At 31.9% G+C, this 273,313-nt stretch overlaps 8 protein-coding genes and 1 long non-coding RNA gene across 10 annotated transcripts in view; 4 read left to right on the top strand and 5 right to left on the bottom strand.

Moving 5' to 3' along the window:
• Nucleotides 1–18,192: 18,192 nt before the first annotated feature.
• LOC139519123 (neuronal acetylcholine receptor subunit alpha-10-like) lies at nt 18,193–53,963 on the top strand. Its single transcript, XM_071310939.1, has 6 exons — nt 18,193–18,706; nt 41,416–41,660; nt 43,058–43,102; nt 44,476–44,585; nt 51,456–51,991; nt 53,091–53,963. Exons 1-6 carry the CDS (start codon nt 18,652–18,654, stop codon nt 53,693–53,695), a joined length of 1,596 nt encoding a protein of 531 aa, XP_071167040.1. The 5' UTR covers nt 18,193–18,651; the 3' UTR covers nt 53,696–53,963.
• A 25,119-nt stretch (nt 53,964–79,082) lies between these two features.
• Nucleotides 79,083–93,100, bottom strand: LOC139519121 (heat shock 70 kDa protein 12A-like). 2 transcript variants are annotated; one of them, XM_071310938.1, is made up of 5 exons: nt 92,983–93,100; nt 84,137–84,473; nt 83,515–83,730; nt 81,967–82,114; nt 79,083–80,292 (listed from the first exon to the last, which is right to left on the bottom strand). In XM_071310938.1, the coding sequence occupies exons 2-5, from the start codon at nt 84,443–84,445 to the stop codon at nt 79,232–79,234; spliced, it is 1,734 nt and encodes a 577-aa protein (XP_071167039.1). In that variant the 5' UTR covers nt 84,446–84,473; nt 92,983–93,100; the 3' UTR covers nt 79,083–79,231. The 2 variants fall into 2 exon arrangements, with proteins under 2 accessions (XP_071167039.1, XP_071167038.1); XM_071310937.1 differs by lacking the exon at nt 92,983–93,100 and adding an exon at nt 84,734–84,849.
• A 13,764-nt stretch (nt 93,101–106,864) lies between these two features.
• On the bottom strand, nt 106,865–109,430 carry LOC139519120 (leucine-rich repeat and IQ domain-containing protein 4-like). The gene has a single exon (XM_071310936.1). The coding sequence runs from the start codon at nt 109,282–109,284 to the stop codon at nt 108,250–108,252; it is 1,035 nt and encodes a 344-aa protein (XP_071167037.1). The 5' UTR covers nt 109,285–109,430; the 3' UTR covers nt 106,865–108,249.
• A 20,649-nt stretch (nt 109,431–130,079) lies between these two features.
• On the bottom strand, nt 130,080–131,420 carry LOC139521279 (toll-like receptor 6). Its single transcript, XM_071314751.1, has one exon. The coding sequence runs from the start codon at nt 131,418–131,420 to the stop codon at nt 130,080–130,082; it is 1,341 nt and encodes a 446-aa protein (XP_071170852.1).
• Nucleotides 131,421–142,968: 11,548 nt separating this feature from the next.
• Nucleotides 142,969–145,708, bottom strand: LOC139519119 (toll-like receptor 4). Its single transcript, XM_071310935.1, has one exon. It carries the CDS (start codon nt 145,560–145,562, stop codon nt 143,076–143,078), a length of 2,487 nt encoding a protein of 828 aa, XP_071167036.1. The 5' UTR covers nt 145,563–145,708; the 3' UTR covers nt 142,969–143,075.
• A 15,366-nt stretch (nt 145,709–161,074) lies between these two features.
• Nucleotides 161,075–243,836, bottom strand: LOC139519118 (von Willebrand factor A domain-containing protein 5A-like). Its single transcript, XM_071310934.1, has 26 exons — nt 243,594–243,836; nt 241,052–241,157; nt 232,898–233,100; nt 230,813–231,032; nt 229,891–230,066; nt 229,330–229,438; nt 225,921–226,031; nt 221,836–221,965; nt 221,145–221,286; nt 217,999–218,081; nt 213,946–214,060; nt 211,677–211,844; nt 209,937–210,111; nt 197,871–197,951; nt 188,642–188,775; nt 188,169–188,258; nt 185,459–185,542; nt 184,935–185,009; nt 181,316–181,375; nt 180,675–180,764; nt 174,724–174,807; nt 174,222–174,311; nt 172,844–172,901; nt 167,222–167,291; nt 164,559–164,778; nt 161,075–163,756 (listed from the first exon to the last, which is right to left on the bottom strand). Exons 2-26 carry the CDS (start codon nt 241,107–241,109, stop codon nt 163,568–163,570), a joined length of 3,015 nt encoding a protein of 1,004 aa, XP_071167035.1. The 5' UTR covers nt 241,110–241,157; nt 243,594–243,836; the 3' UTR covers nt 161,075–163,567.
• LOC139519117 (uncharacterized) lies at nt 190,538–195,038 on the top strand. Its single transcript, XR_011663519.1, has 3 exons — nt 190,538–190,772; nt 193,475–193,562; nt 194,258–195,038. It is a non-coding gene; the product is annotated as an uncharacterized lncRNA (long non-coding RNA).
• A 2,176-nt stretch (nt 243,837–246,012) lies between the features above and the next one.
• LOC139519116 (uncharacterized) lies at nt 246,013–250,884 on the top strand. Its single transcript, XM_071310933.1, has 3 exons — nt 246,013–246,092; nt 246,614–246,712; nt 247,093–250,884. Exon 3 carries the CDS (start codon nt 249,795–249,797, stop codon nt 250,467–250,469), a length of 675 nt encoding a protein of 224 aa, XP_071167034.1. The 5' UTR covers nt 246,013–246,092; nt 246,614–246,712; nt 247,093–249,794; the 3' UTR covers nt 250,470–250,884.
• An 18,668-nt stretch (nt 250,885–269,552) lies between these two features.
• The window catches only part of LOC139518391 (uncharacterized), a 4,090-nt gene continuing 329 nt past the window's right edge, over nt 269,553–273,313 (top strand). The window contains exons 1-2 of the mRNA XM_071309944.1: nt 269,553–270,242; nt 272,878–273,313. The exon at nt 272,878–273,313 is cut by the window's right edge and continues 329 nt beyond it. Coding sequence (XP_071166045.1) covers nt 269,654–270,242; nt 272,878–273,152 — 864 coding nt within the window. The 5' untranslated portion in view covers nt 269,553–269,653 and the 3' untranslated portion in view covers nt 273,153–273,313. The remainder of the gene's footprint in view (nt 270,243–272,877) is intronic.

The raw sequence follows: 273,313 nt of genomic DNA, 5'->3' as shown, positions 1-273,313 counted from the left end.
TTGAATACTAAAGACTGAGAAACAAAAATCCCAACACAAACTGTGAGAAGGGGGCATCCGTTGTGGCTAATGTTGGCACAAACCCGGTATTAGGTCTAATTTAGTATGTCACATTCGTGAAAAGGGACGAGACTGTAGTAACAGTAGGACCATATCCGTTATCATCTGTGAAACGGTTTTTTTTCATTAAAAACAGAGCTTTTAAGGATATTAATGTTGTCTGATGTCATATCTCAATTTGTTTGAAAATTTGGTTTTGATGTTATTCTTTGAAAGTTTCACAAAGCAGACATTCAAAAACATCAACGAAAAACATATAACTTTCCCAGATGGCCTGACTTTGTTCATGCTCTAAGTGTGGACGGGGTTAAAACAATCTAATATGCATACAGACATTCCATATGGGTATTTAGATCATCGTTCTCAAAACTAAATCACATGCATGTGTAATAAAAAAAATATTTTTTAGACTAACAGAACCAATTTTAATGAATTAGTGATTCTGTTACGCCTACATTCCTTGCTGTTGAAATATGTATTTGCATTTTTAAAACTGACTAGAGGACGTAATTCGTTCGTTTAAAATAATTCTTGGGTGTTAGCCTCGCCATTTCGTTATACTAACAATTGGTCCTAACAACAGTTGGAATAGAACATAATTCTGAGAACAGTTCACAGATTTGAGGCTAGATATAGATTGTATGTTTACATATATATCCTCGAAAAAAGAGCACAAAACTGCATTTGTCGACATTGTAATTGTCCCCTGCTATACATGCATTTATCGTCATGCAAAACTACACATGATTAAATTGGCACACACAGGAGCAGAACACATTTGATTATTTGAGAAAACACGACTATTTTATCATCTAACGAAATAATACCAGTAAAGTACGTCGCTAGTAAAAGAGATACAGACACATAATGACCGTATAACTTTCTAGTATTGATTCTGGTCGTCCTTTAAAGCTCTGTTTTGCAATAGGACAAAAGATAAGCATAAATTATGAAATTTTAAAAGAAATTTAAAGGGATGAGTTCGAGGTTCGATGTGTTAAAAGGATGGACATTGTTTGGAGTTTTTGGTAGTAATCATTTCTTGTATTAATTAACAGATAAACTGATTAAATCCATTGTATGAATTCATTCATACTGAACCGTGTTGGTTCAGGTATGAAAAACCAAAACCAACTTTCTTTACAATCCCCCTTCCTTGAAACAGACTTTAATGAAAACAAGGATAATGCTATTGTTGACTTCATAGATACTTAATTAAGGAATCGTTCAACGTTTGCATCTGTAAAACCTAGTTATCGCTCACAATCAAGGTTAAAGGTTACCTAAAATTTACGAGCCAGTCACTTCTCTCATCAAATCATCTTAGCTTCGTATCAATTAATTATATTTAGTAATAAATTGATATTGATGAACATTAAAATATAAGTTCTTTGATCATTTAAATTTAAGAATTAATATTGCTTTCACATCTCACGTAACTGCATTATAGTCATATGAATAAAGGGAATATGTGAGATAAACATCAATGAGACACAACAGAACACCGCAATAAAAATCAAAGACATATCTAAGATACGGTCTCCGACAAAAAATATACGAATTGACAAGCTCTTAATCAAGTTTATAAAGGGTTTGAACAAAATACGTATGTTGACATACATTGTAAGTGCATAAAAAGAAGTTGTAATGATCGACATAATACAATTATCTATACGGATTGGACTTATTTTGGTTTCATACATTGTACAACGGCTGCAAGTTTAGATTTAAATGGGGGTTTTGGTTGTAACATAAACGTTTTGTTTATATTTGAAAACAAGGCATAGTCCTCAACATTATCCTCATTTTCCAAAGCCTTACCAACTCATACATTATATTCCCTTTTTTCATCATAAATGTTGATACTAAAGTTCCAGTTGTTAGCTTTTTTCAGTACGAATCTTAGTGTGTTTAATCCATAAGGAATTGTGTATATGATCTTTTTTTTTATTTAAAAGATCGTACAAAACTGTCATGGTCTTCCTTTTTCTTATTTTATAAAAATTATTATTCGAAACTCGATCATCGATGAACTACCATAAACAGTTGTTGCCTATTTTTATAACTGAAAACATTCTTAAGTAACAATCATTTGTTTCTAATTCTGTTATATCTGTGAAACTTGTATATCTTCTTTTAATTTACATGTTGTTATTATTTGATAGAACACAAACTGGATGTTTTGATAATCATTTAAGGTTGAGGTTATACTTACAAATTATCAATGATGGAAAAGCAAATGATTTAACTCAAGGGTAAACATGGGAAGAAACTTCCTCTTAAATACGTAAATTATATTGCAAATATACAACAAAAGTGCTGGTTTCATAGATATTGGAAAAGACTCAGGTTTTTTTTCTTATTCACTAGGACATGCGGGTTGGAGATTGGTAATAGGTTCGTTTAGGTTTTTTCCATGATTTAAAAAGAAAAAAAATCTATTTTTGTCATGAAATAAATCTAGCAGGAAACCGTCTGATTTAACGTTGGAATAAAACAATAAGACAGCGATGCAGCCAATGCCACAAATTATAGAGGTCGACATATGGTTAAAATAACCGATGTATTTTTTTACAAAATAAAAAGAAGCACCTATTCAAAATATTTTCAGTCTTCTTATGCATTTATCAAAATCGTTAACTTTGTTTCCTATGCGCATCATTGATAACTATTATGTGTGATAAGTTGCCTATTTTGTATGTTTTCTGTGTGTGTGTTGCATTGTGGTTTTTGGTTTTTGTTGCATTTCAGTATTTCTTTAGTTTGGTTGTTTCCCTTTATAGTTGATTTGTTATCTCAGTTTTACTTTGTAACCCGGATTTGATTTCTTTCAATCGATTTATGACTTTTTGAACAGCGGTATACTACTGTTGCTTTCATTTATGAACTTTTGATTTCATTGTCATACTGTTCACGAATATTCCCGTCAGCCACATCTTACAACGGATTATATATAAACCCCTTCAAAGGTGTTAAAGGAATTTTTAACTTCAAGTGAAAAGAGTAGTTTAGTTTAAACATATTTTATACTTGTTTGGTTTTATAATTATTTTGATCTGAGCGTCACTGATGAGTCTTATGTAGACGAAACGGGCGTCTGGCGTATTAAATTACAATCCTGGTACCTTTGGTAAACTATTTTTGTTAAAAATGACAAAAAGGATTAGACACAAGTAACGACTTCTCCAAAACAAAAGGAAGTAAACACATTAATTGATGAACACATCAAATATACATACTAACAAATAATTTAAGCATAAAGACATGAAAACCAAAGGAAACATGAAGAAGCGAATCAAAGGATTTCAATCGAGTGCAACTTTCAACAGTTAAATAAACACATACACACCGAATTGATGGTGTGGAATTATCTATGCGCTTATCCTTTCTTGTATAGACATAACTTTAATAAGTGGGTGTGTGTTTCTCACAATAATGCGTGGGATCTAAATATAATATGCAAGTTCAAGGAGAGGACGTAAACTACACAATGGTAAGTATAGATTATGGGTCCTCAATTCGGTTTCTTCAACATAATGTTAATATACAAACTGAACAGAAAAAAATAGACCTTCCACTTTAACATATTTTTAGATTCCATGTAACCACACCAGTAATTCAGAATCTACCTTTTGACTTTACCATTACACGGAGGTTCTTCCTTTTTTTATGACATCTTGAATTTTGCGAGTTTCATTCACAGCATGATTTATTTAATTTCGAAATATTAACTCTGTCATAAATCACAAAGGTTGCATAATTTTGCGTGAACAATTTCATTTAATTAGTTTTGAGATTCGACCTAAAATTATATGAATTTTATGTGTTAAAGTTTTGCGATAGCATCACACAAATCATTATTATTCCTCTAGACTTGTTTATTTAATATTGCAATAACTCACGCCATTACTATTACTCGCGCCTTATTTCGTTTGTTGCGTAAATTTTACGTCAGTACATTAAGAAAATTGATATAAACCTTAATTGGATTGTTTTCTTCAATAATACTTAGATACATGTAATATATGATAAGAATGGCATAATGCACTTTAAGCTTCCGATATTTAAAAACTTTCACAAGTACACGGAGAGCTATACGTTACATTTTGAATTCGCGTAAGTGAAAAAAAAAGATTGATTTATAGAGTTATATATTACTGACTCGGAATATTTTTAAATGGAGGGCTGCTTTTTAATTTGCATAAACATGCATCTGAAACTGTAACTCGACTTTTATACATTTGGAATTGTCTTATTTGAAAGGTACCTTTATCGCTTTCTTATTGTTTCATTCCAAAGTCTCCTTTAGTTCACAGTTAGTTAAACATTTTCTAATTTCATTATGAATAGAAAATTTAAGAAACAGTTATTTTTATAGTTTAGATAAATTCTATATGCATAAAAGAGCCACAATAGAATTACTCTAATAAACAAAACCCTTCTAATCGATCAAAGAGGCAAGCACTGAATTTTATACAAACCAAAAAAGTATGTTTAATAATACCAATTTGAAAATGCGATATACAATTTTTTGTACCAAAAGGATTTAGCATTGAAAACTAATAATAGACCAGTTTTGATGATTGAGATAAAAAAAAAAAAGCCTCTGTTTATATTTTTATGTATTTATGTAGGTCAAGGGTTTGTTGAAAGTTAATCAGAATGCCTAAAAACGCACAGTAATAGTATGTATATGATGGAGTGGGAAAATAAATTGATAAAGTGAAAAGTAATAACAGATATTGAACACATTCTTGTCGTATAGATTGCCCCCGTCACACTTAAGTACAACCATGATGCATTCAGTACACGCAAGTTAAATGAACAAATCTAAGAGAAGTAATAAAGAATATGTCACTTTAATCCAGACAAAACTGCAGAGTTATAGTAAATATTCAAATAACACTCAAATGAAATTAAGTTGAAAGTAATGAGTTTTAGTGCTAAGTCTGTTCGTTGTAAGGAAGATAACTACTATCTATTGCTTTGAATCGTTATCAAAAGATTATTGTGCTCTCATGCATATGAGTGTAGTTTTTGGAAGTGTTCGGCTTGTATTGTTCATGATTGTTATTATACATGAAGGTGAAAAGGTGTAAGTGCACGGCTTGAACTGTATGCGGGTTGCAATACATGTGGGTAGAAAATACGAAAATTCCCGGCTTGCATTGGAATCGTATTGCAATACATGTGGGTGATCATTTTTTGGGTGTCTTGCATGTACTGTATTCTGGTGGTGATACGTGTGGTTGTTTACTTTAAATGTGTCTGTCCAGCTTGCACTACATTCAATCTTTTAAGTCTAGCAGAATTATTTTCAAATAATGTAAATGGTTTTGATAGGAATTTTACGTAATTTTATTTCAAGATCATCTTTACACTAATACAAAGTCTTTTAAAGGTATTTCAAAATTACTGTACAGTTAGTCATATACAATCAACAGTCTGTCTTTAGAATATATTTGCATGTCTCTAGAGGTTTCTATCGATTGTAAATGTTTCTTAATTTGGTTATGTACAATAGCTAACACCCTTTTCACACCATTTGTTTATCGACTTTCAATAAATGCAAAAGAAAAATCCATGTTGGAATATCGGAAGCTATATGTACTTTCAATTTGGCATTGGAATCTAGTGATGTAATTCAAATTCAACAATCGTAAATTAAAGATGTTCTCATAAAAAGAAATGTTTTACAGGATTTTGTTTGCAGTCAGAAATTTATCAAAGCAAGTTAAGTCATCTGAGCAAGGTGCATTCCATTATAATCACATCATTATCTTTGATTTTGAATTCTTTAATACGCTGTAGCTTTAGGAAACATATCCTCTGTCATATATATGCGTAGGATTATATTACATAGTTAATGGTGGTGTAATAAAACAAACAATTGATCTTACTTCATGCTAAATATTAGCCTAATGCAGTTTGTTGATGATTTAATGCAAACTGTCGGAAGACAAATATATATAAACCATTGTTCCTGCTAACGTTCCTGAATTATTAAATTTATAGGTTTTTTCGCAGCGTATATCCTTCTTTTCTAAATGTTATTTTATTTCTAATTAGATGTTTGTATATTCACTGGTTTATTAGAGTATAAGTCGTCAAATATCTTGATAAGAAACTAAAGTATACTAGTAGTGTCTTATAAATGGCAAACGCAAATTATTTTTAAATTTCTATCGAACATCTTTAGTATGATGTCGTTCACTTTATATGGACAGAATTATATCATTTTAGTAAAAAGTAAGTATACTCTCTAAGTCAATGTTTAGTCGAAAAATGAGTCTCGTTCCAGTGTTATATCAAAAGGTAAAATCACAACAATACTGAACTCCGAGGAAAATTTAAAAAGGAAAGTCCCTAATCAAATGGCAAAATCAAAAGCACAAACACATAAAACAAATTGATAACAACAGTCATATTCCAGACTTGGTGCAGGCATTTTCTTTTATAGAAAATTGTGGCTTACACCTGGTTTTAAAGCTACCGAAACCTCTCAATTGTATGAATATCGCATCAAATTTTATTATATTGACAACGATGTGTGAACAAAATAAACAAACATAATAGGTACAAATGTCAAAAATAGGGGTAGTCACCATTGTGTTAGAATCTTAATCATTAAAAAAACAAACAAATATATAACATAGAAGCACAAAATATACTATTGCAAAACGACATTTTTAAAAATTATAATTAAACATATAACAGAATGTGAGATGAGTTGAATTTAGTTTAATGCCTAGGAAGAAAACAGTTTGTAGAATATAATACGACCGATAAGTAAAAGAGAAGAGAGAGAAAAAAGAAGAATAACACATTGAAAAGTCATACAATTCTGTTATGATGACTAGTCTTGATTGTTTGTGAGGTCGATGACGATGATTGCCATTATAAATACCAATAACAGTTTAGGAAGGCGCAACAAAATCGTTCTATGGAATTTCGAACATTTTGAAAATTCAGTTATTTTGTACATTCGAAAGTTCAAAGTTTCCCAAAATTAATAGTTTTGTATTAAAAACAAAGTTACTGGAAAGCAATAAAAGAATATTCAATAAGGTTTTTCTACATGGAGATTACATAAGAGATGAACGAAAAATACCAAAGTGACAGTCAAACTCATAAATCGAAAATAAACTGACAACACCATGGCTAAAAATGAAAAGGACAAACAGACAAACAACAGTGCACATGACACAACAAAGAAAATGTAAGAATAAACAACATGAACCCCAACAAATACTAGGGGTGATCTCAGGTGCGCCGGAAGGGTAAGCAGATCCTGTTCGACATGTGGCACCCGTCGTGTTGCTTATGAGATAACAAATCCGGTAAATAGTCTAATTCGGGTGGTCACATTTATGAAAGGGAAGGGGATTGTAGTTACGACGTAAGGAACATATCGGATATTATTTGTGAAACGGTTATTCCATAACTGTCAACCAACTCGTGATGGCGTCCATAAAATTTACGAAGAGACATTCGACAAACGACAAAGTGATAATGAAGATGCTCAATATCTGACACACATTGTCAGGAAGGTTCATTTATAATGTAAGCTCTAAAAAGGTCATAGTTCAATAATGAAGCGGAACAACGCAATTGAGGTTAATAGTGATATACAAGTTACTAGGATTATACTCATAAAACGTTTCAACTTAAATGACCTAAGACTATCGTTATTGAATTCTTTCTTAAATCAAGATTTAGAGTCGGCGCTGCAATAGATAACAACACATTCAACTTCGATCAAATGGTTTATACAATTACTCAACCGGTAACGTTGCTTGTGAACTATAAGTACCCTATAATACCTCAGTATTTGGTAGATCAGTAACTTACTAGGCACAGTTATTGTACTTAATGCTGTTTTGTGTTTCAGAAATCAGCTCAAAGCGTTGCTGATAAGGTTATATCAGAAACAAGAATAATGTTCATTGAAATAATATCAAACATGTATATCACAAGCATAACACATAATACATAACGAAATCTTATGATTGTTTACTTTTTAAACTATTATGACCAGGTTGTTGGTCACCTCTGTCATGTTAATTAGTTTCGGGGGAAACTAGCGGTATCTTTAATAAAGTCAAAGTCGCTGGAAAGTTTACATATTTATTTCGCATCCATATATTTCTATCATTAAAACATAACTGAATAACAACATAAAAACGAAAATAAAATACAAAAGATTGACAAGGGAAAATTAAACCAATCAAATAATATAAGTTTGTGTTTTGTCGAAAGCAGGGGTTACGGATTAAAAACGTGTTTCGTATATGTTTGTCAAGAATGGCTTTCGCCAGTTATCACGTAGTGTCAATTTATCTATATACTTTGTTGCACAATTTTTAATCATAGAGACGGATATAAATCTTTGATAATTAATTCAAATGAAAGGATTATAATTGAGTGTAAAATACAAGAAACTTTTTAATAGCGTCTGTACAATAAATTATTGAATTATTAAAACGCAATGACGACTCGGAATGATAATAAGAAGCATGAATTATAAAAATATACAAAATCCAAAGTGAACTGTGAACGGACAATTTTCGGCGCATACTATTGTATGTTGCTTAATTATTAATGACGATTTATCATTTTCTGCATGTTTCATATACAAATATAGTGTCCATATTTGTCCCCAATATGTTACATACGAGGGGATGCCACGCTCGGCATTGCCTTGTTTAAACTGTAAAATGTGTGCACTAGTCTGAATAATCACCCATAATTATGCCCATGTTAACTGATCTATCTTAAAGGTAAGGTAATGGGTTCGTTGATCCCTTTTATTCAAAAAGACCTCTTTCCAGGAGAATATCATTATAATATAGACAAAAGGAAGGATGTGGGGAAAGCAACAAATGCGGCAAAATATGACATATAGAAAACAAAATGGTTATGAAGTAAACATTCGTGTGACAACAACTCAGACGATACATTAAAAATCAGAATAATGACGAAAACGTTGGTTTCCCTATATACGTGTACCTGCAGTGTTGGTGTACGAGGCGCGTTTATGATTTTCATTATGTTACTTGATATGAAAAATTGACAAAAAATAATATTTTACTTGTAAAAGTAAATCCTGAGCCTGTAATAGCTGCTCTTCTTGTTCCATTTGAATTAATAGAAACAACGCTGTCGCCTTTCTTGTTCTCATAGAATCATATGATATGAGCTCCATATTCTGTGAACGTCTTTCTTAACTGTCGTATTAGACTGACCAGTGCATATCGCGCATGGCACTTTAAATGTATTTTAGCGCGAAAATTAACTTACAGTTAGCTGGATTTATTGCCGTCGTAGTTCCATCTTGTCGCCTTCGTACTTTTATTCGATGGCAACACGACGGGATAACGAGGTATTCACGAAGTCGTGTTGCCATCGTAAGACCTTCAAGTATCTTCGTGATTCATTCGTGTAGACATCGTAATGTCAAAACTGCCCGATGGAAACGATGGAAACACGAATGCAATTCGATGTGCAAAGATGCATTCCCGGTGACATTAGGATGGTGAGGATGGTGATACGAACTCAACACGAACCCTCAACATCGGACGCACCTTCGGGGATTTTTTAACATGTTAAAAAATTTAGAACCCTTCCCGAAGTTGTCCCCAAAGGCTAGAAAAAATGGGCGGTGGATCTACGATGGTTAAAGATGGCACTACGAATAGCCCGATCTGGATACGATCAGTCCCGATTTTGAAAATTTACATTATCGTGTTGCCATCGGCGTAAAAATCGGGACAGTGTGACGCGGGCATTATTATATCCATTGACGATTAAGAAGTCAAATGATTTGAACTTATACAAAAAAAGAAAGTAGAGTTTTTTTTAAGAATCACAGAAAACACTTCTAATCAGTTGAACTTATTTCTTCATACTTCTGTATGTGGATTGTGATATTTGTTTTTTATGATTTAAATCAGCTCTCGTATCATTTTTAGTATCGGTATAACTAACATTACTTTAAAAGAATTCCAAATGTCATCCTTACATAACAAATACAGTAATATATATTACACAAAGATATTATGGAAAGATATTACTGACACCTCCAAGTAAGACTCCGAAAGTATTTTGACCGAATTATCACACATTTCTTCTCCCCCGAGTTATGACTTCACAGAAACATTGATTTCTATAAATTGCAAAATGCACCCAAGCTTTCAGAAAATTCATTTCCCTCTATAAGAAATCCTTTTAACATTCAGTAGCTTTGCCTCTCAACATTATCTGAATGATTGAATTATCTGGCGGATTATCAGTTCCTGATTACGTTATCAATCATAATACCATTTCTTCTATCGACACTTACTAATTTAAACTAGAAACGTGTTTCATCATATTTTATGTTAATTTTACGGCTTTTTGAACTTTTGAATGACGAGTGTTAATTCAAATCGATTGTCAGTCTAACTATGGACACGAAGTATCATTGTGCTATGCAGTTCAAAAAACATTACAGTGTGTATATCGGTTATGAAAGATGATGACGGTTGTAATGTACAAGAGTAGCCCCCTTTTTGCCAACAATAATATTTAGTTTTCTCAGATGGCATTTCAAATCATGGTGGTAAAGATGTCGAATTAATGGTGTATCAAAGAAATAAATATGATGAAACGTTATCAGAAAAATTATTCTAGGAATCACCAAAACTATGGAGAGTAAAATAGACTACAGAATCTGACATGTAAAAAACGATTTACAAACAAAAATAAGCAACAGCTAACAACACATGGTTCAGATAACTAGACTTAATACAGGCACAGCATTGAAATGTAAAGTTATAATTGCAGTTGATTTGGTACTCAACTAGTGTGTTGTTTCTCGTCACATTTACATAGGTATTAGATATACATACAGTCTTTTTGTATCACTTTAATATTAAACTGTGGACGAGGAATGCACTTTGACATTAATATTATAATCATCATCAATGTAGCGTCTGTTTTGCTGAACTACTAGTAAAAAACATTATTGTTGAGGGGCCAGCTAAACACCGTTTCGGGTGCGATATTTTCTTGCTGAGTAAATGACATATTGAAGGTCGTGAGTTCATTTCTGGTCCTTTGGTCTTCTTGGGAAACAGTCTTCGTCTATTATCTAGCTATGGTATCACCTCTGAAGAAATTCAGCAAATGACATTATTAAAACAAATGATGCCATAAATCATAAAAAAAATCATTCATTATAAGAAAATGTGGTATCATATTCTTCATGTTCTTCTATCGATATGATTCCTTTTGGTGATTGCAGTTTGTTAATACCTAACAGTGTTATTTGAATGAATATGTCTCAACAGATTCTGGAGAAAAACAAAGTTTATTTAGAAATATTTGTTATCCCATTTAAAATTCGCCTTAAATAATTATATTTAGCTAAAAGACAGTTCACAATTTACAGGTTCTATTAAAAGTACTGCACTAATTAATGAATAAATACCAATATCTAGACAAAGTATTAAACATCCTTCATCTGTTGGGTAATATATTGTAAGATGACTGCTGAAAAAATAGATTATCAACTGGAACTAGATGATTATTTAAATCATTTCACACCAGCTTTGTAAGAGATATTGTTTGTTGATGGACAGATTCTCAATAATATGACTTTTCTAAATTGATTTCTGAAATTAATCAGTGACATATTTGTTTTTCTTTTCTTCCTGTTCCATTGACAAAGTAGCGCGGTTGACAAACCTAAAATGAGATTTACAAAAGTCAGATCAAGTTGAAAATTTAACACATCTAGGTGTGTTTTTCGAAGATTTTTTTTTTCTTTTTAATACTTGCAAGATGTTTTGTTCCTATGGCTCATTTGCACTACTAACAATTTTAAATTAAGGCAACAAAAAATTTCCGAAGTGTAATTATCTAGACCCGAGCGCGACAGTGATGAGAAAAATCAAGGTAAGAAACGAAAACCAAGGGAATCGGATCATCTCCAAGATGTTCGCGCCAAACTTTTTCGACACCATAATACATATGCAATACATGTGTTTAAATCATTTGCAATGAAGTATAGTTTGCAAAGATGTAAGTTGCTTGCTAATTATGTTAATGGGAATTGAAATCTAGTCAACAGGAATTGATAATTGTGTATAAACGGATCAATTCTTAAGCATTGACTTCTGTTTGAATATGTATGTTAAATTATCATCCCTCCCTACGGCTATATCTGTTTCCTCAACGTATCCGTAAAACTCGTATCACGATAGCGCGTGCTCTGATGAGACATAATCAACTTCAGGAGGAAATATCAACAAATTCTCCAAACATTTATTCCATCATTGTAATGATATCATGTCACTTGCAAAGAGGATTTGACCAAATAAATTACTCTTGTATACCAATTTTAGCATTGTGCAATTTTTATGTTGCCAAATTTACCTTTTATGCTTGAATAAGCAATAGTAAAAACGTGTCCCACTGGATTCTAAATAACGTCAGCCGGGACTACTTTTTTTTTAATTGAACTCTTTGAACTAATACATGAACTCCTGGTATGACCTACATTGAGATCAGTCTACCGATACAAATGTCAACAAATCGGGGGTGGAAAATTTAACGATTAAAGCTATATTTACAGTATTAACCAGTTATTCACAGTAAAACCAAGAACAAATAAAATCTAAATTGTTTAAATGCACTTGTGTTCAATATCAGCAAAGCTAACACATTTTACATTAAATTATGCAAAATTCTATCAGAGCTCAAACACCCTTTTCCTGACAAGTATAAAGCAATTATTTCGACTGCTGAAACAAAACAAAACAAAACAAACACATAAAAATGACCACTGATACAGAGAGTGAGAGTGAATCATGGGAATCGGGAGACAATTCAGACACAAATACATTATTAAGTGAAATGGACAGCCCTTCATGCAGTTACTGGGACTTTTTAAAACCAAATTCAAGCACTAGATATAAAAATCTCCCTGTAAATGTTCACAAAATTCAAAAACACAGTGCCACAAATGAAAAACAAAAGGAAAATGCAAAAGAAGACAAGAACACTAAAACTTACAGTTGTCAAACTGCATCTTTTGGTACAACACCCTTAGCAAAAGCATAAGAGAGTGAACGTTTCAGAGATGTAACAGATGCTGATATAGACTCCTTCCTTCAAGAGCAACTTAATAAAAATGCTTCAAAGAAGACAAAGTCTGATTTGAAAATTTTCCAATTGTTCTTAAAATCAAAACATGTAGAAAAAAGAAACATTGAACAAATACCACCACAACAGTTGTTGGACAGATATCTTAATAACAATTACCATTTTGGTTTAAGAGGAGTACCTGAACATTATAATTTATGTTGGGGTGATATATCACTAAAAGTGGACACAAATGGAGACGAATACCTCCAGAATAGTCGTGAAAGGCAGACAAAAACAAGACAGTGCGAAAATATAACAAATCTAAGAAAATCAGGACCAATCGCAATAGAAAACAAAATTGACCGCACCAGATGTCCTGTGTTTCAATATAAAAAAGACCAGAAACCATGAAAAAATAGGATTGCCCTTTTTATATTCAGGCGTCAACGTTTCAGGATAATAAGTATGAATCAAAAATTATTTGGTACAAAATCTCAGACTAGGACTAAATCAATTTCTAAAATAATAATAAAAGATATGGCCACGGAAGCACTACCCAATAATGATAAAAGACTAACTGGCCATAGTGCAAGGAAGGGTTAAATCCAAAAACAAAAAGACAATGGAGTGCAAGACACAGAAATTATACAAGAACAGGACATAAAAATGTTAACAGATTTCTGTCATACTCCAAAACAAGCTTGGAACAACAAAAAACCCATCTTTAATGCTATCTTCAACAAGAGAATTACAGCATCCTACAGTTACTAAATCAGGTTATAAAGAAAATACCTCACCAGTATTATAGATATAATATCAACACAGACTCAATCAACTGTTAGTAACAACAGTAAACAGTCAATTTACAAAGGAAATTTTAATTTTTCGAAATTACATCCAGCAATGAGTGGTCTTTTCACCAATGCAACATTCCATGGTGGAAATTTCAATTTTACCTTTAACAATGGGACATCATCGTCATCAGATCAACAACCCTCATATGACAACAAAAGGAACAAAAGACAGCGTCTCTACGTAATTGATAGTGACAGTGATGGTGATTTCTAAAATATAATAATCATTCAATTCATTTATTAGTTGTGGAATTATCCAATATTTTTATTACTCAGTATGCTTTAACAACTTTTTAAAACTAAACACAAGAAATATCTGACCAACAAATGTATGTTATGTATCAAATCAATTGCTTAAATAATATGAATTTCTCCAGATGCTCGACAAATAATAAGACTCACTGTATCCGTATCATATATATCATGTACAAAACACATTTTTCTTCATGTAGTTAATGGGAATATTTACCCTGCTTATTTTGGCCGCAAGGTGTTCCGCGGTTTAATATGTCGATGACGTGTTGATGCCTAGTAACAACAGAGACACTCCGGTTATAACAATTCCCGCAAAATTATAAAACAAAAGGAAATTTTGATCAAAAACATTGCTTTGAAAGATGATAAAATGTTATCTAAATGTGGATTGTATAGATATTGAAAAATCTCAGCCCACGAGCCAGAATATCAAGCTAAATGTCGAGTGAGCGTAGCGAACGAGCCATTTAGCTTCATGTTATGTTGAGTGGGCTGAGATATTTCTATATCTATATATCCACACCCAGATAGCATTTACTTATTGGTCGCCCTACTGTCTATATCACTCTGCTCAGCTCTTAATATTATTCCGTATCACGGCTTTGTTACGTCAACTACGTTGACCCGGCCTTAACAACTTTAAGCCGGATATAATATCATCGCCGTCATAATGTTTGAACTGACTTTGATAAGTTTGTTCCGAACTTATCAAGTCAACTTCCAGTTACTGCTGAAACTAAGACATCATCCAAAAAGACGCAAATACAGCCCGATAAATCGATTATATGGTAATCTGCATATTGATATTTGTACAATATCAACTGCTTGACAAAATATGAAGGCTTTTTGATCTCGTTCGCGGTACTCACTCGACAAAAAGTTTCAAATTGTGACTCGCAGCTGATATTTTACAATATCAACATGCAAACAACCTGATAATCGGTACATATTAAATCCTTGAAAAGCAAATAATTGGATGGCCATTTACATCTCTCTTGAGAGATATTTTGTCAACTCGTTCTTGAGTGGTCACATCGCTACTATGTTAACATTACAGTTGCATTACACCCTATTAGTAATTATATATTGTCACAAGAGAATTAGCACTAATGGTCTAATGTAAGCGGAAAACTATGAACCTAATCATAGAAGATCCCTAAGCGCTAGCTGAAAAAAAAATCCTCGTGTGACATTACTACTACGACTGCAGTGACCTTATTGAATATTGGGATAGAAAACATTTGAAAAGTTGCATGGCTAATTTGACACAAATGTTAACAATTCTAAGCATTCTAGATCATTGTGTAAATTATTTTAAATTCAACTGGCATATAATAAAGAAATCAAATACAATCTCGAGGTGAATTTAAATTCAGCACAGGAACTGTAAACAAGTTAGATATTTGTACACGGAAGTAATTAGAGGGATACAATTAAAAATGTTTATTCTGGAATGTAAAACTAGATCGACTATTTAATGTCAGTTTGGTGTATTTCAAATTAGAGAACACAAATTATTTAAATTCAAATGGTCTTAAGTAACGAACAAATAGCATAACAATTTCAATGATGACATCTTACAGAATCGTGTAGTTCATAATCAAATTAGTAGATATGGTTGGTCTACGAATAGAGGCATGGTGAAACATCAATGTAACTCCAAACTAACAATTGAAAATATCTATGATAGACAACAATTGAATGATTGATTGTTAGTTGCTTAACATCCGATGGCAAGTATCAGGACGAGAGCAAATTAACAAAAAAAAACATCGTTGGATCCTTTTATAGAGGCCGTTTAATATGAACATGGAAGTATCTTATTGTCAATATAATACTTCCTTGGTATGAATGTCTTGAAATTATAGAATAACACTGTCAAAATGAAGGTACATTGGATAGAAACACAAACTATGTCTTGCAACATGCCACATACGAACCCCTCAGAGAGTCGTTAAAAGAGTTCTTAACGTGCAGAAAGCTTGGCATTCTACACGAGATATCTGGTTTAACGTTTGTTATTTGACTCTTGGATTTCTTTTGATCAGATAAACGCGTACGTGGTTGCATTCTTGTTAATCCGGCACATCCAAACGGACTGCAAGGATTTTACATGTAGTGTCCATGTTGCTATCCCACAGTCCCTAACATTGATATTTAAGAGTCAGAGATTAAAACATTCAACAATTTCACTCGACAAGTTCTTTTTCATCCCTTAGTTTAGACACGCAGACGTATTCAATAATGACCAGAGAAGATTTGCAATCAGTATCAAAACAGGCATTAGCATCCTAAATGTTTCCACATTTTTTCGATCAATGGAAATTTGATATTTGAATTTGACAATTTGTTCAGTGATGAGAAGACTCCTGAACACATCCAAGGAAACTGTAAAAAAAAACCGCAATCTCCAGAATTGTTCTGCTGAAATAACAAAAGAAAAAAAAACATTTGTAGTACTGATAAAAAATGAATATTTATAAAATATTATAGAACAATCATTAAACAGGTATAATATTCCCATACATTAATAGAAATATGACGATGTGATATGAGTGCAAATGAGACAACTCTCAATTCATGTAATAATGTTTAGAAAGAAAACAATTATAGTTAAACGTACAGGCTTCACACCAAACAACACGCTATAAAGGCCCCCAAAATGATGGTATTAACAATTCAAACAGGACAACCAACGGTGTAATCTGTATGAAAAATGAGAATCGAGAAACACTTATGAACCTTATCAACAAACGACAACAACTGATGACCAACAGGTACGTGACTTTGTAGAGGTGAAAACAAATAAAAATGTAAGTCGGGAACATCTGGTTGCCCTAATGTGTTTTCTAGTTTGTTTGTTTAGTTTTTTTATGATGTTTCTTACTCGGACCGATTAAAAACTGGTGCAGCGCATATAGTTATATCTTTGCAGAATGTATGGCATTTGTTTTGTGCACACAATTAATGGAATGTTATGCGACTGTCATACAAGTGAAATGTTTAGCTTGCTATAAAACCCGGTGTAACCCACAATCAACTACACAAGAAAAATCCATGTATCAAGTTAGGAATATGAAATTTGTAATCAATTTGTTTGATGTGTTTGAACTTTTGATTTTGACATTTGATTTGGGGATTTACGTTTTGATTTTTTTTCTTGTAGTTCGGTATTTTTTTTATTTTACTTTTTACCTCTATCTTGGTTTTTTTTATTGTTTGTTCCATTGAGTAGCAGTTTCTTTCGTTTACCCAACATTAATTCCGATTTTTGTAACTCAAAAAAAGTTGTTTTAAGCATCTGATTTCTGGAAGAGATATTACAAACTTAATTAGGCATCAACAAACTATGTCATTCCATTTCAACAAACAACTGATGTATCGAAGAAAATGATTGATTTAATGCTTGTAATGATTTAAACATTCAGTAGCAAATATTTTTGTACATATTCATGACAAGTAAAAAACAGTTGACCTTGCTATAAACATTGATAAATGCTGTTTTCTTTTCCACGGATGAAAAATCTTACTCTGACAGACTGCAAACATGTTAAATATAAGAACTTGTTGTGCAATTTTGATGCATATAGGATAATTACATTCTTCAAAATCATTTTAAAGAAATCTACTGAAGATGGAACTTACATTAAATGTATCTGTGTTTTTATTATAATATAGAATTTCAGAATCATTAGGGAAACCCCAAGAATGTTCGCAATGTTTTGCTGGTGGTCATTTCTGGGGTATGTCACTCTTGTGTGATTTAGTTATAAAAATAAATCATGCATTGTTATTTATGTTTGTACCTTTAATTTTCACACATCGAACATACTGAACAAATATTTATAATACCAAAGGGATAACGGAAGGTTATACGGCATTAAAAAAATATTGTATTATTGGTAATTGATCACAGCTTACAAATAGTTTAATAGAAAGTGGAAAATATACTCATAACTTTGATGAAAAGCTGTGCAACTAATTGTGATGAAAATTGATTAGAAATTGAAGAAAACAGCGAAATAAGTATAGATATAAATAGGTTTTTAGAAATATTACCACCATCGATTTTCTATTACAATGCGAAAAAAAAGAGAGTATAGTGTGTTAATGGCCACTTGGATTTAAACATCAAATGAAGACGTAATATCCTAAATATTGGATCGAAGGCTTTATTACAATAGTGAATATGTACTTTATAGAATACTACTCTGTCAGTATCATCTTTGATTGTTATCAGGCTGATGAATACAATTGAAATTCAACTAACGAAGCTGTCGTGACGACGTCTAATAATCCACAAAAGTTGATTGTGTTTTGAAAATGCAGATATAATAGAAAGATAAATGACACAATGGACACATATCAGGTGACAAGTTTTGTCTTCATTCTTCACTGTTCGGTATTTGGTAAGTAATATTTGGTATATTTATACATGTCTTTGTTCTTTAAATGCAATAGTTTATATTATCATAAACTGAAAGTTATAAGACTACAGCTAATGAAAGCTGTACCTTTCTAAGATATTTTTTAAGTTACACATTACTTCTCTTAACATAAAATTTTCAAATGCTGGTAATTAGATTTTGCAAATACGGAATGTGGCTGGGTCTTTTTTTTTTTTGTTTTTTATTTCTATCTCTTTATCTTTTGGTTTGTTGTTATCGTCATACTAGTAAATAATAATCTATTTAACATAATTTGAAGAAAGTGTTATTGAAGAAATACCATTAATGATGCATATAAACAATTGGAAACCACGTAAATTTTATCTACACTATCTGAGCCTTGTACATGTAAACGAACGAACAACACTTTGTGAATTTCTTAAGGATATGTCATAATGTTGTCTGAAGTAATAGTATTTCTTTTCAATAGTTTAAGTCAATAATAACAATGAACTCCTCTCTACATGCTGGTGTGCCTGTCACAAAATATTTTCTTAGATCCCCCCTTTTTAAAAATACGCATTTAGGTATGGCTGTCACAATTCATTCCGCTCGGCAATGATTGTTTATTTCTTATACCACTCTTCACATGCTAACACGTTTGACAAAGTGCGGAACATCAAAAGTTATTATCTTTTGTTCAACTTATTTTCACATGCTGATGTGCCTGTCAGCAACCTTGCCAGTGATAGTCTTTATAGCTACACCTTTCCATGTGCTAGTTCGTCTGCCACAAATCAGGAAGTTTGGCAGTGATTTATTGTTTTCATCCTTCTCAATAAGCTTATATGCCTATTACAAGTCAGCAATCTCACCAGTGGTTAATTTCTGTCAACTCCGGCAAGCAGATTGTGTATCTGCCATACATTTTTTTTCTTCACATATTTTTTCATGTTGGTGTGCCTGTAACAAGTCAAGAAAATTCGCCTTTAGTGACTATTGTTGAATAAAACTCAAAATTGTGATGTGCTTGCCACAACTCTTGTAGCTCGGCAGTAATTGTCCTTAATCAAAACTACTTCCATTTGTTGGTGTATCTGCCACACATCATGAAGGAGTTTGACATTTTTTACCGCCACAGAATTGTCGAAGTCAGGAAACAAACCTCTGATTGTCTCTTGATCAATCCTGCCATGCCCATATGTTGGTGTACCTATACCCAAGCAATATATGGACATTTTAATTCGTTTAGTATATTATTGAAATACTGTCAATATTTGCTGATGGACTGTTCATGGTGATATATATAAAGGCAATAGTATTATACCACTGTTCAAAAGTCATAAATCGATAGAGGAAAACAAATCCGCATACGAACTAAAACCGAGCAAAACACATCAAATATAAGAGTAAAACAACGAAACAACAAAACCACTGAGGTGAACAAAAAAATAACACCAATTCAACATACATTTCCTACACAAGACAATTCAGGAATAGGACAATTGTTATCCATTCGTTTGGTGTGTTTGAGCTTTTGATTTTGACATTTGAAGAACAAACGGTAGATTTATATACACAGGTTATCAACATTGAACTTCAATTGTGTCTTATAGGTTCTTTCGCTCAAAACATTTTCATAATTGCAGAATCTCCCGCAAACAAATATGACCTCATCTGGTACAACTACTCTGTAAATATCCATATTGAATGTTTCGATTGAAGTTTAGCAAAACATGTACTAAACACATGTACTAGATTTCAATCAGATATATTTTTCTGTACTTGTAATTCATAAATTATTTTAGGCTTCAGTCTACACTCAGTATCGTTTGTACATTCTTATTAAAAATCTAGATAAAACATTGGCGTTACCCATTATCATTTCTGGTGTTTTCCGATATGGGTCGTAACAAGGATTTGTATAAAAATAATGGTCGTAAAGATAAAGCAGGTTTTTTTTATTCGAAATCGTTTTACTTTTATTGTAAATAAAGTAAGTGAGAAAGTACATGTAGATCATTTAGTGACAGTGATATTTCATAATACAAATGACATAGTTAATTGAATTTACACCGGGTCCGTTGGACCCAAAAGTCACTTTAAATTTAATGTTCATATTTTCAGATAAATACTAGTAAAGAAGTTCCTTTCTTTTACAGAAAACAATAAACTTAAATATTTGGCAGTTTGTCTTTTATGAAGTGTCATCAAATTAGCAAATGTTCTATTATCAATAAAATTACTATTAAAGAAAAGGAAAGAAAGATACCAGAGGGAGAGTCAAACTCATAGATAGAAAATAAACTGACAACGCCATGGCTAAAACTAAAAGACAAACAGACAAATAATAGTACAGAAGACACAACATATAAAACTAAAGACTAAGCAACACGAACCCCACCACAAACAGGATGATCTCAGGTGCTCCGGAAGGGTAAGCAGATCCTGCTCCATATGTGGCACCCGTCGTGTTGCTTATGTTATTATAAATCCGGTATCAAGGTTCAATGATCCAAATGACAAGTGTCTAAAATTACTGTAAGCTGTACAAGACAACAAGAAATGTTTTTCATCCTCGACAGATCCGTCATCGCAGAAAGTACAAAATCGTTCATGAGGAGCCTCATTTCTAAATCGCCTAAGCTTAATGCGCAATGATAGTATATCACAGCGAAATAGTGCCATAACTGATCGTTCTTGTATATTGGTATATAAAAAAAGAAGATGTGGTATGATTGCAAAGGAGACAACTCTCCACAAGAGATATTTTTCTTTACGTAAAGTTCAGAACTGACTACTTGAATGCCGAAGAGGAGAACCTCGTCATGAATATTTCTTTTGTATTAAAAGGAAGAATAATGCGTCGTATTTTATATTTGCTTGTGTAGAATTTGTTTTGTAGACAAAACGTAAATAGAATTCGATTATCTCATAAACTCACAGATCTGTGTCGTTCGTGTGTATCTTAGGTTTTTCGCACTTCCTTTGGAACTGAAGAGTTAAGACCTATTCTAACTGACATTTACAGTTCATTATTGTGTCGTACTGTTTAATCATTGTCCCAGATTTGAGGGAGTGGTTGGTGCCAGCCAACATATTTGATCTCGCATGATAACGTATATGCTGGTCTGCAAAAAGGAACCTTTAATTCTATGCTTTGTCGTTTGAGGCTGTATAACATACCTGCTATACGATTATTGGTTTGTGCATAAATCAGGTCGTTAGTTTTCTCGTTTGAATTGTCATTTCAGGGCCTGTTATTTCTATATATTTACGAAAGGTACTAGGTGTATCAAGTTCATGTTTCGTTTGTTCATTTGTTCTAATGTCGTGTTATTGGTCTTTCTCTGTCATGTCTTGCTCTGTCTTGTTTTACTTGTCCCTTATTTTTTAGTTCGTCAAAATATATTATTTGAAAAACTTTAGCATTGGATTGATTCTTTCTTTATATTTTGTATTTTGTCTTTTTCTTCTTCTTCCATTAGCGACTTTAAAAAAAATAATATTAAATGCTTTGTTTTTGTTAATAGTTTTACAAATGTAACTCGACTTTTTCTATCTGACGAATTGTTCGAAAGCACTCTATTTGGTGTCAGATTACGTTCCAGGTTTGGCTTGTACTGTATAAATGTCTAAAGTTCAGTGTTATCAAATACATTCTTTGTATTCCCGTTTTTTTTTTAATTATTTCATCTCTCCAGTTTGTTAGGTAATTTGTTACCTTCATTTTATATTTCTTGCACGATTTTAAACGTTTCAGCTGTGGAAAAAAACCAAGACGTCAAACAAATTCATTTTCATCTTAGGAAACACGTAATTCCATTTTCTGAACGAATTAAACACTTCGATTGAAACTTTCGTTATATAATTTTAGGTCTTTACTAAAACTGAATATTTGTCGGTCTAACAATTCGTACGATCAAATGCTTGCAGATCAAAATCATGCTTTTGCATTTAGTATTTGAAAGGAAATAAAAATGTCTTTCACTTGGAAATCCATTTGATTAATTGAATATGGATAGTAGAAGTATCTCGTTGGCTGTAACACACTGCCAAATAACTTGATGTCTGTAATGTTACTAATGTTTCTATTTCTTCTGGGGATACAAATTAATCATCAATTAATTCAGTTTATCATCAATCATTTTGATTTGTGGTGAGTACGCACAATGCTTATATGATACTGTCGTGGTATTCAATGGTTAGGAAAGATACTATGTCTGGAATAAGTATTGAATATCAACAGATTTACATGGCTTTTGAGTAAATCGTTTATTAATAGATGTCAAAAAGGTATTAAAGAAATATGCTGGATTAAAAGAATGATCCTATTGGTTGAAATAAAACGTAAGGATAGGGTCATAAGAAGTGGGATGCAGGTCATTCTGCATGAATAGAATAACAATTATGTTATCGTCAGACTTTACTTCAGTAGTTCATATTCATATTTTGAAATAAATATTTATATTGAAAATGCTTGAACAACATAATGCCTTGAAGAACTTTCTCATTACTTTAACTGCATCGTCATTCAAACATTTTATGTTTTCGCAACTGTCGATCTCCTTTTTCGTTTTGTTTCATTTCTATGGTAAATGTTATGTATTTTTCGTTTGATTTGTGTTTACTATACATCAATTATAAAAACAATTTTGTCATTTTGATTGGATGTCTTGACAATTCGCATTTGTTTGATTCTATAAACTTCTGTGAAGTACAATGTGTGGTATTTATAACGAAAACAAATAAAATGGTATTTTCAGACAATAAACAACAATTCAGCTTACTATTTTAGAGTACCTGAGTTTACCCAAGATTTATATGGGATTCGTGATGATCATTGTATGTTTTTCTTTGTGATGTTAGGGGCTGTCGGTTGTTGGTCTTTTTTTTTCTTATGCTGTTGTCCTCAGTTTCAACAATTTGTGTTCCCTTGTTTACAACAATCATTATCTCATTATCTCTTGCATACAACCATGAATGGTTTATTAACTGTGATATTGCATTTCACAATATGAGATTGTTAAATGTCTATAGTGTTATTTTCAACTATCACAAAATAAAGAATGTTATTGAATTATTGGTGGGTCAAAGTCCGAGATGAATAAACTTCAAAATTCGACATCAGATTACAATTCATGTAAGAAGTGTTTACAATATATATAAAACCACATACTATTACAAATAAAACTTGTTCAACCAACACTTTTTATGGGCTGTTAGAAATAAATCTAAAAGATGATATTAAATGGTATATTAAATCAAATTCCATAATTACATGTACACGCCCATCCACAAAACAGTGAAAAATATAGACGCCAAATAGAGTAGAATCTGTTCGATTCTCTTATGGCATCCGTCTTATTGCTTGTGGAGGGGACGTTTTAATTACAATTCAATGAAAACGAGGAAAGTAGTTTAAACTTGTTAAAATGTCATACATAAATTTGAAAAATACAAATTATGGCAAAACAAAAAACAACGGAGGAAATAACCTGAACCCAAAAAGTAGAGAGACTTAATCTATTGACGAAGTTAACGTCCACTGTTACATTGATACATTTTTGAACATGCATAAAAAGCAATGCGAATCCGCACTCAAATCAAAATCTCAAAACCAGGAAGGTAAAGAAATCTGATACAAGACGACTATACTGGTACTTAAAGATCTAGATAAATTCATTTTTTATACTGGGCTTGATATTTTACAAACAAAATTGTCTATTTCATCTGCAAATGAGACATTAGTGACACTCTAGTAAAAAAAGAAAAAGAAAGAAGACCCAAAAGCATTGGACTTTTTTAAACGAGGTAATTCATTTCATGATTACTTAACAGGGGATATAAGTATGTATAATATATGTGTTTAAAGTGTAATTAATTCTTATAGAAAGCAACCTCGAAAATAAACAAAAAATATGTATAAAATGCCAATATCAAAGGAAGTAATACATGACTTTTATATAAGAACTAAAATTGAAGGAATCCAAATGGCGAATGTACAAGTTCATATGCGAAACCTTGAATTGCAATGTTTAAGAAATAATTGATACAAGCTATACGTTATTGTAGTTCTAACATAGGTAGGCATTATATTCGAGATTCTTTTTGCCCGAGCGATAGTGAGGGCTCAAATAACACGAATATACACTAGTTACCCGAATTTAACTTGATCGGACAAAAACGCATTAACGCTGTTTAAATGAGATTAATCGTCATTTGATAAAGATTGACAAAAATTGAAAATCATGTTTAATTTATTTCAATGCATATCAAATCATTTTAATGCCAGTCAAATAGATTCGCTTGCAGTCGTTCAATTGAATTCAAGTTGGTGGTAAGTTACGTCAAACAAATAGGCAACGCCCCCGTTAAACTAACTATTTTGCCTACCCATGTTAAAACTACAATAAAGTATAGCTTGCATCAATTATATCGATTCTGATTAGGACAATAACGGTAATTTCTATGTGAAATGTGTATTCTTCCACGAACCTTTGTTTTTGTAAAGAAGCAAACGGCTTGCACTGTGATTTTTCAGAGGGGGGAGTTTTGAACAGCCAGCATGAACGGTTGTTGTATGTAGGTCAAATATGTCAATTTTTGAATGCAACACATAACAGTCATAATAAATGAATTAGTAACAACATGTGCATCATTTGATAGTTTGAAATGTTAAATGAAAGTGAACGAAATACATTTAATGGATGCCAATTTGATAAAATTTATTATTCTGCAGTGGTCGCTATACGCATGTGCAATCACATTTTATTGAATTTAGAGCATGGGTTTATTCACAATTTTAGTTTATGAATGTCACTAAACATTCATTAGTTTTTGACATTTACATTTATTTGTGGTACATCCGGTGATATGGTATTGGTTCCTCCTGGTAATAAAAAATGCTTATAATTCTAATTCCATAAATTACTAATAATAATTTTTACAAAGAATAAAGTACATTATTTCCATAACACTTATAATTTGCTAGTTTCATTACATTGTATCTCTCATTATTATAGAATATCATAACAATGTCAATCATTTTCTATCAACAACAATTTTTCTCAATATCATTTATGTTCATTTATCATAACTGTATGCATAAATGAAGAATTTGTTTGTCTAAAAAGAATCTTTTTGCATTTTTCATCATTCGTGTTAAATGTTTTATTTGTTTTAATATCTCTGTTAAGCATTCTGATTAATGCGAGTAAGAAATTGAAAATAAACATGCCGTTTTAAATTTAGTTCAAGTATACATGATTCAAACTGTACAGCTTCCCCACACGTTGTTTTGCAGAAGTACTTTTTTTATCCTGCTAAATGTATTTTCAGTTGGCATCACCACGACCTCGGAATTAAATTCTACTTCATGTGGTAAATCGTTCACCATGTCTCTTTTATAGTTTAGAAAAAAATTATCGAGAACAGGAACGTAAGTAAGTTAGAAATTAAAGTTCTGGCGTAAAAAGACGAAATGATTAATTTCAGTAATATTGGAAAACCATAAAACTATTGTTTAATCAAGCAAACTTTTGGTTTCACGAATGCACACTAATAATGCTTAATTCCTTAAGGTCACCCTCCATTATACTAATTATGTGTCTTTGTAAAACATGATCAATATTAGCTGATTTCTCAGACAACAGTTGACAGTAAATGAAAACCAGAACAAAAAACCATTTTGTATTTCCCCTTTCAGACAAATATATGGTTTTGTTGTGGTATATGTGACCTCCTAAAACAGTCATCATATGACTTTTCATTTCACTTTATATTGACAAGTTTTGTTATTTAAATTCTTCGACGTATGTTTGTTTTAATACATACATTACTTTTGTAAATAATACACAAAGCATATAAACAAGATGGGTGAAATCAACCTCTTAAAAAATAAGTTTAAGCAAACATTTTGCCAGCTTTTCGTATTTACCTGGTATTCTTTTAAAACTCTCATTCAAGTGAACTATGACAGTTGCAAACTTAAATGTAAATATAGGTCTGCTTTTACAGACTGTCCTAGCCCTGACAACAGGCTTGATCATACAAGTAGACCTGATCTGGTCGGTATATAAAATCAACCTACATTGACGCACGAACTTCGACAGGTCTGGTTTTACTTGTCCTGAGGACTGAACCCTGTAAGATCAAACCGTGGACAGAGACTGATTTTTGTGACAAACCTTTTCATTCCAGAATTTTGTTTTATATATATATATATATGAATAAACAGACATGTTAGGTATAGATCTACGTAAATGATACAGCAACTCAACTTCAACAACCAACAATAGATATTTAAGGGGTAACAAACAATCCTGAACTCGAGACATGTTTATATATAATCTGCCATGATCTAAAGATTTTTGAATTAAAACGATAACTCCTGTATCAAGTGAGATTACATGTATATTATGTTGATGAAGATTCCGTTTTCAGTGACTGAATATTCGTTTGAAATTTACCAAATATTATCGACATCTCTTATTTGCATTTGTTGCAAATATATGTATTCGTAAATTATTTAAATGCATTTAAAGGTTTACATTGTTCCCTCAATTTTGCACGAACCGAGAAAAATATTTGTAACAATTAGTTGGTTTGTCCAATTCAAAATATACATATCATATTTTGTGTTTTGAAAAGTGTTTGATTTATGACGTCTCACCTCAACTCAATTAAAAACAATTGTATGGCAGCTAATCAAACACAAATTTGTCGTTTGTATATAAATGATTGCCAATGTCTTACCGAGAACTTCATAAACTGAGTCCTTATATGAATATTTAATATATCACATGGACAGACATGTTTGGTAGTATTATCAATTTTGTGTTTTCCTACCTGTATATAAACCTGATTTTGTGTGATTACCAAAAACAATATTAGCCGCTAAAGGCACTTCTCATATTTGGCTATCCCTAGAACACAGAATACTAGATAATATATGCTATACTTAACACTTCGGAAATGTGTTTCCCAAAATATCTAAACAAAATTAAGTCGATAATTGGTAGTATTAAGTTATTAATTACAAATATGAATGTGATAAGAAGTCAGCGTTACTGGAACAATAACTCAAGAATATAACTTGACATATCATCACAATTCCTTACAGCATGTAACAAATCCTAAACTTTCTTATGACTACTCATGTAACAGATATTCTCAGGTATACAAGTAATGAAAAATTAAACATAGATGGTAATATAATTGGTCGTGTAACCATCGCCTATAATAAAACGAAAACTATAACAAAAAAGTATATCTCAAGGTAAATTAAAAAAAATAATTAATTATTCGATCGTGGGTATGAATTGAAGAATTTTTTAACGAAAAAAAACTTAAAAACCCTTGTTTGGTTTGACATTTTTGCTTAAGGAAATTTGTGCGACTTCAATAATCCGGTATGTGCAATTACTTCAGGTAAGTCGGTATTAATTTGTTCGTAACATTACGAAGTATGGTAAGCATGACTAGAAGTTTTATAAGGGTCAATCTTGATTTGGTAATACTAGTCACCAAAATTGGGGTTGCTTTTTTGAAATCCGTCAATACATCATAATTACGACGGTTATATCATATGTTCACTCGATTAGTTTAAGTATTCCCATTGGTATTAAAAGAAGCCTTTAAAGCAAACATGCTTAAACTTTGCTACGCTAGACGTGTTTTTCCTCTGTATAAACTCGTCACTTATGATAAAATGAAAAATATTTAGTATAAAGGCAAAATTCAGAACGATAATGAGCATTGCAAGTCAACAATAACAAAACGTTGATATCAATGACTGGATAGAAACACATACGAGTTTCTAACCGAGCGATATATTTGATATGACATACGTGTATTTTCAGTTTCTGTCGTTTCTTTCCGTTCAGCTTTGATTGCATTACCTGTCTTTTTCTCTTGTGTTAAATGTTGATCAATTACGTTTTCTTTCGTCTGACCTTTATTTTATCAGTAATTGAAAAAAACTCTTATTACACTTTTGAATAAGACTGATTTTGTATACGCATGTATTTTTGCTAGAAAGAAAGAACTTTCCGAGTATGCAGAAGTTTTTTTTCTAGAATTGAAACTACGATTTATCATACATGTAACATGTAGAAATGCTAAACAAAGAAACTTTAGTGTTTAATCACGTTTTGATTTAGCATTTTTAGTTTTTATCTAAAAAATGTACGTGTTTATTTTTATGTTAAATTATATCCCCCATTTTTCCGTTTCAATGAAATAACTTCTTCCCTAAAGCAAACATGATTGACTATCAAAACAACTTACTTGTATATATTTTTTTTTATATGATTTAAGAAAAGGTTTCTATGTTATCTAAAATAATAGAAAAAAAGAATAGAAAATCTAGAAAAGTAAAGCTTAGGAAATTGTAAAGTATTCGCGTCAATAGCTTGGCAACCAAATATGTTTAATGACATGTGATATTATAAGATACAACAAAGATCGTTGATATAAAACAGATTTTGGAAATGTAACATTATGAAAATCAAATAATGCACGAGATTAATCTGGTTAAATGTACATTATGAATTTAATTATGATTTTTGTTAAAATTGTAGCAGATAAAGAGAATCTTCAACAAGTAATAGAGATTAAGCAAAAAAAGAGTTTTACAAATCAGTCAACATGGTTAATCATTCTTCTAATCCCCTTTCATAATTATTCCTTGTAAGGCAATTCAATACAATTGAGAATGGAAATAGGGAATGTGTCAAAAGACAACGACCCGACCAAGGAGAAAAAAGCCCATTTTGCGTATTTTCTTTAAAAAATTAAAATAGATAATCGTTTAACACCAAAATTGTTAAGGACATTATGAGTTATTTATAAATAAGACCGAAATAATTATTTGATTCCTTATAGGAGTAATGGTCCTAATAGAATGAACTTATCCATGTATATGCGGACATTATAGTGGAAAGGAACGAATATCTCAAGTCAGCTTGGTGAAAGCAGCAAACAGGAATTTCTGCTTTTGAATATGGGGGTTTCATTCAAAATGTATTCAAATTGAACGGACAGGCTTGTTTTTCAATTCTGATAAAATCAAAGACGGAAAATAAGTGATTTGAAAGGGCATTATAATATACATGTAATGAAGAAATGAATATATCATGATTATTCTTGCTTGCAGTTTAGGAATAATAATTAACGGCAAAAAATAATAAAATTAAAAGTACTGTTGATAACAGTCAAGGACAAATCATTTAAAACCTTTGTACTATTGATAAATAACTTTAAACTTCCAAATACATGAGTTGCTTTCAAATTTAAAACAAAAACGACCGTTTTATATATGTTAAGAGTATGATTAAAACAAAGGCGTCCGAACACAGTCTTTGAGTCAATACCTACAGATGGGTGCGGTCCTAACCTTGACAAAAGTTAACTTAGAGTTAACTTGTTGACTGCTTTCTAAGTTAACTTGAGAATTTTTAAGCAGTCAAGCAAGTTAACTTCGTCGTTGGTGGACCAGACCTACGGTCTGCTTTTTTAGGACTGCTGCAGACCTATCGACAAGTCTGCTCCAGACCAGACCTGTGGACAAGTCTGCTTTTGACCAGTCCTGAGGACAGGTCTGCCCCAGACCAGACCTGTGGACAAGTCTGCTTTTGACCAGTCCTAAGGACAGGTCTGCCTCAGACCAGACCTGTGGACAGGTCTGCTCCTGACCAGACCTGAGGACAGGTCTGCTTTTGACCAGACCTGTGGACAAGTCTGCTATTGACCAGACCTGAGGACAGGTCTGCTTATTACAGATTATCGTTATAAGAGTTTTCATATCAGACTTGAGCTTTCATTAAAATATGTAAACAACATTCGCATTGTTTTTCCACAGATATCATTTATTATTTACTCGCTAGACTCTACTAGATATTATACAAATGCTCTCTTTTATTTGATATACAAGTATTTTTATATAAATAAAAAATGGCTATACGATCACACAGAGTTTTTTTTATTAGAAGGCGGATAGAAAGGTTATCCAACGCATCGGAACAATATTCTTATATCACGGGATATCGGCAACATTGTCTACGTTACTTCGTTCCCCGTTGTTTACCTGTCCCTTCCTAAATTTTACTTTATGCATAAATTTATACTTGCATGGATATTTCATTGATATTCAACTTGTTTGCATTGGATTTACTATTCTATTTCCCGCAGAATATTCTAACAGAAATTGTACAGTGTCCGTAAGCATACGATGTGGTAAAACTATCAACAATCTCGTCAAATTCGTCAGATTTATCGAGAGATTTGTCATTGCCGATATTTATATGGGACGTCCTAAAATTATACTCAATGCGCACTTTAATGAAATAGTTGCCACTTGACGTTTAACTATAAACAAAATCAATCAACCGACATAATAGATTCCAAGAAGAGAACCTCGTATGCTTTTTTTTATTGTAAATAGTACAAATGAATTCAGACATGTCAGTGTTGGTACTTTGATGATGTGGCATAATAGTTTTGTTTTACACGTACACCATCATGAACTCCTATATATGATCAGAGACATATAAATACAGAGATTGGCAACTTATCGTTACGGCTTATGACCAGCGGTCAACTTCACGCGTGTGCACGAGATTTCTCGAGAGTAAAAAATTCGCCAAACAATCCGCCATTATTGATTATTTACAAACAGCTTGAACGTACAGAAAACAACCAAATTATAATAAAATACAATCTATATCAACACAATTCAATTAAAAATAACTTAAATTTATGAAGTGGCATAGTTTATTTATAATTCTAAGCTTTCTTTAGTAATAGTTAATAAAATTATAGGCGAATTTATATCCCGATTCAAGAAGCCCAAATTTTAGATTCAGTACTCGATAAGGCTCCCGACTTTTGGAACAAAAATAAATAAAACTAAGCAATATTTCGAGGTTGTGTTTGTTTAAACAATGACATATAAGGTTTATAAAACGGTTTCTTCTATTATAGTTGGACTAGGATAATCCTGAATAAAATGATCGTTGGATAACAAAACTACTTGAATGGTCTCAAAATGGCTTCAGAGTCATAATGTTCTTTTACTTGAAAATTAAAGCAATGATAATTAAATTACTAAACACATGATAATGTTCTTGTTGTTAAGCTCCATTGATACAGGTTTTAATGTTGCTAATTAAAAATCTTGATCATGGTAATAAAACTGTTTATAATTTGACACCTATTAATAAGTAAACATCCTGTAAGGTACACGAAGTAAAGATCAAACATGTTAGGTTATCAGTAGCTGTATGATTCTTCCTCTTAATAAGATAGTAACTCATGTAATTAAACCACTTGGACATGCAGAAATGTCACCTGTTGTTAACAAATTGATGAAGTCTTTCTAGAATAATTATTAACATCATAAACAAGGTAGTGTGAACCCCTGGTGTTAAAACTTGAAACTTTTTATCACAGTGTAAAGTAGCCCGACATATCTTGTCAAGTTGTTATGCTTAATAAGTCATATATGCACCACGAAGCCATTTAAATTAAGTACCAAGCCACTTTGACATTTTGTTTTCATATAAATAATTATTCAATCTTGGCGGAATTGATGATTCTTAAAGTTTTTCTTAGGGAAGTATTACAAAATTAACATAGCATGCATGGACAGGACCTTAAATACTTTTAAAGGACATGCACTTTTGCATATTCTTTTTTTTTTTTAACAAATGCGTCCTTGTTAAAAGGATGAAGAAAAAAATAACATTTTCGCCTAAATTACATTTCAATTGTTTTCCATGTTGTCTTGATGTGTGTCCACGGAACCCAGAGATATATTTCAGAATCTTGTCAAAGTCAGGACATTTGTAACCAAAATATAGCAGTACTTAACATCTGCACTTAAACTCTTGTCAATTTCCTTGACCTTTTTTTTTTGGGGGGGGGGGGTGCACACCTGCGATGATTGAAAGTTAATTTTAAAAGGGGAAATTTCGCTTGCTGACATCTTCGACATTACACAGTTATTTCTTGCAAAGATAATAATTTTCCACATACACACCTAATCATGGGACCCCCTAATTAACAGACCGATTGATGATACATGTAAACAGTGTCATTATTATTCACCTGCGAATTTGTTTACAATACAAGATTTTAATTCTGAAAGTCTTTGTCACAGGCACTTGTTTCTATCCATTGGAAGAAAATATACGTTGATAGTGCCGGTTCTTCCAATGGATAGAAACAAGTGCATGTGGTCTTTGTCCTGGTCCTTAATACAAAGAAAAACAACAGGGTGTTCCGAGTGATTATTATCGATTGCCTAGACTACCGCTAATCTCGTTATCATATGATTAGAGGATGCTGGGTACGAGTTTACACGCGTGAAGTCAGCGAGATTTACAAGTCGCTAATCTCTTTAGTATACATGTCTCTGATATGATGTGACTGTTATTATAAATAAAGAGATGAAATTCTGACATTCTCAATTTATTCAGAATATTTTTTGCATTAATGGTTTTCCAATATTATTGATTACGTGTACATTTACGGTCCTACTAAAATGTGAATAGGAGCGCCAGGAGAAGACATTAAGGCGCTCAGTACAATAGTATGCGGGTATATAGATTTGCAAATAAAAGTGCACATATGATCAGTTTTGGTCAAATAGCATGAATAGTTTTGTTTTCCAAGTCAGCATGAGGTATTAAAACTACTGAAATTTTGTTACGTATCAATATTTTGAATAAAAGGAGGACACGCTGGTATCCTAAATTTATGCGAACAAAAATTTGTTGTTATTAAATTGCAATATTACTGTCCATTGTCATGATTAATTAAATTGCAATATTACTGTCCATTGTCATGATTATATTATACAATGATTCCTGACATAAAAAATATGGCTGATTAATACTATGCGGGTACGTCATGGTGTATATAGATTTACAAATTAAAGTGCACATATGGTCAGTTTTGGTAATGCAGTCAAATAATTTTTTTGTACAAGTCAGCTGGAGGTATCAAAACTACTGGAATTTTGTTACGTATCAATATTTTGAATAAAATGAGGACATGCTGGTATCTTAAATTTATGTGAACAAAAATTTGTTGTTATTATATTGCAATATTGCTGTCCATTGTCATGATTGTATTATACATTGATTCTGGCATAAAAAATATGGCTGATTAACTATGCGGGTATATAGATTTACAAATTAAAGTGCACAAATGGTCAGTTTTGGTGGATGCGGTCAAATAATTTTGTTGTACAAGTCAACTGGAGGCATTAAAACTACTGAAATTTTGTTACGTATCAGTATTTTAAGTAAAAAGAGGACATGCTGGCACCCTTAATTTAGGTGAACAAAAATTTGTTGTTATTATATTGCAATATTGCTGTCCATTGTCATGATAGTATTATACATTGAATCCTGACATCAAAAATGTGGCTGATTTACTATGCGGGTATATAGATTTACAAATTAAAGTGCACATATGGTCAGTTTTGGTGGATGCGGTCAAATAATTTTGTTGTACAAGTCAACTGGAGGTATCAAAACTACTGAAATTTTGTTACGTATCAGTATATTAAGTAAAAAGAGGACATGCTGGTACCCTTAATTTAGGCGAACAAAAATTTGTTGTTATTATATTGCAATATTGCTGTCCATTGTCATGATTTTATTATACATTGAATCCTGACATTAAAAATAAGGCTGATTTTCTATGCTGGTATATAGATTTACAATTTAAAGTTCACATATGGTCAGTTTTGGTAATGTGGTCAAATAATTTTGTTGTACAAGTCAGCTGGAGGTATCAAAACTACTGAAATTTTGTTACGTATCAATATTTTGAATAAAATGAGGACATGCTGGTATCCTAAATTTATGCAAACCAAAATTTTTTGTTATTATATTGCAATTTTGCTGTCCATTGTCATGATTGTATTATACATTGAATCCTGACATAAAAAATATGGCTGATTAACTATGCGGGTATATAGAATTACAAATAAAAGTGCACATATGGTCAGTTTTGGTGGATGCGGTCAAATAATTTTGTTGTACAAGTCAACTGGAGGTATCAAAACTACTGAAATTTTGTTACGTATCAGTATTTTAAGTAAAAAGAGGACATGCTGGCACCCTTAATTTAGGTGAACAAAAATTTGTTGTTATTATATTGCAATATTGCTGTCCATTGACATGATTGTATTATACATTGAATCCTGACATTAAAAATAAGGCTGATTTACTATGCTGGTATATAGATTTACAATTTAAAGTTCACATATGGTCAGTTTTGGTAATGTGGTCAAATAATTTTGTTGTACGAGTCAGCTGGAGGTATCAAAACTACTGAAATTTTGTTACGTATCAATATTTTGAATAAAATGAGGACATGCTGTATCCTAAATTTATGCGAACCAAAATTTTTTGTTATTATATTGCAATTTTGCTGTTCATTATCATGATTGTATTATACATTGAATCCTGACATCAAAAATGTGGCTGATTTACTATGCGGGTATATAGATTTACAAATTAAAGTGCACATATGGTCAGTTTTGGTGGATGTGGTCAAATAATTTTGTTGTACAAGTCAACTGGAGGTATCAAAACTACTGAAATTTTATTACGTATCAGTATTTTAAGTAAAAAGAGGACATGCTGGTACCCTTAATTTAGGCGAACAAAAAATTGTTGTTATTATATTGCAATATTGCTGTCCATTGTCATGATTGTATTATACATTGAATCCTGACATTAAAAATAAGGCTGATTTTCTATGCTGGTATATAGATTTACAATTTAAAGTTCACATATGGTCAGTTTTGGTAATGTGGTAAAATAATTTTGTTGTACGAGTCAGCTGGAGGTATCAAAACTACTGAAATTTTGTTACGTATCAATATTTTGAATAAAATGAGGACATGCTGGTATCCTAAATTTATGCGAACAAAAATTTTTTGTTATTATATTGCAATTTTGCTGTCCATTGTCATGATTGTATTATACATTGAATCCTGACATAAAAAATATGGCTGATTAACTATGCGGGTATATAGATTTACAAATAAAAGTGCACATATGGTCAGTTTTGGTGGATGCGGTCAAATAATTTTGTTGTACAAGTCAACTTGAGGTATCAAAACTACTGAAATTTTGTTACGTATCAATATTTTGAATAAAATGAGGACATGCTGGTATCCTAAATTTATGCGAACAAAAATTTGTTGTTATTATATTGCAATATTGCTGTCCACTGTCATGATTGTATTATACATTGAATCCTGACATAAAGAATATGGCTGATTTACTATGCGGGTATATAGATTTACAAATTAAAGTGCATATATGGTCAGTTTTGGTGGATGCGGTCAAATAATTTTGTTGTACAAGTCAACTGGAGGCATCAAAACTACTGAAATTTTGTTACGTATCAGTATTTTAAGTAAAAAGAGGACATGCTGGCACCCTTAATTTAGGCGAACAAAAATTTGTTGTTATTATATTGCAATATTGCTGTCCATTGTCATGATTGTATTATACATTGAATCCTGACATAAAAAATATGGCTGATTTACTATATGCTGGTATATAGATTTACAATTTAAAGTTCACATATGGTCAGTTTTGGTAATGCGGTCAAATAATTTTGTTGTACAAGTCAGCTGGAGGTATCAAAACTACTGAAATTTTGTTACGTATCAAAATTTTGAATAAAATGAGGACATGCTGGTATCCTAAATTTATGCGAACCAAATTTTTTTGTTATTATATTGCAATTTTGCTGTCCATTGTCAGGATTGTATTATACATTGAATCCTGACATAAAAAATATTGCTGATTTACTATGCGGGTATATAGATTTACAAATTAAAGTGCATATATGGTCAGTTTTGGTGGATGCGGTCAAATAATTTTGTTGTACAAGTCAACTGGAGGCATCAAAACTACTGAAATTTTGTTACGTATCAGTATTTTGAGTAAAAAGAAGACATGCTGGCACCCTTAATTTAGGCGAACAAAAATTTGTAGTCATTATTTAAATGAATTAAACTATTGCTGATTGTGGCTGCATAGTTTAAGGATGTATAACTAACAAGGACGTATACACCTAACATCAAATATACTTCTTTTCAAAAATATACATAATATGATTGAATTTGATCTCGGAATATATATATATATATTCAGTGCCTGTTATCATTGTAACCGAGATCGTTTTTATCATAGATAGATTGTCAGATCACAGATAAATTTGTGTTACGTTCTGTGCGTACAATTTATTTTCAATTATTTGTGTTTAATCCTGTTCATAAAACGGAAGTATTAATTTTCAAATTACTTTATTTTCGATGTTTATACTACGAAACAAAGATATTAAAAATATTTTTTTTTAAATCAACGAAGAGCGGTCCTGGTTACAAGTTAACTTAGTGTTGACCAGACCAGTCAAAAGTTAACTTGGGAACAGGTCTTGTTTTGATCGGATTTGTTCAAGCAGAAGTTAACTTTGTGGCAGGACCGGTTTCCAAGTTAACTTATGTTAACTTTATGACAGGACTGGTTCCGAAGTTAACTTATGTTAACTTATGACAGGACTGTTTCGAAGTTAACTTATATCAATAGCGGACCTGTTTCCAAGTTAACTTTTTGGCAGACATAAAAACAGTCCTAGGTCCAAGTCCGCTTTTCAAGTTAACTAGATTTTGGTCCTAGGACTGGTCAGAGCAGTCCTATATTCGGTCACAGGTTAACTTTTACCAGTCCAAATGACTGGTTATCAAGTTAACTTGCTGTACAGGTTAGGAGTGCACCCATCTGTAGTATATGGTTAAGAATCATTGATAGATAACTTGATAGCATTCTGTTGTCTTCATATCATATTCTGTTTGAAGTTGAGTGTCTAAAGAGGAAGTAATTTTCGTTTTCTCATCATTGGAAATTTTAAATGGAATACTTAAAAGTTCATTTTTTTAGTGTTACCACATCCTGATTGTTTGAATAGGTAGCACAATAATTCTGATGAAGCGCTATAAACTTCATTATTGTCATCAATTTACAGTCTTTGATTGAATCTAGTTATTCCTGTTTCTGCCCACTTTGTTAGTCTCAACTTAATTAGACAATTTCGTTTTGAAAAATGATATTAATCTTAAGGCTCACATTCACAACTCTATGTTTGTATAAGTACGTTTGGAGGGAGTGCGAATTCAATACGATGAAACCGTAGGACTCATTGTGGCATAAAATATATCGCTAAGCAAATAGCTCAATTCGATAAATATCAGAAGTGTTTGAAGCGCTGTCTTTATTTCTTAAAGAAGTTTTTGTAAAACATTAAAGAATAACAAGAGGCTTTAAACGTGAACTTTAAGTATTACTATAGTTGCATTGGTTAGAATTGGTAAATATTCATGTGACCATCTTCTGGGTTTCAGACATTCAAAGTTTTCACTTTTTGGTAAATATCACTAACTCTTTGTGTTTAGTAGGCAATATAGGACCATGTCTATTATCTAAGAATGTGTGTTGTTTTCAAACATCATTTTTATTGTGCCTATCCAAGTAGAAATGATAAAATAATACACGGCGTCATCTTCACCAAACAATTAGGGGACAACGAGTGTCTAAATGTATGAACATAAACCGTCTCAACCTGCCATACAAAATAATATCAGGGTGTTAATTTTTAGTATAATTATATGCTTGAAAAGTATGTTAATTTACAGATACACTAAATTATTTAGAACAAAATTATTATTCAAAATTGAAAATTCTTAGACAACACTGAAATTCAAGTGGGTTTTTATATCATAATTTTTCATACATATATAGTCAGCATTTTAGATCAATTTGGTTATAAGAACTTTTAATTAACGAATATGAACTAAAAAAAGTCAAACACTATTTGCAGTGCTGATCTCTAATGAGGAAAGGTTTTCAATAATATGTGTTTGTCTTGTTATCATAGCAGTTTGACATTACTTTTATTGTTACTTTTTCAATCATAGATGGCATCCTGCGATTAATGTCAACTAAAGGACGTCTATTTGTTTCTGCCAATAGTCTCGTCACAAAAAATGATAGAGCGTTCTTGACAGTTCTGCTTGGCCTGACAATCATTTATCATATCTAACAAGGAATATTCTTAGCCATACTAGGCAAAATAACCGAGTTGTTTAAATAGCTGTATTGATAAAATTGAATATATAAGACGGTTTTTTAACCTATATTAACCTTAAACAACATTTAGTCCATCAAAAGTCTGAAACATTCAGAAAATATTCCTTCGTCAAATTTTCATAGTTCCATTGTCATGCATTTTTTTCTAGCTTTATGTTGGGGATTATATATTTGGTCGTTTTTAAAAATTAGGAAATACAAAAATTACCTGATGAACTATTAGCGCTGATTTTGGTCAGTATGGATGCATATATTGCAGAACAATTAACCCTGTTGACACTGCTTGTCCCATGGCTTATTGATTTTATGCAATAAGGATTGTTATCAACTTCATGGTTATTTATTCTATTATGAATTTCATTTGACACCGCTTTCTCATCGTAATACTAGGTTCAATGCTGCAGGTCTTATAGAGCCTTTTTAAATTGATTGACTGACCTGTTGTAAATTGAGTCAGTTTCCAAAAATGACTTAGTTTATTATCATGACGGTTGATTAGTGCAAAAAAACAAAAAACAAAAAACAAAAAACAAAAACTCATCAAAAAACGTAAAAAAGCATGTTTAGCCTGTCGGCACACCCGGTTCATTCGATTCTCCTTTTCTGTGTAACAGTGTGTGCTTGGTCTGTCTGAATTGATTAGGTTTAAGCGTACATTGGTGAGCTACTGTTGCTTATAATTTTAACATAAAAAGTAGCTGTTTTATGACCTTATGATGAGATAACTATCCATAAAATTCTGAAAGATAAGACAGTTATGCATTGCGTGGTGCTTTTGCAGCAATAAAAAGAAATGCTAATTATGTAAGATAAAAATGTATCAAGGTAGAACAACAAATGATCCTTGCATTAATCTAGAAGTGTGTGAGTTGCTGGAGTGGTTAAAAATATAATTGTGCATAAAAAAATCATTTCCAACAAAAGTAATAACATAACTCTCGTAGTAATTTTTCAGATATTCCAATTTATGGTATTCTTAATTTTCTTTTATTATCTTAGCGTATTTGATTGATGCAAGTCAGAGAGTCAAGCCTAATTCAGAATAAATTTGTAAATAATAACGACATTGGTAGCCCGGTGTTGTCGTTTCATTAATCAGATTGGTATGAGGTGATTGATTAGCCGTTTTAATAAAACAGTAAATCTACGATATTGATGTGGTTATGCCATATAATGTATAGGCTGATTCTGGTGATTTGATTACAAATTATATAATACCATTTTGTTAGACATTTTTGTTCTAAAATGTTTAGAAACATACTTACAAATGTAATTCTTTATTAAATGGTTAAATTAATATAATTACTTATTTTCCAAACAGATATATCTGATTTTTTGTCAGATGATTAATTTTTTTCGCTCAATTTTTTTTATAACGAATATTAAATGCAGACATTTTGTTTCAGAATTATTTTTTTGGTAATCTGTACAAATTCAAGAAGATATGTTGCATGCATACAGTCATCAACAAGACACATAATCATTATGTTTATGAAATAGCTCAAGCTATAAATCGACTTCAAAAAGGGTATAAATAAAACAAATTCAATCAAAGACCCTCCATCAACCCAAATTTCCAAAGAATACAAACTTTAAGATATAACACAATCAATAACAAAATTTCCACAACCACGAAATAATTAACCGTAGAAAAACATTATTATATTAAAAATGGTTAATTTTTGCTGGTGAGCTAAATTTTCTATATTAAGATAGAGTAAGGATGAAATATTGTACTGTAATAAAGTCTGTCAATTTTGCTTTATCTACAGAAAAAAACTTGCTTTATGTATGAATTAATTCATTCAAGAATGACCTGACATGTGTCTGTGTTTGCTTTTGTGATCGTAAGCAGAAGGTTGATAAATGTATGTTTTATTAACATTTTTCTATCGTTACTTAATTTGTATGTACTAATTTGTTGCTTAAAAAAGAATATTTACATGAAAGACAGAAAAAACAATATATACTATCAAAATTCAAGAATTCAAATTAATGATTCATATATAATGTTGAATAAGCAAACTTAATTGTCCTGGATCAAAGACCTGTTGAAGCATATCTCCACTGGATTAATGCTATTCGGGTCAAATTTGAATAATAATCACAGAACATTATGTGTGTGTGTGTCCAAAAACGATAACTCTGTGAAGCAATGATGCGGAATCTTGCTACCACTTTCAGCCTTGTAATTAAGCTTAATAGTTTGAAAGATAAAACTGTACTCTATCAAGACTCAGTTTCTCGTTCAAACGACTATAATATGTTTAATAATGTGTGTACCATGTTTAACGTTGAACTATAACCGTGATAACAAGTTAGACAAGTCGTTAACACGAGTAACTGACTCGTCATAATGACTTCAAATTAAATACGACCATGGCGCTCTACCGTATACAATGATCTCGACCAACCGTATGTACCGACCGTGCGAGGGTTGTATAGCCAGTCAATGTTATCGCAAACTTCCCACATTATATGTGAACATTCCTATCCGTTCAGAAATGTTCAGCAATTAAATTATTAAACAAAATTGACTATATTTTACAGGTGACAACATACACACAGATCTTTCACCAATAGGAGGGAGTCCTTACTTCAATGTGACTTATATAGTACATAATCAACCGCCAAATGTATTCCATGGACATCCATATAATATGACATATCCTGACGAACAAAGACTAATGAATTATATACTGAAAGGATATGAAAAATCTGTTCGGCCTGTACGTAATGCATCAACAGCAGTTAAAATCAAAATGGGTTTAACAATGACCCAAATATTTGATATGGTAAGTTTTAACAACCTATATACCAGTATTAGTAAGAAAACAATGAAATGGCGTTATAATATTAAGTGAAATCATTTGAGTAACCAATTGGGCTTAACGCTCGAATGCATTATACATGTAGATCTGATATTATCTCGTTTCCCTCATTTTTTGTTGTTGATCTTGATATATTTTCTAAATGGATTGTGTGAAATGTATATCGGCAAACTGCTGTTGTCTGTAATTTACCATTTGCAACTCGATTGAGTAATTCAGGATCCGTTTAATCATGGATGATGTATATTAAAGAAAGAGATTAATTTTAATCTGTGCATTGATTAAAATACATGTTGGATGAATATTTTCAGAAAATGAGATTTAACAATAATCAATCTTCTAGTCTGAAGAAAGTGAAGCATTAGAATTGCATATTTCAAATAAGCAAAAACCCGAATAATAATGTCACCTGTAAGTGAAAATTGTTTAGAATGTTTTCCGTTCTAACCACATCATCCGTTTTTTGATTATTATTGAATGAGTAAAGGATTTGAACATACAAATCAATTGTAAAAAATAGGCGAAAGTTACAAAAGAGGTAAAAATATTACACCTAAGTGTCTGAGTTAATACGTAACATTCTTCTCTGTCATATATCCACACGTCTACTGTACAGTCATTGTCTTTTTACTCAGTTTAAACATGTATTTAGTTTATTTTGCACTTTAGTAAAAAAAAAATCAGTCTTTTGTTTCGGTGTCCATATCCAATTTTTTATTGATATGTATCTTTTTGTAATATTGTAAGTAATCATAGTGATGACTCTTTTTTTGTTCCACCCACACAATCCCAGATTAAGAGATTAATTAAATTTTGATCTCTGCTGGATAATCCTATTTGTAAACATACAATATCCTCTCATGTTCATAAAGATAAACCAAAAATAAATTACCAAACCAAAGACAGATAATTAAGAAACGCAATACAAACAGATCCTAACTATTTGTTTGGTTGTTTGGGTTTTTTTTTCATGTTTATTTTTGTTTCATGTTGCAGTGTAATTATGTTTATGAGCGCCCAAACCTTCCTGAAAGAACGATTTTCATCTCTTTCACCCGACGTTGTCATGGATTATATTGACTGTCTATAGATCAGCTTTGGTGATGCAAACTGTTTTTCTTGGCTTTTCCCTTATCTTTGAAAAAAAAACAGAACAGCTTGCTGAAAGTATATCAAAAGAAATATTTGTCCTGTCCCTTGAAATCGTTTCTTTCATGTCAATCTTTATCATTGTTTCAATATAACTTAAAGAAGAATTAAGATAGTGTGGCCATGAATGGTAAATAAAAATGGACGTCAGGCCTTAACCTTGTGAACATACTATGTAATCGGTAATTATAAATTTAAACTATTTTTTTCAGGATGAAAAGAACCAAGTTCTAGTAACCAACGTTTGGCTTGACCAGGTACAATGTAATAAAAATGTTTAGTATTGTTTTAAATATGTAATTTTAGGGTATTTCATTATGTGTGTTTAATCGAAAAAAAGTTTCTTCTGAATTTCAACTTTAAAAATTCTTCCACAAACTATGAAATATAGGTTTTTATATGTGTGATGACCGACAGTTTCTAACAGTTTGTTTTATTAAGTCTTCATTTACTGATGTTAAAAGCAAATTTCGTTATATCAACAAAAAAACAAAATCACACAAAACAAAATTGCTATTGCACACAACTAAAGCAAGGTATGAGGAAAGTATCATGAAAGAGCTACACACAACTAAATCAAGGATATGAGGAAAGTATCATAAAAGAGCTACACACAACTAAATCAAGGATATGAGGAAAGTATCACAAAAGAGCTACACACAACTAAATCAAGGATATGAGGAAAGTATCATAAAAGAGCTACACACAACTAAATCAAGGACATGAGGAAAGTATCATAAAAGAGCTACACACAACTAAAGCAAGGATATGAGGAAAGTATCATAAAAGAGCTACAAACAACTAAATCAAGGACATGAGGAAAGTATCATAAAAGAGCTACACACAACTAAATCAAGGACATGAGGAAAGTATCATAAAAGAGCTTGACATTTCTTTAAAAATGAAGACAACACGTTATAAGTTGTATGCGTCCGACGAGCTTTTCTGACTTTAGCTTCATCCAGAACACTCAAGGCCCAATATTTGAAAGTCAATGGTGTATAAGAAGTTTTATTGTATAGCAATATAAATATTTTCCACAGAACGTAACCAAAAGTTAGCGTGCAATAAATTCTAATATTGCACTAGTGCAATAAATCTTTAAAATTCATGACGTCATTAACGACAAAATCTTAGTTTAAACCAATTTTTACTTTCAAATATTATATTGCTATACAATAAAAGGGTTATTGCATGAATATTGCGGAATATTGTCTCTCGTAGAACATATATTGCACTCGCAGGCTCTTGCAATATAAAATTCTACTCGGGACAATATTCCCGGATATTCATGCAATAACCCTATAATATAATGTCACCTATAAGTGACAAGGAGAGCATAAGGGATAAGGAATAACACGATTGTGTTGTTAATATAACTTAAACATCAACATAATATTCAAAATGGAACAAATATGCACAGAAATGTAATGATTCCAGTATGAACAGCTTTTCAGAACAATGAATTAAAAAGAAAATGTTTTGTAAACAAGTTAAATTTCTCCATCCAAATATTTACATATGAAAACTACCATACAAACAAAAAAACAAGTAATAATAATGACAATAATAATAATAATGACATAATATTATAAAATACACAAGTAATAATCGCCATTTTTATTTTAAGGAATGGATGGATGAATTTTTACGATGGCCGCCTACTGAATTTAATAATATAACAACTCTCCGCATACCATGTGATAAAATATGGCTTCCAGATATTGTTTTGTACAACAAGTAAGCTTAATTGTAGAACATTCAAGTGGCATCTCCGTATTGAATATATATCTCACTGTTGCTGTATTGTCCCTGATGTTAATCTTAGAACTATATTGACAACGAGTTGCTTCCAGCAAAGAGGCAACTAATTTAAAGTTTATTGGGGGGGATAGATTAACTCTAGGGAAAATCAGTTTAAGAAAAAAAATATGATATGTTTGTCACCATGATCTCTTTATCTCGTTAATACATAATGTGTACTAAAACCTAATATTAGATTAGTAGTACCATGATCAAAACCAATGGAAAAAGCAAGTGTGGAATAGACACTGCTTAACCTTTCAGTACACATGAGTTCGAGCTTAATGTTTGTATAGGAGTCATGCTGCTTTAATTTGTGTCTGTGTAATGTTCAATGCTATTTCAGTGTTTTATCTTCTGTGTTTCTTTTATTGGTAACCATGGTGTTTGTTATTTTTTTTTTAAACAAATCGGTTATGCTATTAGTGTAAAAACATTTTGTACATTGAAAACAAAAAGTCGAAAAATACCAAGAGGATATTCAATATTCATTAGTCGATATCAATTAGTGGAGGTTTCCTACTGGAGGGACTAGCCCAGTTGCAAATAAGTATTGCCATGAATTGCCATGAATAATCATTGATATGGTCATTATCATAAATCAGATTTTTACAAATAATTAGGGTTTTCTACCCATGGAATGTATTATTGCAACTATTTATCAAAGGCTTTCGGAATTTTAAATGCTCAATAGTCTTCAATTTAGGTCTTTATTTTGGCATTTTAATTTTGAGAACCGAGCCTCACTGGTGAGACTCTTTGTAGATGAAACGTACGTCTTGCATACAGCATTTCAATCCTAGTGTATATAATGAGTTTATTTACGACTGTACGAGAGAAAAAAAAGACGACAAAAAACGATCTCGCCAAACTCATACATGTAGAAATAAGCAACAATAACCACACCAACAAAATGGAAATATAGGATGTGCTCCAGAAGCAAAGCTGGAGTTTCAGGCACTAAACTGGAGATTTTACATCAAAAGGGTACACAGTTATTGTTCTACTAGTGGCACCCGTCGTGATGTTTATGTTGAAAGTGATGGTCAAAGGCTATGCGGTCATAGCGAAAATTACCAATGAACAAAAACGGTATGCCAATACATGATAGACAAAATAATGACTGAGCAATCCATTTCCAGCCATGCAAAGGGAGTTTCCCTTGACAATATGGAAACCTTACATTGACAGTCGTATATAAAAACTAGTTCAGCTTATCAAATATATGTATTTGCATTTTCAAATAAAAGTGAATCTAGGAAAGCGTTTCGGACGCGTTGACTCATAAAGCGTTATTTTCCTTTTGTATATTAGTGAGAAGATACAACTGTTCTGGACTAGTAGCCCCCGAAAGTACAAAATGTATCATCAAGTCAATGCCTAGCTGGTGTTTCGGCATTAACATGGTTTATAAGTACGAATAGCCGTTCTGGTCAAAATTTGTAAACGTAACACTGTGTATCCAAGAGATACAAACAGTTACGTTTACTTCTGGAGTACATGGAAACCGAGTTACTCGTAACTCTGTGGTATGCGAACAAAATATTACGTATAGCTCTAAGGTACACGAACGACCTGTTACGCGTACTTCTCGCGTCAATTTATCAAAAGGAATAATGACCAGAACGGCCCTCAATATTATGACATACTTTTTCTAAATTCTATAGTTATAAATATATAATCTATTTAGAAACTACGCCTCTAACTCCCCCCAAAAAGTTAACCGCTGATGGATCATTTTAGGCCCCACTCGGGTCATGAAGGTGTTCACGTGTTTCGGTTTTTATACAATGTCATCCTTGAATTTTAGAATTTCTGATGAAGGTAAATCCGAACAAGCCCTTACAATTTATAAAATGTTATTTTCTTTTATTAACCATTAAGGAATGACTGTGAAACTTTGTTGTCTGTCTATGAAGAAATAACGGGTTATTTTTAAGTGTGCACCACATGTTTTATGTTATTTCAAATCAACAGAAAAAAATATTACAGTCATTTCTTATAATTTAATTCTAAATTCCATTTTAAACCGGAGGAAACCATGACAAAACGTTGATGATATCACGGTCACATGACAAAATTATGTCTATGATCTGATATACAAAACAACATCAGCAAATCGGAAGACGCGTTACATCCAAAATAAAATTATTCTTGTATAAATACAAAAACTACTTCCGCTCTCTCACCTTTCAAATATTTCAAAAAAAATAGATTTCTAATCTTAGTTTGGACTTCACTACACCCAGTCTGTCACATTGTGTTGACTATACTTTTAGATTACTTCACTAGAATATTTTTAATTGATTGCCATGAAACATTTCCTTTCATCATAGAACAAAGCTTACAAAAACAAGTTCATTTGTTACAATTCACCTCCGCAGTTGATAGATACACGGAAACAAAGATATCCCTTAATAAATCTCAATCAAATGATGGATGATTAAATGGCTTTTTCAGTTTTCATTGGACATTTTAAATACTGAAATCAAAATTACGGTCGACAGATCTACAGACAAACTCAGACATTTAATCAATAGAATAAATCACCTTTGATTTATCTCAAAGAGGAAAACATCTAGAAAACTCTTCTATATGCAGATATTGAGTGTAAATAGATAAATCTTTGGTAAATACTTAACGGGATTGAAACCTAATAGTCCAATTGTTAATCATATAAAGAAAGATTTATTTTATTGAAGAAATTGTTTATAATGTGAATTGGTAGATTAAACCGAGGACTAAATGATATAAAAGAAAAAAAATTCACATCTTGTATGAAATCCTTTTTGAGTCGGAAAAATGAAGTTTAATTTTTATATTAATTAAATTTTTTTTGTTCGAGAGTGCTTATTACTTTTAAGATTATTAACAGTTAGGCATTAAACATGAGGTTCTTGTGCATTTGATGTCGAATAGTTGTGTTAAATAAGTTTCTTGTGCTTTTGATGTCGAATAGTTGTAGAGTGATCAACATGGGGCTTTATGCATAAACCAGTGCTATGTAGTGTCTTTAACATGCAACCCCAAACCGGTGCTATGTTGCACACGATGTTCCTACAACAGGACGTTATACCACCACGACGTCAAAGAGAGTTTTCTGAAACTTTTGACGTACATTTATTCAATTTGCAAGTTTCATTTGCTTTTTTTATGTAGTTGGTTGATTTTAAATCTGTCTCTATTAATTTTGTGATTATCGATACCTATGAGTCGATATTAAGAATTAAACGATGGACAGTAAGTGCGTGAATTTTTCTTAGGACCATCCAAACCTAGTAAATGTCCTTCAATCCCGTAGAGTATCGGATTTGTCCTCTCTATTTTAGCAGTTAGATTTTGCCTGGTCATTAATCATGCATATTCATGATATTGATACACAGGTAACTTTTATCTATTATAGTCGAATCTTCTGGAGTTTCGTAAACAACAACGTTTAACGATATATACTACTTCATAACGTGTGACCTCACGTGTGTGGTAAAATTTGTTGATTGATGCACGTACAAAATGTAGCTGTTCTAGTAAATGAATTAATCTACAAAGCAAGAGCACTTTCCATTTTCATCAGGGTAAGAGTCGACTAGCCCTTTTTGAAAGGCTAATACTTGTGTCTATTTACCATGAATTTATTTACCTCAAGTTGTGGAAATCGATTAAATAATGTTTACCCTTAATTCACCTTAAAATGTTGTATTGTTGTAAGTAATAACTTGAAGGAAGGAAAAATGGGACAGAAGTATACGGTTTTCAATAAATGAATTATAACAAAACTTTAATCGCAGGCTGCTAAAATTGCATGGTGCATATCATCTTCAACCCTAATACAAATATATCCGACACTCTGCAAGTAAACAGAAACATCTTTACCCTTGATTAATTTGAATTGAATTGTATTAAAAATTTGCTTGGCACATAACTTGTCGAAATACAACCATTAAATAAAATTATTATAACCCGATCTTGAAAATTATTTTCCCAGTCATTTGAAGTTGCTTGCTTTTAAAATGTACTTATCTTCTCCTGAATCGTCCGTATAATACGGGGTTGCATTAGTTCAATGAAACTGTTTTTGTCGCTGTTTCCGATAAGTCTTTCAGTTACCTCCGTTTCATGCACAACATGCACCGTGGTTTTTTTTTCGACAACCAGCAATTTTTTTTTTTTTTTCACCACGCGATTCGTTTTAAGTATCAAGAATATACAATGGAACAAATTTTACATTTTTTGCATAAATTTTGTAACGTCGAAAAACAAAACGTTTGTTTGGATTTTTCGACGTTTTCGACGTTTGGACAAAATGGCTACCGTTTTGTAATGTTTCGTAGCATTCTTTTCCTGTAAGACCCAAACATGCACTTAATAAAAAAAGAATCTAGACTTTATGTTCTGTTCGTGTATCTAACTTTTGTTTTGGTAAATTATAAATTACTTATTGAAATATCAGGTAAAAAAAACAGCATTAATTGCTTGGACAAATGAAATATCAACTTGGACAAAATGGATACCGCTTGAAAAACGACTGTGTAGAGATGGTTTTATAGAATCTACAATTTTTGAACTCACGAACAATGAGGCAAATGTTTGTTCTTTCGGTAGATGTTATAATTATCTCACATTTTTTAGACATTTTTAACTATGTCTACTTATAAAACTACCTTTCAGCCTTTAAGTCAACGAAAAACGTCATTGGACATTTTTCTTATTCCAGCTTTATATGCAGCCACCGATTCAAACGAAATTCGACAAAAGAGCGGCTTTCTTTTAACCAAGAACTGACACACTTCATTGCTTCTGCCAAGTTTCGGGAAGATCAGAGAATAAGAAATAGGGTCACTATACATAAGAGATAAAACAGTTGTTCAAAAATGTAACGTTGGACATCTGTTTTTTTCACATAGCTTTGTTGTTTTAATCCTCAAATATACTAGATATTACTAAGCATATGATCAAGAGCTATAAGAACATAAAGGAAAACATATACTGAATTAGTTTTTGTAGTGGTTAGTGTTTGTTAACATTTTATTTTGTTTTGCGGAGGAAATTTCGAAGATTCTGTTTTAAATCATAGGGGTTGTAGGAACAGCCTGTTCTGTATAGTGTCTTAAACATACAGATTCAAACCGGTGCTATGTAGTGTCTTAAACATGCAGGCTCAACCCGGTGCTATGAAGTTTTTTAAACATGCAGTCTCAAACCGGTGTTATGTAGTGTTCTAAACATGTAGGTTATAACCGGTGCTTTGCATAATTGTCATAAACATGCAGGCTCAACCCGGTGCTATGAAGTGTCTTAAACATGTAGGATCAACCTGATGCTATGAAGTGTCTTAAACATGCAGTCTCAAACGGGTAAGATTTAGCGTTCTAAACATGAAGAATAAAACCGGTGCTTTGCAAAATTGTCCTAAACATGTAGGCTCAACCCGGTACGATATAGTGTTCTAAACAAGTAGGCTAAAACCGGTGCTATGCATAATTGTCCTAAACATGTAGGCTCAAACCGGTGATATTAAGTGTCTTAAAAAATCAGGCCAAAACCGGTGCTATGCAATGTCCAAAACAAGTAGGCTCAAAGCGGTGCTAGAAGTGTCTTAATCAAGCAGGCTATAACCGGTGCTATGAAGTGTCGTAAACAATCAGGCCCAACATGGTGCTACAATGTATGAAGTGTCTTAAACAAGCAGGCTCAAACCGGTGCTATGAAATGTCTTAAACATGCAGGCAGCAGCCTCAAACCGGTTCTATGAAGTGTCTTAATCAAGCAGGCTTAAACCGGTGCTATGAAGTAGATATAAAAAGATGTGGTATAAGTGTCAATGATATAACTCTCCATTCAAGTCAAAATTTATAAAAGTAAACCATTATAGGTCAAAATACGGTCTTCATCGTCAACATGGTGGCTTGGCTCAAAAGGGCACCAAAAATCAGGCTCAAATCGTTGATATGGAGTGTCTTAAACATGCAGTCAAGTCAATTTCTTTGATTTAAGTTCTATCAGTTGCTTTTTTGTAAGCATTTGTGCCATGCATTAGAATAATACGTTTAAATAATACATTTTTAAAGATTTTCAAATAGAACATAAAGTTTAAAAATAATATTACTTTTTTCAGTATTAAACCTGAAACAACCCTTCACTAGAGAGCTATTCTCGAGATATTTTGTTAAGAGTCGTTATGATGTGTGACATTGAAAAATCAATCGATTATAAACTTTATTGTATATCTTAAAACATGGGTTTGGGATAGTAAAAAAAAAAGCAACAACAAAAACACGACAAATACAAAACGTGATTTCAAATCATTTAAGCCACATTTGTGATTCTAGAGGCTGTCTTTATAAATTTTAACATTCATATCCCAAGCACTTACAAATATTCCAAGGTAAAAAGAAAAGAAAAGGAAAAAAATAATTGAAAACCCTCTTATTTTAACCACAACTACCGACGAAACTAAAATCAATTATATGTACGTTAATGTTGAATTAATTCTTACAGAATTATGAGTGTCAGCTTACATAACACACTGCTAGATAAAACTTTACTAAAAAAAAAGATTTCCTACATTTTAAACCTCTCTTAAGCAATTATGCAAATGAACCGAATTTTATATTTCCGTTTAATTATATATAATGATAACACTTTATTGTTTCGCGTAAAATGTTCAGAATCGGATATGAACCCTTGTTAAAATATTTGAGAGAGTAAGCTACGGCGTTGTTACAACAACTTTCTTGCTGGTATATTTTTTTTCTCTTCCATATATATTCATGATAGTTTAGCATCACATATAGTCTTTTATTCTTACAGTGCAGCAGAATACACTGATGGTTTAATGTCTGCTAACGCTATGGTCAAGCCTAATGGTGAAGTATTCTGGCCAGTGCCGGCTAAATTACAAAGTTCATGTAAGGTTGACGTGACTTACTTCCCTTTTGATGAACAAAGATGTAAACTAAAATTTGGTTCATGGACATACGATGGCTTCCAAGTTGATATCTTAAACAGAACATCTGAAGTTGATTTAGATAATTACGTTATTAATGGCGAATGGGAATTGTTAAGTATAACAATACAAAGAAACGTAGTTTATTACCAATGTTGTCCAGAACCGTTTCCGGACGTCACATTTTACATCCATATCCGGAGACGAACTTTATATTATATGTATAATGTAGTATTTCCTTGTATAATGATGTCAGCACTGACGTTACTGGTGTTTTGTCTTCCACCAGACTCAGGAGAGAAAATAGCGCTTGGAATTACAGTTTTATTGGCCTTTTCTGTTTTTATGTTAGCAGTAGCGGAAAATCTGCCGGAAACATCCGAATTCGTTCCATTAATAAGTAAGTAATAAATGCACGCTTGATAGTGTCCTTTCGGTTAAAAATATCTGAAGGGTAAAGTGAGGTTTGAACGGAAATGAAAAAAGTCTTCATAAACATTAATTTATATTGTAACACGCGTGTTCAATAGTCCAATATATATAACTACCTATTTTCTGTTATAAACGACTTTGAAAAACGAAACATAATAATCAAAATAAAGCAAGGGAACTCAAAAAGAAATTATGTAATACTTTATAGGAAAGAAACACCCACCATTAATTTCCAAATAGCATTGTATGTGTTAATTTCGCATCTTTTCTGAATCTGGAATTACAATTTTCATACAGAAATGTTGATGTGTTCAAATATAGTGAGAATTTCAATTCTAAGACGTGCAAATAGTTTATTACAACTTGGTAATTCTTCTAAAATTATTTTCGATATAATTAGTTCCAACTTGATTTTATCATTAAAAGCATCCTAATTAAAACATGTCAGGCAATTTTATAGTTTTTTTATTGGTAATAAATTGTTATTCTGATTCCAAAGCCAAAATAGAGACATGAAATTTCATAATATAGTGGGAAATATAGTCTTTTGCACTAATGGAATCATTTTATCAGACAGTCAGCATTACATTGGTAATTAACATGGACAGATTGAGTATTATTGCATGACAAAAAAAAAGAAGTTGTTAGAACATTTATTGGCCTTTGCAAGATTGAAAAACATTTATTTAGCTGTTTTTTGGGTTGTGATGAAATCTAACTTTTTTTTCTAGGAAGGTTTATCATATTAAATATCGAGAATCGTTTCGCGTTTGTTCTTAGTACATGTATTTTCTAGATGTGTAGTTGAAACCAAATTATTAATCTAGCGAAAATATTAGTAACTTAAAAACTACAATTTGAAGTAAATACTATGACAAATATTCTCACAATTTCAATGGTAAAGAAGTTATATTCAGAATTATCACTTTATTTGAATCCAGATTTTGTCTGCTGATGTTGATGCAATGTACTTTCTTGTTTGATGGCTCCTTATATTTAACACGCGTAGATTCATTTGTTAATTGGCAATACAATGTTTTTTGATATCATGTCTCTTTTTATTTCAGGTGTTTATTTGACAATAGTTATGTCCCTTACTTCTATTTCTGTGATCATGACGGTATTAGTGTTAAATCTCCACCATAGAGGACCTAACCGACAGGAAATTCCATTGTGGATGAGAAGAATTGTTCTTGGAAAATTAAGACAGTTTTTCTGTATTAATAATTCGAGTTCTTCGTTAGTTACAACAAATGAGACGAAGTTTCTTCGAAGTATGTCTTTAAAAATGACTCTAGACAACATCGCACAAGAGCTACAAAATGAAATGCAGATGGAAAACGGAATGGCAGATACAATTGTCACTGATAATCAAGGAACTAGCATACACTCTCCACGTGACGTCAGATTCAATTCATTACAAAACGAAAATCTTAAACGAAGTCGCACAAAATCAAATAGAGGTCATTCATATTCGCGCATAAACGACGAAATCTTACAGTCTCTCCGTAGTGTGATAGACAAACATGAGCGGGAGGACCATGACTATGAAATAACACAAGACTGGAGAAGGGTTGCACAAGTTGTAGACCGGATTCTGTTCTGGGTATTTTTCTTTGGAACTTTAATATCAACAATAATTGTTTTGGTTATATGTCCTACATTTCGATAATAGATATGTTATTTGTCCATGATATTATTTGTGAATTTTGAAACGAATTATTGTATATTCATTCCAACTGATATCAAAAAATGATATATATTTTTTGGGGGAAAATGCCAAAATTATTTTTATATATATTATTTCTCTGTGTGTAGCAATTTTAATTAATCTTTTTTTAACAGTGTTAATTTTTTTTTCATAACATAAAGCAATTTTTTAAGATAAAAGCTTTTATAGTTATTTATTTTTGTACTGTATTTGAAGTAAGATTTATTTTGGTGTTTTATGTTATCGTACTTAAATAGGTCCAGACCAATCCTGCCGAAGAAGCCGTTTACATTGAAAATCCTTGTGCACATGTAAATGTATAGATTAATTTTACAAACATATACTTATGTTCGTTGCTGTTTTAACAATCTGAAAAATACAAATATATATGTACGTACAATTAATTTTTATTTTGTCAAAAGCAAGCCAAATTGTATGCCAACATCTCTATTCAAGACGACTTGTTTATTCATTGATTTCGGCGCATATTTTATATGTTTCTGCGGTACACATTGAATGATTACACTTATCATTTACTAATGAAATAAGTTGTTATTACTGCCAATGTACCGGTACTAATAAAATAAGTTGTTATTACTGCCAATTTACCGGTACTAATAGAATAAGTTGTTATTACTGCCAATTTACCGGTACTAATAAAATAAGTTATTATTACTGCCAATTTACCGGTACTAATAAAATAAGTTGTTATTACTGCCAATTTACTGGTTAGGATACTAGAATAAACAATTATAACTGGAGTTGATAAAATTAGAACTTGTTCGTATAATGAAAGATACATTTGTCAGTACACATTAGATCGCATGAGTTAACTAGTTTATGCTAAAGATTTATATGAAGATTAAATTTGAAATGTACACGAAAAACGTTATAAACGCTTATCAACAATGCTAGAAAAAAAAGTAATTATACACCGAAACTGTTAAAAATTCTAATATATCAGAACAAACGAAATGTTAAATGTACATACACATTACGGAATCGCTTGTAGTTATTGGCGAAGCTGAATAACGTCTCCTTGTGACTGAAATACATGAAAATGAAATATTTTTAAATTGAATTGTAAGCAAACAAATGAGCCTTGAAGTTACATTCATCATAAAATAGAATTAAGAATGGGAACGGGGAATGTGTCGAAGAGAAAACAACCCGACCAAAGAGCAGAAAACAGTCTAAGAATTAATTACTTTTGGAGTGTCAAGAACTCGTTGGAAGTACTTGATAAATTGCATGCTTATATTGGTGATTTTGAATCTGTTCAAAGTTTTGATTTTTCTACCCTGTATACCACATTGCCTCACATTCTCATTAAGAATAAATTCACCCACCCAATTAAATGGGCATTTAAAAGTCAGAATGTGAATATATATGTTCAAACTCTTTTAGGTCATTTTTTAGTAGCTATAAACAAAAAAACTATGTCAATTGGACATGCTTTGATACTACATGTATATATGCCGTTGAATTTTTACTAGATAACATTTTTGTTCGCTTTGGAGATTCCGTATATCGTCAGGTTATTGGAATTCCAATGGGGACTAACTGTGCACCACTTATTGCGGACCTGTTTTTGTATTGCTATAAGTTACAATTTATGACAAAAATCAGCAAAGACCCATCGAAACAACATCTCATAAACAAATTTAATAATACTTTTAGATATTTGGATGACATTTTGGCTCTCAATAACGACGACTTCAGTATGTATCCTAAAGAAATTTATCCTGTTGAACTTACTTTAAATAAAGCTAATACTAACAATGACCACTGCCCTTTCCTCGATCTTGATATCTATATCACTAACGGAAAGCTTAATACTAAAATTTATGATAAAAGAGATGATTTTTCATTTCCTATCGTTAATTATCCATTTTTAGATGGTGACGTTCCATTGTCACCATCTTACGGTGTTTATATATCTCAACTTGTACGATTCGTTCGTGTATGTAACAATGTTTTAGATTTTAACGAGAGAAATTTATGTATTACTGAAAAATTATTACACCAGGGTTTTCGATATCACAAACTAGTCAAAACATTTACTAAATTTTATCATCGGTATAAGGACATCATTCGTAAATATAGCTCAACATGCAGACTTCTTATACGTTCGGGTATTTCACATCCAATTTTTTATGGAAATATTCTTTATAAAGCACAAAAATGTCAGTATTCACCTCAGAAACTAACAAAACCTTTAAATAGACTTATCAAGAAGGGATATAGTTACGATACTGTTGTCAGGTCACTAAAGATTGCTTATTTTGGCGTTAATATTGATTCACTTATAGGGTCTTTGCATCGGAACCAAACACATTTATTAAAAAACAGTTGTTGGCATGATACTGGTTATGTTTTTCTCGTATATGTTATGATGGTATGATACTAAACCCCTAACGGGAAGGATTGTGCCTGATATTCATATGATGAAATCATAATCTATCAATCAGTTTAATTGAAGTCTGGAGCTGGCATGTCAGTTAACTGCTAGTAGTCTGTTGTTATTTATGTATTATTGGCATTTTGTTTATTTTCTTTAGTTACATCTTCTGACATCAGACTCGGACTTCTCTTGAATTGAATTTTAAATGTGCGTATTGTTATGCATTTACTTTTCTACATTGGCTAGAGGTATAGGGGGAGGGTTGAGATCTCATAAACATGTTTAACCCCGCCGCATTTTTTGCGCCTGTCCCAAGTCAGGAGCCTCTGGCCTTTGTTAGTCTTGTATTTTTTTAATTTTAGTTTCGTGTGTACAATTCGGAAATTAGTATGGCGTTCATTATCACTGAACTAGTATGTATTTGTTTAGGGGCCAGCTGAAGGACGCCTCCAGGTGGGGGAATGTCTCGCTACATTGAAGACCTGTTAGTGACCTTCTGCTGTTGTTTTTTCTATGGTCGGGTTGTTGTCTCTTTGACACATTACCCATTTCCATTCTCAATTTTAAGACAACCAAGGGTATATAAAGGAGCAAGAACATTCCGGACCCGGAAGTGAACCTCAAGTGACCTGTAAACAACAGAGTATACTAGTTAGCGAAATTGATTGTTTGGTCTGACAAGACCTCATGATGTTTATTTTGTCTCTTATCGCAAAACAACTATCTTGAACCATTTCTTATTATGATCTTGTCCTTCACTCTGTGTATTGATAAGTGTTTTGTCTTTCCGTGTAATACTGAATATTGTATTTAAAGATATCATTTCAGTTAGTTTAAACATGTTTTGTTCAAAAGTAACAAGTTTGCAAATTGTGTGAGTGAAATTCTTTGATGTATAAATACCGTACAAAAAAAACTATACATAATTGATAAATAATTAACTTAGCACTTATTGGCTCACACTTTTGCAGGAAACTATCTCTGACTAGTAATTTTATGTAGATTTTTTTTCAGAATTGACATTATCGGCCTATATGTTATAGCTTGTTGTGATCACTCTAAAATTTGTCAAAGTGAATATTACATATGCCTTGGGAACTTGATGCTTTATAAATGTATGTATTTTGGGGTATATTTTGACTGGGAAATAGATTAGGAAACGTTATGAATCTGTCGTTGGATTAAATAATGTACTTTTACTAGTGTTGATTCAATTTTTAGTAATACCAAATATGTAACACGAATATGGTTATGACGGTTTATTCCACAGACATGCATCGTTTACAACATGTTTTAATAATGATAATGATGTAAAAAGTTATGATTAGTAAAGGTTTAAAAATAACCAGGCCATATATTTGAACAAATGCAAATGAAATACAGGATATTACTATAAACAGGGTTTACTTCAATTGGACTTTTCTATTGACAGTATTGAGTATAATAAATTAGGAAAAAAAAACATCAGAGGCATTTGGAACTCAAAAGCTTGTGTCAGTCATTTGGATTTCAAAGAGGGAGCAAACTCACTTTTGGATAATCTCCAAAATCAAGGTAATATTCAGCAATTAGAAAAAGCGCGGAGAGATGTCTAGATAACAACAATGACTGTTTTGATTTTAAATCCCAAAAAAATCATAGCACATCCATAGAGTTTTACTGCATTCTATATAAATGCTTTTGAGTTTAAGTACGTTATCTGTATTTAAGGTGCACAGAAAACTTTATCGAACTAACTTCTTATATATGTGATATCGATTTCAGTGTAAATGACAATTGTTACTTAAGTAACCTTTGTCAGCACCTAAGACCAAGTCAAAGGCAAATATTATATTAAATATAATTATGTCTGTACACAATTTAGAGACGTATGTCTCTATAGGATTGAAATATATTAACTAGATTAATTTGGCGATTTGATGTCATCAGCAATTTCCAAACTTTTACATGAATTATTTATCCCCTCGTTTATAACCTATCCCTAAGCTCAAAGGTCTAATGTAATATTGATTCATATATTTTCAAGGACAATGTATAAGATAAAAACAATGTATATTCCATCTGGTCGAAAGTACAAATGTACAATTGTTTTATTAAATAAGATACATACAACACATAGTTAAACAAAAAATAAAAAGAAAGGAAGAAATACGATACCATAACTTGGTTAAAGAAGACAATAATATTAGCAAAAGAAAAAAATACCAATAGGCAAATCACACATCTCTTCGATTTGCAGAACAAAATAATGGAATTCTAAAGATATATATCAAGCAATGGAAAAATAAATACAAAAAAGTCACTTTTTAAAAAATTCTTATTGCCATCTCCTTTGATATGTTTGATATTTACCAAACAATTGAAAGGTTATGTGCATATGTGGTGAGTTCCAAACATTTAATTGCACCAATTGAAAGACTTCTTCTTTCTTAAATTAGTCTTAATTTCGGTAGTTTTGTAATAACATTTTTCTAAGGAAGGATTGAAACTTACAGAGTCCGCTGCTAGCGTTTTTTCTCGTAGATTTTCACTGACTGGAATATGACAACTCATATCATGATTATGTATGCTCTTTTATTTCGTATACATCAAAACAAATTGAAAATTTGAAGAAAAAAAACCTTTGATTTTCATTACAACATGCTTTATCCTAAATTAGACTAATATTTAAGGAATATCTTTTTTTTATCAGAGCAAATCAAGAGAAATTGTAAGCTGCCAACAGGAAATGTCTCTACCAAGTCCGGAATTCAACATTTGAGATTCATTTATTTGATTCGCTTTTGATTTTGCCATTTGATAAAGAACTTTCTTATGTGACTTTTCCTTGGAGTTCTGTAATTTTGTTGTTTATTATCTAGTAATTAATTGTTAATTTTGTATATTAACCATCATCGCATCTATATAAAATAGAAGATGTGGTATGATTGCCAATGAGACAAATGTCCACAAGAGACCAAAATGACACAGACATTAATAACTATATGTCACAATACGGCCTTTAACAATGACCAAAGCCCATACCGCATAGTCAGCTATAAAAAGGCTTGTTTGGCTTTGTAAATATTTTGATATGAGCGTCACTGATGTACTAAGTTATAATCCTGGTACCTGGTACTATTTACAGCACTAGGTCGATGCCACTGTTGGGTATCGCCAGCCCAGAAGTTAACATTTCCGTTTGTACATGAATATTACTTATGTGGTCACTTTTAAAAATTTCCTTTTTACAAAACTTTGAATTTTTCCAAAAAACTAAGGATTTTCTTATCCAAGATATAGATTACCTTAGCCGTATTTAGCACAATTTTTTGAAATTTTGGATCCTCAATGCTCTTCAATTTTTTACTTGTTTGGCTTTATAAACATTTTGATATGAGTGTTACTGATGAGTCTTATGTAGACGAAACGCGCGTCTGGCGTACTAAGTTATAATCCTGGTACCTTTGATTTCATTTTTGTCTTTGTTGTAATATGAACAGATATGTCGATTTGTCTTGTCATGTTGCTTGAGAAAGACCTGTCTTAAAGTCGCAAAGTATGCGGTTCTCATAATACAATCAAACTACGGAATAAGCTGGGACTACATACAGTGTAACATCTAATCTAATAAAAGATTACATGTTGAAATAACAAAAATACCAAACTCCGAGGAAAATTCAAAAGTCAAAGTCGGTAATCAAAAGGCAAAATCAAAAACAATAATTAAACAACTGTAACATTCCTGACTTGGTTCGGGGATTTTCTTATTTAGAAAATGGTGAATTAAACGGGGTTTTATAGTTGGCTAAAACTAGCATAAAATTCCATTATATTGGCGGCAATGTGTGAACAAAAAAACAACATAATTTTATAATGTGTCTTTGTATGTTTGGATGTTACACTATTGTTCCAGGTAAGAGTGAAGGTTGGTAACTATTTTTATTGTTTAACCCATTTTTTTGCATCTCTCCTCAGTGAGGAACCTGATATGCAGTGGTTGTCGTTTGTTTATGTCGTTCATGAATTATTGTCGCTTCTCGTTTTTTTAATACGGATTAGAGCGTTGTTTTTTTCCGTTTGAATGGTTTTAAAATAGTTTTTCGTTGGTGCCCTTTATAGATTACTGTTTGATGTGAGCCGATGCTCCGTGTTGAGAGACCGTACTTTGGTTTATATAGGTTTACTCTTGCAAATTATGAATGGGACGGAGAGTTGTCACATTGGCACTCATGCCACATCTTCTTATATATATATATATATAGTAGGTAAACATTGTGTTATAATCTTGTCCACTATAAAACAATAATTATGTAATAAAGATACACAAAAAGGCATACATGTATATATAAAACACATAAGCAAAAATGGAAGACAAGGATACAAAAACACAATGACGGGTGGTATAAGTACATAGCCATGTTTTATTTAGCAAACAAACACAACATAGCAAAGAGGCAAAGCACATTTGCAATATAACAAAACAAGAACACAACATTTTAAACATGCACAAGAACAGAGCCACGTCAAATTGATATCAGTAAAAACCTACTTAACAGTAAAGTATTTTTCATAAAAACAAATTAAGGAATATCATAAAAAGTTATGAAGATGATAAACAACGTCACCACTCATAATTTATACTTCAAGACCATCATGTAGTAAATGAATTTGTGAAGTTTATACGGAATATTTATCAACAAGATCTTAGTAGCTTTCGGTGAACTTTTTTTAGAAAACAGGACGAGAAGTTCTTTGAATTAAAATATTGAAAACAACACGTTATTAATTTCTTGCGTCCGAAGCGCTTTTCTGGATTTACCTTCATCAGGAACGCTCAAAACCAAACATTTGAAATCCAAAGATGTATAAGTACCGAAACCGTTGAAGAGCTATATATAAAAAATACCTAAAATAAATAGCCAAATTCATCTAAAGCCAACTTTGCCTGAGGGAGTTGAAACCTTAGTTTCTTAATAATTTATAAATTTATAAACGGACAATTTTTTTAGTAAAGTTTGTTAAATCATGTCAGTACCGAAATACTGACTACTGAGCTGATGATACCCTCGGGGACTGATAGTCCACCAGCAGAGGTATCGACCCAGTGATGTAAAATATTGAAAACAACACGTTATTAATTCTTGCGTCCGAAGCGCTTTTCTGGATTTACCTTCATCAGGAACGCTCAAAACCAAACATTTGAAATCCAAAGATGTATAAGTACCGAAACCGTTGAAGAGCTATATATAAAAAATACCTAAAATAAATAGCCAAATTCATCTAAAGCCAACTTTGCCTGAGGGAGTTGAAACCTTAGTTTCTTAATAATTTCTAAATTTATAAACGGACAATTTTTTTAGTAAAGTTTGTTAAATCATGTCAGTACCGAAATACTGACTACTGAGCTGATGATACCCTCGGGGACTGATAGTCCACCAGCAGAGGTATCGACCCAGTGATGTAAAATATTGAAAACAACACGTTATTAATTTCTTGCGTCCGAAGCGCGTTTCTGGATTTACCTTCATCAGGAACGCTCAAAACCAAACATTTGAAATCCAAAGATGTATAAGTACCGAAACCGTTGAAGAGCTATATATAAAAAATACCTAAAATAAATAGCCAAATTCATCTAAAGCCAACTTTGCCTGAGGGAGTTGAAACCTTAGTTTCTTAATAATTTCTAAATTTATCAACGGACAATTTTTTTAGTAAAGTTTGTTAAATCATGTCAGTACCGAAATACTGACTACTGAGCTGATGATACCCTCGTAAACTATCAACTAAGACACTTGTGACGTTTTACAAAGTTTGAGTATTAGCTGCAAGCTCTTTAATACCGAAAAGATGGGGAATATATATCCCACATGCTGGTGAAGTTGGTATATTGCTACTGAGATTGGGGAAGTTGATAGTTACTAAATTAAAAACGTCTCGTTTGTACTATGCAAAATGCAAGGTATACGTTTCTTTACTTTCTAGTTCTTTGGGATATATAAATGGAATCCAATCAGAAAGGTTTTGCTTGTCAATGGAAAGAACATCATCAATATATCTGAATGTGAAATCAAATGCTCTAGCTTCTTGGGTCTGTCTTCTTGTTGTTGACAAGTGTCCTGCTTACTTAAATGAAGAAGAAGCACTTGTCAGTATTACAATGTAGATATGTTGAAGTTATTGCATAAATGTACATGTCTTGTTTATATATCTTTGCAAAAGAAAAAGCTTTGTGGTATACGTTTTGTTCATTGGTGAAAGCCGAATAGTGAACTATTATATAAAAGGTGTTAACTTCTATGTTATTTAGTTTCTGGTCATGAGTTGTCTCATTAGCATTCATAGTAAATCTAGGTGTATTCACTATGATCAACAGACTTTTACTATATTCTATGAAAATACTTTGTATTTCAAGAACATTGTTTATAGTATACATGACAGAAAAATCTTTAAAGCTTTCTTTGTATGGATTTTAGCAAGTTCACTTTATTTTCAGATTTAACATTTATCCGTGTCTGAAACCAAGCCGCGTGCAAATATTACATTAAATATCATTGTCTGTGTACAAACTTTAGAGACATAAATCTCTAAAGGATGGAATATTAATAAGATTAATTTTGCGATTTGATATAATCAGCTGTATCAAAACTTTTACATGAATTATTTATCTACTATCTACTCTAACATCACTTTTAACGAAGTTCATACTTCTAATCTAACATTGGTCTATATATTTCCAATAAGAGGGTAGAAGTTCAAAATTGTATGAACGATTTGGTAGACACCTCTTCAGTTTAAGTAAAATTGCATTCCCTTTAAACAAAGATGAATTACCACAAATAACTAAAACTGTATATAAATAGATGCCATAACTTGGTAAAAGAAAGACAACACCATGACACAAGACAAAATAGGAATAGGCAAACCATACAACTAGTCGATATACAGGGAACACAAATTAAAACACATGATTTTAAATGCATTATGTGCATGATTAAATTTTGTTTTCAACTTTATTTTCAGCTAATATACACTGATATGGACAAAATTGATACTCGTGTTACATATATTACATTAAACGTTCAAGTTGTTCCATTGGTTTATTTAGTCATGCCTTTGATTTTATCAGGTGTTCATTTTTTCCTTATAAAATCTACTACAGTACTGGCAAAAAAAAACTATTACCTTTTGAAAAATACATTAGGCAAAACATGCAACTAGTCGATAGACATGGAACACAAATGTAATTTGAAGATATGTATCAAGCATTTGAAAACGAAAGTGTTGTAATTTCATAAAGTATGATTATAAATTATGATCGGTAAAAAAGTAAAAGATTAATGTCATGAGGTCCATACATTAAATTGTACCAATTTATAAACATCCTCTTCTTTAGATTTTGATTTAAGGGTTATTTTGTTTGCAGGAAGGAATTAATAAAACTTAAGGAATCCGCTGTTAGCGACAATATTTGTTTTTTTCTTTTCTCACACATCCCCACTGACAGGAACATGAAATATCCTAACAATTATGGTCTGTTCAAAATTTAGAGATATAAATCTCTATACGATTGAAAAAGTGTGAATTAATAATTTCCTCTACCATAACCTTATACGAAGTTCAGAGTTTTGATTTATTGTTGGCTTGTGTGTTTTTTATAACATGATAGTAGTGTATATATAATTTAAAATTTGATAAACGATTAGTAAGATTATTCACCAGTCTAACCTTAATAAAAATGGTTTCCCTTTTACATGTTTTACAAAAACTCAAATATTACATTGTTTGATGAAAGAAAATCTGTACATTCTTACGTTTACCGTTAACAAAGTTGGATTCCCAATACCAAAATTACTAAAACTGTATGAAAATAACATTATATAAAAAGTAAAATAACAAAAATACCAAACTCCGATGAAAGATCAAAACGTTAAAGTAACTAATCAAAGGTCAATTGAAAGTTCACACACATTAAACGAATGGATAGCAAATGTCATATTTCTGACTTTGTATGTTGAAAATTGTGTTGAAATCTTGTTTTAAATTGCATTAACCGAAAAAAAACATACATAGCTCGCAATTACAAACCATACGTAGGTGAAAGAAAGACAACCTCACAACAAAAAGACAAACGGCACACGCCATTATAGGTCAATGTACGGCATTCAACACGGCGCCCTGGCTCACACCGCCCAGCAAGCTATAAAGGGCCCCAATATTACTAGTGTCAAACCATTCAAACGGGAAAACCAACGTCTAATCTATATAAAAAAAAACGAGAAACGAGAAACACGTATAAATTGCATAAACAAACGACAACTACTGACTTAGGACAGGTGCAAACATTTGCAGCGGGATTCAACGTTTTAATGATACCAGACCTTCTCCCTTTTTCTGAAACAATAGTATAACATCACAACATAGAAAAACACACGATAAAATATCAATTGGAAGGCTTAATTCAAGCAAAAAACGTAAATTAACACAATATGAACGAATAAATTATATCTGCGATACTTGAATGCAAAAACTTGAAAAATATTAGGGACAAACTTTCAAGGCAAAAAAGCAAACAAACAAGTCCAAACAAAGCAGTGGCAAGACACCACCGCGAAATGTTTAACATCCCTTAGAAAATAATCACTTTTGAAAAAACGGTAAGTTTACTAAATCATTATTACTTAGTACAAAAATGTATATTAAAACATTATTACTCAGTATATTGAATCATTATTATTAAGTAGATAAAGATGTAAGTCCATGATTAATGAGGTTCGTGTCACGGTTTTTTTCTATCCCAAATTCATGTTACAGTATTTAGTTTTGATGTTATATTTGTTATTCTCATCGGATTTTGTCTAATGCTTAGTTCGTTTCTGTGTGTTTTACATTTTATAGTTGTGTCATTGTTCTCCTCTTATGTTTATTGCGTTTCTCTCAGTTTTAGTTTGTAACCCAGATTTTTTTTTTGTGAGTTTCGAACAGCAGTAAACAACTATTGCCATTATTTATTCGTACACCAAATCGTGACATTTCTTCAAATGTATAACACCAATTGTTGGAGTTACGCTATATTTGAATCGTATGATGGGTTATGAATGCAAACAGCTAACCTATGAATGGAAACAGCTAACCTATATTCGCACATTGTCGTGTTCCCTTCCAATTTCAATGTTTACAATGTATGAATCTTTATACATGTATTTAGTATACGTTAACTGAACAATATAATTATTAGAAGAATTAAAACATTTTAGATGCATTATGTGCATGATTAAATTTTGTTTTCAACTTTATTTTCAGTTAATATACACTGATATGGACAACACTGATACTCATGTTAAAATATAATACAATAAACGTTCAAGTTGTTCCATTGGTTTATTTAGTCATGCCTTTGATTTTATAAGGTTTGTATTTTTTCCTGGGAGGAATTGAAAATTATATAATCTACTACTGGCGAAATAAAACTATTACCTTTTTCAAAAAAAAAATATTAGACAAAACATGAAACTAGTCGATATGCATGGAACATGGAACAAAATGTAATTTGAAGATATGTATCAAGCATTTGAAAAAGAAAGTGTTGTAATTTCATAAAATATGATTATAAATTACGATCGGTTAAAAAAAAAAGTGTCATGATGTCCATACATTAAATTGTATCAATTAATGAACCTCCTCTTCTTTAGATTTTGATTTAAGGGTTATTACATTTTTTTTCAGGAAGAAAATATTAAAATTTATGGAATCTTCTGATAGCGACAATATTTAGTGATTTTGTTTCCTTTTCTCACACATTCCCACTGACAGAAACATGAAATATCCTAATAATGATGGTCTGCAGAACTATCCTTAAAATTCACTTCGTATAGATTCGATTTTAATTTTAGCCAGTTCATTTTATTCTCCTGATATGCCTATAATCAGTGCCTGAGATCAAACCTAATGCAAATATTACATTAGATATAATTATGTCTGTACAAAATTTAGAGATATAAATCTCTATACGATTGAAATGTTAAAATGATTAATTTGGCGATTTGATTTCATCAGCAATATCAAAACTAATGTGTAAATTATTTATATCCTCTATCTTGACCTCATATCAAGTTCATGGTTATGAATAATAAGTGACTCGTGTCTATCAATAACAGGGTAGAAATTGGAAAATTAAATAAAAGATTTGATAGAAAATCTATGTAAAAGCACCATTTGCCTAACACTTCTCCTCCGTTTACCATAACAAAGTTTCATTCCCAATACCACACTAACTCAAACTGTATGATAATAACAATATATAAAAAGTAAAAGAACAGAAATACCTAACTCCGAGGAAAAAGGAAAAAAAAAGAAAAGTACCTTATCAAATGGCAAAATTGAAGGTTCAAACACATCAAACGAATGGCTAGCCACTGTTATATTCCTGACTTGGTATGCAGAAAATTGTGGTTAAACCTGGTTTTAATTGCATTAACCGAAAAAACAAACATAGCTCGCAATTACAAACCATACGTAGGTGAAAGAAAGACAACCTCACAACAAAAATACAAACGGCAAACCGACAAAACATGCAACTATTCGATTTGCAGGGAATACCAACAGAATTTTGAAGGTATGAATTTGTCATTGGAAAAATAAATCCATACACCTGTTTCATTTCCACAATATCTCTTTTTTTTATAAAGTAAGTTTAATAAGTATCAGGTCAATTCAATAATATATTAAATTATATATAAATATATTTCAAAGTATATTAAATCATTAATGATGAATATATTTAATCAATATTACTAAGTTTATTAAATCATTATTACTAGCTATAAAAAAACAAAAACAAAAAGGTAAATGACACGCCGACAAAACTATTCGATCTGCAGGGAACAGCAACGGATTTTTAAGGTATGCATTTTTCATTGGAAAAATAAACAAATACATATGTTTTATTTCAACAATAACTATTCCAACTGATAGATTAATAATTATAAGGAGCATTCAGTGGTATATTAAATTGTATACTTATATATTTAATAGTATATTGAATTATTGTCACTTAATGTATTAAATCATTATTACTAAATTTATTAAATCATTATTACTAAATTTATCAAATCATTATTACTAAATTCATTATATCAGTATTACTAAGTATATTAAATATTTTTCGTAGCATATTAAATTATAATCATTGATAGTCATTGATGTTAAAGATAAAAGTTAAAGTTAATGAGAATTGTAGAGAACTGTACCATTTCGTAAATTCGTATCATACCAAATGTTGGAGTAACGCTACTTTTGAATCATATGATAGATTATGGATGCAAACCTATGTTCGAACATTATTGCATTCTCTTCGGATACCATTGTGTATGAACCGTTATACATGTACTTATAATTCTATTATTAGACTAATTAAACTATATACATGATTAAATTTTGTTGCCAACTTTTTTTCAGCTAAAATGTATTCACAAAAAAGTTATACATCTTGAGTATATAATAAATTAAAATTACAAGTTGTTCTGTTGGTTTATTTAGTCGTACATTTGATTTTATTATTTAAATGGATCTTTTTGATTTGATTATAAAGCTAGATGTTTTGAATTTTACAATTTTTGTTTGGAGGAGATTTAAATTGAATTATGAAATCTATCTTCAGTACGGACGTTTCTTAGAGAAGTTGTTAATGCCATCCCCATATCTCATAAAACATAACGTAGCATATCTGTCAAGTACATAAGTATCTATAATTTTAGATGGGAAACGTTTGAGCTCGTTTGAGGTGAACAAGTAGATGTTATTTTGTCTTGGCATTGATGATTACATTTTTGATTTGCTCAATACAGAACTTAAATGATTATTTTTAGACAAACACATATTTCTCAAATATAAATGAAACATATATCATGACTATCCCAAAGTTTAATGGAACATATAACATTCATATGTCCAAAATCAATAGAACGTATACCATGAATATATCAAAAGTTAGTTTAACGCATACCTTGACTATCTCAGATTATTGAAACGTATCATATGCATATCTCAAAGGTTAGTAGAACGTATACCATGCTTATAAATTATCGAATAAATTATTGTCGTAGATTTTTGACAATGGTACCAACATTGATTTGAAATTGTATACCATGCATATCTCAAAGATTAATGGAACGTATACATTTACCATGTATATCTCAAAGGTTAGTGGAACGTATAAAATGAATATCTCAAAGGTTAGGAGAACGTATACAATGAATATCTCAAAGGTTAGTGGAACGTATACAATGAATATCTCAAAGATTAGTGAACTATACATCCTGATTGGTTTATGTTTAGTAACCCCTTCGAGGATAATTGCTTCCAAGGTTTGCTGCATTTGATATTATACATTTCGATTTATAAAATTGATTTTAAATGAAATTTAAAGGATTTATAAATATTTGATAAGACGGAAAACGATTTCCAGTATAAAAGCGAAATTATTTGGCGACTTGTTTCACTGGAAAAGGCTTTCATACTCAAACAAAGGTAAACAAAATATCGGAAAATAGTTTTGGAATTTTTGACTTTTCGATTGTGTACGAACATATATATATAGTAGAATCACAGGTTATAACCAGGCTTTGCTATTTTGTAGTTAATGTGACTACTTTACTAACCTAATATGACTAATTTGTCAACACCATCTAGTTTCGACATAGATTTTAATGCGAGTACGCCGTAAAATTTATGTACTACTCTGTCATATGCATCCACTGATAAATCAACAATACCGTCAAATGTATTTACCATCCCGTCAAATGCATCATCTTCAACTTCAAAAGCTGATAAAATGAATATGTCAAATGGTACAACACTTGAACAAATTATTGTCGTAGATTTTAGACAATGGTACCAACATGGATTTGAAATTGTCATTTATGCTTATGGAATTCCAATCTTGACTGTTTTTAATATTGTTATGTATTCATTCATGATTTTCGTATTTTTCAAAAACGGCATGAATTCGAAATCCCACCTCTGTTTAATAGCTATAGCTATTTGCGACAGCATTGGTCCTTTGTTTCCAAGTATAATGTGGGTTTATTTCTTTGGAATTCGGAATCATGTGTACTATCTACCTTACGAATGGTGTCGTGTTTACCATTATATGACAGAAGTTTTGCCGAAAATTTTTACAACAGCATCTTTTTATACTACAGTTCTTCTTGCTGCCCAAAGATACATTTGTGTTGGACACCCTTTCAAAGCGGATCGGTTGTGTTCTAAAAAGATTATTACATATTGCATTTGTGGTTTATTTGGTCTATCCCTATTGATGAAAGGTATTTTCTTCGTGCACTACGATTATTTCGGAATAACAGTACCAGCGTTCGTTGAAGAGAATGCTACAATGGAGGCTTGCGCAGTCCGAGCTCCGGAATGGATTAAAATGACATTCTTTGAGTACTTAGCAATAGTTCAAACATTAGAGATGTTTATTTTCAATGTCATTCCATCTACAGTTTTGTTAATTTTTGAAATTTTACTGGTTATCGCATTGAAGAAATCAACAGCTGCAAGAAAGAAAATGTCAACTAATGCAAAGATGAGAAAAGAAAATCAATTAACGTACTCAACCATCGCAATCACGTCTCTTTCTTTGTTGCAAGGATTGTTTACGATATTTTCGATGTCATTTGATTTTCTGTACCTTATGTTTGATGTGGAAACTATCAATAATAACGACATTCGATCTATATCAACAGCTTCTAGTATATCGTACATTGTATTGACCCCTTCTAATTTTATTATAACTTGTTGTTTAAGTTCAGAATTTAGAAATAATGTGAAAGCAATTTTTACATCATCTTCAGCAAAAGTCAACAGGCCAAAGGATACATCTAAAGCTGTGTCCATCTCTACTGCTAGCACTTCCGGGAGTACTGTTTCAATGTCAGATAAATCAAACATTAGCTACTCCTTACCTAAATGAGTTACTTCTAAAGAACAAAAGGAATTTGGGATGAGGTACTAAATGAGGTACTACATTTATCCTGTCAAGAATCTCGTTTCAAGCGTAAGCATTATCTGTGTGTTAACCAAGACATAATCCTTGCAAGTCACTCTGGCTTAAAGCAGGAAGATATGTTAGAATAATAATTTTATTATAAACAATCAAAACAGTTTTGGCCCTTGAGAAACACTCAGCATACAAAATAAAATTTTGAGTTCCTACCTGAGCAAGTCAGCTTGCAACCGTCACTTAGAGGAAGAAACTGCCTGCCCGACAATGCGACAGCCAGGAAGTGGAGTGTCTCCACAGAGAGGATGAGAATAGACATCTCATCTGCGGCCGGGTTGTGTAAGGTCTGCATCAGGGGATAGCCCATGTGCTAGTAGAGTAACAGGGGTCTATCAAACTGGCGCTGGAATAATTTAGATAAAATTTGTCCCCGAAATGCTTGTGGATGAATGAAATTTTAGAAATGACCAGTGATAAAATTCCATCAAGGAAATATAATATGAAAAGAAAAATAATATATATCACTAGTAAAATTGCTGAAATGTTTCCCTTGTCATGAAACATTATTTAAGGTGTTAGGAAGGTGGACGGTGGATGGTAAATTGAATAATAGCACTGTAAACTATATCAACTAGTCAGACTGCTGTGAACCTAGAAAGTGATTATACAAAGACCATGCATATGGCTTCACACACAGATTGGGTATATCAAATCATACAGTGGGAGGAGACTGACCTCACTTGGCATTCAGAATGATATACTGATTGCTGTGCAATAAATGTTATAAGATCTGTTATCATAATCTGCATTTCCTCACCAAGAGTAATTGTTTGTGACATGTATCTGATTAGGAGAAGATTAATGTTTGTCCTGTTGTCCTGGTGAGACTCTAAAACCTCAAAGTGTCAAATACCATAGAAATGTTTCTCAAACTAAAACAGGTGGTCAGTGGTGTAAATGTATCAATGATGTCAGCATCTTTCACCAGATAATAATTATACTCTTATTTGTATAAACAAAAATTATATTACATATAAGTTACATAATAAATTATGACAATAATACTGAATCGGGAAGAGTTTTTCCTTTTTACATTCTTCAGTCTTTGCTGTAAAAGATACTGAAAAAAATCAATTGTATTAGATGTATTTCGACTTTAAGAAATATAATGCTCTTATCTTTCTAAAAGACATTTTAAAACTTCATTTTGATTTTCAAATCAATATACTTATATTGATTGCTTTATGGATTTTATTTTTGTAGTTAAACTTTCTATATGTACGTGCTGCAATTATTGCTGTCCTTATGAAGAATATCGATATCATTGAAAAGAAAGGATATGGATTCAAAAACAGCTGAACTATTTGGAAACAAATTTATAAACGAAATAAGCCTACGGTGATTTCAACTCGAAAGTAAACAAAAATAAAATTTCGTCGACGATGAACTATAGGCCAACCCTTGAAGCAAGGTCAAAACTAATTTTACATTGCAAATGAAAAAGCTTAAACCTTTGTATACATTATGTCATTCAATGGTCATCTAAATTCATATAAGTTACACCATGTCATGTTCGGTCATATAAAATATCACCTATATATGGTCATGTACAAAGATGTAGTGGTTAGATTTACATAATGCCTTTACATAGTGTTGTAAGTTTTCATAAACTACACTTGTATACATTATGTCATTTAATGGTCATCTTAATTCTCCCAATTGATACGATATTCCCGTGCTTGCATTTCCTATCATGATTTTCTTGATAGAGGGTTACTGCTCACAAGGAAGCTATTAAACCAAGAGTTCCAAATGGTGAAGTTGAAATCATCCCTTCGTAAATTTTACGGACGCCATCACGAGTTGGTTGACCGTTTTGGAATAACCGTTTCACAAATGATATCGGATATGTTCCTTACGTCGTAACTACAATCCCCTTCCCTTTCATGAATGTGACCTACCGACTTAAACTATTTACCGGATTTGTAATCACATAAGCAACACGACAGGTACCACATGTGGAGCAGGATCTGCTTACCCTTCCGGAGCACCTGAGATCACCCCTAGTTTTTGGTGGAGTTCGTGTTGTTTATTCTTTAGTTTTCTATGTTGTTTCATGTGTAGTATTGTTTTTCTGTTTGTCTTTTTCATTTTTAGCCATGGCGTTGTCAGTTTGTTTTAGATTTATGAGTTTGACTGTCCCTTTGGTATCTTTCGTCCCTCTTTTAATTCATATAAGTTACACCATGTCATGTTCGGTCATATAAAATATCACCTATATATGGTCATGTACAAAGATGTAGTGGTTGGATTTACATAATGCCTTTACATAGTGTTGTAAGTTTTCATAAACTACACTTGTCTTAAAAAAATGATATCACCAATCATTAGTATCACATTAACAAAGTGTGCGATGAAATTACTGAAAAAAATTTAATTTAATTTGTCAAATGCATAATTTCGTTACCTCATTTTCATACAGTATCATTTTGAAACGATGAAAGGTGTAAAATACTTCTTGTTTATCATTTTCCTATTCCCTATCCATGAATCATCGTTTTCTACTACATATCCAAATGATTTGATCTTTCTGTTTCTATTGAGAAGAATACAAATAGGTGTCTTTTATAACATAAATTGTACATCACCTGCATTCCAGGCTTAATTAGGATGAATTATTAGTAGATCTTCTTTGAAATCAGTCGTCAAACAAAATGCATACCCAGAATAGAATGTGCCAAAATCTATAGACACAACCATTAACAAGTCGGACATTGTTTACTGCTGTCTCGTTATTGTCAGATAAAAACACATCTGTACTTAAAAGTAAAATCACTAAATTATAAAACATAAAACGAATGGATAATTTTTCGCTTGTCAGCATATCCGAGAATCTTTAAAATCAGTGAGTCCATTTAAAGTATGCCATAAACTCTAAGAAAATTTTCATCCTCATATGCTCTTTTGGAAGGCTTATTTTATTCCAAGTTTTTTTAATTATTCGTTTTTATTCCAAGTTTTTTTAATTATTCGTTTTTATTCCTTGATTTTTTATTTTACTTTTAAGCAAACCCCTTAAATTATTCATTTCAAAGATCTAGATATAAGGAATGTGAGTATGTAAATTTGATTTCCTCAGGAAGATTTGTAGTTCATTTTTTGAAACTTTAAAACAATTCTAACACACACCATTGACATATTCAGTGTTCCTGTCAAAACTACATTAAGTGACCCATGAGAATAATTGCGACTTTGTTATAAAAATGACATATATTTAACCAGCTGTATAATATTAGACATGTTTCAGACTCTAAACATTACAAAAATTATTTTTCTCTATGTTTTTCTTCTTGGCAAAAATGTATTGTCACTAGCAAGAGTATTATAGTATGAAATTTTTGCAAGATTTCTTAAGTCATCTAAAATCTGATAAAAAAAGTTTAATCTTTGACCTTTTTCATATGTATGTGCCTGTTCCAAGTTAATCTTGTCGTTGAATAGATTATGTCACGTCATAATTGTTTGTAATTTAGTAAAGTTGATGTGGATGGTAGGTTTGTGATAGTATATTTTTAATTCTTATTTTCAATTAACCTTTTTTTATTTTTTTTTACCTAAGAGCGATTTTAAACCAAAAGACAGTGTAGTAAATCCTGCCGCTTGCTGAAAACGTTATGTTGACCTCTATTATGCCATTCTGCTATTATATGTTGGGTCGCTACATGTATACCATACAGTTTCTTCATACAAAGTCTACAGTGTCAAGAATGATTATCTAACATGTAAATAGAATCGTATTCCATTACAACGTAAGTTTCTAGCTGTTTATTAATATTTGTAGAAGCTATGCTCATGATGCTAGTACAATAGTATATTGTAAATATTAAGACAACAATGCAATAAAGGCAACAGTAGTATACAGCTGTCCAAAACTCATAAATCTATGGACAAAAAACAAAATCGGGGTAACAAACTAAAACTGAGGGAACCGCATTAAATATTAGAGGAGAATAACGACACAACATTAAAAAGTAACACACACAGCAACGAACTAAGTATTAGACAACATCCGATGAGAATAACCAATATAACATAAAAACCAAATACATGAATTTGGGATAGAAAAGTACCGTGACACGTCTTACAGTAATGTGAATTCACACTCAAAAATAGGAGAAAACAAACGACACAACGGAAACGCAACGTAAAAATGTTACACACACATAAACGAACTATGATATAACAATGGCCATTGTCCTGACTTGGTACAGGACATTTTTAAAGAAAAAAATGGTTTTATGGCATGCCAAACCTCGCACTTTGATGGCATTGTTAAATATAACATTAAAATGACAACATACTAATACAGGACTACAATACAAATAAATAGCTGAACGTATTAGGCATAGATACACATGAATAATAGATAACAAAAGGCATCAGGTTTAAAATTCATTACGTAAAAAACGTGCCTCGTCCAAACAAGACTTACCAGTGACGCCCAGATATAAAAGTTCGAAAGTCAAAAAAAGGGAGACATAGTTGTACAGCTCTGAGGATCAAAAGTTGAAAAAGGTTGTGCCAAATACAGCGAGGGTTTTTTGCTTGTGATAAGAACATCCTTATTATATAGAACAATTTATGCTATTGCAAACAGTACATTTTATCAGATGAATATAAAAGATTTACATGATCAAACTGACGTTTACTAATTACAGAAAACAAAACCATAATACATAATGCATTGAAGACCAACACAGAAAATAGACACACCCGACTCAGTGACAAACCAGGCCTGAACGCAAAAAGTCATAACCATGACGTCACATACGAAGTGTTGAGAAGGTACAATATTACACCATGCAGACATTTGAATTTCTGAAACAGAACAAATATGACGTAATATTTGAAATATTATTTCTAAAAAATAAGATAGAAATAGGATTGAATTAAGATCATAATAGAACTAAATACTGATAATACATTTAAACACAATGCACATTGCAATACTTATCAATAGCAATTAACTATGTTCTATATATGTCCGGTTTGTTTTGAATCTAACTTCAAACATAAAAATCGTACAGATTACGTTGAACAAAATCAAAACTAATAAATGAAAGCGGTGATTAAGTTTCTTTACCATAACACATGAATTTAATAGAAAAGACGTCAACCAATTTGACAAAATCCGATGAAAATTACAAATATAACATCAAACTAAATACATGAATTTGGGATAGATAAGTACCGTATATATTTGTTTAGGAGCCAGCTGAAGGACGCCTCCGGGTGCGGGAATTTCTCGCTACATTGAAGACCTGTTGGTGAACTTCTGCTGTTGTTTTTTTCTATGGTCGGGTTGTTGTCTCTTTGGCACATTCCCCATTACCATTCTCAATTTTATATGATCAATAAAGATTAAGGTTTTAAATCTATTAGATGAAACTCAAGTTGAAAATAGACAAATTGATAACAAATCGAATCAACATTACATGTATATAGATACATGCAAATATAGTAGTACATGTAACCAAATTATCTTTAAAATGTGCATAAACAGATAAATAAAATCTTGTATGAGTAACACTAATTTATGCATGCTCCCGAAAGATGAAGTGACAATATTTGTAACCAACATGTTAAAAGCAAATCGCATTTCATAAATATCGAAAACCATTGTCTTGCAACAAGGTTAAACAGTTAGAACTGCGAAATGTTATATTTGTGTTTGTTGATCGAAAAATATTCATCTGTGTATTTATTGTAAACCGTCAAATTTACCAATTGACCTGTACCTCTACAAAGAACATAACGTATGTGTGGTTGCAAAGAACATCAGTCAACAATTGTAGCGTTTTGAATACACATATGAATTGTTTCTTCATTCTCACTTCGCTATAAAAAAAAAAACTGTAAGAACATACTTTCTAGGTAAAACGTGTACAATCAAATTTTAACGTGCAAACTACACAGAAAATGCAATATGGTACCTCTTATAAAAAATCCTACTGTCATAACGTATGCAGTGCAATTTCAAAACTAAACAATATAGATATGCTAAACTTGATGTAAACGACTTATTTGATTCACATTTAAAATCAAATATAGAAAGTCAGTTAATTAGAGAATAGTCAGTTCAAACTTAATTTCTTCTGCAGGTCTATTTTAAACTGAATTTGTCTGTCCTCATCTTTTTATATAAAGCTTGATTGATCAAATTGATTAAATGATGAATACTGAACGTGCAGATATGTTTTAGACATATTAGACATATACAATGATGGCATATAATTTTCAATATCTGTGAAATCTAATCTCTTTTTTTTTTGTGATTGTGTACGGTTTTTGTTTTTCATTTTTAGCCATATCTTTGTCAATTTATTTTCGACTCACTTTCACAAATTTAAACTTGGATGGAGAGTTGTCTCATTGGCACTAATGCCACATCTTATTACACATGTTATATCTATATATGAATTTATATCTGAAAAGTAAACACCAAGTAATTGACGTAAAAAAAATAAGTATTGGCATTGGCAAGTAAAAAATCCCAGGGCACATTAAAACGAAAGGATATAGCAATCCTATTGAACCTGCGACACATACCAAACTGATTAAAAGTTTAATACCATTAACAATTCGAAGTTTATTGAACCAGAAGCGTATTTCGACTTTTGAGGTTATTCAGTGATCCTCGAGTCGGGTTTTAATATTCCAAAGTCCAAACCTTAATAAAAATGTTGATGAGCAGATGGAACCAAACAGGATCAGAAGTTAATCAAAATACAGGCACATAATCAGAGATTTTCTAGAGTGAGATGCATTGCTTGATTCTTACTTTAAGAAATCAAATTCCAATCGAACAAAATCCGTATTACCCGTTTCATAATGAAAAAAATTGGGCAGATAAAATGAACCGGCACAAATTTATGGGGAAAACACTTGCATATCTGAGACATTTTTGAGTGTTATTCATTATTGTATTTAAACTTGATAGGGAAAAGAAGAAATAAATTTAGCAAACGCTAATCGATTGAAAACTCGAAATCTTGATAATATTTTCGTACAATAAGGAATTTTTTAGATACGCTGCCGGTTAGTGAAACTGAGTTATCCAATACAATAAGGTTAGTCCTCTGGTTTGCTGTTCATTTTAATGTTCTTGAAGCCACGAAGCACTAATGATTTCCCAAAATCTCAACCTACGCCAATAATACATATATGTTGTTGTATATAAGGGATTACCTAAGTGTTCATTAATTGCTATAACTTCTACAAGACATTTCTCAACTCTCTCGGTGCTACTCAAATTTTTTAAAACTTCACCAGTGTATGAGCAGAAAATTGATGAACCAGGGATATGTCAAGAACGTCTCGTTCCTATACAAAAAGTTCATCGGTAGTTGATGCCAAGAACTTGTTGATAAATACTCCGTATCAACTTCACAAATAATACACGATGATCTTGAAGTATAGATTCTATGTTTTGACCTTATTTATCTACTTAATTACGTGGTATAGTATTCTTTCGGTTCTTTGTGACGTGGCTAGGTACTTTCACATCCCGCCATTGTGTTATTGTAATATGATAACTTTTGTATACGTGTCTTACTGTTTTCCTAATGTGCTTTGTCTATATGCCTTTTTGTTTTTGTTTGTTAACATATTTTTTGCGTTTTTAATGATTGAGATTATAACACGACTGCTGCACCCTTTTTTGTATTTTTAATTATACTACCTATTAGTTTTGTTCACACATTGTTGTCAATATAAAGAAATTTCTTGTGATTGTCATACACGGGAGAGTTTTAGCTAACCATAAATTCACCATTTTCTACATACGAAAATGCCTGTACTAAGTCAGCTACATACATATGACATTTTTTTATAAATTTGCTTGATGTGTTTGAGCTTTTGATTTTGTCATTTTATAGGTGACTTTCCGTGTCGAACATTTCTCCGAATTCGGTATTTTTGTTATTTAACATTTTTATTTAAATATTAAAATGACGGTAAAGCTTTAAAGTTCACCTACGATGGTCAACCATTGACATGTGTCATTGTTATTGGATTCTCAATGCTCTTCAACTTTGTACTTTTTTGGCTTTATAAATATTTTGGTATGAGCGTCACTGATGAGTCTTATGTAGACGAAACGCGTGTCTGGCATACTAAATTATAATCCTGGTACCTTTGATAACTATTTACAACACTGGGTCGATGCCACTGCTGGTGGACGTTTCGTCCCCGAGGGTATCGGCAGTCCGGTAGTCAACACTTCGGTGTTGACATGAATATCAATAATGTGGTCATTTTTATAAATTTCCTGTTTACAAAACTTTGAACTTTTCGAGAAAAAAAACTAAGGATTTTCTTATTCCAGGCATATATTACCTCAGCCGTATTTGGCACAACTTTTTGGAATTTTGATCCTCAATGCTCTTCAACTTCGTACTTGTTTGGCTTTATAAATATTTTTATATGAGCGTCACTGATGAGTCTTCTGTAGACGAAACGCGCGTCTGGTGTACTAAATTATAATCCTGGTACCTTTGATAACTATTTACACCACTGGGTCGATGCCACTGCTAGTGGACGTTTCGTTCCCGAGGGTATCACCAGGTCAGTAGTCAACACTTCGGTGTTGACATGAATATCAATAATGTGGTCATTTTTATAAATTTCCTGTTAACAAAACTTTGAATTTTTCGAAAAACTAAGGATTTTCTTATCCCAGGCATAGATTACCTTAGCCGTATTTGGCACAACTTTTTGGAATTTCGGGTCCTCAGTGCTCTTCAACTTTGTACTTGTTTGGCTTTATAAATATTTTGATATGAGCGTCACTGATGAATCTTATGAAGACAAAACACGCGTCTGGCGTACTAAATAATAATCCTAGTACCTTTGATAACTATCATAGCTCATAAATGTTTCAAATCACAAATAGCTAAGCCTTATTCATTTATATATTTAATCCATATAAATTTGAGCGTTGGTAATAATATACGTTCTAACTTAAGACTTGACTTGAAAATAAAACTACATGTATATTTCCACATTTTATGAAAGGTTTTATGTGCAATAAATGTAACGATAAAACAAACTAGATGAATTTCAAAACAGTATTACAGGATTCTCCACTGTCTGTTTCAACTGCTGTCATTCTTATCTCCGTATCACCAAATAAATATTCAATCTCAACGGTCCGTTTTTCGTCTGATGGGTTTGGTATGTCTATCGTCGCGTCACAAACTCGGTAGCAACCCTCTTCGTCTGTATATTCGGTAAATTCGGAGTCCGATTTGTACATAGCAAGGTCCATATAGCATTGCTGAGGTTCATCCGTCAAATATTCTCTTTTTATGGTTGTGCCTACTGGAACTGATTCGTTTTTCTTTACTATGAAATCAAATATCTTTGGACATATATACCGACCTCCAGCTCTCTTCTTCCTTGACATCTCATGCACTTTTGGGTCGAACGGTTCAAAGATTTTTGTTCCGTATGAATTCATCATGACTCTCGATTCAATAATTCTTTCATGACCAAATATTACAGCTCCCTTTAGAACAGATAAACCTGGATCATCAGGAACAATAAAGGTTTTGTTGGGTAATGCTTCTTTAAGAGCGCGAAGCACGTACTTACATTCAGAAAACCCTCCAACTAACACAAAGAGAGAAACTTCTTTTATTGCTTTGATTTTACTCGTTTCTTTCACTAAAGATACAATTCTGTCTATTGTTGGACCAAAGAACGACTTCATTAACTCAGCATCGATACAAAATTTTTCTCTGTTGCGTTTTATTTTATTTTTATATTTAGACATCTTGATCTTTTTATCTACATCGTCCTCTCCTAGTTCCTCTATTAGCTCATTAATTGTCACTAAGGGAATTCGTATGTAATTCTTGTCTGTTATTTCTCTTCTTTTAAATGTTTCAAATTCTCTTAGAAGCTCCAGGTAGGCTGATGGCTGTTTCTTTTTCATCAGATTTACCAACTTCTGTCCAAGAATATCTCTCAGAACTTCCATAAAGGCGTTATCTACTTGTGTTCCACCACAGTCATCGCCGATAGCGTGGTGGAGTTCTTTCAATGAAGGATATTCACAATCAACACCTTTTGGTAGTCTCTCGTGGATTGTTATATCAGCTGTACCCCCTAACAATTATAACCAAATATATATTTGTCTGTGTATGATATTAGGATTTGATGGTTTACTTCAATAGGAAAGCAACCAAATACAAAGTCATCCCCCACACATATATACACCCAACTAGTTTATATATATCAACAGTTATCAATAATAAATAAAAACAACAACACGAACTCCACTAAAAACTGGGAGTGAAATCATGTGCTCCGGAAGGGAAAGCATATCCTGCACCGTATACGTCACCGTCGTGTTATTTCTTTGTTCAGTTCGGTAATGATGGAAGGTAATTATGACTGAGAAAGAATATCAGATATGATTTCTGACACACATTTGTCATAATGGCTAATCAGCTCATGATGGTGACCGTAAAATTTCTTGATGACCTTAATTTGATCACATAGCCCTGTCCTAGCAACTTTTGAGAAAGCAGTATTCCTCGTTCAACAAAATCAACATACTTTGGTCTATCTCTAAAGTAACTATCGATTGAGACACATATACTCCATATGCTGGTGCTGCTGGGATGTTGCTACACAGAAACGGAAAGTTGACAATAGAAAAATAAAACTGATCGCGTTTGTCATAAATTTTGGTATTTTACATACCATCAGTAGTCATTTCGAGAAAAAGGTCTAAATATTAAGCAGATTAATCTGTGTCGGTAGTATCTTTAATTTCAAGTTCACTTGGACATATTAAATGTAAATGATCACTGAATCTATTATTATTCAGAGACAGTACATCATCAATATACGGAAAGATGAAATTAAAAGACTGGGCTAATTTCTTTTCTCCTTTCTGTACAAGCCTTTGGATAAATCTGCCTCATAGGAATACAAAAACAAATCTCCAAGTAAAGGAGCGCAATTGTTACTCATTGAATTACAATAGTCTGTTGGAAGACCAAAACCTTCAAATTTAACAAATATGTTGTCAATTAAAAAGTCCAGCATGGCAGTGTTATCCTCTTCGGTGTATTTTTTGCTTGACTGTATGATTTTTCACAAAGTAAGCTGAATTCCTGACCAAAACTAGATATTTAAAACGGCTAGTGCTATTTTTGTTAAAGACACATAAGTTGACGAGTTCTTTCAGTCGAGCTACATGTACATGTATATCAATTAATTATGTGGAATAGTGGTATAAAGAGTTGAAAAATCAAAGGTTTTAATGTTGATACAATGTTTTAATGATTGAGATTGTAAATTCACCGATAAATCTTTTGAATGTTTCAGTATCCACATCTGATTAACACCACTTCTTGAATATGCCGTTTCGGAATATTTCTGAAGTCCTTCTTTAACTGCAGTGAGTATGGCAGAAAGACCTTTAGAAAGGGGGTAAGTGGAACACTTGGAAGAACCTGCAATATACTTTTCCTTATAAGGATTAATGTGAAGCTTAGGAATCCAATATAAGGATGGAAGATCCTGGTCTTCATCCTTTGGAAAAACACCAAAGGAGATTAGAATGTAGTGTTTCTTCTACAAAAAAATGATTCATTGATAGAAAAAAATGACAAAATCATAAAATTAAATGACTTGCGGTGATGGATAAATGTAACAGTTTTACCTATACATAAAAACGGATCTCGCGTTTACTTTCCAAATAAATTTTCTGTTAAAATTAAATTTCTTTGACTTGTACACTTTGGATGCTTCAAGTATACGAATGTTTACCTCCTAAATCAATGATCATATATTTCTGTCCTGTTCGATTAAGCAAGCGTCTTTCATTTGATGCACGTGAATTTTCTTGAAAGAGACAGAAAATAGAGGCTGCTTCCGGTTCCAAGGCAATCACAAGCTTGTTATCATCTATACCAGCCTACAAATATAAAAAATAATGTCACATTACATTCTGGCAACCTTTTAGTGTATGCTATCACAAACTAGTCAAAACATTTACTAAATTTTATCATCGATACAAGGACATCATTCGTAAGTATAACTCAACATGCTGACATCTTATACGGTCAGGTATTTCACATTCAATCTTTTATGGTAATATTCTTTATAAAGCACAAAAATGTCAGTATTCACCTAGTAAAACCTTTAAAGGGATACAGTTACGATACTGTTGTCAGGTTATTAAAGATTGCATATTTTGGTTTTAATATTGATTCACTTATAGGGTCTTTGCATCGGAATTAAACACATTTTTTTAAACCAGTTGTTGGCATTACACGGGTTATGTTCTTCACATATTTTTTATGATGGTATAATACTAAACCGCTAACGGGAGGGATTGTGCCTGATATTCATATAATAAAGACATAATTTTTCAATTAGTTTAATTGAGGTCTGGAGCTGGCATGTCAGTAACTGTTAATAGTCGGTTGTTATTTATGTATTATTGTCATTTTGTTTCATATTCTGACATCGGACTCAGGCTTCTCTTGAACTGAATTTTAATGTGCGTATTGTTATGCGTTTACTTTTCTACATTGGCTAGAGGTATAGGGTAGGGTTGAAATATCAAAAAACATGTTTAACCCCGCCGCATGTTTGCACCTGTCCCGATTAAGGAGCCGCTGGCCTTTGTTAGTCTTGTATGATTTTTAATTTTAGTTTCTTGTGTATAATTCGGAGTATAGTATGACGTCCATTAACACTGAACTGGTATATATTTGTTAAGGGGTCAGCTGATGGACCTCTCCGGGTGCGGGAGTTACTTTCTGCGTTATAGACCTATTGGTGACCTTTTGTTAATGTCTGTTATATGGTCGGGTTGTGGTCTCTTTGACACAAGTCATTCCCAATTTCCATTTTCAATTTTTATTTTTATGCCGTGCATATTCCCTTGCGGAATGTTCAGTTGATACTTGGTGTATACATTCCCTTTTGAGATGTTACGTGATGACTAATTTGCATTTAACGAAATTAGACGTTAAGCTAATACCTGATGTTTACATTCCCAAGTAATATGTTAAGTTTATACCTGATGTGCACATTCGCACATGGTATATTTAGTGTGTTTAATTTATGGCCTTAAGTGTTCATACCCGCGTGAGATGTTTTAAGTGAAGTCCTGATGAGCACGTGCCTACATGAGATATTCGGATAATACCTGATGTTCACTTTCCAACAAGAGATGTTTAGTTTAAACCTGATATGCACATACAGTACCCACATTAGATGCCTATAGTACCTCATGTATACCTAATATGAACATATGCTTAAGTATACCCGACGTGAACATTCCAACAAGCTATGTTTAGTTTATACCTGATGTGCACATTCCCGCATGAACTGTTTAGATGCATCTCTCCATATCGTTGGAACAGTTAATACCCATCGTATTTCATGTGGCTCTATGGCTTTGCCCGTTTCATCAAAATGAGTCAATAAATGATCTTTGAGTGCTTTGATAAATTTTGAAAATACTTCTGAAGCGACAACAGTTTTTCCTGTCACATCTTTAAGTCTTTGATGCTTTAGATTCTGAAAGAGAATGCTAAAGATATTAAAAGTTTGACATTCAGAATTATAAGACTTCAATAAACGCATATATTTAAATGTGTGTTTGAAAATTTGAAAGTTTATGTTAATTTATCGTCTTTTTTAAAAAGAATTATCTTTGTAATGCACTTTTCTTTTTAGAATATCGATATTCGTGAAGGAGATGAGACGAGGTCAACAACAATAGAAATACTTGGAAAACAACATGAATAAATGAATCAATGGTGCAACGCCATCGACGACGATTCACTAAGTTTCCCTAATGTGTGTGCTATGTTCACATTGCTTGATCGGTGTGAGAAAAAATCGATAGTCCTCTACAAAGTATATCTGGTGTAAGTATGAACAAAAGATATTTTGTCAATTGCATTTTAAAAAGCGTCAGTACCTCATTGTCATACAGTATCATTTTGAAACGATGAAAGAAGTAATAATCTTCTTGATTTTCATTGTCCTCTTCTTTTATCCGCGAATAATCACTCTCTGCTTCATATCCAATGGATTTGGTCTTTCTGTTGCTGTTCAGAAGAATACATGTAGGTGTCTTAAGTGACAACAGTTGTGCAGTTCCTGAATTCCAGGTCTGGTTAGAATGAATTAGAAGCGGATCACGTTTGAAATCAGTCGTCAGAGAAAATGCATACCCAGAATAGGTTGTGCCAAAATCTATAGATGCAACCAACAAATAATCAGACATTGTTTCGAAATTGTCAGATAAAATACACCTGAAAAAAACATCTGTATTACTAAAAAAATGCAGCCATTCTTATCTCCCTATGTTATACTTCCGGATAAAGACTTGAATTCATTATAAAATTCGTAAAATTAGCTGTTGTATTTTGTTATGCAGTTGAGCTCAATGATGTGTAAAGTCTTTTTCATATTTCAAAGAGTTAAAATTCTTATAGATTTTCAAGATCAGTTAAATAGGTTCAAAATGAAAGCAAAACACACAGATATGAAATGTGAAAAGACTTTACTGTACCTCTTATAGTTATTCTTATGCCATTAAGTTTGAAGTTGTAAAATAAAACCATATATCGACATGTAAAACTTGATTTAAACGATTCGTTGAATTTACAGTTGATACGAATTGTCAAAATTTATCAAGGAAGTGATTTGAAGTAGAACAGTGAGTTCAACAGTCCAGGCAATTATTTATTTGTGTAATATTATTTGGATGGGTAATATTACTTACACAACATGGATTGATTTCGGAAAATAATATAAGCAGTGTTTGATTTATAGGGTTTCAACATAATACTTTAAAACAATACACGACATAGGTCGTCAGTCAGCTTTTATCAATGTAGGATTTTTCAACAATTACACATGCAAATTACCTCAAGTATATAAAGGTTGTAATTTAGACAATCAAATATCTATCATCATTATCATATTCTCCGGATTAAATATCATATAAAGACAAAAACTGACGAGGTACGGACTGGCACAGGAATAAGTTGAAGGTCTAAACTATTTTTTTTAAATCTCAATTTAATCATAAATAGACCAATAACTATTTTAATATTATGATAAAATTGAGTATGGAAATTTGGGAATATTTCAAAGAGACAACAACTCGACCAGAGAACAGCCGAAGGCCACCAATGGTTCTTCAACGCAGCGAGCATATCCCGCACCCGGAGGTGGTCCTCGACTGGATCTTAATACAATTGTGTACAAGTTCAGTGAAAATGAGGTCACACTAAACTCCAAAACATATAAATGAAGTAAAATTAAAAATATACAAGACTAACAAAGGCCAGAGGCTCCAAAGTCCCAAGCGGTTCCAGCTTCGATCAGCATACTACTCTACACTAATGTAAAATTGAAAATGGAAATGGAGAATGTGTCAAAGAGACAACAACCCGACCATAGAAAGGACAACAGCAGAAGGTCACCAAAAGGTCTTCAATATAGCGAGAAATTCCCGCACCCGGAGGCGTCCTTTTAGCTGGCCCCTAAACAAATATGTACTAGTTCAGTGATAATGACTAGTTTGTGATATCGAAAAACCCTGGTGTAATATCTTTTCAGTATTACAGAGATTTCTTTCGTTGAAATCAAATACGTTACACGAGCGAATCAAACAGGTTGAGATATACAAACACCATAAGATGGTGACAAAGGAACGTCACCATCTAACAATTGACAATTAACAATAGGAAATGAAAAATCATCTCTTTTATCAAAAATTTTGGTATTACGCTTCCCGTTAAAGGGGTAAATTCAGTAAATAAATATACGTCATCAGGGACCGCCCATTTAGGGGAGAGCTTTCTGTATAACAATGAAGTCATAGGCTCTTCTGATTGGTAGATAATGTTTGTAATAAATATTTTTTGGCAGATGGATCAAAACTAGAGTTGAAAAAACAAAAAAAACAAATGCTGAATGTACTAAATATTTTTACTACAGGGTTGAAAAGTAATGGGGGTCAGTATAGGAATTCAGTGTGAATCTACATTGTTTGTAAACAAGGCCATGTGAATGCTCAAAAATGCCGCATGACCGTTTTTATTAGTGCAAAAGATAGGGCTACATTTGTACTTTCATGAATTTTATATGAAAGTTTCCAAGTTCTAAAGGTAAAGCAGGTATAAATTTAATTCCATACATAGATTAGCATTAAAGTCAATGGGAGATTTTGTACTGAATTTACCCTTAAAAATATAGATATCATGATCCAGGAAAGGGTAGTGTTCATTGTTAGTATTATCTTTATTTAAAGTAAGTTCGGCAGGATAAATCTCTTTATAGTGATTACTGAAGTCGTCGTTATTGAAAGCTAATATATCATCTAAACATCTAACAGTGTTGTTAAATTTTTGAATCAGATTTTGTATCGATGGGTCTTTTCATTTTTTCGTCATAAATTGTAACTCACAACAATACAGAAACAGGTCCCCAATAAGCGGTGCACTATTAGTCCCGGCGATGCGATTTCCGATAACCTGACGATATACGGAATATTACGTGTGCGAAAGAATTTGTTTGCCACCCGCAAACTAACATTTGTTCGCAAAATATTTAAACATTCATCATAGAAAATTAGATAGAAAATATACCATTTACAATGCTATAAAACGAGTTGATGTAATATTCGAAGAAAATATATATAGAAAAGGGAGAAACAATAGTCTTATCACATTCCATATAATATTAAAAGACGTTTATTAATTAATACGTGTATCGCCTGTTGCAATCAAAATGATGAATTTAAATTTAAAAGCTTCCGACAATAATCTAATGATAACAGAAATTCAAAGTAGCTTTATTCTTTTATAGCAGCGGTATTTGTTAAAGTGACAGATCGCTAAGACGCGCGTGTCCAACATCATGCAAGCATGGTGGAATGGTTAAGTGGTTGTCTTTTCGCCTACGCAGGTCAATTCAGTTAAATGATGCACCGTCTAGTATTTCTCGCACTTACATCATCAGAAAAACGCCAAAGGTAATTCCAGTGTTGAATTTTTTTTTATATGCAACAGTTTCATCAAAGGAGCGAAGTGATGTAATTTAGTATTGTGATTTGTCAAGTATTTTGAAAAAAAAATACTTTTCAATGGTATACAGTCTTGAATCTAAGCCGTTGAGACTGAAAACAAAATCTTCATGTTTCAGCTTACGATTAATATCTTTTCTCAGTTTTGAAATGGCAAAGTAAAGCTATAAATCTGTTATGGCATGTAGATAGTAACATGTTAAAACAGTAAAGAGAAAACATAACATTATTAATAGAGGTTTTAAGTTTTTCTGATAACCATCCAAAGAAAGCAAAAAATATACATGCGGTATGGGCTTTGCACATTGTTGAAGGTCGTACGGTGACCTATAGTTGTTATTTTCTGTGTCATTGGCAATCATACCACATCTTCTTTTGTATATGTGCTGATGGGACAACTTCAATAGATTATTTATACACATTTTTTTTTTTTTTTATTTTAAGTTTAGTTTCTTGTGTACAATTTGGAGTTTAGTATGGCGTTCACTATCACTGAACTAGTATATATTTGTTTTGGGGCCAGCTGAAGGACGCCCCCGAGTGCGGGAATTTCTCGCTACATTGAAGATCTGTTGGTGACCTTTTGTTGTTGTTTTTTTTTCTATGGTCGGGTTGTTGTCTCTTTGACACATTTCCCATTTCCATTCTCAATTTAAAAGAATAAAAGACATAGAAAAGGAACTTCAATTTTACATATTAGTTTTACAGTAACTTGATAATCTAACCATTATCATTTTTCTAATAACCTGTATGTATCAACTTCTGTCAAATGTCAATGATTGTATAATATGAAATGGGCCAGAAACTTAGCATGTCTAGTCTTAGATTTAATACACGATAATCCCATCTGTTACTTATAAATCAATAATCTCTTAATACGAATTCAGTTATTTTACTGAACAATAGTTAACGCTACAGGTTTGGAATGATTTTTTGTTAGATAATCACCTATCTATAAGTCCTATGTACTTCGAAAAAAACCTAAGAAATATAAATAGTACTAGATGTAGGACTGTATATCTAGTATATATCATGACAACAATCTTAATCAAGCATACAGCATTCTGTCTTTATGCTTGATTTACATTTTTATCAAGGTGTACAGTCCTACATCTATTCCCAAGAATTAGCATCAAAATTTTTGAAATTGGACAACCAACAGTCAATCAATCGCTTTTAAAATGATGTTGGCGGTATATCTGAATTTGTTATCTGCAACACTAAGGAAAACACAATTTTTAAAATTTAACTGTCTGAGACTCAAGTAATAATAGATAAATATCACATGTCGTGTTTCATTGACCCCCCCCCCCCCGGTGACTGGGGAATAGAAATATTGTCACTAGGTCTTTGTCCGACCGGCAGTAAAAAAAAGTGGCACGTTTGTTCGACTGTACGGGTTGTTCACGTTTGCAGTCACGTTCGGTCAGAATAAGCATGTTGAATCCGATGCCTCGTGTAAAGAGAGTACTCGCTATTTGAGGGATCGGTAGGTGGCATGTTAAAAGGCAACATTTGTGTCCCTATCCAATATATAATATGTTCCAGTGGCGGTCCACATTTCCTTGACCTTCATCCCGGATTGCCTCAATTACAAGACCTATCTATTGTATTTATTGTTAACTTTTTCTCGTCCTGAAAATGCATGAAACATCTGCCACTGGACGTTAAGCAACCAACAATCGAGCAATCAATCATTGATTCACAGGTGGTAATTATTTCATAAATAGATTAATATCAATACACAGCATTAATTCAAACTATATAAATTTAAAGTAGATAATTTATACGTGTAATACAAATACAACTATTTTCATTAACAAAATTGGTTGAGCCCTTATTGCATATATTATGATATATACATTGTATCATATTTAATATAAACAGACATGAAAGCATGAAAAGTTAATTTCATTATGATTAATACATCATAATCAAATCAAATCAAATCATTTTATTGGTGTAAAATCCAAATATTGGATTGTTATCAAGACAATCATGACAATCATTACAAACATACAATATTGAAATTTAAACAACATTCATATTCTATAAGACTATATATTAAGATATTTTGGAGGAGGTGATACTTTTGCAAATTTGAAAATACAAGTACATAAATTCATAATGCAATTGTTATAAAATATATCATAACAAATACTATAAGAAAGATATAAAATAGTCATAACTTTGTGACATCCCTCAAAGAGTTCTTGCAAAGGTTCTTTAACGTGAGGAGACTGTGCTACTTTCGGAGATAACGTTCCAATTCCGACCGGACGTAGAATAGGTTCAAGCTATGTATAATCACCGTGTTCTTTACAAATTGATATATAAAATATGTAATACTTATGATATCGCTTGATATCACCTCGAGTTATTATACTACGCTTTAGAATAATGGGGTATACTGTTTTACCTCTGTCTGTCCGTCCGTCCAATGAATATTTTTCGTCGCATCTTTCTCAGGAACTACATTACAAGGATTTCTGAAATTTGGTTTTAGGGTTTATATGAGTCAGCTACATAAATACCTTGGATACGTTTTCAGATTCATAACTCAACAACTTCCTGTGTACTTTATACTTTTAGGGGACGGAGGTATCCTTAGTGAGCAGTCTATAGCTCACAGATTCACCTGTTTAATTTCAATATATTAATAAACGAGCCTTTGTCGTCGAACTTTAACATTAGACTTTTAAGACTATTTGTACCCTTCAGAATTTTATCAAATTTGACAAAAAGAAGATTGTCCGGTAAATAGTGTGAGTATTGTTTTTTATTGAAAAAAATCATATATGTCCATTGATATGGACGAACCATCATCGTCTTAAACTTTGAAACTCACTAACGATTAACGAATGGAAATGCGGTAGTTCAATATAGTAGCAGCTACGTAGCGGCTTTCAACAACTAGTTTATAGCAGTACACGTCCAGTAGGTAAAATCTACGTAGCACTACGTAACTGCTACGATATTGAACTCAACTCTGCAGTTACGTAACGCTACATCTACCTAGAAATTGGCCATTGAACGTATAGCTAGCATAGCTGCTAAATAGATCTCAGGGTTGCGTTCAAATATCGTAGCGCCTACGTAGATTTTGAATATTGAACGTGTAGCTATAGACTAGTTGTTACATAGATATTGATAGCAGCTACGTAGCCGCTACGTGGCCGTGTACTTGTACATCCCAACGACAAAAAGCCAGTAAGTACAGACCTGAGCGTACTCGCAGTTACTGACAGCTAGTTCAAAGCCACTATAGAATTCTGCTTTTTGGTCGGGTTTATCTCTTTGACATGTCCCCCATTTCCATTCTCAATTTTACAATATATAGATGTATATGCCTATGCTACGAGCTTCATGACCAAAATGAACATACAAAGAATAACAAAATATACGTAAGTTCAGCTATCCCTTAGGGAGTTCGAACCCTAGTTTCTTTTAAAACAATTTCGAAGTTTTATCATCGGCAAAATAGTATGTCAGTACCGAAACACATGTGTTTTTTTATACTCTCGGGGATTATAGAACAGCAGTCCTCCTTTTTTGGAGCGATACTGTCATGAAAATAATTAATTTTGTAAAGCTTGTGTTTACTAATATTTTGTGCTTCAGACCAAAACTTAAATTTGTAGAGCAAAAAAGTATCAGTGAGGTTGAACTTTTTCAGCCAATGACTGAATATAAGAACTCTTTTTAAAAGTCACTTTGTATAAAAATGACACCTACCATCAACGTATTCCAACATCAATCCGAATTCTGATAGCAAACAATCTAGTTCGGAAGACTCCGTATACATACTATGAGTACTTTATTGTAATTATATTACAAAATATTGATCACATGATGTTATTATTACTAGACTTGCAATTGCTTTACATAAATCCTTGTATAAAAATGACACCTAAAATCCACGTATTCCAACATCAATCCGAATTTTGATAGCAAACAATCTAGTTCGGAAGACTCCCTATACATACTATAAGTACTTTATTGTAATTATATCACAAAATATTGATTACATGATGCTAGTGTTACTAGACTTGCAATTGCCTTACATCAATCCAACACTAATATAGTGTTCTGGCGGTTTTTGTATTATATGCTAATGATAAATGTATAACATTTATGAAAGGGTTTAAGCATTTTAGGCCATTATCAGGGATTTGCCTAAATCAATTTATTTTAATTTTGTCGTTGTCAATAGATCTGCAATATTTTGATGCTTTTTGTAAGCTATTATTGGTTTGCTTGAAAATAGTTCGTTGCAACTGCATCCTGTTTTAGTAGATCCCAATGTTTACTAATGCATTGTTTCAATTTATAAATGTATGGATTATATTTCGTTGCCAATACTAAAGGAATTTCTTTTGTGTTTTGTTTGGCCTTTTTTCTGATTAAATCAGATCTATTACATGATAATGTCTCAGTTATGTACTTTTCGATTTCAATCTCCTTATATCCTCTCTTTATTAAGTTAAATCTGAACTGTAACAAAATATATTGTAAATCAACATCATTATTTGTTGTTCTAATATATCTGATTACTTCGCCCTTGATAAGCCCTGCAAACACATGTCTACTGTGACAGCTTTTACTCTCTAGATAAAGGAAGGCATTTATCGGTTATAAGTGTGCTGTCACATCCAACATATTTTCATTAGAAAATCTACTTCCCTTGAATATAATAACAAAAAACATACTTATAAGATTACAAAATAATTCTTTATATTGGTATATATTAATTTAAAACATTTCAAACAAATAAAAGGAATTCGAGATATAAATAAATGTCTTTGATAAACTATTGTCTTTGCGAGTAACTAGTACATTACAGATTTTGTAACGATTTTAAATTCAATAAAGAAAACTACATGTATAAGATAAAATTATAACCCTGTTCAAGGTAGACAATCAACATATTGACTTTATAAAATTAAACATAGACTCATAGTTCAAAGGAATATAACTCTTGTATACAAATGACACATCAATCGAATTATTTAGCTGCGAATTTGTCCGCCAACTTCAAGGAAGATTCTAATTTATCAATATAACCACAAGTTGTTAATATATAGATACTGACAACTAATGAATGCTAACCACAGTAAAGAATATTTGTTTGAAATTTTTTAACATTTACTCAGAAAAATGCTCGAACTACTTGACTTTCAAAGCTCATAATTAACGTATTTACACACAGATATACATTGTAATATTGTTGGTAAACATTACAAACCTGTAATCGTATAAGACACTATACACCTCGTGTGTTTGCATTAACTTATCCAAAAATATATTTATTTCAAGCCTAAATATTTCGACATGTTGTTTACGTTTTATAAATTTTAGAATTCTAATTGTGTCAAAAATTCCGGTAAAGATTTGACTAAATACCAATATCCTGATATCGTCTGGTAAATATGCTACACCAATCAATATTTATTGTAGTTGGCGCGGGTAAACAAAAACCTGTATGAACATACTTAAACGAAAATTATGTTTCACAGAAGATAGAAACAAAAACACACATAAGTATGCACTAACAGTTACATGTAACGATGACGATAGAGGATACTGGCATGTTCCATACTATTAAACAAAAATCTCATATTTGAAAGCGTTCCATTTAAATTTTCCTGAAAAGTCAGAAAAGTGAAAAATGATTGTAATAAAAGCAAATAAAATCAGACATAAAATGCAAAAAGACGTTACTGTACCTCTAACAGTTATGCTATTTTCATTAGGTTTTAAAACCAAACTATATATCGCCATGTACAACTTGATTTAAACGATTCGTGGAATTTACAGTTGATACGACTTATCCACATTCATAAAGGAAGTGATTTGAAATAGAACAGTGAGTCCAAACTTCCTATTTCAAATCTATTTTTAACAGAATTTTTCTTACTTTAAATCTTAGCATCTGCTTTATTTCATCTATTGAAAGATATGTGTTCAGAGATGCCTTAGATGTGTTAACCATACATGTATACATTGATTGCTGATCAATAGAAAATATGTTCACTATATTTACGCATTTTCTAGGGTTTGACATATGTATTTAAACAAGTACTGCTCAATTTTGTCAAGACAGTAGGGTTGTTGTTATTGGATAGGTAGCTCACAGACGTGCAGAATGCTCCAAATCTTTTTATTCATGTTTATAAATTCTGTCTGTCCTAAGAAAAAGCTCACTCGAGAAACATTTCTTATAATTTGTTGACACGAAAAGTATCTTACAGATAAAAATTAATACTGAAGAAATCATTTCCTTATAAAATATATATAATTCTATCTGCAAAATAGACAAAAAATCAGAGGTAACATAAAAGTACATTTATTAAGTAAATCAAACTATTTGAAACATGATAAGCATTGATAAGTACTATCTTTAAAAAGCATCTTTAAAAATGTTATTTCAACTGATCGGGCGGAGCTTATATTTTAATTTGTATAAGGACAGTCTATTGGAAGATGTGTGTGATAAGGATGATTGCCGTTATAATCATGATTGACTTCTTACTACCTATCAGTGTCACCAAACGCATATACAAAATAACTGAGTGTATGATATGAGACGAATAACGTCTATAGATGGACTGGTCTTAAATGAGCGACTTTCTTAAACCCCGCTCAGTCAAGTGAATTAAATCTAGTAATATATAGAGACAAAAAAGTCCTTATAGATGTAAAATAGCTATACACATAATATATTTGTTAGAGTTTACTTTCTGTTATGAATAAAAAAAATCCGAAAATATTTAGATCAAAGAAGAAATGTCAATCATAACAACAGATAAAAAAAACTTTAACGATTAGAGAAACAACCTATTCTGGTGTAAACATGTAATTTGTGTAAGACGAACGCCAAGAAAGATGATTTATATAATACAGCTCTTGATAAGTAATATTTCAATCATAATATGTTTAACTCTTTGATATTGTTATTTCTCCTTGACGTTTTTCGTCGTTAAGATATATATTTAGCACTGGAGCTATTAATAGCCTTGTCATGACTTGACGTGGTAGATCCGTGATATTTACCTACTAAGGTATTTTAGGCTAATCCTATAAAATCCACAGATTTTTATAGTGGTGATATTGACACCTTCTTAACCGAGTATGTTTAACTGCATCTATTTTCATATATTTTGATATTTACATTTTAAGATTTGATTTTAAATTCTTATTGTTTTCTGTTAATCGTAGTGTATAGCTGTTTATATTGGAATTTGTTCAATTTTGTTATTTCGTCAAATCAGATTAAAAATGTGTGACATCATGCATGCCATTACAATAGTGAAACGTCCTCTTTGACGTGTGTCACAACCAAAATAAATACAGACTGCGTCAGAAAAACACATGCACACAGTGCACATACTATATACAGAAGAAGGATCATATAAAGCTTACGGGACAGACTATATTGGTCAAAAGATTTTACATTATGATCTAGTTCGTAACCTTAACCGAACATCAAACATATATAAATATAATTCAAAACTCCCACATGCATCGATAGTAGCCACTTGTGAAAGTCAAGTGCATTTTCGGAAAATACTCATTGACTGAACCCTATCCGGCTTTGTTTGCAATCTTGATACATTTGTTACGCTTATGAATTTTGATTTTGAGGTCATAGCAAATTTCTTTAATCTTATCATAATCCCTAAACTCGGTTACGCGTTTGAATTTTGAAAACTCGTGGTCAATGTCAAAATTAAATTCGAACTCAACTTTATTCCGAAAATTTTTTAGATTGTGTAAATGTTCCATTTTTTAAAGATTATATTATCTAATTAACTTGCCGTTTCTCCTTTCAACTCACTTTTCAGACTTCCTATACTGCTATCAAAATAGTGAAAGGCATAATGTTGATTCAGCGACTAATTTGGCTGTGTGCTGCTCTTCACGAACTACATATTATCTACGGTTATTCGGAATTGTCTCTTCACTATTGCAAAGTAAGGATTATTCTAAAACTAAGGATTTTCTTATACAATGCATAGATAAGCTCAGCTTTGGCACAATTCTTTGAAATTTTTAGCTATCAATGCTCTTTAGCTTAATACTTGTTTGACTTACTTGACTTTTTTTATATAAGCGTTGCTAGGTGGTCTTATATGAAGATGAAACGCACGTATGGTGTATTAGATAATAAACCTGGTACCTTTGATAACTATTATCATGTCGAAATGTGTTACTGTAATGTTTATTTGTGTATATATATATATCTCTCTATCGTGCATGTTCTTGCATTTATTTGTATTGTAGTCCTGTCATGTAATGTTGCCATTTTAGTGTTACATTTAACATTGCTATAAAAGCGCACGATTTGGCTAGACGAAAAACCCGGTTCAAACCACCATTTATTCTTAAAATGTCCTTTACCAAGGCGAGAAATGGCAGTTGGTATCTTATAGTTTCTGTGTGTGTTGCATGGTCGTTTTTGATTTTTGTTGCACTTCAGTGTTTCTGTTATTTCGTTGTTTCCCTCTTATAGTTGATGCATTTACCTGAGTTTAGGTTGTAACCCGGATTTGTTTTTCTTGATCGATGTATGACTTTCGAACAGCGGTATACTACTGTTGCCCTTATTTGACATATATAGTGTTCCTGTTAAAACTACATTGAGTGACTCATGAGAGTTATAGTGTCACAGCTTTATTATAAAGATAACATATATTTAATCAGATGTATATAATATCAGACATATATCATACACGAAACATAAACAATTGATTTACTAAAAGGGTTTTTGTTTCTGAAAAAAATGTACAATGACATTATCTTAAGAAATTTATCCAAAGAAATTTTCTAAAGTCTAAAAAAAACGTCCGCTATTTGTGTATGTATGTGCCTGTTCAAAGTCATCTTGTCTTCAAATTTCTTATGCCACGTCATAAGGTTTTGGCAGTTTAGTAAATTTGATGTTGGTGGGACGTTTTTAATAGTATTTTTAATTCTTATTTTCACAATTAACTTGGGCCTTGGAACGATTTTAAACCATTGCATAGTGTAGTAAAACCTGTCATTTGCTGAAGACGTTAATAAATATGTTGACAAATTGTCATTGTTACATTATAGTTCGTGTCTGTGTGTGTTACATTTCGGTGTTGTGTCTCTGTTGTGTCGTGGTTCTCTTATATTTCATGCGTTTCCCTCGGTTTTGGTTTGTAACCCGGATTTGTTTTTTCTCTATCGATTAATGAATTTTGAACAGCGGTATACTACTGTTGCCTTTATTTGACGTCTATATGTCATTATGTTATTTTGTCATTAGGTCGCTATATCTTTTTTACACATAAAAAACAAAGTATTTTCGTACATTATGTCTACAATGTCAGGTTAGATTACCGAATTTGTGAATATGATCGTATCCATTACCAGAGTGTAAGTTTATAACTGACTTTACTAATTGTAGTAGCTATACGGAAGTATTTAGTCTATATTATATTGTAAATAGTAGGACAACTACTGATTGTAACAGTTCTATTATACATAGTTTAAATTCTATTGTTTGAATTTTAATTTGTTTTATCTTTTTGTGTTATGGATCATATTTGATTGTAAATACAGTATTTGTAGAATAAAATTAATGTAAAATAGATGCATGCAATAATTTAAGAAAAAAATGTTTATTCAAAATAAAACCCGATACGAAGATAACTTCGGAAAATATCGTTTCACATACAATTGTAGGGTCTTACGATTTGGAATATTACACTAAGATATCGCGTATGAATGTACGGGGCTTGTATAAGATCAATTAAGATATTTATAATCTTTAAGCTACAACTCAAGTTGAAAATAAACAAATTAATAACATTTTACACTGTAAAAAGATACATGCAAATATAGAAGTATGTGAATCAATAGATAAACAAATCCTGTATAAGTAACATTAATATATACATCATCCGTAGAAGACGAAGTGTAAATATCTGAAAACAAAAAGTTAAAAGCATATTACATTTCCTAACAATTAAAAGCCATTGTCCTATAACAAGGTAAAACAGTTTAAATCGAAAATGGTTAATTGTTGTTTGCGTATCGAACAATTTTAACTAAATTTTCATTGTGAACCAAACTTTTAGCAAATGACCTGGGTTTTTTTAAAGAACAACACATAAATGTTTTTGCAGAGATTATGAATAAACGAATGTAGAAGTTTACATACACCAATAAATTAAATTGTTTCTTAATTCTCACTTCGCGCAAACATAATCTGTACTAACACGTACTAAAGGCTTAGTGAGATATTATATATAGATGTAGATCTAGATCCAGGCATGATTATAATTTAGAATACAGATGGTTTTGCCAAAAATATATCCATTTAGAATTCAAAAACAGACAACAAAATTAACATTTTAAATTACACATAACATGTGAAGAGACGTTACAGTCAGTATATGTGTACCTCTTATAGTTATCCGACTGTCATAACGTCTGTATTGCAATTTAAAACCCAAATTATATATAGATATATTAAACTTAATGTAAACGACTCGTAGAATTCACGGTTAAGATTAAATCAAGGAAGTCAGTTTAAATAAGACAATTCAGTTCAAATTTCCTACTGTACCTTTTTTAAATATTTTTTGGAAATTGGTTCTGTTAATGTTTCCTAACACTGTGTAGATACCTTTGTTTGTAGACTGAAACTTCCCGAGTTTATTGGCAGCCCAGTAGCGAGTGATTCGGTGACAACCCAAGGTACAGTAAAGTTATTGTAAAAATGTATATTCGATAACCTGTATTGTTTCTGGATAAAGTATTATTATTATGAACAGCGGAAGGATTTCACATGCCTTATTGAAAGAAAGTATTACAAATGCTGAAATGCAAGATAAATTCAAAACGGAAAGTGCTTTATAAAATGGCAGAATCAAAAAGCCGAAATACAATGGAAACAATGTACACGGTGTATTTAACCTGATTCTATAGCTAGCTTAACATCTCGTTTGTAGGATATGCATCTTGAATAATAAGCTTGCGAAATCATACAATATAATTGATCAAATGTTTTATAGCGTTAATGGTTCCAAGTTTTATTGCACCAGACGCGCATTTGCACAAGTACTGGTTTTTTAGGGATGCTCGAGGTCAAAATATTTTTAAATCAAAACACTTATACAAACATTGTAGAAATGATAAAACAAGAAAGTATCAAAAGTAAAACAAAACAAAAATGCAAGGACATGCAAACATAAATAGGATAAAGGGGTAATATTTCTTAATTCAAAATGATTTGACAGCATATTAACACTTAGAACACTGTCAGTATTTTGCATTTAATAATAGAATTGGAATTCTCTAATTTTGGTGCTATTTCACATTTCTTGATTGATGTGAGAAAAATATTTCTCCTCATTAGTGAAATATCTGCTCTCGGCAAATGATTAGTTGAAATTTGAATATGACGTCAAAATGTTCTGTTTTCTTCTGAATTTTCCATTGTGATGTCATGAAAAAAGGCGACCATGTCTGATGACGTCGCATTTAAAGAACCCAAGTTTCTGAAATATTTTGAAAAAGGAGGATAAAAATCATCAAAGAAACAGATTCCGACATACTAACTCGTGTATCACGATATTTCTCCACTCTCGACAGTTAAAGTTTAATTATTTAAAAAGCTCGGCAAGCCTCGCGCTTTAAATAATAAAATTTAACTGTCTCGAGTGGAGAAATGTCGTGATACACTTGTTGCGGTGTAGGAATCTATATTTATGATTACATGAAATTGATCCATTTATTAGATAAATATAAACACAATCTTATCTAAAACCTTTCTGAAGTTATTCCTATGTAATTGTACTTATACTTGATAAGAGAAAGAAAGAGATATTTAAACTGTTTGAGATTGAAAATAAGAAATAAAAAAACATGATTGTAATATTCTTGTGTAAAATTCATATTTAAATCAACAGGATTTGTATTTTATTATTGAAACGACTTGCCATGATCTAATATTCTCAGTTCCACGAATATAAAAAGGAAGTTAAAATTGTTTTTATGTTGTATAATAATTAGATCATAAAAATTGAATATAGTTCTCTCTCATACAGATTGTATTACAGAAAGTAATAGTTTAACTTCGATACATACTCTTTTGCCTCTTCGTTGTCATAACGGTCTTTTTACATATTTTTATGGGTTTTATTCTACAAGTTATTTGGTGCGAGTAAAAATAATCACTGGTAAACGGGTATGTTAATGCACATCTATTATACCTTTGAATAAATGCTGGACTTCGTAGTTTGGTCTTTAGATTGTGTTGGTGCTTTTTTTTTTTAAAGTGTTTTGTTTTTGTATAGCTTTTGTTATTTATTGTTTTTTTGTTTTTTGTTTTGTTTTGTTTTGCATCACTGTGCGAATATATTAGTTTCATACGAGATTCGTGCCATTGTGAAACTATTACCTAACATATATCAGTTCCCATTGGTTTCGTTGATATTAATATGTGGCAAATAATATATTAGGTATAATCACTATAATGAGATAACGAATAGGGAACAAAAACAACCCATGTCTTACATATGAGAAGATAGTGCTATATGTTGCACAAAACTCATACTGACAAATAGATTCAATATACAGTTATTTACTAGTTATTTATAATTTTAACAAATTCAAAGCAAGTTCAGATTCACAAATACCACCAAAATAGTCATTGGTGTATAGTAAATTGACCAAATCACACTATATCTACTGCATGACATGTAGAAAATGACGTAGAATGTTACCCTTTATTAATCTGCCCGTCGAAGTTCCTTTACTGTGGAATGACAAACCACCCCAAAACTCTTACATCATAAAAAAGCTTTCTTGGTGTTTTTGAAATTTTGTGGGAATTGGTTGAAGCAAATTTCAGGTTTCTTAGGAAGTGTTCACGTAAAGCTTCAGTTTACCATAATACGTTCAATTTAAGACAGGTTTATAATACCACAGTTATAAGTTTATGACAAATTATATATATTAAACCGTTCCAATACTTTCAGCCTGTTCGATATGCAAAAATTATGTTTTAAAAACATATAAGATATCCTAAAAATAAACTGAATACAAGATACTATTACTTAACCCCTTCTTCCCAAGTCCCGCCTATAACCGTGATAGCGACCATCCTTCATACTTTTTAGAATTGTTGAACTGCTATAACTATACAAAAACACAGTTTGGTCAATGCATGTTCACCTCTCCAGGTCGAATTAAAATTGGATTATAGACTCAAAACCATCATTCTAACATGACGTCCTTCAAACGCTTTGAGTACGTATATATACACACCCGTGGTAAAATATGAATATATTGCCTAGGCTGTTCCGATCGTAATCCCACGTAATATGGGTTTTTATTTAGGAATGAGGTATCCGGATTTATAGAACGATGACGTAAGAATATAAGCAGTTTACGGGAGAATACACGCTTGTGAAACCGAAAACCATCACAACAAGTAAACGTAAACAAACGATGCTAAAATGTGTTATAAACCATGTTTTTAACACATATAATACATACATAACATATAAATAAATTATCATTTAAATTTATCTGAAACTATCTTCATACGTTATTGTAAATAGTTTAAGCATTTCATAATTCAGTTTGCTCCGTTCTTTTACTCCAATTTAAAAGTGCGTTAATTTATGGGAACGGCAAATATTTGCCTCCACCTAGAGCATTTCGATTCAAAAGAATTGCCGTATTTGTCTTATTAGAATCGAAATAAATCGCTTAGGGTAAAATATTTGTAAAAAAGGACCAACCCGTGTTAAAACCACGATATATTCAAGCCCCATGAATTATTTCTTAATTTTTCAGTAGGAGTGGTATCAAACCAACCAAAAATATGGATATGTTTACATGTATAATTATGCAGTTATGCTGTGGGTACGCTAAAATAAGTAACAAATAGTAACTTTCCTGTAATGAATAATTATTAATTTCCTACAGACGTCATCGACGTTACTATAATAGGAGAACATTAGTTTATCGTGTTTCTAGAAGGGAACAGTGGCCTGGTTTTGGTTTCCCTTATTATGTTAGGGAGAATTGGCACAATGCCCATTTGTACGGTGGAAAAGAAATAGATCGATCAAGTTTTGCGCCCCGGAAAACATTATGTAGACAGGAGGTACATGTAGGTCGGGGAGAATGGCTATAGGACACAGGGAATGTACCTTTGTCTTGGTGTTAAATATCATGTGTGTACGTTGTTTTATGATTCACTGTTCTAGTCCTGTTTTATCTTTGTACCAGTCCTATTTCTTAACTGTACTAGTCCTATGTTTGCCTTGCATCAGTCCGATGTTTTACATGTATCAATTCTTTATTCTACCTGTATCAGACTTTCGTTTCATCTGTACCAGTCCTATGTAATTATCTGTACCATTCTTAAAGTTTTGTTAACCTCCACGTTTATTTTATTTGACCAGTCCTATATTCTATATGTATTAGTCCTTTGTTAATAAATATAAGATGTGGTGTGAGTGCCTGTATCAGGCATATGTAAAACTTATATCAGTTCTATATTTCACCTGAAACGGTCCATGTTTACCTTTTTGGGTCCTATGTTGTATCTGTACTATTCCTATGTTTTTATCTGGGATAGTTGTATGCTTAACCTGTACCAATCCTTTGTTTTTAGCAGTCCATTTTAAACTCTTTATTTTACCAAATAAAGTCCTATATTCGACTTTTACTAGTCCTATGTTTGATCTGTGCCAAAACCATGTTTTATCTGTACAAATCCTGCGTTTAACCTGTACCATTCTTATTGTGACTTAAACCACGTATTTGCTGTTTTAAGGGTTTTATGTTTTACATGCAAATGTAAGTCTCTCTTCAAACACAGGAAATATGAACAACTGTGTAGTAAATCAGTTATACCATTAAATACATAACTTCACGTATGGCTTGCACTGTATATTTTCACATTAATTACACCAAGTGATAGTTTTAATTTACTCAAGAAAACATAATATGGTAGTGTTTACGGTGTGAGCAAGTTTATACAGATTATTGTTCAGTTAGTCTATTGTTGTTTTCCTTTTGCAATGAATACACAGGTATTTCTTATGTACATGTACATGTGTATCTTGTACAGTTTCTAGTTCTAAATATGGATAAGATATATATAAGTGTTTTATAATATAATATATATAAATTTAATAAAAAATAACTTATATACATATATTTATTCAAAAGTCTTACTATTTGAAAAATACCAGATTTTATACAATGATGTGTGCTACTGAATTATCATTGGTTCATAAATCTAAAACAACAATGAATCTACTAACTTTTGGAAAGGAAGTAAAATTGTATAAAAAGGGAGATGACAAAAGAGCAGTCAAGAACTACAAGTCAAAGAAAGATACGTAACACAATGGTTAAAGGAAAACAACAGTCACAAAAAAAAAGTGCACTGGTCAATGTGTGCCCCATGAAAACTGTAAGTTGACTTATATGCTCCAGTAAAGTATGCATATTTCAGGAAGGAACATTATTTGCAATACACTAGAGTAGTTAGTTTTGTCATGATGGTGTCTATAGAACTTCCGCAGGTCTTGGCATTCTCTCCAGTTAAATACCATTGGATCCACAGATCCCGCGTTAGCATTTCCTTTATCTAAAGAAGCATGATATACAAAAACAAACCTATAAATCGTTGCTAATGGAAGGTTTTGCTTCTGCTGAATTAAAACAACACAGTTCACAAGTTGAAACTTGAAATCATCTACTTAGTCGTAAAGTTAAGTTACTTACAGTTTTTCTGAGTTATGTGTTCATTTTAATATAAAGAAGACCTGTGAGATAAAGAGTCCAGTTAAAGGCAGGGACTTATCGATGTATTTTCTTTGCAGACCCTATCATTATTTATTATGTTTTCTTGTTTTGACTTGTATTGTGGATATTTTTGTAATAGTATTTGGTTTTTACCGTTTTTCTTTTAATTAAAAACTTGGATATTTCTCAAATTTGAAACGAAAATGATTACATTCAATTGGTTCATTTTTGTTTTATAAATACAGTATGGTTTCATCTTTTTTACATCAATTTTACAACTTTGTAAAAATTCCTGTGCGAGAAAAATCGTAATGTGCCTAGAATTAATATATACTTAGAAATAAGCTCCAATATGTCTTATTTTGTAAACACAGATGTCTGAAAATTAAAGATAGACGAGATGAATATACCTGTAATTCTCTAAGTAATTAATGGTGAATTTCTATCTATCAAAGCATCGTTGAAAAAATGATTATTCTAACATGACGTCCTTCAAACCCTTTGAGTACACACCCGTGGTAAAATATGAATATATTGTTTGGGCTGTTCCGAAGTACACCCACGTCATATGCTCTTTTATGAATGAGCTGCCAAACATCATAGAACGATGGCGTAAGAATATGTGTATTTTACAGGAAAATACACGCTAGTAAAACCGAATATCAACACAACAAAAAGCGATGTTGAAATGGGTTATATACCATTTTTTTTTCAATCTAAGTTATCCAAAGCTATCTTAATACGTCATTGTAAATAGTCTAAGCGTGTCACGTATTCAGTTTGCTGCGTGTTTTTTTACTTCAATGTAGTAGTACGTTTATTTATGTGAACGGCAAATATTTGCCTTTACCTAGAGCGCGTGGATCCAAAACATTTGCCGTATTTGGTCCTATTAGAATCAAAATAATTCATGGGGCTTGAATATATCGTGATTTTACCACAGGTTGTCGCTATCGCTCCGGGTAAACTATTTGTCATAAAGGGATAACCCATGGTAAAATCGCGATATATTCAAGCCCCCATGAATTATTTCTTAATTGAAACACCTGCATTCACAATACCTTCTACTGAAGAAAAGGCATTGATTTTGAAAATATATTTACACAATCTTTTAAGTTAATCATTGATTCAAGCTCAATATTGTTTTTTTACATGAGACTTATATCGCGAAAAAGGAAACTTTTATTATCGGTCTTGATCACAGGAATCTGATTTTAGCGATCAAAACTATTTTTTCTTGATAATACAAATGTTTAAAAGTCGTACATTGTTGAACAGAATCTGCTTACCCGTCAAAAGCACATGCGATCACTTCAGTTTTCGGTGGGGTTCGTGTTACTTAGTCTTTAGTTTTATATATTGTGTCTTTTATACTATCATTTGAATGTCTATTTGTCTTTTTCAATTTAGCCATGGTGTTGTCAATTTTATTTTTAACTTATGAATTTGAATGTCTCTCTTGTATCTTTCGCCCCCTTTAAAATTTGAGTGGAAACACATTCTTTCTGAAGTTTTAGTTCAAAGTGGCTTTACTTTATTAGATGTCTTCTCTAAGTTATATGCCTTTATTCGTGTAGTCAAATCTTCATTTAGATATTTCCATGTCTTGATATAGACAACATTTTTTTTAATTTGAGAATAAAGCCTTTCATAAAGACCACGACAATTGGTACCCAACGAGTTAAAGTACTTTTTACAGTATTCAAAATAAAAAAAAACATAATGCATTCAGTCATAGATGATTATAAATGGCGTGTCGTATGTCGATTTAGATAGAAACGCCCGTATAGCGTATATATTTCACAACCTGGTATTCAATATTAAAAGTCATCGTGCATTACATTTACTTATATACAGTGACATTTCAGTAATACGATACAGTTTTGATTCACTGTGATTATTTTTTTTACAAACATTTGCATTCAAGCTTTTGGAGCTACTTACTTCAAATATACAATAAACATTTGCTCGCATGTACTAACTTTAGAGATAAATAGAAACGAAACTTTAGACATTTATTTCAAATGAGTAGGTCCGGTAAGGGCCGATTTCGGCCTCAATTTTCAAGTTCATCTAACGAAAGATTTTAGACACTTTCTAAACACTTAAGTGTCTATTTCAATTGATTCAATTAGTTAATGGGGAAGATTTTAACTTAATAAGTCATTTAAAACGCTCCGATTCAAGCTTAAATATGAAAAATCTATCAAATATGCCAAAAATCGTCACTTTTCAGATGATTTTTGTCAAAAATGAAAGTGGCCGCATCCGTGTTCATCCTCAACCTTTATATATATTATGTATTATCATCAAATACAACTTACATTTCAATATTATGAATGAACACGAATGCGGCCACTTTCATTTCAGACGGAAACCGTTTAAAATTTAACTAAAATGCTACAATTGTGAAGATTTCAGTAATTTAGCATGACTTAATGATGCTAGTACCGGATATATGTGCATTGTTTTGTCAAAAACAGTCCATATTTATGTAGTAGAAGCATTCTACTTTGCAATAAATATCTAAACGATTACATTTTCACAATTTTCTAAAACTGCTATATTTTGAGGCCAAAAAGGGGTCTTACTGAACCTACTCCTTTCGGTTTCTTTGACATTTGTATTCTTTAAACATACATACTTAATTTTGTGTTTCAGATTTGAGATAGGCTTTTAAATAATTCTTTGTAAATAAAACGAGTCTATCAACGGTTCATATTTTAAGATTTCTGAAAATCGGCATTTGTTTGTTGTATATTTATTTAATTAAAAACAAAATCATTAGTGTTTTCTTCATAAAACATGGAGCTAATGATTTTTATACAGTATCAATGCAAATGTCTTAAACAGTATGGTCAATGTACTCGTTTCAAGCTAATGAATAAAATCACTCGAAACATACACCTTTTCAAAATAAGTCGCAGTTTGAGTTCGTGAAAAAAATATCTTTTTATGCAAGCAAAATTATTGTTTCCATTGTTAACGTATCTTATGCCAGGAAACAAACAAATATCACATGATAAAGTAAAGATAACAATGAATACAACAAACTCATGTTTCTGATGTACAAAAAATTAATACAAAACAGGTAAATTTTTTTGGGGGGGAATTGGTCCTTTAATTGACCTTATTTTATACTTTATCTTATTATATAGGGTTGGCTAGTTATAAGACAATGTTGAAATCACAATGTTCTACACAAATAAAAACATGTATCAAGGAGCAATAGGACAGATGTTTTTTATTCGTATAAAGTGTATGAGCTTTGGATTTGACTTTTGATGAGGGACTTTCCAATTTGAAATTTTCTTGGAGGTCAGTATATATGTTACATAACTTTTTAATACACTATACAATAAAACAAAGTCTTTACATAAACATTTTACTTCCATTAAACAATGCATAGTAGAGCATGTACAACTACTAGAATGTTATATATTTGTTATATATAAAATACCACAAGGAAAATTTCCTTTGATTCATGAACTTAGTCATAATACTAGCAAAAAAAAAAAGAGGCCACGTTATTCGTCTACAAAAGGCTCTTCGGTAATCCACTAATAGCTAGCTTTTACCTGCAAAAACCCTACATACACTGGAAAAAGAGCAGTTTAGACATGTAAAGCATCTGCAAGAGAACACCCTTTAAATAAACCAAATGCTTTCATAATGTTACGGACTTTGGGGTCTCCAATGCTCAAGAAGTCTATGCATTGTTTGGCTTGGAATTTGCTTTTTGTTCAAGCGTCACTGATGAATCTTTTGTTGACGAAACATGTTTCTGGCTGCAATATCGTATCATTTTATCTATAATTAGTTTATTCAGTAACACAATTCCTCCCCTGTCTTGTGTATTCAGCCATTTTATTGGTGTACACTAATTTTAAAATTGAAATAGATATATTATTAAGGTTTTAAGCAATTTAAACGTTACTTTGATCAACAAGAAGAAAAATCAACTTATAGATCACATACATCTGAAACCACTTTGAACAAAAGACACTTCTACAGACAGTTAGAATGTCTTTTAATTAGACGTAGACAACCTTACTACTCAAACAACAACCCCGAAATACAATTTTTCTGCTGTTCCAAAATTCAGCAAAAATTGGTCCTCAATCAACAGAACACATATACTGCTTAGAATAGTGTCTGTGGTTTATGAAGATGTATTTATGTAACAACAGAGCAAGGCGAAAAAAGGTGATAGATGAACGCGCTTTGAAATGAAACATGAAACGAAATAAATGGTGTCTTGTGCATATTTTTACACATATATAATTGTACTTTGATGGGTGCATGTAGCAACATTCTGACGTATCTATCATTCCACTTCTTCAAAAGAACCAAAGTCGAAGTTCTTGCCAAGCCATTTGAACTTCATCCTTCTCAACTTGAATAAGAAGTACATCTTTCCAAATGATGGAAAACTCTACGGGAATATTATCTAATGCGATATCTTTTGTAATAACAACGATCTTCTGCAGATTTTTTGAAAACTTTTCATACTTTGCTCGCTCGATTTCAAAACGACTCCATTCATTTTCGACAGTAGATGGTGAGACTAAAATTATAATGTGTCTGCATTTGTTAATTGATGTAGCTCTTTCCGTTGCAATCGATTCACCTATAATGAAATCTCTGTCTTCGATACAGATTTTAAATCCCCATTCGTTTTCTATTTTCTTTTGCAATTCTTTAACAAAACAAACACAGTCATCGGAATATGAAACATAAACGTCGTATTCAAACGTCAGCTGAAGACCTTTCTCTGCAAACCTCCTTAAATTTCGGAAAAAAAAGAATATAATTCTCCATCTAAAATTGTATAGTACAGTTACACAAATCAAACTTGATAAAACAGAAACCAATAATGAAATGCCTAATTTTAACCATACGGTACTATCACAGTTTACGAAATAATGGTGAAAGTCTGCAATGACATTTCTTGTATAGTTGATATTGTTACGTGAAGCAACCCAGCAAGAGTAGTTACCATTGTTATCTAACTTAACCTTAGTTAACTGAATCCAACGCAGAAGTGTTGTCGTTTCACATGAACAAATCAATGGATTATCACTGAGATATAACTTAAAAGTTCCAAGTTTTTTATGCTGGGTATCAATCCAATCGAGTGTCTTCTTTCCAACTGTTGTTAATTGATTGCGCGACAAATCGAGTTCTGCTTAGTTTTCTAATTTTGTAACAACCATCGGAACATTATCAAGCAGATTATGAGATAGGTTAAGCAGTTTAAGATTGCGGAGCTCTCCAATGCTCTTTATTTTCCAGATATAGTTATGTGATATATCCAAATTCATTATATTTGGACAAAAACAAAATATTGATACATTAGTTTGTAAAACGTTGTACAGCTTCGTCTCTTTCAGGATTAGAGTTTTTAGGTGGATTAAGAGTGGAACCTTTCCAACTCCGACTGTTATATCTGAACTTATTCCTGACAAATCTAAATACTCCAAACTATTAAATCCCTCGAAAGTTAAAATTGGAAAGAGGTCTGTTTCAAAGTAAGACAATTCAAGGTGACGAAGGGAACTGTTTGTCATTCTAAATTCCTTAAAATACATTGTAGCCATACGATGAGTTATTCTCAAATACTTAAGTTTTCTATTCGTTAATGTTACTGTGATAGGTATAACTTTTCCAGTCACTTTGTGTTGAACTTTTTCAACTCTTGTATGATTAACATTGGTCACTACGTCAAGAAATATTGGATCCTTGAATTCAAGAGGAAAATATGAAAAATCAAATACTTCAATGTTGATCATTCTTCTTACGAAAGGAAAGAAACTGGAAGCCAAAGTTTCTAAACTAAAACTATTGGCTGACAACATCATATTTTCAAAGCACTCGGGATGTTGAAACAAAACTAATGATCTGTTTCTGAATATTACTATCTTATTGTTAGATAAGTCTAGAGTTTTTATACAGATAGTTGAAATATACCTCATCATCTCTGGTGTTAATATTACCGGATCTAGACCGTGTTGAGAACCGGCATGAGTAATACCACGAAAAAGAATTGCGTCCATTGATTTATTCTGAAACGGATGTAAAAGTTGAAGTGCCTGTGTTAAGTGAAAATTGCTGTTAGTGAGATTCAGCACTTTTAAATGTGGAAAATGAAATAAAACGCCAACTTCGACAACGACAAAATCTTTACAAGTTGTCATATGGAATTCCTTTATCTGTACTGGCATTTCTAAAAATGTTCCATTGTATAAAAAAATTTACGTGGCAATAGTCAAATCTCAACGTTTGTAAACTGAGCAGTTTCTTGAACTCCTGGCCGAACGTTGCATTAAACACAAGATCGATTGACAGTTCGCGCAAGTTAGAAAGTTCATCAACAGGAAGTCTATACGGGTAGAATTCTGATGTTTTCATGTTTCTACTAATGTCTAAGACTGATAAATTCCGTAAGGACTCGAACACTCCAGTGGGATACGTTTCCGTTATATTCAGATAATTGTTCGACATAAACAAATATTTCAGTGATGACAACCCGTTGAAAGCTTTTGCGTTCAACTTCTTTATATTATTGTTATCAATCAATATTTTTTCCAGATACGTATATCTGAGAAAAATGTTGGCATCCAGTCTGGTCAGATTATTATAACTTAAATCCATTTTCTTTATATCAGGCGGAAGATTGATCGGAACAGATGTTAATCCTTGGTGTTTACACTGGGCTTCCTTATATCCTAACATATCTGATGTAATTTTGCATTTTGAAAACACAGTTTTACATAAACAAACCGGTATTAAGCACAAAACTATGAAAAAACGCATATTTTGCAAATGTGGTTTCAAATCAATATAAAATTTTGTATATGAAGTACTTCCTTCATTATGCTCATTTTATCAAAATCAACCAGTTCTCTTGTTACCACAGTTAGATAACAACAATGTCTCATTTGATTTAATTTACTACGTGAAAAAAATTAGGTTAACTTTGTTGTGATCACCTGTTGAATAAATAGTATTTTATCAGAAAGCTTTACTTATATAATTTCATGAATAATAGTTATTTTCTCTTATATAAAATCCCACGTGATTGCAGCTTCAACAAAAGCTTCAGATATTATTTGTCAACAAAACAAATTCACACGAAATTTAAGCACTTTAATCCTTTCTTTCTAAGTACGTAGTATGAAAACCCGATATCCTTTATAGAGAAAGTTCTAACATTATAATAACATGTAAGTTTTCTTCTTTGTTTATAGTCCTTGATATTGTTATTACAACATTTAAATAACTGGTATTGGTATTCTCTTTTCACTGATGAAGATAATCTTGGGGAAGACACTATATAAATATATATAGTAACAGCTTGATGTTCTTTCTGCTAAACTATTTAGAAACTGTCCGTTATCAATCAATTTGAGAAAAGAACAGAGGAAAATACGAAAGGGATATTCAAACTTATAAGTCGATAAACTAAAAAAAAAAAAGATAAAAAAAACGGTACAGAAGGTCTTAGAGTACAATCTATTAATTATGAAAAAGAAAAAAGAAAAACAACATTAGTAAATTGTCTTGTCCAGTTTCAAATCTAAGAACTTTCACTACCTCTCACTAGGATAAAAACATTTAAAAATGGCAACAGACAAGTAAGACATTTTTATATATAATTTTCAACCGTTTTTCCATGTTATTTGTATAGAATAACAAGAACAAACATTATTAGGTTCGAACACAAATACAGAAGTCAAGAAGGATAAAAACAAATTTGTAGCAATAGTATCTTCCTACATTTAATGCAACAGAATTAATTATAATTTCATTTTTACAAACATGACGGTTGATCTATAGTCATGCTACATAATGATATCCACTGGTTAACAGATTACAATTGAATGTCATACGGTCGGTATGCAGATGTCATTTGCAATCATATCACACCCTATTTTCACAACTATCCTTGATGTCTTCAAGATATGAGTTACCTATAAGTATTGTGAAAATTTCTAAACATTTCACATACTTTGCAACTACGTGTACCTTTAAATCTTGACATATGGTAACTAACTATGCAGATATGACTGTTCCAACAAATACTCAACAATCCAGCCACGACATTTGTACAAACAGGTCTCCGGAGCTGGAAACAGAAAACAACAATGAATTGATTGGTAGTATTTTTTAGTGTTTTAGTGGATGTACAGACTTCATGCGTGCATAGGTTTCTTTTCTGAACATGTTTTAAATAAGTTTTTATGAGTGCATGTTTCAACGTTCTGAAACAAAACTTTAATACATATCAATATCAAAGCTGCATATTACCCATTATGTTTATTTCTTTCATATGACAACGCTCCACACACAACTCTGCAATCCAGTGATGACAGTTGAACAAATAGGTCAACCAAACTGGACAAAGAAAGCTTGATCGGTAAAAAATGTTTTGCTGTACTTTTTTCCTCAATCTATCTTTCATAACTATGGTAATTGGTTTCAGACTGTCCCTGTACGTTTTAAAACATGTGAAGGTTATTGTATTTAATTTAATCCTAGAACACTGAATGCATCTCTTAAGTTTTATGAACCCTTCTGTAGACATGTTAATTATATTTTTGTAAACTGCAATAGTACCAAAACAGCAAAACAGCAAAGATTTGTACATATACCAAGTAGAACCTTCGTTCAAAGCATTATTATTGCATTGCATTTAATATAGAAAAGGGGATTTTTTTTCGCAAATAAAACCAAGATTTTTTGTAGAAAATCCACATACTTTTACACAAAGTTTTTTTGTTATAAAGATTTAAACATAGATTACTCACTTGTTTTTCTATGATTAGCATTATTGTTTACAAAAAGTTAAAAACAACCTTTACATTACAAACAAACCTTGTTCTGAGCCACTAAAGTCGACCAAAAGGTGTATTTGATTTAGTCCGTATTTATATTTGTTTTAACCAATATCTAAATTGATAAACTTTTTTTCAGGAAATCATTGCGTGCACTGTATGCAATAATCTTCTATCTTTCAAGCACCGATTGCCAAAATATGAGAGTAAAATATGAGAGTAAGAGGGGTGAGGTTTTGGATTTTCTATAACATTTCCACATGTTTAGCATTGAATCTACAGAAGGGTACATGATCCTTAATTGTTTGAAATTGAAGCTTTGTGTAATAAACACTTGAATGTGCAATACTTATCTTTTTCAGATGACAAACCTCCACACACAGTTCTGCAATCCATCAATGACAGTTGTACAAAAAGATCATCATATGGCCTTCATCTATGAGAGAAACAACATACTAGATAGTCGGCTATCATTATTGATAATCAAAACAATTTCCAAAAAAAAAATAATAAGACAGAAATGAATTAACGATAACAACTGTACTATAGTCTCCTGACTAAGGACAGTCACAACAAGAATGTTGTTATGATATTGTTATTAATATATTTTATTATGTTCGCCTAATTTGTGTTGTGTGGCCTGGTAGTTGTTTACAAAATAATCTTATAACTGTGCGGTTAAAAAATCACTGAAACAATCACAGAATGATTGGAACTTTCCATTTGCCTTACAAAATGATTCCAGAGTAACCCGAATAAAAGATGCTTATTTTAAACTTCTACATTTGACTAGAAACTTCCGTTGTAACTTTCTAGGACGTTTCATCAGGCCACACAACACAAATTATGCCAACATAATAAAATACAATAATAACAATATCAAAACAATGTGACAGGGTCAAACATGTATATATATATCTGAGTCAGTGACAACCCTACAACAGATGTGTCCATCGGATCGCCATCAATGATAGCGGGACGGCTGCAGTGCAGGCGATTTGGTGTCACGATATCACAGTAGCATGGGTTCGAATCCCGGCGAGGGAAGAACCAAAAATTTGCGAAAGCAAATTTACAGATCTAACATTGTTGGGTTGATGTTTAGACGAGTTGTATATACATTATGTACACAGCCATGTATTACCATCATTGATGGCGATCCGATGGACACATCTGTTGTAGGGTTGTCACTGACTCAGACGTACTTAGGAATATAATTATTTTCTGTGACTGTATCTTACATTAATTTGTAGGATCCTTTACTATAGATAATTTAGCTGATCTGTAACAATAACATCTTCATGCCTTATATATCATGTACTGTAGTACGCCGCTAGATTAAAACTGACGTGGAAAGGTAACACATGCCCACCGAAAGCTCTTTTTATGAGAGCCCAGGTGGTCGTGTGGTCTAGCGGGACGGCTGCAGTGCAGGCGATTTGGTGTCACGATATCACAGTAGCATGGGTTCGAATCCCGGCGAGGGAAGAACCAAAAATTTGCGAAAGCAAATTTACAGATCTAACATTGTTGGGTTGATGTTTAGACGAGTTGTATATATATATATATATATATCAGTGAAAAACTCATGCTACTTCTAAACATCCATCTATACAAAATTAAAAAAAAAATGACACTTAAGTTATAGAATTAGTAATTATGGATCACATCTTTAGCATTTTTTGTTTTTTTATAAAGCGATATTCTCCCTCTATGTCGTACATTGTAGAACATGTAGAAATATATATATATATATATATATATTTAATAGTTATTTTGACAAAAGTCGATTTTGTTGACAAAACTTATACTCATACTACACGTGTTATGTACTGATACAAGTATATGAAATTGTCATGTCTGATATCATTGCATAGCATACATTGCTCTATTACATCATAAATGTGTTCAATGGAGAAAAAAGTCGAATTATGACACCCCCTCCCCCCAAATAAAATTATTTAGAGCGATGAATATGTGCAAATAATTTAACTTTGGTCTGTTGTTGGAAATGCTTGCTGCCAGAGGGTGGTCTTTATCAGCTCCAGCCAACATGCCACATAATGCTGAAATATGAGTAAAATGTATTGAAGGAACAGACAATTCTCAGTTTACAAACTGCATTATTTTCTCATCAGTTTAAATTTAAAACACAAATATCGAGAAGAGAAAAACCTCAGGACTGCCAGTGGTAGATTTACTATATTACACTTCGAATTATATGTCAACCGCATGTTTCTGCTCTAGCTAAGCATATTTTAATCAGACTGCGGCTACAGTAAAATTGGCACTTCGTCTCAATTTGTCCTTCTGACGGAGTAAGTTATTGTTAACTGATTTTGCTGGTATAATGTTAACAAACTTGTTTAAGCCCAATACATTATGTAAATGTCTGTAACCAGCCAGGAGCCTGTAATTCAGTAGCTGTCGTTTGTTTCCGTGAAACATATTAATTTCGTTCATTATTTTGTTCATAAATTAGGCCGTTAGATTTCTCGTTTGAATTGATTTACATTTTGTCAGTTGAGGCACTTTTATAGTTGAATATTTGTTGGGTCTTTCTCATTTATAAGGAACCGGACGGTGGTTGTAAATAAGTGTGTCCTTTTGGTCACTTTTGAAGGGTTGTCCCATTCCTGACAACATTAACAATAATCGTTCGCTATATATGCCCGTGTCTATCTGCTGTGACGTTTAAGGTTTTAACGAACGTAATCTATGAATAACTGGTAAATGTTTTAGTAAGGGAATTCGTTGCCACATGTTACTTTTTAAAATGGGGTAGAACATCCTTATTTTACGGAGATGTTGCTTACCGTACTCTGAACATTCGAACCTTTTATCAAACTGACTCTAAAACTTTCGTTAGATCCTTAAATATTGCTTATTGGTATTAATATTTATTTTGTAAGCAGTAAATTAAAAGTAAACTCCATATTATTGTTTTATACATATTCATTTTCATGGATCTACAATCTGTCGACTTCTGTATCTTGTCATTGTACAAGGTCATGCACTTAGTGTCTTTTTTGTGTCGTAGTTTTCCTCTTATAGTCGATGTGTTTCCGTCAGTTTTAGTTTGTAATCCTGATTTGTTTTCGATCGATTTATGTCTTTATTTTACAGAAAAAAGAAATTTTCATTGTATAATTCATCCATCTGTACTATCATTTTCTATGTTCAGTGGATCATGAAAACTCTAATTTGGCATTGACATTAGAAAGGTCATATCATAGGGAACATATAAGTTGCAAGTTGATTGGACTTCAACATAAAAAATCAAAAATCAAATATATAACTATGTAAATTTTATCCGAATGCTGAATGAAAGAAATAAGAATGAATATCTATTCTAGAATTATCATATGTTAAAAGCATGAACATTTATTTTGAAATGTTTATTTATTATTTATAATGGCGTTATGTTTAAATTGATAAATCTAATATAAATTGCAATAAAGTCATACAACACGTGCTCTTTTGCATTTGAATATTTCTTTAACTTGGGTAAGATTTTGTCCATGAAACCAAAATAGGAGCACAAATATATTGGGATTCCAATTGGTCTTTATTTATAGATAAAACCACGGGTTTGATTTTTATCTAACATTTCGCATAGTTTTCTGGACTTGGAGAGGGTGTATTACACCTGTACTTGCCTAAATTAGTACTAATAAGTTCAATCCGTTTCACGGAATATCAGAAAACAAAACTTATTTGTGGTATCAAAGACAACGGGGTTGAACATGACTTGTCACAAGTTGCTGATGACACTTCTTAATATTGGATGTGAGTGAAAAATATTTTGGATAAAACTACTTTTAAATTACTAGCTATCCGTTTTGATGTAGGTCTAGAAAAGTTGTAAGATCAATTATTCTTACAGATTGAAAATACTTGAATCAGTGGTCTATACGGAATTCACCTCTTATCGGTAGAACAACTCTGATTTAAATTCTAGACTATTATCCTCCATTATCACTGAACTGGTATACATATTTTCAAGGGGCTAGCTGAAGGACGCCTCCGGGTGCGAGCGTTTCTTGCTACATTGAAGACCCACAGTGCTCTATGGTCGGGTTGTTGTCGCTTTGACACATTCCCCATTTCCTTTTCCATTTTTATTTAGCCTATTGTTAACTTTTTCTCTATCTCTCTGCCAAACCCTTCTTATGATATTGTCAAAAGAATACACAAACTAATAAATATACATGGAGCTCACCTACAATGTAAACATAGACAGAGTATCTAATGTTTGTGATATTTTCACCTTTCATGATCGGTGTGAGAAAAATATTTCTCCTCATTAGTGAATTATCTAATATGGGAAAAGGATTGGTCGAAAATAAATTTTGACGCAAAATTTTCTTCTGAATTATACAAGTGTGATGTCAGGGGAAAAGGTAACCATGCCTGGTGACGTTACATAAAAAGCGCACAACTTTCCTTAAAGTTTTTGAAAATGGGGATAAAAGTTATTAAAAGAACAAATTAAGCCACTATTAATCGTGTACTACGATTGGTATCCTCTCTAAACAGTTAAATTTAAATGTTATATTTATAGATTTACTGTTTACAAATTTTTGAATTTTTTGAATTACTAAGGCTTTTCTACCTAATGCATATAACCTTAGCTGTATTTGGCAAAACTTTTAGGAAATTTTGGTTCTCAATACTCTCCAACTTCGTACTTTATTTGGTCTTTTTAACTTTTTTGGATACGAGCGTCACTGATGAGTCTTTTGTAGACGAAACGCGCGTCTGGCGTAAATACTAAATTTAGTCCTGGTATCTATGATAAATTTATTAAATACTAAAATTAAACTGTCTCTAGAGGAGAAATATCGCAATGCACATGTTACAGTGGTGGAATGTATTTAATGGAAGATTATTTGAATTTACGTAAGTAACAGCTTAATTTGAAAATGTTTTTACTGTATTAGAAGGATTTTGCAGAGAGTAAAATATTTTCATTAAGGCATGACTGTAACAGTTTTTTGTCCATGACGAAATAACATCCACAATGTGGTGTACACTGAATAACTCGTGTAGCGGGTTTTTTTAAGTGTTCACTCCATTTTGTTTATGTTATTTTGAATTGTCAAAATATTAAAGTAAATCAATGTAACATAATCTTCAAATCCATTTCAAGCCGGAGTAAATTGTAACAAAAAAATTGCTGTCGTCATGGTCACATGACAAAATAATGTCTTTGAGGTGATAGATAAAACACTGTCAATCAATCAGAAGACGCGTTACATTCAAAATTGATTTAATTGTGGTGTTGATTGTATTATACACCTTTATATGACACTACCAATACCCATGACACGTCAATATCGAAAGACCCAAATGTTAGTTTAAACATATTTTATTGTTCCAAAAAGAGACAAATGGATTAGACACAAGTTTTTCAACTTAGTAACGTCTTCTCCAATATATACATAAATATACACATGAATGAACATTACATAAATATGACTTTAACCAATTATTATTTTAGCATGAAGATATAAAAATAAATTACATATAAAGTTTAAGAATCGAATCAATGGATATTTACCACTTAATATAACCAATCGAATGCGCCTATTTTCAGAACAAATAAATGCAAACACACCGAACTGTGTAAATTAAATATGTTAGTGTACATGACAAGTGACTTAAGTCATGTGTGTATGAATTTGTTACACACTCATAGTTTATAGTTACGGATTAACAGAAAAACGGAATAAATATACACGTAATTGTAAGTATCAATTTTGTTTTTTACTTAAATCCATTGAAACTTTTCAGAATACAAAAGTCAATCATAAAGATCATTCGATTATCGTACCCAAAAGAGCATACATACATTGATCATGTTCTAGTAAGATCTGTTACAGAATAAGGTTGTCAAATGTGAGAAAAACGCTTGGTACTTTTTATATATTTTTGTACAGATAGAAAAACAATATCATTTTCTTCAGAACTCAAAGACTCATCACCAGAGAGCAATAACTCAACTGTAATATTGACAGCAAAAACATTGATTTCATTTATCATTAAAAGCCTTTGTGATGAAAAATTGTTACAATATAATAAATAATGTTTAGCATCTTCATTGATGAAGCCACATAAACAATTGGCATCTTGTACTAAGTTTGCATTAAACAAATCAGATTGAAGAGTGCTACAATGGTTTCGCAACCTTGCATGTAATACAGATAGTAAGCGGTCTCCAGAGCAAAAATGCCTCGGAGGTTTTTTATTCTTATAGTATAACATGTGCAATTTGCTTTTAAATGATGAAAATGTAGGACTCTGTCTAATAATAATATCTAAAGTGTTCCACAATGTTATGGATGCTGGGAAATAAGAATGTTGATAAACCGACAAACGATTCACTGGAATAGTGATATTGTGTCTGTTTCGTAAATTGTAATTACTAATATCAGACACTAATTCTGGAACCAAGTCATGTAAATAATCTGGAGCCTGATTGTTAATAATTTTATAAAACATGGCTAACTTTTTTACCTCCCGCCTTACGCTTAATTTTTCCCATCCCGTCTCCCTGTAAATAGCGTTTCGGCTAGCATAACTTGGTAATCCAGTAACTATGCGAGCAGCCTCGATTTGAATATTTTCTATCCGATCAGAATTTGTGTTCCCACAATTATCCCAAACTTCTGATGAATACTCAAGTATCGGACGAATAAAAACCATATAAATTTTTTCCAAATAATCCCTTTTTAATCGATATTTTAGTTTGCGTAAAACATTAAGCTGCTTCGTAGTTTTCTCAATCAGTTTATCAACATGCTTATTCCATTTACAATCATTACTAAATATGACACCTAGGTGTTTGTGCGCACTAACTGGTTTCAATGTAGCACCTCCAAAATCAAAAGTAATATCACTGTATATATTTTTCAAACTAAATATCATAATATCAGTTTTATTAGGGTTAAACTTCACTAGCCATTTTTCTGACCACTTACTTAAATAATCAAGATCTCTACTGATTGAATTTTTCAAAGTGGATTCATCAGGTGCAGTATGACCTATTGAAGTATCATCTGCAAAAAGCCTTCCGAATCCAGACATACCATCAGCTATATCATTTATGTATATTAAAAACAACAAGGGTCCTAATACTGACCCCTGAGGCACACCAGCGTTAAGTTTTCCAATGTTTGATAACGAATCTTTTATGACAACTCTCTGAGATCGTCTAGACAAGTAACTTGTCAACCAACATAGCAAGTCTCCTTTTATACCATATTTTTCAAGTTTATGTAATAAAGCCTTAATCCAAACAGTATCAAATGCTTTGCTTATATCAGCAAATGTAATGCTTGTTAAAAGCTTTTCATTTAGTGCACTCAAAATTTTGTTATACAATTCTATCAACTGATGCGAAGTTGAGTATCCTGGAATAAATCCGGATTGATACTTGTATAATAATTTATTTTTATGTAAATGGTTAAAAATATTTTTGAAAACAATCTTTTCTTAGACTTTACTCACACGTGACAATAAGGAGACTGGCCTGTAGTTAGACGGTAATGACTTGTCACCACTTTTGAATAAGGGAATAACATGTGCAATCCTCCAATGGTCTGGAAATATTTTATCATTTAAAGATTTATTAAAAAGTAGACATAATGGTTTGGAAATTTCATTTTTAACGGCAAGTAACATTCTGTTGCTAACGATATCTGGCCCAACAGCTTTATTAACATCGAGCGTTGAAAGAATATCAAGTACATCTTGTTCACTAACTACAATTTGTGAAATAAATTCAAGACATCGGTCGTCAAATTCCGGCAAATCTTTACTAGCGCCATCTAAATTAGAAATTGAACAAAAATATTTATTTAAAATGTCGGACTTTTCGGTTCCCTCATACGCAAGTTTAAAGTTGTGATCAGGGTCCGTCATGGGTGGTAAATCATGAGACGGTGTATCACTTTTAATTGACATGTTAACCGTTTTCCAGTATTGTTTACAGTTGGTAACTTTTAGTTCATCTAAATTTTCATTAATACTGGTAAAAAAATATTTTTTAGCTTGCTTTTTCAAGTTATTTACTTTGTTTCTTTGTTGTTTAAATTTCTTTTCTGCGGATGTACTATTTGAGCGAATAAAAATATTACGAAGCCTGTCGCGTTTTCTCGTTTCACGCCGCAAATTTGAATCATACCAAACTTTATCGTCACATCTTATAGTTACTTCCCTTGTAGGTATGCACTCGGAGGCTATATTAAGAAATGAGTTCGTGAAATTAGTCGCAGCAACATGAACATCACTTGCATCAGAAATTAAAAATTCCCAATTTGTTTCAACTACTTTTTGTTTCATAAGGTCATAATCAGCTTTTTTGTAATCCCATATCGATCTATTATAAGTTCGTCTTTTACTAAAACCACAATTAATTGTGACGTATGTTCCATCATGATCACTAATACCTCTATCAAAAGGTATTGTGTCTTTATCTAAAACCGGTATCGAATCAGTGACTAAAATAGGATCAAGTAAAGACGTGCTACCTGTTCGTGTGTCAAAATGAGTAGCTTTGTCAATTATGTTAACAAGGCCATTGATGAAAAAAATATCTCTTATATTTGACGGTAGATCTGACATAAAGTTTTTATTCAGGTCACCTAAGCAAATTATGTTATTATTTTCATCCAGGGCATTTTTCAACATTTGATCAAAATACTGCCAGAAATAAACTGAAGATTGCCGTTCCGACCTATAATTGATGTTTATCAATATTGATCGCAATTTAGTTTTTAACTCAAACCACATACTCTCAAGTTGGCAATTCTCCAAATCATGTCGACGAGTTATGCGAACGTAACTTTTATAATACACGATAATGCCACCCCCATGAGAATTTCTATCTTTTCGAACTGGTATTTCAAAACCGGATATATATAAATCAGAATCTGTAATATTTGAGTCTAAATGGGTTTCTGTCAAGAATACGACATCGTAATCTTCAATAATATCGACAATATAATTCAGTTTATTTCTAAGGCTTCTTATATTACCATGGAAAATTGACAATGTTTTCTCAGATATTTCTGGTGTGCGCTCAGGACCCGGGTTCGGTTCGATGTCACCACATATTAGCAACAAACATAATAACAGTATGTACAATGAAATCATATAAGCAGAAGATCTGTATAAATTAAAAATACATAGTTTGAGTCTTGAAATATTCGTAAATAAAACGGCAAGTAATTCATACACTGAGAAAGATACAATTGTTTTTCTCAAACAACCCAGACTTATCTTGTGATAAAACAGTCCTATTGTCATTCTTTATGCTACGATGTCATTACCCATTGTCAAATACAAGACAATACATGTAAATGACAATTAGAAAATAGGACTGCTTTGTAAAACATGATGCAAGATATAAACACATATAAATCGAATGATCATTCATGAAATTCAGGAAAATAAAAAATAAGGGACAACAAAAATGTATGTACAAAAGGCAAAATTGGAACATCATAAGAATGTTCGATGCAATTGTAATGAAATCAGAGAGATCAATTTAGTTAAGATGAATTTAGTTTCGATGTCATTCGAGGGGGCGGAAACAAAAATCAAATAAATCAGAAAACAAAATGTGAAGTTTTTTAAAAAGTGAAGTGTTAATATAAGGTAATTAGATTAATCTATCTTTTCATTTAATCAATACAGGTAAGCTATAAAAACGTTTGAAGAACGATCATTATTAAAGTTACAGGAGCGTAACAAGTTCACGTGTATGTAAGTTATTTAAATCACTCAAGTGTAAAGAGTTGAGTTATAATTTCATGTCACATGTTTTAAATTGCAAATAAATGAAATATAAATAAACAAACACAGACACGTGATACTTAACACGTGTAGCGAGAAAAGAAATATTCAGCACAGCAATACATAGAAAACGAATATAATTAACTTTACAAGACTAGTGTATATAATCAAATTGATAAAACAATTTAAGAATCGTGTTATTTATACAAATGACAGTCAACGGACATAAGACTATGATGTAACGGAATGTCTAATCCTCTTTCTGGTCATCACCTTCAAGGACTTCCCCACCAAGCTTATATATGTCCTGCCTAGAAATTACCACTTTCGGACGAGAATTCTCAGATTGTTTAATCAATATGGACCCGTCATGTGTCCAAAACGAATTTATTTGACCTTTCTCACGCAATGTGTTAAGTCTGTGCAGAAGATTGTATCTGTGTTTTGTAAGGTTTTCAGCAATGAAAGTTTTGTTTGTGTTTCCTTTTAATTTGCGTTTATTGCTGAAAACCAACTGCCTTTGACGATACGACAGGAACCGTACAATGATGGAAATTTTCCCGTCTTTAATCTCACCTATGGGATGGGATCTGCCAATATCTCTCGTGTCTAACTTCAATTTCAATTGCTTATGGCAAATACCAAGGATAAGGGAATCTGTGTCTATAGGCTTGATAATATCGCCTTTGTCGTCAGTTGTTGCAGGAACATTATGGAATCGTAAACTGGTTCTTCGAGAATACTGTTCCTGTTCCTCGACTCTGGCTTCGATCTTATCTAATTTGCGATTTGAAGAATTTATTTGATCTTTTTGATTGTTAAGTTCAACATCTTTCAAAATAAGTGCTTCTTTATTGTGTTTAATAGTAAGTAAATGAGGCTGAATACATTCGTCAACGATCAGTGCAATTTTAGGTTTGACCATTTCAATTACTTTTTCAGTGATGAGAGGAATGATGGAGTCTAAAAACTCTTGATTTTTTAGCGTAGCACAAACAACATCAGATAGCTTGAATACAGTTTCATTTTCAATTGATGATATTATCTGTTCAGAACTGTCATGTTCAGAAACGATAGAGCCACTGATAGATGAATCAAGGTTGGCTGTTCTTGCTACCTTTTCAACTTGTTGCATAGATGGCGATAAATTGTCAGGACTACTGGATGGTTGTAACCTTTTACCACTATGTTTTGGTGTATTTTTAAAATAACTTTCTAAGTTTGATTGTTGCTGTTGTTGTTTGTCTTTCGTTACCTGGTCAGCCATTTTGTGTGTTGTGAACTCCGATTCAATCACTTTCGAAAATCTTTACAAAAGTCACTATTTGGTCACTAAAATTTCGAATAAACTATAACTGCTTCACACATAATGTCTATTCTGATAAAGAATCAGAAAACATCTCAACATAAAACACTGGAAAATATATTTTTTCTCTCTTTTAAGTCTCCTAAGATTTTCACACCTTCATACTCAAGGGCACCCAAATGTTGCAAACACTTGTCCTACCTCCATGACAAATATGTTGTTGTACCTGCAGATAAAGCCCCAAACAACATCGTTTTGGTGTGTAAAACTTATTTCAGAAGCTGCTTAATAGATAAATTAGGTATTGACAATTTACTTGGAGACTCAACATATACCCTCACGACACTTACAAAGATGAAATCCTGGATAATCATAGGTTTTTTCTATGTTCCTTTTGAATTTCAACCAGAGATGAAGAACTGGATCTTCCATCACTGCATTTGATACCTAAATTACACAAATGTCCTTACAGACAACGATATATTGCTGGGTCTTCCAATTGCTCCTAGAAACATCCTGTTAAATTGTTAACATCTGTTTTATCAGCGATCAAATCCGGGCTTCAAAATTATTATGAAACTACTTAAAGGTGGCGTGAATCATAAGATGTGGATACTAAAAAATTCAAAAGATCTTTTAGAGAACACACAATCTAAGACTCTTTAATCTTGCAATAGTAATAAATAATTAAATTTTTCTACACTTTACACAAGTATTCCCCATTCCAAACTTAAAAACAAATTTAAAGAGTTGGTATTGCTTTGTTTCGTTAAAAATAAATGGCCAACGTAAATGCAAGTATCTTGTCTTAGGGAGGAATAAATCCTACTTTGTAAAGGATCACACTGATTCAAACAAAAAATTCTCTGAAACTGACATTAACAATATGCTTGACTTCTTGATGGGCAACTTATATGTTACGTTTGGAGGACGCGTTTTTCAACAGACTGTAGGAATTCCAATGGGAAACAATTTTTTCCTCTTCTTGTCGACTTGTTTCTTTCTTATAATAAGGCTGACTTCATTCCGAAACCTCTTAGGATGAAAAATAAGAAGTTAGCAGTATCCTTTAACCTTATTTCCGCTATATAGAGGATGTTCTCTTACTAAATAGTTTAAAATTTGGTGACTATGTTGAACGCATCTATCCCATCGAACTAGAAATAAAATATACAACAGATACAAATAAGTCTGCCTCATATCTTCACTTACACCTTCACTTACATTGAGAATGAGGGTCGGTTGAAATCAAAACTTTACGACAAACGATTTTAGCTTACCAATTGTGAACTTTCATTTTTTATGCAGCAACATTCCAGCAGCGCCTGCATACGGAGTAACTATCTCCTAATTGAAAAGACATTCCCGCGCTTGCATTTTCTATCATGATTTCCGCGATAGGATGTTGCTTTTAAACCAAGAGTTCCAAATGGTGAAGTTGAAATCATCCCTTCGTAAATTGTAAGGACGCCGTCACGAGTTGGTTGACCGTTATGGAATATATCAGTTTTTGGAGGGGTTTGTTTTGCTCAGACTCTAGTTTTCTATGTTGTTTCTAGTGTGCTATTACTTGTCTGTTCCCCTTTTTAATTTTTAGCCTTGGCGTTGTCAGTTTATTTTCGATTTATGAGTTTGACTGTTCCTCTGGTATCATTCGCACCTATTTTAACAACTAATTTTGTACCAAGATCCTAAAAAGACAGAAATATATATAAGAAGATGTGGTAGGAGTGGCAATAAGACAACTTTTTATCCAAGTCACACTTTGTAAAAGTAAACCATTATAGATCAAAGTACAAAATGGAGACTTGACTCCCACCGGATAGCAAGCTATAATGGTCTCCACAAATTGAAATATAATCATCTTGGGCCACATTATAACATTAAGATTTAGTCACAAATCAGTATTTTATCAAGAATGGTTCAACAATTAATCTTATAGTCAGAAATTAAAACCATATTTCTTTTGACCACGCAAGACTATAACATCAACACAGATTAATTTTTAAATGTGCCAGTGTTATTTCGGCATTGAAAGAAGCATTAAACTCTTGTGCTAAAGAATCTTACAAACTACCACAATCTGTAAAAGTAAACCATTATGCCAAGTACAATGTAAAACCAGTTACTGAATAATAAAATTTAGAATGGAAATGGGAAAAATATGTCAACTAGACAACAATCCAAACAAAGAGCAGATAACAGCAAATCGGTCTTCAACGCAGCGAGAAAATTCTGCAACCGGAGGTGGGCCTTAGTTGACCCCTTAATAAAAATGTTGACCCTGTCAGAGTTCAGGAAAAAATGGATCGCATTCTTACTCAAAAACATATAAATGAACAAAAACGAATTAAAAAACATACAAGACTAACAAAGACAGGAGGCTTATCACTTGGTCCAGGATAAAAAATGTGGCAGGGTTAAAATGATTTGTAAGATCTCAACCCTTCCCATATAACTATGTAGGATAAAGAAACACAGCAATACACACAGTACTAAAAGGTTTAAGAATTCCGAGTCCTATGTCAGAATAGGTAACAGAAGAAACTAAACAAAATGACTCCGAAACAAAACAGTAAACAAAGGACTACAAACAGTTACTGACATGCCACCTCCACCCCTCACGTAAACTGATTAAAAGATTATATCTTCAACCAATATTGAAATCAAGGACAGGCACTCCTGTTAGGGGTTTCGAATCATACCATCATAAAATATTTTAGAAGAACATAACCCGTATGTGTTTATTTCCGATGCAAAGACTCTTTGCGTGAATCAATATTAATACCAACATATGTTATTCTTAGTGACCTTAGAACAGTATCGTAACTGTATCCTTACAATGACTACCTTCTGTTATATTTACCTAGTATACTTGAATACTTGATCTGTGTTGCTGACTGTTTCGAAAAAAAATATATATACCTGTAAATGATTTTTTTTAAATATTTTTCAACATAAGTATGTTGCATTTAAAACATTTTGAAAATATAGATAGTGATGAACTTGATTATTCCTATTTAATAATGATTCACCATAACTAATGTTCGCAAAGCCACAAATAAAAAAAGGAAATTAAAATGTGATTCATTTTGTGTATAAATGACATAAAAATAAACAGATTAATTGGTCAGATTGTTTTACAGAAAGTATGAGTAAAACTACGTAAGATACTCAGTCTGAGTTGACTGTTTGTTGTCACAATTGTATTTTATCACATCTTCATAGTTTTTTTTTTAATTTGGTATGAGTTGAAACCATAAGAGTCAGAAGGGGTTATTCCCACATCTACAGCATGTGTAGAGCTTTATCCTTGTATAAATTGTTGCCATTCGTATTTCATGTTTTAAATTGTTTGCTTTGTTGGAAAGAGCCAGGAGAGTTTGTTGTTTTTTATTTATTTGTTCGTGATTGTTGTTGATTTTCCTTATTGATTGCTTTCCATCACGGTGGGAAAAATAAGTTTCGTACAATGTTAACGCCATCTTGAAACTATTGCGTAGCACATATTGGTTTTCACTTATTGATTGTGTATGAAGAAAAGATCCTATTGACTAAGATGAGTTATAATATTAGGAACATATCCCAGACAGGAGAAGATATCAAGTAGCGGAATATTCGTATTTATTTGACAAAATACATCTATACTCAGGGTGTTAATTTTAAATTATTGATGATACTGACAAAGTCACGATTCACCAGTACCAACAATAGTGTTATGTGTGTGTTATCGTAGCAAATTAATTCAATCAAAATAGATCAACTGCAAATATGTTTTTATATCAAAAGGAAGATTTCTTCTGTCAGTCTTAATTTTGCATTAAAATTTTGCGGGAATTGGTTCAAGCAAATTTGGACAATGTTCACTAAGAGCAAAGTGGAAAGGGATTAATATAAGTTGCAAGACTTGTTTCCCAATCCACTATAAATAAATATGTTTAAACTAACTAGACCAAATATGGCCGTCTTGGATTACAACTTATTAGTAAAGTTTCAAAATGGCCATAATTTTGTTCTTAAATTAATATATTTCAAAATCGTTATTTTTTGGTATACAAATATTCCTTAAAAAAGTATATTTTTGGTACCAAAACTAGAACAGAACATATTGAAAAAATGTCATAATACGGTGATTTTGTCCATTTTTAGGACTTAAAAGCTGGAGGAAACCATTAGCCGCAAACTAAGATCAAACGTTCTGCAACCAACATTTGCCAATTAAGATATTGAATCCCTAGACACATAAACATCAAGATCAAAAGTGGCGGCTAGAATTAATTATTCTAAAACTGTTAGGAATTATTGAAAAAAATTGAAAACAATATGTTTAATAATGTCAATGCATCCGAAGCGCTTTTCTGGATTTACCTTCATCAGGAACGCTCTAAGCAAACACTTAAAATCCGCGGATGTATAGGCACCGAAACTATTGAAGAGCTATATGACAAAAATACCTAAAATTGATAGCCAAATTCAACTTAAGTCAACTTTGCCTGCGGGAGTTGAAACCGTAGTTTCTTAGAATAATTTCAAAATTTAGAAGCGGACAATTTTAGAAAGGTTTTTAAATCATGTCAGTTCTGAAGTACTTACTACTGAGCTGATGATATCCTCAAGGACTGATAGTCCACCAGCAGAGGTATTGACCCAGTGATGTAAAAAATTGAAAACAACACGTTTAAGAATTTCAATACGTCCGAAGCGCTTTGCTGGATTTACCTTCATCAGGAACGCTTAAAGCAAAACATTTTAAATCCGAGGATGTATAATTACTGTAACCGTTGAAAATTATACAAAAAACGGAGGATGAAACACAAATGATGCATACTTAACTATAATTGTCACGGTACTTTTCTATCCCAAATTTATGTATTTAGTTTTGATGTTATATTTGTTATTCTCATCGGATCATGTCTAATGCTTATTTCATTTCTGTGTGTGTTACATTTTAATGTTGTGTCATTGTTCTCCTCTTATATTTAATGCGTTTCCATCAGTTTTGGTTTGTAACCCGGATTTATTTTTTCTATCGATTTATGAGTTTATAAGGAGTAAATATTTCGTCATTTTTAATGTCATGTACCAAAATGTATTTTTTTTTTTGTATTGATAGTAGTAACACACCTATTTCTATTTAAAATGTGTGGTTTTTTTGGCCTGAATTTAAAAAGTATGACCCATTGCAGCACACGAAAGTGTTTTTTAGAAAGCTAAAACATGTTTTTGTTTTATTGTTTTATTTTTCAAATTATTTTTCCTGGCTGGTAACATAAACTGGGGAATAAACAATGTTTAATGAGATCTTAAAACTCCCTTATACCTTAAGACAATATGGAATAAACATACACACATCAATTCGCACAGTAAAACTCAGTCCGAACCCGAACCCGAAATAAAAAACTTACTTAAGAAAATGACAATGATAAACATAAACTAACATGCTACTAGCAGTTACTGACATGCCATCTCAAGACTTCAATTAAAATGAATGGGAGCTTCATCATATGAGAATGGAGCACACTCATTCCGTAAAAAAATATACGAGTAGAAATACTAAAACATAACCTGTATCTTACCAACAATTGGTTTTAAAATATCTATGTTTATTTCTGATGAAATGAACAAATCACATTAATTCACAAAAATACTATCTTTAAAAGTATAGTAAATAGATCTCGTATGAAGAAGTCTGTTATAATTTGTTTTGTGCTTTGTATAAAATTCACACGTAATACCATAAAAGATGGGGTATGCTATACTTTAATTTATGCATGTTATATTGCTTTGAATGAATTCCTGTAAATCTATAAATTCTTATTTTAAAGTAATATACTACTTTATTTTGAGTTTAAATGTCGGCCCGTTTACAAATTTCGTTCATGTTTGTTTTCCAAGTACGCTAGTTTCTATGTTATTATGATGTTAAGGGACAACGTCAGGAAATTTCAAAAACCTCTAAAATACATGTGCACTTTGTAAATATTCTTTATTTGTGAAAATGCAATTCGGCGGCACACACTATTTCGATTAAAATATGGTAGGACACATTGTTCCTATACATTTCAAACTGCAACACATCAGTTTTACTGCGTTCAAACCTATATATTACAAGTTATAGAGTAATTTTCATTGTGTCAACAACATAATTTTAGATCCATATGATTAGATTTTACAGGATGGCTTCTTGTGAAAGTAAGCAATACAAGTTGACTTCAAACAAAAAGAAAGTCTTTTTATTGGGTTAATCCATGTCAATTGATACTTTAAAGTGTGTATTTCTTTGTTGTGATGTTACACTATTTCGGGTAAAGGTGGAGGTTGATACCTATAAAAACGTTTAAACCCGCTGCTTTTGTTTGCACCTGTTCTTAGTCAGGAACCTGATGTTCAGTAGTTGGCGTTTGTAGATGTGATTAATAAGTGTTTCTCGTTTTTCGTTTATTATATAAATTAGATGTTGATTTTCTCGTTTGAATGGTTTTACACTAGTTTGTTTTTGGGGCTCTTTCTAGCTTACTGTGTGAGTCAAGGCTCCGTGTTAAAAACCTTTGATCTATAATTCTTTTTCTTTTGCAAATTGTGACTTGGAAGGAGAGTTGTCTCATTGGCACTCATACCACAATTTTTTTTTTATATCTATGAGTTATTTTCATTGAAGTAAGAAAATAGCTCAGATAAATCTGAAACCATACTAAACAATAGATAATAGAAATCACTTATAGTTAGATGCAGACAGCCTCATCCCGCGAACAGCATGTGTAATTTAAAAATTCAACAAAGGCAGTGCATTCCGAAGAACACATATAATGCTAAAACAAATGTGTTTAATATAGGTTTTGATTATGTATTCTCATATTCAACTCATCTTTCCAAAAACACAACAGTTGATAATGATAAAACAAAGCGAAAAAATGTTTACAGCAGGAAGCGCTTATGAATAAAATGTCAAAAGAAAAAAAAAGAGTCCTGTCTATTAATTTTAAGTATATCTGCTATTTGTCTAATAAAACACACTTAATTGCATTATGAAAGGTACATGTAGCAAAACGATAACGCTAGTATCCTCAACATTTCTTCAAAAGAACCAAAGTCGAAGTTTTTGCCAAGCCATTTGAACTTCATCCTTCTCAACTGGCCATTGAATAAGAAGTACATCTTTCCAAATGATGGAAAACTCTACGGGAATATTATCTAAAGCTATATCTTTTGTAATAACAACAATCTTCTGCAGATTTTGTGAAAACTTTTCATACTTTGCTCGCTCGATTTCAAAACGATTCCATTCATTTTCGACAGTAGATGGTGAGACTATAAATATAATATGTCTGCATTTGTTAATTGATGTAGCTCTTTCCGTCGCAATCGATTCACCTATAATGAAATCTCTGTCTTCGATACAGATTTTAAATCCCCATTCGTTTTCTATTTTCTCTTGCAGTTCTTTAACAAAACAAACACAGTCATCGGAATATGAAACATAAACGTCGTAATCAAATGTCAGCTGAAGACCTTTCTCTGCAAACCTCCTTAGATTTCGGAAGAAAAAGAAGATAATTCTCCATCTAAAATTGTATAGTACAGTTATACAAATCAAACTTGATAAAACAGAAACCAATAATGAAATGCCTAATTTTAACCATATGGTACTATCACAGTTTACGAAATAATGGTGAAAGTCTGCAATGACATTTCTTGTATAGTTGATATTGTTACGTGAAGCAACCCAGCAAGAGTAGTTACCATTGTTATCTAACTTAACCTTAGTTAACTGAATCCAACGCAGAAGTGTTGTCGTTTCACATGAACAAATCAATGAATTATCATTTAGATATAACTTAAAAGTTCCAAGTTTTTTATGCTGGGTATCAATCCAGTCGAGTGTCTTCTTTCCAACTGTTGTTAATTGATTGTGCGACAAATCGAGTTCTGCTATGTTTTCCAACTTTGTAACAACCATCGGAACATTATCAAGCAGATTATGAGATAGGTTAAGCAGTTTGAGATTGCGGAGCTCTCCAATGCTTTTTACTTTCCTGATATAGTTATGTGATATATCCAAATTCATTATATTTGGACAAAAACTAAATATTGATGCATTGATTTGTAAAACGTTGTACAGCTTTGTCTCTTTCAGAATAAGAGTTTTTAGGTGGATTAAGAATGGAACTTTCCCAACTCCAACTGTAATTTCTGAACTTATTCCTGACAAATCTAAATATTCTAAACTATTAAATCCCTCGAAAGTTAAAATTGGAAATATGTCTGTTTCAAAGTAAGACAATTCGAGGTGACGAAGGAAACTGTTAAGAATTTTAATCTCGCTAACAATCATTGTAGCCATAAGATGAGTTATTCTCAAATACTTAAGTTTTCTATTCGTTAATGTTACTGTAATGGGTATAATTTTTCTTGTCATTTTGCTTTGAACTTTTTCAACTTTTGTATGATTAACATTGGTCACTACGTCAAGAAATATTGGATCCTTGAATTCAAGAGGAAAATATGAAAAATCAAATACTTCAATGTTGATCATTCTTCTTACGAAAGGAAAGAAACTGGAAGCCAACGTTTCTAAACTAAAACTATTGGCTGACAACATCATATTTTCAAAGCACTCGGGATGTTGAAACAAAACTAATGATCTGTTTCTGAATATTACTATCTTATTGTTAGACAAGTCTAGTGTTTTAATACAGATAGTTGAAATATACCTCATCATCTCTGGTGTTAATATTACCGGATCTAGACCGTGTTGAGAATCGGAATGAGTAATCCCACGAAAAAGAATTGCGTCCATTGATTTATTCTGAAACGGACGTAAAAGTCGAAGTGCCTGTTTTAAGTGAATATTGCTGTTTGTAAGATTCAATACTTTTAGATGTTGAAATGGAACTAAAACATCAACTTCAATAACGACGAAATCTTTACAAGTTGTCATGTGGAATTCCTTTATGTGTACCGGCATTTCTGAAAATGTTCCATTGTATAAAAAATTAACGAGGCAGTAGTCAAATCTCAACGTTTGTAAATTTAACAGTTTCTTGAATTCCTGTCCGAACGTTGCATTAAACACAAGATCAATTGACAGTTCTCGCAAATTACCGATTTCATCAACGGGAATTTTATACGGATTGTATTTTTGTGTTTTCATATTTCTACTAATGTCTAAAACGGATAAATTCTTTAAGGACTCAAAGACCTCCGTGGGATACGATTCAGTTACATTCAGATAATTTTTAGACAAAGACAAATATTTCAGTAAGTATAACCCGTTGAAAGCCTTTTCGTGCAACAGTCTTATATCATTGTTATCAAGCATTAAATTTTCTAGATACTTATATTTAAGAAATACATTGGCATCCAGTCTAGTCAGATTATTATAACTTAAATCCAATTTCTTTATATCAGGCGGAAGATTGATCGGAACAGATGTTAATCCTTGGTGTTTACACTGGGCCTCCTTATGTCCTGAAATATCCGATGTGATGTTGCATTTTGAAAACACAGTTTTACATAAATAAACAGATATCAAGCACAAAACTATGAAGAAACGCATATTTTCCAAGTGTCGGTTAACATCAATATGAAATTGTCATAAATGAAGTACTTCCTACAGAAATCAAAACCAAAATAGTACTCATGTTATCATAGTTAGATACAAATAGTGTCTCATTTGGTCCATCTCGTGATAAAAAAAATTGAGTTTGATTTTAAAGTGGTTGTATTCACGTGTTAGATAGATAGTTGAATTTCTATCTGAAAGATTAACCTCCGTTTATCCTTCATCTTTTCATTTGGCTTCCTTATCAACACATATATCTAATATGATATTGTCTGTTCAAATAAACATTTATAAATCACAAAACTATGCAGGTAGGCATACTGCAGGGTGTTAATCAACGTTGTTAAAAACGTTAAGAATTAAAGTGCTTCCTGCTATAATCAACAAGTACTATTGTTACTATAGTTAGATAACAACCAGGTCTCATTTGGTTAATCATACAAGTCTCACTATAGAAATCCTTGTTATAAAGAAAAGTTGCAATTAAGTGTTTTATGACCTATAAATTAGATATGGTGTATTGTTTTTAGAATGATTAACTAGTATACTCTCATGGAGCACAGTTAAAATGAATTTGATGGAACACCACTCGATAAATGAAGAATCCGAATTTAAACAACTCCATTCTCTCTCCATAAATAAACAGTTATCGTAACCGATATTATTTTTAGATCATAATATTTAAAGTTTTCTAACGGTAGTCTTCATTTAAAAATTGATGATTTAAATAACAGTACCTTTGTCGTTTGTTTATTGTCCTGTCTATGACGGTGATGGTATGAAAATTAAGTTATGTGCCACGTAACAAAGGATTAAAAAGTATGGTGGATTTATTATTCTTAAATAAAAAAAAATATAAATAATGTAGCCCTTCATTTTGTTCATCTTTGCCGCAAGTTTACAGTTTTCTACTTGGTTTTAAATTGATATAGATATCCATTTTGTTACACCTTGTGATCAATTTATTTTGCAATCGTAAATGGCAGTCAGCAGGGTCTATTAAGAACATCGGATGTCGACCTGTTAGTCAAATGCGTTTTGTTAAAATATATTTTTCACTCTTTTTGGTCTTTTGGCAAATGTTGTTTGTGTTGTATTTAGACTCCTCTACAACGAAATTTGTTACAAGTACACGTATAAAAATTGCGGTTTTTATCCAACGCAATCATAGGTTTGGACGTTGTTTTCAATTTAGACATAGTTATATTTTTTTTTCTGGGCTTGTATTATATTTTCCCTCCGGTTTATATAATCCGCTCATTCGATTTTTACTCTTTAGAAATAAATAATCTATCCTAAATTGAGGTAAATTAAATGGCCTTCCAAATAATTTTCGATCCCTAACATCACTGAAAAGACATTAATTGCCGAAATCCGGATACGGTATAAAACAAATGTGCACCTCATTTTGTGGTTTACCATCTTTGCCGCAAGGTTATTGTTTTCTACTTCGTATAAAATCAATATAGAGATTCATTTTCTTACACCTTGTGATTTATTTGGCAATCGCCAATAGCAGTCAGCACGGTTTAAGAACATCGATCGATCGACCTGTTAGTTAAATGTGACGACATATACAAATTGCAGTTTTCGATGCCACTGCTGGTGGACGTTTCATCCCCGAGGGTATCACCAGCCCAGTAATCAACACTTCGGTGTTGACATGAATATCAATAATGTTGTCATTTTGATAAATTTCCGGTTAACAAAACTTTGAATTTTTCGAAAAACTAAGGATTTCTTATCCCAGGCATATATTACAGTCCTTGGACGATGTTCCCACTAACACTATACGCCATTACACCATACACCATACATCATTACACCATACACCTTGCACCATTAAAACCATACACGTTACGTCTTTGCACCATATACCTTACACATTACACCATGCACCCTTTTCCATTCTTTCTACACAATTCGAAATAACCCTTTATGCAATTAAATTTCAAATATTATGATTATTATTATTGTTTATGTTTACAATTCGGACAAATAAAATAAAAATTGAAAACCAATTGATCAGAGAACAATTTAAGGTCTTTCCACACAAAACAATGTTTTTTCATTTGAAAGTAGTGAAATTAAGTTTAAAATGTCATTTCAATCGTCGAATAATAGCTTATTGTACGCTGATTCCATAAATATATGCTTTCTATACAATATTTTTAAATATGGACGGTAATTTGTTACTTCCGGTGTGAAAAATTTTTACTCAGATTATATTTGAATTTTTACCTGACACTGATTCCAAAAATATCTGGTTCTATATACTTTTATACTAATAAAGTAAAAAAAATAGCTACTTCCGGTTTACACAAGGTCAATTCCGGTTATTTTTTCAAGGTTAAATGGTTTGATACATATTGCCAAAAGTCTCATATCTTTATCATGTATACATATGAGGTAAAAGCAAAGGTCAAAATCTAGAACATCAAATTACGCTATGACCTTGAGATCAATTTGAAGGTCGTAAACCAAGGACCTTAAATCAAAAGACCTTAGGTCTTAATTATATTTGGTTACTGAGTTATATCACCATACGTGTATCTTTAGATACAAGAAGGGAGAAAACTCCCTTTTACGTTCAGCGTACCTTTGCAATCAAAATTTACATGTTACGACATGTCGTAACTAACAATTTAGTATAAAAATATTTGTTGATGTCTTTGACGGTTTTTGGAAATAAGTGAAAATATGACCTTGACCTTTGACCTTGCCCTATTTTTCTAAATTTTTTTTGTACTAATGACCTCAAATCAAAAGATCCTAGGTCTCTATCACTTATGGTTTATAAGATTGAAATGCATATCACCTATATTAAATGCATAAGGGGAAATAACTCTTATATGGAACGTTCATATTGCTTCGGTCAAAATAGGACAAATCATGCGAAGGATATAACGAGCAATTTTATAAAATAAATTTGTCGCTTTCTTTTACGGTTACGGAGGAGATGGAGACACAAGGAAAACTGTGTTCGGGGAAATAACTCTTACAAAGAAAATTGTTCGTCTTAGCAGGGTGAAATTTAAAAGCGCATGAACTATACGATACCATATGAGAAATATCTAAGCGACATATTGCGAAACAAAAATTTCAGAATGTGGCGGAAAACAAAATAATAATAATCAGAAGAAATACAATAGGTCTTTCCACAGGAAAGTGGAAAGACCTAATAACTTCGTTTTCATCCAATGAAATGTCGTACCCCATCATTCACACCATTCCCGATCGCACGTTACACAATTACACCATTCCTCAAACACCATTGCACCATTCCCCTTACACCATACACCATAGCACAATACACCTTACACCATTACACCATATGCCATACACCATTACACCATACACGTTTTTTGGGAAGTTTACACCATCCAAGGGCTGTACCTTCGCCGTATTTTGCACAACATTGGGAATTTTGGATCTTCAACGTCTTCAACTTTGTACTTGTTTGGCTTTATAAATATTTTGATATGAGCGTCACTGATGAGTCTTATGTAGACGAAAGCGTACTAAATTATAATCCTGGTACCTTTGATAATTATTTATCCAACGCAACCATAGGTTTGAGCGTTGTTTTCCATTTAGACATGTATGGGGAGGGTTGAGATCTCACAAACATTTTAACCCCGCCGTATTTTTGCGTCTGTCCCAAGTCAGGAGCCTCTGGCCTTCGTTAGTCTTGTATTATTTTTATTTTAGTTTCTTGTGTACAATTTGGAAATTAGTATGGCGTTCATTATCACTGGACTAGTATATATTTGTTTAGGGGCCAGCTGAAGGACGCCTCCGGGTGCGGGAATTTCTCGCTACATTGAAGACCTGTTGGTGACCCTCTACTGTTGTTTTTTATTTGGTCGGGTTGTTGTCTCTTTGACACATTCCCCATTTCCATTTTTAATTTTATATATATGAACTGGCACAACTCAAAAATTCCCAAAGTTCACAATATCAACTTTTCTAATCATTATCAAACTGCTATTTAATTTGGATGTTTAAAAAATCTCTGTTGTAATTGCTCTACCGTTGTCATATTTGAAATATAATGCCAACTTAGATCGGTCAGGGCTGTTTATTGTGTTTAATTTTTCACATCTTAACTGTCATCACCTTTAGAATTTTAGGGTTGTGCCAGTTCATATCGCAAATTATTTTTTCTATGCAGTCTTTGCGTCGCGTTTGGAAATTTTAAAATTGTACCAGCGTCTCTAATGTTTGCTGAAACTGTTATATTTTTGTATATATTTCAAGATTGTGATAGTTTTGTAATTAGAATAGATTGACATGATTCATTTTACATTGTGCCTATAAAGGTGAAGGATATCTGTTATCCCAAATATCTAGCATGTGTTCGTTTTATTTATATTTTTTGTTGTGATGTTTTTTTTTAGACCTGTGGTATATTATATTATGTATAATTAAAAAAGTCAGATTTGAAAGGGACCATGAAACGAAATAGATAATGTCCTGTCCATATTTGATAGCACATTTGATTTTTATGCCACTTTTACACATATGTAACTACTTTGAAGGGTGCATTTAGCAAACTTTTGATGTATCTATCATTCCACTTCTTCAAAAGAACCAAAGTGGAAGCTTTTGTTGAGCCATTTGAACTTCATTCTTCTCAACTGGCCATTGAATAAGAGGTACGTCTTTCCAAATGATGGAAAAATCAACGGGAATATTATCTAAAGCTATATCTTTTGTAATTACAACAAATGTTGCTGTACTTTTTTCCTTATTCTATCATTCGAATTCATTACTATGTCAATAGGTTTTATACTGTTCTTGTATGTATAAAAGCATATGAAGGTTATTGTATTTAATTCAATGAATCTTTTAAATGTATGAAATTGACGCTTTGTGTAATACATACTTAAATTGTTATAAAATAACTCTCAAGTCCTATCTTTTTTTTTCAGATCACAACGCTTCACACACAACTCTGCAATCCAACTATGACAGTTGTACAAAACGGTCAAAGTTATTACATTCGTAAGTAAAAGTTGAAGAATTATTATTTCTATCCTTTATATGTGAAACCCTTACTTCTGTGACTGCAACCCATGAAAAGAACTGAGCAGAGTAATGCCAAATGAATCGAATGTAAGTAAATATAGTCAATCATATATATGGCCTTCATCTATGAGTGGAAAAAAATACTAGATAGTCGGCAATCCTAATTCATAAACAAAACAAATATGACAGAAATGAATCATCGACAACCACTGAACTATAGGCTCCTGACTTGTCAGTCACATCAAGAATACAGAAAGGTCAAAAATGGCAGTGAGCACTCACCCCTATCCTATCCTAGGACAGTGGTATGCTTACTATTATTTTTTCCCCTTTTTTTTGTATACAACTGTTTCATTCCTATTGTGTTAACTTTAACTTTAAGCATCTGTTTTATTTATTACTTTCATTGAAAGATGTATATTAATTGTTCAGATATGCCTTAGATGTATTAGCCATACATGTATAATTTATTAAAAAAAATATGTTCAATATGTTTACGCATTTTCTAGAGTTTGACATATGTATTTATATAAGTACTGCTCAATTTTTGTTAAGAAAGTAGGGTAAGTAACTTCTAAAGGTCTTGTTTGTGTCGTTGTGTAGGTAGCTCATAGCCGTATACAATAATCCAGATATTTTTATTAATGTTTATAAATTTAATTTCCAAATTGAAACGTTACTCATAATTTTACTGACCCCCTACATTGCAAACATTTATATTAGTTAACTAAAGACACAAAATTATACATTCATGCTTGAAAAAGTAAACATCAATCTATTTTTAAGAATGTCATTCTTTACAAAAAGTAGAAAATAGACAAAACAATCAAAGGCAGCATAAACGTACATTGATAAAGTTAATCGAATTAGTTGAGACATGATAATCAATCCATGTACATTATTTAAGTACTATCTTTAAAACGCATACAGATGTGATCACAGCGTTCAATCTTTATCCGGTTTTTATTTGACAATAGTTAATGAAAAATGCACACAAATTGACGACAGAAGGCTGACGATTTCAAATGTTGAGGATAAAAGGATTCCCTGTTCACTAAACAAAATAGAAAAACACTGCTTGGTTATTAACTAAATGCATATGTATAAAGAGACAAATAAAATCAGCTATAAATATAAAATATGTGTAGTTCACAAAATGTTATGAATAAACAGTTTAGTTTGTTACCCCGATTTTGTTTTTTGTCCATAGATTTATGAGTTTTAAACAGCGGTATACTACTGTTGCCTTTATTTATGAATTAACAGACCCGAAAAATTTTAGTTCCATGAAAAAATGTCAATTATACCTGTATGTCAAAACCAACTGATAAAAGTGATAAACCTATATCGATGTGTATATCTGGTCGGACGGATGCCACAGAAAGACGATATTTAGACATGTAATAAATTTAAAGAAATTCATTATGTGAGAAATGTTATTTGATAATTTTTATTTCAATCATATTATTTTTACTCTTTGAGTTTAGTATTAATCCTTCGAAATTTAATCGTTAAGATCTATATTCAGCACTCGAGTTAATAACCTTATCATGACTTGACTTGGTAGATCTAATGAACTTGTTTTTAATATTTACCTACTAAGGTATTAAAGGGCAATCCTACAAAATCCAAAGAATTTGATAGTTGTGATATTAGCTGTTTACCTGCATCTATTTTCATGTTTCTTGTTAATAACATTTTATTTTATATTCGTATCGTTTTTTGTTGGTTTTTTTTTATCGCAGTGTATATCTTTTATGTTGGAATTTGTTTAATTTTGTTTGTTCGTCCAATCAGAGTTAAAATTTGTGCCATCATGCATACCATTACAAAAATGAATGTCCATTTTTACATAGGTCACAAACCAAAATAAAAACAGACTGCGTCAGAACAACACAGAGCATATGTATTAAGAAGAAGGATTTAGCAATCATACAAAACTTGCGGGACAGGCCGTATTAATCATTATTGTATAGATTGTACATTATGATCTAGTTCGTATATATACGATGTATATACCTCCCAATTGATACGATATTCCCGTGCTTGCATTTGTTATCATGATTTTCTTGATTGAGGGTTGCTGCTCACAAGGAAGCTATTAAACCAAGAGTTCCAAAAGGTGAAGTTGAAATCATCCCTTCGTAAATTTTACGGACGCCATCACAAGTTGGTTGACCGTTATGAAATAACCGTTTCACAAATGATATCGGAAATGTTCCTTACGTCGTAACTACAATCCCCTTCCCTGTCATGAATGTGACCTACCGAATTAGACTATTTACCGTATTTGTTATCACATAAGCAACACGACGGGTGCCGCATGTGGAGCAGGATCTGCTTACCCTTCCGGAGCACCTGAGATCACCCCTAATTTATTGGTGGGGTTCGTGTTGTTTATTCTTTAGTTTTCTATGTTGTGTCGTGTGTGTTGTTGTTTGTTTGTCTTTTTCATTTTAAGCCATGGCGTTTTCAGTTTGTTTTAGATTTATGAGTTTGACTGTCCCTTTTGGTATCTTTCGTCCCTCTTTCGCACCCTCGACCGAACATCAAACATTTATCAATATAATATAAACTCTCACATGGGAGTAGTCACTTGCAAAAGTCAATTGTATTTTCAAAAAAATCTCCTTGACTGTACTTGTCTGCAATTTTGATGCATTTGTTACGCATTTGTTACGCTTATGGATCTTATCATAATCCCTGGACTCGGTGGTGCGTTTGATTATTGAAATGGTCCTTGTTATCAGAATTATATTCGAACTGATCTTAATTCTTGGAAGACTTCAACTTATTTTTTTTCAAGATATTATCTGACTTACTTGCCGCTTTATCTCTCAATGCACGCTGCATGCTTACTATTCTACTATTAAAATATGCCTTGAAAAGTCAAAGTGTTGATTCAGCGACTTTTTTGGCTGTTTGTTGCTTTTCACAAATTACTCCATATTCTCTACGGTTAATCGGAAAAGTCTCTTCAGTTTCGACTTTTCAAGCTAGGTTGAATATACCAATTTGAAAGAATGCAAAAAGAAATCTCTTGTGCACTTGACTGCACTTGACTGCAATAACACGAATGTCTTAATCAACAATCAATCCACCCATGCATGAAATTCTACCCTTTATACTTAATATGTCCAATCAAACAGACCTAAATGTATCTATAAATAGCATAAACACGATTACCTTACCAAACACATTAAACTTGCATCGATATATGTACAATTTGGATAAATATAATTAACGGTACCAAATTTATTGCACTACATGCATATTTTTTCGACAGTTCATATTTATTCATCTGTTCAGTAAAGCTCAATATCCAATTGTGAGAAATATGTGAAAGGCAAACGTTGAAGTGTTCAAAACGCTATGACATTGCGCAAGGTACTGCGTTTGGATTAAAATTTCGTTATATGATTTTAGAACAACAACTATTCGGCTATAAAAAAATAAATTCACCTACGCGCACATATCTACTAACAGGACTTGATATTTTTTTCTTTTTTGAACATTATTCTATCAATTTTTATAGCTAATTTATTTTATTGAACACAAAAAATCCCACTTTTACGGCGTAACATTTTCAGATTGAATAAAATGAATTTTCCTATGTTCTGTTGTAATTTTTCACATAAAATCTGCGAAAATTTGGTAATTTAACTTCCTACTAGATTTTTTTTTCTGACATCATGCCCGGCGTTGGCTGAAATTTAAAGCAAGTCCTCAAAGTATTAAGCATAGGAACCTGTCTTTACGTGTTATGAGGAAAGTTATTCAAAATTTCAGATTCCATTTTTATCACTATTATATAATTAAATCATATTAAAACTAATAAACCTATACACAATAGAAAGTTCAGAAAACAACCAAAGCATTTTCAAAGTTTCAAATGTAAAATAAACTTTATTATGGAGCAGAATGTTTGATAAATCTCATGTCTAGCCACTATGTCCAAACGTTATTTTTTTTCCATTCCTCAGTTGAAATATGTGACATAGATAGAAAATGTGCATTTAAAATACTAGATTAACATATTTATGCAAGCTATAAGTTCATACAAATGGCTATGAGTCGGGTGTTTTCACTCAAATCATGACCGTATAATTTTATTTTAGAAAGCCTTCCCTGTATCTAGCCATGATGTCCAAGGGCGTCATTTAGACGGGTTTTTTTTTCACAGTAGCGTCTTTTATATGAATACACACTAGTCCGCCGAGGCAGTTAAAATGATGCCGGGAAATGTTCATTCCAAAAAGGTCAGCTGAATCCAAATAACACTCAGATTTAAAATTGAAAAAAAACACACTCATCAGGATTAGACCCTTTATAGACACAGTGAGAAAAGTAGGAGGGACAAGGGATAATTACTTATGGACAAAAGTGTTCACACAAATCTAAAACCACCTTCACAGATTAAAATTCAAGGTACAACGGTCTTATAAACTTTAAATAATTATATAAATACTGCATTTGTGAAATGTAAATATAACCATAAGTGCTTAAAATAACAGAGAAAGAGCCTTGCATATAATCAGTGATATATAGTCTGAAAACTTGCACATTTAGATATTGTACAAATGTGATGAATCATAAAAAAAAATGTCCACTTAAACGATATAAAATTATATTTTTCTAAATTACAAATGTATGTAAAAGTGTTTATTTTCTAATGTGTCCCTCCGGCATTAAGAATAATCGCAAAGATTTTTTTAACAGTTTTTAATGAAACGTTTAAACCCGCTGACTTTGTTTGCACGTGTTCTAAGTCAGAAACCTGATGTTCAGTAGTTGGCGTTTGTAGATGTGTTTCTTAAGTGTTTCTCGTTTTTCGTTTATTATATAAAATAGATCGTTGATTTTCCCGCTTGAATGGTTTTACACTAGTTTGTTTTTGTGGCTCTTTATAGCTTACTGTTTTGTGTGAGTCAAGGCTCCGTGTTAAAAACCTTACTTTGATCTATAATTCTTTTTCTTTTGCAAATTGTGACTTAGAAGGAGAGTTGTCTCATTGGCATTCATATTACAATGTTGTATATCTATGAGTTATTTTCATTGAAGTAAGAAAATAGCTCAGATAAATCTGAAACCATACCAAACAATAGATAATAGAAATCACTTAAAGTTAGATGCAGACAACCTCACCCCGCGAACAGCATGTGTTATTTTAAAGTTCAGCAAAAGCGGCGATGATCCCGAAGAACACATATAATGCTAAAACAAATGTGGTTAATATAGGTTTTAATTATGTATTCTCATATTCAACTCATCTATCCAAAAACACAACAGTTGATAATGATAGAGCAAAGCGAAAAGACGTTTACAGAAGAAAGCGCTTATGAATAAAATGTCAAAAGAAAAAAAAGAGTCCTGTCTATTTATTTTAAGTAAACTGCTATTTGTCTAAAAAAACACACTTAACTGCATTATGAAAGGTACATGTATCAAAATGATAACGCTAGTATCCTCAACATTTCTTCAAAAGAACCAAAGTCGAAGTTTTTGCCAAGCCATTTGAACTTCATCCTTCTCAACTGGCCATTGAATAAGAAGTACATCTTTCCAAATGATGGAAAACTCTACGGGGATATTTTCTAAAGCGATATCTTTTGTAATAACAACAATCTTCTGCAGATTTTGTGAAAACTTTTCATACTTTGCTCGCTCGATTTCAAAACGGCTCCATTCATTTTCAGCCGTAGAAGGTGAGACTACAAATACAATGTGTCTGCATTTGTTAATTGATGTAGCTCTTTCCGTCGCAATTGATTCGCCTACAATAAAATCTCTGTCTTCAATACAGATTTTAAATCCCCATTCATTTTCTATTTTCTGTTGCACTTCTTTAACAAAACAGACACAGTCATCGGAATATGAAACATAAACGTCATAATCAAAAGTCAGGTTAAGACCTTTTTCGGCAAACCTCCTTAAATTTCGGAAAAAAAAGAATATTATTCTCCACCTGAAATTGTACAATAGCGTAATACAAATCAAACTTGATAAAACTGAAACCAATAATGAAATGCCTAATCTAATCCATAAAATTGGATCACAGTTAACAAAATAATTGTGAAAGTCTTCAGCAATATTTTTAGTGTAGTTTATATGATTACGTGAATCAACTGCAACCCAACACGAGTAATTACCATTGTTATCTAACTTGACTTTGGTTGTAAGAATCCAACGCAGAAATGCGGTTGTGCTACATGAACAAATGAATGGATTATCATTGAGAAATAATTTGAAAGTTCCGATTTTTTCATGCTGGGTATGAATCCAATCGAGTGTCTTCTTTCCAATGGTTGTGAATTGATTGTGCGACAAATCGAGTTCTGCAATGTTTTCGAACTTTGTAACTACCATCGGAACATTATCCAGCAGATTATGAGATAGATTTAGCAGTCTAAGGTTGTGTAGCTGTCCAAGGGTTTTTAAATTCCAGATATAATTATGAGAAATATCCAAAATCATTATATTTGGACAAAACTTAAATGCTGTAGTATTAGTTTGTAAAAGATTGTATAGGTTTGTCTCTTTAAGAATAAGAGTTTTTAAATGGATTAAATGTGGAATTCTACCCATTCCAATTGTAATATCTGAACTTATTCCTGACAAATCTAAATGTTCCAAACTATTAAATCCCTCCACAGTTATAATTGGAAAGAATTTTGTATCAAAGTAAGACAATTCGAGATGACGAAGGGAACTGTTTGTTAATTTGAATTCCCGAAAAGACATTGTACCCATAACATGAGTTATTCTCAGAAACTGAAATGTTTTACTCGGTAATGTTACTGTGATGGGTAGTATCTTTTGTGTCAGTTTGCGTTGAACTTCCTCAACTCTTGTATGGTTAGCGCGTGTTATTACGTCAAGAAAAATCGGATTCTTGAACATGAGAGGAACATATGAAAAATCAAATATTTTGATGTTGGTAAGTTTCCTAACAAAAATGAAGAAATTGAGTGCCCAATTATCTAATCCAAAACTATTGGCCGACATCATTAGATTTTCAAAGCACTGTGGATGTTGAAATAAAACTAGTGATGCGTTTTTAACTAATATGATATCATTGTCAGACAAGTCTAAAGATTTTATACAGATAGTCGATATAAACTTCATCATCTCTGGTGTAAGAATAATCGAATCAAGTCCGTGTTTGAAATTGACATAAGTAATCCCACGAAAAAGAATTGCTTCCATTGATTTATTCTGAAACGGATGTAAAATTCGGAGAGCCTGTGTTAAGTGAATATTGCTGTTAGTGATATTAAGTACCTTAAGACGTGGAAATGGAACTAAAACACCAATTTCAACAACGACAAAATCTTTACAAGTTGTCATGTGGAATTCCTTTATGTGTACTGGCATTTCTGAAAATGTTCCATTGTATAAAAAATTCACATGGCAGTAGTCAAATCTCAACGTTTGTAAATTGATCAATTTCTTGAATTCCTGTCCAAACGTTGCGTTAAACACAAGATCAATTGACAGTTCGCGCAAGTTACCGATTTCAGAAAAGGGAATTCTATACGGGTTGAATTCTCGTGTTTTCATATTTCTTCTAATGTCTAAAACGGATAAATTCTTTAAGGACTCAAAGACTTCAGTGGGATACGATTCAGATAAATTCAGATTATTGTTTGACATAGACAAATAACTCAATAATGATAAGCCGTTAAAAGCCTTTTTATGCAATAGACTAATAGCATTGTTATCAAGCATTAATTGTCCTAGATACTTATATCTCAGAAATATGTTGGCATCCAGTCTAGTCAGTTTGTTATAACTTAAATCCAATTTATTAATATCACGTGCTAAATTAATAGGAACATTTGTTAATCCTTGATCTTTACAATTGGCTTCCTTGTGTCCTAATATATCTAATGTAATATTGCATTTTGAAAACACAGTTTTACATAAATAAATAGATATTATGCACAAATCTATGAAGATACGCATATTGCCTAATAGTTAGTCAAAGTTGTAAACGCTTTAAAAAATAAAGTACTTCCTGGTTCTATCAACAAGCATACAGGTAACTCATGTTACTATAGTTAGATAACAACAATATCTCATATGGCCAATCACTCATGTCTCGAGCACTATACAAATCCTTGATCACGTGAGGAAAAGTTACAAGTGTTAAATGACCTTTTAATTAGGTAAAGTGTGTATATCAGAATGATTAACTTTATATACTTTCACGGATCACAGTAATTGTTAAACATGTTAATGTAAAATTCATGAAAACCCACTCGATAAATGAACAATCGGTATCAAACATACCCATTCTCTCTCACTAAGTAAACAGTTATCGTATCTAATGTTATTTTTACATCATGATATTTTATTTTCTAACGGTAATCTTCATTCATTGATTTGTGAACAAAATAACAGTACGTTTTCTCGTTTGTTTATTGTCCTGTCCATGGCGGTGATGGTATGAACAATAAGTTATGTGCCACGTAATAAAAGACCAAAACGTTTGATGGATTTATTATTGTTGTATAAAAACATATAAAGTGCCTAGAAAATCAACCTAACAATGTTTTGAAGCTAGAACATGTTCTTTTCACTTCTAACTTCTACTAAGAGTCTTTTGAAGACGAAACGCGCGTCTGGCGTAAATAAAATAAAATCTGTGATGATTTTTTTTTAACGGCAACACCGCCATTGCATAGTCGCCTTATCCCTCTCTCTAAGGTTACAATGTACCAAATAAAATTACATGGGCGCAGCCATTTTATGAAGGGAACATGACATAGAGATAAAAATAGATGGCTCTCTGTGATTGGTTGTTATATCATTTATATATTTTTCTCCTAGAAAGCATTATGAATGAAGTTTCATGCAAGCACAAATTTGTCCCTAAATGTATATGATGAAGGGCCGGAATTTTTTTTTATGTTGACCAAAATTAAGGAAAATTTTCTGCAAATCGTAAGGTATCGTGAAAACCGTTAAAATTCACCAAGAAAAGCCATGGGACCATATACATTTGAGTGCGGTAAAATCACAAATAGATATCGAGCTTCAATTAGACAACAGCAGTTTTTTCCATAATTAGTTTATTAAAAACGCCTTTTAAGGAGATAATTGCTAAAAATAGCATTACCGGCAATGGGGCCACCATTTAGTACTTTATATTCTCTAACTATAGCTGATTAACATCAGCTTTCGTTTCGGGGGATGTTAATTTTTGTGGAAATTACCCACTTACATCTAGAAGCAATACACAAGTATATTTAAGTGTACAGAAAATGATCATCTACTCATCTCTTAAGTATATTTACAGGATCCTGATCTATTTTTAGTAGCATACAATCACTGTTAATTTATATCTCTATGTATGTCTGCCTATGTCTAATGTATGTGTAGTGACAACTGTAAATAATAATTTGTTCATCAGATTTCTTATTATTGAGATATACCGGGCTTTATAATATTTATACAGTGCCTAGAAAATTAACATAATAATGTAAGGGTAGATATGAGTCTTTTCTCCCTCATCGAGCGGAGCTAGAACATGTAAATTTCACTGCATACGTCTACGAAAACACCGCTTAGCTGTGCGCAGACGTCTTATCTCCTCCTCTAAAATCAGCTTTCGTTTAGTTTCGTCTCGTCTATTAAATATTTATATATATTATTGTCGAAATTGTGTATGGTATACTAGAAAATTTTTGAATCTCTTGTTTGTGCTATTTTCCTCAATCCACGAAAAGTGGAACCCATGAATACAAAAAAAATCACAGTACTTTTTCACATTTTTTTAGTCTTTTAGAAACGCTGTTTTTGCTGTATTATAAGCCCTCTGCCGTGAAATTTTGTTTGCATGTACACTTACACAACCTGTGGGTTTTGTTCAACGCAATCATAGGTTCCAACGTTGTTTTCAATTTACACTTGTTCATATATTTCCGTTTGAGCTTGTAACATATTTGCCTTTGGATTTATATTATCCATTCATCCTATTTCGTCTCTTCAAAATTAAGGAGTATATCATTAATTAAGGCGAATTATATGGTCTTCTAAATACCGTTTCGATTCCTTTCATCACTGAAGTGGCATGTCTTGTCGAAATCCAGATATAATGTTCATAAATTTGAACCTCTTGTTTGCGGAATAACACCTCTTCCGCATTTGTATTGTTTTCTGTTTGGTATTAAATTAGTAATTGACATCCATTTTGTTACATCTGGCTATTCCTTTATTTGGCAATCGCCATGGCAGTCAGCAGGGTTTAAGAACATCCGTCTTTCGACCTGCTAGTCGAATGTGTTTTACTATAATATACCTTTCCACTTTTTTTGTCTTTTGGAAAATGTTGTTGTTCTGTATTAAGACCCCTTTACTACAAATGTTGTAAAATCACAGAAATACTAACTCCGAGGAAAATTCAAAATAGAAATCTCTAATCAAATGGCAAAATCAAAAGTCAAAAACATCAAATGAATGGATAACAACTGACATATTCCTGACTTGATACAGATATTTTCTTATATATAAAATGGTGGATTGAACCTGGTTATATAGCTAGCTAAACCTCTCACTTGTATGGTAGTCGCAACAAATTCGATTATATTGACAACGATGCGTCAACAAAACAAACAAACATAAACGGTAAAAATGTCAAAAATAGGGGTACAGCGGTCAACATTGAGTTATAATTTTGATATGTAGACAAAAATATGTAATAAGCAAACTAAAACTATATATCAACATCATTAAATGCTTTTTTAATATACAATTTTAAGTAATAGGACCGTATCCTCACATTGAGATACACATGGTAAGGTTAATATTAACCCTGACGTAGAATCACGCCTTTGACGTAAATAGTTAATCAGCATGTAAACGTCACACAGGTAGATATAAAATAATTGTGTCCTTCAAAGTATGAAGATAATATAGTATATAGTTCTTTTATGTATATCTTCTGCAGCATCTTAATAAGAAAGACATAAAGCTATTGTTATTCTTGCCGCTTGTCTATATGCTTATTGTGATTATCCTTTAAAAAGAGCCACGTCATTATGTATCACAGAAACACAAAAGTCATATCGACATAGCACATAAGCAAAAATTTAAAACAAGAATACAAAAACTATCAAATACAATTACACAATGGCGCGATATATAACCCATGTTAATTATAGCAATATTTATGTAAATCTCAAAATTTGTTATAAAAAGTATTCAACTATTCAGATTTATCCGGCTTCAAGGGCTATCAGCTTCATTTTATAATTTACGCATTATGCTTAATAATACTTTTGATCACACCAACATCTTAGAACTACTGCTAATGAGGAAAAAAAAACGGTTGTAAAATTACTTTTGCGATTGTTTCTCGTATGTTAGGACGCAAACTGTATTTTGCAAGTCACGTGTTAAAGATAAAAAAAAAATATGCCAAAGTTGCCAAAGGGACATTCGAACTAACAAATCGGAAAAAAACTGACAATGACATGGCTAAAAAACAGGCAAACAACAATTCACATGACACAACATAGATAACCTTTACTAAGAAATGATTAGAAGGAGACATTTCGTACGAAACAGAAGTACAAGTTAAATCCTGTTGATTGATTCATTGCGAAATTCAAATTCTTAACACATAATTTCACAGAAGGACTGGTATTAACCCAATCAATGGACTAAAGTTTCAGATTTTTTCACTTAAATGTTTTCCGGGATTTCACAAAGGATAGTTTCAGGACATCATCATTTCAAATTCTGACTGTATCGTACTGAACTTAATAGCATCTACATTGACAACAAACTGAGTCTTATTGGCACTCATATCACATTTTCTTATTTATAATGGGTGTTGACATCACTAATCGTAGAACACTTTACGACTTTTTATGTCATATAGTACAACCTACTGTATCGGGAGTTCCAAATACATGGCTTCTTCCTTATTTTGTGTGTGTACATGAATATTCTTTTCAGTAAAACCCAATCAATGTGATCCATGTAATTAATCCCTAAAGGTGAGAAATTATAAATAAACCAAGCCAGGTTATGCCTCCTTTTTTTGTTCTTTTTTCTTATCTAATAATGAGTATATAATTGAGAACATAACTCGACAGACATACATTGAAATTATGATGACAAATTCCTGGGTCAGCAATTTAAAAACATCCTGAGCTAACAAAAACAAACTTCTGTAGTTTATTTGCAACAATTTTTTAATTAAAATCAACATAAAAAAACAGTGCTCCACTTGACTGAAACTAATGAAGTGTACTCGATGATTTAATTGTATTCTGTCTCTTTATCTGTTTAAAAAATAACTGAATTAGGAGATAACTGTACTGTATTTTAAGCTCTGACGGCATCAATTGGGATTTGATGGTCGCAAATTAAGTTTACTGGCGACGCGTTAGCGGAGACAGTAAACGGGTATTTGCGACTATCAAATCCCCAATTGATGCAGTCGGAGCTTAAAATACAATATTGTTATCTCCATTCTAATAAAACTGACAGAAAACAACGTTAAAACGTGTATTTAAAATCTGTCATATGCCGTCTGCGCTTGCGCGTACGTTCCATAGCATCAATTGTCAATTGATGCCATGTAAATAAGTGACGTTATCCAATCAAAATGAACGTTACAAACGTAGTTTCATTAGAATGAAACAATTTAAATAAAATTTCTCTTGAAGATTGATTGAAATCCGTTACTATTGATCAAACTTAAATTTCCTGTATTTTTTAACCGTCAACATATTTTAGAAAAAAAATTGAAATTAAATTGTACAACAATGACATAATGCATTTAATATTCACAAAAAAATCCCGAAATTTTGGGTTCTCAATGCTCTGCAACTTCGTACTTTATTTTGCATTTTGAACTTGTTTAATTCGAGTGTCACTGACAGGTCATTTAAAACTGACACGCCCGTCTAGCGTACACATTTTGTCACCTGGTGTGCATGATAAGTTTAAATCTTATAAATCATCAAGCGTAACTTCTGTAAAGTGCCATTATAAATCAGCTCAGATTTAAAATAGATCACAGTATTGCACTCATAAGACAAAACAAATATGCATGTTGATATATACCATTAGTTGTGTATAATCGTGGATAATTGATTGTCATGGTTTTATTCATCAAACATTTTCAATAAACATAGCAGTTTATAAATCTGCATACTTATACCAGTAGCTTTAATAACAGCAGTCGTTTGAATCGTTAGAATACGTAACAAAAATCATGTAATCGGAACTACAACATGACCCGTGTGAACAGTTTTAGCAGGTACTGACTGAAAAAGATGAGAATAAACCAATTATTCTACAATAATAACATTAGATGTATGTTTCATCATAATACGTTATTCTGATTGGCTACACTGAAATCTCACGTTCTTCCTTAGTCAACTGCATTACACAATAAAATTTATCATTTATGATGACACGATCAAGGTCCCACTGAAAGTGCACATTTAAATTAAATAAAAACTTGATAAAAATTGTGTTTTTATGATCCTAGCTAAACAATGTAACTATAAGTATTGAATGCTTATTTTTGTAACTTCAAAGGGTTGTAAAAGCGTTGAACCTTGCGCACTTTTTTTTTAGAATGAAGCGCTTTCGCTTTCGAATGTACTTCGGTCAACGCTTTTACACCCCAATAAAGTGTATGCATATGGAACGATTATTTTGCAATATTAATTTTTTTATGGTGTCATTATTGTTTAACAATAAATACTACGATTTAGAGATATAAGTTTTAAAGTGGATACTAAATAAATATACATGAGCTATGTAAATGAGACGTGTTTAAAAACACATGTTTCTCTTCGTTGAAGCATTCCTTTAACTTTGATATGATTATTTTTGTCGAAATCCAAGGAAAGCATATCTTTAAATTTCCCATTGGTTTTCTTTTTTAAGTTTGTTAAAACCATGTAATTTTGATAACTGTCTTGGGGTGGAGAAGACAAACTGAATCTCTTTAGGATGAAGGAAAACCATCGTAAATACCAATTCCGTCAGGATGATAATAGGTACAGTTGTAATTACGGGATACTAGACAAATAAAAACATAGATAAATAAGAAACGTACAATTCACTAATGCGGGGTTCACACATTGCCGATTATTGCTCCCGGATGAGATCAGACATTGCTACGACACGAAAAGTGAAAAAAGTCGGATTACTATCCTCAATTATCTGGAATGTCCTATTATTGTCTGAACGCAGTCGTTTAAGTTTGTAACAAATTTCCACGGGTCGGGAGGGGTCCGAATAGCTTGGCGAAGCAATCCGACAGTCCGGGGCGTCCCATAACATTCGGGGAAACTCAGCCGATTTTGTTTAGTCGGATTACAATCGTGCCTATGTCGTGAAAATTCTAACATTCTGTGTTCTAATGTTCTGTGTATTTTTGACGGTGTCTTGTCGAAGGGGAACAATCTAGAGAACCTTTTCATTGCTGTTTTTTCTGCCGATTGAGTTCAGATTGCATCCAGATCTTTTTTTGCCTAATACGTTCAGGAACAGTCCCGTTGTTAATACGAACTTCGTCAATGATACCCACATCAGAGTCCCGACAATTACAGAATACAGTACGAAAGAGACCAGACAAAGCCGTTTGCAATGCGAAAGAGCGGACCGCGATAAGACTACGTTCCCACAGTACCTGATCATCCCGAGTATGCCGACTGTTTTCGAACGGATTCCTTCCGTCAGCGTCGGTTCACTGTCTGGTCACTATCTTAACCTTGTCGGATTACATTCGGTAGAATCGAGACTCAGTCGTGACAGACTCGGTCGAATTTTAACAGGCGAAAGATACAAATCGGAGTAAAGGGGGATTGAGAATTGAATTATCGGGATAAATTCGCTTGGAAACGGTTAGATATCGATTTTCCTGAACAATATCTGATTGTTGTCGTGATTAAATTATTTTTTTTAATTTTAATTAAGGTTTGAATTTCCATCCACAATTCACAGGATGTTGACTAGACGTTTGACAAATTTTAATCGGGAATGGTCCTGTAAAGGACGGTAGAAAAATTGTGAATGTGTGACCCCAGCTTAAACTTAAAGCATTTTATGAAATTATTAACATCGCGATATACTGAATTATTCATAATATAGAATACGGATAAAAATAAAACAAACACTTATGTGTGTGATGTATAATATCAACTAGGTCAATAATAAGCAAATAGGCTAAATAGAATAATATTGTGAATTGGTCCTAAATTTAACCATATTTTCATTAACTGTACAATGTATTTAAAAACAAAACAGTGCTTTTCCTTTCATGAAGATATAGTAAAGCTTGTACAATTTGTAAAGTGTTTTTTATTAATTGAATATAAAATACCAAGCGGAAAATATCCTGGATACACGAAATAAGTCACAATCCTAGAAAAAAGAGACGGGAGATACCGAGCGGACATTTAAAACTAAAAGAAACATTAGTCAAAGGAATACTTAGAATGCCATTGCATAAACAAAAAGGACAAACAATTCCAAAAATAAATCACCGCTTACAAGACTGAAGACTGATATAATACGAACTCAACCGAAAACCAAGCTCGATTTAATGTGTTTCGGAAGAAATAGATCGTGCTCCAAATGTGGAGTTATATATGCATACCCTTCTAGAGCATCTGAGATCACCCCCGTTTCTTGAAGGATTCATGTTACCCCCATTCATTAGTTTGCTATGCTGTGTATTGTGTTTTATCGTTTGTCTGTTAGTCTATTTCGTTTTTAACATGGCGTTGTCGGTTTATTTTCGAGTTTGAATGTCGATCTAGTATCTTTCGCCTGTTTTTTTTTGTTTTTTTTTTGCATCCGACCTGTTATTTCTAAAAAAACATTGATAATTACTTTCAACTGATTAGGATATCATGCAATAGCAGGTTTATCATTGACTAAAATTCGTAAGCTGTCGGTCTTGTAAATTTCCTTGAAACTTAAAAAAATAAAAGGTGAATAAACCCCACAATAATAGCAATATAAATATTGTGTACGTCATTAGCGCGTTTCGTATACAAAAGATCCCCCGATGACTCGAATAACAATACAACAAATTTTAACAATTTCAATTTACTCTTCAATAAGTAAAACAAAACGAATTTGTAACTTCTAAAAACATCTCCTTTAGTAAAACGTAAACTGCCTCCCTCCTAAAACTAGAGTGCCTAAAAAATACTTTTCTGCATTTTAAAAGTTCAAAAATGTGGTTTTCAATTAATCCGAAGAACACATATATTGCTAAAACTATTATGATTAAAATTGAAGTTATATCTATCATATAACTATATTAAACTCATCTATCCATTATTACATAACAGCTTAGAATCACATAGCAAAGCGAAAGAGAGCTTTTAGATGAAAGCGCATTGAAATAAAATGTACAAACGGATTTGATGATTTCTTAAACGTTTCCCTTCTATCATGTCTATTAGTGTCCCTTTTATGCACATATGTTTGTATTTAAAAGGCTGACACTGGTATCTTAACACTACTTCCAGAGTCGAAGTTTTTTCCAAGCCATTTGAACTTCATCCTTCTCAACTGGCCACTGGATAAGAAGTACATCTTTCCAAATGATGGAAAATGAAACAGGAATATTATCTAAAGCGATACCTTTTGTTATAACAACAATCGTCTGCAGATTTTTTGAAAACTTTTCATACTTTGCTCGCTCGATTTCAAAACGGCTCCATTCATTTTCGACAGTAGAAGGCGAGACTATAAATATTATGTGTCTGCATTTGTTAATTGGTGTAGCTCTTTCTGTCGCAATCGATTCACCTATGATGAAATCTCTGTCTTCTATACAGATTTTAAATCCCCATACGTTTTCTATTTTTCCTTGTAATTCTTTTACAAAACAAACACAGTAATCTGAATATGAGACATAAACATCATAATCAAAGGTTAGCTCGAGACCTTTCTATGCAAACCTCCGATAATTTCGGAAGAAAAAGAAGATTATTCTCCATCTGAAATTGTACAGTAGCGTAATACAAATCAAACTTGATAAAACAGAAACCATTAATGTAACGACTAATTTTAACCATACGGTACTTTCACAGTTAATGAAATAATGGTGAAAGTCTTCAGCGACATTTCCGGTATAGTTCATTTCGATACGTGAAGCAATCCAACAAGAGAAGTTACCATTTTTATCTAACTTAACTTTAGTAATCAAAATCCAACGCGGAAATGTAATTGTTTGACATGAACAAATTAATGAATTATCACTGAGACATCAGTCGGAAACCCGGTTGAAATAGAACAAAAGAATCGAAGCTCTTTGTTAGAGAAGGCGATAAATGTGTACTGTATTGTTTACTATAGTGACAAACATTTTAAAAGTTAATAAAAACAAACAAAATTACAAATTTCTTCTCAATTACGAGTGGTTTTACTTTAAAAACACCATTTGCATAAGTTTTTAATTTATCTAGTACATAGTTAAGCAAAACAATTAGATTTCAAGTCGACGACATGGGTATCTTTCAAGTTGGATGAAGGAAATACATAACCTCCGATTTTTTTGAAAAAATTACAATGGACGGAAAACATATCAATCTAATAGTTCAAAAATTTTCGTGTCTGCCCTTCCATTATGTGACTCAAGAAAAAATTCCAACAAATGGGTAACAATTATATAGAAAGAGAAAATCGAGTGCACCTTTTTATGTTAGGCCGTGTTTGAGTTGAATATTTTGTCTTGATATCGTACAAAGTAAGATTATTTCATACATCGTCTCGCTTCAGATTCTATTATTTTTATATATCAAAGCTACAGATTGACTTTATAACACAAAAAAATAACAGTACTAAAAGGTGAAATATATGGGTCAAGTGAAATACCTATCTAATGAGTCACAAAAACAGAGAAGGTGTGTTCGAATAGCTATTTTTTTACTGAAAGTACTTGACGACAGTCTTTCAAGTTGGATGATGAAAATGCATATCTTTGAAAAAATAAAAAAAATTGTGTGTCTTTATACACTAAAAAATATCTAGTCTGCCCTTCCACGAAATTTTAATTAGAATTTTTTTTTAAATGTTCATGAATTTTCGAAAATTCCACCTGACAACCGATCAGACAATAGTTTTAAATTGAATCAATGCAGACAAGATCATTAACTGATGCTCATTAGCTAGTTGATACATTTGTCTTTTAAAATACAACTGACATATAAGGATCGTAATGGTGCAATGTAGATAAATTTATCGGTTTCCATTAGCAAAATTGGTAGCGCGTCATCCCAACAATGGCTTCCATTTCTACGATTGTGAAACTGAACTGGCGTAATAGGGAGATAATTATGACGAAGTAGACTCCTGACTGATATAACTTAAAAGTTCCAAGTTTTTTATGCTGAGAATCCATCCAATCGAATGTCTGTTTCCCAACATTTGTTATTTGATTGTGCGACAAATCGAGTTCTTCGATGTTTTCCAACTTGGAAACAATGTTTGGAACATTATCAAGCAGATTATGAGATAGGTTTAGCAGTTTAAGATTGCGGAGCTCTCTGAGGCTTTTTATTTTCCAGATATAGTTATGTGATATATCCAAATTAATCATATTTGGGCAAAAACTAAATGTTGTCATATTAGTTTGTAAAACGTTGTACAGCTTTGCGTCCTTTATGATAAGAGTTTGAAGGTGAATTAAAAGTGGAATTTTCCCGACTCCAATTGTAATATCTGAACTTATTCCTGACAAATCTAAATGTTTCAAACTATTATATCCCTCAAAAGTTAGAATTGGAAATACGTCTGATTCAAAGTAAGACAATTCAAGGTGACGAAGGGAACTGTTTATCACTCTAATTTCCTTAAAATACATTGTAGCCATAAGATGAGTTATTCTCACAAACTGAATTTTGTCATTTGGTAATGTTACTGTGATAGGAAGTATTTTGTTTGTATGTTTGCGTTGAACTTGTTCAACTCTTGTTTGATTATTGATTGTTATTACATCTAGCAAAATTGGATTCTTGAATCTAAGAGGGAAATATGAAAAAGCAAATACTTTTATCTTGGTCATCTTTCTTACAAAGATTAAAAAATCGAGTGCCCAATTATCTAAACCAAAACTATTGGCCGACACCATCACATTTTCAAAGCACTCTGGATGTTGAAACAAAACTAGTGATCTGTTTTTAACCAATATTATCTCATTGTCAGATAAGTCTAAATATTTTATTCAGATAGTCGATATATACCTCATCATCTCTGGTGTAAGAATAACCGAATCCAGACCGTGTTTAAAATCGGCATGAGTTATCCCACGAAATAGAATTGCATCCATTGATTTATTCTGAAACGGACGTAAAAGTTGTAGTGCCTGTGTTAAGTTAATATTGGAGTTAGTAAGATTTAGCACTTTTAGATGCGGAAATGGAAATAAAACACCAACTTCGACAACAACAAATTCTTTACAAGACGTCATGTGGAATTCCTGAATTTGTACCGGCATTTCTGAAAATGTTCCATTGTATAAAAAATTAACATGATAATAATCAAATGTCAACTTTTTTAAATTGTATAGTTTTCTGAATTGCTGTCCAACTGTTGCATTAAACAAAAGATCAATTGACAGTTCACGCAAGTTAGATAATTCATCAACGGGGATTGTATACGGGTAGAATTCTGATGTTTGCATATTTCTACTGATGTCTAAAACTAATAAATTCTTTAAGGACTCAAAAACTTCAGAGGGATACGTCTCAGTTATATTCAGATAATTTTTAGACATAGACAAATATTTTAGTGAGGATAATCCGTTGAACGCCTTTTCGTTCAACTGTCTTATTATGTTGTTATTAAGTAATAATTTTTCTAGATACGTATATCTGAGAAAAATGTTGGCATCCAGTTTGGTCAGATTATTAAAACTTAAATCCAATTTCTTTATATCAGGCGGAAGATTGATCGGAACAGATGTTAATCTTTGATGTTTACACTGGGCTTCCTTATATCCTAATATGTCCGATGTTATGTTGCATTTTGAAAACACAGTTTGACATAAATAAACAGGTATCATGCACGAAACTATGAAGAAACGCATATTTTCCAACTGTAGTTTCAAATCAATATAAAACTATAGAGATGAAGTACTTCCTTGTGTAATCAAAATCTTCAAGTACTTACGTTACCATAGTAAAAACAGTGTCTCCTATGTGATAAAATTTTAAGTTTGATTTTAAAAAGTTGGTTGTGCTCACCTGTTCAATAAATAGTATTATAATTAAGAAAGTTTAAAATCTGTATTTTCATGAATCACAGTTATTTCTTTTATTAAACTCCACGGGCTAGATGATTCAACGAAATCTTCAGATATTATTTTTCGACAAAAATTCAACACCAAGTTTAAACACTTGAACCCTCTCTTACTAAGTAAATAGTATGAGAAACCGATATCCTTTTTATATCATGTTCTAATATTTATGATGAGAGGTACGTTTTCTTCTTTATTAATACATATAGTCCTTGATGGTGATATTAAAACCATTAAATATTGTTACACGTAAGAAAATGATGACTGGTAATCTGTGGAACAAATCTTTTTTTTAAATCAACAATAGGAAATGCATAGTTTATGGTTCATCTAACAAAAATCACACTTGCAATGGATGACATACATATTCAAATAGAATTTGAAAACTGCTTTGCATTTAAATGTCACTGATGACGATAATATTGGGAAAACACTATCTATATTGAGTCATTGTAAACATTGTCCAATTACAGAGACCAATCTATAAAAATCTGAAATAGAAAAATAAGAACAACATGAGGAAAATTTCAAATCTGTAAAAGTATTTAAAAATGGCATCAGACAGGTGTGACAGGTAGGATATTTGTATGTATTTTCCCATGTTACAATGTATTTGTATAAAACAACAAAACACAAGTTATTAGTTTCGAACACAAATAGAGAAATAAGAAGCATAAATTATTTTTTTGGAAGCAATAAATCCTTTTTACATATTATGCAATTTGATACATTTCAAATTCATTTTTACAAACAAGATGGTTGATCTTTAGTCATGCCACATAATAATATCCTCTGGTTAAATCATTATGATTGAATGTCATTTGGTCTCTATGGAGATGCCATTGACAATCATATCACACTTTATTTTCATAACTATCCTTGATGTCTTTAAGGTATGAGTTACATGGAATTATTGTAAAATTTTCTGAATATTTCACATATTTTGTAACTAAATTTAATTCTTAACATATGTGAACTTACTTTGCTGCCAGATTGTGGTCCTTATCAGCTCCAGTGAACATGCCACAAAATGCTGAAGTATGAGTGAAATGTATTGAAGGAATAGAAAATTTTCTGTTTACAAATGGCATTATTTTTTTCTCATGGGTAAAAATTTAAATCACAAAAATCGAGAAGAGAAAAACCTCAGCACCGGCTGATAGATAGACATAGATTTACTATTTACACTTCGAATTTTTTTATATAGGTCGACCGCATGTTTCTGCTCCAGACTCAGTATATTGTAATTATTATATACTATAACACCCCTGTTCCATCTCAGGTTGCGGGTTTGATGTTAACAAACTTGTTTAAGCCTAACACATTCTGTATATGTCTATTACGAGTCAAGATCCTATAATTCAGAAGCTGTCGCTTGTTTCTGTGACACATATTTGTTTTTCGTTCATTATTTTGTTCATAAATAGGCCGTTAGATTTGTCGTATGGATTGTTTTACATTTGTCATTTTAGGGACTTGTATAGCTGACTATGTGGTATGGTCTTTGCTAATTAATAAAGGGCCGTACGGTGACCTATGGTTGTTAGTTACTGTGTATTTTGGCGACAAGTAAAGGGTTGTTCTAACTGACATCGGCAATAATCGTTCGCTGTACTAGTGTCTGTATTAACGAACGTAATCTATGAATTACTGGTAATTATTAAGTAAGGAATTTCGTAACCACAAATTAGTTAAAACTTTTACTTAAATTCTTTCAAAGTTATAAAGGTTTTTTTTGTAAAGTTCGGTTGTAACTGTAGTAAACTTATTTCAAACGGGATAGCATATCCTCATTTTACGGAGATGTTGCTTACCGTTCCCTTAATAAACTTACTCTAAAAATGTCATTAGATCTTTGAATATTGTTGTTATTGGTATTGATATTGATTTTGTAATCAGTAAATTAAAGGCAAACTAAATATAATTGTTATATACATAATCACTTTCATGGATCTACAATCTGTTGACGTCTGTATATTGGCATCGTAAAAGGTCATCACTGACATAAAAAAAAAAGTTGTGAATGTGATGTTCTTTAATTTGAAAATAATTTTAGTAAAGTTTTTTTAAATCAAAATTGCATCACAATAAAAACATAATGCATGATCATTTAATATTGCATTAATGATTAGGCACAATTTCGGAATTTAGGGTTTTCAATGTGCTTCAAATTCGTACTTTATTTGGCTTCCAATATATGATTGGCAATGAGTCAACTCACTGAAAGAGACTTATAGACACACATTAATTACACAAGGTCAACGTTAGGCCTGCAACAATGAGTAAACCAATTCCACATAGTCATCTATAAAAAGCGCCGAAATAACAAACGTACAACAATTCAAACGAGAAATCTAACGGCCTGTTTATACATGATAATGAATGAAAAATAAAAACGAATTACATTTCATAATGTTCTATTGCATCTTTAATATGTGTATTTCTCTGTCCTGAATGTTTTTCCTTTTATTTGTATTGTAGTCCTGTCATGTAATGTTGTCATTTTATCGTTATATTTAACATTGCCATAAAAACGGGAGATTTCTAGCCCAACATTTTGTACTTAAAACGTCCTGTACCAAGTCGGGAAAATTGTTATCTTATAGTTTGTTTCTCTGTGTATTGCATTGTCGTTTTGAGTTTGTACCATTCCGGAGCACCACTAATTTTTGGTGAGGTTCGTGTTGCTTATTCTTTAGTTTTCTATGTTGTGTCATGTGTACTATTGTTTGTCACAAATAAATGTCTGTTTGTCTTTTTTCATTTTTAGCCATGGTGTTGTCAGTTTATTTCGATTTATGAGTTTGACTGTCCCTCTGGTATCTTTCGTCCCTCTTTTAGTGCTTCTGCTGTTTCGTTGTTTTCCTCTTATATTTTATGTGTTTAAGTTTATAAGTTTTAGTTTGTAACCGGGATTTGTTTTTTCTCAATCGATTAATGACTTTCGAACAGCTTTATAGTACTGTTGCCTTTATTATACAGCACCAAACAACATCTGTCGAATAACATTCCCCCCCCCCCCCCCCCCCGACTTTGCACAGGCACATGATGAATGTGGCTGGGTTTGAATCAAGCTCCTCTAGTATTTACAGACGAAACACGCGTCTGGCGTGTGTACAACATTTAATCCTGGTTTTAATTTATTACCTGTATCATTTATCGCCAAATAAATCATACATTTACAAATAACCATGATAATATATAATTTATTGTTTATAAAAAGGATAGAAATTGTCACAGATTTTCAATATCAATGCTAACAGAAGTCAATTGATACACACATGTAAGAATATATATTAACAAAAACATTAAAAAAAATCTAAAAATCTAAAATATAAGAATGATTACTTTATCCGAATGCTGAATGAAAGAAATAATAATGAAAAAGATGTATTATACCTGTATCTGTCAATATAAGTAAACAAAAAAATATTTGTGGTACCAAAGTAACATGGTTGAAAACGAATTGACACAATTTACTGATGATAATTCTTTGATTTTGAATGGGAGTGACAAATTCCTGTAGTAATCACTATTAATTCTAATGGTTTGCCAAAAATATCTGGACTTTATATTAAATTCACTAAGAAACAATTTATTTGGGTTCGGGTAATAAGAATAGACATCTGTTTTAGATTTTTTTTAATTTTAAATTTCTAAATTACTATTTATCCGTTTTGATGTAGATCCTGAAAAAAATAGATCAACTATTCTGATAAAATTGTACAGAATGAAAATACTTTAAATAAGGATTATATGGATTTTACTGTGAAAGGTCGAATAACTCTGATTACAATATTAATTCTAGTCTAAACTTTTGTAAACCATTGTATTACTTCTCTGCCAAACCCTTCAGATGATATTGTGAAGAGAATACATGAGCTTGATTTAAAGATGTTTATTACTGTACTAAAATCAAATGAGAGTGAATGGAAAATATTTTAATGTCAAATATAGATATAAAAAAGTGTTCATTTGTGGTGTTGATTGTATTAGACAACTTTATAAGAAAGTTAAGGACTATTTTTGGAGAGATGTACTATGATCCTGGTAAATGAGTATTCAAAAAGAGAAAAACGTCACTAATGATTCATTTAAATCAAATCAACTTGGTCTAAATAATAGTATTAAGATGAGTCACAAATCAGTATTTTATCAAGAATACAATTGAACTTATATACAAAAATTAAATTGACCTTTCATTTGACAAAGAAAACCTATCACATTAACACAATTTTTTTTAATAAACTTGCCAATGTAATTTCGGCAGTGAAAGAAGCATCAAAATCTTTTACTAAAGGGACGTACTTTTATACAATCATGTCTACATTTTACTTAAACCATGAATGACCAAAAGATTGTGTACTGAGTTTTCTGATTAACATTTTAGGTGGAGAGAATCTGAACTGGAAACATATTTTCAAACTGCCTTTTGCTGTTACAAACGATATTGAAAAACAGTTCTTACAATTAAGAATTAACCATTACATTATTTCATTATTAAAATAAAGCTGAAGGATGTGTGTAAAATAGAGGGTATGATAGCCATAACAAAAATAAATGAATATGTGGTATAAGACAACTCTCCATCAAAGTCACAATTTGTAAAAGTAAACCATTATAGTTCAAAGTGAAATATATGGAAAGTTTTTAAAACCTGTTATTGAATACATGTTAAAAAAATTGAGAATGGAAATTGGGAACATTTCAAAGAAAATACAACCCGACCAAAGAGCAGATAACAGGCGAAAGCAACGAAAGAGGTTTCAACGCAGCGAAAAATCCCGCATCCGGGGGTTGGGCCTCATTTGTCCCTTATATACACATGTGTAGTTGTTCAGTGAAAATGGTCGTCATATGTCTTTCTTAATGACCTGACAACAGTATCGTAACTGCATTCCAAAATGACTATTTGTCACATTTACCTATACTCGATCTGTGTTGCTGACTGTTTCAAAAGAAATATATATACATGTAGTTAATTTTTCAAAAAATTTCATCCTGAATATGTAACATTTTTTAAGACAATTGAAAATACAGATAGAGATGCAACCAGACAATTTTTATTTTATTTTGTTTTCTTGTTCTTTTCTTTATTTTCAACTCCTATATACTGTCTGTTAATTATTCCTTTCTATCTATTTATTAATTATTACATTTTTTACTTTTTTCTTTCATCTGTTCTATAGAAAATGTCAATTAAAATGTTTTTATTACAATGACAATGTATATATTGTATGTATGTCATGTTTATACTTAAACAGTTCGAAATAAAAATTAAAAAAAAAATCATAGATTTATTAGAAGGTTAAAGTCGCGTATGGACACATATGCTATAGGAAATTCTACATTTCCAATTATTTACTTTTTAACATATATATTCAAAACAAAGACATAACAGAATGAAGATAACAACAAAACTTTATCTTATTTCTCTAATGCACAATTATAATACACGTTGATATTATGCAAATACGCAATTTTATCCTTGTACAAATGGCTGCTCTACCAGTTAACTCAAAAAATGACAAACTTAACAATTTGTTTTATCAAATACATCATATAAATAGTAGTAATAAAAAAATCAGAATTGAACAAAGCAAAGTAAAGCATGATACAAATGGTACATGTTAAAGTTTAAAAAGCACCAGCACAAACTTGGTAAATTAAGGCCAGAGCACATTTAAACAAACCAAGGAGTTTTTATAATGTTATTGACTTCTTGCATCATTTCAGTGACACTTTTTCCTCCTCTGTTTTGTGCATTTAGCCATGTGATTGCTTTGTTATGAATCATCTCCCATTCAGACTTACTTTTACCAAAATTCTTCTCCAGAAAAGCAGCAACTATTGCTGTACACCAAATATTACCCTGAAATAGATTTTTGTTATCATGTACATAAATAGCAACTTGTAAACATCCTTAAACGAAAACTGTACGGAACAGAAGACACTTTCAACAGACTGTAGTGATATCCTCGTTTGTGGCATAACAGCGTTACCCCCAAAAAGACAACCCCGAAAAAACATTGCTTTTTTTCTGTAGATTTAATATTCAGCAAAAAAACAATTTTACTTAAAATGAGATATATTAGAATCCAGTACAGTAAGAATGTATATATGACACAACACCAAAAAAAGAAGAAGAAATGGTATGACCAAATGACTACGAAATTAACAACGATCGGTCACCGTGTAACCGTCAACCATGACCACAACCAATACAGCAAAAATATTCAGGTCGATCCAAGTGTCATACATCGCTGCATTATATAACACAAATGACAATGAATAATGCAAAACAAAGCAATACATGTTGGTGGAGTATCAAATTTTACTGATTTCGATTTACATGAAATTTAACGTCTAATGAATAATCTGTTTTTCACTTAGATAAAATGCATTTATAAAAAACAGTTGGTAATTTTGAGAATAGCAGCTAACAGATATTTTGAAATTGGGACCCAACAATAATGTTCACTCACTCGTGATATCGTATTCGACCTAGATAAGCAAATGTTCTTGTAATCCCAAGACTAAATTTTTTCGTTGACATTTCGGAATGACGGGAATAATAATTTTTGACAATCAATTTGCACTTGTTTAAACCCCCAAGATCGTTTCCGGTTGTAAAACTAACAGTTATAGATCCTTGTTGAAATTTAATTACAAACCTTATATTTAACATCCAGATCCTTTTGTGCCATATTAAGCACTGATTCCAGCTCAGATAATTCGGACCACGAACCATCAAAATTTTGCAGTGACACAATGCACATCATCATGTTTTCTGATGCTTTTCTTTTAGTTTCAGCTAAGTTTTCCATCTCGACATTTCTCCTTTGAGCTCCATATGCATACATGTTATTACAAACATAATTCCCGTTTGAGGAACTGTTAGGATAAAATAAATAGCATACAAGGTTAAACAAGAAGGTTATTGAAACAATCACAGAATGAAGCTATGTTACTCTTGATAAGATGATTTCTAGTTGGTTACTATATACATGTTCATGTGGCTGGTATTACCTTAGCTGTATTTGGCAACACTTTTAGGAATTTTGGATCTCAATGCTCTTCAACTTTGTACTTTATTTGGCATTTTAACTTTTTTGGATTCGAGCGTCACTGATGAGTCTTTTGTAGACGAAACGCGCGTCTGGCGTATATACAAAATTTAGTCCTGGTATCTATGATAAGTTTATTTTCAAGGGTGAAAAGACAAAAGATCTCGATATTGCTTTTAATATACCGCCAAACTATATGCACCTGTCGTATTTTGTATAACATTGTCAGTATATTACCGTAAACTCAATATCATACTTGAAAACAAAAATGTTGTTCAACCGTTCTTATATTGCATCAAATTAAAGTCGTAATCTAAAACACTTAGTTTGGTCCAAATTTAATCCCACTAATTGTTCTTCATTATATATTTACTTCATTTACCACTAACTACCTGTTTGTTGTGCCTTTAGTGATTTCTGATTACAATACATACAACATATCCTTGATGTGTTTAAATTACATACAATTATATAGATTCGGCAAATTTCGCAACGAAGCGAAGAAAAAGTAAAGGACTCATTACAATCCAGTATTAGTGCATATGAAATTATAAAAGATTTGTCTATTCTAATCATATTTGTGTTCCCTTTCTTACAAAAATCAATGTGTTTATAGAGTTCACAAAGAACGTTAGGTCCAGTTTCGGTAGTATTTTTCTAGTTATGCCAAGTTTGAATTCTGTACTTGTTCTTCTTTATAAAAAGCGAGAACAACACATTAAAAATATCATGAATCCTAAACGCTCAAAACCAAATACTAGTATTCCAAGCAAAGAATGTTTAAAAACCGAAACAGTTGAAGTGCTATATGATCAAAGATGTCTTTAAAAAATTGCAAAATCCATAAAAGGTCAACTTTTCTTCAGAGAACTAACACATTAGTTCCGAAATGTTTTTAAATCTATAAACGGATAATTAAAGAAAGTATGTTATAAATCATATCCGTATCGAAGCAACAGATCGACGGTCAAACTTATTAGATAAAAAATAAACTGACAACGCAATGGCCAAAAAAGAAAAAGACAAACAAACAAATAATAGTACATTAAACACAACATCGAAAACTAAAGACTACGCATCTTGCCTAGCATTTATTTAAAGCGACAGTCTGTGAAATCACAACGAAGAAAGAGAGTGGTGTCTTAGATAAATAGATACACCTTACACCATCCCTGGTTTCTTCAGATCAATAAATAGTACAAGTTTAAATAGCCTGTTAATATCAATATCATTCACATATCGTTCAACAACTGTAAGATACGCAGTATTTCATAAAAATGGATTTCCTGTTAAACCAAGTTTGTATGCAATTAAAACAAAAGCTGGCAATAAGTATACTTTTGACATTTTCATTCAGTTGAATCATGTGTGAATCAAATTCACCAAACATGTTACTAGGTTAAAATGACATTTGACAACTTAATGGTACATTTTAAAAGAGAGCCGAAAGATACTAGAGAAACATTTAAAATCATATCGAAATATAAACTGACAATGCCATGGTCAAAGAGACAAACACGCAAACATTACAACACAAAACACAACATAGAAAACTGAAAACTAGGCAACACGAACCCTATCAAAAACTAGGGAAATCTCAAGTGCTCCGGAAAAAGTTAGCAGATCCTGCTCCATATGTGGCACCGTCGGGTTGCTGGATTAAGTACAAACACGGTAATAAATCTAATTCGGTAGGTTACATTCGGGAAAAGGGAACGGGATTGTATTTACGACATTAGGATCAAACATTATCTTCAAAACGGATTTTCCATAACGGTCAACCAACTCATGATAGAATCCGCAAAACTTAAGAAGCAATGATTTCAACTTCAACGATTTGAATTGAATATTTATTAGCAGCCATCCTCTAACAAGGAAATCATGATAAGAAAAATGAAGTTCAATTCTTAAGAATTTCAAAAGTAAATCATTATGGTATTGACAAAATGGGAAAATTGTTAGATTAGTACCTTCTCTATACTTCAAATTTAGGATTGCATTCCAAAATGGTTATATATAAACTGCGCAAAGCAAACTTATTGTGACAGAGCATTGAAATTATTTGGAAAAATCCGAACTTCCAGTGTTTTTGTTAAGATCATTAATGCATGTTGATGTTAATGTAATAAATATTGATTTAAACAATAAAAAAGAGTTTCAGACGCATGAAGTTTATTTAGTGTTAGGTATATCAAATATTTCCTACTCAACAATTTTTTGAAATAGAAAAAAACATCTCTTTTTTATTATACACTGAGATGTTTCATTACCTGTGCGGGATAGTTGTTTTTGCTTCTGGATCACACCTGCGATATTTACTGGCGCTACATGATCCATCTCCTAAAATATAAAAAAAAAAATACCGCGTAAAATTATACCGAGTATGAGTATTGTATTATAAAAAATATTCATCAACATATTCAATATTGTAACGTGCCAACATATTATAGATGTAGATGTATTTATAACGCTAGGTAATCCAACATTCAGGTCAAATTATTCTGTATATTCTGTATAAATTTTCATAAAAATGGGTAATGTCACATTCATGTGCGATTTTTAAATTTTGGTTAAAGTCTTTATGAAATATTCATATCCTTCAAAAGATAGCATACAAGACTTAGTGAAACTGCGAGCTACTGTTCACTGATGATATCCCGACCAAATTTCAGTCCTCCAGCTTATTTTTAAATCTTGTCTTGCTTATCACGTTGCTGTTAATCACTGTCATTTGAAATTTTAAAGAAAAATAGCACAAATGTCAAAAATGGGCGACAAAACTAATTATATCATTAAACCTCTCTAAATAGTTGACCGACGAATCTAGAGTTGGTGCTTTAAATATTAAAACTTTCTTGCTGGTACTTTTAACGATTAAAAATTTAAATCGTACTTTCTATTAATGTCAGGAAAAATGCAATACACCTTTAAAGTAACCAGGACTGTCCATTTTTACAATCTGAAGACGAAAAATGGGTTGTTAAAATTTTTATGAAAATTTCAAGGTGGATAAATGTTGAAATTCAGAATGAAAAAAAGGAATGTGTCAAAGAAACAAAAACACGACCAAAGAGCAGAAAACAGCAAAAAGCCATCAATATATCTTCAACACAGCAAGAAAATCCCGCATCCGCATGGAGGCTTCAGCTGGCTCTTAAACACAATTGTGTACTAGTGCAGAGAAAATGGACACCACACTAAACTTATTAACATAGTAATGAACCAAAATCAAAAACACATTACATACAGAGGCCAAAGATTCCTGATTTGGATCGCACAAAAATGTAACGAGGTTGAACATGTTCTATGAGATCCCAACCTTCTCTCATACCTCTAACCAATGTAGAATAAACAAACACATATTAATACACACAATAAAACATAGTTTAAAGGAAATCTGATTTCGATGTTAGAATAAGTAACATACAAAACTAAACAAAATGACAATGATACATAAATAAACAAAGGACTACTAGCAATTACTGTCATGCCATATCCAACCTGCAATAAGACTGACGGAAAGATTATATATTCATCATATGAAAATTAGGCAAATCTCTCCCGTAACGGTTTTAGTATTATACCATCAAAAATATGTATGAAGAACATAGCCTGAATTATGTCAACAACTAGTTTTAGAATAAATGTGTTTATTACCTAACCTGCTTATCACTTTTACTTTGTTTTGTCTTAAAGGATTTCGATTTACCATAATCATTATTGTAAGTTTCAACACATGTGGCTTAGTAGTTTCTGAGCTGAAAACTAAAATAAAAGATTTTGTATGATGACGGACAATTCGAATAGATACCACCAATTCATGGTAAAAACAGTTGAGGTCTAAACGGGTAATAACTGCTGGTTTAATTTTACTGTTCACATTCATCTTTGTCTACTAAACTGTTCAAGACAATAGCATAAAACGGAAAATACGGGTAATTAAATGTATTAGTCATCTTCATATTTAGATTTGTAACTCCTGTCTTGCTGGTCATATTGCTAAGTTTAAACATTTATAGTTGATTGTGAAACAAGTTTTGCAACTTATGTTAATCCCTTTCCACTTTGCAGGTGCGAATGCTGCCTTGTAACGAATGTATTCGTATATGCAATGAAATGTTAGGTTTTTTTTTTCTATAGTACTGGACAGGATAAAACTTTACTCATGCCAAGTATTTCTTTATTTGAAACAAAGATAAATTCTGCACATTTTTTTGAAAAGTGCAAATTTAACAAAGACTAATAGGGGAAAATCAATGGTGGTATTACACCTAATATGGGAAGCAGTACATGCACCTTTGACCTTGTGAGTAATCTCATGTGTTAAAATTTCTTGCTTTTTAAGTGAAATATTACAAAAAATGAAATATTCTGAGTGGATCGAGTCTCCAAAACACATCTTATGAGAAAATTGTCTTGAAATATGACTCAACCATGAATATTCAGTTGATAGTCTTTTTTTTTTTTTGGGGTGGGGGGGGGGGGGGGGCTTTTTCTCCTTATTTCTTATATTCAGCTATGATAGAACATTATCCTAGGAAATATTTAGATAAATATATAGGTACAAGAACATGAAATTTTTTTTAATGCTGTAACGACAAAGTATTCACTCAAAGAGAAGCCTTTTATGTCGCTGTCTGGAACGCGGCATACATTTAATTTTTACGTAAAGACTTATTGAAACCTCCTTGGAGACAGTAAACTTTCATATGGATTGTTCATTCTGCTAAAATGCTTAAATTACTCATTTCTTATAACATTTCTACCTTAAAGGAGTGAAAGTTACCCAATTATTTTTATTCATTGGCCTGAAAAGTTGAAATTTGAGGAAATAAGAGCTTATAAAGAAGACAAAGAGGTCCATTAGTGGTATTTATCTTCCTAAAATCATCTTGTGTATCATTTTTAACTGTTTGTAGGCAGATAAGATAGATATTTGATCATTTATTGGTCCCCACTCTATTCTATCTTAATATGGCTTGGTTTGATTTGTCGAAGAAATTTTGCTCGAATCGCTGTTGATGTCGTCTTTCATTATACTAGATTTTTCTCAAACTATTGAACTGATTATTTCAAAACTTGACAGAAATGCTTGAAATAACCAGTATAACAAAGGAAAAAAGTTACATTCAGTTTATTGAACAATAATGTCTTCTTTAATTGGAGCATTTACTCACAGAACAATCGACAGACAATTTCAGTAATGTAACATCTATTTATTTTCTTGCTAACCATGCATTTCATTCTCGACGTTTTTTTTCTGTATCTCCTATAGGTTTTGCCACAATAGTAAAAATATGTTTACAAAATAAATGGTACCAAATGTACAGAACCTGATGCACTTTCAATAACCAAGGTATGCCTCTTCAGTAATACACGAAGCCAAAATATCGGAAAATCCAAAACCTATTAGAGCTAATATTTGTATATCTAGCTTTTCGTTGTTGCTGTTTCTTGTCCTCGTTTATTATCTGTAAGCATATACTCAAAATGAAATGCAATTGGAAAAATTGTCATTTTTGTGCAATGGCTCCTATACAAGATTCGACTGACAATTTCTTCCATGCAAATCTGTCTACTGATTTTTCTTACTTTTCGAAATATCAGTTGAAACCGCACAAATTATAGTTGTCTTAAAACTGATAAAGACTTTGACAGAAATAGCCTAATCCTATTGTAGTTTAGGAATGATATTTTTTTAAACAGAACTAAATGGTAACATCGGACTGGCAAGTAGCAATCAACTAAAATATTTTCGAACATGGGCAGTTAAACTTCACGAAGTGACAGATAGAATATCACTTCGTTCATACTTAAAATCGTGACTTCCTAATTTGACAAGGTTCTCACAATGATGTTCTTAAAGGAGATTCTAGATCGTACTCATCTATCATCTCCTTATCAACCAGTTTTGTCTTTTTTTACACTTTCTCTCTTGTGAAAGTAAAGTGCTGTTTTAAGAAGCGTATTGGGGTAATTTCCCCTCGTTAACATTGAACTCGAGCCTTTTTCATCATTTTGTTTTATGGAAACCATTTTTGATAGTGACTTTAGGGCTTAATTTGCATGTTGTTTTTTTTTTTCATTTTATCTGGATTTTTTCCTTGAATTTTCTAGCAAGTTAGAAATACTTACTGACTAAAAATTTGTACATGCTTGAGTAGACTATAATAAATCTCGAATAAGAAATTATAACGTGAGAGAACGGAGTTATAAGAATTCCGTATTTGTTAAAGCAGAATATAAGAACCCCTCCCTCCCTCTAAAAACATAAAAAATAAAATAAAAATGATAAAACTAGTAATGATATATCAGTTAAGGTTATTGTGATCATCTTGTCATATTTTAAATATCTGTAAAAACGCTGAGTTTATTTCTTAACTTACTGTATTATTTTCATAACAAATTTGAGGGTTTTTTTTATGTTGATTCTTTTTTAATTAAATGGATACTACATCAGCATTCTACTGAAATCAAATATATAAAACTACAAATGTACTTTGTTTTACATTTATGCAGCATCTGTTTTTCTATCTATCTGTTTCATTGTCAAAATATTTCAACTGAAATGATCAATTTAGAAAATAGTTTTTCCTGTCCCTCCAAAAAGTACGAACTTTTGTTTCTAGTGGAAGGACCAATTATTAAAACATTCAAAAGATCTTTTAGAGAACATGCAATCTAATTCTCTTTCATATTGCAATAGTATTAAAACATTTGACTTTTCCACACTTTACACAAGTATTCCTCATTCAAAACTAACAGACAAATTGAAAGAGTTGGTATTACTTTGTTTCATAAAAAAAGAATGGCCAACGTAGATACACGTATCTTGTCTTAGGGAGGGAAAATCTTACTTTGTAAAGGATCACAGTGATGCAAACCTAAAATTCTCTAAAACTGACATTATCAAGATGCTTTATTTCTTGATTGACAACATATTTGTTACGTTCGGAGGACGTGTTTTTCAACAGACTGTCGGCATTCCTATGAAAACCAATTGTGCCCCTCTTCTTGTTTCTTTATTATTATGAAGCTGAATTCATACAGGAACTTCTTTGGAAAAAGATAAGAAGTTAGCAATATCATTAAACTTACTTTCCACTATGCAGATGATATTCTTTCTCACTAAATAATTAAAAACTTGGTGACTATGTTGAACCCATCTATCCCATCGAACTAAAGATAAAGGATACAACAGATACCGCGTAGTCGGCCTCGTATCTTGACTTACATCTAGAAATTGACAATGAGGGTCGGTTGGAAACAAAACTTTACGACAAAACAGATGATTTCAGCTTTCCAGTTGTTCTCTTTCCATTTCTAAGTAGCAACATTCCAGCAGCACCTGCATACAGGGTATATATCTCCCAATTAATACGATCTTCCCGAGATTGTATTTCCTAACATGATATTCTAGATAGAGGGTTGCTGCTTACAAGGAGCTATTAAACCAAGAGTTCCAAATGGTGAAGTTGAAATCATCACTTCGTAAATTTTATGGACGCCATCACGAGTTGGTTGACCGTTATGGAATAACCGTTTCACAGATGATATCGGATATGTTCCATACGTCGTAACTACAATGCCCTTACCTTTTATCAATGTGACCTACCGCATTAGACAATTTTACCGGATTTGTTATAACATGAGCAACACGACGGGTGTCACATGTGGAGCAGGATCTGCTTACCCTTCCGGAGCACCTGAGATCATCCCTAGTTTTTGGTGGCGTTCGTGTTGCTTATTCTTAAGTTTTTTGTCGTCTTCATTTATAGCCAATTTTCGCTGTCAGTTTGTTTTCGATTTATGATTTTGACTGTCCCTCTGGTATTTTTCGTTCCTCTTTTACAGTCCACTGTATTTGTTAAATTAACATACATGAAACTTACCATCAACACTACTTCTTACATCATGCGCTTTGGCAGATTGATGTGGGAAATGTGTCCCCTGTCGATTGGAAAAAATAACATGGAAAACTTAAATGTTAATGAAAAACTGTATATACTAATTATAGAATGGCATTGCATGACTTCAGATAGAGTTTAGTAATTTGTAGACCTTATTTTTACCAATCAAACAAAGAGCAAACATATGGCTTTCCTTATTAGTCAAACGTTGAATTAATTCTGAATTTATGATAGTTCACAACTTGCCATTTCTCTGAGAACCCAAACACAAAAACTTCAAATGACAGAAAGTATTCAATTCCTTTCCGAGGCATACAAGAAACAGACAACACAGCAAAGAAGGCGTCAGTACATAACTTGTGAGTACCAAGATCTTGACAAAAAAGTTCCCAGAGCAAGAAAAATAATGGTAAACAAAGATTGAGATACTTTTTGCAGTATTGACGTTATCAATACAATAATGCCCATACATGCCAAAAAAGGGGTTAAAATAAATTCTCGAAGAATTAAGATCAAGTGAAAAAAATATCTCGATAAAGAAGTAATACCAATAGCTGGGTCAATTGGAAAGCAATGTCAAATATTGAATATCTCTAAACAATTTGTATATAAACATGTTATATGAATCGACAAAGTATGCTAATAGGTGTATATGTCAGTAGCTTACATAGACAAAAGACATTAGAAGCCTATTGTCCTATAAAAGTGATAATCTTGCAGGAAAACAGTATGGCAATCTAGGAATGCAGAATCGCCAAATAAATAAGTGCTTTTGGGGTAATATATGGCTATCCCTGCGACCTATAACTAGCAGTTGTTCTTTAAGAAACATATATAAACAAGTAAAATATTTATTAACATGGTATAACTACAAGTTTATGTAAACTTTTTTACATTGTCTTATCGGGGCCTTTTATAGTTGACTATGCGGTATGGGCTTTGCTCATTGTTGAAGCCGTACGGTGATCTATAGTTGCTAATGTCTGTGTCATTTTGGTCTTTTGTGGACAGTTGTCTCATTGGCAATCATACCAAATCTTCGTTTTTATATTGTTTGGTTGAAGACCTACATCATATAAAAAATATAGAGATGAGGCATGATTGCCAATGAGAAAACTTTTTATCAAAGGTAGAATTTAGTGGATGTAAGCAAGTATACACAACCGTATGGCCTACAACAATGAGAAAAACCCATACCGTATAGTCGACTATAAACGCTTCGACATAAAAAAAAAATTGAAACAAATCAATTGAACAAAGTTCTGTCGTAGTTATTCCGTTGTTGAGTACCAAATGATTTCTTGTCAATATTTACATTTTGTAAAAGGTCTTAATTGTAAACAAATAATGATAATATTACCTGCATTGTAAGTGTCCTGCTCATTGAACATTCCATTTGCGGTATCGGGTTCCATTGCCTATGAATTGAATTCTCGGGCCCTAAGCAACCCTGAAATAAAATACAAAATATATATCACACATTAACACAGACAGTACAATAAGTCGCAGTTGTACTATTGTTTGACATTGTTGACATTTTGGTGCATTAATTTTTTGCCAATATTAAAAGGGTCTTATTGTTTACAAATAAAGTTATATTTCCTGCACTGTTTGGGACCTGTTCATTGAACATCACATTTGCAGCATCGGGTTCCATTGACTCTGAATTGATCTGTGGGTCCGGATGCAAAACTGAAAGAAAATACAAAATATATCATACCCTAACACCGACCGGACAATACTATGTCAAACTTTATTACAGTTATTCTATTGTTGAACACCATATGTTGACTTTTAGGTGCTTTTATTATTGTGTTAATTTCTAAACACTCTTAGTTGTAAACAAATAAAGCTAATATTACCTTCACTATTGCGTCCCTGGTCATTGGACATTTCATTTGCGGCATCGAGTTTCCCTGATTCTGAACTAAATTCTCGGAGAAGCACTAAAAAAAATACAAAATATACAAAAAACTTTTAAGCTTTGAACATTATACTTTGGTTAACATTTGTGTAGAAGTTTTTGAAGAAAATATAAAATGTGATTTACCATACTATACCTAACCAATGTCGTGACGTTTGCCACATAATCAACAATTGATTAGAATCGTTTATCTTATCGTCAACACTTTCAGACAGTTCCTACTAAAGTTTAAATTCTCTTGTAAGACAACATGGGTATTGTAAATAAAGACTCATCCTTTTTCCTTTGCTTTGTTTTTCAAAACGTATTACATGAAAGCAAATGGTTTTTCGAGGAAATGTAAGGTACAAAATTTCCCTACCTACCTGTAGATATTGTATGATTGCCAATGAGACAACTATCCACTAAAGTTCAAACAATGTAAGCATAGCAAGTGTATGGCCTTCAGCAATGAGAAAAAACCATTGAGTGTACTCGGCTATAAAAAGCCTTCACATGAAAAATATGAAACAACTCAATTGTAAACTAAAAGAGGGACGAAAGATACCAACAAAAAATGGTCATCGGGCTTATTTTCACGCTGCACGGTGTTCAAAATTGACAAAGTTTGAAAAGATTATAGATGGAAAACCAAATTTTCTGCAATAAATCGTAATCTACACCATATTATTTTGAGATAGAATATGAGAAGATGGCTAAATAGTATGCCTTCAGTAAAGAAAAAGAAACAATGGGGTTACCGGACTTTTCTTGCTACATTATAAAATAAGTAAATTCCTAAGACATTCTATTGTAAAAGAATCTTATTCTGAATTATCTGCCCTTGCATTTGAGTTGTTTCCCCTTATGTGGCAAAGTTGGAAAAACATTTATCGAACAAAAGTTTTCTATTTTTTGTAAAATACAACCATAAATATGATAAAACACATCATTTTCTATATCGAAGTGGAAGTTCTTACACATGATTTACCTACAACTCTAACTAAACACATTCTTTTAAAGATCTAGACCTTGTTTTCTGGTATTTACAAATCCAAGATGGAGGAAGACTCCCTATCTACCTTAACCCATTGGATCGATACAAACCAATTAAACATAGTGAACACACACCGGTATATAATGATTAAGTCAAAGTTCTATCGTAGTTATCACTACTGGACGAAAAAACAACTGTCCATACCAGTAATAGTCGTTGTACGACTGTCTTAGTCTGTAAAAGACAAGTAATGACTGTCAAATCTGTCATATTTCGTTGCAACAGTTCATTTATGTCTGTCCCAACTTTTCTACGGGTTGTGAAAGTCAAAAAATGCTACCATCAGTCATTTCAGAACTGTTGCAGTGGTTTACGGTGTTGTCACAGTCAAAATCTATTTATTACAGTCTTTCTAATAGTTGTGGCAGTTGCATAATGTCCGTCCCAACCTTTTAATAGTTGGGACAGTTTAAATTTGTTTGTGTCAACTTTTCAGACGTTGATGCAGTCAAAAAATGTTTTTTTAGAGTTGGGAAAGTCGTTAAATGTTTGTTACAACTTTCTAAAGGTTGGCACAGTCATTAAATGTTTATTACAACTTATAAAAGGTTGACACAGTCGTTAAATGTTTAAAACAAACATTTCATAGGTTGATACAGTCGGTAAATGTTTTAATACAAATATTTTAGCGTACCGGTAGTCCATCAGTGTAAAAAAAAAACACGTCTCACCCGGCTCTAAAGATTTGATTTTGTTGTGAAATAGTCCATTACTTATACTATTATCGTCTATCGTAAATATTTGCGATTGTAAACTTGTTTTGCAGTTTATTCATTTATTTTGCGATCGTTGTTTGTCTTTTGTCGTTTTCCATTTATTGCCGTAGCATTGTCCGTTCATTTTTGACAGTCATGTGCGTTTGACTTTAAATAATCCTTTTGATATCCTTACTTTTTATTTTATAATATCTGTTTTATAACATTTTCGTTCATAATTGGTTTTAAAAACCAGAAGCTTTCGTTTAAAATAGAGTTTTAATATTATTGCAGAAGAATGAGAAGATGATAATGGATTCATTCAAATTCATATTTGATAAATTCTGCGCAATAGAAAAATGTACAAGGGTGTACCTGAAATAAATTTAAAGATTATGACTAAGTTACCAATATTGTACAGCATCATAAAACAGTTTTATTTCGAATTACACCAAGAGGGACATTTCCGATGATTAAAAAAATAATTAGTAAAATCTGTCAAGTTTCATTAAAAACGGAAAACAATTCTTCACCGTAAACGATTTATCCTCTTTAATTTTTTGTCGGCAAAAAAACAAAAAAACGTGGACCTCAGGTCGGCAAACTATATTTTTACACAGGTAACTACAGATGTTAGACCACATGTTCAATAATCTGAGCTGGAAAATACAATCGGTGAGTAGAAATTATCAATATTTTAAAGCATGTCTATCGAATAATCATGGATTCATAATTTTGAAGGGAAAATGTGCACATTTTGTCGGCTTACAGACCTTACAATTGTGTTCTCATTGGCGGATCCAAAGGGGGTTCGAACCTCCTTTGTTTTGGCCGCTCAATGCATTTAAATGGGGACATATAGTTGGAACCCCCCCCCCCCCCCCCTGTTTCGTTCTCGGTTAGACCCCCCTTTTTTAGAATGGCTGGATCCGCCACTGATCCTACGGAATCTATATTGAGATACTCCGATAGGCTATATATGGCTATGAATCGACGTTCTATATTACCACACTCGTGCATAGTTGCATGTTCCAGGGAAAATATAAGCTTTGAGCCACCTTTGAGCTTCAATGTTAAAGTTGTGCATCATAATAAATCATTGAAAGTCATAAAGGACACCGTTCCCCTCCCCCGTTATTTATTCCCTTAATTATTTTGCATACATCACCCTGAGTGGAATACATAAAAGGTTACTCTATATCTTCCCCTTTTTTGAGGAAATAATTTGGTCGATTATATAGGGAATCACTCAAGCATGACTGGATTCCTGCTCCTAAGGGCAGTCAGGGGCCCTGTCCCGTATGAAAAGTTCTGGATCTGCCACTGACCTATACATCATGTAGTGTACATATTGTATGTTAATGTATTGCTAACTAGGGTCATAAATTTGCATGAAATACTTGTCACTGGACATTTTATAACCAACAACCAACCGATCTTTACATGTAAATGTACGTATCCATATAAATGTGTTTCTTATCATGCTTATGCTGGATTACTAGTATTTCCCTGGTTTTGCTTTATCAGCTGATAGTTTTTGTTCTATTAAGAATGCATTGTGACGTCACGATTTCCATAAAAAAAACATGCATAGTACAAACACATATGATTTGATCATAAAAAATTATTAACTTTAAGATTACATAGTGACTTATTTAGCAAGTGTCCACTTTCATTTAGATTTTAAATAATTCTCAAATCATGGACAACAAAACATTAATATATTTGATAATAGCAGGCATTGAAAGTGAATAAATATATATTTTAAAAATGGTTTAAAATAGCATTAATCATCAAAATAAAACAATATTATTAAATTAATGTTCCTGAAACAAGGCAGAGTCATAAACAGTTGCCATTTAAACACGGTTGATTAAACAAATTGTGCTAATTCAATTAGTAATTGTTTTATCATGTACTACATGTACATTGTTTAAAAAACACATATTAAAAGAGCAAAGCTAGCATCATAATTTTATTCTTTTTAGATTTAACATAGAATTTATATTAAATCACTATAATTTGTTAATACTTTGAACCCAAACTATATATTTTCATGTGAAATTTTTATATAAATTGTGCCCTGTTAGCATTGTTTTTCAAAATTCATTTGTGCCATACATGTTATCTAACTTACAAGTAGTAACATTCAATGGTCATTATATTTATTCCGCAATGATTAAGGACCTTCTAATCATAAGTCATATTATTTTTTCGACACACATTCAATTGTGTTTTGGTTACTTTATTGTTGCCTAACTGTTGGGTTGATGCATCATTGATATATCCCACATCTCCTTTGATCATGTGCATTCACATACGACTGGCAGATTTTTTGCATTTTTTACATAATCATGATAATTATTTTATGTTAACATTCAATATGTCAGGAAAACATAACAAAAAAATCTATCTGTATGCATACTTTTTTTAAAGTATTTTATGAAGCTCAAAATATTTTTTATAAATATAGTATTATCATGATTATCTAGTAAGTTCCCATAAAATTTACTGTGTTAACTGCATTGTATGTGTTGTATCTACTTACTTAGTCTAAAACAAATTTTTTTAATTCAAATTAAAAATTAACAATTTAAATATTTGTATTTACTGAATATGACCATGCAAATGTGACATTAAAATAGGTAATAATCAGGATGTGTTAAAACACTGGATATGCTATAGGAAATAATCAGAAATTCTTATATACATGATGTAGCTAATATACAAATTAAGACACAATAGTTTATTGCCCTGGGGGATGATATTTAATCTGTCATTGGTATAATGATACAATTTTATAATAATGTTCACAAATTATCATGATTAAAATTGTCCTCTTCAAAATTTTGATAACTTTTTCAAAACAAATTATAATTTAAGAAAAATATGAAACAGCAGGATATATATTATTTTGGATATCAAAATGCAAATTTTAAAAGTAATCTGAATATTGATTTATTAAAATAAAATTGGGTAAATAACTAAATTAAATTAAAAAAAGTGAGCTGCAAAGCATTATTTAATGCAAGCTGTTATAACAAATGAATAAGTACAAAGTATTCAGGGTAACACAAAAGATGTTAAAATTATTAAACTCAAGGATTTAAAACATTAACTGGGAAAAAAGACAACACTATATTATAGAATTTAGACCCCCTTAAAAGATTTATTTTTCTTGTTTAAATAATAGGGACTTGAAAATAGAATTGTATTAGTGCTAGAATTTGTTGGTCAATCAAATGAGATGCTAGTTTTTATCTAGGTAAATACAGTTATTGTATTTAACTTTCTTATTATTGCACAATGTATATATATACATGTAGTATTATATATTTATTATTAGTTAAACATTTACTGTACTTGAGTCTAAATGTATATTTTATTTTGTAGAATCATACTGAATATGTATTGGTTTGACCATGATTCCCACTTAGAATATGACACCTGCTAGTACATTGTGCACTTTGATGCATAGAAAATATAGATGTCACTGAGTCGCTCGTATAGCTGCAAATTGTGAAACAATGGATTAATTCATTATTTAATGCTAGTTATCTATTGTTTTTGGAAATTATGAATATGGTGTGCGGCATTATTCCATGATGATAATGTGATGTTCTGATTAAATTGGACAAGAAAGAAATTGTGCCTTGTACAAATAGGAAAATTACAAATTGTATTAAAGGAGGACCACATTACTGGAGGACTAATTACCTAGGATTATCATGATCAATTGTGAATTTGGAATAACAAAATTTCGTAGTTGCAGTGAATATTAATAGTGCAATCATACATGTACATTATTTCTGAATTCCATGAATACCCAGGATAACTATTCATTTGAAATAGCAATTTGGAATAATGAAAATGCATAGTTTCAGTGAATACTACTAATAATAGTGCATCATATCTGGATTCATGAATACTTTTAATCAGCATGATTAGTGGATAATCAGACTCCCTATCTACCTTAACCCATTGGATCGATACAAACCAATTAAACATAGTGAACACACACCGGTATATAATGATTAAGTCAAAGTTCTATCGTAGTTATATGTCATTGTTGAATACTATATGTTGATATTTATTTGCTTATAATTTTTTGCCAAAAATCAGAAGGTCATAATTGTAAACAAATAAAACTAATATTACATTCAATGCTGGAACCCCGCTCATTAAACATTCCACTTGCGGCATTGGGTCCAATTGACTCTGAATTCCACTTTTGGTGTAACCCCTGGCCTAAAAGAAAATACAAAACTTACAACATACTAAGAAATGATATGGAGATTGATTATGATTAATATACGTTAGTAAACGTTATAATCTATTATAATTGGTTATATTCAATAACTAGAATAATGCAATGTAATTCAAAACGAAGTAGGTTGTTTTGTCTTAATGAATTTAATAGATCATCAGTTTCAAACTGTCATCAGTTTATCAACACGAAAACATTTTACAATCAGACTATAATAAATTCAAATTGTGTATATGTTTCCTCAGTTTTTACTAGTCTTTGTTTAGCATATTGTAAGATTGCCAATGAGACAACTAGGGATTAACGAATAAAGAGGATGTATCAATTATATGCAACCGTACGGCCGTTTGGAATGAGAAAAACACAGACCATATAGTCGGCTTTAAAAAGACCCGACATGAAAAATATGAATCAAATCACTTGAAGAAAAAAAATATGAACTTAATTATAACAAAACAACTAACGAAAACAAATATGAAAGACATGAGCAAACGACAAACACTGAAATACATGCTCCTGACTTAACACGTACATAACTTGGCGTTCCTAAATATGTTTGTGTGCTCTCAATCCTCCTATTATCTGGATAACCCTGAAAGAAAATACAAAATGTACAAAATACTTAGTAGTGCTATGAACACGATGCAGATTAATTATAATTGAAAGTATGTCAGTCAAGGCAATCTACAATACAATACATTGTCAAATTTTATAATCGATTATAATTGGTTTTATATGTGTATCTTGAATATTGCAATGTAATTCAGAACGAAGCCGCATATTTGGATTAAGTCATTAAAACCGATCATCAGTTTCATATTTGTATCAGTTAAACAAAAATAAAAAAATACTTTCAGATTACAATATGCTTATAATTAAAGTTAAATTTACATCTTTTTCTATGAATTTGGTTCAGCATGGTTTCGTCGTAGTTAACAAAGTAGGACTACGATTTATATCAGGCAAACAACTTCGCAAAACTGACGTTGCGTCTGGTGTTAACTGCTGACAATTGTGGTTGGAGTAAGTGATCTCATTCTCACCTGACCTTGCGTCTGGTCTTTACTGCTGACAATTGTGGTTGAAGTAAGTGATCACTTTCTCACCTGACTTTGTGTCTGGTGTTTACTGCTAACAATTGTTGTTGAAGTAAGTGATCACATTATCGCATGATATTGCGTCTGGTGTTTACTGCTGACTATTTAGATGGAATGAAGTGGTCACATTCTCTCCGACTTTGTGTCTGATGTTTACTGCTGACTGTTGTGGTTGAAGTGATCACATTCTCATCTGACCTTGAGTCTGGCGTTGACTGCTGACTATTGTGGTTGGAGTAAGTGATCCCATTCTATCCTGCCATTGCATCTGATGTAACTGCTGGCAAGTGTGGTTAGAGTAAGTGATCACATTTTCAACTGACCTTGCGTCTGGCGTTTTCTGCTGACAATTGTAGTTGGAGTAAGTGATCACATTCTCACCTGACCTTGCATCTGATGTAACTGCTGACAATTGTGGTTAGAGTAAGTGATCACGTTCTCACCTGACCGTGCGTCCAGTGTTTACTGCTGACAATTGTGGTTGAAGTAAGATATCACATTCTCACCTGACCTGGAGACTAGTGTTTACTGCTGACAATTGTGATTGAAGTAAGTTAATACATTATCATCTGACTTTGTGTCTAGTGTTAATTGCTCCTGTTGTAGTTCTGACTATTGTGGTTGAAGTGATCAAATTCTCATCTGACCTTGCTGACTATTGTGGTTGCAGTATGGCATGACCTTGTGTCTAATGCTTACTGCTGACTTTTGTGGTTAGAGTAAGTGATCACATTCTCACCCAACTTTGTGTCTGGTGTTCACCGCTGACTATTGTGGTTAAAGTTAGTGATCAATCACATTTTTACCTGACCTTGCGTCTGGCGTTTACTGCTGCAAATTGTGCTTGAAGTAAGTGATCACATTCTCACCTGACATTGAGACTGGTGTTTACTGCTGACCTTTGTGGTTAGAGTAAGTGATCACATTCTTTTTCGACCTTTTTCTGGGGTGTATTGCGGCTTTTGTGATTGGAGCAAGAATCACATTATCGCATGACTTTGTGACTGATGTTTACTGCTGAATATTGCGGTTTAAGTAAGTGATCACATTCTCACCTGACCTTGCGTCTGGCGTTAGCTGCTGACAATTGTGGTTGAAGTAAGTGATCACAGTATGGCATGACCTTGTGTATTATGTTTACTGCTGTCCTTTGTGGTTAGAATAAGTGATCACATTCTCACCCGACCTTGTGTCTGGCGTTTACTGCTGACAATTGTGGTTGAAGTAAGTGATCACATTCTCACCCGACTTTGTGTCTCTCGTCTACCGCTGACAATTGTGTTTGGAGTAAGTGATCCCATTCTCACCTGACCTTGTGTCTGGTGTTTACTGCTGACTATTGTGGTTGAAGTTAGAGATCACATTATCGTATGACCATGTTTCTGATTTTTACTGCTGACTTTTGTGGTAAGAGTAAGTGATTACATTCTCACCCGACCTTTGTCTGGTGTTCACTGCTGGCAATTGTTGTTGAATTCAAGAGAACAAAATTTTGGCATGACCTTGTGTCTAAAGTTTACTGCTGACTTTTGTGGTTACAGCACGCGATTTCATTCTCACCCGACCTTTGTCTGATGTTTACTGCCGGCAATTGTGATTGGAGTAATTGATCACATTATCACCTGACCGCGCGTCTTGTGTTTACTGCTTACAATAGTGGTTGATGTAAGTTATCGGATTATCGCATGGCCTTGTGTCTAGTGTTTACTGCTGACAATCGTGGTTAGAGTAAGTTATTACAATCTCTCCTGACTTTGTGTCTGGTGTTGATTGCTGCTGTTGTGGTTGAAGTAAGTGATTACATTATTACCTGGCCTTTGCTTCTCGCTGTTACTGCAGACTATTGTGGTAAGAGTAAGTGATCACATTATCGCATGACCTTGTGTCTGTTGTTTACTGCTGACAATTGTGGTTGGAGTAGGTAATCACATTATTACCTGACCTTGAGTCTTGTGTTTACTGCTGACAATCCGTTATCGTGGTTGTAGTAAGTGATCATAGTATCGCATGACCTTGTGTCTGATGTGATACCATTCTAACCTGACCTTTGTCTAGTGTATACTGCTACTGTTGTGGTTGAAGTAAGTGATTACATTATCACCTGACTTTGTGTCTGGTGTTTACTGCTGACTATTGTGGTTGAAGCAGTGATCACATTCTCACCTGACCTTACCTCTGATGTTTCCTGTTGACTTTTGTGGTTATAGTAAGTGATCACATTCTCACTTGACTTTGTATCTGGTGGCACAACTGCTGACAATTGTGGCATTCTCTCCTGAGTTTGTGACTAGTGTTTACTGCTGGCTATTGTGGTTGGAGTAAGTGATCACATTTTCACCTGACTTTGTATCTGGTGTTCACTGTTGACAATTGTGGTTGGAGTAAGTGATCATATTCTCACCTGAGTTTGTGACTGGTGTTTACTGCTGGCTTTTGTGGTTGGAGTAAGTTATAACATTCACACCTGACCTGGTGTCTTGTGTTTACTTATGACATTTTTTTCTTTGGTAAGTGAACATATATAAAATACTTGGTGATGTTTTGGAATTTGATTGTTGATTTCGATTGACAGTCGGTCTATTTACAAGATTTACCGATATATTGTGAACCTCTTTTATCAAATACAATTAGTTTTATCTATTTTAAATACCAATTGTGGTTGAAGTAAGTAGTCACTTTCAATATGATGCCACAGGTGTTCCATTTCAACAAATAATTGTTAGTTTTGACATTCAATTCTGAATTTGCAGGACCGATGTGTAAATTTCTCTTACCATCATAGACATACGGCATCAGAAAACTGTTGTCCATTAAATTATTAGGCTTGTTGCAGGAAAAACAAGTATGACAATCATTAGACCAATCTAGCCGAACATCTAGAATTTAGTGTTTTAGAGGTAACAGTTGGCCTATACCTGGTATCTGGAACTAACAGTTGTTGTTTTTGAACTTGTATATTTTACACAAATAACATTTTGTATTATATTGTGAGGTTAATTGTTTTTGGCGCATTAATAATATCGTCTGTATTGTGACTATACTCTTGCATATTACCTTTGTTGTGCTAAATCCTTCGTATGAATGACTGTCCTTCGAATATCCACCACGATGATATATTTGAGTTTGAAACTGAAAGAAAATAAAATCAAAACAAAGTGCTTAGTGATGTTTTGGTGGTTGATTGTTGATTTGGAACAAATAATTATTACTTAAGCACTAAGTATATACTTATATAAGTATCTTAACCTGACGATATCAGGATATTGGTATTTAGTCAAGTCTTAACCGGAATTATAATTCCCAAATTTATAAAATGTAAACAATATGTCGAAAAGTTTAGGCTTGAAATAAATATCTACTTGGGTAAGTTAATGTAAGCAAACGAGTTGTAAAGTGTCTTATACTGTTACAGGTTTATAATGTTTTACAACCATAGTATATCAATGTGTAAACACGTTTATTTTGAGTTACGAAAGTCATGTAGTTCGAGCATTTTTCTGAGTAAGTTTTAAAAAATTCTTAAATTTTTTGTCAATATTCAAAAGGTCATAATTGTAAACAAATAAAACTAATATTACATTCAATGATGGGACCCCGCTCATTATAAGGTCCGTTTGCGGCATCGGATTCCATTGACTCTGAATCGAACTCTCGGGGTAACCCTGAAAGAAAATACAAAATTTACAAAATACTTAGAAATGTTATGGAGATTGATTCCGTTATCATTAAATTTTATTATCTATCATAATTTCTATAGATCCATGTCTTGAATATGCAACGTAATTCAAAACAAAGTAGGTTATTTGGCTTAAGGAATTAATTCAATCTTCAGTTTCAAACTGTCGCCAGTTTAACAACACTAAAAAGACTAACTTATTACAATCTGACTATAATAGATGTCAGATTCAAATTTTGTCTATGTTTCTTCAGTTTTAACCAGTCTTTGTTCATCATATTGTACGATTGCCAATGGGACAACTATGGATTTAAGTTCAAATAAAAAAGATGTATCAATTATAACCACCCTCACGGCCGTTAGGAATGAGAAAAAAAACTGACCGGCTTTAAAAAGACCCGACATGAAAAATATGAATCAAATGAATTGAAAAAAAAAATTATGACCTTATTTATTACAAAACAATTAACGAATAACAAATATGACAGACATGAACAAATGACAACAATTGAACTACATGCTCCTGACTTAACACGTACATAACTTGGCGTTCTTAAATATGTGTGTGTGTGTGTTTTCAATCCTCCCATTACCTTGGTAACCCTGAAAGAACATACAAAATGTACAAAATACTTAGCAGTGCTATGAACACGATAAGATTGATTATATTTGAAATATGTCAGTCAAGGCAATCTACAATACAATACATTGTCAAATTTTATAATCGATTATAATTGGTTATAAATGCATATCTTGAATATTGTAATGTAATTCAGAACGAAGCCAAATATATTGATTAAGTCATTAAAACCGATCATCAGTTTCATATTTTATCAGTTTTACAAAAATAAGAAAAAAATACTTTAGGGATCACAATCTGACTATAATTAAAGATAAATTTACATTTGTTTTTCAATAAATTTTGTTCAGCATGGTTTCGTTGTAGTGAAAATAGTAGGACTATATATCAGGCAAATTACTTCGCAGAACTATAACAAATTCACAAGAAGCATAGCTTTTTCAACGAAATCAGAACAAATTTCTCTGTACTATACATAATGATATATGTTCAACTACTGTAATCAAGTCTCAGTTGTGAAAATATGATGCAGTGTTACAAAAGCCAGGAATAGATCCACTTTCCACTCAAAAACATAACCCACTTATCTTTCAAGGGTGAATAACAGATATGTATTTGCATCGTGGTCTAAGATAGTTTAATAATTAAACGCTACAAAGCAGCCTACTAAAAACTCATACTAAAGAAGAAAACATTAGACCCGCAAATTATGCAACAATTAAGCCTGACCTTGTGTCTCTTGCTTAATGCATGATTATTGCGGTTGGAGTAAGTGATCACATTCTCATCTGACCTTTTGTCTTGTGTTTATTGTATACTATTGTGGTTGGAGTAAGTAATCATATTCTCATCTGACCTTTTGTCTTGTGTTTAATGTATAGTATTGTGGTTGGAGTAAGCGATAATATTCTCATATGACCTTTTGTCTTGTGTTTAATGTATACTATTGTGGTTGTAATAAGCGACCATATTTTAATCTGACTTTTTGTCTTATGTTTAATGTATACTATTAGGGTTTGAGGAAGTTCTCACATTCTCATCTGACCTTTTTGCCCAACCACTTTTGAGATGTTTGCCACATAATCAACAATAAATGAGGATCGTTTATTTTATCGTAAAAAGTTTCACGACAGTTCGTATTGTAGTTTCAATTCTTATTTATGACAACGTTTTTTTTAATTAAAGACTCACTTTTTTTCATTTTTTATCTTATCAAATTGAATTCAAGTGAGTGTGGTCCATAAGGGACCTAACAGGTATTATTTCCGTCCAGTTTGGCGAAAACAGATCAAGTGATTCTAGAGGAAAAGTCTGATTATGAAAAATTGTTTAAAGAAAACAGACTTAAAGAGATGGTATTTGATCGCAAAAATTAATACATGAAAACAAATGGGTTTTTTTTCGTGAAAAAGAGAGGTACAAAATTGTCCTACCTACCTATGTCAGATGTGGTATGATTGCCAATGGGACAACTATACACTAAAGTTCATTTAATGTGAATGTAAGCAATTATAAGTTACCGTATGGCCTTCAGCAATAAGAAAAATATAATATAATATAAATAGTATAGTCGGCTATAAAAAGCCCCGACATGAAAAATATGATACCTCTCAATTGAAAAAAAAATATTGGTCTTATTTATAAAAGCAATTAACGAAAAACAAATATGACAGACATGAACAAACGACAAACAAATGAACTACATGCTCCTGACTTAAAACAGGCACATAAATATTGTGGCGGCGTTTAACATGTTTGTGAGCGCTCAACCCTCCAGATACCTATGATATTGGTACAACAGCACAACATAAAAAAACCCTATGCAAACCAGTTTAAAAGAGTTAACTCATCGGATCATTACAAAGCAATAACACATAAAATAAATTGTAAACACAGACCGGTCAATAAAAATTATGTCAAAATTTTATCGTAGTTCTTCTATTGTTGAATACCATATGGTGGTATTAAAGAGCTTTTGATTTATTGTAAATATTTAAAAGGTCTTAGTTGTAAGCAAATAAAATAATATTACCTGCACTGTTGGGGTCCTACTCATTGAACATTTCAGATGCTGCATCGTGTTATATTGACTCTGAATTGCACTCAAGGGCCCCGACCAACCCTGAAAGAAAATACAAAATGGACAAAATATATGTATATCATACATCAACACAGACCGGTCAATAATATTTATTTCAAACTTCTATCGCAGTTATTCTATTGTTTGACAATGTTGTCATTGTTGACATGTAGGTGTTTTTCTTTTTTGACAATTTTTGAACGGTCTTAATTGTAAACAAATAAAGATTATATTACCTGCACTGTTGGGGTTCTGCTCATTGAATATTCATTATGCCACCGGGTTTTCACCTTAATTATTCATCAGTTTAACAAATCAAAAATGTTTTCAGATTACGAAAAGGAAATTTATTTGCTTTTCTTTTTTTTTACATTCCTCTTTGTTAAAGTTTAATTCATTAACTTAATCATAAAATATCAATTTACCGCCAAGTTATCTTGTGATTCCTTCAACCCCGATACACAAATGTTGGTATCTTTATCAAAACCAACAAAGGCTGTGTATTTGGAGACAATGTTGGCTGCTTGGCTTACCAATATAATTTTCTCCTTTCGACATCCTGATGTGAAAAACATAATAAAAGTTCAAAATTGCTATTAATCGAACTATACTTTGTATTTTCACCTTAAATTTTTTTATTCTATCTTTTTACAAAAAAAAACAGTACCTTAAGCATGTTATCTTATTTATTTTTATTCACAGAACACATACAGGATTCTGCAATACAGTGTCTAATGTGTTAATAGGGATTTGATATTTCAGTTTGGACTTTGCGACACAGGAGATATCTATTAAAAATAAAAGTTAGAGTTGATCACTGCGACATTCAGTAATCCTACATTTAGTAAGAAAAGTGACCATAAATGCATATGCTTAATTATAAGTGATACAGAGATGTGGTATGAGTGCCAATGAGACAACTCTCCATGCAAGTGAGGTATATAACAGTCTCCGGGACAAGTTTGCAATTCCGCTGAGTGCAAAAGTTGTCACCTTAATTTTTGGAGTTAAGTCAAAACAAAGTTGATAACTTGGTTGGTATTGGTTCCCTGATATTTGTCCTAAAACTTTTTGGATCTAGCACCACTGTTGAAAAAGTTATGCCCCTTTTTTCAACAATTTCCTCAGAGGAAAAGTACTTTTCCTCAAGGGAAATCAAATTTCCCTGAAGGAAAAAGATTTTTCCTCAAGGGAAATTGTTTTTTCCTCAAGGGAAAAAGATTTCCCTTAGGGAATTTGCTGCATAATTATTTCCTTTGAGGAAATTCTATTTCCTTAGAGGAAATTCTTTTTCCTTAGAGGAAATTCTTTTTCCTTTGAGGAAATTTGCAGCTTCCAATTTTCCTTGGAGGAAATACTTTTTCCTGTGAGGAAATTTGTAGCTTCAAATTTTCCTTGGAGGAAATACTTTTTCCTGTGAGGAAATTTTTGACAAACACTTTTCCTTGGAGGAAAATTCAAGACAACAAATTTCCTCTAGGGAAATCATTGTTCTTCAAATTTCCTCTAAGGAAATTTCTGAAGATCAAATTTCCCTTAAGGAAATGTTTTCCCTTATTTTTACTTGTTGAACATTTCTTCACTACACCATGTATACAAACAGTATGAATATAATAATAACAAGACTGTATAATTGATGCAAATGATATTTAAAACTTTAATAAATGTTTGACTCAACATTTTAATGACATTGAAAATAATACAGTCTGACTGTTTAGATCTAGGTATTGTTTATACTTTTTACAGTATTGACAAATTATAATCTTTCGATTAAATGATCTTAAATCTATATGGTCTTTATTTTAAAAGTTATAAAATCTAAATGTAAAGTGATCTAAAATGTTCAATATAAATGAGTATTTTCGCTGTGAAATGAATCTAAGGTCGTCTAAAAGTGTATACATGTGTATTTGACCCGACTACTGACTACATAGTAAACTATTCATTATGTACCTATAAGGGGGGTCTGAGCGGGACTCGGGATTGTCGAGGCGTATATTTTGTAAACGTGACACATGAAAGTCAAATTATGAGGGAGGGTATGAGGGGTACTGATCCCGAAATCCCGAGCTTAAAAACACGAAATCCCGAAATCCCGGGCTTAAAAAACACGAAATCCAGAGGTCCCGAAATTCGAAAAAAGAATTATCGTATCCCGAAAGGGTCAATCCCGAAATCCAGAGCTTAAAAACACCCGATCCCGCAGTCCCGATAAAGGTCATATCCTCCCTCAAATTATTGTGCCGTGAAAACGCGAAATGAAGTTTAGCGGGACATGGGAAATTACAAAAATAGCAGAATTGTTCACTTAGATAGTGTACGCGGGATGGCATCATGCGAGAATCTAAAAAAATAAGTAGTAACTAAGCGGGATCCGTGAACAGAACCCCCAATGAGACCCCCATTAGTTGTGGCTTATTTTGGTCTTTTTAGTTAGTTTCTTTCCCCTACATTACTTGACCGTTTTTGTAAAACAACAGCACTCGAGGTCTGACAGTATTTTACCAAGAAATGCACAAAATATTCAAAAAGAAGGCCTAGAAAATTTAAATATTGGTATGCACACATACTCCCCTATCAGCACAGACAATTATATTTTTGTAAAGGCGCCAAACTCGTTTCTAATATTTATAATAGAACCGAAAAGAAAATGGAAATGGAAATGGGGAATGTATCAAAGAGATAACAACATGACCAAAGAGCAGATAACAGCCATAGGTCACCGATGGGTCTTCATTGCAACGAGAAAATCACGCAACCTGAGACTGGGGTGGATCTAGTCATATAAAGGAGGGGTTCCTAACCCAGGACAATTTTTTTTTGGGGGGGGGTGTCCAACTACATGTCCCCATTCAAATGCATTGATCGTCCAATAAAGAAAGGGGGTTCCAACATGTCCAACCTTCAGCCCCCCCCCCCTGGATCCGTGCCTGTGAGGCATGCTTTAGCTTGCCATTAAACAAAAATGTATACTAGTTGAGTGATAATGGACGTCATACTAAACTCTTCAATATAAACATGATAAAAAAAAGAATCTAAAATAAAAATCATACAAAGGTCACAAAGGCCATAACTTCTGGCTCCTGAATTAGGAAAAGTGCAAAATGCAGTGAGGATAAAAGCCTTTACTGTAAATTCCTGAAATTACAATTATATAAATCATCTCACATCTTTGTGCATTTCTTGAAATTGGTCATATTAATAAATGCATGCAATATTTTCAGAAAATTTCAATATATAGGCTTTTAAAAGTCAATCTTGTGCATGATTATCAATGATTATACTCGCACAATTAACACATGTGGTTCTCAAAACTCAGAGGTGTCTATGCTATTTATGACAACATTTTAATCAAGTATAAATTTACAAAATATGTTTAGAACTATATGATTTTTAGGTTTTTAAGCATAGATATAGTAGGTCAGGATCTGCGAACTCTCACTGACTGACTGAGCACATGAATTCAACACTAGTTTTTTGGTGATGTTGGTGTTGCTTAGTGTTTTGTTTTGTTTTGTTTTTCTTTTCTGCATCTTATGTTTTGCCTTGGCATTGTCAGTTTCTCTTTCATTGCCTTTGGTTTTTTTTGTTATGTTAAATAACAAGTCACAAGAGAGAAAAAAACAAAAAAAAAAATGTGAAAAAATGGCTTAGTTCAGTATATATTAAGGACAGAGATAACAAATAGCTAAATAAGAAAAAAGAAAAAAGAAAATTCCTTTTCTATGTACAGTCAATTGTCTGATAATCTAGAAGATAGCCTGATTTGGTCTAATTCTCCTGAATTCTAGCAGGTACTTTATTCCAACTTTTTTAATTCAAACAAACCATGTCTTAGATAATAAGTCTTGGAATTAGAATACATTAATCATAAAATTTTCATAATACTTTGGTGAATTATCTATTGATATAATCATGATAATTAAGCTCCTTTTTAATTTTTAGGGATTTTAAATTTTTAATTTAAAGTTAGGGATTTTATTCATAAAAGCGGGGATTTTTCCAGTACGTATACTATTAATAATGCTTTGAGCAATTTTCATGAAACTTGGTGAATTATTTTTGTATAACATAAACATGATAATTTTCCTTTTAATTTAAAAAAAAATCTGATTTATGTCATTGTACTATCATGACTTGGGATTAGGATAGTCTCAAGAATGCTTTCACAAATTTTTATGAAACTTTGGTGAATTGTTTTTATATCTTGACAAACTCCCTTTTTATTGTTATGACCCAAAGTGGAGGGGGCATAATGTTTAACACTTGTCAGATCGTTTGTCCGTCTGTCCCAAAGTTGTTTTTTGTTCTCTTACAGTACTTTAGTTTGCCTCAACCAAATTCAATTAAACTTTTACAAAAGCTTGTTATCACAATTCTCATATCAAGTTTGAATTTTGGTGATGTCAGTGTTACTGTACTAGAGTATCAGAGTTATGCCCCTTTAGAAATGGGGAAAATATGCTGAATTTTTGGTTTCCTGTTCTCTAAAATTTAGTTTGTCTCAACCAAATGTTATGAAATCAATACACAATGCTTATCATCACAAAATACAGATTAAGTTTGAATTTTGGTAGTGTCTCTTTTACTAAATTCTATAGTTATGTTCTTTAAAAATGGAAAAAAATGTTTCGGCCTTCTAACTTAAGTTTCCCTCAACCAAATTTTATTAAACTTTAAAAAAAATACTTTTTATCACAATTTTAATCAGATCAATTTCAAATTTTGGTAGTAAAACTTTTACCGTTCTTCAGTTATGTTCCTTTAAAACTTTGAATAATATGCAAGCTGGAGTATCATTCCCTATTTATCATGTATATTTTTTTATAAGATGCAGAGTTAAGGAACTTTAGTTGTTGCAAAGTTATTTTAAAATTGTCCATTTTCAAAAACTTTGAAAGGTTTTAGAAATTTATGGATTTGTTAAAAAAATCACAGCCTTAAACTTATAGTCACTTGAGATATATATCTATAAATGGAGCCAAATTATATACATGTTTTATGTCAATAAATACCACTGTTTGTGCATGTTTTGTTTTTTTTTGGAGGGCAGGGGTCTTATTTGCACAGTGCTCATAGTTTTTTAGCCGATCATTAAAATTCATTTAAAGCTTAAAGACCAGCTATAAGGGCAAGAAGCTTATCAAGCACTCATGGTTTAGATTTTTATTAAACACACATTAATATACATAATGTACATTAAACAGAAAAAAATATTGATGCAAGATGTCATTCAACTTTTACTCTTTTATGTATAGGACAAGAACTATAGAAGATACAGAGAAATTATATACAGCAGAAATGATAGGCAATGTAAAATTTGCAGAAGCCAACTAAACCTAAATGGTAAGGCACCTTTTAATTTTAAAAAAGTTATTGAACTTGAAAGATGATTACTAGTATCATGATTACTATAAAAATTAAAAGATGTGGTATATTAAATATGAAAACTATCATGGCTTTGAGAAAGCAATTGTAGGCCTGTTACGACCTTCAATAATGAGAAAATCCATACCCTATACTATAGTCAAAGTAGGCAGCTATAAAAGACCTAAAGATGAAACATTGAAACAATCCAAACTGTAAAACTAATCATGGTAATTGCCTAGTTTATAACAAAATAAATTACAAAAAATAAATATGACCGGTATGAAACAACAACAACAACAACCACTAAATTTTAGTGTCAGACTAAACTGACAAAAGCTACAGGCTCTGAACTTTGGACAGGCACAATAGGAATATGGCAAGGTTATATAAAAATAAGATGTGGTATGATTGCCAATAAGACAACTCTCCACCAGACAACCAATGATGTAAATTTCCTGCAAACAGGGACTTGACTTCTGTAAATCAACTAATTTTTCGTGAATACTTTATTTGGCATTTTATACTTTCTAGTCTACATCGCAGTTATTTATTTTTCTCGAGTTCAAGTTTACTTAATGTATTTTAATAAGGAAAGATACACATGAAAAACATTTATTGCTGTTTCTCTCTCCATTTATAACATTTTATTTGTTTATTTTGTGTATTTATAGGTGATCAGACATCTTGGTTTTCATGATCAATAGGTCATTACTGAAGAGGAAACTTATAGTTGAAATTTATTTACATAGTGCATAATTGGATTAATTTGAAATGGAATGTGTGCTTTCCTGCAAAAAAGAAATAGGAAATTTCAACATTATCACATGATAATGACCATAAACAAAATGGAGTTCTATCATAGATACACAAAAACACTATTGCATAAAAGCAACAACATATCTTAATCAAAAGAAAGGAGAATGCTGAACAAATACTATTTTGTTGTTGAAAAAAGGAACACCAGTTTTATCCACTCATTTACATCGCTCCCTCATATCAAATATACAGAAGAAGATCATTGAAGAACAATTTGCAAAAATGATTTCTCTTAGAATTGAAGGGAATTGTTTAGTGAATGGAATAATGTATTCACTGAATTCTTACGTAGTGGATTGAATAACTGTACACAAGCTGAAACAGAAGAAATTCTAATTTAAAATAACACGAAAAGTGTTTATTTTATTATTTAATCTGCAAATATATAAACAAATTCTTTAGAACACCACAAATGGTATGACATTCAAATTGGTTGCTTATTAATGTATCGCATTGAAACAATTACAAAGAAAATAGAAGCATTTGCTCCAAAAAAAATTATAAATCAAAGTTAAATTTATAAAAAAAAGTATAAACAATACCTAGATCTAAACAGTCAGACTGTATTATTTTCAATGTCATTAAAATGTTGAGTCAAACATTTATTAAAGTTTTAAATATCATTTGCATCAATTATACAGTCTTGTTATTATTATATTCATACTGTTTGTATACATGGTGTAGTGAAGAAATGTTCAACAAGTAAAAATAAGGGAAAACATTTCCTTAAGGGAAATTTGATCTTCAGAAATTTCCTTAGAGGAAATTTGAAGAACAATGATTTCCCTAGAGGAAATTTGTTGTCTTGAATTTTCCTCCAAGGAAAAGTGTTTGTCAAAAATTTCCTCACAGGAAAAAGTATTTCCTCCAAGGAAAATTTGAAGCTACAAATTTCCTCACAGGAAAAAGTATTTCCTCCAAGGAAAATTTGAAGCTGCAAATTTCCTCAAAGGAAAAAGAATTTCCTCTAAGGAAAAAGAATTTCCTCTAAGGAAATAGAATTTCCTCAAAGGAAATAATTATGCAGCAAATTCCCTAAGGGAAATCTTTTTCCCTTGAGGAAAAAACAATTTCCCTTGAGGAAAAATGCATCAAGTAACAAAAACCACCCCTGAACATCAGGTTCCTGACTTCCGAATCAATAGTAAAACATTACAACATAGAAAGACACACAAAAATTTATCGATTGAAATGGCTTAAGGTAGCTCAGGGGTTTACCACCATCTTGAATTATACAATCACAGTAAATAATCTATCTAGTTCTTTGTCCAAATTTGCAAATTTGGAGACAGATTTGCAATTTATTGGTTACACTGTTCATTTATACAAAAAAAAAACTTAGTTATTCATTGCAATATCGAAAATGTTTTAGCAAACACCAAATATATCTGCTTACAGAATTAACTTTTTTTAAATCAGCCATTTAAGGGGAGATTAAACAGGGACGAAATATACCAGAGGGACAAAATTTATACTGGACATTAAGTGAAATTTTCGGTGAAATATATAAAAAATCTATCTCCTCATATTTTATTTCAAAATTCTGTCTCATGGATCTCTTTTTATACACAATTTTTTTCATTTTTTTTCCTGAGCAATCGATGCAAATTTTTGCAATTTTAAACGACTCGTACCTTGTAAAATAGTGCGGCGACCCATACTTTAAATCATTTTTTGACAAATTTTCATTTTTGCAAAGTATTACAAAATTCTGTCATTTTTTTCTAGACCCTTGAACTACCTTAACTCAAGCAAGAGACATATTTACAAGAACAAGCGAACATATACTGAACGAATACTCTTGATTTATGACACAATGTAAATACAAAAATTTTTAAACAAGGGAGTTATATGTAAAACAATATCAGAAAGACAACCAAATACGGTGTACAAAATATCGCCATAGAAAATAACGGTTCACAAGTATATCAAAAAAAATAATTATATCGAGGTATGCAATGGAGTACGGAAATATATATATGACACAATGATTGTTTTGTTATTCATAGTGAACAGAAGTGAAAATGTAACATGTTCAAATGGTTTCAAAGAAGCTGGAGCATTTTAACACATACATTTTGTATGTATTTTAATATATATATAAAATGATATTATTCTGTTCAATTTGGCTATTTCATCTATTGCAAATGACTGATAGGACACCCTTCCTTATATAATTTATTCTTAAAATTCAAGTTTCAGTTCACAAATTCAAAAGTTGGAGGAGAAAAGAATGAAAAGTTGTATAGGAACACAATGCAGCATTCTAGGGTCACACAACTTCAATATAGAAATTTAAGAACATATGGCTTATGAAGACTGAAGGTTATTCTTATACATTCAAATTGATTTTTTTTTAACTGCCTGCCAAAAAATTTAGTAATTATTTTATTCAGCAATAGTTCATAATTTATTTCATCAAGGCATGTTTTTGGTTTATCTGCATGTTTATGTATAACACAATTTCTAGCTTGCATCTATTGCAGTTTCCCTATACATTTCAAAGGTCCATTTTTTTCTAAATGAATTTATTCCATGAAATTTCCTTTGTTCTTTGTTGTTGAGATTCAAACTAAGAGCATTGACCCAGTTGTGTATTTGTGAATATACACTTACATTTTGTATATTTTAAGATTCCTACCAGAAAATATTTTTTCTGGGTGGAATTTTGAAAAATTCCTACCAGGTTTTCTAGTAGAAATTTTATTTTCCTACCAAATTATTCCTGCTTATTTGCATATTCTTGGCAGGAATATACAATATTCCTGGTAGGATATACAATATTCCTACTAAGAAATTCCTACTAATTTAAATTATTCGGCTATTTTCCGTGTGGATTCCTACTACTGTCCGACTGGAATATCACTCTTTTCTGGTAGAACATTCAAAGCAATATTCCTACTATATTCCGTGTACATTCCATACGGAATATTTCATACAGGATAGCGCAATCTCTCCGACTAGATTTGCGCTTTAACTACGCTCTCGTTACGTTGGTACGGCGACCTTTGCGATCTTACCATGAGCTTACTGCGCTCTCGCTACGCTACTACTACGACCTGACTGTACGATGACCTTACAACGATCTACATTAAGGCACTACGATCGTCAAAATTTGCATTTTTTAAAATTGAGAATTAAAATGAGAAATGTGCCAAAGAGACAACAACCCGACTAATAAGCAGAAACTCGCCTAAACTAGCTTAAGAGTCTCGTTATTCTGACATAATTAGAACTTTAACGTGTAGACTATCTATGAAAAAGAATTGAAGTATGGATTAGCAAACCCAACATAACAATTTAACCAAACCCATCTTACCCTTACAAAGTGTTGACGCTGCCGCATCGATATATTCAGCATGAGTAACTCACACTTAAAACTCCTTCGCACTCGAAATATTTAAACCGGTAAAGGCTTGCAAGTATTGATTTTCGTCAAAATTCAAACGATTCTAATGATAATATTACCTTCATAAGTGGGGCACATCTCCCTAAATCTGGCACGTGCGGCATCTTCTGTCAAATCTGTACACAACTGATAGGATAAGACTGAAAACAAATTTACAAAATACTTGGCAATGTTCTGAAGATTTTAAAATTATAATTTAAAGTCAATCGATTAACGCAATTTACTAGACGATAGATAGTAAAACCACTACAAACCATTAAAGTCTGAAATGGCCTATATCTGTACTCGACTGTACTGATTTGTACTTGACCAGTCTGAATTGGTCTGACTTTTACTTGACATTACTCTTCCCCAGTCTGAACCATACTCGACTGTATTGAATTGTACTTTACCCTTATCTTTACCGTTGAAAATAGTCTGAACTATTACTCGACCAATCTGAAACAGTCTTAACCCATTCTTGATCTGTACTCGACCTATTTTTCCAGTCTTAACTATACTTAACCAAAGGTCTGAACAGTACTCGACCAGTCTGAACCATGCTAGACCAAATAACCGCTACTTTTTTAACTGTTAAAATAAATATCATATATAACAACAGCCAATAAACTTAATAAATTGTTTAACCTTATATTAGAAATATAACTATTATTATATTTACTAATCGGATAAAAAAATAACATATTATATATAATTTATTTCAAAAAGGGGTTTTATTTAAAAATTAAATAAATAAATAAAATTGTTTTCTGAGTAGTGGTGAAATATAAAGTATAACCTCTGCTTGGGGAAAACTCATAAATAAGATCACACCTGGTCAGATGTATTAAATTCTAAATAACATTTATTCAAAATTGCAACATCCTGTTTAACTTAAAAACAAGGCTTTTTGAATATACAAGATAAGTAATACACGAATTAAAGAAAATAGAGTTTTCTTTTTACCTACAGGTAAAACACACATGTACTCAATTAGACCATATTAAATTGCCATGTCTTTAATTTGACAAAAAAATACTTAAATCAATTGAAATAAATGTTTACTGTTACTTTGGTACACATTTCCTTTTTTTAAAAAGGTTATCGATATGGAAATTCTATTATCATGGTTATAGTTAATTCTTGTTTTAATAAAACAAAACAATTGAGGTCCCATTTTTTTCAAATTTATTAAGTTATTTTATATACTATTTTATATAAATATTAATAAAAAAACAACTTCATTATTAACTAAAGTCAACTGACAACATAAATCTATACTAGGCTTAAGTTAATGGTGAAAATGGTCCAGTTAGCATAAAATATTTCATAAATATTCATAAAATTTTGAATAATATTGAAAATATTCATGATATTAGTCACAATTCATTGTTTAGATTATTTGATCAGCTTGTTTCAATGTGTTTTATTTGTATTTTAAGGTTGATATATATTATTATGTAAGTGTTGCTTAATATTGTTTTGAAGTTAAATTATGATTGATTATTGTGAAATTTTACTTTCAATACTATATTGAATACATTTTTAATATCAAGTTGTTGTTCAAATTTCATTTTTCATTAAAAATATTTCCTAAATTGATAAAATTCAGTTGATAGCTACAAAGAATAGGTCTATGTTGGTTAAGACTTGGTCGAGTATGGTTCAGACTAGGTAATATAGCTCAACATGCAGACTTCTTATACGTTCAGATATTTCACATCCAATTTTTTATGGAAATATTCTTTATAAAGCAAAAAAATGTCAGTATTCACCTCAGAAACTACCAAAACCTTTAAATAGACTTATTAAGAAGGGATATAGTTACGATACTGTTTTCAGGTCATTAAAGATTGAATATTTTGGCGTTGGTTGTATATTTGCTTGTGGGGTCTTTGCATTGGAACAAAGGCTTTTCTACCTCAGGCATAGATTACCTTAGCTGGATTTGGCAAAAACTTTAAGGAATTTTGGTCCTCAATGATCTTCAACTTCGTACTTTATGACGGAAAAAAACACATTTATTCAAAAACCAGTTATTGGCATGACACGGGTAATGTTCTTCTCATATATATGTTATGATGGCAACCACTGGGTCGATCCCACTGCTGGTTGAGATTTATTTCCCCGAGGGTATCATCAGCCCAGTAGTCAGCACTTTTTGTGCTGACATGAAATATCATTGATATGGTTATATTTATAAATTAACTGTTTACAAAATTTAGAATTTTTGAAATACTAAGGCTTTTCTACCTCAGGTATAGATTACCTTAACTGGATTTGGCAAACCTTTAAGGAATTTTGGTCCTCAATGCTCTTCAACTTCGTACTTTATTTGGCCTTTTTAACTTTTTTGGATTCGAGCGTCACTGGTGAGTCTTTTGTAGATGAAACGCGCGTCTGGCGTATATACAAAATTTAGTCCTGGTATCTATGATTAGTTTATGATACTAAACCCCTAATGGGAAGGATTGTGCCTGATATTCATATGATGAAATCATAATCTTTCAATCAGTTTAATTGAAGTCTGGAGCTGGCATGTCAGCTAATTGCTAGTAGTCTGTTGTTATTTATGTTTTATTGTCATTTTGTTTATTTTCTTTGATTACATCTTCTGACATCAGACTCGGACTTCTCTTGAACTGAATTTTGAATGTGCGTATTGTTATACGTTTACTTTTCTACATTGGCTAGGAGTATAGGGAAGGGTTGAGTTCTCATAAACATGTTTAACCCCGCAGCATTTTTGCGCCTGTCCCAAATCTGGAACCTCTGGCCTTTGTTAGTCTTGTATTATTTTAATTTTAGGTTTTTTGTGTACAATTTGGAAATTAGTATGGCGTTCATTATCACTGAACTAGTATATATTTGTTTAGGGGCCAGCTGAGGGACGCCCCGGGGTGCGGGAATTTCTCGCTACATTGAAGACCTGTTGGTGACCTTCTGCTGTTGTTTTTTCTATGGTCGGGTTGTTGTCTCTTTGACACATTTCCCATTTCCTTTCTCAATTTTATCAATCTTGCTTGTTAGCTGAACCGTGAAATTGTTACCCCCTCCTTTTTAGTAGTTCTATCGATATATAGATTGATTATTTGTCGGACTGTTCTACTCTTAAAAGAGGGTAGTTAACCTAACTTATAATGGCTTCACAGATGAGCTGACAACCAAGCTAACCTAAGATAGTACCTTTACCTACACACTGAATGCATTCTACTGTAGGTATATAATAACGGTCATGCCGATAGTTAATTGACCTACTCGTGATGGTCTATTGATTTATCGTTAAAATTAAAAAGAGAGACTCATTCTAGTTAGAAAGTTATAAACCAATTTCATTATTAAACGTGGATCTTAAAATTATGTGAAATATACACAGATCAATCTACTTAATACATAACAATAGATTGATTGGAAATAATTTAAGGCAAAAACAATATATCATATATTATAGAAATATGTATATACAAATTTTAAAAAAAGCCATGACAATTTTGAATGGAAATTGATGTTCAATACGTATCATTTTGGATTGAATGAATCATTTATTCATAGGTAAACCTTTTGTATAATGATATTCAAACATGTATTTACATTAATGGTAGGATTTCAGATATGTTTAAGTATTCAAGAGGGATAAGATAAGGGTGTCCTTACCTGCTTTACTTCTTGTTGTATCCGTTGAAATACTGGACTGGGTTGCACAAACGTCTATTAAGTTAATAGACTATTAACTTCTAAAAGACTACTATATATCTAATTGACATTTAATTAATAGAGTGATTTGATAGTGTTGCACGAATCACTTTTAATGCTACTATTAACTAATAGACTATTGAGTGACTATTAACATTTTAATAATCAATTAAGCTCCATTTAATTATAAAATACATTATGAAAATCGTGAATTTTTGCAATGTTAATCCTTTTTTCACACCGTCATTACGATTTTCTCGATTTTCATTATTTTTCACTACGTCATCGTGATTTTCACGATTTTCATCAATTTTTCACGACGTCAACACGATTTCAGCGATTTTCATCATTTTTCATGAGGTCATCATGATTTTAACAATTTTTATAAATTTTTCACGACGTCAACACGATTTCTTTCATTAATTTTCCACGGGTCTACTTTCTACACGAAAACGAACATGTTCAATTCCAAGATACAAGAAATTGCATGTATTGTCATTGAAAAAAACGAGGGGCATGGGGAAATAAAAATAAGCATTAGTAGTAAAATCCATTATGTTACTAAAAAAAAACGTCCAAAAAAGAATATTGACAACTGCTGCTATATTTATATCTTCCATTTTGAGAGTCTTTTTTTATTTTATTTTTTTAACAACATAATTAAATATTTATTTCAAATATTGGCTTATTACAATATCCTTCAAGAGTCCAAGCTCCTCCTGATGTTCCCTGTTACAATCCACTAATCACTCAGGGTAGTGAAAAGTTGTAAAATACATATTACATTTGTATAGCAAATATATATTAAATAATACACTTAGTATGACTATTCATATGTCTTCTAATAGTTGCTAAGAAATTACTTTTTATATGTAGACATACTCTTCTATTGAACTCATTGAGAAAAATTGAGAAAACATTGACATTTTTTGTCTTTTGATCAGTTATGTAATAGGATTTGTAAATTGAAAAACAAACAATTGTTAAAAAATAGTTAAAGTCAAAATATTCTTCGTCAGAAGTTTTATATCCAAATATCAAGTGTCTTAGTTTTATCTTATACCTTATTTTACTGTTCTTTAAAACATCATCTATTTTATTCCAAAAAAGTTTTAAATACGGACACAGCATAAAGAAGTGATCATAATCCTCTTCTTGTGTACAAAAATTACAAGAACTATTGTTTACAATTTTCCACCTGCATAAAAGTTTCTTTGTAGGTAGAATATGTTGTAGTAATTTCCATCTAAAAATTTTAAGTTTATTTTCTTTTAAATATATGAATAAAAATTTATTTAAATTGTTTTGATATAACACATCATCTATATTAAATATACGCAGCCATTTTTTTAGGTCCAATAGCTGGTTCAAATTTTTTATTTATCAGAGACTTATATAAAAGTTTATTTGATAGTGATTCTAATTTTATAGATAAACCTTCCATTATAAATTGGTTTCTTTTTATATTAACAATACTTGTTACAGAGTTTTCCGATTTTAAAGTTGCTACCCAATCTTTCGGTATTGATTTCTTTACTAAATTAATTTCAGCTATCCAATTTGATTCATTTTTTAGTTTATTTAAAATGGTGTCTTGAGAAATACAGCCTTTTTCATCTATGATATCATTTACATTAACAAGATCGCATTTAATCCAATTTTTTTTTTTAAATATAGCTTTATTTTCAAATTTAATAAATTTATTGTTCCATAATATTTGTTTTCTTATGTCTGTAAATGTTTCTGTTTTTTTTTTGTTAGTCCTCCACCAGTTAATTTCCAACATTTAATGATATCTTTATAAAAATCTGGGATGTGTTCAATGCTTTCGTCTGGCTTATCCCCACTGTTTGTTTGAAACACTAACCAATTTGACCCAAAATTATAAAAATAGTGCTGAGGTATAATTTTCCAACCTCCTTCACAATCATTTACTAATCTTTTTACCCAAATAGCTTTTAAAGCAGTGAAATAACTCCTTATATCTATCATATCTAATCCCCCCTTTTCATATGGACCAATAATTGAATTTCTTTTTACTTTGTCTGGTTTATTATCCCAAACAAATTTAAAACAACTTTTTTCTATTTCTTTTAAATATTTCTCTGGAACTATGCAGGCAGATCCCACAAAAGTAAAAATGGGCACAATTAGTGTTTTGATTATCAAAATTTTTCCTAAAATAGTAAGATTTCTTTTTTGCCAAGAACAAAATAATTTATTCATCTTTTCAATTTTATTTTCCCAATTTAATTTTTCACATTCCTCCCTACAATGCCCAAAGTATATACCAAGAGTTTTGACTGGTCCATTACTCCAGTTGATTCCCTCAATTTTGTCTTTACATGATTTAAGCTTGCCTACCCATAACCCCTCTGTTTTATTTCTATTTAATTTTAGTCCTGAATAAGAACCAAATATTTCAATTTCGTTCATAGCTACTTGAACGTCATATTTAGAACAACAAAATAAAGTAGTATCATCTGCTAGTTGCGAAATTTTTATACTATGACTTTTGCAATCTAATTTGATTTTTATACCTTTAAAATCAGTATTGCTTCTTAATCTTGAAGCCATAATTTCCACAGATAAAACAAATAATAATGCAGATAAAGGACATCCTTGGCGTATACCTCTGGTGTTTTTAAAGACATCAGATATCCAACCATTATTCATAACACATGTTTGAATATCGCTATATAAAGTCTTAACCCATCTTATAAAAGAATCATTAAATCCAAAATGTTTTAAAACTGAAAACATAAAATTCCATTCTAAAGAGTCAAACGCTTTAGAAAAATCAACGAAGACTATAGCCCCTCAATTTTGTATAAATCAGTGAAATCAATGATATCTTGTATCTGTCTTAGATTAAAACCAATAAATCTATTCTTTACATATCCAGTTTGGTCTTCTTTAACAAGTTTTGGTAAGATTTTTTTCAATCGTTGTGCTAGAGCATACGATAGAAGTTTCATGTCTATATTTAAAAGAGAAATAGGACGGTAATTATTTAGTGACAATGGATCACCTTTTTTAAATAATAGCGTTAATACACTTGTACGCTGTGAGTATGTAAGTGTTTGATCTTTATATCCACTATTAAGGATATTTACTACTATGAACTTTACTTTATCCCTAACTTTTCTATAAAATTCAACTGTTAAGCCGTCTAATCCAGGAGATTTATTAAGTTTCATTTTATAAATAGCATCTGAGCATTCTTCTACTGTAATATTCCCATCGCAGAGTGATTTATCATTTTCATCCATTTCTTTCTCTAGTTTTGTCTCAAATATATATTTATCACTTAATGTTTTATCAGGGCTGTGCGTCGAGTATAACTTTTTATAGTACTCTTTAATATTAGAAAATATATCACTTTGATCTGTTAAAATCTCACCATTTTCCCCTTTTAATTTATTAATTGACTTTTTGACCTGTCTCTGTTTTTCTAAACCTAAAAAGTACAAGTTATTTTTTTCCCCAAATTCGACCCATTTCTCACGTGATCTTATTTGAGCCCCTTTAGCCTTTTGTTCATAAATTTTGGTAATATTATTCTTCAATAGTTCTTCAATATCTTTATCTAAAAAGTTATTCTCAGATTCTTGTTCATCTCCAATTTTCAAAAAGTTCGTAAATTTTCTCTTGTACGTTTGGCTTTAGATTTACAATAAGCTATAGTTGTCTCCCTTACCTTTATTTTAAATATATCCCATGCTAAACCAAGATTTTGTAAATTATGATTACCCTTAAAGCAGCTTTCCAGTTCTTTATCAACTAATTTTATGTAGTCATTATCTTCTAATATAGAATTATTTATTTTCCAGTACCCCCTTCCTTTTTCTGATGCACCAGTTCTAAATCTCATAAAAACACTTTGATGATCCGTAGAATTAATAACTGCAGGTTTAATTTTGCAACATTCTACTAGTGGTATGAAGTCTGAACCTATAAGAATCATATCAATCCTACTTGCCTGCGATTTATCTTTTCTCCGCCAAGTATATTGTTGTTTATTTTTATTTGAATATCTTCAAATGTCTGTTAAGTTATTTATTTTTATTAAAAATTTTAAACTATTTACTGATTGAATATTTTTTACCTCAGAACTAGTACTTTTTCTGTCTATCCCTTTCATCGTATCATTGAAATCTCCCCCAATTATTGTAATTCCTATCCCTTGTTCTTTTAATATATTATTAACTTTTTTGAAAAATATATTTCTATTACTTTTACAATTGGGTGCATATATACACATTAGTGTAAAAACGCTTTCATCAATTTCTACGTTAAGAAGAACTAATCGTCCTTCAACATCGTTGTGTTTATTTATCAACTTATAATTTAGAGACTTTTTAATGAGAATAGCCACACGCCTACTAGAGGTCGTTCCGTGACTGCAAAATATATCATATTCTGAATTATTTCTTATTTCTGTTTCTATTCTTTCGTCAAAGTGAGTTTCTTGTAAAAAACAAATAGAACTATTTTGACATTTAATCCATTCAATTACTCTGTCTCTTTTAGCTTTATTATTAGTACCATTTACATTCAAACTACTTAAGTTTATTAAAAATTTAGAAGCCATTTCTAAGTATAATTTCATATTTTTGTATTATTTCCTCACATAACTGTACATGCCTACAAACAATACAATTAAAACACATGCGTATAAAAATTATACAGAAATCAACAATGTATAACTTTCTATTTCTACGAACATAAAAAGTACAATTTATCCAACCACATTAAATTACAGGTAGCAAATAAAACACACTACCTGTGAATACGGCGTTTAATTTACCGGCCTGATTTGACCTTATGTTAAAATCAATAGACAATAAAATTGACACTGAAATAATCAACAGCCACGTGTGATTTGTTACAGTCTTACAATGACTATTCGGATGGATATATATTTCCAATATGCAGCGTGTCTTATTCACATAATGTGTGAATATATTTTTATTTAAATAAGTGAAATGGAGAATGGTTACGTTAGGATATATGAAAATGGGGAAATTTCACAAAAAGCACCTTTTCAAAAGAGAAAATAATTAATCCAACACAATTCCAAAAGATCGGTTATAATGTCTTAGATCAGAGTGTTTTAACGTGAAGCAAAGTCAATGTAAATGGACAAATTCAGTAAATAAATATACTCTGTCAGGGACCGCACATTTGGGGAGAGCTTTCTGTATAAAACTGAAATCCTGTGCGCTTCTGATTTGTAGATAATGTTTGTAATAAATATTTTTGAATAGATGGATCAAAACTAGAGTTAAAAAAATAGAAATAAATGATGAATTATCAAGTTTTTTTTCTACACGGTTAAAAAGTAATGTGCGTCAGTAAAGATATTTGGTGCGAATCTACAGTGTTTGTAAACAAGGCCATGTAAATGTTCAAAAATGCCGCATCACCCTTTGTTTTTATTGTTGCAAAAGATAGGACTACCTTTTACTTTCATGAATGATATATGAAAACTTTTTCTAAAGATAAAAGAGGGACGAAAGATAACAAAGGGACAGTCAAACTCATAAATCTAACATAAACTGACAACGCCAAGGCTAAAATGAAAAAGACAAACAGACAAACAATAGTACACATAACACAACATATAAAACTAAATAATAAACAACACGAACCCCACCAAAAACTAGGGGTAATCCCAGGTGCTCCGGAAGGGTAAGCAGATCCTGCTTTACACGATGCACCCGTCGTGTTGTTTATGTGATAACAAATCCGGTAAGTATTTATTAGGTATAAATTTAATTCAAGACAAAGATTGCCATTTAAGTCTATGGGATATTTTTTTTACTGAATTTATCCCTAAAACGACAATGTCAAAAAGTTGTAAGTATATTGACCTTTCTTCTTCGTCAATTTAGTTATTATATAACATATAAGTAAATCAAAAAGTTTTGAACCCGGTTGTTATAAATAAATGATTAAATGTAAAACCATTACAGGAAGAATTTCATTTGAAACCATTGTACATCTTTTTTTTTTAACTATTTAGAAGAAAATAAATCGAAAACGTTATAATTAACATGTAAGGTAACAGACGATAATTTATTGAACACATTCTTCACTGAAGGGGATGATCATCATTATTTTTTTATCGTGTTTCTTTTTAAACCATTTTTGGAGAAAAATTTATAATTTATTGCCAAAAATCATAATTTATTGCAAAAAATAGAATAGAAAAAGCTATCATATTAAAAAATCTTGTTTTTGGCTTTAAAATATCAGATAATATTGCTTTGGCTTTAACTACTTTACAACTGATTGAATACTCAATTTACAAGTTCTACTATGTATCTGATCAGAAAATGAAAGGACTAGATTCATTTTGTCTAAATATAAGAGAATTTACAAAACGAATTTGTTAGAAGAAGTTAAGTTCGTAGTTTATGTAACAAAACATTTATTAGATTCATGTTTTATTTATTGATATAAAACAATTTAAAAGTATACTAATTCTTCACAAGGAGCTTGGACTTGTTGAAAAAATGTAACAATTAATTAAACAACTGATGGAAATAACAAAACTTTTCAAAAGAAAAAAACGTTATCATCGATTGTAATTGGTAATACCTACATAGTTTAAGTAAAATAATTTAAAAATGAAGTCAATTATTTTGGTATAGATAAAGGCAACAGTAGTATACCGCTGTTCAATCGATAGAGAAAAAACAAATCCGTGTTACAAACTAAAACTGAGGAAAACGTATCAAATATAAGTGAACTACGACACAACAGAAACACAACATTGAAATGCAACACACACAGAAACAAACTATAATATGAAAATGGCCATTTTCCTGACTTGGTACAGAGTATTTTAAGTCAAAAATGGTGGGTTAAACCTGGTTTTGTGGCATGCCAAACCTACCGCTTAAATGTCAATTTTAATTATAACATTAAAATGTTATAATTACATGACAGGACTAAAATACAAATAAATGGGAGAAAATATAGGACAAAGAAACAAACGAATAATAGGCAACTAATAGTACCAGGTTAAAAATTTGATACGCGCGCTACGTCCACACAAGTCAAACCACCGACTTAAGTAAAACCAATTATCACAGTAATCACAATTTCCATGCACATATTTGAAATGAATGAAACAAGTAAAACGTTAATAAGCTGTTATACAGGTCAGCCACATATCTATGTCTATGATACACAGGGTTTGATATTGTAATTATTATGATTATTTATCTTTGCCTTATTGGTTTTGAATGGCCTTATACTATGTTTTCATACTTGGTTTGTGACCTGTTTATAGCTATTTACGAAATAATGTTATTGTGAAGTTTAGGAATATTTGAAACAATCGTTTATACTGGTTTGACTGATAAGAACGTTCTATTTGACTTGCATAATAATTCCCGAATGATCATTTTCTACGATGCATGATTAAAACTTCTACAGTGATTTATAAAATTTCCTTCTACAGTTTTCTGGATTGTTCTCATCTGCAGTGTTATAGAAAATTCCGTGGTGATTACATATACAAAAGCTGAGTTATACTAAGAGACATTACTATATTAGTACTCGAGATAGACCTCTCGAGTTGTGGGAATGACACTCCTATATACGCTCACGTCATCGTTTTAATTTGAGAACTTTCAGTCGATTTAAAAAGCTCACTAGCTGTAAAGATTATGTGTAGTTTATTGAATATTCACTTTGAATTGAATGGAAATTAACTTATTGGATATATAAATATTCCGTTACAATTAAGACAAGGGAATAGACATTTCTATTTATATAATATGTAAACAGCAGTCTCGCTGTCATTACTTCTTCCCAATCAACATATTGAAACAAGTGAAGACTTGCAAGTATTTGCAAGTCATTTAGTGGAGATAAATACTGACTGCCTTTCCTGTATTTTGATAATTTTAGTGATTTCAAAATAATGTTAAACGTTTTATATGTAACAGTTTTGTATCGTCATAATTCTATTCTTAAGTGTGACCTCTTTTGGTTATAAATAAAGTATTAATTGGTGACATTTTTAAAACAATTTGACATATTGTCCCTGATGCATTTTATACATGTGATATAGAAAGCTGTTTTCTTCAATTAGTACAGTTAAAGTCAATTTACGAGCAAAGGCAATTTAAAACAAATACATCTGAACATAGATGAAATAGGGTATTATTATAGTCATGTGCTTTCCAAAAGAGAAAAATATATATAAGATTTCAAAAAGAATCTAAAATTGTTATCAGCTACCATTTTGTGTTTCTTACTGAAATTATGTTGTTAGGGCTAATTTTGAACCATGCAATAACATTACCATTATACGTTTTGCAGCAATAGATAAACATTTCGACAATCAATATATTTTCAGAGATGCTTGAAGTCGAAATATGCGATAGAATAAAACTATTATAAACTTATGAAGAGCAGTATTTTCTCAAACTTACTTTCGTCATTTTCTTCATTTTCATTATTTTCCAAGTCTTTGATCTGGTATTTAGCTGCTACACGATGTAACGGTAGATCGTTGTGTGAAGAACTTGGAATTTCTATTTTTACTTTATAGCTTATTTTCTTTCCTCCAATTTTTCCTTTCAGTGTAAATGAACCAGAAATACCTCTCTAAAAATCAACAACATAGAAAAAAACATATATATTTCCTTTTGCATCTATAATTTAAAGATTGTCTTAATCAAAAGTTGCCTATCAAAATGGTACAGCTTTGTAATATTATGCATTAGACATCTAACATTTTTACCTATTATGTCTAGGATTTTTGTTCATACATTGTTGTGAATATAAGTGGAATTTTATCAGACTGTCATACAAGTGGGAGTTTTAGCTAGCTATAATTCCAGGTTTAATTCACCATTGTCTACATGAGGAAATGCATGTACTACATCAGGAACATTACAGTAGTTTTTCCTTAGTTTGAGTTGTTTGAGCTTTTGGTTTTGCAATATGAATAGGGACTTTCTTGGAGTATTTTTATATTTTACTGAGAATTGATTGGTCTTAATAAAAACGGTCGCCTTCTATCATATTTTGTTGAGCCTTAACCCTTTTTTTTATTGAATATATCTCTACAATAAAGATCAGCATTTTAATGACGATTGTATTATCAATATTCTTTCAGAAAAGTAATATCAAACGCATAACTCAAAACCTAATTGACAATGGCATGGCAATAAACGAAAAACGATCAAAAGACAATCAAAATATATAACACAACACAGAAAACTAACAATTGAGCAACACGAAACCCACATCGAAGTGATGCAAGTACAAATCCGGAAATGTTCACTATAAGCTGGTACCAAAACCGATACCGATACCGAAACCGAAACCAGAATCGAAACCGATTCCGACACCATAAATAAGAAGTGAGGTAAATAGTAAATTTTTATAATGGTTGATTAGCTCAACCCTTTAACTCTACAATTGTTTGAAATTTGAAATACACTTGATAAAATATTACTTCAAATTAACAATTTATATGAATCTATCAAAAAAGTTAATTTATATTCAACGAGTAAACAAAATGTATTATATACACAAACGCAAGATATTAATCAAGATGTAGATATAAATTTATTTATGTTGTACATTTATCATGAAACAAGTTTTGTCGAAGGGAAAGATCAATATTACGGCTTGCTCCCGTTATTAAATTCGTCTTTTAATTATAAATTATAAATAAATTATAAAAACTGGCGCGCTCGATGTATATTTTTTTTCCGTAACAAGTGCCGGATATATTCCAAAGAATGTTATTAAAGCTATATCGATAATATCTTAAATGTAATGTGCAGTTATGCTTCTATTTATTTCATATTATATATAAGTTTATCCAAATAATATTGTACTCCATGAATATATTGTATTAGCATCTTACATTGTATATTGTTTGCATAAGTGTATATAATAATGGTTAAATTCAACTTTTTTTTGTTTTGATAGATTCATGATATAATTAATGAATTGAAGTTAAACAACATCGAGTGTATTCAAATTTTAAACAATATACTGGAGTAAAACGATTGAACATTTACAATTTACCTCCCTCTTATTGTTGGTTTCGGTATCGGATTTGGTATCGGTTTATGGTGAACATGTCTATTGAGTCTAAATCGGTTTGTCACATTCGAGGATAATTAAACCACAAAACATCAAAATAAAATCAATACCTTAGTATTATGTGATTGTACCAAGGCAAACAAAACATTTTTTTCTTTGTGGAAGATGACAGGAGGCTCCTTAGGGATATCTATGATTGTAAAACATTTAGGAAAATCCCAATGCAGACTGACTTCTGATATACAACTGTCTAATGAACTTTTCATTGCTGTTACCACCTGTGACAAAATACCATTGCTTTAAAAACATCTTATGAATAAAGTACATTTTATACACACATTCGTAATGTCTAACTCATTCGCGAAAAAGAATTGTAAATTAGACATGGTGACTAAATTTCTGTTCTTTTGTTATCATACAAAATTTATGAAATTTTCTAATCGTAAGCTTTTATTTGATAGAACAATAAAATGTGGCTAAAGATAATTTTCAAAATCAATCGAATAACTGTCTTCATACATACCGAAAGACTATTTGCTCACTGACATATACCGGGGGTATCATCAGGTCAGTACCAATAAATTCCGTAAAGCAAACCACTTTAAATTTGTCCGTTTATAAATATAGAAGATACCAGTGTGCATGATTGTCTTAAAGTATAGATTATAGGCACTGATCTCATTATGATTAATAGTGTTCTTTTTATTTGTCTTTTTATATGTTTAACCTTTACTGTTCTGCCATTGTGTTATTGTGCTAGAGTCATGTTTGTGTTTGTTTGGCTTGTGCTTATGTTGTATTGTTAAAGCAAAGCGTAAATAAGGTTGATGGAATTTAGTGCAACTGTAATAAAACCCACCAGGCTTTTCTTAAAATGCCCTGTACCAAGTCAGGAAAATGGCAATGGTTATCCTATAGTATGTTTCTGTATGTGTTGCATTGTCGTTTGGTTTTTTGTTGCACTTAAGTGTTTCTATTGTTTCGTTGTTTTCCTCTTATATTTGATGTGTTCCACTCAGATTTAGTGTGTAACCCGGATTTGTTTTCTTTTAATCGATTTATGACTTTTGACCAGCGGTAACTACTGTTGCCTTTATTTATACCTTGAGAAGTTAAACAAGCTATAAAACGAGTGTTTAACCCAAAATATTATACATCAAGAAATGACTGTGCAAAGTCAGGATGAAAACAACTGTTGATGTGTTTAAAATTCTTATTTTGCGTTTTGAATTTTCCCTTTTTTTGTTTTTTGTCCATGTTGGTCATATTTCTCACAGTTAACGATTTTCGTTCTTATATATATTTGGCTTTGAAATATTCGCCATTGCGCATTCTTGATGAAGGTATTTCCAAAAAAACGCTTCGGGTGCGTGAGATTTATAGTTTGTTTTCATTTCCTACGCATGAAGAAGTTTATGTTTAAACTCGATCGTAAGATTCATCAAGAATTATTAACAGAAACTGTTTATTTACATATAACAGCAACATAAATAAAACTAAGGAATAAAGGAATATTTTGTGCTGATTTTCGACTTTTGTGGGAGACTCGGCTATGATAATGATAATTATTCATCCACAAACCATTAGAAAAATATGTTTTATTGTGCAGAACAGGTTTTTGCGTGAAAATCAAAATTTAATCTATAAAAACAAAATCTACTGATGTGCTCTATTAGTAAAGGCAACATTAGTATACCGCTGTTCAAAACTCATAAATTCATGGACAAAAAACACACAAACATTAAAAGGTAAAACACACAGAAACGGACTAAGCATTAGACAAAATCCTATGAGAATAACAAATATAACATCTTCATGCTTAAGAAATGAAAACAAACTATAAATCTCACGCACCCGAAGCGTTTTTCTCGAAATACCTTCATCAAGAATGCGCAATGCCGAATATTTCAAAGCCAAATATATATAAGAACGAACATTGTTAACTGGGTGCTACATGACCAACATGAACAAAAAACAATCTCAATTAAGATTACTGTTCATTACTCAGATAGAGCAAAGATGGCTTTCATCATGTCAAATTTGCCTCCTTTAATGGTGTATAATTCATGAAGTATTGTTTTTGTTTTAATTGAAAGCAAGATCAAAGAACACATATGAAAATATAAGTCCTTACATCAAAGGCTGTACTCCTTATTTTTTTTATAAATCAACGATACCAGAGGTATAGAAAGATATGTTAAACATGTTCATCGACAGTCAAACTTAATCTTTTATCATCGGGTCGTTCAAATACGCCATCAACCTTATATAATTCATAATTATGATCTTGTTCAAAGCCGAAGCCGTATACTTGTAATATTTTTGTCTGAATGCAATTTTTATTCATAAATAATTTCATACTTGTAATTCCAATAATACCTTTTTTCTCATGTTATCTCCATCCTTAATAAAAGTAGCTTTCCCACCACTAACTTTAGCTACATTTTTTATCAAGATAGTTGATACTACTTCACCAATACCAAATGTGAAAACTCTACAACAAATATTCTTCTACAAAAACTGTGGATTCAATAATATTTGGATACCAATTTTCGTGGATTCCGTTGGTATAGGGGAGCCACGAATCTAATAATACAACGAATTACAAATTGTCTAGAGAAATGTTTGCAGACTTTGCCAAAACAACGACATAATATATCATTCAAGTTTTCTCAATCCACGAAAATTGAAAACAACGGATAAAAATCCACAGTATAAAACATGAAAACATTTAGATGGTAGACATTTCATCAACACCATGTCTACATAACTTTCTTATTTGTGACGTTATCAGGTTTGTCTCTTAAACACAATATATGCTTCCGTTGGCTTATCACATACGCAAATATATAAGTAGGTCCTGTTTATAGCTGGACTGTTCTATGCTCCATGGTAAATTATATATATGGAATCACTGGAGCATGAATGGAGTTGCTTATGAAAAGTTCTGATGATTTTAGTGTTTGATTTATCTAACTGTACGAAAAAAGGTTTAAAAAATCTTCAGGCATGTATGTGTAAAGATAGTTTACGTAAATAATATATGATTGTATGTGATTGTATTTTGTATGTATTAACCTCTTGTTTCACAATTGAATGTGACGGTGATTTTTTTTTTTCATATATAAAACATATTGTATTGTATTATTAGTAATATTCATTATTGATATTAAAACAAATTGTATTCTTTTACTGCTGATGTTGTCTATCTCTCTCTGAACGTTTTCATGTCAAAAATAATACCTTGTCTGAACCTGCGTTGCGGAACATTAATTGAGGTGTAATCGTAATCCTTTCATCAAAGACAAGAAAACTGCTTTTTTTTTTTAAATAAGACCGTTAGTTTTCTCGTTTGAATTGTTTTACATTATCATTTCGGTGCATTTTATAGCTGACTATGCGGTATGGGCTTTGCTCATTGTTGAATGATGTACGGTGACCTTTAGTTGGTAATTTATGTGTCATTTTGGTCATTTATAGAGAGTTGTCTTATTGGCAATCATACCACATCTTCTGTTTTATATTTCATGGGACAATGAAATAAATTTCAAACTTTCAGCAAACAGGATGTGACTTCACTGCAAATCTAAAAATGCTTACACGCAACAACTCATCATTATCAAACTGCAAACCAAATAAAAAATCACTCTCTTCAATAGACGGCAATGAAAAAAAAAGACTTCAATATCTTCAGACCATGAGTGTTGAAAAATTCTACCCAAGGTCTTTTAACGGAGTAAATATGAAATAATAGGCAAAAAACAATTAAATTCACAAAATTATCATTTAGTGGTAATAACTTCTATGAAAAGTCAATTTCAGTAACCAGTGGCAATCCAGTATATCATCTATTGCTGCTCATTTCTTGTATACATATCTTTCGTCTGTCAATATTTAAATGAAGATACAACGCACAATCTTTTAAATTTGCAAACAAATCATAGTATTATGGTAATTATACATGTTATATCAACAGTTTTGAAGATTTTGTATTGCTGATCATTTCTTTAATTCGCCGTTAATAATTCGGATATTGTTTAGGATCCCAACTAAATTTCTTTACTAGTCAAAGAAGTTATTTGATAAAATTGAGAATGGAAATGGTGAATGTGTCTAAGAGACAACAACCCGACCAAAAATAAGACCACAGTCGAATGTCACCTATGGATTTTTTATGCAGTGAGACACTCAAGCACCCGAAGGCGTATTTCAACTGGCCCCTTAACAAAAATGTATACTAGTTCATTTAAATTGGTTGGCATACTAAACTCCGAAATATACACATGAAACTTAAAATTAAAAATCATTCAAAACTAACAAATTTCAGAGGCTCCTGACTTGGGACAAGCGCAATATGCGGCGGGCTTAAACATGATTTGAGATCTCAACCCTCCCCTATACCTCTAACGTAACGGTACTCAAATTGCAAAAATAGCAATGGAATAAGAATATGAGGCAAAGCCGTGTATAGGGTAGACAAATCTAAACTTTGAACATATCCAAATCACAAATGTAAGTATGCAATTTATCGAGCACTTCTGACAATGGAGTAGGTCCGGTAAGGGCCAATTTTGGCCTCAAATTTCAAGTTCATCTGACGAAAGATTTTAGACACTTTTTAAACACTTAAGTGTCTAATTCAGATAATTCAATAAGTTTATGTGAATGATTTTAACTGATTTACTCATTAAAAATGTTCCGATTCTAGCTTAAATATAACAAATCTCTCAAAAATGCCAAAAATTTCACTTTTCAGATGGATTTTGTCAAAAATGAAAGTGGCCGCATCCATGTTCATACTCAACCTTTAAATATTTTATATATTATCATCAAATACAACTTACATTTCAATATTAAGAATGGACACGAATGCGGCCACTTTCATTTAAGACGGAAACCGTCTAAAATTTAACTAAAATGCTAGAATTGTGAAGATTTCAGTAATTTAACATGACTTAATGATGCTAGTTACCAATATATGTGCATTGTATTGTCAAAAAAAACATATTTATGTAGCAGAAGCATTTTACTTTCCAATGAATAACTAAAAGTATACATTTTAAACATTTTGTATAACTGCTATATTTTGGGGTCAAAAAGGGGTCTTACTGGACCTACTCCTTTTTGACACTTCAAAACTAATTAATTCCACTATTTTCAAAGGCCTTATTTGAACAATTTATTATTAGGGTTTTGATTGTACCAAGCGTACTAGTAAGTAGAATAAACAATTTAGTAGTTGAACAATGGCTTGAAGACGAAATCAATCTATATTTGTTAGGTTTTTGTGTAGCTTCGGAAGCCAGTACATAGTTGAAACTTTCATTGTATTTGGTTCTGCTTGTAAATAAGTAGTTGAAAGTTTATGTTTGTGATTCATGTGTGTGTTCTCCTCGCTAAACTCAACATAGATTGTAAATAGTGTACATATTATGTTGATTTTAATTTATAACTGAACTATTTATTGCATGTAACTTCTGTATACCATTGTATTGACGAAGATTGATCAGAATAAAGATATATATATAATGTAAAATTTACGTCAAACAATAATAATAGTATAAGCAGCTTTATCAGCCGGGAGAAAAATAAATTCATTGGCGAGTTCTTTTAGTTAAGTTTAGGGTTTTTATGGTTGTTGTTAAGAGTAAAATGTTCTTTACAATGTCGTAGGCGTATATCAACTTTGTTAATTACTAAACTTAAAAAAGAGTCCAAAGATTTGTTTAGATATTGGAAGATGTGGAATGAGTGTCAATGAGACAACTCTCCATCCAAGTAAAAATTTATAAAAGTAAACCATTATAGGTCAAGGTACGGCCTTCAACACGGAGCCTGGCTTGCACCAAACAGCAAGCTATAAAGGGCCCAAAATTACTAGTGTAAAACCATTCAAACGGGAAAACCTACGGTCTAATCGATATAAAAACGAGAAACGAGAAACACGTATGAACTACATAAACAGACGACAACCAATGTACATCAATTCCTGACTTAGAACTGGTGCAAACATTTGCAGCGGTATTAAATGTTTTAATGGTACGAAACCTTGTCCCTTTTCTGGAACAATAGTATAACATTACAACATAGAAAGCTTTTTTGTTTTATCCATTTCGAACAGTAAGTATGAAGTGAATTGTGTATGACATTACGACACCCATTTCAATTAATAATTGACGGGGGACGATATTAGGTCCTTCACTGAGAAATGATTTCAATTTGATCGGGGTTCTTTTCTTTCTCTTTTTCATACTTTCTGTATACCTGTTATAGTTTTCAATGTGTCACTGATAATAAAAAAAATATATCTGGAAGATGTTAACGTTTTAAATTTTTCCATCTATAACTGTTTCATTTTGAAAGACATTTTGGGATACACCGAAACAGTACTATATTTTTTTTTATATTTTCTGTGCTGTAACTTTAAGTTACCTCGTGTTTCCGTTATTTTTCTTTGCTAGTTGTATTATGTCCTCGGCCATGTCACCGACGCCTCCATCAGTCAGTAGAAATATCTTTAAAAAAACATATATGCAACTCATTAGATTCCTTTGTGTGAATACTGGTTAAAAAAAAAAACATACCGAATCTACAATCATTTGACCTGAAGATTTTTTGTTTTACAATTTTTAAAGTATATAATGTTATATATTCAATGTGAATCTGTATATAAATTCATGTCCATATGAACACTGTATCACCAAATAAAAAGATAAGAGTTACATAAGTAACGTCTTGATCAATGCGTTTGACTTATTCAATGGACATGAAAATGATATTCATGAATTGATACCCTAATTTTCCCTTGGAATCTTTCATATATTAAACATAAAATAATCCGATAAATAATTTTAAATCGTTTGAAATGGAAGGATGCCTTTCTTCCATTTCTTCGTATTTTTACAGAAAAAGAATTTTATTAAAATATAACTATTGGTATTCAAAATTAAAGACTTACTGTCAACACTACAGTCAAACTCACATATCCACACTAAGCATAAGCTTATTCAAATTATTAAATTACAAAATTGTTTAGACAGTTTTTTTTACGATATAAAAATGTTTACTTAACGATATTTTAAAATAAGAATTATAATTTCCAATTTTTTTTTTTATCATGCACAGAAAATGTGGCCGAGTGGAATCCTTTACAGTTTCTTATCTAACAAACCTTGGAAATAAATTGTTGAAATTTGAATTGACAAAAACATTTTGCAAGAGTTATCTCCCCTGTTCCTAGTCAATTAGTATTCTCCGATAGACAAGTGCATTGTGTCATTGTGCATAGGGTATAGAGGTTATTCTAGAATACATGACTTGCTGTATTAAGACTTAGTTGTGACGCTGATGATGTCTTTCCATCGAGTTTTAATTTTTTTTTAAACACAAATATCGGTAAAACTCGTCTTCGGTAATAAATTTTCTCAGGAGTTTTTTTTCTGTCAAACATTCTTTCTGTCAAACATTATTTCTGTACATTATAGTATTCAAGCTAATTGCAATATTGAAACAAAAGGCAGAAACTTCTGTAAGGAATTGTCTTAAGTTTTAGCTAACTGACTAATGTTTTACTACTGTAAATTCTTTCCGTTTAATTAAAACTACTTTTTGTGGATGGAAGAAAAACTGTGTCTTCATGCATATGGTTATTTAATTCCGTGGTTTTGTTAAAACCTGCATACAAGTCTGTGAAATATAAGATTTTCGTAAAACTTCAAAATTCGTGGTTAACCTATCCCTGCAAAATCCACAGTATTAGGAGCATTTATTCCTTGTCATATTTTTCTTTTAGTTACTTTTTTATTTGCATCTTTGTCAAAAAAAGAGGGTCGAAAGATACCAGAGGGACAATAAACTCATAGATAAAAAAAATTACTATCAACAACGAAACTATTTTGTTGACTTCATTGTAAAATTGTCTTTTAACTACATCTTTTTTGTTAGCATCTTTGTTTTGATGAGTTGAATTTTCATGATGAAATTCAATAGATGGAATGAAGGAGGGATTCCGTTTATAACATGTATAATAGGAATTTCTTATGCACATAGTATTCAGTTATATTATTAATTTGTATATTTTAACAAATTTAATTTGTTATGAATAGTCAAATGTTAAACTATATTTTCGGAGGAAGAGAGAAAACGGCGGATAGCAAAAAGTACGGTTATTTTTAGAATATATAAAAACTGATATACTTTTAAACGTCATGTAATGAATTTCAGGATACTGTTAAATGTTTGGAAACTAATGATATCTATGATTTATTATTTGACGAAAAAATCTTCAAATATATAAGATATCAAACAAACAAAAGAAAGAAAGTAAATGAAATATTATAATATGACGCGCTTTTTTCGCTTTGTAAACAACACCGTGTGAAAATTCTCGATATCTATACCTAGCGCAGACTCAGAAATATACATAATAATGCATGTTACAATATACCTCCCACGTAAATCCACATGTATTTGAACCTATTTGCAAACGCATTTCCGCTTTTATTGTATTCGAAATTGTAATAAAACAAAAGACAAAAGCACTTTTATTCTTATTCGGATGCATAATAAAAAGATTTGATATACTACAACCGGTAGTGTTTATTTCCTAAATATAGTAATACAGCTATATTGTGTGCAATGTCAATTTCATCATGGAACACTTTCTCCAAAATCAGATGTTCATTATGGGATGAAAATTATGTTGATATTTATGTTAAGATTTTAAAAGCTATCAATATTCTAATTTTAGTTGCAGTATAAAAACAATATAATTTTTTTTGTAATCATCGAAGTTCGTATAATATTGTATTAAAATGGATTTCTGAGGTAGGTTTTGTTTTATTTCTATTCTATTGCATTATTCGCATATTAACTGATTTCAGCGAGTCAACATGGTAGCTCCTTCGTTGCGAAATGTCAATTTTGGTTTTGACGGTAGCTTACGAGAAAACAATGTCATGTAAATTGAAAATCGCAAATATTGGGTTTGAGAATTGTTAAACACATTTTTTTCTAGCGGTTATTAACGAAATAATCAATGCAAGCTAAAGATTTATGAGAATATTTGAGCTTTATCTAACAAGGAGTAAAACAGAACAGCTACACACACGGCATACATTTACCCATACTCGCTTCAGTATTTGAATAAACTTATTTGTCCTATTAGAATCGAAATAATTCATGGAAGCCATAGATTTGTTGTAAATTTATACATGGCCTGGGCCGTGATATTCGTTAATATTATCCCTCGCTAACGCTCAGGATAAAATTCGAATATCACGGCCCAGGACATGTGTAAATTTCCAACAAATCCATGGCTTCCATGAATTATTTCTTAAACAACTAATATGTTGTTATTGTCAAGGAGACAATATGATATTTATAAAAGTCCAACAAAATAAATGACGATTTTGATAAGGTCTGAAATTAATAATATAACAAATATGAAATCAATACAGGATATATCGACCCAAAGAAGTATATCTACTTCGGACTTCGTCCTCAGTCAATATACTTCTTTCAGGTCAATATATCCTTGTATCGACCTCAAACAAAGGCTACATGTGTATAACATTTACCTGTCGTGAATATCCCTGTTTACAGTCTTTACTGTAGATATTTTCAAGTGGTCGTAAAATGTCGGTATATAACATATTTGCATTCATCTTTTTATGCAATAACATTGCTTGTTTTAATGTTTCCTCGTTATACTCTTCACTCCTTTTCAAAAGATACAGTTAAAACAATTTAACAAAAATCTGAACTTTTTACTACTTTATATCAATTCATCAATTAGACAATTACAGTAATTAAAGAAGAATAAATACCCACTTATGTTCAATAATATCAACTTTTTTTTATTATCATCATGTACCCTGTGAATCTTGTCACAGTTCATTTGAATAACGGCATCACATATAAAAATTCATTGTTAAACTGGTAGTCAGAATCACACAAAACTGTAACCGTTTTATGTAAGATCTTTATTTCAATATATAAAAACTCATGGGCACTGGACTTTTTTTTAAAGTCTATCGGGTCCCAAAAGTTAATATTCAATTATCCTTGAATAACAGAATAACCGTTAAGGATATTTGACATACTACTTTTGGGGACATGTTCTTACGTTACCATCAAAATCGATAAAAATCAATGTAATATAGCCATTAGCATTTACTTGAACTTATGCATATGTTTCCAACACAGTTCTAAATTTTGGCTTAGATTGTATGATATTGCTTATTAATCACGTGTCATAAAACAACTTACCCCTGTTTAAACAACAACTCAAAATCTGAACCAAACGATACAACATTGAACAGACATCCAACAGGTAAACTCTTCAACAACAGAAGTAATGTGTCATTTGCCTTCTGTATCCTTTGTCCCCGCATACTCCCTATTCAAACGATATATATTTTTGACCTAAGTCGAAACATTATACTCTAATACTATTTTTCCTTAGAAAAATATATATAAAGTGCTGTATACTACATGTACAATCCAACATTACAGATAAAAACTATGAAAAGTTATTTGTATAATGTATTTCTATACGTTTTATCTGTAAAATAAATTGTAGATTATTAAAAATACTAAATTTATTGCAGTTATTTTCTAAAGGAATCATATGTTGCTGATATAACAGTTTTGTTTTGTTTGGTAGGATTAGTAAGGCTGAGCCAATTCCTTTTGGAACTCAATATTGTTGACACTGACACAGACCTACAATTATATCAAATTGATTTTTATATCATCATGAGTAACAATGTATTGAATTAACAGCACATAAAAATAATCGTTCATCATTTACTTGGCAAATAAGGGGTAATTATAGATTAATGATTATCTGATTATCGCTGTTTTACCTATGACGACGTTGTCAATTTAATGTCAATTTCATTAGCAACGTCACGTGTCTTTCAGTTTTCTAGCGAAAAATTTTCCATCTCAAGCGAGTAGCATGATAGGAAAATTATCACAAATCATTATCAAAGGAAAAATACACAAAATAGCGATAATAGGCATTTACCAAAGTCAAAATATCCTTAATCAATTAAGATCATACTAATCAAAGAAAAAAAATAAAAGTGACGGAATTGAATAAACTCAAAACGAGCGAGACTATGTGCTAAAACAACGGTAGGATATTTTTCTTTGTCTGTGTCGATTTGCATACGAATCGGTTACGCGAATTGTGAAGGTGATCCTAAAAGAAAGGATTTATGTGGTATTATTGACAATGAGACAATTATCAATGAAGTTTTGGTGGGGTTCGTGTTGCTTAGTCTTTAGTTTTCTATGTAGTGTCTTGTGTACTAGTATTTGTCTGTTTTGGGTTAGATTTTTTTTGTTGTTGTTCATGGCGTTGTCATTTATTTTCTATCTATGAGTTCGACTGTCCTTTTAGTATCGTTTGCCCCTCTTCTATCAATGAAGTTGGTGTGAGAAATTTTATGCAATCGTACGGCCTCTAACAATGAGAACAACACATACCGTAAGGTCAGCTATTAAATAAGACCCTTATACATGATAAATATAAAAACAAATCAATGTGAAAATCAAACGGCATAATGTGAAAAACAAATATGACACACATGAACCAACGACAACCACTGAACAACAGGCTCCGGACTTGGGGCAGGCACATAAAGAGTGTGATGGGTTCAAACATGTGTGTGAGCGTTTAACCGTAACCCTTTTTAGTGTATTTTGAAAGTAAATATGTGTAGTATTTAGTATGATTTTAATTTGATGATAACAAAATCAATTTTTATACCAATAAAAACTACATTGATTTTCAAAGATTTAATTTCAGTAATAAATTTATTTAAAGGATTGATAGACTCACTCGGACTGAATCTTTGTATTTACGGAAACATTTAGTAAAGGTGTTGAGTAATTTGTGGTAACGAAATCCCTTGCGTACTAAAATTGAGAATGGAAATGGGGGATGTGTCAAAGAGATAACAACCCGACCATAGAGCAGACAACAGCAGAAGGTCACCAACAGGTTTTCAATGCAACGAGAAATTCCCGCACGCGGAGGCGTCCTTCAGCTGGCCCCTAAACAAATATATATATACTAGTTCAGTGATAATGAACGCCATACTAAACTCCAAATTGTGCACAAAAAACTAAAATTAAACATAATACAAGACTAACAAAGGCCAGAGGCTTCTGACTTGGGACAGGCGCAAAAATGCGGCGGGGTTAAACATGTTTATGAGATCTCAACCCTCCCCCTATACCTCTAGCCAATACTACTAGTAATACAAAGACTACACTCATTCAAATCCAAAACGTCACTACAGAAAAGAGCTTAGCGAAAGTAAGACGGTACCATAGGAAAATCATCGTCCAAAATGTCAAATTCAACAATAGGTAAAATAAAAATCATCGTCAAAATGTCAAATTCAACAATAGGTAAAATAAAAATCATCGTCACAAATGTCAAATTCAACAACAGGTAAAATAAAAATCATCCCTTTTATCGTAAATTATTGTGAAGAGTCACTGGTGGTATACTGGAAAATATAAATCTAGAAAAGGAAAATTATTGCTTTATTTAAAGTAAGTTCTTTTCGATAAAATGCAGCATTTTATTTAGAGAATTTTTTGACATTTAACGAAAAAATACCGTTAAGGAAACGGTAAGTGTTGTTGAATTCATCAATTAAATGGAATTTAGACAGTTCTCTACTCAGTTTGGCCATAAACTGTGATTCATAACAATAAAGGAAAAAGTCAACTATTAAAAGTGCAGACTTGGTGCCCGCAGAAAATATCATGTAGTCAAGGAGGAAACTGTTTTGTATTTACGAGCACACTTCCTTTGAATGAGGTATGTGTCCTGTGAAAATGCACAAGCGTAACATATTAATTGTGGTATGTAACTACCATACGATAGGACAGAGAGTATGTTTCTCGTGCAAAATGAGTAATTGACAATTGGGAAGCAAAAATCATCAGGTTTCTCACAGATTTTATATTTCAAAAAAGAAAAAAAGTTAACATCAAAGTTTAAAGCAGATTATCTAGTATTGTAAAAATACAGTTAACCAGAAGTTAACTTACAATGAAGATAACCCCAAATACACTGTGCAGCATGCTGTAATAAAGTTTGATACAAAACTTCAGGAACATTTAAGTCATATTTTCTGACAAAATGCAACAGAAATTTAACTTGATGGACTAATAAAAGGATTGAAAAAGGACAAACAAACGGATAGATATAGGTAAAAAATATACCTTTTCCTATGGACTTGGTGTAGAAGACATCATTCGTCATTTTACAAGTCAAGTAAACTAATCCAAACTCTCATAAAGATATAAAAAAAAATTAAAAAAAAACAGACTGGAAAATTACGAATCGTAAATGAATTTGTTCAAACTAGATACTGTGACAAAGGCTGTCGGATGTTCTCTTTTATTTAAACCTTCATGTTTTGTTTTATAGATTTTTTAGTCTTCGAATGTTATTTAAATTCGTGAAGTTATAAAATTGTTTCAATACAGTTTCTTACTTCACAAGAAGATGAAACATCAAATAAGTTATGGAATCTAAATTTTAGGACGAACGATGTTGCTGAACTTCTGCTCCCTCTAGTGACTTGCTTGAAAGAAGGTTAATTCTTACAAGGATTACTTGAGATAAATTTGAAGTCATCCTTTCGGAACTTTAACCTACATCATGATGTTGTTGAATATCTGTGTCAAAGATGACCACGGACCTGTTCCACATTTCGTGGCCCCAATCCCGTCATATTTTACCAAAATGTTATTTCAAAGGATGAATCTTATCACCGTACTCCCATCGGAAATACGCCGGAATCAGGCTGCTCAAACCCCTTTCTGAGCAATTAAGATTGTTTTGGATGGGTTAATATTGCTCAGTCTTAATTTTTTTGTAGTCCGTTGTTTTTCTTTTCGTCTTTTTACATTTTTGCCATGAAAATGTAGGTTTTTCATGAACTTATTAATTCTAATTGTTTCTTATGTTTCTTCTGCCTATTGTTTTCCTCTATTGTCCATTTTTGGTTGATCTATTGTTGTTTTTAGACAAAAATAACAATTTGACAGACTACATTATTATTAAATATTTTGATATATTCTAAGTTGTCAACTTAGTTTCAATTTGAGACCATCAATATGAAGTTCATTAATATTAGGTTTACTATCTTTAACCAAATCTCAACAAGTTACAGGATATACAAGCAGACAAAATAACAGACGGATAAATATATTCACAGACCAGAAAGTGTTATGCATTCTATTATCGTTACCTTGGCAATATCATTTCTGAAATGTAATCTCAATATTATTTAGCCTACTCCATCTCAGTATGAACCGACCTGATCTATCAATCATAAAGATGAATTCTGTTTTGATGTCTTCAGTTTCTACACCTTTCTTTAAATCAGGATAAAAGTTCAACATCAATAAATCTTCCCTCAGCAAGCCATCTGAAAATAGAATCATATTCAACTGGTCAAACATTAAAAAACTGTTTGTGTACTTAATTGCTTGCATACTAGTATGCATATTTATGCCTGCTATCTTGTGGAAAAGAGACTGAATGACCACCCACAAAGCAGAAAACGTTTGTCCCCAGATCTGTAATAGCATGTGCAAAACAACGGGTTTCACATGGGAAAAATGGAATGCTTATATCCAAATTTGTACTACCATATGCAAATCAAGAAAATCAAGATAGAAGTATATGGTATCATACCAACTTGAAAGCTAAAACTATCTCGCTGATGAGGTAAAAGTTTGTTCTCAACCGACCCTCATTGTAAACTTTTGGATGTAAGTCAAGATATGACGCCGAATTAAACGAATCGTATGTATAAGACAGGTGTTATAAAGTTCGCTTAATAAAATCCAATCTTCATGTATCAAATTCCCGAAGTTACAAGATACAAACATATGTCAGATTGCTCAAGGGGGATTACCAGAGAACTCCTTTTGTTTGCTATACAATCGTATGCTCAAGAAACACTATAAATATAGCATCGTTTTAAAAACAATACGGTATTTATTTTCCTTTTTTAACTGTCACTGTTCTTACATCCCAGCTCATTTGTTCTAACATGGGTGATCTGAGCCGGATCACCCCTGTTGCACTATAAAAATAATAATTAAATATACAATTATACGGAAAAGACTATCTATCAAAATTCACTTAGAAAAAATCCAGTGTTTATGCTGGGATTCGAACTCAAGACCTTTAGCATATCAAGCCACGACACAACCACTACACAAGGACGACTGGATACAAACTGTCAGTATTTTAACATACTTAAAGAAAGCAAGATATTTTTATAAGTGGGGCGAGTTGGCAGACCGTTATTCAGTAGGGTTTAAACCCTTTTCGTTAATATGTGAGTTGTCAGTGATTGTTCAATTTGATTTTACACTTTTTCAAAAGTGGGGCGAGTCGGTAAACAAGAGTGAGGCGATTTTTTTCATAAAGTGGCGATAAAGGTTGGGCCGATTGGCCAGTGGGGCGAGTTGACATTGTTTGATATCTACTCAACGTGTTCGGGGGTCAGAAAGGGTATAATTTATAATAAATCATAAAGTAATGTATAAAGTATATTATAATGGTTCTGTGGCGTTCTAAACTAGATTTTGTGAATTGTAAATGGTTTTTCGTCTAATCTTAAACAGCTGGGATGTAAAATAGTTTGTAAAAATGTAAAATATCCCACTCGGCTGACTCACCGCGTCATCGTGGGATAACTATTAAAGATACAACAAATTAGCGAAAAATTATCTGATACTCCTCCATTACATTTTACGAGATAAATAAAGGCAACAGTAGTATACCGCTGTTCAAACTCAAAAACAAAATCGGGGTAACAAACTAAAACTGATGGAAACGCATAAATATAAGAGGAGAACAACGACACAACACTACAATGTAACTAACACACACAGAAACGGACCAAGCATCAGACAAAATCCCACGAGAATAACAAATATAACATCAAAACCAAATACATGAATTTGGGATAGACAAGTACCGTGACACGTCTTATTGCAATGTCAATTTACACTCAAAAATAAGAGAAAAAAACGACGCAACGTTAAATTGTAACACACACAGAAACGAACTATAATATAACAATGGCCATATTCCTGACTTGGTACAGGACATTTTTAAAGGAAAAAATGGTGGGTTGAACCTGGTTTTGTGGCATGTCAAACCTCGCACTTTAATGGCAATGTTAAATATAACATAGAAATGACAACATAATATTACAGGACTACAATACAAATAAATAGGAAAACGTATTAGACAAAGAAACACATGATTAATGAATAACAAAAAGCATCAGGTTTAAAATTTAATACGCCAAAAACGCGCCTCGTCCACACAAGACTCACCAGTGACGCCCAGATATAAAAGATCGAAAGCGAAAAAAAGTACAAAGTTGTACAGCACTGAAGATCAACAGTTGAAAAAAGTTGTGTCAAATACGGCTAAGTTTGTATGCTTGGGATAAGAACATCCTAATTATTTAGAACAATTAATGCTATTGCAAACAGTAAATTTTATCAAATGAATATAACAGATATACATAATGAAACTGAAGTATTAACTCATGACATAAAACAAACACGAATACATAATGAATGACCAACACAGAATAGACACACCCGACTCAGTCCAGGCCTCAACATAGTAAATTATGAAAATGACGTCACATACGACGGTGAAAAGGTATTAATAATTACGTCACATACGATGGTGAAAAGGCATTAAAAATTTGAATATATGAAATTTCTGAAACAGCAGAAAAATTACGTCACATATACGATACCCGAACAGAGAAACGAAACTGGAAAGTTAGAAAGAAAAGTTAACGATTTTGAATCATTTGTATATTGACTTTTTTTCAGTTAATGTTGATTTTTCCATTGTTATTAAGAACTTCTTCCTCATATAATCCTTTTATTTCAGGTTTCGTTGGGATGTTAGAGTTCAACATAGTTATTTCAAGTTATGTTGTTAGAGTGTATCATATATGTAGATAAATGTGAAGTTAATTGATTATGCAAGCTTCTTTTTATTCAGCGGCAAATGATAGGACTAATTAATCACCGTATAGAATTGAAAACAATGAATAAAATATCTCAATTATCAATAACTGTAGCTCATATTAATGATCATTTATAATTTTACAAGAAATCACATTGGTTTAAAAACATTTTGTTAAAGATTATGAGATTATTACATCAATAAAGTATAATCGCAATAATACTGAACTCCGAGGAAAATTCAAATTGGAAAGTCCCAATTCAAATAGCAAAATCCAAAGCACAAAACACATCAAACAAATGAATAACAATTGTCATATTCCGAACTTGGTTCCGGCATAGTATTTTGTAAAAAAAATAGTGGATTCAACCACGTTTTATAGCTAGCTAAACCTCTCACTTGTTTGACAGTCGAATCCAATTCCATTATATCGACAACAATGTGTGAACAACACACAGACATAATCGGTACAAATGTCAAAAATACAGCAGTCAGTATATGATATTGTCACTATAAAAACAAACATATGTGTAACAAAAAGGTACACAGAAAAAGCACATTAGCAAAAATGAAAGTCAGGAATACAAAAATATACAATAACACAATAACACAATGACAGGATGTATAAGTACGAAACCACGTCATATATATGTATCAAAGAAACTTATGTTATATACAGCAGTTATGAAAAATGCATCAACACTTGAACTAACCTTTTTCTTTATCTCCTAGCTCCAAAATGATCTCTGGCTTATTTATATTATCATACAGTATATCAAACACTAAATCATGGTCGAACATGCACTCTTCTGCTAAATCAATCTTGAAAGAAATATATTTAAAAACAATTATGGTTTTATACTGACTAAGACACTTAAAATCTTGTCTCACAAATATATAGCATCTTATTCCCGCTCTTTCTTGTTTGCGTGTGTATAATGCAAAGTCTTGCTATTTGAAAGATTGTTAAGATACATGCCATTTTAGATAGAAGAAAACAAATATTAGAATTATCAGACAAAATATTTTCTGTCTATCTGTTAAATTTATGTGTTGCAGCGTGCATGTTCGGAAAAACGTCAGAAAACTAAATAATTAGAACATAATGTTTTAGGACTGCGTTCAGATGATATTTTGCGATAGTTCATAGACAAAATAGCAAATTTTTTGTAAGAAAGATTCCAAAGGACTATGATTCGTCACTCAACATGCTAAACATGTCACTAACATCTTGCCTTCAGATCTTACACACTGTAATACAAGAAAATACTCACGGAAGCAGATAATTTATCTTCATTGATTTTGACATTGAGTTTGTCATAAGGGCTGCTTACATCCTTAATACTATAGCAACCAGACACAGTAGCACTGAAACTCAATAAACATGGAGTTCTTATTTCCACTTTACCAGGAATAAACTCACGTCCAGGTACTATGCAATGTCCAACATCTGAAATATAATAGATAGTTATGATACAAAGTATGAGCTTTGTTTAATAAGCATTTATTTAACGCTTGTGTCTATGGCAAATGTCAACTATCATCACGTGTCAATTACCGCACTCAAATTCAATTATTTTTTGTCGTTTTAAGAATGTAATCAATAACCACTAGGCTAGGTAAACATTATGAGGTACCCCTTATCTCTTGTGATATCTGGCAAAACAACAAATATAAGTCAAAATCAAGGACACCAACTACTATCTTCTATTTTTCCACAAAAAAAATCACAAAATAGTTTGAGAAACCCCTTTAATTTGCATTGGTAATCACTCCTTGATGGATTCGCATTGTGCGTAGCACTGATTTAGCTGACTATTTTTTGGCCTTCGAACTTCTCTCTATCTGCTAAAGATAAAAACAAACGCATAAATAATACATATCGGTAATTAGAAGGTTAAATCTCATAACACCTCATTTGAGGAGTCCACTGACAAATTGAAAGATTTTTCCGCATCTCATATTTTTAATTTACAACTCTTCACTATCGACAATAGTTGTCATGGTGAAAGTAAAAATGATAAATAAATTATCAATGATAATCGTCGTGTAAAAGCAGTGACTCATGTAATGAGTCGTGTGAACATTTTGGACAAACAATTCTTATTATAGCTGCTCCGCCAGATTTTCTCTTTCAATAACGATTTTCAAGACACTAGACAATGTTTATGTTTTTGTTAGCCTTTGAAGTCTTACCGTGTGAATATCTTGGTAGCAACACTGTGGGTAATGTAAACCTCATTTTCCCGTCTGTTTCTACAGACAGTTCTGCAACATATGACATGGTCAGTATTGCCACCTCTCCTGATGGCAAGTTGCCAAGTTTACATACAAATATATCAGCAGATGTTTCGCATTCAGATAAGAACATAGCTGTGTGGCCACTCGATATAGCGTCATTGTAAGTCATTTTAGCCTGCAAATCCAAAGAGAAAAGTATTCAAAAATATGCTTTTAGGCGTTCCGAAAATGGCACAATTTAATAATAACTTTATTACACAAGGTAACTTTATACAATATACACATGTATAACTAGAAAGGTTACATAAGTGGATTAGTTCACCTTTCTTCTACAAAACATCTTTAAACCAACTAAGTTTTCAAACGTCTGACAATTTACCTATTTTAAATTCATATCCACAAAATAAACATGTAGCAAGCCGGTAACAAAGTGGCAGATATCCTTCCGCCTTTGAAAAGTTATCATGTTCTAATTTAAAACTTTTTAATTCTAAATTGTTAAAGATTCATTTCATATTCATATGTTGAATATAAGTTCTTTTTGTCATCTTGACATGATTTATATGTTTAGATGTTTCCTTTGTTAATTTTTTACCTCTTTGAAACTATCTTTTTATACCATTTACTTATCATAATATCTCGCTATGTTTAATTTTCATTTTCCTATTACATTCTGCTATTATTAATCTTCTGTTATTCTGCTGTATCAACTTTTTATTTATTCTGTTCTGCTGGGTTTACCCTTCTATGTATCAAAACATGTTGATATGTGGAACCTTTTTTAAGCTGAAACGCATATATGTGTTTGTCCTGACATTCGTCTATATTCATTCTTTTGTTTGTCCCAGCATTCTGCTAGGCTTTACCATTTATTTTATCCCGACATTTTGTTATTGCACAATTATTTTTTATTCTGTCATTTTGCCATGTGTTACCATTTTTTAAACTGAAACTGTATAATAGTTAACCCTATACTTGTCATGAGATTTTACTGTATACAACGTTTGTTCTTTCTGACATACTTTTATGCTTTAACTGTTGTTTATTCCTGGCAATCAGCAATGATTTACCATTTTTTACCCCCACATTTTGTATGCTTAACCTTCAGTTCATCCCGTCATTTATATTTAATTTGATATTTGTCCTAAATTCTGCTGTGTTTTACTTGATGTGTGTCCTGAAATTCTAGTGTTTTACTTGATGTTTGGTCCGAAACCACAATTATTTCGTTATGCATTTCCTTTAGATAATAAATTAAAATTAAACAAATCCCACCTGAGCTTTTTCAGTTAAATGTTTACAGTGTGTTGTACTACTTTTTGGACAAATTATATTTAAATTATAGAAAATTAATCTAACTCAAAATATGAACAATTTTATGCTAAGGGGGTCTTAAAATATTTTGACAGCTATAAAAGTACTAATTTTTTACCTTGTTCAGCTGGACCAAATCTCTACTTTACTCTAAAATTAATGACCCAAATATTTTGACAGTGTAATTTTATCCCCTACTTGATATTTGAGGCATTAAACATGTAGAAATACATTTGGAAGGGATATATAAAAAAAAATGCCAATAACACACTGTCCTGACTTGGGACTATATTTGTGGACAACTAACATTAAGTGACGATAATTGTGTTCTCGGACCGTTTGTCCTGACATTCGGCAGTGTTTTACTTGATAATTGACCTGATTTTCTGCTGTGTTTTACTTGATGTTTGCTCTGCAATTCTGGTGTGTTTTACATGTTGTTTGTCCTGATATTTTGCTGTGCTTTACTTGACTCTTGTTCTGACATTCTGCTGTGTTTTAATCAATGTTTATCCTGAAACTCTGATGTGTTTAATTTGATTTTTTCCTGAAATTCAGTTATGTTACCTTTTTTATATCCTTAAATTCTACCGTGTTTTACCTTTAGTTTAACCTAACATTCTGCTATGATTTAGCTTTATTGTACCTTGCATGTTAATATGTTTTACATTTTGTTGCTACTATTGTGTTTGAATGTACCGTTGAAAAATTTAGTCCCTCTTTTACCTTTTCTTTGTCTTGACATTCTGCTTTGATATGTTTATTGTTGACATCAGCTTCAAACTTGTAAACAGCTGACATATCATCCATTGGGAAGATAAAGATAGTCTGTAAGACATTTTGTGTGTCATTTGAATAAGTAAGCTGACTCTCTACATTGGCTATGAAGCCCTGGACTGTTACATGGACCTTAGATTCTTTCAGAGGTACTGCAATTTGAAACAAAGTTTGCTTCATTGGTAGATTGGCAAATTACAATGAGTCTCTTTCATTGATATATCATCGTTGCATTTATGAATGAATGGATAAGTGAATTGTATTTCTCATTAACTACAAATAACATAGTTTTAGAGAGTAAAATATATAAAAGCAATTACATAAAATATTAAAGCACAGGTGACAAATTTGTATATATTTGGATAAAAAATACAATCGTGGGGTAACAACCCCATTCTACCCTGATAAAGACATAACATGACATATTGATACGCTTCACCGATGTCTCTTCAAGTTTATTCCTAAAGATGGCTCAACATATTACTTCTAGATATGTTGTCCTGAAACTCTGTTATGTTTACGCGGGGTTCGTGTTGCTCAATTTCTAGCTTTTAATGGATTGGATGATTGACGAAATATACTTTGGTTTCTTAGAGCTCGTGTGATGAATATTACATATGACATCAATGCATATATATTTTGATAATAAAAAAATATTTAATTCTGAAATGAGGGTAATATTTCTTAAAAATATGATAAACACTGAAAGAACACGGAACTCCTCTTTGACATCAGATATCACTCACTCTGCACTCATTGTCCTAACCTCTAAATAATTATTGGAAAAATAACAAATCCAATTTCTATCTATCTTCTTTAGTTTTTTACCATAACACAAATAACATTGAATATCGCCATTAATGGACAACAACTAATATAACAATTCAACTGATATATTGACACTTATTTATAGATTTTCTGTTGACAATTATGTTTCTTAGTGTAGTTTATATCTTTCTATCATAGTAGTTTAATAAACGCAAAACAAGTCAAAATCGGCATTGATTGACTTTTGTCCAATGAGGAGTCGACTGACGATTTCGGCAATTTAACTTATTAGTAGATCGTGTGTTGATGATTATATTTTGCCATCTTTACAGTTTCTATCTATCTTTAATAGTGTTCAAGATAATATCCAAAACAATTGGTAAACATTGGCATTAAAGAAAAGTAGCTTCCAAAAGTGATCAGCTGACGATGTCGGCGATCTTGATTTATGTTTAAGTCTTGTCTTGCTGATAATATTAGCTATATTCTGTTAATCTGTTCTTGGTTTCAAGATAATAGACACAACTTGTATTTTACCTCTATGTTCTATTTCTAGTCATATCAGTAATGTCGGCTGGCAGGCGGGGTCATCTGATTTTTTGGTAAATGCCCAATCATGATTTTGGGCATGTTTTTATTATCGTTATAAGTATAAGATTTTTAAATTTTTGGGGAAATCGGAAATTGGATTAAAAAAATATATGCATAGTTTTAACGATTTCAATCGTTCTTTTTCATAGTTGTTATGTGTAATTTACATGCGCTTGTTAAAATAGTCCGTAAAGTGTGCACAAAAATTAACACAATTGAAACGTAATACAATGCGACAGAGGGAATGCTACTGCTGAGAAGATGTAGTTGACAATTGTCATATTTATTTTGTTTCCATTTTTTTTCTCTTAGAAACCGTAATAAAACAAAAAAAAATACGTAGCTTCCACAGCAAATTATCATCCAAATCGTCGATATAACTTAAAGGATGGATAAATAAACCTCCAGTTTTTGAAACCAAACTACAATTTGAAATGATCTAATCTCCGGATATAACTTGACAACTCTATCATAGGTCTGCTAAAATTAATCCAGTGATCTCATATGATAAGATTTCCTAAAGAATAACGACGACTTCTATAATTACTATACTATATATAAAAATATTAATTTTCGCGAACCATTTAGGTCACGGAAATTCCAAAATATGGCATCAGTAAGGAGAGTTGTGCAAATAATGTGAATACACAGAACCCCCATCCAAATTATCTTTAGCTAAAAGTATTCATCATTTTCTATTTTATATGTACTAACAACATTCCATTTTTCTATAATTTCGATTAAAATATTCCAAAATCTGAGTTAAAAAAAGTCAAATGCCCAAAATAAACATTGTCTGATTGGTTGAAGTACTGTGGCGTCAATGATAAGCATAGCAAGCCTCGATGTAAAGCACACGCTTCACATGAATAAGGAGAGTTTTACAAATAATGTGAATACACAGATCCTCCATCCTATTTATATTTTGCTGAAAATGTTGCAATGTTCATCATTTCTGTTTTGATTCTGCTAACAACATTCCATTTTTTCTTTAATTCCGATTTATATATGTGGAACCCGCAATAAAAATAGATGGCCTCAATGATTTAAACGCAACGCAAAAAATTCCGTTGACCCTGAATTCAACGGATCGATAATAGCATCATCACCATCAACAAAATGTTTACCGTTATCTTTGTGAAATTTCAGTTATATAGTTCTTTAATTAGAGAAATTTTGGTAAGTATTACTTATTAATGTTAAGGTTCTACTGATGTGCTCCTCTAGACCTTTTTGACGGTCCGTTTTATCCCATTTATCTCAATATTATCTCCGATGACAGTAATGTCAACCCGACCTATTCGTGTCAAAAGTGAAAATCGCATCGATTTATTGAACTAATTTCTTCTTAAACTGTGCATGCATTATTTCTGTATTATATGATAACCAATCACATTCACGTTGCATGTTTGCATGAAAATGGTCATGTATTAGTGAATTGTAAGGGCGATGCAACTTGAGGTCAGTGCGCGATCACGTGACATTATTATTTGTAAACAAATTTAAAACATGCTCCCCGCGTAACACGTGTCTGAATTATCCTTTCAAAGTGTTATGAATCTTTCAATCACTATTTTATGAAATATTTCTAGGTTTGCATATCAGTAGACAAAGTGAATTAAACGTAGTTCTTAGTTGTGTTTTTTTATATAGAATTAGAAGGTAAATCTACATAAGGGGGTCTCATTGGGGGGGGGGGGGGGGGGTTCTGATCCCAGATCCCACTTACTGTTTTGTCAGATTCCCATATCCCGCTTACACTATGTACATGAGCAATTTTCATTTTTTTGTCATTTCCGGGGTCCTGCAGAACCCCATTTCCCGTTTTCACGACAGACCTCATTTCCCGTTTTCATGACACAATAATTTGACTTTCACGTTTCACGCTTGCGAAAAATTGTCAATATTGGTCACGCTTAGACCCAATGAGAACCACACACTAGTCAGTATTTAACTTCACCCAAAAAGATGACTCAACTTCCCTCTATATTTAAAACCTGCATACTAATTTAAATAGCATTTGCTCCCCTTGAACACTATTTGGCCCCTTCCGTGTCATTTCCCTTTAAATTTGCTGAAAAGTCATACTTTAAGTCCATTTACAGTAACGGCTAATATTTGATTTTACCATCTTAATTTCAATTTTCATATTGAACACATTTGACCATTCAATATGAGTTCCCATGTATTTTTGTCATATATGAAGGAGGTTTTAGGTCATGTTTTCCTAAACACCTTATTGCTATTTGTCTGTCTGGGTTGTTAAAACCACAAAATCAAATATTGATGAATATGCAAGTTTTCAACAATCCCGGAACATTAACAAAGATGTGTGTGAGAGGGTGAAAATTACCCTTCTGATGTACTGATATTTTTAGCACCCCAAGTGAGAATCTAACTCAGGACTTTCAGCACTGTAGCCATCGGTCTTAACCACAAGATCACGAACTCACATTTGATGAACTAATTTCTTCTATATTAACTGTACGTGCATAAATTCTGTATTATTTGATAACCAATCACATTCACGTTGCATGTTTGCATGATAATGGGTTCTGTATGAGTGAACTGTATAGTGTATTGCAAAATTAATGCAAATTGTGACGTCAGTGCGCCTTCACGTGACATAATTATTTGTAACCAAACCGGCTTCTCATGTAATGTAACGGTTTATTTCGTCCTCTGTGATATTTTATCCTGAGGATAATTTGTCCCGGTAATTTTTTTCCAGGCATGGTATTTCATTTCACAGGTTGATTTTTCCCAGAGGAGTGAAAATCTATCAGATTTCTGTGTTATGCGGATAGTATGTACGGGTATATATTTGCCGTATTATATTTCACAGAACCGTGTGAAAAAGAGTCCCATTAACTACTATGTAAGTTACTCTCAATCAATATATACCTGACTATAATTATAAAATGTTTACAAAGGTAAGCAACTGTCTAGGGCCAGGTAAGGGAGGGGAAAAATTAGTATTAGTACTATTTCGCAGAACGATAAACAGATGCATAGACAGACCAAGGGGGTGGGGGAAATTTAGCTTATGACATATATGTAAGAAATCATTGAAGCTTGATGGGAGTGGGCAACCCTCTGGTCCATCAGAGCCCCCACACCTTTTTGAAAAGTTCTGGATCTGCCACTGAGATTTGCAGGTTTTCTTAGTAAAGATACCTTAAAATATCACAAACTGTGTGCTTTCCAGACCATAGTTTACATTTTTTTTCATATTTTGCCGTGTCAAAATGACCTAAATTTAAAGGACAGTATATAGACCCAAAAATGGTATATCACATTCTACACATCAAGATTTTAGCAGGAAAGACTGCCATTGGAGTTTTTAACCATTGTGACTTTTTAATTTGATCTACTCCACTAATTAAAGTCGTTGAAGTAGAATATTTAATGTAGGTTTGTCCACATTTTGGTATATATTAATACATGTTTAGAAATAATGTTGAGCCTGTTCCTAGATGCCTGTTATAGACTTCAATATTTATTGTTTATTGAAAATAAATGGAATCAATTCTTTCAGAAAAGTTTAATTCTATGGAAATGTATCCCCCCTTTTATAAGTTGAAAAGGCTACATAGAGGTCAATATACAGTCTCCAACAGAAAACCAAAAAAGGAAAAATAAAGTGAATTTTGGAGAATTATTAAATGTACATGCATTTGAAATATTTAAGATATATTGTTTCAATTTTTTTAGTTCTAGGTTCCACATAACTACCATTTTAGAAAACGATTTCAATGCTAAGTCTATTAGAGGGATATTTGATTTTCATTGGTTGTAAATATGGAATCTTATTCAGTGGCAAAGGAAATAGACACTGACAAGTCTTAGATAACATTTTATATAGTTTTGAATTTTTCTTCGTCAGTTGACTAAAATTAGATGGAGGTGTGTTCTAATTTCCAACAGAGGAGCAATCAACCTATATCAATATGTGCATGAAGCAAATTGATAGTTGCTAGATACTGAATGATTATATCCACAATAAAGGTTTAACCTGTGCATATATACTTAAAACAAGATAAAAAAAGTCATGTCTTTTTCAGGACTTCTGAATCCAATCATGTAGTATGGAATGTTATTGAGATATGGTTTGGGTGGATGGATGGTCATGAAGGACCTGTAGTACAAAGTATATCACTGGATTTAGCTCTTTGTCTAAGTGTATTATTAAAGTACTTTGCTTTGAGCTCAGTTCATTGTTATGCAATTCATTCTTTGTGAAATTAAGATTTGACAGACAACTCTAATGGACAAGGATTTGTCAAAGTAGTATCATCTCTATGTACAATGTAAGTATTCAGGAGATAAAAGCATTCTATTTTGATTTGAACCATACATTTTATAAAAAAAAGTGGGAACAAATTTACCGGAAAAATGCTACTCCCACTACTAGCAATATGATGCTAGGTTGTTTTAATACATCTGTATTGCCTGCTGATGACTCGGCCCTGAGTGTAAACGGTCCTTCAATTAGGAGGGAAAAAAATTATAAGGCCTATCCAGTCTAAGGGAGCTACCATTTGATTTTTATGGGGGGAGCTAGGATGAAATTTGAAAAAAAAGGCAGGACAGGATTTTGAGTAAAAAAAAAAGGCAGGATGAGTAACTTGGCAAAAAAAAAAAAGGCAGGATGACAATTGTTGTAAAAAAGTCAGGATAAGCTAAGAAAAAAAGAGGCAGGACCGAATAGACTGAAAAATAAAAAGGCAGGACAGAGATTACAACTAAAGAAAAAGGCAGGACAAAATTTTTCATCCTAGCCCCCCCCCCCCCCCCCCCCCATAAAAATCAAATGGTAGCTCCCTAATCGATTTCTAAAACTATACTTCATTGCACATGTTCAACATTTTTATACAACCACAAAAAATTTGGGGTCGTAAATTGGTATCCTGTCCGAAAGATGGTTTCTGGATAATAACTTTATTATAAGTCAACAGAAATCAACAAAATTATAACACAACGTTTATAACCACAAAAGGAAGCTTGGGATTGATTTTGGGGGTTATGGTCCCTAAGGTTTAGGAATAAGGGGTACAAAGGTGCCCAAAACAAGCTTTAATCTAGTGTCGGTTTAAAAAGTTGTGTATAAGTATTTCAATTGTTCTGAAATTGTACCACAATGTTTAATACCATAAGTAGAAGGTTCGGATATATTGTGTGGGTTATGGGACAAACAGTCTAATAATTACGGACCAAAAACAAACATTTTTGTAAATTCAAGACCCTTAATTGGAGTTTGTCCAGAATGGTTCTTGAATTACCTAATACCAATGCTTTATGAAATCTTCTTTGAAAATTGGAGTTATCTTTCTTTGTTCAGTCAACTTAAATCAATTATACAATATACAATGCAATATTCACTTTATTACCAACTGATAAATTAAAGCAGTCATTAATAACCATTCAGTGATTGCAAGCACTTTCTAGGGTATGCCCTTTTACAAATGGAAAAATTATACATTTTTTTAGTTTCTGATCTCTTAACTGAAGTTTGTCTCCTCTAAATGTTTCTCATTTCAGAAATTAAAAAGAAAATTTCTTTAGATATTTTTGTTTGAAAGGATTAATATTCAGCAGCATAGTGAATTGCTCCTAACACAAAAGCAAAACAAATATTTAAGTTCATTAGACCACATTCATTCTGTGTCAGAAACCTAAGCTGTGTCATCTATTTAATCACAATTCAAACTCAGAGCTGTTTCCAGCTTGAATGTTGTGTCAATACTAGCCCCAACTGTTCAGGATTCGACCTCTGCAGTCGTATAAAGCTGGGCTCTGCGGAGCATCTGGTCCATTCATTTGTTTATTTTTCAATTTGTGTGAATTAACATAGTTACAGTAAATGCTAATTACTGCACTTTCATACCACAACAAATATTGTATTGGTACATGTATCACTCAAATGTGTATCCATATAACAAAAAAAATGAAAAGGAATAATTTTGCATTACCTTTTGAATACTATGACTTTTTAGATATGTAGACATATTAAGACTCATTAGTAGATGTTGATAATATTGGCTTAAAATGCTTGAAATTCTATCAGATTACTTTTGGAGCAGTTATGAGTTTTGAAATTAGAAAGATCATATCATATGCAACAAGTGTAGTAAGTTTCAAGTTGATTGGAATTCAGCTTCATCAAAAACTACTTTGACCAAAAACTTTAACCTGAAACTCCCACTTCCATTTTCTATGTTCAATGGACCGTGAAATTGGGGTCAAAAGTCTAATTTGGCTTTAAAATTAGAAAGGTCATATCATAATGAACATGTGTACTAAGTTTCGAGTTGATTGGACTTCAGCTTCATCAAAAACTACCTTGACCAAAAACTTTAACCTAAAGCGGGACAAACGAACGAACGGACCCACAGACCAGAAAACATAATGCCTATCTACTATTGTAGGTGGGGGCATAAAAAATTTAATAAATAACACTCATAATGCTCAGATTGGTTGTCATCGTGCAACATAGTTAATAACACCATATAGAAAAAACATAGAACTCATTTTGTCATAAGACACTGTCAAACATCCATACATACTATCCACACTCATCTGTGTCCACACTTGTTATACTTAAAAATAACAATATATATCACATGGTTTAAATGGCAAGGTGAGTTAAACATATGATATTGGATTGCAAGATTATTGACATAAACATATATCATACTGTAATACTTAAATGGTAAGAGACAGCAAATTTCTGTCACAATGTACCTAATGTATGTGTTTCTTCAGTGAGAAGTCCATGTAGATTTAATTTTCTGTAATCCATGGCGTACAAGATAGTGCTGAAAATCCTTACAGTACTATTTCATTTTTTCTGAAAAATAATTAAATAACTTTGCTAACTTCCGGTTTGGACACAGTGCATATAAATTCGAAAAAAGTATAGACATGAACAATGATAAAAGAACTGCCCTAGCAAATAAAAAGCATTAGGAAGATTAAAAGTTCGAGCATATTGTGGTAACCCTAACCCTAATATTTTACAAAAGAGGGGCGAAATATAACAGAGGGACATTCAAACTCACAGATCAATCAAAAACTGTAACACAATGACTAAAAAGAAAAGGACAAACATAACAAACAATAGTAAACAAGACTCAACACAGAAAACTAAAGATTAAGCAACACGAATCCCACCAATAACTGGGGGTGATCTCAATTGTTTTAAAAGTATAAGCAGATCCTTCTCCACATGCGGCACATGTTATCTAAAACTCGACACATAGTCCCATTCGATAAGTCTCAAGAATATTTGCAGTCCTGATTAAGTATTCTTAATACCACTTTGCCTCATATTCTTATTAAGAAAAAATTCACATCCCTAATTAACTGGGCATTTAAAAAGTCGGAATGCGAGTACATATGTTCAAACTCTTTTAGATCATTTTTTAGTAGCAATAAACAAAAGAACTATGTCAATTGGACATGCTTTGATACTATTTATGCACTTGAATTTTTACTTGATAACATTTTTGTTCGCTTTGGAGATTCCGTATATCGTCAAGTTATTGGAATTCCAATGGGGACTAACTGTGCACCACTTATTGCGGACCTGTTTTTGTATTGTTATGAGTTACAATTTATGACTAAAATTAGCAAAGACCCATCAAAACAACATTTGATACAAAAATTTAACAATACTTTTAGATATTTGGATGATATATTGGCTCTAAATAATGACGACTTCAGTATGTATACTAAAGAAATTTATCCTGTAGAACTTACTTTAAATAAAGCTAATGATAACAATGACCACTGCCCTTTCCTCGATCTTGATATCTATATCATAAACGGGAAGCTTAATACAAAAATTTATGATAAAAGAGATGATTTTTCATTTCCTATTGTTAATTATCCATTTTTAGATGGTGACGTTCCCTTGTCACCATCTTATGGTGTTTATATATCTCAACTTGTACGATTCGCTCGTGTATGTAACAATGTATTAGATTTTAGCGAGAGAAATTTATGTATTACTGAAAAATTATTACACCAGGGTTTTCGATATCACAAACTGGTCAAAACATTTACTAAATTTTATCACCGGTATAAGGAAATAATTCGTAAATATAACTCAACATGCAGACATCTTATACGTTCAGGTATTTCACATCCAAAATTTTATGGAAATATTCTTTATAAAGCACAAAAATGTCAGTATTCTCCTCAGAAACTAACAAAACCTTTAAATAGACTTATTAAAAGGGGATATAGTTACGATACTGTTGTCAGGTCATTAAAGATTGCATATTTTGGATTTAACATTGATTCACTGATAGGGTCTTTGCATCGGAACTAAACACATTTATTTCTAAAAAAACAGTTGTTGGCATGACACGGGTTATGTTCTTCTCATATATTTTATGATAGTATGATACTAAACCCCTAACGGGAGGGATTGTACCTGATATTCATATGATGAAGACATAATCTTTCAATCAGTTTAATTGAGGTCTGGAGCTGGCATGTCAGTTAACTGCTAGTAGTCTGTTGTTATTTATGTATTATTGTCATTTTATTTATTTTCTTTTGTTACATCTTTTGACATCAGACTCGGACTTCTCTTGAACTGAATTTTAATGTGCGTATTGTTATTCTTTTACTTTTCTACATTGGCTAGAGGTATAGGGGGAGGGTTGAGATCTCATAAACATGTTTAACCCCGCCGCAATTTTGCGCCTGTCCCAAGTCAGGAGCCTCTGGCCTTTGTTAGTCTTGTATGATTTTAAATTTTAGTTTCTTGTGTATAATTCGGAGTTTAGTATGACGTCCATTATCACTGTACTATTATGCATATTTTAGGGGCCAGCTGAAGGACACCTACGGGTGCGGGAATTCTCGCTACATTGAAGACCCATTGGTTGCCTTCGGCTGTTGTTTGCTCTATGGTCGGGTGGTTGTCGCTTTGACATATTCACCATTTCCTTTCTCAATTTTATTAAAAGCTGTAATATTATGATTGTTTCCAACAATATAAATTGGGTTCTAAAGAGCCACTCTTCACTGTTAATGTATGAGTATGTATGAAAGGCATATCCTACTTTAAATGAATATTTCTTACTTATTTACTTATTTTGTGTGTTCTCAATCCGGAAGAATAAATAATGGACATTATTATTGAAAAAAACAATAATGACAAGTTTTAAACATTTTCTGCTGACTGTATCCCGAAACACACATAAGTAACGTTACAATTAAGCGTTTAAAATGAACATGATTGTAAATGACTAAATATTTAAACTTAATTTACCCGTCAACGTTGAAGCATCCGATCCGGGAAGGAGTATGCAATCCACAGGTTGAAATATCTTCCCAATCGTATAAATCGATTTTCCAACAGATAAAAACGAACCTTTCTTAGTTGTTATCAATGTTGTGTATAAATGGATAAAACCAAATATCCCTAAGTTACATAATTTTTTAGTCGGATAGAAGATATTTTAACAGAATCTCGACTCAGATCGGCTGCAATTACACGTTTCTTATTTAAGAGTTCAACTTTTATTCTTGTTTTTGTAAATATGAGATATTATTGGAGGATGATTCATTGTTCCTTTTTATATCATGTAAAATATTTGTATCGCTAGGCTGATAAGATAAATGCATAGTTTGCACTATATGACATTGTGATAGTTTGTAACAAACTCTTTTTGTCTTTTTCTTTCATAAAAAAGGGGAAGCGAAAAAGGAGAAGGCTTAAATATATATAAGCTGGTGATAAATATACCACACATTGCTAATAGAAAATCAAAGAAAATACAAACAACAGTCCACAAAACACTCATAGGAATTATAGATTATGTCTGAAGTGGAACTATTGAGAAATATTGAAATTCTACAAAAAAAACATTGACAATCTGAGAGATTGCAAAACAAATATGGTGTCAACTAGCAAAGTGCAAGACATGACGACAAAACTCATACGAAAATAAAAACAGTCGTACTTTTAAATAGAAACTTGTAAGTTGAAGTAAATAGCAACCAACTAGAAAAGGCAGCACATAAATTAGTTTCGCATCACCTATACTTGAATATGCAGGACAGTAGAAGAGAATTAAAATCTTGCAGTTAGGGTAAACACAAACGCCTACTTTCAAAAGAAGTATATAAACTCAACATAGATACCAGGAATGAAATTTTATATTTACGCCAGACGCGTGTTTCATCTACCAATGACTACAGTTACGCTCGAATAAAAACATGTTAAAAAGGCCAAATAAAGTACAAAGTTGACGAGCATTGAAGGCCAAAAAATCCTAAAGTCTTGCCAAATATAGCTAATTTAATCTATCCCAGAGGGAAAAAAACCATTATTTATTCCAGATTACAGATGAATATAATGAATTAGTCAAGGTTGAGATGTTTTTTTTTGTGCTCCAAAACATATGTTGGTTTTCACTGTTTATAAGGTTCGTGTCTATGTATGTTTCGTTTGTTCTTGTTGCACTTTAGTATTCCTGTTGTACCTTTGTTTTCCTCTTATAGTTGATGTGTTTCCCTCGGTTTTAATATGTAACCCGGATTTACTTTCTCTTAATCGATTTATGACTTTTGAACATCGGTATAATACTGTTGTCTTTTTTTTTCTCTAAATATTTGATTACCTTTATTAGTTTCCTTTTCCATCTCATTTCCTTGTTTTTATAAACTGTCTTCAATGCTTCTTCCAGTACTAACTATGTCTCATCATCAAAGAAGATCTCTTTTTGTTTTTGAGTCCTACTGTTCACTAATGAAAGGTGGTATATTATCTAATTCACGTAATGATAACTGTCTGAATGAATTAATTTTACTGAAGAGGAAAAAGCGTCTTCAATACATAAGTTTGACCATTATGTCTGAAAAGATATGGAAAAGGAGACGATGTCAAGAAAGAAAGAAAGTACCAATTGCAAGTTATAGAACGACAGCTAACACAATAAGAAAAAAAATTTACAAAAGAGTATGAGGTGCTTACTTGAATGTCTAGGCATCTTCAACAATAGCCACTTTTATAGACGTCTAGTATTTGAATCAGTTTAAATTTCTATTGTTTCTCTTGTATTGCAGAATTTTGTTTGTAGAATTTTTTCTGCTTTAATATTCTCACGACGGATGCCACATATGGAGCAGGATCTGTTTACCCTTCAGGAGTACCTGAAATCACCCCAAGTTGTTGGTGGGTTCGTGTTGCTTAGTCTTTAGTTTTCTATGCTGTGTCTTGTGAACTAATTTTTGTCTGATAGTATTTTTCTTTTTTTGCCATGGCGTTGTCAGTTTAATTTTGATCTATGAGTTTGACTGTCCCTCTGGTATCTTTTGCCTCTCTTCTATCTCCTTGTTTTTTGTCATTACAGACAACAGTTTTAGTTTGTAACCCGAATTTGTTTTCTCTCAATCGATTAATGACTTTCGATCTGCGGTATACCGCTGTTGCTTTTATATATATGTGGTAGCCTCTTTATTTTGTGTATATTTTAATTGTAAAATAAAGATGTATAATTATGTTAATATTAAATAAACTTCATAAGATATTGTATCATATAAACTTTTATTACACTGAAATGTTTCCATACATTATTCATGATTACTTGGATTTGATTGGTTAGTTTAAAGTTTTACCGCTCAGTTCTTAGTTTCTTTGTTTTGAGTTAGAAGGACTAATGGAGTCAAAATGGGCAGACATATATGTCCAGTAGCCATTGAAGAGTTTGAGAATTTATAGAGAATAGTCAGCATTGTATTATATTGACAGACTTGACATTTTGACGTGAGTTTTCTTTATCTACTTCTTTATTAATATTTCTAATATATTATATTTTCATAGATTGAATGATTTTTGGTATGAAAGGTTATTTTTCTCTATGATCTCGAAAAGTATTATCGCTACATAAAATGCATATATTATACACCTATTTTATTATATAAAGTACTGGTAGTCATTCGTTAGAGCTATATGTAAATCACTTTAGAAAGTACACACATTCCGATCGATACTTTGAGGTGTATTCGATAAGACTTTGTTATGAGTAGATTTTAAATACCAACGTGTATTACTTGTGTGAATTAGTCCGTACACAATAACATTGTTGATTGATTATAAATAGAAAACATAAACAAAGTTGTATTAGATAGCGAACTACGTTTCTGCACATATTTAAAGAATTGTCCGAGTTATGTTTTATTTTATAAACAAGGACATTATTTATATTGTATGTTTTATAATAAGGTCTATGTTTAAATACGGTTTCATTAAAATCCGTTATTTAACATTGTAATTTTGGTTTACAGAATTTGTAAGCTGTTATATAAATATCACTGTGTGATATACCAGTATGTACGTTTGAATTGGTTTGTGCCACAACAGTAACAACCTTGCTCCACAAGTTGGTAAGGATTAGTAATATGTTATTAGAATTATAATGTATTTCGTTTAAAAGGTTGAATTAACTATGGAGTATGTTAAGCACATAGTTTTGATAAAGAGTTATTTCCCTTGAGTTTAGATGCTTTTAATATTTGTTTAATTTATCAATGTTGTTAATCTGAACAAGTTAACTGAATATTATATGTAAAGACATTAATACTATGATTTGATGATTAAACATAATATTTGATCTCATTATGTTAATAACTTAAATGTATTTTTAAAGTGCAATGTTTTGTATAATACCATTATATGTAATGAAAGAATATTATACTTATCATGTGTGTTACTAAATTATTATTTGATCTGTAAAATAAGTATAACTTTATCATTGTTATTACAGGGTGTTTTACGTTACTGATTAATAAATATCCTGAACCCTAACAAAGCGACTTTAGTTTTCCTTGAGGCCTAAAAGTCAGCTATTACATTTGGCGCCCACTACCGGTTTTGATGGCACAGATCACCCCTAGGAGCAATCTGATGATTTTACCTACGATGTCAATAGTTACCACGTGTTACCGGAAGTATGGTTTGTTGTGATCACATAAGATGTCCACCACGTGTTGTTTATCAACAAAAGAACTACATGTGCGTGTTACCGGATGTTTACATTCTACACCGAAAGACAACAGTCCAGTTCATTATATATGTTCCGGAAATTACTTTAAATAGTAATCGAACTTTTAGATTTTCAATTTTGGAAATAGAACTTAGTTATTTTGTGATTGTGAATTTGATATTTATTTGATTTTGATATCAGTGTTTAACATTGATCTGAACTTAGTACTGTGGAATACTTAGTGCATATATACTAGCAGATTACATTGAAGGTAAATCATTTATATACTATTCCTGTATACATTTTAATGTTTTATTTCTGATTTAAACATTACACACACTTAGTTGAATTTAGTTTACACATATACTAGTATACATACAGTACTTAGTATTTGTTGATAGCATACATTGATACATTGATACTCGATTACACATACACATATTAGCATTACACTACAGTTGATACCCGATTTAACTTACACTTCCGTGCAAACTTAGGTGCATCTGTACTTAGGTTCATTCATACTTGGGTACATTTGTACTTAGTTACATTCATACTTGTTTACATTTGGACTTAGATATTTGGTTGATACTTACCTGACTTAGTATCACTTAGTTGATTTATTGCAATACACAACTTATACTACACACATAGAAGTTCATACTTGGAACTTAGTAGTTGTAGTTGTGCATTGGTGAAATAAAAACAGAACACTTGCATACATACTTAAGATTTTCAATTTTATTTTTTGGTATACAGGGATAGTATATTATATCTATGTTGGCTGACTCACAAGTAGCCATGAGGTTGTGAAATACAGAACCATGTCATATTATTGCATAATATGTGGTAATACTTAGATTTTGAATTTGAATATGTGATTTTGTATATTATATTTTTTAAACATAGATGTGATTGTTCCTGTTCACATGAGTACATACTGATGACTATTTTATAAATTGTTTGTATACATACAGAGAATGTGATATAATATTGGTGTAGTATTATGATATAGCAATAACTTGTCATTAGTTTTATTTGATAACTATATTGTTATAATATCCCATGACTGATTGAGTATTTGAATATAAGTGATTAATTTGATACTAATATACTTATACTGATTTTCCTTTGACTTTACTTAGACATTCGACGTATACATAGATAGTTTATTGAAGTCGAGTGAGATATTTGTAGTTTGATTTGTTGTTTGTAGTTTCACTTTGGTCATTTGAGATTTGAAGAACTGTTGTTCATACTGTGCATTGTGTCAGATTTAGAGGTTAGTTTGTTCAACAAGGTTTGAGCATACTAGGATTGTACTTAGTTGAGACTTGGAGTATCTTGGAACTTGAAAACGTTTCAATTTGTTTTGGAAACTGAACTTGACTTATTGATATATATATATATTGTTGAGCTATACATTACATTGATTGTGATTGATATATGTAATTGTTGTGATTGTTTAAACATACTTACATTGTAACACTTGTATTGTTGTAATCTTTGTGTTGAGATTATAAACGTAAAAGTTTTATAATTCTCACATTCTTGTTTAGCTACATGAGATTCTATTAATAAAATTTTCTTTTTCAGATTTTATTAATTATTATTGTCATATATTACATTTACATTTCTTATTGATATATTGATTATATGCTTTGATTATTTTCATATAATTACTTTTGAATTTCAGGATCTTACTTTAATTATGGAATTTAGTTTCAGATTTAATTATTAAGTCATACTTTATTGATTTATTCTTTCCACTTTGCACTGATTCTTATTATCTTTTGCAGATTTATATCTGATTTATTTAGATATTTTATTTGAATTCTAAAAGTTCTGAATAGAACATAGATTTATTACAGATTATTTCATTCACATTCAGACTTTTGTTTGATATTTTTACTTTCATATTTACTTAGATTAGTATGTCGAGTTCGGATTTTAAGCAGGAGTTGTTACGACTTGGACACGTCCTTGATAGATATGAAGAAGATCTCAACATATTTAACCAACAACCTAAAAAGAAACGATCACGTAGAAAGAAAAAACCGTATTGGTATGATCAGGAACATGATATAGCACAGCAACAGGAATTACCACATGAACCATGCATACCTTTTGACAATAGAAAGAAGCCTTTCATATGCTACAGATGTGGAAATGAAGGTCATATAGCTATAGGATGTCGAGTTATACTAGATCACTCTCGCAAGGCATACAACTTCCAACAGATTGGTGCTGAAGACCGCACTTATGCCTCTTATCAACAATAGTCATCTAAAGAATCACCTGGGTTACTTGGAAGTCCAAATGAAGTTTCAGTAAAGATCAACGACATAACAACATTAGCTTAACTTGATACAGGATCAACCGTTAGTACAGTTAGCGAGACATTTTACAACAGATATCTTCAAGATCAATTTATTCAGCCATTGGACCTGATTATCAAGATAGAATGTGCTGATGGAAAAGATATGCCATACTTAGGATACATCACAGCTAGCATAGAGTTACCAGGAGCAGCAACAAATGGTAGTCGTCACCTTTGTTTGTTTTTGGTTGTACCTGACAGCAATTACAACAGAGAGGTTCCACTACTACTTGGTACTAACATATTAAAGGAAATCATGGAAGATGTCAAGTTACGGTTTGGTACAAAGTTTCTTCAACATGTCAACCTACATACCAACTTGTACCTTACCTTTCGATGTTTGCTATTGAGAGAGAAGGAACTTCAGAAGAGGTCAAACAGATTGGGACTTGTAAAATCGGCTGAAGGAAAGACCATCAAGATTCTTCCAAACAGAGATGTAATTGTCCAAGGTTACACAGATCATGAGTTACCGTACCACACAGTATGTGCTATGCTACAACCAACTGATAAAGCAGCTATTCCAACTGACTTAGATGTGGTTCCTACATTGTTGTCATACAGTTACAGAAACAACGGCACTATTCCAGTTCACATAAGCAACGTCACCACTAGGACAGTTACTATTTCGCCGAATGCCATCTTATGCGAGATACAGCCAGTTTCCGTAGCTGATATAGAGATAGATGATGATTTAGATGAGGATCCTACACATCAAGTTACCATGCCAACGAACTTGTCAGATGTACAATTGCAGCAAGGGAAAGATTTGATCTAACAGTTCAGGGATGTTTTCAGCAAGAGCGACATAGACATCGGCCATAGTACAGCAGTTCATCACCGCATTGATCTCATGGATGAAAGACCTTTCAAGCAGAGACATCGCCGTATTCCTCCAGCCATGATCAACGAAGTACGTGACCATCTTCAACAGTTATTAGCTGCTGGGATTATCCGCCGCTCTCATTCACCATGGTCTTCGAACGTTGTTTTATGCCGCAAGAAGGATGGAAAGCTGCGCATGTGCATAGATTATCTTCAATTGAACCAGAACACCTATAAAGACGCCTACGCATTGCCAAGAAGCGAGGAAATACTTGATGCACTTGGAGGAAACAACTTTTACACAGTACTAGACATGAAGAGTGGATATCATCAGGTAGAGCTAGAAGAAACCCATAAACAACGGACAGCGTTCAGCGGACCCCTTGGATTTTATGAATTCAACAGACTGCCATTCGGACTCGTCAACAGTCCAGCCACTTATCAACGTTTGATGGAAGAAATCCTTGGAGACTTGCACCTGAACATCTGTTTCATCTACCTTGATGACCTGATTATCTTCTCAGATACATACGAAGAACATCTAGATAGACTACAAAGAGTTCTACAGAGACTACGAGAGAATGGACTCAAGCTTTTCCCAAAGAAGTGCGCATTTTTTCAGGAAAAGGTGAAGTACATTGGTCATATAGTATCTAGAGATGGTATACAACCCGACCCAGCGAAGATAGAGAAAGTTGTCAACTGGCCACCTCCAACATCTGCAGACGAGGTAAGACAGTTCCTGGGTTTCATTGAATATTACCGGAAGTTCATTAAAGACTTTTCGAAGATTGCAAGACCGCTTACTGATCTTATGCCACCACCAAAGAAGACGAGAAAGCGCAAGACTAAACTACAACCAGCTCATACATCATGGATATGGGGAAAATCACAAGAAGATGCATTTCAACAACTGAAGTCAAAGCTCACATGCCACCCTATCCTTGGATTTCCATCGTACTCCAAGCACTTTGAACTTCATACAGATGCATCGATGCTTGGACTAGGTGCTGTGTTGTACCAAGAACAGAATGAGAAGAAGATAGTCATTGCATATGCCAGTCGAGGTTTGAGTAAATCCGAGAAGAATTACCCTGTCCACAAATTGGAGTTCTTGGCTTTAAAGTGGGCAGTGACAGAAAAGTTCCATGACTACCTATTTGGAAATACCTTCACTGTAGTAACGGACAACAATCCTCTCACCTATGTCTTGACGTCAGCTAAACTAGATGCTACCGGACACAGATGGATAGCAGCTCTGTCATCTTACAACTTCAACATTGTATACAGACCAGGAAAGGCTAATGCAGATGCCGATGGATTATCTAGACTTCCAGGATTATCTAGATGTACTGAAACCATCCAACCAGAGTCAGTGAAGGCCATCTGTAACCTGCAACATGCTCAACCTCATCACCAGATCTTATCGATTATTTCAGATGCATCTGTGGATCCTTCATTACCATCTCAGAAGTTAGTTGATGTTAAAGCCGAACAACGCATAGACAGATTCATCAAAGACTGGATATATTGGATAAGAGAACATCGTAAACCAGATAAACAACAGCTGAGTTATTCACAACTCAACAACTGGTTCCTAAACAACTACGAGAAGCTAAAGATTATAGACGAAGTGCTGTACAGAGAGATAGAATCTGATGGTGAAACTTCAAGACAACTAGTTCTCCCAGAAAAGTGCATATCCACAGTTCTCACATCTTTACATGATGACATGGGCCACCAGGGAAGAGACAAGACCTTATCATTGGTACGTGATCGCTTCATCTGGTATGGTATGAACAGAGACATCGAGAACTGGATTACCAACTGCGAAAGATGTATTCGTCGAAAACAGCTTCCGAATGATAGAGCTCCACTTATCAGCATAGAAACAATACAACCTTTAGAACTGGTTTGCATGGATTACTTGAAACTTGAAAGATCAAAAGGTGGATATGAAAACATTTTGGTAATCACAGACCACTTCACCAGATATGCTTTAGCAGTTCCTACAAAGAATCAGACCGCACGAACCACAGCAGATGCGTTTTTCAACAACTTCATTGTACACTATGGATTGCCTAGTCGTATTCATTCTGATCAAGGAGCTAACTTTGAGAGCAAGATCATCAAAGAACTCTGCAACATTACAGGAATGGAAAAGTCCCGAACAACACCTTACCATCCTATGGGTAACGGACATACAGAGAGATTCAACCGTACATTATTGAACATGCTTGGAACTCTACAGACTACGCAGAAGAAAGACTGGAAGTCCCACGTAGCTGGACTTGTACATGCGTACAACTGTACCAAACAGACAACCACTGGATTTTCTCCGTATTTCTTGATGTTTGGTAGACATCCACGTTTGCCTGTAGACATAGCATTTGGGATTGAGGATACTGGTACTAAGGAACCATCTACAAAGTATGCCGAAGCAATGAAGGAGCGTCTGAAGAAAGCATACGAACTTGCATCTCGTTCAACAAAGACAGCACAAGGTCGACAGAAAGAAGGATACGATAAAAGAACCCGTGGAGCCATTTTGCAACCTGGAGATCGTGTACTTGTTAAAGTAGTTGCCTTCGAAGGGAAGCATAAGATAGCGGATAAATGGGAAGAGGACACGTACAGGATTGTTAGACAGCCTAATATGGACATACCTGTTTATGTGGTTCAAAAGGAAAATGGAGAAGGACGCAAAAGAACACTTCACAGAAACCTCCTTCTACCAATTGTACATCTGCCCGGTTTGGAAAAGGCTATAGAGCCTAAGAATAACTCTGCACCAAGGAAATCGCCTATAAAGACAGTCCTTGAGGAAAAGAAGACGAACTCCGACAGTACCAAAGAGGAAACTGACACAGAATCGGACGAGGAGTCAGAGCAGGGCTATATCATTTATTTGCCAGAGGAAGACGCACAGAGCAACACTAACAGTGATGCTGTACCTGTGGTAGATGGGCAACAAGGAACCGTCAACTTGGCTGGTGACGATCAGTTATTAGTTGATGGTAGTTAAGAGAATGGTTTTGGACAAGACGTTATCCCTCCAGTACAGATATACACTGGTGAACCACCTCTTGGGGCTGATGTGACAACAGGTCAAGAAGCGACTGACCAGATTGACAGAGGTGATACTTCTGACAAACAGGATGAGCAGGATGGCAGTACGCTCCCAGACACATCATGTGATACCGAGGCAGACACAGATAACACAACGGCTCAAGATAACACACAGCAACAACCAGCAAGGCTCAGACGACGTAGAATATTACCTACACCACCAAGAGAATTACCATCAAGAACAAGAATTAGAAAACCACCTGCATATCTGAAAGATTATATCACCAAACAAGCTATTGGACAAACATCTGGGTTACAGAAAGCAGAATGGTTAAAGTTACAACTGAAAGAAGGAATGTTTAGAGGAATGGAGAATGACATCACACGTACCATCATTGAGATTGTGAGAGAAACATCATAGTAAAATACCAGTTAGAATGCCGAGAACGTCATTTCTTCGTCAGAGGGAGGAGGAGTCGTATGACGTGGAAGTCATTTTTCCAACACAGGGGAGAATGTGGTAGCCTCTTTATTTTGTGTATATTTTAATTGTAAAATAAAGATGTATAATTATGTTAATATTAAATAAACTTCATAAGATATTGTATCATATAAACTTTTATTACACTGAAATGTTTCCATACATTATTCATGATTACTTGGATTTGATTGGTTAGTTTAAAGTTTTACCGCTCAGTTCTTAGTTTCTTTGTTTTGAGTTAGAAGGACTAATGGAGTCAAAATGGGCAGACATATATGTCCAGTAGCCATTGAAGAGTTTGAGAATTTATAGAGAATAGTCAGCATTGTATTATATTGACAGACTTGACATTTTGACGTGAGTTTTCTTTATCTACTTCTTTATTAATATTTCTAATATATTATATTTTCATAGATTGAATGATTTTTGGTATGAAAGGTTATTTTTCTCTATGATCTCGAAAAGTATTATCGCTACATAAAATGCATATATTATACACCTATTTTATTATATAAAGTACTGGTAGTCATTCGTTAGAGCTATATGTAAATCACTTTAGAAAGTACACACATTCCGATCGATACTTTGAGGTGTATTCGATAAGACTTTGTTATGAGTAGATTTTAAATACCAACGTGTATTACTTGTGTGAATTAGTCCGTACACAATAACATTGTTGATTGATTATAAATAGAAAACATAAACAAAGTTGTATTAGATAGCGAACTACGTTTCTGCACATATTTAAAGAATTGTCCGAGTTATGTTTTATTTTATAAACAAGGACATTATTTATATTGTATGTTTTATAATAAGGTCTATGTTTAAATACGGTTTCATTAAAATCCGTTATTTAACATTGTAATTTTGGTTTACAGAATTTGTAAGCTGTTATATAAATATCACTGTGTGATATACCAGTATGTACGTTTGAATTGGTTTGTGCCACAACAGTAACAACCTTGCTCCACAAGTTGGTAAGGATTAGTAATATGTTATTAAAATTATAATGTATTTCGTTTAAAAGGTTGAATTAACTATGGAGTATGTTAAGCACATAGTTTTGATAAAGAGTTATTTCCCTTGAGTTTAGATGCTTTTAATATTTGTTTAATTTATCAATGTTGTTAATCTGAACAACTGAATATTATATGTAAAGACATTAATACTATGATTTGATGATTAAACATAATATTTGATCTCATTATGTTCATAACTTAAATGTATTTTTAAAGTGCAATGTTTTGTATAATACCATTATATGTAATGAAAGAATATTATACTTATCATGTGTGTTACTAAATTATTATTTGATCTGTAAAATAAGTATAACTTTATCATTGTTATTACAGGGTGTTTTACGTTACTGATTAATAAATATCCTGAACCCTAACAAAGCGACTTTAGTTTTCCTTGAGGCCTAAAAGTCAGCTATTACATATGTATATCAAATATGTTTATCACAATACTTGTAAGTAGTGAGAAATTAATATGACCATCAAATATAGATTTTAAGTAGATGAGTGATAAAAAAGTAAAACCACAAAACTACTGACCTCCGAGGTTAAATTCAAAACGAAAAGTCCCTTAACAAATGGCAAAAATCAAAAGCTAAAACACATCAAACGAATGAATAGCAACTGTCATATTTCTGACTTGGTACAGGCATTTTCTTATGTATAAAATGGTGGAATGAACCTGGTTTTATAGCTAGCTATATATCTCACTTGTATGACAGTCGCATCAAATACCATTATATTGATAACGATGCGTAAACAAAACAAACAGACACAATAGTAAAATATGTCAAAAATAAGGGTACAGCAGTCAACATTGCGTTATCATCATAATCACTATAAAACAAATGTAACAAAGAAGCATGAAAAGGCATACATCAAATTTAACAAAATTAAAAATCACGAAAATTCGAACCCCGACGAAAATTCAAAACGGAAAGTCCTTAAACAAATGGCAAAATGAAAACCCTAACACGTCAGACGAACGTATAACCATCTTATTCCTAGTTTTTTATTATAAGATTTAATTAATCCATCCATCAAAGATTACAGGTTTTAGGTACTGGGACCGAATTCCTACCCTGACAGACACATGGCTAGATTAACATTAACTCTGACGAAGAATCTCACGATTGACGTCACACATTTAGATATAAAATAATTTTATCGTTCACAGTATGAACAGAATATAGTCCATTTTTAAGGCTTTACATACTTATTGTAAAACAAAAATGAAAACAGCCCGTTTTCTAATTAAATGCGTCCGAAATACTTTTCTGGATTTACCTTCATCAGGAACGCTCAAAGCAAAATATTTGAAAGCCATTTGAAAATCATGTCAGTACTGATGTACTGACTACTGAGCTGATGATACCCTTGGGAATTGATAGTCCACCAGCAGAGATATCGACCAAGTCAATTTCATCTGATAAAGAGCTACCTGATCATGTATTACAGAAGCACAAAAGGGCACACAGAAAAAGTACTAGCAAACACGAAAGACAAGAATACAAAACGAATCATAGAAAAATCACACAACGGCGGGATGTACAAGTACAGACCTCCGTCATATGTCTCAAAGAAACACAAAAATCATACAGGCAAAGCAAAACTGAAAGATAAGAATACAAATACTATAGAACAATAACACAATGAAGGGATCCATTGTACACAGTCACGTCAAATGGATATCACAAAAACCAGAATAAACAGTAAAATTAATTTTAATAAAAAGTAATAAAATAATAATATAACATGTAATTAAGGTGATACATAACGTCAGTACGCAGAATTTATACCTCAAGAAGTGTATTACGTGTGAAGTTGACACGGTCTATTTCTCAACAAAGTTTTCGATGATTTTTTTAGAAAAAGGCCGATATTTTCTTTGACATACCCCTGGTTCATCTTCTTTCGACTTAGACACTGGTCACTTTTTAGAATGTCTGAGTTTCTTTAATTTTTAGTTCTGGGAGATCAAAATAGGTTCAAATTTTTAATGGAAAGAACATTATCAATTCAATATATATAAATGAAAGTAAAATTAAATAACCTGACTTCCTTGGTCTACTAGGTTTTGACCAATTTGATATCATCCAGAATGTGTTCTTTTTTTTAAATCCACTTTGTGGTTAATACCACTACGCGAGTAAACAGATTCACTGTATTTCTAAAGACCCTCTTCAACTGCGGACACAGTTTTAGTCAATCTAATCGATCCGATCATTTTAAATGGAACATGCAGATGAGCCGACACTGTACCGTTGTTGTATGCATTCAGTGGTTGTCGCGATCGTTTGTTGATGTTTATCGTATTTGATAATAAATAATTTGATATCGTATTTAACTAGCTATAATACCAGGTTCAATCCATCATATTCTACATAAGAAAATGCCTATACCAACTCAGAAATATGGCAGTTTTTATCCGTTCGTTTGATGTGTTTGAGCTTTTTAGTTTGCCATTTGATTAAGGAATTTACTTTTGATTTTTCCTTGGAGTTTAGTATTTTTGTGATTTTACTTTTTTCAAGCTTGTGATATTAACGTTAATTTTTTGTGTGAATTATACCTCAAGTTACCCGACTGAGAATGCTTTTTGTGCTTAAAGGTAATGAAAGGTAGGTACATCAGTACTGACGTAAAATAAAAGATCGAAATAATCGTCCCTAACAAAATTAACCGACTTTACCATTTTTACATAATTGACTGCTTTCACTGCAATAAACTCGAGCTCTATGTACCTGTAAATTATTTATCTATTAGATATTCATAGGTTATAGTCTTGAGTACAAATGCTTATTGTAGACTCGTCAACTGATTATGCATAACAATTACTTAAAGTATATATATCAATAATTCCAGACGGTTTTTCATTCATTATTTATCTTTTTGCTCTGCATACTTATAATTTCTTAAGTTCATAAACATACATAAAGTCAACCATATACATAAAAGGTAGGGCTTGAGACATTGTACAAAATCCCGTATTTGCATTCTACCATTGAGATGTTGTATCATTGAACTATACCTACAAGTTATAGTTTCATAGCGTACATATGTTTACCATGCACAACGCCACTATAATACTGATATGTGTATTGAATTGTATAGTTACAATGCAATATAGGATTTGTAACTGATTTGCAATGCCGGACGTGTGTATATTCACGTCGCGCATACTCCTTTTTTCGATATATTTATTCATTTATATTACACCAGTCAATGATATGTCTATAATATGTTTGCTGTCACATTAAATTACTGTTCTGATGATACAAAAATGACTGTAAAGTCGTTTCACATCATGAGAAAAACTGAATTGTATATGATAATTGACTTTTTGATTACATTGCCACATACCCCGTGCAATCAAGTCAAGTGATTGTTTTCCTATAAACTTTATTTGTGTTTACATCAAGCACATGGTATGCGTTTATGTTCAATACGATTGGATGTTATATACCTGTAATGCGGCTTTTACGGATATATTCATGAAATCCGTGAAAAGCATGACAAAATAAATTTGTCTATAGCTAACGTATACGTAGCAGCAGTTCGTTATTATGTTGATTCACCCACCCACCAATTTGTAAGTTGATTATTGTTGGTGTAGGTATAGATTACATGTATTTATCATATAAGTTGTACAAAAGTCGAACATGAAGAATGTTGTTGTTGTTTATAGTTAACACGTGTTTAGTTATTTATAGTAAGGTCGGTTTGAAAGGGGTTTAAAGTTTCATACACGAGTGAATTTAGGTAGTTTAAAGTCATTCGAGCCATTGCAGTTAAAGTGACCAGTAGCACATAATATACCCGCTTCATATAACACGTGTGTTGGTATGGCAAGTTCCAAAAGAGAAGAAAGTCCACCGTCAAGACATTCTGACATTAATGTTACAGATCGAGATACTGTAACGAAGATTGCAGATAACACTTTCAACAACTTCAAGCAGTACTTCGACAGCAAAATTGGCAGCCTAAAGAGAGAACTCAAAGAGGACGCGACTAATAAATCCGAAAGAGTGGTAAAACAACTTAAATCAGAACATTCGTAAAAGTTTACGTTTGATGGTAATCAGGTCCAACATGAATTCAACTCGGATATTGACTACGAGGTATCCAGGATTAAACGCGCAGCAGAGCGTGAGAACTATTCCAAAGTCCGTGACATTTGTTCCGACATCAGAGATAAGATTCACAAGAGAAACAAATGCATTAAGATTGCCGATAAGTCGCCAGCAGGGTGGGATACCGTGAAGGAATATATGTCAGATGACCTTGCTTCAGATTCGGAGGACGAAAAGAAGATAAGGTCGGCAGAACCTCGAGCTATACGTGGTAAGAAGCAAAGGGAACAAGCACGCGTTAAACGTAGGAATGGTGGAAATCCTTCAACTAGGACAGCACCCGAAGATCTTTCGTCTACTTCCAATTCTACTAATCGTAATTTTCGTCCCTACCAGTATGAAAAGCATGTCGGACCCAAGTCGACAGATCGCTGCTTCAGATGTAACGGTCAAGGCCATTGGAGACGTGATTGCACAAGATACAACAACGAACGCAAATTAATGATATAAATAATAAGTATTCTTTAAATCTTATTGATACTGAAAATCTTGGTAAAAATGAACATTTGGATATTATTAAATTAGATTCATTTGAATATGAAAAATCTTTTCAGTCTGCATCTGTGAAAGGGAGATTAAAAGAACATTTAAATTATTGGCAAGACATTGATACAAATACATTTGTTTTAGACATTATTAAAAACGGTTATTCCATCCCGTTTATCACAACTCCGCCAGTTATGTTTAACGAGAACAATAAGTCAGCTTATAATAATGCTGAATTTGTTTCAGAAGCTATTACAGATTTACTTAGAAATAATTGTATTGTACAGGTAAAATCGAGACCTCATGTTGTCAATCCACTCACTGTTTCAGTTCAAAGTTCAGGGAAAAAGAGGTTAATTCTTGATCTTCGTTTAGTTAACGTACACGTTTGGAAGAGTAAAATTAAGTTTGAGGATTGGAGAGTTGCTTTGCAGTATTTTGATAGAAATAATTACACGTTTAAATTCGATTTAAGGTCGGGATATCATCATTTGGACATTGAACAATCTTGCCATACCTATTTAGGTTTTTCATGGAAACAGAATTTTTATGTGTTCACTGTTTTACCTTTTGGATTGTCATCCAGTCCTTATATATTTTCTAAATGCCTAAGGCCGCTAGTTAAACCAAGAGAAAATGTGGAATTCGCATTGTTTTATATCTTGATGACGGATGGGGAACGAACAGTACTTTTGATTCTTGTAATGCAGATTCAAATTTTGTTTTAAAATCTTTGACAGAATTAAGTTTTGTAATAAATACAGAAAAATATGTTTGGAAACCGTGTCAGGAGTTAATATGGTTAGGTATAATTTGGAATTCGAAAACGCACACTATTCATATTCCCGACAAACGAGTTTTAGATCTCACTCTTAGCATTGATCACGTGGTAAATAGTTTACCTTCTATTTCTGCACGACATTTAGCTAGAATAACGGGACGTATTGTTTCTATGTCACCTGTACTAGGTACCGTGACGAGATTGATGACCAGAAATATTTATCGGTTGATTGAATCTAGAGTGTCATGGGATTATACATTTAAATTATCGGACCAAGATGTTATAAACGAGTTGCTATTTTGGAAAGTACATGTTTCTAAACTAAATGTAAAGTGTTTGTCGGATTATAAGATTCCTTCTGTAGTTATGTATTCTGATGCAAGCAGTTTTGCCTGTGGTGCATATTCATGTCAATTAGATGATAAAATATTTCACAAAATGTGGTCTGAGGATGAAAGAAAAAGGAGTTCTACGTGGAGAGAAATGTATGCCATAAAAAGTTGCTTAGAAACTTTTCAGTATCAGTTAGTCGGGAAAGTAGTGAATTAAATCACGGATTGCCTTAATTGTATTCATATTATTCAGACTGGTAGTTCAAAACCTGATTTACATCAGTTTAGCTATGACCATATTTTCAGTATGTGTTAAAAATTCGATATATTTAGATATACAGTGGATTCCTAGAGATCAAAATGTCCAGGCTGATTCCTTAAGTAGGATTTTTGATTATGATGATTGGAGTGTGACTGATGAATTTTTTCATTTGATAGATGACTTGTTTGGGCCGCATACATGCGATAGATTTGCGGATAGCAATAATAATAAAATTGCTAGTTTTAATTCAAAATTGTATACACAAGGTACATCAGGTGTTGACGCTTTTGCATTTAATTGGGTAAACGATAATAATTGGTCAGTGCCACCTATTAACTTAATTAGCCGAGTGATCAAACACAGCGTAGCTTGTAAAGCTAGATGTACGTTTGTGGTCCCGAAGTGGATATCTGCATCATATCGCAGATATGTTAGAATTTAAAGATGCAAGAGATATTTATAAACACGGATCAAATAAAAAGTCTTTATGTGGATCAGATAGATTTACAGGCAGTGTTCTTGTTGTTCGCATTGTTACTTAATAATGTTATATTGTACAAATAAAATGGAAGATCTCAATGAATTTGTTTGGTCAAGTATTTATAGGTATGTGAAGTTATTATTACTATTGATACAAAAATAGTCGGTTGGAAAGATGAAAATAAATTGTTATTAAGCCACTAGGCAGGTGATTAAATTAAGCAGCTAGGCAGGTGGTTAAAATAAAGCCACTTGGATTGTTGGTATTATAGCCACTGGGCAATTTGTTATTGAAGCCACTAGGCAGGTTGTTTAAATTAAGACATTCAGCTTGTTGGTATGATAGCCATTGAAAAATTTTGTTATATTAAAGCCACGGGGTGTTTGTTTTTGAAGACGCTAGGCACGTTGTTAAAATTAAGCCTCTGAACTTGTTTGTAAGCCACTACGCAGGCTGTTAAAATTAAGCCATTGCGCTTGCTGGTATGATAGCCACTGAGCAATGTTGTTATATTAAAGCCACTGGCAGGTTGTTTAAATCAAGCCACTGGACTTGTTGTTTTTTGAAACACTGGAAGTTTTGTGACATTAAAGCCGCTGGGCTTATGTCATTGAAACCACTGGGATTGTTGGTAGGAAGCCACTGGGCTTGTTGGTATACATGGTATAAAGCCACTGGGCTTGTTGATATAAAAGCCACTGGGCTTATGTCATTGAAGCAACTGGGCTTGTTGGTATGAAGCCACTTGGCTTGTTGGTATACAGCCACCGGGCTTTGTTGATATAAAAGCCACTGGGCTTGGTGTTATTAGAGCCACTGGGCTTATGTCATTGAAGCCACTAGGCTTGATGCTTGTTGGAATAAAGCCACTGGCCTTGGTGTTATTAGAGCCACTGGGCTTATGTCATTGACGCCACTGGGCTTGTTGGTATAAAGCCACTGGGCTTGGTGTTATTAGAGCAAATGGGCTTATGTCATTGAAGCCACTGGGCTTGTTGATATAAAAGCCACTGGGCTTGTTGGTATAAAAGCCACTGGGCTTGGTGTTATTAGAGCCACTGGGCTTATGTCATTGAAGCCACTGGGCTTGGTGTTATTAGAGCCACTGGGCTTATGTCATTGAAGCCACTTGGCTTGTTGGTATGAAGCCATTAGGCTTTTTGGTATAAAGCCACTGGGCTTGTTGATATAAAAGTAATTGGTTGGTTGTTATTGAAGCACTGGGCAGGTTGTTCAAATAAAGTCACTGGGCTGGTTATTTTCTGAGGCCACTTAGCTTGTTGGTATTGAACCACTGGGAAGTTCTTTGTGGTATTGAAGTCAGTGGGCTTATGTTTTTGAAGTCACGCCATGTATATATATATATATATATAAGCCAATGGGCTTTAAAAGTAAGTGGGTTGATTGTATTTGGTCACCGGACTGACGGTTATTATAAAATACTTGGTTTTACATTGAGCCGAATGTTGACAAAACGATTTCTTAGTGTCACTGATCGAAACACTACACGTTTACGTTCTGTTATTTAAAATACACATTGTATGCCAAAAAAATTATTAACGGGTTATGTATTTTATTTCGTTTATACATGTTTCAGATTTGTTTCATGTTGGAAGGTGGACGGAATTTCATAAAGAAAAGAATAAGAGTTTAAAAGGATTATTATACAAATAACCAGAAATTGCTTTGAAATCTAAAGCTCAAAATACAGTCAAGAAGTATAATTATGCTTTCCGAAGTTGGTGTAAATGGTGTAAAAATTATGATTCTGTAAACAGCATGCCAGTCACCGATTATCATGTTAGTTTGTATCTAATTTATTTGATGCAAAATGAGTGTTCGTCGTCTAAAATAGAAGAAGTAATATATTATATTGTTTGGGCACATAAAAAAGCTGGATATAACAATCCATGTGCATCTGAGCTAGTCAAAAATGTAGCCGAAGGTGCAAAGAGGCAGCTTTCTCGTCCATGTTCTAAAAAGGAACCCATTACACCAGAAATACTTACTCAGTTAGTTAATAGATTTGGTTCTACTGAAAATCTGTTGGATAAACGAATAGTGACTATGTGTTTGATAGGTTATGCCGGTTTTCTGATATTTTCAGAAATAGTTAATATTAGGGCATGTGATATCCAATTTCAATCTACACATATGTCTATTTTTATAGAAAAGAGCAAGACAGACAAATACAGACTGGGAAGTTGTGTTATAATTGCGAAAAGTAATAATATAACATGTCCAGTTACGTGTTTAGAGAGCTATATTAAAGATGCTGACATAAATCTTGAAGATGATAAATTCATTTTTCGGCAAATAACATTCTTTAACAAAGCGAATACTCACAAGCTTCGTAATGATTCAAGACACACCTCATATACTAGAGCCAGAGAATTATTATTAGAAACATTACAATCTTAGGACTTGATAAAACTAAGTTTGGATTACACTCGTTAAGATCTGGTGGTGCTACTTCAGCCGCTAACGCTTGGATTTCGGATAGAATTTTCAAGAAACATGGAAGGTGGAAATCAGACAGTGCAAAAGATGGTTACGTAAAAGAGGACCTTAAAACACAGTTGTCTGTTTCACAAAATTTAGGAATTTAATAAATAGTCTTTTTCCTTATGTTTTTCCTCCTTTTTTGTGTGTCGAAAATGTGCACTTGTCTCTGCAAGTGGTGTCTCCCATGTGAGAGTTTGTGGTTATGTGATAAATATTTTATATTCGTTTGAGTTTTCGAATTAGAATTTAAATGTATCTATCAAAGTTGTACAAAAGTCGAACATGAAGAATGTTGTTGTTGTTTATAGTTAACACGTGTTTAGTTATTTATAGTAAGGTCGGTTTGAAAGGGGTTTAAAGTTTCATGCACGAGTAAATTCAGGTAGTTTAAAGTCATTCGCGCCATTGCAGTTAGAGTGACCAGTAGCACTTTTCCAAATAAATAATATAATAATTTTATATTATTCATTTTCAGATTTGTTCATCTTTAGTATGCGGTAACCAGTACCAGCTGAGAATGTTCGGTGTATTTACACAAATACATTGATTTCATTATACGAATAATAAAATGTGCACTTACTTGTCTCTACAAGTGGCGTCTCCCATGTGAGAGTTTGTGGTTATTTGATAAATATTTTATATTCGTTTGAGTTTACGAAATAGAATTTGAATGATATTAATATGTATTTTCCTCTTTTATAGATACATTTTCATTGTGTTACTGTCATGTAATTGTGTCATTTAAGTGTTATATTGAACATTGCCATAAAAAAGGCGAGTCTTGGTAAGCAACATAACCAGGTTCAACACACCATTTTGTGCTAAAATGTCCCGTACCAAGTCAGGAAAATTGCATTTGTTATCTTATAGTTCGTTTCTGTGTGCGTTGCATTGTCGTTAGTTTTTTGTTCACTCAAGTGATTCTGCTGTTTCGTTGTTTTCCTCTTATAGTTGATGTGTTTTAATCGTCTCATTTGATTTATGACTTTGGAACAGCGGTATGCTACTGTTAGTTTTATCTATTATATGATTGGATTGGTAGTGTGCTTGCCTGAATTTAGAGTGAAGGATTTTACTTTGAAGAATGTCGATATTAATTAATATTAAAGGCTGCTACACCTGTAGAATCACTTATCTTATGTATGTGTTGTTTTATTTGTTAAATAATTTTATTCGTTGAAGCTTGCGAATTAGAATATAAATATAAGAATAAGAAGTGTAATTATGAATGCTCATTTATAACTGAGAATTTAAGTCATTCTGATATTAAATTGGTTTGGCTAAAATGTTAGAAAACGAGGACTTAACTGAGTCCCCAAAACAATTTCCACATTCCCCTACTTTTACGTTATCTGTGTATCTATAAACATGACACTATGTTATTTAATCGCTTTCTATAATATGTTACACACTAAAAAATCAGTACATTAATTAATCCACTCATTTTGATTATATATAAATCAATTTTAACGTTCTCATACTTCTTTTATAATTTATGTAGACAGCTAATAAGGCGCAAATCATTTAAACAAAAACTTGTTCAAAAAAGCACAGAAGAACATAACAATGATAAAGTAGACTAAAGACTTTGCCAGGGAAGATTATGAACCTTATGCCATTTATATTCGCCACCTTTTAAAACTATAGATGATTTAGAGCTCGACATCTTGTAAAGCCCTTGTCTATAGTAGAATGTTTCCCTATCGACTTTTTGTTATGTTTGTAAAAATGTCGTATTCTCAACATTTCATTCTATTCTATCATTGTGTTCATTAATTATTTGAAAGTTAACCTTTGAAACTCTTACTACAAACGAGATCAATCAAATGGAAGATAACATACAGGTACTGTCTTGGATGATAACATACAGGTATTGTCATGGATGATAACATACAGGTATTGTTAAGGATGATAACATACAGGTATTGTCATGGATGATAACATACAGTTATTGTCATGGAAGATAATATACAGATGTTGTCATGGACGATAACATACAGATATTGTTATTTTGTGTTTGCTATAGAAGACTGCAGACATACTTTGGCTGCCCTGCTACAAATGATTTCGACACCACAGATAGATAAATGATTTCGACAACACAGGTAGATAAATGATTTCGACAATACAGGTAGATAAATTATTTCGACAACAAAGGTAGATAAATGATTTCGACAATACAGGTAGATAAATTATTTCGACAACACAGGTAGATAAATAAATTATTTCGACAACACAGGTAGATAAATTATTTCGACAACACAGGTAAATAAATTATTTCAAATTTACAGCATAACAAGTTTTAGGGTTCTATGGTATTTTTCAAAAATATGAGTAAAAGAGAGACGAAATATACCAAAGGGACCGTCAAACTCATAAATCGAAAATTTCCTGACAACGCCATGGCGAAAAATGAAAAAAAACAAACAGACAATCAAAAGTACACATGACACAACATAGAAGACTAAAGAATAAACAACACAATTCCCACCAAAAACTAGGGGTGATCTCCTGAAGGGTAAGCAGATCCTGCTCCACATGTGGCGTAAAGTACCTTGTGTTGTATAATGGTGTATTGGAATCTTTTTCCTGAGACAAGTACATTTTGTACCTGTGTGTGAAAGTCCTATATACTGCCTTCTTAATGATGAAACAGATATACATCATATAGATTTTTACCATATAATTTTTTTTTCATTTTGGATATATTTACATGCAAAAAAGGCTTTCCCCCATTCATAACTTTATATTTTATATAGATAATAACGAAGATTACGTAATACTCTTTGGATTTTTTTCAAGGTCTTACTCATGACTTATGTTAATATTTATTGTCCAATTATAATTTTGTATCCTGAACACATGCTGACACTCTGCCGTTCTATTGAATGCAAATGTCAATCAAATTTGCAATATTTGCGTAAACATTAATACAAACAAAGCAAGGTAGCCAACCAAAAGGTTTGTACTACAAGTATTTGGAATTCAACTTGAATGACACTGGTTTTAAATTTGAAATTTTGAAAAGACAATACCGTGAAACATAAGAGACTGGTTAACCAGGTTAGTGAAGCGGAGTAGAATTTTTAATACAGAGATAGTATAAAATGATTTTAACTTTTCGCTTTCTATATAACATCGTAGAGTTCTGAGGTTCAATGTAGGTCATCATATAATTATTGCGATATTTAAAATAAGGAAAACAGACAATAATTGATTCTACAGTAGGTAAGTCATCAAATTGTTTTTCGATAAATGCACGTCATCCTTAATGTCGAGAAACATGAAAATATACTGAGATGTTCTTTTATCTGAAATATTTTTATTCAGTTATTGCAAAGTATTCTTGAAAATAATTTATCATATTTTTAGCCATTCACATTTTCTCTTTTGTTTGTCGATTTCAATAGAATTTGTTTTGTTTTTTTGCATATTTATACATCATTTTTTGCCAGTTCATAAAATAAATATAAATATATAATGATATCAGTTTAATGTAGAATTTTACAATGCCGATGTCGTTTTTTTTTTCATTGTTTCTGATTTACTTAGTTTTTACCACATCTGTATCTCCACTTAAACTGCAATTCTTCAAAATCATTGATACAATTTGTAGACATCTAACAAATAATTTTTCACAAACTAATACTAGAGACCGTCTCCTACTTGCAGTGAGGTAAAAGTTTCTGATTCGTATCTATCAACCAAATATCCCTTCGCTTTCACAATTGGGTTCAAAAGTCGGGAGATTTTCTCTGAAACCGAACATGATAATTCTGGGATAACAAATGTCTTAACATATACCAGTTTCCTTTTCCAAAACTATTTAGATTTTATCCAGTTTTTTATCACAATTTTTGTTGCGATGTATTTGAATTTTAACTGTCTTATGAAGTACAAAATTTTAATCTTGCCATTTATGATGAGTTTGGGATGTATATAATAAAACGTGGTAACTCTTTGTCGCCTATATGATTAATGTTTTATTGTTTTTGTACTTCAAATAAAATTTCCTGATATTAATTTAGAACCCACAACACTTTTTAAATTGAGAGAAATGAGGTATCTTACTTTGGATTGTTATCAAACTGAAACAAGGAGGTCGGCAATTCGCTTAATTTGAATTCTTGACACCGGTTATAGACGGACATAAATTATGTTGATGCATTTGCCATTTGTGTAAGGTTGTCATATAGCTCTTCACATGTTAAGGGTGGCAAGCAAACTCAGTTTTGACATGGAAAACATTAAAATCAGATTTTAAGACAGGACAAAAGCGGTAGCGTATGGTGTTTAATCGGGTTAGGGATTACAAAATAATAAAAACAAAAAAAAAAAAACTGAAAGACATGAACTTTATGTCGTATGATAATTTGCGTAACAAAGCTTTTTAGCATTAGATAGAAGAGTTAGAGACATGGCAAATTATCATATACCTTAAACATCACGAAAAGGTAGCATAGCATAATTTCAAGTTGAGGTTTGGAGAATTGTTCCAGTATATTACATATAATTTAGTTCCATCAAGTGATATCGGATATGTTCGAATTTCGTAACTAGAATCCCGTTCCATTTTCACGACTCTGACCTACCGAATTCGACTATTTACCGGGTTTTTGATAACATGAGCAATACGGCGGATGAAATTCGTGGAGCAAGATCCACTTACCCTTTTGGGGCACCTGAGATTACCAACAGTTTTCGGTGGGGTTCGTGTTGCTTAGTCTTTGGTTTTCTATTTTGTGTATTATGTACTATTATTTGTCTGTTTGTCTTATGTTTTTAGCTAAAACATTGTCAGTTTATTTTTTATCAATGAGTTTGACTGTAACTCTGGTATCTTTTGCCCCTCCTTTAAAGGCTTCACTTCACTTCACATTCGTTTTAAGCCATTTGAATTCAAAAGTGTAATATCTTTTTTCCTCAACTCTATTCAATCAGGAACCAACACGCTATGTGACACAAAAGAGGGACGAAAGATACCAAAGGGACAGTCAAACTCATAAATCTAAAACAAACTGACAACGCCATGGCTAAAAATGAAAAAGACAAACAGAAAAACAATAGTACACATGACACAACATAGAAAACTAAAGAATAAACAACACGAACCCCATACGTTATTTTTACCTGTCTGCCTTGACGCTTCCAGATAATCTTATATGATTTGTTTGGATTTGTATTGTCCATTCTCTTACTGTTTCAGTGTCTCTGTATCGTTTTGAGTTGGCAAAGCCTTTTTAAAAAAAGTTCCTGATGATGCTTTGAGGACCTCTACTAAACAAATCACGGTGACATTTTAAATTTTTTTTTAAAGATTATCATTAGGTAGTTTAAACTTTTCGATTAAACTGTATTCATTTGTTTTTATGTAAAATGTACAAATATACAGTGAGAAAAACGAAAATCTACTTTCCGACCATGATAAATAAAAAAAGGTTTTTTTATATATAGTGTAATTTATATTTTTTTAAGTGATAAGTACCGGAAAAGGTGCCTCCGCAAGTGATCCAACTCTTCTTTGGCCCCTCGACAGCAGTACATATACAACAGAGGTTTTGGGATCATCTTCGATATTGGATCCTGTAGAAATGGAAGATACTGGTCAATGTAGACTAACATTTGGAAGTCAACCCCTAGATTATCCTAAACCAGTTGTCGAACTTGATGGACTGACTCCTGTTGACTTGGTAGTTGATGCGACTATTGATGTTACCAACAGAGATTATTCATTTTCAATTATGGTGAGACCAACTAATGATACTGGAGCATTGTTGCACTACAAAACAGACGATACAACAAAGCAATTACAAGAACTTGCTTTTTATATCTCTGGAGGATATTTTCACATGGAAAGAATCCTTAAAACGAAATCTGAAATATCACCACCATCAACAGTGCAGATGCCAATAAATACGTGGAATTTTATAACCTTCGGAATAAACTTTGGCAATGGTGAAATAATAATCGCTTTCAATGGAGACACAAAAATGCATGATAACAATTATGATCAGGAAGTTGAATTTGTTATTCCTGGCATTTTGCGTGTTGGTGGTATGTTTGATGAACGAAAACCTAATTTGAAAGGCAGAGTTGCATGCGTTGGATTTTACATTGATATGAAGAGACCACGTCAAAGTGATTCAGAACAATATTGCATGGCTCCGACATGGACAAATAGTAAGTTTCAAAGTGTCTTACAAATACTAATTAAAAACAAGAATGTGTCCAAAGTACACGGATGCCCCACTTGCACTATCCTTTTCCATGTTTCATGGACCGTGCATGAAATTGGGTAATTATCTAATTTGGCATTAAAATTAGAAAGATCATATCATAAGCAACAAGTGTACTAATTTTCAAGTTGATTGAACTTCAGCTTCATCAAAAACTACCTTGACCAAAAACTTTAACCTGGACGGACGGACGGACGGACGAACGGAGCCACAGACCAGAAAACATAATGCCCCTCTACTATCGTAGGTGGGGCATAATTATAGTTTTAGACCCTTAATTTCTAATGAATAATTAGCGAGTTGCGATAGTATTATTTCGTTCCAACGTCAATTCTATATCAAAATTATTTCACAGTTTCATATAAGTATAACAAGGAAAAAAACTTGTTAATTAAGTACGTCTAATAATGTCTATAATTTGGGAATGATAAGAAAGGTTAATAGTAGTAAACCGCTGTTCAAAAGTCTTAAATCGGTTGAGAAAAAACACATCCGGATTACAAATTAAAACAGAGGGAAACACCTCAACTATATGCGGAAAACAACGAAACAACAGAAATACTGAAGTGGAACAAAAAACAAACGACAATGCAAAACACTCAGCAATGAACAATAAAATAATAACTGCCATTTTCCTGACTTGGTACAGGACATTTTAAGAAAAATGGTGGGTTGAATCTGATTTCGTGTTTTACCAAACCTGTCACTTGAATAGCAATGTTAAATGATATTAAAATGACAACATTACATGACAGGAATACAGTACAGATAAATACAATAGTACATTTCGATATGCTAACCATAGAATAAAAACGACCACGTAAAATAAAACATAAGACAGAACACAAAAACAGCACAACAGCATCACTTACTGTCTGTCACATTACTGGATTTACGCCGTAAAAGTGGCGGTACAGGTAAATTTCTAAACACTTGATATATTCAAGATCAGGATTGTAATTATGTATAGAACAGTTGTTTAAGCCTGTAAAATGATATGGAAAAGACAATTTCTAAAAATTGTTGTTTCAAGTATTTATATCAATTGAATGGGCATATCTACGAAATTAATCAAAACAAATTATTTTAGAATGTTTCACATATTTAAAAAAAAAAGCGGAACTTTCGCTATAGGCAGTTAGTGTGGTTGCTCAAAACATAGCTGGCTTCCAAGTCAGAAGTTAAAACAATTTAGACTCCGTTTTCTTGCAAACTTCAATTACCCTTAGCTGAAGATGGTAACAAATATGGAAGTTTATTTGTTTTTTAATTGTCAACATTGAAGAGAAAGACAATGAGAAACAGGGGCGAGCTCTTTCGTTGACATATTTTGCAGACATGTAGAGTCATTCTTAAAACAACGAAAATAATTGTAAACTATGACGTGATATACAGACATATACAAACTTAGTTGCGAGTCTGTATTTATATTGATGTGTTATACACATATCAAATGACCATCGGAATTCTTTTCAGATCATATCGACGGTTAATTATCATGCTTGTTTAATCAATGAGGTAAGAGAGTACAATCTTTCTATTGCAAATAACGTTACTAGTACATCATAAATATGTCATAATTTGATATACTAGTTTAAGAATGTAAAAAAGCACTTTTACTCCTTTTTTTTTAAACTTAGTATTTACAACAGAAAAAACTATGATTTAAACATAAATCTTTGATGAACCAACCTTTGACATAGAACATTTTTTAGAAAAAGCAATGTTGCCATTAAATAGACATTGTGGTAGTCTTTAGAAAGTTTGATCTATTCCAATATGATATTACTTATTTCTGCAGACAATCATCACGTAAAAGTATAAAGATTTCATAAAATTATCATGATTGTAAAATTAAATGGACTAGAAAATTACCTTTGTATCCATCGATTGGTTAAGAATTTTTCAACTGAATTTTATAGTTTGTTCTTTTTTTGCGGAGGTGTTGGAATACCATTTAAATGTTTAACCCTGATACATTCTGTAAGTATGTCAGGAGCCTGTATTTCAGTGGCTGTCGTGTGTTCCTTTGTTAAAAATACATGTATGTGTATCGTTTATACTTTTGGGCATTTAGTTTTCCTCATTTGCATAGGTATACATTTGTCATTCGAGGCTTTTTACAGCTGAATAAAAGTAATAGGCTTTTCTCATTGTTGAAGGGTGAACGGTGGCCAAGAGTTGTTAATTTCTGTGTCATTTGGTTTCTTGTGAGAGTTGTCTCATTGGCAATCATACCACACCATCACTTTTATATCATTCCATCTTTCCTTTATCAGGTACTTCGGTGAATTTTTTTGTATCTGCAATAAAACTTACAGAAACAATTTAACATTGCATTTTGTCTTACGACGGAATACCAAACTGCCTAAATCCAAAATCCCTGTACATTGAAGTACGCAATAATCTTTGTGTGATAAATACCAGTTGTACAGAAATAGATTTAATTCGTATTTATGAACGATGTTCTAAAGTATTCGTACCATCTAATGAATATCTGAAAAAGAAAAAAAAACAAACAGAAAAACAAGAAAAATAGTTTTACAATTGTTTAACAGTTTTGCTTTGTTTTAATGTAGACATGCCAAATTGTTCAACACCAGCAATCCCAAGGACTGAAACAGCGGCTGGTTATTTTATGAAGGAAGTAAATATACAACTCAGCAATTTAAATATGATATCCACAAGTTCGAAATGTACTCGGCTTCGATGCGCTCTGTCATGTCTGAGAGACAAAAGATGCTGGTTTTTTAGGTATGAGCCATCAGCGTCAGGATGTTCACAATGTACTTTGTATGATAGCAGTGTCAAGGGAACGGGTACAGGAGACAAATTCTTGTATAAATGGATTTAAAAATAGATATAGTACTACTTACAGGATGGTTTTACACCAACATAAATGCATATTATATATGTCACTTTTTATATGAAAACACTTGTCGTCTTATATGTGTGAATATTTTTTTCTATTTATATCTCTAAATGGTTTTAAAAAAATTTACTTAGAGACTTTCA

Source organism: Mytilus edulis, chromosome 4, assembly GCF_963676685.1.
Source record: "Mytilus edulis chromosome 4, xbMytEdul2.2, whole genome shotgun sequence".
Taxonomy (NCBI): Eukaryota; Metazoa; Mollusca; class Bivalvia; order Mytilida; family Mytilidae; genus Mytilus; species Mytilus edulis.
This window is presented reverse-complemented; position numbering and strand designations above follow the sequence as displayed.

Bases quoted from the DNA above. Each gene is read 5' to 3' on its own strand.
- LOC139519123 (XM_071310939.1), top strand. From the start codon at position 18,652: ATGGACACATATCAGGTGACAAGTTTTGTCTTCATTCTTCACTGTTCG. The intron at 44,586-51,455 runs GTAAGCTTAATT...TTATTCTTACAG, and splicing joins GATATTGTTTTGTACAACAA to TGCAGCAGAATACACTGATG. The intron at 51,992-53,090 runs GTAAGTAATAAA...TTTTTATTTCAG, and splicing joins CGAATTCGTTCCATTAATAA to GTGTTTATTTGACAATAGTT.
- LOC139519121 (XM_071310938.1), bottom strand. From the start codon at position 84,445: ATGTCTGATTATTTGTTGGTTGCATCTATAGATTTTGGCACAACCTAT. The intron at 83,731-84,136 runs GTACTGACGCTT...ATTCTCTTTCAG, and splicing joins TGATACTGTATGACAATGAG to AATCTAAAGCATCAAAGACT. The intron at 80,293-81,966 runs GTAAACATTCGT...TATAATTGTTAG, and splicing joins TATGATCATTGATTTAGGAG to GGGGTACAGCTGATATAACA.
- LOC139519120 (XM_071310936.1), bottom strand. From the start codon at position 109,284: ATGCCAGTACAGATAAAGGAATTCCATATGACAACTTGTAAAGATTTT.
- LOC139521279 (XM_071314751.1), bottom strand. From the start codon at position 131,420: ATGACAAGAAAAATTATACCCATTACAGTAACATTAACGAATAGAAAA.
- LOC139519119 (XM_071310935.1), bottom strand. From the start codon at position 145,562: ATGCGTATCTTCATAGATTTGTGCATAATATCTATTTATTTATGTAAA.
- LOC139519118 (XM_071310934.1), bottom strand. From the start codon at position 241,109: ATGGATTACAGAAAATTAAATCTACATGGACTTCTCACTGAAGAAACA. The intron at 214,061-217,998 runs GTAACTTAAAGT...TATTTGTTGTAG, and splicing joins AAAAATAACGGAAACACGAG to AGTTTTCACATTTGGTATTG. The intron at 188,259-188,641 runs GTAAATTGATAT...ATTTTCTTTCAG, and splicing joins AATCACAAGATAACTTGGCG to GGTTGGTCGGGGCCCTTGAG.
- LOC139519116 (XM_071310933.1), top strand. From the start codon at position 249,795: ATGCCATACTTAGGATACATCACAGCTAGCATAGAGTTACCAGGAGCA.